We start from the raw sequence: 288,358 nt of genomic DNA on the forward strand, positions 1-288,358 counted from the left end.
CTCTTCGAGAGAGAGAGCCGGCAGACTAGATGGGCCGAATGGCCTCCTTCAGTGTTGTACTATTCTATGACTGAATCGAGGGCTGAAATGAAGAAAATAGGAAGAGGACTTACATCGTGAGGTGGTGAAAGGCACTATATAGAGGAGAGAAAAAAATCAGAGAGCGCGTGCAAGCTAGCGGGAGGGTGTTAAATCACGGTGTGCAGCTCCCTCCTACCCTGCCGTGCAGGGCACGTTACGAGGCAGTGTGTTTTTCCTCATTTAGCGACGCTGGCGGAAGAGAGATTCCCTTTCTAACACTGAACTTGGGTGCGTTTCACTTATGAACGAAACAGTGATACGTTAACGCAACGTAAAACATCACTCGCAGGCCACTAAGTTATAACAGAGACACACACACACAAAAAAAATGGGCAAAAAAGTCAAGCAATGTTATTGCTTTGTAACTGGGGGGGGGGGGCGGGGGGTAGGGGAGCAAGACCATTCTATTTTCTGTGGGGTGGGTGCGGGTTGAAGGTTAATCAGCATCAGTTTCGGAGCTGGAAAGAGATCACAGAAATAGTTTGTCCACCTCCTCTGCTGGGCTATGGGACTGTACAGGCGCTGGGCTTTGCTGTAGTCCAGGGTTATACAGGCGCTGGGCTTTGCTGGAGTTCAGGGTTATGCAGGCGCTGGGCTTTGCTGGAGTCCAGGGTTATACAGGCGCTGGGCTTTGCTGGAGTTCAGGGTTGTACAGGCGCTGGGCTTTGCTGGAGTCCAGGGTTGTACAGGCACTGGGCTTTGCTGGAGTTCAGGGTTGTACAGGCGCTGGGCTTTGCTGGAGTTCAGGGTTGTACAGGCGCTGGGCTTTGCTGGAGTCCAGGGTTGTACAGGCGCTGGGCTTTGCTGGAGTCCAGGGTTATACAGGCGCTGGGCTTTGCTGGAGTCCAGGGTTGTACAGGCGCTGGGCTTTGCTGGAGTCCAGGGTTATACAGGCGCTGGGCTTTGCTGGAGTCCAGGATTGTACAGACGCTGGGCTTTGCTGGGCTCCAGGGTTGTACAGGCGCTGGGCTTTGCTGGAGTCCAGGGTTGTATAGGTGCTGGAGTTCAGGGTTGTACAGGCGTTTGACTTTGCTGGAGTCCAGGGTTGTACAGGCGCTGGGCTTTGCTGGAGTCCAGGGTTGTACAGACGCTGGGCTTTGCTGGAGTCCAGGGTTGTACAGGCGCTGGGCTTTGCTGGAGTCAAGGGGTGTACAGGCGCTGGGCTTTGCTGGACTCCAGGGTTGCACAGGTGCTGGGCTTTGCTGGAGTCCAGGGTTGTACAGGCGCTGGGCTTTGCTGGAGTCAAGGGGTGTACAGGCGCTGGGCTTTGCTGGAGTTCAGGGTTGTACAGGCGCTGGGCTTTGCTGGAGTTCAGGGTTGTACAGGCGCTGGGCTTTGCTGGAGTCCAGGGTTGTACAGGCGCTGGGCTTTGCTGGGGCCCTGTTCCATGATTCATGCTCCTTGTTAGGATTCGGATAAACAAGGTTCACCGTGATTTAACAGTCAGGGAGGATCCCCTTTCCTCATCAGTGTAGGCGGGGTCTGATTCCTGCTCTCTGGGATGAGTACTTCCAGCTCTTGCCCAGACTGACTAATTCTCTTCAGCTTCCCCATCCCAATTAAAACACAGAAATGCAAGACAAATGCACACCACAAGACCCACTCACAATCTCTGCTGAGCCCAGCTAAAAAAACAATCTTGTATCACCCCATTCAGGTCCCCGATCACAGAGAGCTGCACTTGGAGTCACTGCTTTATGCAAGCACGCCTCTTAAAGCTTCAACCCCAGTCTCTACTGATCGCTGTAGATTAAAATCAAATTCAGAACAGTAGAGGGTGGGAAGAAAACACAGGCAATAGAGGTGCCAAAAAATAAAATAATCTTAATTAGCCGAAGTTCTGGAATTCCCTCCTTAAGTCTCTCCGCCTCTCTCTCTTCCTTTAAGACACTTCTTAAAACCTACCTCTTTGACCAAGCTTTTGGTCCCTAATACCTCTATGTGGCTTGGAGTCAAATTTTTGTCTGATAATGCTCCTGTGAAGCGCCTTGGGATATTTTATTACGTTGAACCTAGGAACACGAGGAGGCCATTTAGCCGCCCCCCGCCCACCCCGCTAGCCTGTTCTACCATTCAATGAGATCATGGCTGATCTGCGGCCTAACTCCATATGCCTGCTTTTGCCCCATGTCCCTTTGGTTAACAAAAATCTATCAATCTCAGAACTCACTGCCTGAAAGGGTGGGAGAGGCAGAAACCCTCACCACATTTAAAAAGTGCTTAGATGTGCACTTGAAGTGCCGTAACCTACAGGGCTACGGACCAAGAGCTGGAAAGTTGGATTAGGCTGGATAGCTCTTTGTCGGCCGGCGCGGACACGATGGGCCAAAATGGCCTCCTTCCGTGCTGAAAATTTCTATGATTTAAAATTAGCAATTGATCTAGCATCACCTGCCATTTGCGGAAGTGCCAAACTTCTACCACCCTTTGTGTGTAGAAGTGTTTCCTAACTTCACTCCTGAAAGGCCTGGCACTAATTTTTAGGCTATGCTCCCCTAGTCCTAGAATCCCCAACCAACGGAAATAGTTTCTCTCTATCTACCCTATCTGTTCGCCATAATATCTTGGAAACGTTGATCAAATCACCCCTTAACCTTCTAAATTCCAGGGAATACAACCGTAGTTTGTGTAATCTCTCCTCATAATTTAACCCTTGGAGTCTGGGTATCTTTCTGGTAAACCTACGCTGCCCTCCCTCCAAGGCCAATATATCCTCCCTAAGGTGTGCTGCCCAGAACTGCTCACAGGGGATGCTAGAAAGGTACATGAGGCAGAAAGGAATAGAAGGATATGCTGATAGGGTGGGATGAAGAGGGGTGGGAGGAGGCTTGTGTGGAGCTTAAACACCGGCATGAACCAGTTGGTATGATTGGCACCCCATCCACCACCTTAAACATTCACTCCCTCCACCACCGGCGCACCGTGGCTGCAGTGTGTACCATCTACAAGATGCACTGCAGCAACTCGCCAAGGCTTCTTCGGCAGCACCTCCCAAACCTGCCACCTCTTCCACCTAGGACAAGGGCAGCAGGCGAATGGGAACACCACCGCCTCCACGTTCCCCTCCCAGTCACACACCATCCTGACTTAGAAGTATATCACCGTTCCTTCATCGTTGCAGGGTCAAAATCCTGGAACTCCCTCCCTAATAGCACTGTGGGAGCACCTTCACCACACGGACTGCAGCGGCTCAAGAAGGTGGCTCACCACCACCTTCTCGAGGGCAACTCGGGATGGGCAATAAATGCTGGCCTTGCCAGCGACGCCCACATCCCATAAGCGAATAAAAAAAAAGTTGGGCTGAATGGCCTGTTTCTGTGCTATAAAACTCTATGTAATACAAAGGGAAATATACAGCACGTGTAACAGAGCAACAGTGCGTTAATGATTCCTCGTTCCGATGCTGCCAGATCTGTGGCGCGTTCCAACATATTTTGATCGTTGATATATTGGCATTGTTCCGGGCTGGGTGACGAGGGCAGATTTGCGATGCCCCTCGTCTGTTCCCCCTCCCGCTATCAATGCACAGGACAGGTTGCACAGACTAAGCTTGTATTCCTTTGCGTATAGAAGATTAAGGGGGGGGGTGATCTAATCGAGGTGTTTAAGATGATTAAAGGATTTGATAGGGTAAGATAGAGAGAAACTATTCCCTCTGGTGAAGGGGAGTCCAGAACAAGGGGGCATAACCTGAAAATTAGAGCCAGGCTGTTCAGGGGTGATGTCGAAGAGCTTCTTCACACAAAGGGTACTGGAAATCTGGAACTCTTCCCCCCCCCCAAAAAGCTGCTGAGGAATGGCGTCAACTGAACATTTCAAAACTGAGATCAATAGATTTTTGTTAGGCAAGGGTATTGAGGGTTACGGAACCAAGGCGGACAGATGGCGTTGAGATACAGGTCCGCCACGATCTAACTGAATGGTGGAACAGGCTCAAGGGGCTGAACGGCCTCCTCCTACGTGCCACAGCGCAGGAAAGGGGGTTGAAGGGTTTTGGTAACAGCCCCAGGTAGGAGCCACAATCTCGCAGATCTCTTTTTAAAAAAAAAACACTCGAGAAAAACAGGAAGCGACGCTTGGTTGTTGCACCGAATTCTGAGAAAGGTCAAAAAGCTGCAGGCATCTGTGCAACATCCTGCTGTTAAAACCCCACCTACGCCGTTGCCCCACCACCCCGGCCCACAAACTCCACCCCCCCCCCCCCTCCCATCACAACAAAAGCACCTTTATTTATATAACGCCTTTCACGAACTCAGGACGTCCCAAAGCACTTTACAGCCAATGAAGCACTTTTTGAAGCAGTCACTGTTGTAATGTAGGAAACGTGGGCAGCCAATTTGTGCACAGTAAGATCCCACAAACATGCAATGGGATAAATGAACAGATCATCTGTTGGTTGAAAGACAGACAGACAGACAGACTTACATTTATATAGCGCCTTTCACGACCACCGGACGTCTCAAAGCGCTTTACAGCCAATGAAGTACTATTTTTGAGTAGTCACTGGTTGAGGGATCAATATTGGCCCCAGGACGCCGGGGAGAACTCCCCTGCTCCTCTTCCAACAGTGGCCCTGGGATCTTTTACGTTCACCTGAGAGAGCAGACAGTGGAGGGAGGGGGGGGGGCCCTCGGTTTAATGTCTCATCCGAAAGACGGCACCTCCCACAGTGCGGCGCTCCCTCGGCACTGGGAGTGTCGGCCTGGATTACGTGCTCGAGTATCCGGCGTGCGAGCTTGCTGTGTGCAAATTGGGCTGCCACGTTAACTGCATTACAACAGTGACTACACACTTCATTGGCTGTGAAGCGCTTTTGGGGATGTCCTGAGGTTGGGGAGAGGCGCTGTTCTTTCTTCTCCAGCGAGTCACTGCGGTGAACTCCCTTGTGTGAATGGTCGTGTGATGGGGAAAATAAAGGACGTACCCTCAACTCAGCGCTGAAAGCACACCACGTGACTGCTGGTGATTCAGGGAACAGAGCACAAGGGCGGCAACCGCAAACGTGTAACAAAAAAAATTTAATGAAAAACCATTCTTCAAAATATTCTTTTAAAACAAAGGATATTAAGTAATAATAGATGTCAGCTGAAACAGATTATTATGCAGACATAATTTAAAGTATACATTTTGTTTTCCTTTTAAAGCGGTTTTCGCCCCTCGGCCTGCTTGCCGCACTGGGCGGCGAACGGGTTAATACCGTCCCTGGGGGTCGTGGCGGAACGCGGGTTAGCGCCGACATCCCAGGTCCCCGGGCTCGCTGGACAGGAGTCACGTGTACACAGCACATGGCACAAAGCCGTCACGTCACGTTCGTTCACCCTCTCTCCCCCACCCCCGGTCCTGTAACACTACTGGAATAAACTTCTCTTCCCACCCCCACAAATTTACCCCTCGAGGTGCAGTTCCACGACCGTCTGCCGCCATGCTCAGAGCACGAGATTAGGACGCGAGTGATGGGAGCATATTTAATGATGTGGGAGCATCGCAACGGGCGAGATGGGGGGGGACAGGACACCCTTCTTCACTCCCACAGCCTAGCAGGGAGCCACTGGTTAGCGATTAGGAACAGGAACCCTGACATCCCCCCACCCCAGTACAGGGGCACCGAGACACATTATAATTGCTGCCCGCCCCACTCCCCACCCCAAGTGAGAGCAGCTAATTCTACCAGCTGCGGGACGGGGACCTGGTGGCACCTACAGGTGTGTCCGCTTTTACTGCTGCCCGCTCGGTAATCGGGCGCGTGGAAACGTGGCAGAATCTCAATGGCTGCTGGCACTGGTAAATTCAGATCGGGACTGCTGGCTGAAAGAGTCCTCTTTGGGGGGGGGGGGGGGGGGGGTGCGCGAGGAAGAGCCTATCCATATTAAAAATGACAGCGTGAAATAATGCCTTTACAAAGCAACGGGATGCACTTCTTAATGCATCAGGGTAGAGTCTCCCTGTTCCTACGCATGAGCTGCGCGGGGAATACAGGAAGAGCGGGATGGCTTCCCTCAAGGCTGTGTGTTCCTTCCTCTCCGCCCTCGTTTCCCCATATTCCCGGGCGTGGGGGGGGGGGGGGGGGGGGGGTGTCAGCAGCAGCACCAGCACCCGTCCCGCCAGTCCTCTCTGCTCCCCCGCAGTCGTGGCCTCGCACGGTTTGTGGCGAGGGGCGGGTTACGAGGAGAGGCCGCGCAAAGGGTCGAGGGATAGGAAACTTAAAATTCCAATGCTTAACGCACCCCTTCTGAACATAAACATTAAATAAAGGCAAGTTTAATAAAAAAATAAGCACAGCAAGTCAGTCAGCGTGGGAAAGAGAAAATACCGGTCAACACTGTGCCAAGTCAGGTTCACTCCGATGAAAATCCACACCGGAAAACATTAACTTATTTTTTTCTTTTTCCCGATGCTGACTGACCCCTTTGTGCGTTTCCAAGTACTCTCCATTTTAAATTCTGATTTCTCTGCGGTTTTATCTGAACATTAAAAAAACGTGTAATTTAAGAGAACACTAGGCCGCAAACGAGGGCTAATTAAGGCCCAGGTAACTGGGGGAAAAAAATGACTAAAATGTCAACGGTTAGCATTTTCCAGTAGCAGGGCCCCTCCCCCCCAAACCCACTTAAAACAACTCTATACTGTGATTTCTTTCACAGAAACAAAAAAAAAATAGTTTACCATGTTGGTGGACAACTGCACAGTTGGGATAGCCAAGCAGCTTATCGGCCTCGTTTCCAAAATGGATGCCCTGATTCTAAAATGGCTGCCCTAGAGATTACGGCCTCGAGATTCATCAAGTTGTAAAGAGGCACAAAAAATACTTTTTTTTTTTTTTAAATGACACAGCAGTCTGCCTGAGCTAGGCGTGGAATCAAACCAAATTATTATGAAATGCTAGTACCGGTGCGGTGTCACCCAGTAAGGTTCAAGAGGTGGAACGCCCTGTAAAGCTGCAGCATCCTACACCCGTCGCAAGATTAACTCTTTCCCTCTGTTCCATCCCCCCCTGCCCCGCCCTCCACCCCATCCAATGTACAGGGAGTACCTAAAGAAACCAATCTACAATAGGCCTCTGCATGCTGTGGATACCATCAGAGCACATCACCATATACCGGGCTGGGCGGCACCAAATTCCTTCACCCCACCCTCCCTTTATTTTCCCCTCTCCCCCACACCCGCCCCCCCCACCTCCCGACACCTTACTGGCTTACAGTTCCACGGCAGCGCTCTCGCTACTGCAGCCAATCGTGCATGAGCCGGCCCAATGTGGGCTATTCGGCCACGGGCTGCACCACAGAGCACGAACTTGTCTTCGTTGGACAAGTTGAGGCTGGAGCGTGATGCCGCCTGTGGTCGACCAGTCCACAATGCAGGTTTTCCAGCAGAGGGGCAACGTTGGAAGGGGGCTGTTTCCCCCCCCCCACCCCACCTCAGAATCCCAGAGGCCAATTTGTAACCCCCTTACTCCCACCGTGGCTGCTCTGAGACCGGCTAACTCAGCGCAAGGGTTTAATCTGGTCTGTCTCGTTCCAACGCCGCACCTGACAGTTAAGCCACCAATGAGCAGGTTGGCTCATTTAGATTCTGCTCACTTTCATTTCCACAGCCGTTCACAGTGCAGCTGTACGGGAGGGAGGCCGTCGGGACTGGGGGAGGGGTGGGAAAGAGGAATCAGTCACTGGGGAAAAAATGGTTCCGCAGCCATTTCTAAAATTACTGAGAGCCAAGATCACCAACGCAGATCGACACAGTGACTATTCCCACCAGTGTTTTGAACCCTAATCGTGCCGTCTCTTTGGAGTTGGGGGGTTAGAGGAGTGGCTAATACATCATTTACCCATCTTCAGGAGGAATAATCCCCCCCCTTCCCACACACACACACACATACACACATAGTCTGGGGCGTCAAACACACTCGAAGGATATCTTTAGTCTTGTGTTTCCTCTCGCAAAACATAAAATATAAACACAACCAGCGTTGAGGGTAGGGCGGAGGGGGTGGGGACGGGGTCAGTCATCGATGCATATTATTTCCCCGCTCTTCTCTTCCTTCTTATCCACATTCGCTCCGTCCTTGCCACTCTCCTTTTTCTCTAAGGCAGAAGGACCGTTGGATGCTGAGAAAAGAGGGGAAGGAAAAGAGGGAGAGAGAGAGAGTGATCAATCAAGATGTAACCAGTCACGTCCCGTTGACAGGACATTTTCAGTAGAGCTGGTAACTCTCTAGCAGGTACTTTCCAGTTAAGGACCCAGATACTCTCTTCGGCCTTCTACATCCTTATTTCAAGGCCTGCTGCTCTGTGTCAAGAAGTCTGGGGCCGAAGCTCTGGTTAGACCCCACCTGGAGTAACTGTGATCAGTTCTGAGCATCGCACCTCAGGGAGGATATACTGGCCTTGGAGTGGGATTCACCAGAATGATACCGCAGGCTAAGAGGGTTAAATTATGAGGGCAGGTTGCATAGACGAGGCTTGTATTCTCTCGATTATCGAAGATTAAGGGGCGATCTAATTGAGGTGTTTAAGACGATTAAAGGAGTTGATAGGGTAGCTATTTCCACTGGTGGGTGGGGGGAGTCCAGAACAAGGGGGCATAACATTAAAATGAAAGCCAGGCCATTCAGGGGTGATGTCAGGAAACACTTCTTCACACAAAGGGGTTGCGGAAATCTGGAACTCGCTCCCCCAAAAAGTCGAGCCTAGGGGGTCAATTGAAAATTTCAAAACTGAGATCGATAGATTTTTGTTCAGCATGGGTATTGAGGGTTACAAAACCAAGGCGGGTGGACAGAGTTAAGATACAGATCAGCCATGATCTCACTGAATGGTGGAACAGACTCGAGGGGCTGAATGGCCTCCGCCTGTTCCTATAATAGGGCCTCTGCTGGCATTTATTGCCCGTACCCTAGTTGCCTCGTCATACGATGACTGGGCCATTTACACCTGCGCTGGGCCACTTCAGAAGGGCATCGGGAGTCTTTCCGTGCAGTGGCAAGACTGCGGTCAGACTGGGTAAAGCCTGGCGGCTACCCTTCTCTAGAGGAGCGGACCCATGCGGGGCCCACTGGAGTGAACGTGGGAGGGGCAGTGCAGCCAATACCAATCCCCGTATCTGCAACTCCCAGGTGTCTCTGGTGACCAGTGATCGGGAGCTGGAATCCTGCCTGCCCTGGCCCAGGTGTACTGTGGCCAGTTGGAGCTCCCGCCAATGCTGCCTCCCCACAGACTGGCCATCGCACCTGGGGACCCTCTGTTCTGTATAGCTTTCAATGGCAGCCGTTAGTGGCAGACTGATAAAATAAGGATGTGGAAGGCTTTCAATCGACGAACACTTGGACTGAAAGCACTGATTCCCCCTCCCACCTAACACAGATGAATAATGGTGCACGATGAATGGTAAAGACACCACCATACCAAGCGGTTTAAACACACCGATGCACTGAAACAGCTGGAACTCTGCGACCATAAGAACATAAGAAACAGGAGCAGGAGTAGGCCAATCGGCCCCTCGAGCCTGCTCCGCCATTCAATAAGATCATGGCTGATCCAATCTTGGCCTCAACTCCACTTTCCCGCTCTCTCCCCGAACCCCTGGACTCCCCTGTAGTTCAAATGTCTGTCAATCTCCGCCTTGAATATATTCACTGACTCCGTCTCCACAGCTCTCTGGGGCAGAGAATTCCAAAGATTCACCACCCTCTGAGACCAAACAGATACACACATCGAACCGCAGTACAGAGCCTTGTCAGAACTCCCTTCCCCCCCGCCCAAAATCCCCAACACCCCACACACACACACACACACACACAAAGGCACTGTGGCTAATTGTAGCACCCCAATTGAGATCTCCCAGACTGGGAGGCTCAATCTGGGGCTCTCCAGGTCAAGGTTACCAGGGGAATCCAGGCCAGGTTTTCCAAGAGGCTTTTTGAAAAATCCCAGCACCCGTTCAGCCTATAGCTCAGGGTTTTATGACCTGTGGGTTATGACACACACACACAAACACACGGAGCTAGAATTGTATTGCTCACCTAGTATTGAAGTCAATGTTTACATCGCCAGAACCTGCACACCTTTTGTGAAACCGTCATCTGTCGATACTCAATGCACTGACAGAATACACACGGGACACCTTGCCAGTGTGATAGTTACCTGCACAACAGACATTCGGCCTGTCGTGCCTGTACCGACTCTTTGGTACAGCTCTCCAATTAGTCCCACTCACCCCCTGCTCTTTCCCCACAGCCCTGTAAACTTTTTTGCCTTTTCAAGTATTTATCCAATTCCCTGTTGAAAGCTACTATTGAATCTGCTTCCACCGCCCTTTCAGGCAGTGCGTTCCAGATCATCATAACTCGCTGAGTAAATAAATTCTCATTTCCCCCCTCTGGTTCTTTTGCCAATGACCTTAAATATGTGTCCTCTGGTTACCGACCCTCCTCCCCCCGCCAGTGAAAAATTGAGGAGTGCGGTGGTTGCTGCAATTGGTCTCGTGAGCGCGTCTGTCTGCCTGTGTGCACGCGCTTCTGTCTGTGTGTGTCTAGTCTGTCTCTCTGCATGTAGGGACGAGTGCTATGTGGTGAGGTTGGGCGAAAACGGCATTGATTGAGAACAGAGAACAGGATCGGTCTCGGCTGTGATGCCTTCAGGGCTGAACTGCCTGCCCAAACTCGAGCTGCCGTGGAGCGGCCAGACCCCACGTGATCCAGCTGGCAGCAAGTGCCGGTGCCTTCAGGAGAGGTGGGGGAGAAATCTGAGGCAAGGAGGAGCAGAGCGCTCCCTCGCGCAGAGCAGGGATTATCGTTGCTGCAGTATCACACTGTCCCTGGAGCCACTGCCAGCACTTCCCCAGCTCACTTGCAGCATCTAGTGGCAAGAGCCGGGAACGCACTGTGTACCAGCAGGCCTACAATAACACATTAGTCATGTGATGTTATGTTTAATTTAGATACTGGTAGTTTCAGTAAATGGTATGGCACTGGTGTTGAGCAATTCGCAATCTCTAATACTATATTTGCAAGGCGTGGACGCACCCCAGAAAGCAAAGTCAAGGTTATTCAGACCCGGTGATGAACCAGTGGGTGAAAGCACCAGTCCTACACCAGGTTCAATTCTCCCCCACCCCCACTGCCCACATATCTACCTTGAGGAGCAGGCTTCAGATCTACCTTGAGGCCTGAAGGAGCAGGCTTCAGATCTACCTGGAGGCCTGAAGGAGCAGGCTTCAGATCTACCTGGAGGAGCAGGCTTCAGATCTACCTGGAGGCCTGGAGGAGCAGGCTTCAGATCTACCTGGAGGAGCAGGCTTCAGATCTACCTGGAGGCCTGGAGGAGCAGGCTTCAGATCTACCTGGAGGCCTGGAGGAGCAGGCTTCAGATCTACCTGGAGGGACAGGCTTCAGATCTAACTGGAGGCCTGGAGGAGCAGGCTTCAGATCTACCTGGAGGCCTGGAGGAGCAGGCTTCAGATCTACCTGGAGGCCTGAAGGAGCAGGCTTCAGATCTACCTGGAGGCCTGAAGGAGCAGGCTTCAGATCTACCTGGAGGAGCAGGCTTCAGATCTACCTGGAGGCCTGGAGGAGCAGGCTTCAGATCTACCTGGAGGCCTGAAGGAGCAGGCTTCAGATCTACCTGGAGGCCTGGAGGAGCAGGCTTCAGATCTACCTGGAGGCCTGGAGGAGCAGGCTTCAGATCTACCTGGAGGGACAGGCTTCAGATCTAACTGGAGGCCTGGAGGAGCAGGCTTCAGATCTACCTGGAGGCCTGGAGGAGCAGGCTTCAGATCTACCTGGAGGCCTGGAGGAGCAGGCTTCAGATCTACCTGGAGGGACAGGCTTCAGATCTAACTGGAGGCCTGGAGGAGCAGGCTTCAGATCTACCTGGAGGCGCAGGCTTCAGATCTACCTGGAGGCGCAGGCTTCAGATCTACCTTGAGGCCTGGAGGAGCAGGCTTCAGATCTACCTGGAGGAGCAGGCTTCAGATCTACCTGGAGGGACAGGCTTGCAGATCTACCTTGAGGGGCAGGCTTCAGAGCCACCTGAAGGAGCAGGCTTCAGATCTACCTGGAGGAGCAGGCTTCAGAGCCACCTGAAGGAGCAGGCTTCAGATCTACCTGGCGGCCTGGAGGAGCAGGCTTCAGATCTACCTGGAGGAGCAGGCTTCAGATCTACCTGGAGGCCTGGAGGAGCAGGCTTCAGATCTACCTGGAGGGCTGGAGGAGCAGGCTTCAGATTTATCTGGAGGGACAGGCTTGCAGATCTACCTGGAGGCCTGGAGGGGCAGGCTTCAGAGCCACCTGGAGGAGCAGGCTTCAGATCTACCTGGAGGCCTGGAGGAGCAGGCTTCAGATCTACCTGGAGGAGCAGGCTTCAGATCTACCTGGAGGGACAGGCTTCAGATCTAACTGGAGGCCTGGAGGAGCAGGCTTCAGATCTACCTGGAGGCCTGGAGGAGCAGGCTTCAGATCTACCTGGAGGCGCAGGCTTCAGATCTACCTGGAGGGACAGGCTTGCAGATCTACCTGGAGGGACAGGCTTCAGATCTACCTTGAGGGGCAGGCTTCAGAGCCACCTGAAGGAGCAGGCTTCAGATCTACCTGGAGGAGCAGGCTTCAGAGCCACCTGAAGGAGCAGGCTTCAGATCTACCTGGCGGCCTGGAGGAGCAGGCTTCAGATCTACCTGGAGGCCTGGAGGAGCAGGCTTCAGATCTATCTGGAGGGACAGGCTTGCAGATCTACCTGGAGGCCTGGAGGGGCAGGCTTCAGAGCCACCTGGAGGAGCAGGCTTCAGATCTACCTGGAGGCCTGGAGGAGCAGGCTTCAGATCTACCTGGAGGAGCAGGCTTCAGATCTATCTGGAGGGACAGGCTTGCAGATCTACCTGGAGGCGCAGGCTTCAGAGCCACCTGGAGGAGCAGGCTTCAGATCTACCTGGAGGCCTGGAGGAGCAGGCTTCAGATCTACCTGGAGGCCTGGAGGGGCAGGCTTCAGAGCCACCTGGAGGAGCAGGCTTCAGATCTCCTTGGAGGCCTGGAGGAGCAGGCTTCAGATCTCCTTGGAGGCCTGGAGGAGCAGGCTTCAGATCTCCTTGGAGGCCTGGAGGAGCAGGCTTCAGATCTCCTTGGAGGCCTGGAGGAGCAGGCTTCAGATCTCCTTGGAGGCCTGGAGGAGCAGGCTTCAGATCCACCTGGAGGAGCAGGCTTCAGATCCACCTGGAGGAGCAGGCTTCAGATCCACCTGGAGGAGCAGGCTTCAGATCCACCTGGAGGAGCAGGCTTCAGATCCACCTGGAGGAGCAGGCTTCAGATCCACCTGGAGGAGCAGGCTTCAGATCCACCTGGAGGAGCAGGCTTCAGATCCACCTGGAGGAGCAGGCTTCAGATCCACCTGGAGGAGCAGGCTTCAGATCCACCTGGAGGAGCAGGCTTCAGATCCACCTGGAGGAGCAGGCTTCAGATCCACCTGGAGGAGCAGGCTTCAGATCCACCTGGAGGAGCAGGCTTCAGATCCACCTGGAGGAGCAGGCTTCAGATCCACCTGGAGGAGCAGGCTTCAGATCCACCTGGAGGAGCAGGCTTCAGATCCACCTGGAGGAGCAGGCTTCAGATCCACCTGGAGGAGCAGGCTTCAGATCCACCTGGAGGAGCAGGCTTCAGATCCACCTGGAGGAGCAGGCTTCAGATCCACCTGGAGGAGCAGGCTTCAGATCCACCTGGAGGAGCAGGCTTCAGATCCACCTGGAGGAGCAGGCTTCAGATCCACCTGGAGGAGCAGGCTTCAGATCCACCTGGAGGAGCAGGCTTCAGATCCACCTGGAGGAGCAGGCTTCAGATCCACCTGGAGGAGCAGGCTTCAGATCCACCTGGAGGAGCAGGCTTCAGATCCACCTGGAGGAGCAGGCTTCAGATCCACCTGGAGGAGCAGGCTTCAGATCCACCTGGAGGAGCAGGCTTCAGATCCACCTGGAGGAGCAGGCTTCAGATCCACCTGGAGGAGCAGGCTTCAGATCCACCTGGAGGAGCAGGCTTCAGATCCACCTGGAGGAGCAGGCTTCAGATCCACCTGGAGGAGCAGGCTTCAGATCTACCTGGAGGAGCAGGCTTCAGATCGCCTTGGAGGAGCAGGCTTCAGATTCACCTGCAGGGGCAGGCTACAGATCCACCGGGAGGCCTGGAAGTTCAGGTTTTAATTCTACTTGTACAAGTTGCTGTTCTTCACGAGAACCGAGATGGTGTTGGTAGAGTATTGGATCCCAGAGGGCATCACTGTCCTGACCTCACCTGATGTCCACGCAAACACTTTCCAGTAGGAAGCGCTGGGCAACAACTCAGAGTGGGAAACCTGGCAGATTTAACTCCCCCGTGATCCAGGACACCGAGGCATATTGTTGCTGCCCCTGCAGAGGTCAGCTAACTCAGCACAGACTGGGGATCTGATCTGGGGCCTTCCCGGTCTGTGCAGCACAGCTACACACTGGTTAAGCCCAAGGCACCATCGGGAGAGACAGTAAGTGCCACAGACGACCCCAGCCTCCCCTTCACTCAATCCCCGAGGAGCGACCATTTCTCAGAGGCCAATGGAAAAATGTTCAGGAATTTTGAATCATCTAGTTATTCCCACTTTATACACACCTCAGCAAAATAATAATCAAAAACAAAAGGTTTCTAATCTTAACCCCAACCGCTAAACACTAACCTAACTCATTATTCACACTTTATACAGTCCTGAGTGAAATATTCCGGTCTATTATTCCTAGTAAGTGTCTAAGAACATAAGAAATAGGAGCAGGAGTAGGCCATTTGAGCCTGCTCCGCCATTCCAAAGATTCACCACCCTCTGAGTGAAGAAATTTCTCCTCATCTCAGTCCTAAATGGCTGACCCCTTTTTCGGAGACTGTGACCCCTGGTTCTAGACTCCCCAGCCAGGGGAAACATCCTCCCTGCATCTACCCTGTCAAGCCCGGTAAGAATATTGTATGTTTCAATGAGATCACCTCTCATTCTTCTAAACTCTAGAGAATATAGGTCTAGTCTACTCAATCTCTCCTCAAAGGACAATCCCCCCATCTCAGGAACCAGTCTGGTGAACCTTCGTTGTACTCCCTCTATGGCAAGTATATCCTTCCTTAGGTAAGGAGACCAAAACTGTACACAATACTCCAGGTGTAGTCTCACCAGGGCCCTATAGAATTGCAGTAAGACGTCTTTACTCTTATACTCAAATCCTTTTGTAATAAAGGCCAACATACCATTTACTTTCCTAATTGCTTGCTGCGCCTGCATGTTAACTTTCAGTGATTTGTGTACAAGGACACCCAGGTCCCTTTAAACACCAACATTTCCCAATCTCTTACCATTTTAAAAATACTCTTGCTTTTCTATTTTTCCTACCAAAGTGGATAACTTCACATTTCTCCACATTATATTCCATTTGCCATGTTATTGCCCACTTGTTTAACCTGTCTATATCCCCTTGAAGCCTCCTCGCATCCTCCTCACAACTTACATTCCCACCCAGCTTTGTATCAGCAGCAAACTTGGATATATTACATTTGGTCCCCTCATCCAAATCATTGATGTAGATTGTGAATAGCTGAGGCCCAAGCACTGATCCTTGCGGTACCCCACTAGTTACAGCCTGCCAACCCAAAAATGACCCATTTATTCCTACTCTCGGTTTACTTCCGTTAACCAATCCTCAATCCAATCCCATGAGCCCTGATTTTGTTTAATAACCTCTTGTGTGGCACCTTATCGAATGCCTTCTGAAAATCTAAATACACTACATCCACTGGTTCCCCCTTATCTATCCTGCTAGTTACAACCTTTAAAAACTCTCTCAGATTTGTCAAACACAATTTCCCTTTCATAAATCTGTGCTGACTCTGCCCAATCCTATTATTACTTTCTAAGTGCCCTGTTACCATGTCCTTAATAATAGATTCTAGCACTTTCCCTACTACTGATGTCTAGAAGCTAAAGATTACGCACAGTAACCCTAGTCATAGAAATTTATGGCACAGGAGACCATTCGGCCCATCGTGTCCGTGCCAGCCAAAAAAGAGCTATCCAGCCTAATTCCACTTTCCAGCTCTTGGTCCGCAGCCCTGTAGGTTACGGCACTTCAAGTGCATATCCAAGTACTTTTTAAGTGCGATGAGGGTTTCTGCCTCTACCACCCTTTCAGGCAGTGAGTTCCAGAGCTCCACCACCCTCTGGGTGAAAAATATCTCAACTCCCCTCTAATTCTTCAACCAATTACTTTAAATCTATGCCCCCGGTTATTGTCCTCTCTGCGAAGGGAAATAGGTCCTTCCTTTCCACTCTATCTAGGCCCCTCATAATGCAGATGATGTTCCTCTGTTAACTATTTCAACACAGGCATTGGTTTAAGAAGAGTGGACATGTCACGAGAACAGGTGATGCGTTCAACCTCTAGCTAGTTCCAACCCTAACCCTACTGCCCGCATACCCTACCCTAAACCGTGCGGTGTCAATAATCACTACGATTTTAACATATGACGTGGTTGTGAGCTGTGCTTTCTGCGACACTGTTCACGGTACTGCTTCACTATAGTTAAAGGTACACCGGCAACCATGCAAAGTTTACGAAATAAGATTTCAGCGTCAGCGAGTAAAAGCTGGTCAACTGACCGAGCCTGGGCCGCCCGGGGGGGTGAATCAGGCTCGGGAGCTGTCCCGTGGACGAGGACCAGTGATTAAACAAATGGTAGTGAGCAAGCAGGTATTGGGATAGAACTCTCACCAGCAGGACTCGTGAAGGAAACGGCAAGGAACTTTAACACTCTTGTTACTGGATCTCCTTGAACAGAGATCTCAAAACTAAATCGCTCAGGGTGGGGAAGAGAGTCAATTAACGGCACAGTTTTAATAAACTCTCAACTGGGTAATGGCTACACACCTCCTGATGGTCGTTAGGGAGCTGGCCGAATGGCAGTGACGCAGGTTAACCCAAGAGGCAGGCCTTTAGTCATCCCGTCACATGCGCGCGTTAGTTTGACTCGTGCACGCGATTTGGCTCGGTAGTTTCTCCACTGACAGCGGTCGGGACTTGCTGAACATTTTGGGGAAGGCGATACAGATAAACACGGTAGCTGAGCAGGGAAGAACGTGGCTGCCTCAACCACGTTCCCCCCCCGCAGGGAGCTCTGGACCGTGGCTACGGGAGGTGCCGACTGCAGAGTTGGCACCTCTCTGCGGGCGAGGGACAAGTAGGGGTGCCATTAGAGGCCTGCCAAAGGTCTCTGCGCTCACTCTCTTGGCTGCTGTAGGGCTGCGCCGTGCGTGGAAAGAGCTAAAGGCATAGACAGAGGCAAAGTAGGTGTGTTTTGTTTTTGGGGGCGAGGCGGGTGGTTTTGGGTTTACTGCTTTTCTCCTCTCCTGAAAGGCGCCGAGACCTTGCGGCGGGGGCACCACAGTTCCAGGGGTGGCAGGCCGCCCTCCGCCACCTCACCCAAGCAGTGTGCTTTGTCAGGCTATTCAACTATGGCGGACATCACAGTCGGGAGCCCGATCCTGTGGGACGGTTTCTGGTCCGGGCCGTCTTAACCGTCGGGAGAGATGCCGCGATGTACTATTAAAAGGCGTCCTGATGGTGAAAGTCTCCCCTTCAACCCTGCTGAACATGCAAAAAGACAGATGGGATGAGACGCAGCGCTTAAAAAGCACCAGCTCTCGTGAGGAGCGAGACACACGGGTGTGAGTGGGATGGTAGTTGATGCTGCACCTGCGGTTCCCAGCGTGTTAGTAGGAAGCTTGCCGTTACTGAAAGAGATGGGCCTCTGGGTGGGAGGCTGCGGAAAAGGCTGCGGGAGGATGAGGTGCCCCCGGCTTGGGTGCGCTCCAGAAGCGGGAAGCTGAATGCTCACTGGTGGGGGGAACTGTACAGGGTCTTGTACAGAATGGAAGGGAAAGAAAGGGAAGGAAAAGAAAGGGAGGAAATAAAAGACAGGAAGGACGGAAGAGATAGGAAAGAAGGAAAAAAGGAAGGTTAGGAAGGGAAAGATGGGTAAGGAAGGAAAAAAAAGGAACAACCCTTTTGTTAGTGCAAAAACCAAGCCGATAGGAGACACCAGACTCCAACACATCTGTTTAACACACAGGACACTCCCAGCATCAATTCACGCTTTTAGTTTTGTTTCGACTCACCCCACCCCTCCCGCCAAACCCCAAGAAGCTGACCCTTGTGGTGTGCTTCAATGAGCAACGGCAGGACTCTGGCATTGAACTGTGGAAGGCATCAACAGCGCTGATCCTGATCTACCCAGTGTCCACGCATGCACTTTCCAGAGCAGGGTTGCTGGCATTGAAATCAATGGCCGAGATGCCCGGCCCAGCCCAGAGGTGCGGAGGCCAACTGGCGCACCACGACCGCTGGCCCCTGGGTGAGATCAGGTCACCCAGCACACGCTAGGGATCGAATCTCGGGCCTTTCCCGGTCTGTGCGTCCTGATCCGACAACGAAACGAGCACTCGGGAAATGTTGTTTCTGTCTAATTTCTTTCACACGCAGGGTCAGGACATTTCAGAGGGATCTTTTCTCACTCGCTGAGAGCAGCCATTTTACTTGCAACACACACACACACACACAGGTCAAAGGTGAACGGAAGGCTGGGGGTGGGGGAGACGGAGGGACAGGCAAACAAGTTATCGAACCTTGGTTAGACCACACTTGGAGTGCTGTGTACAGTTCTGGTCGCCATATTATAAAAAGGATATTGAGGCACTGGAGAGGGTGCAGAGAAGATTTACAAGGATGATACCAGAACTGCGAGGTTATACCCATCAGGAAAGGATGAACAGGCTGGGTCTCTTTTCTCTTGAAAAGAGAGGGGTGACCTAATAGAGGTCTTTAAAATTATGAAAGGTTTTGATAGAGCGGATACAGAGAGAATGTTTCCACTTGTGGGGAAGAGCAAAACCAGAGGCCATCAATATAAGATAGTCACCAAGAAATCCAATAGGGAATTCAGAAGAAACTTCTTCACCCAGAGAGTGGTGAGAATGTAGAACTCGCTACCACAGGGAGTGGTTGAAGCGAATAGTATAGATACATTTAAGGGGAGGCTAGATAAGCATATGAGGGAGAAGGGAATAGAGGGTTATGCTGATAGAGTTAGATGAGGAAAGACGGGAGGAGGCTCGAGTGGAGCATAAACGCCGGTATGGACTGGTTGGGCCGAATGGCCTGTTTCTGTGCCGTATATCCTATGTAAACAAGGTACCGGGTTTTTAACTGGCAGAATGAAAGAACGTGGGACACAAAACGGGATGTACAGCAAGGGCCCCCGTCTGGAGTACTGCGGGCAGCACCGACCGGCCTGTGTCGGCTGCTCAAAGGCCATCACCATCCCCCGAGGGGCGACAGCCAGAGTACCAGCTGCAGAGCAGTGAAGGGAGCAGGGGCTGGTTCTCATTGGAAATGGAGGAGACTTCTGTGCCCGATTGAAGTTTTCAGCATTATGGAGGGAATAGATCCCAGTTGGTTCAGGGTTCAGAACATGGGAGGGGTGGGGGGGAAGCTATGAGTAAAGAGGCAGAACCGTGTCATGTAAAAATGAATAGATGTATTCATCTTTATTTATAAAGGATGATACCAGAACTGAGAGGTTATAACCATCAGGAAAGGCTGAACAGGCTGGGGATCATTTCTCCAGAAAAGAGAAGGCTGAGGGGGGGGGGGGGGGGGGGGGGGGGGTTGACCTGAGAGAGGTCTTTAGAATTATGAAGGGGTTCGATAGGGTAGACGTAGAGAAGATGTTCCCACTTGTGGGGGAGACCAGAACTAGGGGCCATCAATATAAGATAGTCACTAATAAATCCAATAGGGAATTGAGGAGAAACTTCTTCACCCAGAGAGTGGTGAGAATGTGGAACTCGCTACCACAGGGAAGTGGTTGAGGCGAATGAGGGATTTAAGGGGAAGCTGGATAAGTACACGAGGGAGAAAGGAATAGGAGGTGCTGATAGGGTGAGATGAAGTAGGGGTGGGAGGAAGCTCGTGTGGAGCATAAACACTGGCACGGACCAGTTGGGCCGAATGGCCTGTTTGTGCTGTAAAATTCTACACTGGGATTGGGGGGGGGGGGGGTAGATCTCGTATGCCAGAGATGGGGATCCAGGCAGGGAGTCCACACAGGATTCTCCCTCTGTTCATTCAGGAAATTGTCTCTCCGGGATGAGTTAGCAGAGAAGGTCATAGAAACTACAGTTTCTACACTGGGAGGGGAGGAGGAGTTTTCTACATGTTTGAGGGTGTTTTTTTAATTAATTCATGGGATGTGGGCGTCGCTGGCAAGGCCAGCATTTATTGCCCATCCCTAATTGCCCTCCTTCTTAGGCAGTGCCTCAGAGCCGAGGATGACTTGCTTCCACACTAGAAAGGAGTTCTCAGGTGACTGATGAGTCCAATGCGGGACCTACAGTCTCTGTCACAGGTGGGGCAGACGGTGGTTGAAGGGGCGGGCGGGTGGGGTGCTTGGGTTGAAGTGCGCTCCTTCCGCTGTTTGCGCTTGCTTCCGCTTACTCCCGGCCGAAGCGACTCGAGGTGTTCGGCGCCTTCCCGGATGCTTCTCCTCACTTTGTGAGATCTTGGGCCAGGGATTCCCAGGTGTCGGTGGGATGTTGCACTTTTTCAAGGAGGCTTTGAGGGTGTCCTTGAAGCGTTTCTTCTGGGACAGTGCCCTTGGGAAAGTGGTGGTGAGCCGCCTTCTTGACAACCGAGTGGCTTGCTAATAGTCAACCACATTGCCGTGGGTCTGAGTCACATATAGGCCAGACCGGGTGTAGATTTCCTTCATTAGTGAACCAGATGGGTTTTTAAGACAATCCGATAGTTACATGGTCACCATTACTGATGCTAGCTTTTTATTCAACTGAATTTTAAATTCCCCAGCCGTGTATTCAAATCCATGGTGAGAGTTGAACTCCGGATCATTAGTCCAGGCCTCTGGATTACTAGTCCAGTAATATAACTACTATACTACCGTTCTTGATTAAAGGAGTATGCAACAAGATCGCAGGTTTGTGGAGTTGGGATCACCCAAAACGGAGGGGGGTCGAATGGCCATTTCCAGCGTCCCTACTGATTTCACGGACTCTCTCAATTCAAAGCGAGACACTCTGCGCTGACATTGTGCTAAGGGACTTAATCCAGCCAGCCGGCAGTGTGATCGCACCGCGCTGCTCTCGAGAGAAAACTCCACTTTGAAAGCTATCCTTCCCTGCACAGGCCAAAGGATGAGAATGAATAAGGGATGGGGGCTGGGTGCCAAATGTCGAGAGAGGGCCTGTCCGGTGTATTAAAGCCAACCGTTTGGAGCCTGGGGTTGTCATTTTATAAATATTGTGCATGTGTTAATCTCCACATAGTATATACTGCATGTGCCAGCTTCCCAGTGACAACGGACAGATGAGGCTACTGTTTCGGGGCGACGTTACAACCGCCGCCCGCGTGCTTCCTTATCCCCTTCCGCTTCTCCCCTGGCTCGTGCTGGAGTAGAGTGTGCAGCAGGGGCTTGTCCAATGGCCAGCGCCTTGCCAGGCGCGAGCTGAGGCACGGGGTGTCAGCAGGCTAGTGGCTGGAGGGAGGATACATCACGGACAGCCACGTACACACACACACACCTTTCAGGAAGGGGTCGGGGTGGGGTCAGTGATCAGTGGGGGGGGGGGGGGGGAGAAAGGGGGGTCAGTGATCAGGAGTTAGCCAACCCCCTAGCTCGGCGACGCCAAGGCCCATTGTACTGCATCCCCCACCCCCGCTTTACCACTACTCCAGCTGAATTATCAGCGAGCTCACCACAGAGCAACCACTGAACCTGGGACCTTCAGGTTTGGATGTGGTTACTGCCAATTGGCCAAGATTGTCGCACTCTTAAACCCGGATGTTAGCACGTGAAAAAGTTTGATTTTAAGCGTTCACTAGTGCCCGGCACATACATTATATACTAGACCTAATAAACCACATGCCAGGGGCTGAGATAGTTGCCGATTCCGTTTTAGGGGTCCAGATAGAAATCACTCTCAAGTCAGACCACCATCTGAATCCCTCACAGGGATCACCGCGGTATCCCTGCGTAGAACAGTGAACATTGGCTGACACTCTCCTGGTATATGTTATCACCTCTAACACAACACATGCCTCATCTATCCTGAGGGGGAGGGGGTTCTTACTGCACGAGGAGCAGGAAGCCCGGAGCGATTTCTCTCCTAGGGCAGAGGTGCTGTTGATCGTCTGCGTCAGCTCGGCTGGGATCAGCTAACGCAGCACAGGCCAAGGACGCAGGTCAAGCAACAATGCACGCCGAGCGATGCCTTGCCCAGGTGTGGCTCCATGCACCGTGCCCTTTACGTCATGGATCCCGTACACAAGGGGCGAAAACAGGCCAGCTTGCGGTGACGTTAACCCCTTCCCTTCAATTTTGTGTTGAGGGGTACGTTGTTTACCCATCATGGCCTTCTCTGTCCTCGCCCCCCATCCCCTTGCCTATACTGACCCTCTCTTGCCCATGGCGGCAGAGGGAGCCTTTGACGCAGTGGTAGCGTTCCCACCTCGGAGTCAGAAGGTGCAGAGTCCGAACCCTGCCTCAGACAGTCCTGGCGAGTGGAGGCCGGAGCTCCGGCTCGGAATTCCGGGCTGACATCCGGCGGGATGCTGCTGTCCGGTGGGTGTGGGTGGCTCCCCTCATCGTATGGGTTGTGGGAGCCCATAAACCCCTCCCGCTGCCTAGGACTAACCCCTCCCACCTCGATCAGCTGCTATAGAGGTGGTTACGGCCATGAAAGGAGTGTTCAGGACGCGGCCGAGACTGTAAATCAGCCTTCCTCTACTTCACACTGTTCTCCGAAGGGAAGTGCGAAGATGCGATAACAACAACCCAATAAGGCCCCCCTCGCACGCCCACCATACCCACTGGTTAATCAATCAGAGATCGCAAATGCCTCTGTAGGCCACTAACCTGTTACAAAGGAGCTTCCTGGCACCTGACTGAAATTCATCGGGCCCCCTGGCGTGCTCACAGGCGCGGATGGCCCAAAAGAGCCACCGTAGGTTTGAGAAGTCGTATATGGGCCTGGCGGATAGGCCTGGGAAACAAAAAGCAAATACAAGCTAAAAAATATATAGATATATTTTATTCCTATTACACCATAGACAGATAGAAAGAGCTGGTCATGAGCTGAGAGAGTGAGCAGATGCCGGACTTCCACTATGACGTTACTCCACTGTGGGGCAGTGTAAAGGGAGCTATGGCGTCCACTAGGAGGCACATGAGCCCAACTCCACGTCACTCGCCCCATTAGTTCTGTACATGCAAGACTGCCAAGGCCACTCACTCACGTCACCACCATGGGAATATTGAAGCAATTACAACTTTGTATGTGTTCGTTCAGGCTCAGGAACAGCTCGCAACTAGTTAGCATTTGTGTGATTGAAGTTTATTTTTTGTAAATTTAAATATGAAAAATGCTGTAGGTACAGCACGGGTTAGGTACAGAGTAAAGCTCCCTCTACACTGTCCCATCAAACACTCCCAGGGCAGGTACAGCACGGGTTAGATACAGAGTAAAGCTCCCTCTACACTGTCCCATCAATCACTCCCAGGGCAGGTACAGCACTGGTTAGATACAGAGTAAAGCTCCCTCTACACTGTCCGAGTAAGCTGATGAATAGAGAAGTTTGAGTAGTGTCCTTCCAGGCAAACTAGTCACAGTTTCTAGAATTAATAAAATTGATTTGGGGAAACTATCTAACGTGAAATGAATTGAAATACCATGGGACCCAAGTGAGAAATTATAGTTTTAGGAGTAAGCGGGGGCAACAGTCTCCTGTAAAAGTTTCAAAGGGAAGTTCATTGCAGTATACAGTGGAAATGGGTTGAAGAGACAATGCAGCTCTGAGATAGGAGTGACTGAGGGACATGGAGCGAACAGGTGGGACTGAGATCAGTGATGAAGGGTCATCGGCCTGAAACGTTAACTCTTGTTTCTCTCCCTACAGATGCTGCCTGACCTGCTGAGCGTTTCCAGCATTTACTGTTGTTCTAATCAATGAAAACAGTTCAGGTTTACAGGGCTGATTTGCCTTGTACTCTTCCACAAGCATCTAAGCTGGGCAGGAGGGGCTGGGCAGGGTGCTTGAGCGGTATTTGCAGTTAGATCAACGGTCAGTAAGCCGGCGGGGGGGGGGGGGGGGGGAAAAAGGGGGTTACCCTGCGACGTACCGGCGTGTTGGTGGCCTCGCTGCCCTTGTTGGCCAATCGGCTGAGGATGCTGCGTTCCGACATCTGAAGGCGAGCGGCGATTGGCGGGACCCGCGACAGCGTGGAGGGGAGGCGGGTCACATCGGCCTTCATGTCGCTTAGCAGCTCTTCCAGCTGGTTCAACACTAGGAGACAAGAAGAGCGAGAGCCGGTGAAGTTGGGCAACTCCCCGGCGCCACATTTTTTTTTAACCACGCACGGTTTTCACATAGCAAGGGGACGGACATGGTGAAAAGCAGCAGAAGCTGCGAAGGCGTACTGTTACTGCAGTAAGGAGCTGCTTTTTCACTTCCGTAAAATGTTACCAAGTACAACTACTGGAGAGCAAATTAACCTTCCGTAAAAAGGTAAGTGAAGTAAATTTAAAAATACAGCACAAATACAACAACAACAACTACTTGTATTTATATAGCACCTTTAATGTAGTAAAACATCCCAAGGCGCTGCACAGGAGTATTATAAGGCAAAAAATTTGACACCGAGCCACATAAGGAGAAATTAGGGCAGGTGACCAAAAGCTTGGTCAAAGAGGTCGGTTTTAAGGAGCATCTTAAAGGAGGAAAGAGGTAGCGAGGGGGAGAGGTTTAGGCAGGGAATTCCAGAGTTTAGGGCCTAGGCAACAGAAGGCACGGCCACCAGTGGTGGAGCGATTATAATCAGGGATGCTCAAGAGGGCAGAATTAGAGGAGTGCAGATATCTCGGGGGTGGGGGGGGTGGTGGGTGGTGTTGTAGGGCTGGAGGAGGTTACAGAGATAGGGAGGGGCGAGGCCATGGAGGGATTTGAAAACAAGGATGAGAATTTTGAAATCGAGGCGCTGCTTAACCGGGAGCCAATGCAGGTCAGCGAGCACAGGGGGTGATGGGTGAACGGGACTTGGTGCGAGTTAGGGCACGGGCAGCCGAGTTTTGGATGACCTCAAGTTTACGGAGGGTGGAATGTGGGAGGCCAGCCAGGAGTGCGTTGGAATAGTCAAGTCTAGAAGTAACAAAGGCATGGATGAGGGTTTTTAGCAGCGGATGAGGTGAGGCAAGGGTGGAGACGGGCGATGTTACGGAGGTGGAATAGGCGGTCTTTGTTATGCTGTTGGAGATACCAACTTTTTATTAAAAATGGTAGGTGTATACTTTCAACAATAACTTTCAAAAGGGAATTGGATAAATAATTGTGGGGGGAAAATTGCAGGGCTGTGGGAAAAGGAACTAATTGGATAGCGCTTTCAAAGAGCCTACACACGCACAATGGGCCGAATGGCCTCCTTCTGTGCTGTATCATTTCTATGATTCTATGCCACGGAAATAGTGCCATTTCCCTCCTCTCTTTACAACCCGCCTGGTGCGGGGATCTGGTGGGAATAACAAAAGAGACTGCAATGTAGGCAGGGCAATCCCCAAATTCACAGTGCTGGTGAAATCCCCCCCCATTAACGTCACCGGGCCTGTAAAGCTATCGGGCCGAATGGACGAAGAGTCCGAGTACAAGTCGCGAATGGGAGGACCGTGTGGCTGGGACCACGAGCCGTGCTCCGATTCTGCTGCAGTCCTGAGTGACAGTCAGCTCACAGCTGAGCTGGAACCGAGGAGCCCATCCCAACAAGAGAACAACCTCGCGTTTCAATAGTGCCTTTTCATTTTTTAAAGTGCGCCAGGTAAGAAATGGGACCGACTTCACCGTAGAGGCGCGGATGCACAAACACTATTGGTTGACCGCTTGGGTTTGTCATGCGAATTGAGGAGGGGGCAATTGAGACCTTCTTTATCAGCAATAAAATGGTCTTAAGCTTCCCCTCTGCCCTCCATGGGGCCCAGGTTCAATCCTGGGCTGTGCTGACTTTGGCCATAGTAAAGAATAGAAAGGATTTGCATTTTTACAGCGCCTTTCACTGCCTCAGGACGACCCAAAGTGCTTTACAGCCAGTTTTTTGTGCAGTGTGGTCACTGTTGTGAAACACGGCAGTCAATATGCGCACACCAAGATCCCACAACCAGTAACGTGATCAATGACCAGAGAATCTGTTTTGTAGCCATGTTGGTTGAGGGATAAATATTGGACCCAGGACACCGGGGAGAACTCACCCTGCTCTTCTTCCAAAAGTGGCCGTGGGATCTTTTACGTCCATCCGAGGGGGCAGACGGAGTCTTGGTTTAACGTCTCATCCGAAAGACTGCACCTCCGACAGTGCGGCGCTCCCTCAGTACTGGCACTGGGAGTGTCAGCTTAGATTTTGTGCTCAAGTCTTTGGAGTGGGACTTGAACCCACAACCTTCTGACTCAAGAGGCAAGAGTGCTACCCACTGAGCCACGGCCGACACAATGATGGTGCTCGTGAACAATTTATTTTAAAAGAGCGATTACCCACCCTTTGTACAGCCTCTACACAGCACTGGAGTCGGTGCTGGGCCTCATGCCTGAGCGACGACCCTGGCCTGGATTGTTTGGAGAAGAAATTGAGCCTCTCGGACAAAAGGTGACAAAATGGACTCCCTGCCCTCCCCCGCCACCCCATCCATCCCAGTGGGATAAACTCAGTCAGCAGTGCGGAGAGACTCCATCAGGCCCCAGTTTGACTGAAAGACACAACGTTATAGTGAATATAAAGCCATCCCATTCTCCCCTCCATCCAGCAGGGGCCGCTGGCTGGTGACAAGGAGCTGATTCTTCCCTTTCCCGCACCACCATTCCTGGTCTAAGATCGACAAGCAGACCGTCAACAGGACATCGACCGCGGCTCAGTGGGCAGCACTCGCTCGCCTCGGAGTCAGAAGGTCGTGGGTTAGAGCCCCACTCCAGGGACTTGGGCACAAAATCTAGGCCGACGCCTCCGGTGCCAGTGCCGAGGGAGCGCTGCTCTGTCGGAGGTGCCGTCTTTTGGATGAGACGCTAAACCGAGGGCCCCGTCTGCCCTCTGAGGTGGGCGGAAAAGGTCCCACGGCCACTGTGGAAGAGGAGCAGGGGGAGCTATCCCCGATGGCCTGGGGCCAATATTTATCCCTCAACCAACATCACTAAAAAAAAATCAGATGATCGGGTCATTATCACATTGCCGTTTGTGGGAGCTTGCTGTGCGCAAATTGGTTGCCACGTTTCCCTACTGTACAACAGTGACTACACTTCAATGAAGTACTTCATTGCCTTTGAAGCGCTTTGGGGCGTCCCGAGGTCGTGAAAGGCGCTATAGAAATGCAAGTTCTTGCTTTCTGTTTTGACTGAAAAGCAGCAGGAGCGGGATTCTCAGACTGACCTTTGTGCAGGACGGCGTTTGCGGGTTTGTTCCCGGCCAGTGATTCCTTGGACAGGTGCTGGTGGCTCTCTGCCAGGCACTCCACCTCCGCGAAGCGAGTATTGAGCGCCATGGCCGGGTGGGTGGTATCCTGCGTCATGTTCAGGTAGGCCGCCCTCCGCAGTTGCTCCTCGATCACCAGCGCCTGCTCCAGCAGCTGACGGCAAGACAGAAAAAAAAAAGAGGTCCATTAGCTCCCCCGCGAGCGACGGTTCAGCGATTCACCGGGTTACTGTACCAACACGCACACAGCGCGCTGGCGTGGAATAGGACACAGGCAAGCAGGTAGAATTCACACATTGCGATCATCAGCCGTGGCTCAGTGCGTAGCACTCACGCCTCCGGGTCTGAAGGTTGTGGGTTCGAGTCCCACTCCAGACACTTGAGCACGTAATCTAGGCTAACACTGACATAGAACATGGAAAAATAGGAGCAGGAGTAGGCCATTCGGCCCTTCGAGCCTGCTCCGCCATTCAATACGATCATGGCTGATCCTCTATCTCAATACCATATTCCCGCTCTCTCCCCAGACCCCTTGATGCCTTTTGTGTCTAGAAATCTATATCTCCTTCTTAAATATATTCAGTGACTTGGCCTCCACAGCCTTCTGTGGTAGAGAATTCCACAGGTTCACCACCCTCTGAGTGAAGAAATTTCTCCTCATCTCAGTCGTAAATGTCCTACCCCGTATCCTGAGACTGTGACCCCCCCAGCCAGGGGAAACATCCTCCCTGCATCCAGTCTGTCTAGCCCTGTCAGAATTTTATACGTTTCAATGCGATCCCCTCTCATTCTTCTAAACTCTAGTGAATACAGGCCTAGTCGACCCAATCTCTCCTCATACGACAGTCCTGCCATCCCAAGAATCAGTCTGGTGAACCTTCGCTGCACTCCCTCCATGGCAAGTATATCCTTTCTTAGGTAAGGAGACCAAAACTGCACACAGTACTCCAGGTGTGGTCTCACCAAGGCCCTGTACAACTGTAGTAAGACATCCTTGCTCCTGGACTCAAATCCCAGTGCAGTACTGAGGGTGTGCTGAACTGAGGCGCTAAGCCCTCTCAGGGGAATGTAAAAGATCACATGGCAGTATTTCAAAGACGAGCAGGGGTGTTCTGGCCAATATTTATCCTTCCCCTCGCCCATCATCCACCCAGCGAGGGTCAGTGAGTGAGGAGGCCCAGGCTTGCCGCTAGGCCTGCGGACGCCGAATCCTCATGTAAAGGCCCCCGACAACCCCGTGGCTGGGGATCGGACCAGGGACCCGCATTCACCATTCTTCTCCCGGTTCAGCAACGACTTGATTTTAAAATTCTCATCGTGTGGGATCTTTTATGTCCACCTGAGAGGACAGATGGGGCCTCAGTTTAACGTCTCATCCGAAATCCCTCCGTGTCCTCGCCCCCTCCCCATCTCTGTAACCTCCTCCAGCCCTACAATCCTCCGGGATCTCTGTCCCCCTTCAATTCTGGCCTCTCGCGCATCCCCGATTTTAATCGCTCCACTACTGGCGACCGTGCCTTCAGCTGCCTGGGCCCTAAGCTCTGGAATTCCCTCCCTAAACCTCTCCGCCTCTCTCTCCTCCTTCAAGATGCTCTTTAAAAACCTACCTCTATGACCAAGCTTTTGGTCACCTGTCCTAATATCATCTTATGTGGCTCGGTGTCAATTTTTGCTTGCTAATCGCCTCTGTGAAGCGCCTTGGGATGTTTTACTATATTAAAGGAACGATATAAAGTTGCTGTTTCTCTTCTCTCGGTCGGATATGCCTCGCTGCGCGTATGATTGTTTTCATCTCACCTTAAACCTCCGGGCGAGGAACTTGTTCTTCATCTCCAGGAAGTTTCCCTTGTTCACTTCGAGCTTGAAGGGCTCATTGATGATGGCGAACCGGGCATCGTTCTGAATATCCTGCCACCGGGCGTAGCCATAGCTGCTGAGAGTTAAGGGGCATTTCCTCCATGTGTACAGTCCAACCATCCGGCCGCCACAAATTTAGAACAGCAGCAAAGGGAGGGAAGACCACAGCGCATTTTTCGCTCGTTCTCCATTTTGTCTCTCCCCCTCCTCCCCACCCCACTCCCCAACGGGACACTTTGCTGGGATCAGACTCCTCCGGTATCTTGCCCAAGGGGACATTCCTCTCCCACGCCAGCCTCGACAGCAACAGTTGGCAGGGTATTCGACCAAGAGGGCAACACAGCGGAATTTGACTGCTGTGTACAACCTGCACTTTCCAGCAATGGTCAGTGGATACCGGACATGGCAGGACAGTGTAGAGGGAGCTTTACTCTGTATCTAACCCATGCTGTACCTGCCCTGGGAGTGTTTGATGGGACAGTGTAGAGGGAACTTTACTCTGTATCTAACCAGCGCTGTACCTGCCCTGGGAGTGTTTGATGGGACAGTGTAGAGGGAGCTTTACTCTGTATCTAACCCGTGCTGTACCTGCCCTGGGAGTGTTTGATGGGACAGTGTAGAGGGAACTTTACTCTGTATCTAACCAGCGCTGTACCTGCCCTGGGAGTGTTTGATGGGACAGTGTAGAGGGAGCTTTACTCTGTATCTAACCCATGCTGCACCTGCCCTGGGAGTGTTTGATGGGACAGTGTAGAGGGAGCTTTACTCTGTATCTAACCCGTGCTGTACCTGCCCTGGGAGTGTTTGATGGGACAGTGTAGAGGGAGCTTTACTCTGTATCTAACCCATGCTGTACCTGCCCTGGGAGTGTTTGATGGGACAGTGTAGAGGGAGCTTTACTCTGTATCTAACCAGCGCTGTACCTGCCCTGGGAGTGTTTGATGGGACAGTGTAGAGGGAGCTTTACTCTGTATCTAACCCATGCTGTACCTGCCCTGGGAGTGTTTGATGGGACAGTGTAGAGGGAGCTTTACTCTGTATCTAACCCGTGCTGTACCTGCCCTGGGAGTGTTTGATGGGACAGTGTAGAGGGAACTTTACTCTGTATCTAACCAGCGCTGTACCTGCCCTGGGAGTGTTTGATGGGACAGTGTAGAGGGAGCTTTACTCTGTATCTAACCCGTGCTGTACCTGCCCTGGGAGTGTTTGATGGGACAGTGTAGAGGGAGCTTTACTCTGTATCTAACCCATGCTGCACCTGCCCTGGGAGTGTTTGATGGGACAGTGTAGAGGGAGCTTTACTCTGTATCTAACCCATGCTGTACCTGCCCTGGGAGTGTTTGATGGGACAGTGTAGAGGGAGCTTTACTCTGTATCTAACCAGCGCTGTACCTGCCCTGGGAGTGTTTGATGGGACAGTGTAGAGGGAGCTTTACTCTGTATCTAACCCGTGCTGTACCTGCCCTGGGAGTGTTTGATGGGACAGTGTAGAGGGAACTTTACTCTGTATCTAACCAGCGCTGTACCTGCCCTGGGAGTGTTTGATGGGACAGTGTAGAGGGAGCTTTACTCTGTATCTAACCCGTGCTGTACCTGCCCTGGGAGTGTTTGATGGGACAGTGTAGAGGGAGCTTTACTCTGTATCTAACCCATGCTGCACCTGCCCTGGGAGTGTTTGATGGGACAGTGTAGAGGGAGCTTTACTCTGTATCTAACCCGTGCTGTACCTGCCCTGGGAGTGTTTGATGGGACAGTGTAGAGGGAGCTTTACTCTGTATCTAACCCGTGCTGTACCTGCCCTGGGAGTGTTTGATGGGACAGTGTAGAGGGAACTTTACTCTGTATCTAACCCGTGCTGTCACCTTCATGAACCTAAAATGGACCAAAACTGGGAGTGACAGGTTCGACCTGACACAGTGTGCCCCGCGTGAGTTCAGACAGTGAAAGGATACACAACAATACCGGAGAGCAGCCAGAAGTCGTGTCGACGGTGCCAGATTTCACACACTTTCCCAGAGGATATTGCAGCCCTCTCCTCATTCTGCCACAGCGTATGCAGTTCTGTTAAAGATCAGCATCCAACCAAAAATGTTATTGACTCATTAGTACTTCCTTCCCGGCCAACAATTGCGTGTTGGCAGGATATCCAGGCACGCGGGGCGGGGCGGGGGAGGAACATGACAGCGGATCACTGGAAATGCAAGCACTTTGCAGCAGGGGGCCAGCGTAGGCCCTGGCTGATTTCTTTTGTCCCCAGCCCGGAGGTAGGAGGCCAAACAAAGCACCCACGCTGCTGCTCCCTGCTGGGAACATAGGAACAGGAGGAGGCCATTCAGCCCCTCGAGCCTGTTCCGCTATTCAATTACACCCTGGCTGAGCTGTATCTTAACTCCATCCGCCCGCCTTGGCTCTGTAACCCTTAATACCCTTAACCCAACAAAAATCTATCGATCTCAGTTTTGAAGTCTTCTATTGACCCCCAGTCTCAACAGCTTTTTGGGGGAGACAGTTCCCGATTTCCACTACCCTCTGTGTGAAGAAGTGCTTCCTGACATCACCCCTGAACGGCCTGGCTCTAATTTGAAGATTATGCCCCCCTGTTCTGGATTCCCCCTGCCCACCAGAGGAAATAGTTTCTCTCTATCGACCCTATCGACTCCTTTAATCATCTTAAACACCTCGATTAGATCACCCCTTAATCGTCTCTACCCGAGGGAATACAAGCCCAGTCTGTGCCACCTGTCCTCGTAATTTAACAATTTCAGCCCCGGTATCATTCTGGTCAATCTGCGCTGCTCCGCCTCCAAGGCCAATACACCCTTCCCGAGGTGCGGGGCCCAGAACTGAACGCAGTTAATCCCGGTGGGGTCTGACCAGAGCTCTGTGCGACTGAAGCGTAACTTCCACCCTTTTGTATTCCAGCCTCCTCGAGATAAAGGCCAACATCCCATTAGGATCGGCTAACAACACCGAAGAGGAACCTTCCGCCAGGTGGCGTGGTAGCACCCCAAGCGCCTATTTGGACACTAAAGCATCGCGGGGAGCATTCTATTTTTAAATTAAAAAAAAAAAAGCTTTAATTTAACTGTTTCCCCTCTGCACGTGGCTTTCAGGTGACAAGGCACGGCTTAGACTGATAGAATCACAGCACAGAAGGAGGCCATTCGGCCCATCGTGCCTATGCCGGCACTTTGAAAGAGCGCTCCAATTAGTCCCACTCCCTCCTGCTCTTTCCCCGTAGCCCTGTAATTTTTGTTTTCTTTTCAAGTATTTATCCAATTCCCTTTTGAAAGTTACTGCTTCCACCGTCCTTTCAGGCAGTGCATTCCAGATCACAACTCGCCGCGTAAAAAAATAAAAATTCTCCTCAGCTCGATTCGGGTTCTTTTGTCAATGATCTTAAATCTGTGTCCACTGGTTACTGACCCTCCTGCCACTGGAAAAGTATTAAACAGTGGTCGGCAATATCCAAATCGTGCGCTCGCTGCCGTCTGCGCTCGGTTACCTGTGAAGCCTCCGTCTGCGATGTTAAACATGAACTTGCACTTCTCCGTCCTATCCTCCTCCCTTTTCCCGTTGTTCCTGCTCTCTTCCTTAACGCTACTGGATTTCACATCCTCTGTTTTAGTCTCCTCTGTATTTACAAAAAATAAAATAAGAAGCATAAGCAAAAGGAAGTAACGTGCAATGTCACTCGGTGAGTGGCTCATCTCCTGACTCCCCAAAGCCTTTCCACCATCTACAAGGCACAAGTAAGGAGTGTGACGGAATACTCTCCACTTGCCTGGATGAGTGCAGCTCCAACAACACTCGAAGCTCGACACCATCCTAGACAAAGCAGCCCGCTTGACCGGCACCCCATCTACCACCTTAAACATTCCCTCCCTCCACCACTGGCGCACCGTTGCTGCAGTGTGTACCATTTACAAGATGCACTGCAGCAACTCGCCAAAGCTCCTTTGGCAGCACCTCCCAAACCCGCGACCTCTTCCACCTAGAAGGACATGGGCAGCAGGCGCATGGGAAGACCAGCACCTCCAAGTCACACGCCATCCTGACTTGGAAATATATCGGCCGCTCCTTCATCGTCGCTGGGTCAAAATCCTGGAACTCCCTCCCTAACAGCTCTGTGGGAGCACCTTCACCACACGGACTGCAGCGGTTCAAGGCGGCGGCTCACCGCCACCTTCTCAAGGGCAACTAGGGATGGGAAATAAATGCTGCACTTGCCAGTGATGCCCACATCCCGAGAATGAATTGTAAAAAAAGAATCTGTTTGCCAGGGGTTTTCTATCAGACTCTTGTCTGAATGTTTGTTGAATCCAGCTTAGTGGGGGCCCTGTGTCAGTGGGGTGGGGGGGGGGAAGGCAGGGGAGAGAGTTCTCTGGGGAGCCTGGTGAGGGCTGTGTGTGGGACAGTATCACGGTTACCTTTAACACCAGGGGTCTCTGGGGAGCCTGGCGAGGGGCTGTGTGTGTGGGACAGTGTCGCGGTTACCTTTAACACCGGGGGGGTCTCTGGGGAGCCTGGTGAGGGGCTGTGTGTGTGGGACAGTGTTGTGTTTACATTTAACACTGGGGGTCTCTGGGGAGCCTGGCGAGGGGCTGTGTGTGGGACAGTGTCGCGGTTACCTTTAACACCGGGGGTCTCTGGCTCAGCTTTCTCCTTTGTCTCCGAGTTGGCGTCGGATTTTTCGACTACAGTTTCCTCGCCACTCCTTTCAGCTTCTGCATTTAAAGTGAGAGAAATCAGGACACGGCTACACTGTGAATGCACAGATTACGGATAACTCGATCGTTTTTTGTTCCAGCCTTGTTTGATCCACTCTGACCATGAACGCCGCAGACACATCGCTGGGGGACCGCTCCACTGGAGGGCCCGCCCCCTCCTGGGGGACCGCTCCACTGGAGGGCCCGCCCCCTCCTGGGGGACTGCTCCGCTGAAGGACCCGCCCCCTCCTGGGGGACCGCTCCGCTGAAGGGCCCGCCCCCTCCTGGGGGACCGCTCCGCTGAAGGGCCCGCCCCCTCCTGGGGGACCGCTCCGCTGAAGGGCCCGCCCCCTCCTGGGGGACCGCTCCGCGGGAGTGCACTTCCCCCTCCCGAGGGATCGCTCCGCTGGAGCGCCCGCCTCCCTCCTGGGGACCGCTCCACAGGAGGGCTCTCCACCTCCCGGGGGAAATCGCTCCGCGCGAGAGCTCTCCCCCCTCCTGGGGACCACTCTGCGGGAGGGCTCGCCACCTCCTGGGGGAAATTGCTCCGCGCGAGTGCCCTCCCCCTACTCTGGGATGGCCCACCCTTCATCTTGCCCAAGTCACCATTCCTCACCGGCGAGCCTGGTCAGAGAGCGCCAGCAGGATATTGGATCGAGAGCCCCAATATTATCCTCAGCGCAAGTCTGCACATGCTCCCCTTAGGTACATAGGAACAGGAGGAAGCCCTCGAGCCCCCTGATCTGTAACCTTGACTCCAGTGAGCTGCCTTTGCTCCATATCCCTGGATACCTCCTCCCTTCCAGCGGGAGTCACTGGATAGCAATCATGAACAGGAACCCTGGCCGATTTCCCCTCATTATCTCCTCCTTCTCTCCGTCTCCCTGCATCGTACAATGACCACTGTATTAATTAATTAATCAGTGTACCTTCAGCGTAAAAGATTGGCTTCTTCCTTCGGGCAATGTGAATCAACCCCATTACCCCCAGTATCTCACACCCCACACATATCCCCTTCGTGTGGCCTGATTTGGCCATTTCCGATCCGGTCTGCTACCTTGCTTTTCGTCTTTGGGCGCTGGCTCCTGTCCCTCTACCTCTGCACTCTCCCTCTCCTCTTCAGGCTGCTCTTGAACCTCTTCGGGTGGCTGCTGGACCTCAGGCTTTTCAGTGGCCACAGGATCTTCCTCTATACTGGGAGTCTGAAGAGGAACATCATCATGCACGTGATTTCCACAAGGAACAGCGTGAGAAACCAATACTTAAATGGGGAGAGATTACAAAATGCTGCGGTACAGAGGGACCTGGGGGTCCTTGTACATGAATCACAAAAAGTTAGCACGCAGGTACAGCAAGTAATTAGGAAGGCAAATGGAGTTTTGGCCTTTATTGCAAAGGGGATAGAGTATAAAAGTAGGGAAGTCTTGTTATAACTGTACAGGGCATTGGTGAGACCACACCTGGAGAACTGCGTACAGTTTTGGTCTCCCTATTTAAGGAAGGATATACTTTCATTGGAGGCAGTTCAGAGAAGGTTCATGAGGTTGATTCCTGAGATGAAAGGGTTGTCTTATGAAGAAAGGTTGAGCAGGTTGGGCCGATACTCATTGGAGTTTAGAAGAATGAGAGGGGATCTTATTGAAACATATAAGATTCTGAAGGGGCTTGACAGGGTAGATGCTGAGAGGATGTTTCCCCTCGTGGGGGAATCTAGAACTAGGGGGCATAATTTCAGGATAAGGGGGCGCCCATTTAAAACAGAAATGAGGAGGAATTTCTTCCCTCAGAGGGTCGTGAATCTTTGGAATTCTCTTCCCCAGAGAGCTGTGGAGGCGGAGTCAGTGAATATATTTAAAGGTGGAGATGGACAGATTTTTGAACGATAAGGGAGTCGAGGGTTATGAGGAGCGGGCAGGGAAGTGGAGTTGAGGCCAAGATCAGATCAGCCATGATCTTATTGAATGGCGGAGCAGGCTCGAGGGGCCAAATGACCTTCTCCTGCTCCTACGTCTTATGTTCTTATGTTCAATAAGGACAGCGCTGCACAACAAGGTGCTCAAACAGATGTGCGGAAAGGATTAATCAGACTGTCTTAAGTTCTGCTAATGTGATATCGCTATTGAGTTCTTTTATATTATTCACATTAAATTATGAGGGGTTTTGATAGGGAGAGGTAGGGTCGGTAACCAGAGAATGCAGGTTTAAGACAATTCCAAGAAAACCAGAGGGAGGGGAGATGAGGAGATTTTTTTTTTTTTTACACAGCGAGTTGTTGTGATCTGGAACGCGCTGCCTGAAAGGGCGGTGGAAGCAGATTCAATAGTAATTTTCAAAAGGGGAATTGGATAAATACGTGAAAAAGGAAAAAAAAAAAAATCGCAGGGCTATGGGGAAAGAGCAGCGGGGGTAAGAGTGGGACTAATTGGAGAGCTCTTTCAAAGAGCCGGCACAGGCACGATGGGCCGAATGGCCTCCTTCCGTGCTGCGCTGATATTGTAGTAATAGTAATCTTTAGCTTTTGCCCGTTAAGTGAGGAAGTATGCATCAATTTAGATGCAGTGACCACCGTAACTGTCGATTTACGACTAAATTTAAAGCAATGGTCAGTTTAGCCAATAAATGTAATGAAAAGCCATTCCAGTGTATATATTTCAGAGAGCTTTAATTAGCTGCGAACAGGTTCTGCAGAAGCGACTACATATAGACAGAGAAGCTCCCTTTGCCCATAGATCTGGAATGTTAGGGAATGTAGTCAAGTTAGGGAGTTACGAATCTATGGCTGCAAGGACAGGACATAATCAACGTTCCCTCAAATTTCTTTCCTCGTGCGCGGTCCCTTTAAATTTGCTGCGCGCGCGGTGTCTCTCCCGGCTCGTGAGGCGCCTGCGCAGGACCTCTGGATTGCTGCGTGGCCAGCTTAGGGGGAGAACGCTGCACATAATATGAAGCTTGCGAACTGCCAGGTAGAAAGAGGGAGAAAAAGGTATAAAAAGTGGGTGTTGGAACAGATACTTCAAAATTGGATTTCGGTCTGGTCAACGGGTCTATACTGCGCCCCAAACTTTTTAACGCATCTGAATTCTCCAGCTAAAACTTGCACGGTTTTGTCGTAAGTGCTGCCTTTAAGTGTATGTTTAATAAATCTGTGAACATCTGACATTTAGTGTTGTGAACCCTTTTATTTTGAAAGTACTGTAATTTATTAAGAACATCCCATCTCTAACAACAGGGACTCCCCCCACCACCATACAACCCTCCCCAGACTTTGTGCCGCTTTTATTTATGACATAAACTACCTCCAGTTCCAACTTTTCGCCACCGTTTGCCTCTTCCTCTTTGTCATCTGTCGCTTCCTTTTCAGCGGGAGTTCCACTTCCTTCCAATTTATCACTCGGGGCGGGAGTCGCTGGTCATTCAAACAAAGAACACACTGATTAGATACAAGTCTGCGACTGCTTGTGCAGTGACTGACTGCACTGTGTACATGCGGTCTCTCTCTGTACATCAGGTTCCACATGTACGCTGACGACACCCAGCTCGACCTCACCACCACCTCTCTCGACCCCTCCACTGTCTCCCATTTGTCACGCTGCTCGTCAGACATCCAGTACTGGATGAGCAGAAATGTCCTCCAACTAAATATTGGGACGACCGAAGCCATTGTCTTCGGCCCCCGCCACAAACTCCGTTCCCTGGGCACTGATTCCATCCCACTCCCCGACAACTGTCTGAGGCTGAACCAGACTATTCGCAACCTTGGTGTCATATTTGACCAAGAGATGGAGCGGATATGTGGATAAGTTCATCACTAAGACCGCCTACTGCCACCTTCGCAACGTCGCCAGTCTCCGCCCCTGCCTCAGCTCATCTGCTGCTGAAACCCTCATCCATGCCTTTGTTATCTCTAGACTCGACTATTCCAACGCACTCCAGGCCGGCCTCCCATCTTTCACCCTCCGTAAACTCGAGCTCATCCAAAACTCGGCTGCCCCGTGTCCTAACTCGCACCGAGTCCCGTTCACCCATCACCCCTGTGCTAACTGACCTACAGTCAGGGGCAGTACTGCTGTGTTTTTTTTAAATTCGCTTATGGGATCTGGGCGTCGTTGGCAAGGCCAGCATTTATTGCCCATCCCTAGTTGCCCTCGAGAAGGTGGTGGTGAGCCGCCTTCTTGAACCGCTGCAGTCCGTGTGGTGAAGGTGCTCCCACAGTGCTGTTAGGGAGCGAGTTCCAGGATTTTGACCCAGCGACGATGAAGGATCGGCCGATATATTTCTAAGTCAGGATGTACACATGCCATCTCTCTTTGTACCTGGTTTAGAAGTGCAGGGAGTGTTGCTACAGCTGGGCTCTGGTGTCGTGGTTGCTGTCTTCACTACAGGGGACGAGGCTCTGGACGACTTCTTGGAATCGGCGGTGACCTCTGGAATGAGCTCTGGCATGCTCCACTTCCCATTGATGTGTTCAAATTCCTGCACCTTGACACCAAAGCAAATGAGACACGAGTTGAGCGAGCGACCCCACTGTCCCCCCCCTCCCCCCCGACCCGACCACAGCCATTCCGCAGCGAGGGCAGTCAGAAGATGGCCGGGACAGAGAAGCACAGGCAATGGCGGGGTGATGAGCACAGAATGAAGTGCGGCGAAGTTCCCGATCTCTGGGCCTACCGATCGGCCAGAATGTCAGGACAGTAGGATGGGGGAGGGGCACACGCCCATTCGGGAGCCCTACTGGCCTTATCTTATTTGTTCTTGGGATGTGGGAGACAGGACGAGGCAGTTTTTACTGCCCATCTTTAATTGCCCCGAACTCATTAAGAGTCAACCACATCGCGTGGAACTGGAATCACGTGTAAGCGAGACTGAGCGGCATGTCCCTTCCCTTTGGGAACCAGTTGGGGTCTGTTTAACGACAATCCGCGGTCACTTTTACCCCCCTGCCAGCCCACAAATGACCAGATTTATTTCATTCACTTTCACAACTCGCCAACGGTGGGGTCTGAACTCATGATGCCTGGGCTGGGGATCCGGAAGAGTAACCGGTAGGCTACCCTGCCCATCGGTCCAGGCACAGAAGCAGGAAGGATCGGTCCCGTCACAACCAGCAACCTGCTGAGGGGCCTCTCTCCAACATTCACGCGTCTTTCTCTTTCTGATGCTGCAGGACTGATTCTGGTGCAGAAAATGGATAGATTCCCTTACAGAACATAACAAGAACGTCAGCAGACGTTACCAACCAAGGCGGAAGGATTCCTCCAGTCACAGCAGCTAGAAACATCCATATCGACATCTTTTTTTGTCAATGCGCTGTTCCAATCTTTAAAAAAACCTACTTCCCAATGCCAGGATTCTGTCACACCTTCACACTGTCGCACCCTCTCGCTCTCCCGATCCTGTCGCACCCTCCCACCCTCCCGCTCCTGTCGCACCCTCCCAATCCTGTCGCACACTCCCACTCTCCCGATCCTGTCGCACATTGCCCACTGTCACATCCTCCCACTGTCACGTTCCTGTCACACCCTCCCACCATCACAGTCCTGACACACCCTCCCACTGTCACGCTCCTGTCGCACCCTCCCACTGTCATGTTCCTGTCACACCCTCCCACCATCACAGTCCTGACACACCCTTCCACTGTCACGCTCCTGTCACACCCTCCCACTGTCACACCTTCCCACTGTCACGCTCCTGTCACACCCTCCCACTGTCACGCTCCTGTCGCACCCTCCCAGTCACGTTCCTGTCACACCCTCCCACCATCACAGTCCTGACACACCCTTCCACTGTCACGCTCCTGTCGCACCCTCCCAGTCACACCTTCCCACTGTCACGCTCCTGTCACACCCTCCCACTGTCACGCTCATGTCACACCTTCCCACTGTCACGCTCCTGTCACACCCTCCCACTGTCATGCTCCGGTCACACCCTCCCACTGTCATGCTCCTGTCACACCCTCCCACTGTCACGTTCCTGTCACACCTTCCCACTGTCACGCTCCTGTTGCACCCTCCCACTGTCACGTTCCGGTCACACCCTCCCACTGTCACGCTCCCGTCACACCTTCCCAATGTCACGCTCCTGTCACACCTTCCCAATGTCACGATTCTGTCACACCCGCCCACTGTCACTCCCGTCACACCTTCCCACTATAACACTCCTGTCACACCCTCCCACTGTCACGTTTGTCACACCCTCCCACTGTCACGCTCCTGTCACACCCTCCTACTGTCACACCCTCCCACTGTCACGATTGTCACACCCTACATTGTCACGATTCTGTCACACCCTCTCACTGTCACGATTCTGTCACACCCTCCCACTGTCACGGTTCTGACATATCTTCCCAATGCCACGATTCGGTCACACCCTCCCACTGTCACACATTCCCGCTGTCATGTTTCTGTCACACCTTACTCCACATGCATTTCCCTAACAGTTTGACGCTAACCTTCTTCTTCACCAGCGACATGACTCCTATCCTGGTCAGAACCTGCTGCCTGGAGAGACCCTCTCGAGGGACCCCGTCCGCAAACGTCTCAGCACCATCAGCCCCAGGCTCGCACAAGTGTCTCATGAAGAGGGACACGTAGGCCCTATGATCAAACACACCGGCCTTAGAACGCTCACTGAATAAACGAGTTAAAGAAACAAAACAGTAAGGTTCCCAATATGAAGCAAGAGGGTGGACGTACTTGAACTCCTTCTCGCTCTTGACACGCAGATCCCTGACCAGCCACTGGGAGTTGAAGGCGTCCTGAGGAGGCATCCCCCATCTCATCACTGCATTGAGGAAGGCCTTTCTCTGACGAGTGTTAAATCCTAAAACCTGTCAGGGGGTGGGATGCGGGATCACAAAGTACAGACATTTCAGCCTGGAAGATGCACATTCGCTCGCTTTGGTTTGCGCAACGGCTTATTAGACTGTGGGAGGCAGCACAGCCCATGCCCAAAGCCCGCACCCGTGCACTTTAAAACCTCGGACCGATTCTGCCCAGCCCTGGCCCAGGAGCTCAGAAGACAATTGGGCTGCCCCTCGGGTGTGGTAACTTGGCACAGATTGAAAATCGCAGCTTTTCCCGACCCTGTTTGGGTAAGCACCACACCAGGCACTGTCTCAGCCATCGCCGAGCTCCCCTCTCCCGCCCACATTACCTTTATTCAACTGAAACCGGGATTTCTGCCATCAGTAAAGCCAAAAGTGGTCATTAAATAGTCACTGACCTCAGTCCCATTTCACATCCCCACCCTGTCCCCACACTGCAGCCGGAGACTGCAGTGACTGTACTGTGGTTTATTTCAGGACAGACTCCCTTCTGTCTGCCTGAGGAAGTCTCTCACAGTTTTAATGTTTGTCCTGTATGAGGGAAGGGGCCGGTTCTCAAGACCCCTTCTAGGAAATCAAGACAGTCAACATCAGTCAGTGACTCATTCACATGAGTAAGGCTATCATCACTTGGCAACCAACTTAAATCAGGACCTCAGCACTACTCCTTCACCCTCCCTCCCTCCCTCACTCTCGGCACTCACACTCCCTCCCTCCGCACACCCTCCCAGAAACAATTGTCCCTTGTCTCAATAAAATTGTTATGTATAATGCAGATACAGGGAAAATGTGGTTAACACCAGGAATGGGATGAAAAGTAGTCGGTACTGTTTCCCCATTACTCTGAGACAGGAGGACGCCCCTCCCTCCTCAGTCTGTTTGGCAGCACAAAGGGGTCACGCTCATTGTACTTCAAACCAGAGGAATTTACAGCACAGGAGGCGGCCATTTGGCCCAACTCGTCTGTGCTGACTCTTTGCTGGTGCAAAGTAAATCTAATCTGACTGCCCATCTGACTCCCATAGCCCTGCATCGCGCTCTGCTGCTCATAGATACCTCGATGTTCCCACCGACTCGAGCCAGCAATGGTGGAAGCGGTTTGTCCTTCTCGCCCCGGAGCTGACGCTTCGATTGCCGGCGACCTTAAGGGAAAAAGGAAAACTTTTACAGGAAGAACTTTACTCTACCAGCATTTATGGCTCTATTAGCATGTAGGGCCACTACAATCTATATACAGTCCCACCGAGCGTGTATGGAAAATACAATCTATATACAGTCCCACCGAGCGTGTAGGGCAAGTACAATCTATATACAGTCCCACAAAGCGTGTAGGGTAAGTACAATCTATATACAGTCCCACCGAGCATGTAGGGCAAGTACAATCTATATACAGTCCCACAAAGCGTGTAGGGCAAGTACAATCTATATACAGTCCCACCGAGCATGTAGGGCAAGTACAATCTATATACAGTCCCACCGAGCGTGTAGGGTAAGTACAATCTATATACAGTCCCACCGAGCATGTAGGGCAAGTACAATCTATATACAGTCCCACAAAGCGTGTAGGGCAAGTACAATCTATATACAGTCCCACTGAGCATGTAGGGCAAGTACAATCTATATACAGTCCCACTGCAGCGTGTAGGGTAAGTACAATCTATATACAGTCCCACTGAGCGTGTAGAGTAAGTACAATCTATATACAGTCCCACCGAGCGTGTAGGGCAAGTACAATCTATATACAGTCCCACCGAGCGTGTAGGGCAAATACAATCTATATACAGTCCCACTGAGCGTGTAGGGTAAGTACAATCTGTATACAGTCCCACCGAGCGTGTAGGGCAAGTACAATCTATATACAGTCCCACCGAGTGTGTAGGGCAAGTACAATCTATATACAGTCCCACTGCAGCGTGTAGGGTAAGTACAATCTATATACAGTCCCACTGAGCGTGTAGAGTAAGTACAATCTATATACAGTCCCACCGAGTGTGTAGGGTAAGTACAATCTATATACAGTCCCACTGAGCGTGTAGAGTAAGTACAATCTATATACAGTCCCACCGAGCGTGTAGGGCAAGTACAATCTATATACAGTCCCACCGAGCGTGTAGGGTAAGTACAATCTATATACAGTCCCACAGAGCGAATAGGGCAAATACAATCTATATACAGTCCCACTGCAGCGTGTAGGGTAAGTACAATCTATATACAGTCCAACAGAGCGTGTAGGGTAAGTACAATCTATATACAGTCCCACAAAGCGTGTAGGGTAAGTACAATCTATATACAGTCCCACCGAGCGTGTAGGGTAAGTACAATCTATATACAGTCCCACTGCAGCGTGTAGGGTAAGTACAATCTATATACAGTCCCACCGAGCGTGTAGGGTAAGTACAATCTATATACAGTCCCACAAAGCGTGTAGGGTAAGTACAATCTATATACAGTCCCACAAAGCGTGTAGGGCAAGTACAATCTATATACAGTCCCACCGAGCGTGTAGGGTAAGTACAATCTATATACAGTCCCACTGAGCGTGTAGAGTAAGTACAATCTATATACAGTCCCACCGAGTGTGTAGGGTAAGTACAATCTATATACAGTCCCACAGAGCGAATAGGGCATGTACAATCTATATACAGTCCAACAGAGCGTGTAGGGTAAGTACAATCTATATACAGTCCCACAGAGCGAGTAGGGCAAGTACAATCTATATACAGTCCCACCGAGCGAGTAGGGTAAGTACAATCTATATACAGTCCCACAGAGCGAGTAGGGCAAGTACAATCTATATACAGTCCCACCGAGCGTGTAGGGCAAGTACAATCTATATACAGTCCCACCGAGCGCATAGGGAAAGTACAATCTATATACAGTCCCACCGAGTGTGTAGGACAAGTACAATCTATATGCAGTCCCACTGCAGCGTGTAGGGCAAGTACAATCTATATACAGTTCCACTGCAGTGTGTAGAGCAAATACAATCTATATACAGTCCCACTTAGCGTGTAGAGCAAGTACAATCTATATACAGTCCCACCGAGCGTGTAGGGTAAGTACAATCTATATACAGTCCCACCGAGCGTGTAGGGTAAGTACAATCTATATACAGTCCCACTTAGCGTGTAGAGCAAGTACAATCTATATACAGTCCCACCGAGCGTGTAGGGTAAGTACAATCTATATACAGTCCCACAGAGCGTGTAGGGTAAGTACAATCTATATACAGTCCCACCGAGCGTGTAGGGTAAGTACAATCTATATACAGTCCCACCGAGCGTGTAGGGTAAGTACAATCTATATACAGTCCCACCGAGCGTGTAGAGCAAGTACAATCTATATACAGTCCCACAAAGCGTGTAGGGTAAGTACAATCTATATACAGTCCCACCGAGCATGTAGGGTAAGTACAATCTATATACAGTCCCACCGAGCATGTAGGGTAAGTACAATCTATATACAGTCCCACCGAGTGTGTAGGGTAAGTACAATCTATATACAGTCCCACAGAGCGAGTAGGGCATGTACAATCTATATACAGTCCCACTGCAGCGTGTAGGGTAAGTACAATCTATATACAGTCCCACCAAGCGTGTAGGGTAAGTACAATCTATATACAGTCCCACCGAGCGCATAGGGCAAGTACAATCTATATACAGTCCCACCGAGTGTGTAGGACAAGTACAATCTATATACAGTCCCACTGCAGCGTGTAGGGTAAGTACAATCTATATACAGTCCCACCAAGCGTGTAGGGTAAGTACAATCTATATACAGTCCCACAAAGCGTGTAGGGTAAGTACAATCTATATACAGTCCCACAAAGCGTGTAGGGTAAGTACAATCTATATACAGTCCCACTGAGCGTGTAGGGTAAGTACAATCTATATACAGTCCAACAGAGCGTGTAGGGCAAGTACAATCTATATACAGTCCCACAGAGCGAGTAGGGCATGTACAATCTATATACAGTCCCACTGCAGCGTGTAGGGTAAGTACAATCTATATACAGTCCCACCGAGCGTGTAGGACAAGTACAATCTATATACAGTCCCACAGAGCGAATAGGGCATGTACAATCTATATACAGTCCCACTGCAGCGTGTAGGGTAAGTACAATCTATATACAGTTCCACTGCAGTGTGTAGAGCAAATACAATCTATATACAGTCCCACTTAGCGTGTAGAGCAAGTACAATCTATATACAGTCCCACCGAGCGTGTAGGGCAAGTACAATCTATATACAGTCCTACTGCAGCGTGTAGGGCAAGAACAATCTATATGCAGTCCCACTGAGCGTGTAGAGTAGGTACAATCTATATACAGTCCCACCGAGCGTGTAGGGCAAGTATAATCTATATACAGTCCCACAGAGCATGTAGGGCAAGTACAATCTATATACAGTCCCACCGAGCGTGTAGGGCAAGTACAATCTGTATACAGTCCCACCGAGCGTGTAGGGCAAGTACAATCTATATACAGTGCCACTGAGCGTGTAGAGTAAGTACAATCTATATACAGTCCCACCGAGTGTGTAGGACAAGTACAATCTATATACAGTCCCACAGAGCGAATGGGGCGTGTACAATCTATATACAGTCCCACCGAGCGTGTAGGGCAAGTATAATCTATATACAGTCCCACAGAGCATGTAGGGCAAGTACAATCTATATACAGTCCCACAAAGCGTGTAGGGCAAGTACAATCTATATACAGTCCCACCGAGCGTGTAGGGCAAGTACAATCTGTATACAGTCCCACAAAGCGTGTAGGGTAAGTACAATCTATATACAGTCCCACAAAGCGTGTAGGGCAAATACAATCTGTATACAGTCCCACAGAGTGTGTAGGGCAAGTACAATCTATATACAGTCCCACCGAGCGTGTAGGGCAAATACAATCTATATACAGTCCCACAAAGCGTGTAGGGCAAGTACAATCTGTATACAGTCCCACCGAGCGTGTAGGGCAAATACAATCTATATACAGTCCCACAGAGTGTGTAGGGCAAGTACAATCTATATACAGTCCCACAGAGCGTGTAGGGCAAGTACAATCTGTATACAGTCCCACCGAGCGTGTAGGTAGGGCAAATACAATCTATATACAGTCCCACAGAGCGTGTAGGGCAAGTACAATCTATATACAGTCCCACCGAGCGTGTAGGTAGGGCAAATACAATCTATATACAGTCCCAGAGCGTGTAGGGCAAGTACAATCTGTATACAGTCCCAACTGCAGCGTGTAGGGTAAGTACAATCTGTATACAGTCCCACTGCAGCGTGTAGGGTAAGTACAATCTATATATACAGTCCCACCGAGCGTGTAGGGCAAGTACAATCTATATACAGTCCCACCGAGCGTGTAGGGCAAGTACAATCTATATACAGTCCCACTGCAGCGTGTAGGGTAAGTACAATCTATATACAGTCCCACCGAGCGTGTAGGGTAAGTACAATCTATATACAGTCCCACCGAGCGTGTAGGGCAAGTACAATCTATATACAGTCCCACTGCAGCGTGTAGGGTAAGTACAATCTATATACAGTCCCACTGCAGCGTGTAGGGTAAGTACAATCTATATACAGTCCCACCGAGCGTGTAGGGTAAGTACAATCTATATACAGTCCCACCGAGCGTGTAGGGTAAGTACAATCTATATACAGTCCCACTGCAGCGTGTAGGGTAAGTACAATCTATATACAGTCCCACCGAGCGTGTAGGGCAAGTACAATCTATATACAGTCCCACTGCAGCGTGTAGGGTAAGTACAATCTATATACAGTCCCACCGAGCGTGTAGGGCAAGTACAATCTATATACAGTCCCACTGCAGCGTGTAGGGTAAGTACAATCTATATACAGTCCCACTGCAGCGTGTAGGGTAAGTACAATCTATATACAGTCCCACTGCAGCGTGTAGGGTAAGTACAATCTATATACAGTCCCACCAAGCGTGTAGGGTAAGTACAATCTATATACAGTCCCACCAAGCGTGTAGGGTAAGTACAATCTATATACAGTCCCACCGAGCGTGTAGGGTAAGTACAATCTATATACAGTCCCACTTAGCGTGTAGGGTAAGTACAATCTATATACAGTCCCACCGAGCGTGTAGGTAGGGCAAGTACAATCTATATACAGTCCCACCAAGCGTGTAGGGTAAGTACAATCTATATACAGTCCCACTGCAGCGTGTAGGGCAAATACAATCTATATACAGTCCCACTGCAGCGTGTAGGGTAAGTACAATCTATATACAGTCCCACCGAGCGTGTAGGGCAAGTACAATCTATATACAGTCCCACTGCAGCGTGTAGGGTAAGTACAATCTATATACAGTCCCACCGAGCGTGTAGGGTAAGTACAATCTATATATACAGTCCCACTGCAGCGTGTAGGGTAAGTACAATGTATATACAGTCCCACCGAGCGTGTAGGGTAAGTACAATCTATATACAGTCCCACCGCAGCGTGTAGGGTAAGTACAATCTATATACAGTCCCACCGCAGCGTGTAGGGTAAGTACAATCTATATATACAGTCCCACTGCAGCGTGTAGGGTAAGTACAATCTATATACAGTCCCACCGAGCGTGTAGGGTAAGTACAATCTATATACAGTCCCACAAAGCGTGTAGGGTAAGTACAATCTATATATACAGTCCCACTGCAGCGTGTAGGGTAAGTACAATCTATATACAGTCCCACCGAGCGTGTAGGGCAAGTACAATCTATATACAGTCCCACTGCAGCGTGTAGAGTAAGTACAATCTATATACAGTCCCACCGAGCGTGTAGGGCAAGTACAATCTATATACAGTCCCACTGAGCGTGTAGGGTAAGTACAATCTATATACAGTCCCACCAAGCGTGTAGGGTAAGTACAATCTATATACAGTCCCACTGCAGCGTGTAGGGTAAGTACAATCTATATACAGTCCCACTGCAGCGTGTAGGGTAAGTACAATGTATACACTGTCCCATCTGCCCGTCACTTCTATCGGCGGACCCTTTTTTTTTTTAAAAACAAAAAAAAAACCAAGTGCAAATTGCCGATCCAGAATCGAGGGAATCAAAATTTAAAGAGAGACCTTCAGGCCTTTCATCAAAGTCTTCGTCCTCTTCCTCTGAGCCAACCGAGTATTCTGATTGGTTATCTGAAACATCATCCTGCCATTCTGCAGCACAAAAGAGAAGGGATTAAAAAAAAGAAAACCTCACTTATTACTTGTCTTTTCAACTTGTTGCTTTCTTTGTTAAATACACAAGATTGCCTGCGCTTCACTTTTTCGTTTCTCACATCAGGGTTGTCGTGCTCACCAAGTCTCCTTCGAGCTACGAGGCAAGCTTCCAAGCACTTCGATCGAGGAGACCGCTTGGTCAGCCAGCTTGGAAATATGTTCTTGTTGGCGATTCGTTTTTCGTTTTAAAACTCCGGCCAGAATGAACGGAAATTCATCTGAAGCTGGTGCTGCCCAGGAGTTTAAAATTGAGCAGGATCGCACAAAGAGGGGGCTGCACAGGAAGTGGCGCGAAACTCAGCTCCCCACCCGTTGGGGTGCACAGGACGAACCACTGAACGTGGCAATCGTCAACATTCAAGGGGGCATCGTGAATCGAGCGCACGAACCCGTCGCTCCTCGCTGGGGGCTGAGCCCTGCAACATCTGCCCTTCACTCCCTGCTTTTGTTTAGCTCCTACAGTTTCCTTCTCTCCCCTCACACCATCCCCCAACCACCCCCCCCCACCCCCCTCCCCGAACCCAGCCTATGGGTAGAACCGTGTCAAGACTGGCGTAAGATTTTGGGCGTTCATCTCCTTTTCTATCGTAAGATGGTTACAACATGGAAGGAGGCCATTCCGCCCATCGTGCCTGTGCCGGCACCAGCAGTCTTGCGTGTCCACCTTGCTCACACCCTGTCGTAACAAAGTCACATCACACAACCTGTATCGGAGCAACATCAGTAACATACATCAAAGGCGGCTTACCCGGAGAAGAGACTCACTTGAGAGCCACTCTCAGAGCAACCGCATGCAGTTTAAACTTTTCTTCTCGGCAAACATTGCTGGGTTCCTTCTCTCTCTCTCTCCATACCTGGCAGGCTGTGAACTGGGGCCCAAGGAAAAGACTGCAAACAGCGAAGGACCCAACCGTGGGTATCAGTGACCTGTATCCACTCTGCACAGCTGCTCCAGCACCGCCTTTGCTGGAACATTTGACCGCAGCAAGACGGAGCCACCAGTGGTGAGCAAGGTAAGTCGCCCACCTGCTGTGCGCACCTCACACTGGTCCTGACACGTTGGAATAAACAAAGAACTCGCATTTACATAGCACCTTTCACCTAAGGGTGTCCCAAAGCGCTTTACAGACCATTAAGTACATTTGAAGTGTAGTCATTGTTGTAATGTAGGAAACGTGGCAGCCAATTTGCGGCACTGCAAACTCCCACAAACAGCAATGAGATAAATGACCAGATAATCTGCTTTAGTGATGTTGGTCGTGGGGTAAATATTGGCCCCAGGACACCAGGGAGCACTCCCCTGCTCTTCTTCCAATAGTGGCCGTGGGATCTTCTACATCCACCTAAGAGAGCAGACGGGGCCTCGGTTTAACGTCTCATCCGAAAGACGGCACCTCCGACAGTGCAGCCCTCCCTCAGTACGGCACTGGAGTTGGGAGAGAATTATAAGCTGCATACACAGTTGTAGCTCTTCCTCCGAAGGGATTCCTTTGTCCGATTCTTCTTGTTGATGGAGTTGTGAATGACTGGTGCGGTTTGTGTATCCTTCTTTACCCATCGCACGGAAAGCTCAGGCTACCCTTGTGCCCAGTCAATCCTGCATCCTCTTGCTGCAATGGGGCAGGGGCGACTGCAGCTGGACCTCCCCTGACCGAGCAATGGACTACTGCACTTTGAGGCCCCCAATATCACTAAAAAAACAGAGGATCTGGCCATTTACCACATTGCTGTTTGCAGGACCTTGCTGTGTGAAAAGTGGCGTTTCCCTACATTTACAACAGTGACCACACTTCAAAAAGTACTTCATTGGCTGTAAAGTGCTTTGAGACATCCGGTGGTCGTGAAGGGCGCTATAGAAATGCAAGTACTTTCTTTATTAGAATTTGAGTCAACTGCAGACAAAGCCCATCAGATTTACACCTTTACACCAACAACAACTTGCATTTATACAGCGCCTTTAATGTAGTAGAAGAACATCCCAAGGCGCGTTATCAAACAAAATTTGACACTGCCACATTAGGGCAAGTGACCAAAAGCTTGGTCAAAGAGGTAGGTTTTAAGGAGTGTCTTAAAGGAGGAGAGAGAGAGGCGGAGAGGTTTAGGGAGGGAATTCCAGAGCTTCGGGTCCAGGCAGCTGAAGGCACGGCTGCCAATGGTGGAGCGATGGAAATCGGGGACACGCAAGAGGCCAGAATTGGAGGAGCGCAGAGATCTTGGAGAGTAAGCTAAGTTACGACTCAAACTTATAACTAAAAAGGGGGTGCGTTGTCAGCTTTGCACCTACCGTGGGCTCTGCAGATCGGACAGTTGGGAGTGCTCAGTTGGCAGCCCAGGCTGGCCCAGCAGGAACCCGTGGTGCTTGCTCGAGCAATGTGGAAAACGACGGGCATTCCCAACCAATTTTCCCGAAACACAATAAAGGTGGGCACGTTCACTCCGCTAAGAGGGTCAGGCTGTTAGGCGGCAGGAAGAATATGGTGTCTAGCGATGGCGTCTTACTTTAGGAAGGATGTCATGGTGGTGGAGAAGAAATTCATTAAGTAAATAAGGGGAGCTTTCCACTGGCGGGAGGGGCGGTAACCAGAGGATGCGGATTTGAAGTAATTGGCAAAAGAACCAGAGGGGAGATGAGGAAATTATTTTACTGCAGCGAGTTATGATCTGGAGTGCGCTGCCTGAAAGGGCGGTGGAAGCGGAGTCAATAGTAACTTTCAAAAGGGGGAATTGGATAAATACTTGAAAAGGAAAAATGTACAGGGCTGTGGGGAAAAGAGCGGGGTTCAGTGGGATTAATTGGCGAGCTCATTCAAAGAGCCGGCACAGGCACGATGGGTGGAATGGCCTCTTCGCTGTATCATTCTATGATCCCAGAAATGAGAGGCTTTAGTTGGGAGGAGAGACTCGAGAAACTGGAATTCTTTTAATTCGAACAGAGAAGGTTAAGAGGAGGTCCGATGGAGGTGTTGAGAAATATGAGATGTTTTGATAAAAGTGAATCGGGAAGAACTATTTCCACCGGTCAGGGATTCAATAACTAGAGGGCCTCAATTTAAGATCATCACCAAAGGAACAAAGGGGGAGATTTTTTTTTTTTTTTTTTTTTTTTTTTTTTTAAGAAACTGTGCAGGAATTAGAATCTGGAATAGCTTTTTAAAAGGGAAGCGGAGAAATATTTGAAAAAGAAAATGTAAAAGGGTACGGGGAAAAGGGCAGGGGAATGGGACTAAAAGGGGCAGTTCTTTCAAAGAGGTGGCACAGGCAGACGATAGGCCGAATGGCCTCTTCCGCCCGTGCTGTAAAACTCTACCATTGTATGGCTGGTGGGGAGGAGAAGAGTTGAATGACACATTTAGACTGGGATCTCAGCTCTGGTCTCCCAGCTCAGCATTTTCCGCCCGTTCCTTGCCAGCCCCCGATCCGGTGGTCGCTCGGCCCAGAGGCGGACGGCGCTGCCGCTTACCTTGATCCTCCTGGGCGGCGTCGTTGTAGTTGACCTGCTTGCGGACCCGCTTGCCCTTGCCCAGGTTGCGCGCCAGGTCCTCCTGCTGCTGCTCGTAGTGGTGCCGCAGCAGCTTCTCCCAGTAGTCGGGGTCCACGTTCTCCTCTTGCTTGATAATCTCCCTCTCGATCTCCTCTTCCTGCAGGTGCGCAGAAAAAAACAAACAAACCCCCGTCTCCGTTAGCAAGTGTCGGAGCTGGTCAATCACAAGCGCCTCCGTGGGAACCAAGTGTTTGCAGACGTCAAGACGGTCTGCAATGGCTCTCGTACGGATAGGTGTACCAGGTAGAATAGCTCATAGTAAGCTGTCCTTAATATGAAATATATACACACGTATATTGAAGATTGATTCTGCAGTGGTTACGGAAGTATAGTTGACATTACCTCATTAACCATTCATGAGAACAAAAACAACAACTTGTATTTATATAGAATAAAAACAGAAAATGTTGGAAATACTCAACAGGTCAGGCAGCATCTGTAGAGAGGGAAACAGAGCTAATGTTTCAGGTCGATGACCCTTCGTCAGAACTGGAAAAAGCTGGAAATGGAACAGGTTTTTAAGCGAGTGCAGGGGCCGGGACAGGGGGGAGGGGAGGGGAGGAAAGAACAAAAGGGAAGGTCTGTGATAGGGTGGAGGGCAGGAGAGATTAAGGGACAAAAGGGATGATGGTGCGAGGCAAAAGGAAATGGTAATGGGACAAGTTAAGAAACAAACAGATGGCTCTAGATGAAGTGTAAATGACACTGGCAGAATGATCGACAGCTGCCATATGAGAGATTAAAAAAAAAGATAGGGGCAGAGGTTAAGATCTGAAATTGTTGAACTCGATGTCGAGTCCAGAAGGTTGTAAAGTGCCTAATCGAAAGATGAGGTGCTGTTCCTCGAGCTTACGTTGAGCTTCATTGGAACAGTGTAAGAGGCCACGGACGGAGGTGTCTGACTGGGAGTGGAGCGGAGAATTAAAGTGACAGGCGGCCGGATGCTCGGGGTCACCCTTACAGGCTGAACGGAGGAGTTCCGCAAAGCGGTCACCCAATCTGCGTTTGGTCTCCCCAATGTAGGGAAGACCGCATCGTGAGCAGCAAATACAGTATACTAGATTGCAAGAAGTACAAGTAAATCTAGCGCCTTTAACGTAGTAAAACGCCCCAAGGTGCTTCACAGGAGCGTTATCAAACTAAACTTGACACCGAGCCACACAAGGAGACATTAGAGCAGATGAGAAAAAGCTTGGTCAAAGAGGGAGGTTTTAAGGAGTGTCTTAAAGGAGGAGAGAGAGGCAGAGAGGTTTTGGGGAGGGAATTCCGGAGCTTAGGGCCTGGGCAGCTGAAGGCACGGCCGCCAATGGTGGAGCGATTAAAATGGGGGATCCTCAAGAGGCCAGAATTAGAGGAGCGCAGAGATCTCAGGGGGGTTGTGGGGCTGGAGGAGGTTACAGTGATAGGGAGGGGTGAGGCCATGGAAGGACTTGAAAACCAGGATGAGAATTTTTTCAAAAATTGAGAAGAGTTAAGAATTACAGTTTCAAAAATTGCAGATGACACCAACTTGGGGGTAGAGTTAATACTGAGGAGGACCGCGACAAAATACAAGAGGACGGTAATAAACTTGCAGAAATGGGCGTGTAAACGGCAAATGAATTTCAAGACAGACAAGTGTGAGGCGGTGCATTTTGGTAGCAGGAATAAGGAGGTCACATACTGCTTGGAATATGTGAGTCTAAATGGGGTTTCAGGTCGATGACCTTTCGTCAGAGCTCACCGACCTGAAACATTAACACTGTTTCTCTCTCCACAGATCCTGGATATTTTGGCATTTTCTGTTTTTACTTCAGATTTCCAGCAACGGCAGTATTTTGCTTTTTTTGCTCTGTTGTGTTATAAAATGAGTTTTAGCTGTCTATAGTTCAGTGGGTCAGAAAAGACAGTTGCATTGTGACAAACATGTGCTAGCAGCGCGACGTTCAGATGGATAAACAGAGGAATGTTATCTCGCTGGGAAGCAGTACCGCTGACGGGTAGGCCGAGTTACAGCACTCGTGATGCAAGCTTTAGATTAGACGTTACGCCTGCGTTTTCCAAAATGGTCCACTTAATTCAGCCAGCCTCGCTTACCTTGTCCTCCTCCCGGACGACATACTGGGCCACTTTGAAGGAGGTGAGGTACTCGTTCATGCTCTGCATATCCGTGTCTTCTGTCGCGTTTTGGTCCCTGTCCAGCAGTCGATCGATGGCAGCCCCGTCGTAGTGGATAACGCTGCTGTCTTCATCCCGGTTATCGCCTGGAAACACATTGGGAGGGAAAGGTGAGCGCCACCCGAGGATTCGCGTTTTCAGGAATGATTGTGGGAGTGGGGGGGGGGGGGGGGTGGTAAACATGGAAATGTATTCTGAAAGAAGAACTGGTTCATGGACCCTCTTCCCGACTCCAGCCCACCAAGTACAGAACTTATCCATACACACCATGTTTTTTATTTCTCTCTCTCGCTCGCTCGCTCGAGAGAGACTCAGCTGCCTAGGGGAGTAAGAAGATAGTTGCAGATTTTGCAAAACAAAACACTCAGCACGATAGCAAAAAGAAAACCCCGACAGCTTGAGTAATCTCAGAGCGCCTCCCATTACCGGCTCCCACCCACTGCTGTTTCTTACTGTTTTCCTGCTCCAGTTACACAGAATTTCACAGCACAGAAGCAGGCTGTTTGTGCTCCACACAAGCCTCCTCCCACCCTCCTTCATCTCACCCCATCAACATATCCTTCTATTCCTTTCGCCCTCATGTGTTTATCTAGCTTCCCCTTAAATGCATCTCTGTTATTCGCCTCAACCACTCCCTGTGGTGGCGAGTTCCACATTCTCACCACTCTGTGGGTAGAGAGGCTTCTCCTGAATTCCTTATTGGATTTATTAGTGTCTATCCTATATTTATGGCATCTAGTTTTAGACTCCCCCACAAGTGGAAACATCTTCTCTACGTCGACCCTATCGAATCCCCTTCATCATTTTAAAGACCTCTATCAGGTCACCCCCTCAGCCTTCTCTTTTCTGGAGAAAAGAGCCCCAGCCTGTTTAGTCTTTCCTGATAGTTATACCCTCTCCGTTCTGGTGTCGTTCTAGTAAATCTTTTTGGCACCTTCTCCAGTGCCTCTATATCCTTTTGTGTAATATGGAGACCAGAACTGTGCACCGTACTCCAAGTGTGGTCAACCAAGGCTCTATTCTATTCCTCTAGAAATTAACTCCACTTCTAGAGGGACAGAACAGTTCCTCCCTTTCGCACTGACCAGCTCCAGCTCTGTGACCAAGGTTCGATTCCCCTTCGATCTTCTTACCTTCGATGTCTCCTTTAAAGAGCTCCTCCGTGCCGAACTTGAGGATATCGTCCAGCTCCTGCTTGGACATGCTCCCGGTCTTGGAGCCCAGGCCGGGCCGGACCACCAAGTGAGTGAGCATCATCTTGCGCTTGGCCACTTGCGTGATTCTCTCCTCCACGGAGGCCCGAGTGACGAAGCGGTAGATCATCACTTTGTTCGCTTGACCGATACGGTGGGCTCTGCTGAAGGCCTGAAGTACGAAAAGGGCACCAAAGTCATGGGGATGACGCGGGACAGACTGCAGCAACGTTCAAAATCAACCAGACATTCTAGGAACACGAGGAGGCCATTCAGCCCCTCCAGCCTGCTTCGCCATTCAATTAGATCGTGGTTGATCTGTACCTCATTTACCCACCTTTGCTCGATATCCCTCGAGACTCATACCCAACAAAAATCTATCAACCTCAGTCTTGAAATTTTCAATTCACCCCCAGCATCCGCACCATTTTTTTTGGGGGGTGCGGAGGGGAAAGAGACTTCCAGATTTCCACTACCCTTTGTGTGAAGAAGTGCTTCCTGACATCACCCCTGAACGACCTGGCTCTAACTTTAAGTTTATGCCCCTTTGTTCTGGACTCCCCCCACTGGAGGAAATAGTTTCACTCCATCTACCCAATCGAATCCTTTAATCACCTTAAACACCGTGATTAGATCCCCCCTTAATCTTCTATACTCGAGGGAATACAAGCCTGGTCTGTGCAACCTGTCCTCTCAATTTAACCCCGGTATCATTCTGGTGAATCTGCGCTGCACCCCCTCCAAAGCCAATACATCCTTCCTGATCTCAGACTAGGGCCGCAGTCGAGTTCCTGTAATTCAGGACCGTTCCATAATGCCTCGGAGGCCACATATAAAGTTGAAACCTTCCTCTCCACTAAAGGGCAGATTATTTCGATTTGCTGCTGCTAACGTGTTTCGGTGGGCTGATTCATCCAGCAGTTAAGCAACAGGGCTAAAGACAGCCCTTGCCAAACCTCGCTGCCCCACAAGATTCAAACAGCACAGGTCAGAGGACAAGAAATACAAGGGCAGTGGAAGAGCTGTGTGTGTCATATTGTCAAGTCCCACGTGCCCGCCGAGGGTTCTTTGTACTCTACCACCCTTGCTAAAATTGTCCTTCAGCAAAGGAGGGGAGAGACCCGTCAAGTTCCCCCCTACTGCTCTCTGTCCAGTTGCCCTTGCTGGCGAGTGGAGGTGGGGTGAAACCTGGACTGGGCCTGGCTCCAGCAGCCTCTGCTGTTGTTTAGCTCGCTGTCATTTACCCTCACCCCACCCCTCCCCCATTCATCCCCCCGGATATTATCCCCACCCCACCCCTCCCCCATTCACCCCCCGGATATTATCCCCACCCCGCACCTCCCCCATTCACCCCCCCCGGATATTATCCCCACCCCGCTCCTCCCCCATTCACCCCCCGGATATTATCCCCACCCCGCTCCTCCCCCATTCACCCCCCCCCGGATATTATCTCCAACCCGCTCCTCCCCCATTCACCCCCCGGATATTATCCCCACCCCGCTCCTCCCCCATTCACCCCCCGGATATTATCCCCACCCCGCTCCTCCCCCATTCACCCCCCCCACCGGATATTATCACCACCCCGCTCCTCCCCATTCATCCCCCGGATATTATCCCCACCCCGCTCCTCCCTTATTCACCCCCCCGGATATTATCCCCACCCCGCTCCTCCCCCATTCACCCCCCGGATATTATCCCCACCCCGCTCCTCCCTCATTCACCCCCCCGGATATTATCCCCACCCCGCTCCTCCCCCATTCACCCCCCGGATATTATCCCCACCCCGCTCCTCCCCCATTCACCCCCCCGGATATTATCCCCACCCCGCTCCTCCCCCATTCACCGCCCGGATATTATCCCCACCCCGCTCCTCCCTCATTCACCCCCCCGGATATTATCCCCACCCCGCTCCTCCCCCATTCACCCCCCGGATATTATCCCCACCCCGCTCCTCCCCCATTCACCCCCCGGATATTATCCCCACCCCGCTCCTCCCCCATTCACCCCCCCCACCGGATATTATCACCACCCCGCTCCTCCCCCATTCACCCCCCCGGATATTATCCCCACCCCGCTCCTCCCCCATTCACCCCCCCCCCCCGGATATTATCCCCACCCCGCTCCTCCCCCATTCACCCCCCGGATATTATCCCCATCCCGCTCCTCCCCCATTCACCACCACCCCCCCCCCCCGGATATTATCCCCACCCCGCCCCTCCCCCATTCACCCCCCGGATATTATCCCCACCCCGCTCCTCCCCCATTCACCCCCCAATATTATCCCCACCCCTCCCCCATTCACCCCCGGATATTATCCCCACCCGCCCCTCCCCCATTCACCCCCCCCGGATATTATCCCCACCCCGCTCCTCCCCCATTCACCCCCCGGATATTATCCCCACCCCGCTCCTCCCCCATTCACCCCCCGGATATTATCCCCACCCCGCTCCTCCCCCATTCACCCCCCGGATATTATCCCCACCCCGCTCCTCCCCCATTCACCCCCCGGATATTATCACCACCCCGCCCCTCCCCCATTCACCCCCCCCCCGGATATTATCCCCACCCCGCTCCACCCCCCCGGATATTATCCCCACCCCGCTCCTCCCCCATTCACCCCCCGGATATTATCCCCACCCCGCTCCTCCCCATTCACCCCCCGGATATTATCCCCACCCCGCTCCTCCCCCATTCACCCCCCGGATATTATCCCCACCCCGCTCCTCCCCCATTCACCCCCCGGATATTATCCCCACCCCGCTCCTCCCTCATTCACCCCCCCGGATATTATCCCCACCCCGCTCCTCCCCCATTCACCCCCCGGATATTATCCCCACCCCGCTCCTCCCCCATTCACCCCCCCGGATATTATCCCCACCCCGCTCCTCCCCCATTCACCCCCCGGATATTATCCCCACCCCGCTCCTCCCCCATTCACCCCCCGGATATTATCCCCACCCCGCTCCTCCCTCATTCACCCCCCCGGATATTATCCCCACCCCGCTCCTCCCCCATTCACCCCCCGGATATTATCCCCACCCCGCTCCTCCCCCATTCACCCCCCGGATATTATCCCCACCCCGCTCCTCCCTCATTCACCCCCCCGGATATTATCCCCACCCCGCTCCTCCCCCATTCACCCCCCGGATATTATCCCCACCCCGCTCCTCCCCCATTCACCCCCCGGATATTATCCCCACCCCGCTCCTCCCCCATTCACCCCCCGGATATTATCACCACCCCGCTCCTCCCCCATTCACCCACCCCCCCCCGGATATTATCCCCACCCCGCACCTCCCCCAGTCACCACCCCCCCCCCCCCGGATATTATCCCCACCCCGCACCTCCCCCATTCACCACCCCCCCCCCCCGGATATTATCCCCACCCCGCACCTACCCCATTCACCACCCCCGCCCCCGGATATTATCCCCACCCCGCTCCTCCCCCATTCACCACCCCCCGGATATTATCCCCACCCCGCTCCTCCCCCATTCACCACCCCCCGGATATTATCCCCACCCCGCTCCTCCCCCATTCGCCCCCCCCGGATATTATCCCCACCCCGCTCCTCCCCCATTCGCCCCCCCCGGATATTATCCCCACCCCGCTCCTCCCCCATTCACCCCCCCCCGGATATTATCCCCACCCCGCTCCTCCCCCATTCACCCCCCGGATATTATCCCCACCCCGCTCCTCCCCCATTCACCCCCCCCCGGATATTATCCCCACCCCGCTCCTCCCCCATTCACCCCCCCCGGATATTATCCCCACCCCGCTCCTCCCCCATTCACCCCCCCCCGGATATTATCCCCACCCCGCTCCTCCCCCATTCACCCCCCGGATATTATCCCCACCCCGCTCCTCCCCCATTCACCCCCCCCCGGATATTATCCCCACCCCGCTCCTCCCCCATTCACCCCCCCCCGGATATTATCCCCACCCCGCTCCTCCCCCATTCACCCCCCGGATATTATCCCCACCCCGCTCCTCCCCCATTCACCCCCCCGGATATTATCACCACCCCGCTCCTCCCCCATTCACCCCCCGGATATTATCCCCACCCCGCTCCTCCCCCATTCACCCCCCCGGATATTATCCCCACCCCGCTCCTCCCCCATTCACCCCCCCGGATATTATCCCCACCCCGCTCCTCCCCATTCACCCCCCGGATATTATCACCACCCCGCTCCTCCCCCATTCACCCCCCGGATATTATCCCCACCCCGCTCCTCCCCATTCACCCCCCGGATATTATCACCACCCCGCTCCTCCCCCATTCACCCCCCGGATATTATCCCCACCCCGCTCCTCCCCATTCACCCCCCAATATTATCACCACCCCGCCCCTCCCCCATTCACCCCCCCCGGATATTATCCCCACCCCGCTCCTCCCCCATTCACCCCCCCCCCGGATATTATCCCCACCCCGCTCCTCCCCCATTCACCCCCGGATATTATCCTCACCCCTCCCCCGTTCCGTACCTGGATGTCGTTGTGAGGGTTCCAGTCCGAGTCGAAGATGACGACAGTGTCGGCTGTGGCCAAGTTAATCCCCAGCCCCCCGGCTCTGGTCGAGAGCAGGAAGCAGAACTGCACAGCACCCGGCGCTGAGAAAAGGACAAACAGAGCGAGCGTGAGGGAGAGGCAGGAGCGGAGGGCGGGGGCGGAGATGGAGGGGGGAGAGGGGAAATTACGAGTAACCCCGCCTCAGAAATAGATTCAAACTCGGCTCCTGTGGCACTCACCATTGAATCGATCAATGGCATCCTGCCTCATTGCGCCGGTGACACTCCCATCGATCCTTTCGTACTTGTAGCCCTCGAAGTCCATGAAGTCTTCCAACAGGTCCAACATTTTAGTCATCTGAAAAAAGGGGAAGCCAGCGACAGGGCGGTTTACCGGTTTGGTGGAAGCTTCCGCAACACAGTCCAGTTTACGAAAAAAAACTACACGAGAACGTGCCTTGAAACTCAGCTGTGTAAGTATCAGCACGCCTAGGGTTACTGCGTTAGTGTCAAATTCTTTTGCCTGGTGCTTTAATGGGTGTGCCAACCAAAGACTCAATCACACAACCCAGGCTGACCTCCAGGGCCGTACTGAACGAGCACCGTATTGGCGGGGAGGGGGCGCACGCTTTAAGCCGCACGTTAAGTGAAGGTCACACTTGGTAGGTTTCTGAGCAGCGAGTTGCTCGGAATACACTTTCACAGACCCCCTTAAAGCCACTCCTCGCAGGGACGATTCCCTCTGGTAAGTATGCTAGTGACATTATAAACACAGCGGGAAAGTTCCTTCTGGCGAAATCGTAAAGCCGTTATTTTAGACACTGTTTCTCCAGAAATAGTGACCAGATCGAATCTGCGTTATTCTTTTAAAAAATATTTATCGTTAATCATCCCCCTCTCTGCCTCTCCCAATTCCTGGCTCCGCAAAGATCCCAGAGCTGCTAGGTAGAGAACTGAAGCCCAAGAGGCATGCAGCTGCAGATGACGTAGAGATGGGCTTCATACATGTCGGACAGGGCATATTCTTAACAGCACTGCCCCAACCCGACCAACAGCCCAGCGGGTACGACTGCGAACCCCGCCACGTGAAATTGAGTTCCACAAATCTGGTCCTTTGGAGGCTGGCGCCAGAAAATAATTAAGCTAACTGGTTCACGAATGTCCTTCAGGGAAAGGGAACCGGCCGGCCCCCATAACCGGTCTGGCCGACACGTGACTCCAGCCCCACATTACATAGTGGACTCTTAATACTCTCAGGGCAACTAGGGATGGGCAACTGCCTTGTCAGCATCAGCCACGTTCCAAGAACAAGTATAATAATCCACACACAAACCTACACCCATGCACGCACCTCTACACGAACATGCACGCCCCCACCCCCGCTACGAACATGCAAGCCCGGAGCTGTAAACAGACTTTGGCCGTCCAGTTCATTCAGAGATCTGTAGATGAACCAAGTGGATGGTGCTGAGAGTAGGGGACACCTAAGAAAATAACAGCATTCTGTGGTCCTGGGAGTACCGTACCTGAGAAAATATCAGCACTCTGTGGCCCTGGACTTTCAGCTTCCTCAGCATCTTCTGGAGGAGTGTTAGCTTCCCGGAGGACTTGATCAGCCCGCTGCCTTCATACGCACCGTTCGGTAACTTTGCAGACTCCTATGGCAGAGAGAGACGGTGCAGCAGACACTCACAACAGTCCTCTGACCACGACAGTGTCGAGGTACAACAGCAGCAATCGGCAGAATTGTCAATACGCACTATGCCTTATTACCAGCGCCTTTCAATACAGGTTCCCAGACAACACGTTCTCTCTGTCTCCTGCCCCCCCTTCCTCCAATTCGATCCCCTCCTCTAAAGAAAGACTTGCATTTCTATAGCGCCTTTCACGACCACCAGACATCCCAAGTGCTTTACAGCCAATGAAGTACTTTTTGAAGTGTTGTAATATTGGAAACGTGGCAGCCAATTTGCACACAAGCTCCCACAAACAGCAACGCGATAATGACCAGATAATCGGTTTTAGTGATGTTGATTGAGGGATAAATATTGGATAGAATTCCCCTGCTCTTCTTCAAAATAATGGCCGTGGGACCTTTTACGTCCATCTGAGAGAGCAGATGGGGCCTCGGGTTTAATGTCTCATCTGCACCTCTGACAGTGCAGCACTCCCTCAGTACTGGCCCTGGGAGTGTCAGCCTAGATTTTTGTGCTCAAGTGTCTGGAGTGGGACTGGAACCCACAACCTACCGACTCAGAGGCCAGAGTGCTCCCCACGGCTGACACTTGAAGGGTGTTAGAGTATGAACGTGGGTTCTGATGGCTCGTGCAGGCGCCCAATCTTCATGCATCGGCCTGGATAGTGAGCATGGGGGATTGGGTGGGTGGGGGTGGGGGAAGAGAGGGGTGGCTATTTGTTTGTGAGGGGCATCACAGCTGAGCTTGACCTTGTGCTCACCCGGCACCCACACACGGGCACCCTTCCAGCAAGATCACCAGATAGTAACAAGAAGCAGGAACTGTGGCTGATTTTTCTCCTCACTACTGAGTAGCCCGGGAGAGGGGAGTGGGGTGGGGAGAATAGCTGATGCCCTGGCATGTAAACAGTGAGAATCCTGATTAGTTTTCTCTCGAGCCCAGGGATGCAAAGACCAACTGCACTGCTCCCATCACTGTAATAGCGAACTTGGCAAAGACCAGGAACTGAATGTCTGTGTTAATCATAGAGTACGTACAAAGGGTTTTGATAGAGCAAATAAGGAGAAACTGTTTCCACTGGCAGGGGGGAGGGGGGTAACCAGAGGTCACAGATTTAAGGTAGTTGGCAAATGAACCAGAGGGGGAGATAGCTTTGAATAGCCGCCTTCTTTGCTGTTTCATTCAAACAGAAGTGCTCAACAGAGACTCCGCACCTAACCATCAGGAGAGGAACAGTGGGTCACTCTGGACCACCCACTTACACCCTCTCTGGGCAAATTACAGGCGGTTATTGGAGGAAACGGTCCCAGTAGCAAGGCAGCTGATCGACCTCCCTGTTGGGGCTAAAGAGAGGAAGACAAGACTCGAGCGCTCTCCTCCCTTGTCCTCCTGTGTTGCATCCTTTACAAACACTAACGGTCAGCCATGGCTCAGTGGGTAGCACTCTTGTCTCGTGGGTCCGAGCCCCACTCCAGAGACTTGAGCACAAAATCCAGGCGGACACTCCCAGTGCGGTACTGAGGGAGCGCTGCACTGTCAGAGGTGGCAATTTTCAGATGAGACGCTAAACTGAAGCCCCGTCTGCCCTCTCAGGTGGATGTAAAAGATCCCACGGCCACTATTGGACGAAGAGCAGGGGAGTTCTCCCCGGTGTCCTGGGCCAATATTTATCCCTCAACCAACATCATTAAAAAGAGATTATCTGGTCATGATCTCATTGCTGTTTGAGGGACTTTGCTGTGCGCATATTAGCCTCTATCCAAAGCTCTACCGCCCACATGTTATCCTGCACTAAGCACACCACCCACACCCCCCTGCTCATCATTTGTTGACCTGCATTGACTTCCTGGCCCCAATGCACTGGATTCATAAACAAGCCATCCACACTCTCCCCCCCCCCCCCCCACCATATATCCGTCACCTCCCCAGCATCACATGTCAGCCCGTGCTCTTCAATCCTCCCACTCTGGCCTCCTGCAACTCCCTCTGCTCTACCCATTCATGGCAGAACCTTCAGTCCCATCGGCACTGCTCTCCGTCTCCTTGCTCCCTCTGGGGCACTGCATTCAGTTCTGGGTCCCACACCTCAGGAAGGATGTACTGGCCTTGGAGTGGGTGCAGCAGATTCACCAGAATGATACCCGGAGGCTAAAAGGATTAAATTATGAGGACAGGTTGCATAGACTAGACTTGTATTCCCTCAAGTGTAGAAGGCTGAGGGACGATCGGATTGAGGTGTTTAAAATAATAAAAGGATTCGAAAGGGTGGAGAGAGAGAAACTATTTTCTCTGGTGAGGGGAGTGCAGAACAAGAGGGCAAAACCTTCAAATTAGAGCCAGGCCGTTCAGGGGTGATGTCAGGAAGCACTTCTTCACACGAAGGGTAGTGGAAATCGGGAACTCTCCCCCCCAAAAGGCTGTGGACGCTGGGGGTCAATTGAAGCTTTCGAGATTGAGATCGATAGATTTTTGTTGAAGAAGGGTAGCGAGGGATATGGAGCAAAGGAGTTAAAGTGCAGATCAGTCATGATCTAATTAAATGGCAGAGCGGGCCCGAGGGGCTGAATGGCCTCCTGTTCCTATGTTTCCCCTCTCTCACTGCCTTTAAAAAGCCTCAAACCTCGGTGCTCCCGCCCACACTTCCCGCTACCGCTTGGCACCTGCTGCTTTTTTTCCAGTGACCCGCCGTGGGATGGTTCACCACGTGAAACACAAGCCCTCATTGCTGGCTGGACGCTTTGAAGACCCCGTCCCTGCGCACTGCGGGCGACACCGCCAGAAGCCGAACAGGGCGACCACATACCATAGCAGCCACCGGGAAGAGGTAAGGGTGGTTGCAACACTTCTTCAGATCCATCATGATGTTCAGCAGCGACACCTGATTCCCGCCACCTTTGGAGTTCAGTGCGTCGAAGTTCCTTGTCAGAATAAATTTATAGTATTTCCTGGAAAACAATGAATTGGATAGATTTGTGCCTCCAATTTGGGGATGGGGGCGGCGGGAGTTACTGATGAGCTGTGTAGGAGCTTCTTAACAAATGTTTCAACCCCCGCCTCCACGGCACTCGCAGAAAAATTTTAAACACCAGTCTTATTTCAACAGAAAAGGGGCACAGGAACTTGAACAAAGATCTACTTTTCAAAAGGCTGAGTGGAGACAGGATACGGAATAAGGAACTAGAGTGCCATCATTTCACGGAGATGACAAGCACGGGACCAGAGGACGCAGGGACAAGATTCACACGCTCGCAGCAAGGCCAAGAATTAGGAAAATGCTCTTCGCCCCTCCGTCGCGCAGGAGATGTGGGACAGACTCTCCTGGAGCTGAATCAGGGTCGGATGACGCCATTAAAAAAAGCAAGAGCTGGAGAAATATCTGCCCATAAAGGGAGGGAGGGCTTGAGCGATATTAACAGTTAAGGTACCAGGGAGGAGGGACACCAGTTATGTGGAGAGACTAGAGAAGCTGGGATTGTTCTCCTTAGAGCAGAGAAGGTTAAGAGGAGATTTGATCGAGATGTTCAAAATCATGAGGGGTTTTGCTAGAGCAAACAAGGAGAAACTGTTTCCAACCAGAGGACACAGATTGAAGATAATCGGCAAAAGAGCCAGAAGGGGAGGTGAGGAGAATTGTTTTATGAGCGAGTTGTTGTGATCTGGAACGCGCTGCCTGAAAGGGGAGTGGAAGCAGATTCAATAGGAACTTTCACACTTGAAATGGAAACATTGGCAGAGCTTTGGGGAAAGAGCAGGGGGGAGTGGGACTAATTGGGAAGGTCTTTCAAAGAGCACAGGTACAAAGGGGCGAATGGTCTCCTTCCGTGCTGCATGATTCTACGATGGGAAGAAAATACAGTGCATTCACACTCCACAAGCTCAGCGTTGACATGAAGCTGAAACCACTTCGCACCCAACGCTAAACTTGGGAGTGTAAATTGGGGCATGAAGGCCCCAAACTGATTCGGAAGCCAAGCGTGGCGAGACTACATCCTCCAGGGAGTCCAACTCCAGTGTCAGGAGGGGCCTGAACCTCCGGATTCAGGCTACATTTATGGAGTAACTCCAGCATCGGTGTGAAGGGAAACTACTTGGCACCAACACCAGAGCTGTAGTGTTATAGGACCCTTCGGGTTCCTTAAAGTAGGGGATCGGCAGGGGGGGCGTCTGTGATGGAATAATCACACAAGCTCTGGGTGGAGCTGGTTAGATGGGCTGAATGGGCTCCACACTCCATGTTCTTTTTCCACCCCCTCCACCGCCCCCCGACACTGTGAATCTTGTGCTGAAGGTGAAGGACCTAGCCAAGGTCAAGGGTGAAGAACGCAGAGGCCCAAGCAGACCGTTACTTACTTCTGCATCGTGCTCAAATTAACGCGCACAATCAGTTCCGTCTTGGAGGGCATGTTCTTGAAGACGTCTGCCTTAAGGCGTCGCAGCATGTGGGGACCGAGGAGATCGTGGAGCTTCTTGATCTGGTCCTCCTTCGAGATGTCGGCAAATTCTTCGAGGAAGCCTTCCAGATTACTGGAAGAGAGAGGAAGAGTGAGCCGGGCTTTGGGCGGCTGCTGAACACATAACCCGTAGTGGGAGCTGAATCTTGTCACGGCATTGAGGCCGCTGCACCAATAACAACATTTATACAGTACCTTTAACGTAGTAAAACGTCCCTAGGCGCTTCACAGGAGCGATCATCAAACAAAAATTTGACACCGAGCCGCATAGGAGATATTAGGACAGGTGTCCAAAAGCTTGGTGAAAGAGGTCGGTTTTAAGGAGCGTCTTAAAAGGAGGAGGGAGAGGCGGAGAGGTTTAGGGAGGGAATTCCAGAGCTTAGGGCCCAGGCAGCCGAAGGCACGGCCGCCAATGGTGGAGCAATGGAAATTGAGGATGCGCCAGAAGGCAGAGTTGCTAACTGGGAAGTTAATGGTTTTATTTTTGAATTGTTGTCTTGGCTCAATTGGTTAGCACTCTGACCTCAGTCAGAAAATTGTGGGTTCGTGGCCCACACCAGAAACGTGAGCACATAAATCTAGGCTGATGCTCCCAGCGCAGCGCTGCGGGAGTGCTGCACTATCAAAGGAGTCATCGTCGCTCGGGTGAGATGGAGTTGGGGATCCCACAACACTGTTGGAAGGAAAGCAGGGCAATTCTCCCGGTGTCCTGGCTCACACTCCATCCCTCAACCAAAAACAGGTTAACTAGCCATTTATTCCATTGCTGTTTGTGGGATCTTGCTATGCACCAAATGGCAGCCGCGCTTTCCTACAAAATAGCAGTGAACACACTTGTAGGAACACACTGTGGCAAAGCACTTTGCAAGGCTTTCTAGTTTAAAGAGAATTTTATCCAAATCAATAGATTTTGGGGGGAAAATTCGGTTGCTTTGTGCCTCCCGTTAGAATGGGGCGCAAAGCAACTAGCGCCCGGGCACGGCGATGTTTGCGCCGCTCGCGAAATTGACCAAACATTTTGCGGTGGCGCTAAACACTACTGCCACGATCTCCTGCGCCCGCAGATCGTTTCGTCAGTCGAGCGTGCAACACCCCGGTAGCGCCCCGGACCGGATATTGAGTGGCGCCCCCTGCCTTATCGCCTGCCGCTAGCAACGACAGGTTGAGGGGAACATTTTGCAGTCGGGAAGGGACTGGGGGAGCGCTGTTTAAAGGCCACCGCTTCCTGACTTTTTTTGTTGGCGACATTTTTGCACCGCGCATTCTGAGTGAGAGAGAGACTGCAGGAGATATTCAACGCTGTGTGAAGGAGTTTTGGGTACTGAGCAGCACTTTGCAGGTTCATTTTGATTTGACCTTCCTTATATCGATTTAGAAGAGACTATGGGGGCTGCACTCTGAGCTCTTTCCCCGGGCCTCTCCATTGTTCTTTCCAGCAGATTTGATGTACAGGCCTCTCCAGGCCGAGATTCAAGGCTGCAATGAGCAGGGTGTGGATGGAGAGCAAGATCGACCCTCCCCTTTAAGAACTGGCCGGCGCCAGTGTGTCTGTGTTCCATTGCTGACTGACATCACAGGAGCTTCGCCAGCGCTCTGAGGTAGCGCCTCGCTCTGAGGTGTTAGCGCCTTGAGAGAGGTGTGTAGTGCCTGATTTAGCGCTCCAATCACCTCCAGGGGCGATAGGAGGGAAGTTTGCAGTCGGAGGCGATAATTAGCGTCAGGCGCTAAAACTTTGCGCCCGGCCGATAATTGCGCCCCCAACGGGGCGACACCGAATGTCTCCCCCTTTTGTGAACAGAATTAGGGGGGGGGGGGGGGGGGGAAAGGGACTTGAAGAGTGCCCTGTTTCCTTCCCATTCTAACAAAAGAACATCTACAGTGAAGAGGGTCTTTTTTTTTTTTTAGAAAATACAGGAAGTGGCTCTGAAAGAAGGCATAACAGGACCGGGGAAGGAGGAGCGTTCTGGCCTAGCCCTGAGCCTCAGACCCTCGCGATTTCTCCTACCCAGCCTTGTAAGCAATGGCTCAGGGGCTCGTGCGCTCTCTCGCCTCCGAGTCAGACGGTCATGGGGTTCAAGTCCCACTTGAGCGCATAATCCAGGCTGGCACTCACACAGTCCGATGAGACGTTAAACTGAGGCTCTCTCGGATGGGTGTAAAAGTTCTCACGGGACTATTTTGAAGAAGAGTTCGCCCCCCCCCCCGGTGTCCTGGCTAACATTTATCCCTCAACCAACATCACTAAAACACCTGGTCATCATCACAATGCTGTTTGTGGGAGCTTGCTGCATGCAAATTGGTTTCCTACATTACAACAGTGATTACACGTCAAAAAGTACTTCATTTGTTTGTAAAGCGCTTTGGGACGTCCTGAGGTTATGAAAAGGCGTGACAGAAATGCAAGTTCTTTCTTTCTTACCCTGCTATTTTGGAAATGACACTTACTTGAAGCGGTCGGATGTGAGAAAGTTGAGCAGATGGAAGAGTTCTTCCAGATTGTTTTGTAGTGGTGTTCCCGTTAGCAGCAGCTTACAGTCAATCTTATAACCATTCAGCACTCTGAAAAACTGAACAAACATCAGCACGTCAGTGCGGCAATCGGGGTTCTGTATTTCCTCCTTTAGTATGTTCCAAGAGCTCAGTACAGACCCCTCCCCGAGGGGCACAGAGAGTAACGGAGCCAAATCAGACCAGGACGGTTCCCAGCTTCGATGCCTGGGCTGTCAGCCGTGGCTCGGTGGGGTTCGCACTCTCGCTCGCCTCGGAGTCAGAAGGTCGTGGGTTCCAGTCCCCACTCCAGAGGCTTGAGCCCATAATCTAGGCCGACACTCCCGGTGCCAGTGCCGAGGAAGCGCTGCACTGCGAAGAAGAGCGGGGGGGGGAGGGGGGGAGTTTTTCCCCCAGTGTCCTGGGGCCAACATTTATCCCTCAACCATCATCACTAAAAAACAGATTATCTGGTCATTTACTCACTTCTGTTTATGGGAGCTTGCTGTGCAAAAGTTTCGACATTACAACAGCAACAAAAGTGCTTAATTGGCTGCAAAGTCGTTAACAGCGCTATATAAATGCAAGTTCTTTCTTTCATAGACTCCAGCCCTCGCTATCTGGTTCACCTTTAATATTTTTCCAAGTGGCCCAAGCAAGCCACTCAGTTGGCAAGTAGGGATGGACAATAAATCTCCCCTTGCCAGCATCAAGCACATCCCTAGAACAAGTCGGGGTACGGTAGTGCAGTGGTTATGTTACTGGACTAGTAATCCAGTAGACCTAGACGAAGAATCTACACAATGCGAGTTCAAATCCCACCATGACAGCTTGAGAATTTATACCAATTTTTTTTAATTTTTTTTTAATAAATAGCCTGGAAATAAAAAGCTGACATCTAAAAGTGACCATGAAGCTATTTGATTGTTGTAAAAACCCAACTGGTTCACGAGTGTCCTTTAGGGGAAGGAAATCTGCCGTCCTTACCCGGTCTGGGCCGATATGTGACTCCAGTCCCACACCAACATGGCTGACTCTTAACTGCTGACGTAATAAAGACTCACTACGCACTTGGTTGTACATAAAGCAAGGCTTTAATCGACTTGTAACAAAACATGGAGGTGTAGTTAGTAGTCACTAGCTTCCTGTTTCCAGATTGTCTCTGCTCAAGCTGGGCCCACGCCCGAGTGTTTATACCCCTCGGACGGCACCCTCAGCTGGCCGTTCAGTAGTACTTCGAGTTACTTCTTGTAGAAGTTGCGATTTATGACAGCCGCACTCTGAAGTGGCCTAGCGAGACACTCAGTTACTACATTATCAGGGCAACTAGGGCTGGACAATAAAACCAGCCTTGCCAGCGACGCCCACATCCGGAGAATTCATAGTAATGAAAAGTAGGGAAGTTATGCTAAACCTGTATTGAACCTTGGTTAGACCACACTTGGAGTACTGCGTGCAGTTCTGGTCGCCATATTATAAAAAGGATATAGAGGCACTGGAGAGGGTGCAGAGAAGATTTACAAGGATGATACCAGAAATGCAAAGGTACACCCATCAGGAAAGGATGAGCAGGCTGGGTCTCTTTTCTCTTGAAAAAAGGCTGAGGGGTGACCTAATAGAGGTCTTTAAAATTATGAAAGGTTTTGATAGATTGGATAGAGAGAGAGTGTTTCCACTTGTGGGGGAAGAGCATAACTAGAGGCCATCAATATAAGATAGTCACCAAGAAATCCAGTGGGGAATTCAGGAGAAACTTCTTTACCCAGAGAGTGGTGAGAATGTGGAACTCGCCACCACAGGGAATAGTATAGATGTATTTAAGGGGAGGCCGGACAAGTATATGAGGGAGAAGGGAATAGAGGGTTATGCTGACAGATTTAGATGAGGAAAGACGGGAGGAGGCTCGAGTGGAGCATAAACGCCGGCATGGACTGGTTGGGCCGAATGGCCTGTTTCTGCGCCGTATATCCTATGTAATCCTATGAATTGCTTATGGGGTGGTACCAGGAAAGCTGATGTCAGAACCACCCCCCTGGTAGAGACAGCTTCCTCAGCAAGGGATAGAAATAAAATGTCAGGAAAAGTTTTTAGAAGGGCACACAAAGCACTGCTCGTACACGTGAATGAGCTCACCTTGGACTGGCTGTTCTTCAGCCTGTGTGCTTCATCCACCACTAGACAGGCCCATTTAATGGAACCCAGAGCTGCCTGGTCGATGGTAATCAGCTCATAGGAGGTCAACAAGACGTGGAACTTCACCTGTGCCTGACTCTACAAAAGAAAATGTTAGTTAGAGCAGTTTGACGTTTTTGTGACCATTGCTGCACAGGGACAGATTTATCCCGTAACGCTCCCCCTTCCCCTGTTTAGGTTCTTCTGGGTTACGCCCCAGTGTGAGTGTAGGACCCCAGTGCCAGTGATCCTCTGGGTTACACTCCAGTGCGGGCACTGGGTCCTACACTCACATTGGAGAGTAACCCAGGAGGGCCCACAGCCCTGGCACTGGGCCTGTCGCTGTAGCCCCGGGCCATCCAAGCCTCGGTTTTTAAAACACTGGTGTAAACTTACCCGGAGTTTGACGGCTCGCTTGCTGACTTTAACCACGGTGTCATCGAAGCAGAACTCGTTTTCCCGGATGACGGCGCGGCTGTCCTTATCTCCAGCGTACGTCACCACGTAGAAATCTGGCGCCCACATCTCAAACTCTCGCTCCCAGTTTATGATCGTGGACAGGGGAGCACTGACCAGGAAGGGGCCTTTCGTGTGGCCCTTAAGGAGTAAGAACAAGGAAAGTACAATGATCGACTGTGCAAAAAGAAACTCCCCTGGAGGAACAGCAACAACTTGTATTGATAAAGCGCCTTTAATGTAGTAAATCGTCCCCAACACGCTTCATAAGAACGTTAACAGACAAAAAATTGATAAGGAGATATATTAGGACAGGTGACCAAAAGTTTTAAGGAGTGTTTTGAATGTGGAGAGAGAGGTAGAGAGGCACGGCCGCCAATGATGGAGGAAAGGAAATCGGGGATGCGCAAGAGGTCAGAATTGGAGGAGTGCAGAGATCTCAGGGGGGGTTGTAGGGCTGGAGGAGGTTACAGAGATAGAGGGGGGGGGGTGGGGGCGAGGCCGTGGAGGGATTTGAACACAATGAAGATGATTTTTAAAATCGAGGCGTTGCCCCCCCGGGAGCCAATGTAGGTCAAGTGCGTACAGGGGGCGATGGGTGAAGGGGACTTGGTGCGAGTTAGGATATGGGCAGCAGAGTTTTGGATGAGCTGAAGGTTATGCAGGGTGGACAGTCAGCCAGGGGAGCATTAGAATAATCGAGTGCATCTCGAGCACTGGTACCTGTAAGACACGTGCTGCATGATTCCTGGCACGAGCAGCAGTGTGAAGAGACACCAGGAGGGATTTCCCCCCTGGTCACACCAGTGGGAAGCACAAGAGAAAATGGCTGGGAAACATTCCACCATCTCCCACCACCGCCTCCGGGATTTCCTACTGGAAGTGACGTCGGGTGTCCGGTGCATTGGTCCCAATATGGGTGGGCGCATTGTAACGACATGCAGTTTGGTGCGTGTGAGTTACATTTAAAAAGCCCCAAACTCAATGGATAGATCTTGCTTGTTGTGTGATAGTGTAAAATGGGTGGCAGCAAACGTCAGCCCGTTTTACACCTCTCCCTCCGACTCGCTATCACACAAAGTCAAGATCTATCCCATTGAGTTTAACAGATCCCATTAGCAATCACTTCTCCCCATAGCCCCGAACAACTCCCCTGCAGCTGCTCCAGAGGTGGTCAGCCTGGTAATGCCAGGTCAGGTGTCCAAGCCTATTGCAGTGATCCCACTCCTTCCCTCGCTACCCTCCTCCTCCTCCCTCGCCCGCTACCCTCCTCCTCCTCCTCCCCCCCCGCTACCCTCCTCCTCCCCCCTCTACCCTCCTCCTCCTCCTCCTTCGCCCCGCTACCCTCCTCCTCCTCCCTCGCCCCGCTACCCTCCTCCTCCTCCCGCTACCCTCCTCCTCCCTCGCCCCGCTACCCTCCTCCTCCCTCGCCCCGCTACCCTCCTCCTCCCTCGCCCCGCTACCCTCCTCCTCCCTCGCCCCGCTACCCTCCTCCTCCTCCTCCCCCCGCTACCCTCCCCCTCCTCCCTCGCCCGCTACCCTCCCCCTCCTCCCTCGCCCGCTACCCTCCCCCCTCCTCCCTCGCCCGCTACCCTCCCCCTCCTCCTCCCCCCCCGCTACCCTCCTCCTCCCCCCTCGCCCCGCTACCCTCCTCCTCCTCCCGCTACCCTCCCTCCTCCCCCCTCGCCCCGCTACCCTCCTCCTCCTCCCGCTACCCTCCTCCTCCCTCGCCCCGCTACCCTCCTCCTCCCTCGCCCCGCTACCCTCCTCCTCCCTCGCCCCGCTACCCTCCTCCTCCCTCGCCCCCGCTACCCTCCTCCTCCTCCTCCCCCCGCTACCCTCCCCCTCCTCCCTCGCCCGCTACCCTCCCCCCTCCTCCCTCGCCCGCTACCCTCCCCCTCCTCCCTCGCCCGCTACCCTCCCCCTCCCTCCTCCCCCCCGCTACCCTCCTCCTCCCCCCGCTACCCTCCTCCTCCCTCGCCCCGCTACCCTCCTCCTCCTCCCTCGCCCCGCTACCCTCCTCCTCCTCCCGCTACCCTCCTCCTCCCTCGCCCCGCTACCCCTCCTCCTCCCTCGCCCCGCTACCCCTCCTCCTCCTCCCTCCCCCCGCTACTCTCCCCCCTCCTCCCTCACCCCGCTACCCTCCACCTCCTCCCTCGCCCGCTACCCTCCCCCCTCCTCCCTCGCCACCCTCCCCCCTCCTCCCTCGCCCGCTACCCTCCCCCTCCTCCCTCGCCCGCTACCCTCCCCCTCCTCGCCTCGCTACCTTCCGCCTCCACCTTCCCCCTCCTCCCTTTCCCCACTACCTTCCCCCTCCTCCCTTGCCCCACTACCTTCCCCCTCCTCCCTTGCCCTGCTACCTTCCCTCTCCTCGCTACCCTCCCCTCCCCTCCTCCCGCTACCCTCCCCTCTTCCCTCGCCCCGCTACCCTACCCCTCCTCCCGCTACCCTACCCCTCCTCCCGCTACCCTCCCCCCCACCTCCTCTCCTCCCTCACCCTGCTACCCTCCCCCTCCTCAAATATTACTGAGTGATTTTAAAACCGAAGGCCGCCTTTTACCTCTTTGTACAGAGAGTACAAGAAGACGATGGTCTGGATCGTCTTGCCCAATCCCATCTCGTCGGCTAGGATGGTATCAGTGCCCTGGGCCCAGGAGAAAGCGCAGCCAGTTTCAGCCCCTCCAGCTGGTACATGTGCAGGGTTTCCGCCAGTGACCGTGACGAAGTCTGGCTGCACCTCATATTTAATTGTTGGCTGTGGGGGGAAAACAGAAGAGCAACAAGACGTTGACACAATGCAAACCTTCGGAAGAAAAGCACAGAGAGTTGGAGTGAGACAATGGAACGGCCAGTGAGACGATGGAATAAGGCCGATAAGAAAAAGACAGAAAATGCCCTTGTAGAAAGAAGGAACTTTCATTTCTACAGCACCTTTCACGACCTCAGGACGACCCAAAGCACTTGGCAGGAAACGTGGCACCCAATTTGTACACAGCAAGATCTCACAAACAGCCATGAGATAAATGTCCAGATAATCTGTATTAGTGACATTGGTTGAGGGTTAATTATTGGCCAGGAGAACTCTTCGAAATATAGTGCCCTGGGGATCTTCTACGTCCACCTGAGAGGGGGAGACTCTCAGCTGAAAGACGTCAGCTCCGACAGTGCAGCGCTCCCTCAGTACTGCACTGGGAGGAGCGTCGGCCCTAGATTTTGTGCTCAAGCCCCTGGAGTGGGGATTCGAACCCACGACCATCGGACTCCGAGACGAGAGTGCGACCCCCACTGAGCCACGGGCGACACTGCAGGAAATGAGGCAAGGTTTAGGAAACTGGGCTGGTTTCTTGTTGGAAAAAGGCACTGCAGGGTGATCTAGTTGACGTTTTTAAGATTTTGAAAGGGATTGACCAAAGGTTGATGTAGAGAAAACTTTTCAAGGGTTTCGGATACCAGGGAACACAAGTCATAAAAATAACAGTAAGGACGGTTGTTCAGAACCTCAGTTGTCAGGGAAGGCCATTGAAGCCAGCAGCATGAATGGGCTTGAGACTATTTTTTACTTTTTTATTTGTACATGGGATGTGGGTGTCGCTGGCAAGGCCAGCATTTATTACCCATCCCTAGTTGCCCTCGAGAAGGTGGTGGTGAGCCGCCTTCTTGAACCGCTGCAGTCCGTGTGGTGAAGGTGCTCCCGCAGTGCTGTTAGGGAGCGAGTTCCAGGATTTTTGACCCAGCGACGATGCAGGAAACGGCCGATATATTTCCAAGTCAGGGTGGTGTGTGACTTGGAGGGGAGCTTGGAGGTGGTGGTGTTTCACATGTGCCTGCTGCCCTTGTCCTTCTAGGTGGTAGAGGTCGCGGGTTTGGGGAGGTGCTGCCGAAGAATTGGGTGGCTCTGGACAGAAAGAGGACAAGGAATATGGCGACGGCAGAAGTGTCACCCCGGCTCAGTCGGTAGCACTCTCGCCTCGGACTCAGAAGGGTCAAGCCCCACTCTAGGACTTGAGCACAAGCCCCACAATCTCGGCTCACACTTCAGTGCAGTACTGACGGTGGTGCCATCTTTCGGATAGGACATTCAGCTGAGAACACCCCCCTCCCTCCCCCCTGGGTGGATGCAAAAGAACCCCCGGCATTATTCCAGGAAGAGCTGGGGAGTTCTCCAGAGTCCTGGCCAATGTTCCCCCTAATTTGTTTTTGGCTTTAAATTCCCTTTAACGAGCCGCGCGGACCATTCAAAATATCGCGTCTGCGCAAAATCGCCCATTCAAAAGCCGGTAAGCGGCCTGCGTGGGACCTCCAGACAGCCGCGCGGCCACGTAGCTTAGCGGGAACGTTGGTCCTGGCCAATATTTACCCCTCGACCGGCACCACTAAAAAACCCCACAGATTAACCGGCCACTTCTCTCGTTTGCTGTTTGTAGGGCTTTGCTGCGTGCAAATTGACTGCTGTGTTTGCTTACATAACATCGACTACACCTGAACAGTAATCGATTGTTGTGAAGTGCTTCGGGACGTCCCGAGGATGTAAAAGGCGCTATACAAGTGCAAGTTCTTTCTTCAGAGGAGATTTGACTAGCTCTGTTCCTAAATATTTTTACATGGTTATACACTGGAGCATGCTGCTGTTGAATATAACTGAACGGGCTGCTTTTGCCAGGAGGATTGATAAGAGTGCAACCTAGACCACATACTGGCAGAGGAAGCACTGCAGGGATAATCCCCAACATTTACATCGTACAGCAAGGTGCAGCAGGCGGTTAAGAAGGCAAATGGTCTGTTGGCCTTCGTAGCGAGAGGGTTCGAGTGCAGGAACAAGGATGTCTTGCTGCAGTTGTACAGGGCCTTGGTGAGACCACACCTTGAGTATTGTGTGCAGTTTTGGTCGCCTTATCTGAGGAAGGATGTTCTTGCCATGGAGGGAGTGCAGCAAAGATTCACCAGGCTGATACCTGGGATGGCAGGAATGACACATGAAGAGAGATTGGGTCGATTAGACTTATATTCGCTAGAGTTTAGAAGAATGAGAGGGGATCTCATTGAAACTTATAAAATTCTAATAGGACTAGACAGACTAGATGCAGGAAGGATGTTCCCGATGGCGGGGGAGTCCAGAACCAGGGTCACAGTCTAAGGATAAGGGGTAAGCCATTTAGGACAGAGATGAGGAGGAATTTCTTCACCCAGAGTGGTGAACCTGTGGAATTCTCTACCACAGAAGGCAGTTGAGGCCAATTCATTAAATATATTCAAGGAGTTACTGTAGATATATTTCTTAAGGCTAAAGGGATCAAGGGATATGGGGAGAAAGCAGGGACAGGGTACTGAATTTGGATGATCAGCCATGATCTCATTAAATGGCAGAACAGGCTCGAGGGGCCGAATGGCCTACTCCTGCTCCTATCTTCTATGTTACTCTATATGTTAAAAGCAGAGAAGCTTTTTCTTTTGTTGGAGTGAAGAATCTTCTCCGTTTGCTACCGTTGATCAGTTTAATGCGATAGATGAAGCGATCTGTGAAGATAGGGGCTGCAGACGTGCTCCAGAGTCTCCCACGAATCGATCACAGGGGCATAAAAGTTGCTGGAAGAGACCATCGAGTCCATCTGGTCGGTCGGAAATGGCACCACACGCTAGTTTGTACACCTCCACTCCTTGTCTGCCAAAGAGCGATCCAGTTCCCTCTTGAATTTGTTGACATAATCTTCCTCTATTCCACTTATTCACCACGCTCTGTGCGAAGTTGTTAATTGTCTTCGGAGTTTGAATGTGTGGCCCACAGTGTTATTTGTGATTACTGGGGTTCAATTTTTCTATACCCTTTAAAATCTTCAACAGTTCACTACGATCACCCCGCAACCTTTTATGTTCCAACATAACATTCCCTGTCACCATAGCCTCTGCACACAGCTCTTATATAGGGTATCCAGGTGGAATATCTGCTCCCTCGTTCTCTTTGACAATATATATATTCTACTTGAAGATTTACAATAATCACAAAACTCCCCCACGATAAGGACATCCAAACTGCGGCATGCTTCCTTCCCGCGCTTACCTCTATTGCAGGAGAGCTGGGGGGCTTGTCGGCGAAGAACTCCTTGATTTTCTTGAACTTCTTGGTTTTCTTGGGCCTGCAAGATTCCTCGCCGATGATCATCTCCCTGCAGTAGAAACAGCATGGGATTAAAGCTGGGCTTCCTGCACAGGGAGACACCAGGGACCGGGGCTGGGGGGGGGAGGGAGGCGGAGAGAAGCAAAACTCACCGAAACAGTGATGCTAGCAGAGATCTTACGCCATTTAAGATACACATCAGACAAGCCTACTAAACATTAAGGGGGAAAAAATTGGGTATCGCCCATTTTGGGGCGCTTATATCGGCCGGGCGCAAAGTTTAGCGCCCGCCGCTAATTATCGCCTCCGACTGCAAAATTCGCCTCTATCGCCCCCTGGAGGTGATTTGAGCGCTATAACAGGCGCTACACACCTCTCTTAAGGCGCTAACGTCAGGGAGTGAGGCGCTACCTCAGAGCGCTACCGAAGCTCAGGCGATGACCGTTTCCATGGAAGCCAGACACACTGGCGCTGTCCAGTTCTTAAAGGGGAGAGGCCATCTTGCTGGCCAGCCACTCCCTGCTCATTGCAGCCTTGAATCTCGGTCTGGAGAGACCTCAAAAGCAATTGTGTGGAAGCACTAATGAATAGGCCCAGGGAAAGAGCTCGGCGTTTAGGAACCTCAAAAGTGGTGCTGAGGGCCAAAACTCCTTAGGACAGCGTTAAAACCAAAACATTTGCTGACAAGACAGGAAGCGCCCGCCTTTAAATAGCACTCCCCCAGCCCCTTCCTGACTTGAAAACGTTCCCCTCTATCTGTTGTTCCTAGCAGCAGACACTAAGGCAGGGGGCGCGGCTCAATATCTGGTCCGGGGTGCTACCGGAGCGTTGCACGCGTGACTGACGTCACGATCTGCGGGCGCAGGAGATCGTGGCGGTGGCGTTTAGCGCTGCCACAAAACGACTGGTCAATTTCACGAGCGGCGCTAAAATCGCTGCGCTCGGGTGCCAAGTTCCTAGCTCCCCCAGAGGCGCTAACCAACCGAATTTTTCCCCCTAAGTGCTGGTACACTGTTGGCATAATTTCAGGTCCCCGCGATAACACGTTTCGATAATATTACATGGAGCAGGTGGGCCCACTGCACGCACATACACAGAGAGTGTCCTGCCCTGTGATTCCAGTCCCCATACACAGAGAGCGTCCTGCCCTCACTGACCTGTGATTCCACTCCCCATGCACAGAGAGTGTCCTGCCCTGTGATTCCAGTCCCCATGCACAGAGAGTGTCCTGCCCTGTGATTCCAGTCCCCATGCACAGAGAGTGTCCTGCCCTGTGATTCCAGTCCCCATACACAGAGAGTGTCCTGCCCTCACTGACCTGTGATTCCACTCCCCATGCACAGAGAGTGTCCTGCCCTGTGATTCCAGTCCCCATGCACAGAGTGTCCTGCCCTGTGATTCCAGTCCCCATGCACAGAGAGTGCCCTGCCCTGTGATTCCAGTCCCCATGCACAGAGAGTGTCCTGCCCTGTGATTCCAGTCCCCATACACAGAGAGTGTCCTGCCCTCACTGACCTGTGATTCCAGTACCCATACAGTGTCCTGCCCTCACTGACCTGTGATTCCAGTACCCATACAGAGTGTCCTGCCCTCACTGACCTGTGATTCCAGTACCCATACAGAGAGTGTCCTGCCCTCACTGACCTGTGATTCCAGTACCCATACACAGAGAGTGTCCTGCCCTGTGATTCCAGTACCCATACAGAGAGCATCCTGCCCTCACTGCCCTGTGATTCCAGTCCCCATACAGAGAGTGTCCTGCCCTGTGATTCCAGTCCCCATGCACAGAGAGTGCCCTGCCCTGTGATTCCAGTCCCCATGCACAGAGAGTGCCCTGCCCTGTGATTCCAGTCCCCATACACAGAGAGTGTCCTGCCCTCATCACTGACCTGTGATTCCAGTACCCATACAGAGTGTCCTGCCCTCACTGACCTGTGATTCCAGTACCCATACAGAGAGTGTCCTGCCCTCACTGACCTGTGATTCCAGTACCCATACACAGAGAGTGTCCTGCCCTGTGATTCCAGTACCCATACAGAGAGCATCCTGCCCTCACTGCCCTGTGATTCCAGTCCCCATACAGAGAGTGTCCTGCCCTCACTGACCTGTGATTCCAGTACCCAACTTTGAGCGAGTCGTAGTCGGGGATTTCCAGCTCATCCTCCTCCCAGGTAGCCTGGTCGTACGGCAGATCCCTCCACTTCACCAGGTAGTGGTAGTTTCCCTTCCTGTCGATGCTGCGGAAAGGAATGAGATGGAGGTGAGTGGACGGGGTGGGGGGGCGGAAGAGCCCGTTCGCACAAGCAGGAGACTGCAATTGTCAATCCCCGCACCCGGCTCGTGCACAGTTCAAGCAGAGCAAAGCGAACGGAGGCCACCGGGTCAGCTGCCAACTCTTTGACAAGTCCAAAAGTGGATAAGGGACGGGGGAAGTGGGTATCCTAGGTGGGGGCAGCCATCATATCCGAAGTGATGGGATTTGTTCTGCTGGTGTTAAAATGAATCAGCAACTTGATTAAACAATCGCCTCCCCGTCGTAAAGCACAAAGACTTAAATAAGGTTCAATGTTTAAAAAAAGACCTCTGTGCCTAAACTTTCAGATGGGTCTTGCTCAAGCGGACTGCTTTGTCCAGGATGGCACAGTATCGAGCTTCAAGTTTTAGAGTTGAACTTATCCAGGCTAGCGTAGATGTAGAGAAAATATTTCCACTTGTGGGGGAGACCAGAACTAGGGGCCATCAATATAAGATAGTCACCAATAAATCCAATCGGGAATTCGGTAGAAACTTCTTCACCCAGAGAGTGGTGAGAATGTGGAACTCGCTACCACAGGGAGTGGTTGAGGCGAATAGCAGAGATGTATTTAAGGGGAAGCTCGATAAACACGAGGGAGAAAGGAATACGTAGGAAGGAACATAGGAACAGGAGGAGGCCTCAAGTCTGTTCCGCCATCCAGTTAGATCAAGGCTGATCTGTATCTTAACTCCATCTACCCGCCTTGGTTCTGCAACCCTTAATACCCTTACATAACAGAAAGCTATCAATCTCAGTTTTGAAATTTTCTATTGATCCCCAGCCTCAACAGCTTTTTTTGGGGGGGTGAGTTCCAGATTTCCACTACCCTGTGTGTGAAGAAGTGCTTCCTGACATCACCCCTGAACGGCCTGGCTCTAATTTTAAGATTATGCCCCCTTGTTCTGGACTCCCCCCACCAGAGGAAATAGTTTCTCTTTATCCACCCTGTCAACGCCTTTAATCATCTTAAACACCTCAATGCCCCCTTAATCCTCTATATTCAAGGGTATATAAATAAATCGGAGGAGATATTGATGGGGCGAGATGAAGTAGGGGTGGGAGGAGGCTCACGTGCAGCATAAACACCAGCATAGACCAGTTGAACCGAATGGCCTGTTTCTATGCTGTAAATTTTATGCAAGCCCACGATTGGAAAACCTGGGCCTTTGTGTCCCCTGAAAGGCTGTGGATGCTGGGGGTCCAATTGCAGCTTTGAACCTGAGATCGATAAGATTTTTGTTAGGCAAGGGTACAGTTAAGATGCAGAGCAGCAGCCATGATCTGCTTGAATGGCTGAACAGGCTCGAGGGGCTGAATGGCCTCCTCCTATGTTCCGAAACCCAAGTTAGCTCTCCAGTGCCGGCAGTCCCACCTGTGCTGCAGGATACGGTGGATGGTCATCCACTCGGGCTTTATCCCATAGCGGTAAAACTTCTCCTCCATGGCGGCATACTGGGGGTCCTGGGCGATCCGCTTCTCGCTCTTGCCGCCGTCGTCCCCGGAGCAGTAATCGAACAGAGGAGGGTCGTCCATGTCAGTCTTTCGCTGGTAATTCCTGAACATCACCGAGTGGTAAATCTCCAGCTAATGAAAGACAGCAGATGTGCGGGTTACTTCAGCGCGAGCTTCGTGGGAAGTGTACGCCATACTGGGCCGGGGACCCCCTGTAAATACTGACACACTCCCGGGGACCCCCTGTAAATACTGACACACTCCCGGGGACCCCCTGTAAATACTGACACACTCCCGGGGACCCCCTGTAAATACTGACACACTCCCGGGGACCCCCTGCAAATACTGACACTCCCGGGGACCCCCTGTAAATACTGACACTCCCGGGGACCCCCTGTAAATACTGACACACTCCCGGGGACCCTTGTAAATACTGACACACTCCCGGGGACCCCCTGTAAATACTGACACACTCCCGGGGACCCTTGTAAATACTGACACACTCCCGGGGACCCCCTGTAAATACTGACACACTCCCGGGGACCCCCTGTAAATACTGACACACTCCCAGGGACCCTTGTAAATACTGACACTCCCGGGGACCCCCTGTAAATACTGACACACTCCCGGGGACCCTTGTAAATACTGACACACTCCCGGGGACCCCCTGTAAATACTGACACACTCCCGGGGACCCCCTGTAAATACTGACACACTCCCGGGGACCCTTGTAAATACTGACACTCCCGGGGACCCCCTGTAAATACTGACACACTCCCGGGGACCCTTGTAAATACTGACACACTCCCGGGGACCCCCTGTAAATACTGACACACTCCCGGGGACCCACTGTAAATACTGACACACTCCCGGGGACCCCCTGTAAATACTGACACACTCCCGGGGACACCCCCTGTAAATACTGACACACTCCCGGGGACCCTTGTAAATACTGACACTCCCGGGGACACCCCCTGTAAATACTGACACACCCCCAGGGACACCCCCTGTAAATACTGACACACTCCCGGGGAACCCCTGTAAATACTGACACTCCCGGGGACCCCTGTAAATACTGACACACTCCCGGGGACCCTTGTAAATACTGACACTCCCGGGGACCCCCTGTAAATACTGACACTCCCTGGGGACCCCTGTAAATACTGACACACTCCCGGGGACACCCCCTGTAAATACTGACACACTCCCGGGGACCCCCTGTAAATACTGACACACTCCCGGGGAATCCCTGTAAATACTGACACACTCCCGGGGACCCCCTGTAAATACTGACACACTCCCGGGGACCCCCTGTCAATACTGACATACTCCCAGGGACCCCCTGTCAATACTGACACACTCCCGGGGACCCCCCGTCAATACAGACACAATCCCGGGGACCCCCTGTAAATACTGACACACTCCCGGGGACACCCTGTAAATACTGGCACACTCCCGGGGACACCCAGTAAGTACTGCCACACTCCCGGGGACCCCCTATAAATACTGACACACTCCTCGAGACCCCCTGTAAATACTGACATATTCCCGGGGACCCCCTACAAATACTGACTCCCTGGGATCCGTTAATATTGACACACTCCCAACCCATGTTGTACGTGTCTTGGGAGTATATGATGGGACAGCGTAGAGGGAGCTTTACTCTGTATCTAACCTGTGGTGTACCTGCCCTGGGAGTGTTTGATGGGACAGTGTAGAGGGAGCTTTAATCTGTATCTAACCCGTGCTGTACCTGCCCTGGGAGCGTTTGATGGGACAGTGTAGAGGGAGCTTTAATCTGTATCTACCCCGTGCTGCGGACACAGACTGCACTCAGTTTGATGAGCATGAAAAGGAAAACCGGAACACAACAGGTGACCAATACCCACCTGCAGCTCGGTGACCCAGGAACAGTGCCAGTAGGACAGGCCAGCCCACTTAACGAAAAACTCCCGCTCGGGGTGTCCGTGCAGCGGTTTCGGTGGAGAGTCCTCTGGGTTGGCATCGGGTGGCTTGGGCACAGGGACTGGCAGCGGAGGTTCACCCCATCTCCAGTGAAGAATCCTTTGGACTCGGCCTTTCAGCGCTGGGCACTGCGGAGAAAACATAAAACCGGAGGGCGAGGGTTTACCGTCAGACAGCAAGAAGAACGGAAGGTCTTGCATTTACACAGCACCTTTCACCACCTCAGGACGTCCCAAAGCGCTTCGCAGTCAGTGATGTATTTGTTGAAGTGTGATCACTGTCGTAATGTTGGAGATGTGGCTGCCAATTTGCGCACAGCAAGATCCCACAAACAGCAACAGTGATAATGACAGTCCCCACCCACTACCACCCGCCTCATCCTGGCTGAACTTGTTCTCACGTTGAACAACTTCTCCTTTGACTCCACTCACTTCCTCCAAGTTAAAGGTGTTGCTATGGGAACCCGCACGGGTCCTAGCTCTGCCTGCCTTTTCGTGGGATATGTGGAACGTTCTTGGTTCCAGTCCTACTCAGGTCCCCTCCCTCACCTCTTTTTCCGGTACATTGGTGACTGCATCGGTGCCGTTTCCTACTCTCGCCAAAGAAAGTTCTCACGAAGGGTCTGTTTCTCGCTCCACAGATGCTGCCTGACCTGCTGAGTATTTCCACCATTTTGTTTTTATTTCAGATTTCCAGCATCCGCAGTATTTTGCTTTTGTGATAATGGCCAGTTCGTCTGTTTTTTTAGTGCTGTTGTTTTGAGGGATAAATATTGGCCCAGGACAGTTGGGAGAACTCCCCTGCTCTTCTTCGAAATTGTGCCGTGGGCTCCACCGGGGTGGGCAGGCGGGGCCTCGGTTTAAGGTCTCATCCGTCTAGCAAATTCCTGCGTTCAGGAATTTTAAAATCGTGAGGAAAGGGTAAGAAAGCGGTCTTTCGAAAAACGAGATTTTAAGGTGCTCTAACTGTGAAGTGTTCAAACTTTAATGGAGGGGATTGCGAAAGTTGATCCAGGGAAATCCTTTCCTGCAGCGAAGGGATTAGGTACAAGAGCGAAGGGCTAGAAAGTTGGGAGTGAGGAGGAGTGGGGCAGAACTTTTTGCACCCAAAGGGGCAATCGAGTTCTGCAATAAGGGACGGGGCACTGCAGTGGGGCAGTGCAAATAGCCTCAAAAAGCAACTTGAGAGAGTTATTGGGGTGGGGAGCGAGAAGTGATTCAAGGATATTATGGCGAGAAGGTGGGTTTAGCCTCAGAGAAAGTGATGGGCTTATCGGGCACGGTGGCCTTTCCCCCGTTCTTAAGTATTCTTCTGCTCATACAAGGAGTCATTTTATAAAGCCGCACTCCCGAGCACAGGGCCTGGGCCACCGGCAGCACCCTTCGAGAGTCCCGGCCACACCCCTCGCATACGGCCCATCCATTTATTTTAATGGAACATAAAGCACCCGGAATCACACCCCAATTCCCAATACAAGCTTCCGGCAGGTGAGGTTCCGCGCTGGGAACACCAGTCTGTAAAATTACCCCACATTGTTTTATATGTATATGCATTCATATGACAGACGGCGACACACACACACACAGAGACCGACGGCGACACACACACAGAGACAGACGGCGACACACACACAGAGACAGACAGGCGGCGACACACACACAGACAGACGGCGACACACACACAGACAGACAGAGACAGACGGCGACACACACACACACACACACAGAGACAGACGGCGACACACACACACACAGACAGGCGGCGACACACACACAGACAGACGGCGACACACACACACAGAGACAGACAGGCGGCGACACACACACACAGGCGGCGACACACAGAGAGACAGACTCATTTGGTCTCTGGGTTTGCCTTTTCCACAGATCACAGAGTGTAAAGTCAATTCCCTGCAAAGCCGAGGAGTTCTTGTACTCGAGCCGTTTGCCCGATTTCTCCCCCGCCCGCCCCCCCCCCACCCCGCAACAAAGAGCTAAGCTCACAGTGTTGATCGAATCGAAAGGACTAAGAAAGGAGGATTCACAAGCAGAGAGGGAGAGGAGATTTGGTGGTGTTAAAAGTGCTTCCAATTCTCTGCACTCCTCTCCGCTGCGGGCGTCGGCTCCTTGCTGGGGTAACAGATCAGCGAGTATCACTGCTCCCTCGAACAGGTGACCCGGGGAGGAATGACAGCTGAGCCTGATCCTATCCACACCAGATGGCCACTTTCCCAACCGGGGTGACTGGACGGTGATCAGGAGAGGGAATCCTGGCTGACGGGGTAGGGGGGTTTAAATGCAAACTCCCCGCCCCAACTCAAGGGGGCACTCAAATCAGGGGTAGTTCTCCATATTGGCTGCAGGCTGAGATTAGCTCACTCAACACAGAACCTGCAACCCTCCTGGTCTGAAAGGCTCAGTTAATCGCTGGATAAACTTAACGGGGGCGGGGACCACCTTATCTGCGTCTTTGGTGTTGATCGAGAGACTGAAGTGCCACCAGAAGAAGTAGGAGGCAGAAGACCTTGCTCAAGTACTTGGGAACACCATCGCCTCCAAGTTCCCCTTCAAGTCATGCACCATCCTGACTTCGACATACACTGCCCGTTCATTCATGGCCGCTGGTTCAAAACCCTGGAACTCCCTACCTAACAGCGCTGTGGGAGTACCTTCGCCACACGGACTGCAGCGGTTCAAGCAGGCGGCTCACCACCACCTTCTCAAGGGCAACTAGGGACGGGCAATGCCATCCTTGCCAGCAACGCCCACATCCCAAGAATCAATAATAAAAACAGTAACCACAACACCAGCGCCCCCCTCCCCCACCCCACTCAACCCCCCCCACAAAATATACTCAGCGCTCGTTGAGGAGGGAGCTCACCGTACAGCGGGGGCAGAGCCACTCGCCATTGGGGATTTCTGGAAGTGGTGGATTCAGGCAGTGGATGTGGTAGGAGGACGGGCAGGTGTCACAGCACAGCAGCTCTCCGCCATCTTTACAGACTCTGCAGTACTCCATGTGGTCGTCCGCTTCCTCCCGCTCAGCCCCCACCTCCACTTCTTCCTCCTCTTCCTCCTCCTCCTCGTATTCTTCCTCGTCTTTGGCTTCCCATTGAATGCCTTCTTTCTCCTAAAGGAAGACAGAGCGGAACTCGTTAATAACCCTAGTTTTACCTTCCACTTTTTCGATGTTTCCCTTCTACGTAACATACACATGATGGAGTGGGGGGTGGGAGGGAAGGGGTGACGTAAGAAAACTACTAGGCACTTGGTCGAAGCATTAAACAAAGCTTTAATCAACTGTTTTACAACATGGAGGTCTAGTTGTGCCCTTCACTAGTTCCTGTTAAGAATGTCCTGCACAAGCTGGGCCCGTGCCCGAGTATTTATACTCTCCCTGCACAGCGCCACCCGTAGGCCACTCAGTATTATTTCACAAGTCTTTTTCATAAATGACTGATTCATGTCAAGGAGTTCATTCTTAAATGGCTATATATAGTGACATCACTATTCCCGACCAGATTAGAGCTAATTGGGTAATTCCGCCCCCCCACCCCACCCCTCGTCAATGACATGAGATCTCACTGCGGTAAGTGACTGGGATTGATTTTATGTGCATAATTTGTATTATGTAACTACCCTCCAGTTCATTGCATTTTGTTGGAGGACTAAGCCTGCTATTATCAGGAGACTTTGCTGTAGTTTCGGTCAGGAGTTCGGAGTTACTGTTGATTAAAACCACAAGTCCCGCCCAAGCCCCCAACTCATTGGCTGACGCAGTGGTGTCAATATTCAGCCCGTTTTTAATTTCGTTTGGGGGGTGGGGGGGGGGGGGGGGGGAGGAAAGAGGGCAGAAAGCTGCCGATAGCGATCGACTGCCTGTGACACACACCGATCAATCGTGATATTTAGTGGAATATCCGTTCCAGTTCTCTCCAGTACCCCGCCCGAGGGGCCATTCCTCCCGCGTAGCCTGGACAGTGAGTGGCGGCGAGCTATTCTATGGTTGGGGGGGGGGGGGGGCGCAATCGCAAACGATGATTTTCTTCTCCCCCCCCCCCCCCCCCCTTGCTCGGCAGCCCAATGGTGCGGAGGTCGACTGTAGCACGTATCGTCCCACCCGGTTCAGACCAGTTAATCTATCACACAGCAGGAAGCGCAGCTGGGAACTTCCTGCTCTGGGCAGCTGATCATCGCGTAGGGCGTTTATAACAATGGATGTTGGGGAGCAAAATAAACCACGGGGCTCGATGCGAGCACCATTATCAGCCATTTCCAACTGGGTACGGAATGGGGAGCAAGCATTTGCATCTACCATCACTAGGCAGGCCACCTCATGCGTGAACAGTCATGGCTAATGTTATAATAGAACCATAGACTGATACAGCACAGAAGGAGGCCATTCAGCCCATCGTGCCTGTGCCGCATCTTTGAAAGAGCTATCCAATTAGTCCCACCCACCCCCTGCTCTCTCCCTAAAGCCCTGCAAATTGTTTCCTCTTCAAGTATTTATCCAATTGCCTTTTGAAAGTTACTATTGAATCTGCTTCCACCGCCCTTTCAGGCAGCGCATTCCAGATCACAACAACTCACTGCGTAAAAGTAATTCTCATCTCCCCCTCTGGTTCTTTTGCCAATGATCTCAAATCTGTGTCCTCTGGTTGCCGACCCTCCTGCCAGTGGAAACAGTTTCTCCTTATTTACTCCATCAAAACCTCTCATAATTTTGAACACCTCTATTAAACCTCCTTTTAACCTTCTCTGCTCCAAGGAGAATAACCCCAGCTTCTACAGTCTCTCCACGTAACTGATGTCGTTCATCCCTGGTACCATTCTAGTAAAATCTCATTTGCACCCTCTCCAAGGCCTTGACATCCATCCTTTTTTTAAATTCGGTTATGGGATGTGGGCGTCGCTGGCAAGGCCAGCATTTATTGCCCATCCCTAACTGCCTTTGAGAAGGTGGTGGTGAGCCGCCTTCTTGAGCCGCTACAGTCCGTGTGGTGAAGGTGCTCCCACAGTGCTGTTAGGGAGGGAGTTCCAGGATTTTGACCCAGCGGCGATGAAGGATCGGCCGATATACTTCTAAGTCAGGATGATGTGTGACTTGGAGGTGGTGGTGTTCCCATGCGCCTGCTGCCCTTGTCCTTCTAGGTGGGAGAGGTCGCGGGTTTGGGAGGTGCTGCCGAAGAAGCCTTGGCGAGTTGCTGCAGTGCATCTTGTAGATGGTACACACTGCAGCCACGGTACGCCGGTGGCGGAGGGAGTGAATGTTTAAGGTGGTGGATGGGGTGCCAATCAAGCAGGCTGCTAAAGTGCAGAGCCCAGAGTTGAGTACAATACTCCAGCTGAGGCCTAACCAGTGATTTATAAAGACTTCGCAGAACTTCCTTGCTTTTGTACTCTATACCTCTGTTTGTAAAGCCAAGGGTCCCGGTGTACTTTTTGAACCAGTCTTCTCAACTTGTCCTACCACCTTCAAAGATTTACAATTTTAAACCCCCCTTTTAAAATATATTCCTCTCCTCATCCTGCAGTGGCCGCCATCCTGTCTGTTTGGCCTGCATCCGATTCGCAAATTGGCTACACGAACAAGCTGTACTCACACAGTGTGGGCAGCTCCACTTTCCTTCCGGGGCCTTGTCCAGCTCCGGGTCCAGGCAGACCAAGTGGTAGGCTCTGGGGCAGGTGTCGCACAAGATGATCTCTCCTCCCTGCTGGCAGACCTCGCAATAGTCCTGGTGATCAGTCTCGTACCCATCCGCTTCCTCCTCACCACCAACTACAGAAGTGGGCAGGTTAAGAGTCAGTTAAAAGTCGGCCAGCGGAACACAACAGAGGCTAGGGGGGGCAATTCAATGTAAGGAAAGACTTGCATTTATATAGCGCCTTTCACGGCCTCAGGACGTCCTAAAGCGCTTTACGGCCAATGAAGTACTTTTTAAAATGTAGTCACTGTTGTAATGTAAGAAACGCAGCTACGATTTTGCACACAGCAAGCTCCCACCAACAGCAGTGATAATAACCAGATAATCTGTTTTAATGATGTTGGTTGAGAGATAAATATTGGCCCCAGGACACCGGGGAGAACTCCCCCTGCTCTTCTTCCAATAGTGTTACGGGATCTTTTACATGCAGCTGATGGGGCAGGCGAGGCCCTCGGTTTAGCGAAATGTAGAATATAGTGTTAATGCTGGTTGATGGGGGGTAAGGGACTCGAGCGATTAATTAAGGTACTTTTTCCAGTGAGGGAGGGGATGACCCCGGGAGGTCTCCTCAGGTCAGAATTTGGGGTTCTCTGCAACAGACACTGTCTCATTTTGGGTAGGAAAAAAGCTGCATTCGGTAGAGTTTGGGCACCCCAGTATAGGAATGAGGTAAAAGCAATGGAAAAGGTGGAGTGTGGACTCACTGGGATGTTACCGAGGATGAGGAAGTTACAGTTATGAAGATAGACTTGAGAAATTAGCAGAGATGGTTTGTGGGTGACCTGATAAGAGGGCTTCAGATTTCTGAAGCGTTATAATGAGGTAACCAACGAGAGAGTGTTTCCATGAGGAGAGATTGTGTCGATTGGGCTTATACTCACTGGAGTTTAGAAGATTGAGAGGGGATCTCATCGAAACCTATAAAATTCTGTTAGGCCTGGACAGACTAGATGCAGGAAGGATGTTTCCGATGGCCGGGGAGTCCAGAACCAGGGGTCATAGTCTAAGGATAAGGGGTAAGCCATTTAGGACTGAAATGAGGAGGAATTTCTTCACCCAGAGAGTGGTGAACCTGTGGAATTCTCTACCACAGAGGGCAGTGGAGGCCAGTTCATTAAATATATTCAAGAAGGAGTTGGATATATTTCTTAAGGCTAAAGGGATATAGGGAGAAGGCAGGGACAGGGTACTGAATTTGGATGATCAGCCATGATCTCATTGAATGGCGGAGCAGGCTCGAAGGGCCTACTCCTGCTCCTATCATCTATGTTTCTATGTAGTCGGCGAGGTGATAATTAGTGGGATATTAAAGGGTGTGGGGAGTGAGGAATATTAAAGGGTGTGGGGAGTGAGCTGGTTTAAACCAGGGGGAATATTAAAGGGTGTGGGGAGTGAGGAATATTAAAGGGTGTGGGGAGTGAGCTGGTTTAGACCAGGGGGATATTAAAGGGTGTGGGGAGTGAGCTGGTTTAGACCAGGGGGATATTAAAGGGTGTGGGGAGTGAGTTGGTTTAGACAAGGGGGAATATTAAAGGGTGTGGGGAGTGAGCTGGTTTAGACCAGGGGGAATATTAAAGGGTATGAGGAGTGAGCTGGTTTAGACCAGGGGGATATTAAAGGGTGTGGGGAGTGAGTTGGTTTAGACCAGGGGGATATTAAAGGGTGTGGGGAGTGAGCTGGTTTAGACCAGGGGGAATATTAAAGGGTGTGGGGAGTGAGCTGGTTTAGACCAGGGGGAATATTAAAGGGTGTGGGGAGTGAGCTGGTTTAGACCAGGGGGAATATTAAAGGGTGTGGGGAGTGAGCTGGTTTAGACCAGGGGGAATATTAAAGGGTGTGGGGAGTGAGCTGGTTTAGACCAGGGGGAATATTAAAGGGTGTGGGGAGTGAGCTGGTTTAGACCAGGGGGAATATTAAAGGGTGTGGGGAGTGAGCTGGTTTAGACCAGGGGGATATTAAAGGGTGTGGGGAGTGAGCTGGTTTAGACCAGGGGGAATATTAAAGGGTGTGGGGAGTGAGCTGGTTTAGGCCAGGGGAAATATTAAAGGGTACGTGGAGCAAGCAGGAGAGAGTGTAATGAGATAGGGGGCGGGTGTGGAGAAAAGCCCTGGCACAGACTGGATCGGCCGAATCGCTGGTTTGTGTGCTGGAAAATTCTATGATTAGTAGGTGAGGCGCAGCACTTGTTCGCAAAGAATAAATGCACATTTTCTGGGATTACAAGCTTCAGTGGCGGTAAATTCACAGCTTTAGGCATCAACAGGAGAGAGGATGTACCATTGTTCAGTTCCACAATGACCTCCACACCCTGGTCTTTGACCTCTGCTTCCATCAGCTCCACGACAGGAGTGGAGTCTCGCAGTTTCAGGGCCTTAGATATCTTAGGACCGGCGGGGGGTGGGGGTGGAATAACAACATTCACTCCAACAAGCCTGTCCTTTTCTCACAGATCCCTCACCTTCCCCCGTCTCTCCATATCCCTTTTCTCTCCAGAAATGCATCTAATTGCCTCTTGCTCACTTAGTCTCTTTTAACGTGCTCCCCCTGTTCTACAACCAGATTCTCCAGGGGGTGAAAAAGTTCCCCTCAACGTCCCCTCTTACCCCCAACTTTTTAGTTTTTAAACTCGCGTCCCCTGAGGTTTGTACCCTTGTGAAGCATCTGCCCGAGTTAACTTGACCAAATCGCCTTCATCATGTCACTGTAGCAGGAGAAGTGCGTGAGCGGAAAGAGACAACCTCACTCTCCTCCACTTTCTCCCGCCCCCCCCCCCACACTTCCCGTTATCCCTCAGACAACCCGAGAGTTTGGCAAACCCCCAACCCTGCCCCCCAGGGCTGCCGGTCCACTTTAAAACGAGACACAACGAGGGCGACCCCCTCTGTAGTCCAACATGTCCGAATAATACACGGGAACCGGAGGAGGCCATTCAGCCCCTCGAACCTGTTCCACTATTCAATTAGATCATGGCTGATCTGTATCGCAACTCCATTTACCCGACTTAGTTGCATATCCCTTGATACCCAACAAAAAAAATCAATCTCAAGTCTTGAAACTTTCAATTGGCCCCCAGCATCTAAAACTTTTGGGAGGAGAGAGTTCCAGATTTCCACTACCCTTTGTGTGAAGAAGTGCTTCCTGATTTCCCTCCGGAACGGCTTGGCTCTAATTTTAAGGTTCTGCCCCCTTGTTCCCCCGCACCCCCACCAGAGGAAATAGCTTCTCTCCATCTACCATTCCGAATCCTTTTAGCATTTTGAACACTTTAATCTTCTAAACTCAAGGGAATGCATGCCAGGTTTGTGCGACCTGTCCTGGGAACTTCAAACTATCTTAAGCCCCGAACGGCCTGCAACAACCGCAACGCGACACTTACTCTTCCTCTTCTTCCGGACAGCTCTCGCTTTCAGCTTTACTTTCTTCAGGGGCCCGGCCGAGCTGTCAGATCGAATCGACGAGCTGTGCGCGCTGGCGTCGTCGAAATCCGACTCCCCGTCCAAGTCCGCCTCGTCACTCTGGAAGAGCACAGGGGTGGCGTTGTAAGAATGGCGGCTACGCTGCAGTCAGCCCGTGACGAAATAAAGCCTCGTGTTTTAATCAGCGGGTGGGGAGGAGGGCCGCCAAGGTGTACAACAGGTCTCCTTTGGTTAAGTAGGCCCGGTGAGTCAGACAGCAACACACAGTCTGAAAGGAGGAACAAGGCACCCTCGCCCAAGGGCATCTAGGACTACACCTGTGGGCAAACTCCGGCACAGAAAACGCAAGTGGAGATTGTGGTTTGCCGAAGGGCACATCACAACACATCACTACAACAAACAGCTTCCGCTCTCTTATGGTATTGCAATTCTCGGGCAGTACTAACCATCAGCTACAAGAGGTTTAAAAGTGATCCATTAAAACAACCCACCAGTACTGTACTCCAGTGTTATACAGTGACAGACCTGTACCCAGCAGTACTGTACCCCAGTGTTATACAGTGACAGACCTGTGCCCACCAGTACTGTACCCCAGTGTTATACAGTGACAGACCTGTCCCCACCAGTACTGTACCCCAGTGTTATACAGTGACATACCTGTACCCACCAGTACTGTACCCCAGTATTATACAGTGACAGAGCTGTACCCACCAGTACTGCACCCGTTATACAGTGACAGACCTGTGCCCACCAGTACTGCACCCCAGTGTTATAGTGACAGACCTGTCCCCACCAGTACTGTACCCCAGTGTTATACAGTGACAGACCTGTACCCACCAGTACTGTACCCCAGTGTTATACAGTGACAGACCTGTACCCACCAGTACTGTACCCGTGTTATACAGTGACATACCTGTACCCACCAGTACTGTACCCCAGTATTATACAGTGACAGACCTGTACCCACCAGTACTGCACCCGTTATACAGTGACAGACCTGTGCCCACCAGTACTGTACCCGTGTTATAGTGACAGACCTGTCCCCACCAGTACTGTACCCCAGTGTTATACAGTGACAGACCTGTACCCAGCAGTACTGCACCCCAGTGTTATAGTGACAGACCTGTCCCCACCAGTACTGTACCCCAGTGTTATACAGTGACAGACCTGTACCCACCAGTACTGTACCCCAGTGTTATACAGTGACAGACCTGTACCCACCAGTACTGTACCCCAGTGTTATACAGTGACAGACCTGTACCCACCAGTACTGTAACCCAGTGTTATACAGTGACAGACCTGTACCCAGCAGTACTGTACCCCAGTGTTATACAGTGACAGACCTGTACCCACCAGTACTGTACCCCAGTGTTATACAGTGACAGACCTGTACCCACCAGTACTGTACCCCAGTGTTATACAGTGACAGACCTGTACCCAGCAGTACTGTACCCCAGTGTTATACAGTGCCAGACCTGTGCCCACCAGTACTGTACCCCAGTGTTACAGTGCCAGACCTGTGCCCACCAGTACTGTACCCGTTATACAGTGCCAGACCTGTGCCCACCAGTACTGTACCCGTGTTATACAGTGACAGACCTGTACCGACCAGTACTGTGCCCCAGTGTTATACAATGACAGACCTGTACCCACCAGTACTGTGCCCCAGTGTTATATACACAGGGACAGACCTGTACCCACCAGTACTGTACCCCAATGTTATATATACAGGGACAGACCTGTACCCACCAGTACTGTACCCCAGTGTTATACAGTGACAGACCTGTACCCACCAGTACTGTACCCCAGTGTTATACAGCACCAGACCTGTACCCACCAGTACTGTACTCCAGTGTTATACAGTGACAAACCTATACTCACCAGTATTGTACCCCAGTGTTATACAGGGACAGACCTGTGCCCACCAGTACTGTACCCCAGTGTTAGTGCCAGACCTGTACCCACCAGTACTGCACCCCAGTGTTATACAGTGCCAGACCTGTACCCCCCAGTGCTGTACCCCAGTGTTAGTGACAGACCTGTACCCCCCCAGTACTGTACCCGTGTTATACAGTGACAGACCTGTACCCCCAGTACTGTACCCCAGAGTTATACAGTGACTGACCTGTACCCCCAGTACTGTACGCTAGTGTTAGTGACAGACCTGTACCCCCCAGTACTGTACCCGTGTTATACAGTGACAGAGCTGTACCCCCAGTACTGTACCCCAGTGTTATACAGTGACTGACCTGTACCCAGCAGTACTGTACCCCAGTGTTATACAGTGACTGACCTGTACCCACCAGTACTGTACCCCAGTGTTATACGGTGACAGACCTGTACCCCAGTGTTAGTGACTGACCTGTACCCAGCGGTACTGTACCCCAGTGTTACAGTGCCAGACCTGTGCCCACCAGTACTGTACCCGTGTTATACAGTGCCAGACCTGTGCCCACCAGTACTGTACCCCAGTGTTATGCAGTGACAGACCTGTACCCACCAGTACTGTACCGTGTTATACAGCGACAGACCTAGACTCACCAGTATTGTACCCCAGTGTTATACAGGGACAGACCTGTACCCACCAGTAGTGTACCCCAGTGTTATACAGTGACAGACCTGTACCCAGCAGTACTGTACCCCAGTGTTATACAGTGACAGACCTGTACCCACCAGTACTGTACCCCAGTGTTATACAGTGACAGACCTGTACCCAGCAGTACTGTACCCCAGTGTTATACAGCAACAGACCTGTACCCACCAGTACTGTACCCCAGTGTTATACAGTGACAGACCTATACTCACCAGTACTGTACCCCAGTGTTATACAGGGGCAGACCTGTACCCACCAGTAGTGTACCCCAGTGTTATACAGTGACAGACCTGTACCCACCAGTACTGTACCCCAGTGTTATACAGTGACAGACCTGTACCCACCAGTGCTGTACCCGTTATACAGTGACAGACCTGCACCCACCAGCACTGTACCCCAGTGTTAAACAGTGAGACCTGTACCCCCAAGTACTGTACCCCAGTGTTAGTGACAGACCTGTACCCACCAGTACTGTACCCGTGTTATACAGCGACAGACCTGTACCCCCAGTACTGTACCCCAGTGTTATAGTGACAGACCTGTACCGACCAGTACTGTACCCCAATGTGAAACAGTGACAGACCTGTGCCCACCAGTACTGTACCCCAGCGTTATACAGTGACAGACCTGTACCCACCAGTACTATACCCCAGTGTTATATATACAGGGACAGACCTGCATCCACCAGTACGGTACCCCAATGTTATATATACAGGGACAGACCTGTACCCCAGTGTACTGTACCCCAACGTTGTACAGTGACAGACCTGTACCCACCAGTACTGTACCCCAGTGTTATACAGCAACAGACCTGTACCCACCAGTACTGTACCCCAGTGTTATACAGTGACAGGCCTGTACCCACCAGTACTGTACCCCAGTGTTATACAGTGACAGGCCTGTACCCACCAGTACTGTACCCCAGTGTTATACAGTGACAGACCTGTACCCACCAGTACTGTACCCCAGTGTTATACAGTGACAGACCTATACTCACCAGTACTGTACCCCAGTGTTATACAGAGACAGACCTGCACCCACCAGTACTGTACCCCAGTGTTATACAGTGACTGACCTGTACCCACCAGTACTGTACCCCAGTGTTATACAGTGACAGACCTGTGCCCACCAGTACTGTACCCCAGTGTTATACAGTGACAGACCTGTACCCTCCAGTACTGTACCCCAGTGTTATACAGTGACAGACCTGTGCCCACCAGTACTGTACCCCAGTGTTATACAGTGACAGACCTGTACCCACCAGTACTGTACCCCAGTGTTATACAGCAACAGACCTGTAACCACCTTTACTGTATCCGTGTTATACAGTGCCAGGCCTGTGCCCACCAGTACTGTACCCCAGTGTTACAGAGTGACAGACCTGTACCCTCCAGTACTGTACCCCAGTGTTATACAGTGACAGACCTGTACCCCCCAGTACTGCACCCCAGTGTTATACAGTGACAGACCTGTGCCCCCCAGTACTGTACCCCAGTGTTATAGTGACAGACTTGTACCCACCTGTACTGTACCCGTTATACAGTGACAGACCTATACCCACCAGTACTGTACCAGTGTTATACAGTGACAGACCTGTACCCCCAGTACTGTACCCCCAGTGTTATACAGTGACAGACCTGTACCCACCAGTACTGTGCCCCAGTGTTATACAGTGCCAGACCTGTGCCCACCAGTACTGTACCCGTGTTATACAGTGCCAGACCTGTGCCCACCAGTACTGTACCAGTGTTATACAGTGACAGACCTGTACTGTGCCCTAGTGTTATATATACAGGGACAGACCTGTACCCACCAGTACTGTACCCCAATGTTATATATACAGGGACAGACCTGTACCCACCAGTACTGTACCCCAATGTTATATAGTGACAGACCTGTACCCACCAGTACTGTACCCCAGTGTTATACAGTGACAGACCTGTACCCACCAGTACTGTATCCCAGTGTTATACAGTGACAGACCTGTACCCACCAGTACTGTGCCCCAGTGTTATACAATGACAGACCTGTACCCACCAGTACTGTACCCCAATGTTATATATACAGGGACAGAAATGTACCCCAGTTTACTGTACCCCAATGTTATACAGTAACAGACCTGTACCCACCAGTACTGTACTCCAGTGTTATACAGTGACAGACCTGTACCCACCAGTACTGTACCAGTGTTATACAGTGACAGACCTGTACCCTCCAGTACTGTACCCCAGTGTTATACAGTGACAGACCTGTGCCCACCAGTACTGTACCCCAGTGTTAGTGACAGACTTGTACCCACCTGTACTGTACCCGTTATACAGTGACAGACCTATACCCACCAGTACTGTACCAGTGTTATACAGTGACAGACCTGTACCCCCAGTACTGTACCCCAGTGTTATACAGTGACTGACCTGTACGCCGAGTACTGTACCCCAGTGTTATACAGTGACTGACCTGTACCCACCAGTACTGTACCCCAGTGTTATACAGTGACTGACCTGTACCCACCAGTACTGTACCCCAGTGTTAGTGACAGACCTGTACCCACCAGTACTGCACACCAGTGTTATACAGTGACAGACCTGTACCCACCAGTGCTGTACCCCAGTGTTATACAGTGACAGACCTGTACACACCAGTACTGTACCCCAGTGTTATACAGTGACAGACCTGTACCCCCAGTACTGTACCCCAGTGTAATACAGTGACTGACCGGTACCCACCAGTACTGTACCCCAGTGTTATACAGTGACAGACCTGTACCCCCAGTACTGTACCCCAGTGTTATACAGTGCCAGACCTGTACCGACCTGTACTGTACCCCAGTGTTATACAGTGCCAGACCTGTGCCCACCAGTACTGTACCCCAGTGTTACAGTGCCAGACCTGTGCCCACCAGTACTGCACGCGTGTTATACAGTGCCAGACCAGTGCCCACCAGTACTGTACCCGTGTTATACAGTGACAGACCTGTACTGTGCCCTAGTGTTATATATACAGGGACAGACCTGTACCCACCAGTACTGTACCCCAATGTTATATAGTGACAGACTGTACCCACCAGTACTATACCCCAGTGTTATACAGTGACAGACCTGTACCCACCAGTACTGTATCCCAGTGTTATACAGTGACAGACCTGTACCCACCAGTACTGTACCCGTGTTATACAGTGACAGACCTGTACCGACCAGTACTGTGCCCCAGTGTTATACAATGACAGACCTGTACCCACCAGTACTGTACCCCAATGTTATATATACAGGGACAGAAATGTACCCCAGTTTACTGTACCCCAATGTTATACAGTAACAGACCTGTACCCACCAGTACTGTACTCCAGTGTTATACAGTGACAGACCTGTCCCCACCAGTACTGTACCAGTGTTATACAGTGACAGACCTGTACCCACCAGTACTGTACCCCAGTGTTATACAGCAACAGACCTGTACCCACCAGTACTGCACCCCAGTGTTAGTGCCAGACCTGTACCCACCAGTACTGCACCCCAGTGTTATACAGTGACAGACCTGTACCCACCAGTACTGTACCCCAGTGTTATACAGTGACAGACCTATACCCACCAGTACTGTACCCGTGTTACACAGCGACAGACCTGTACCCCCAGGACTGTACCCCAGTGTTATACAGCAACAGACCTGTACCCACCAGTACTGTACCCCAGTGTTAGTGCCAGACCTGTACCCACCAGTACTGCACCCCAGTGTTATACAGTGACAGACCTGTACCCACCAGTACTGTACCCCAGTGTTATACAGTGACAGACCTATACCCACCAGTACTGTACCCGTGTTACACAGCGACAGACCTGTACCCCCAGTACTGTACCCCAGTGTTATACAATGACAGACCTGTACCCACCAGTACTGTACCCCAGTGTTATATATACAGGGACAGACCTGTACCCCAGTGCATTGTACCCCAATGTTATACAGTGACAGACCTGTACCCAGCAGTACTGTACTCCAGTGTTATACAGTGACAGACCTGTACCCACCAGTACTGTACCCGTGTTATACAGCAACAGACCTGTACCCACCAGTACTGTACCCCAGTGTTATACAGAGACAGACCTGTACCCACCAGTCGTGTACCCCAGTGTTATACAGTGACAGACCTGTACCCACCAGTACTGTACCCCAGTGTTATACAGTGACAGACCTGTACCCACCAGTACTGTACCCGTGTTATACAGTGACAGACCTGTACCCACCAGCACTGTACCGCAGTGTTATACAGTGACAGACCTGTGCCCACCAGTACTGCACCCCAGTGTTATACAGTGACAGACCTGTACCCACCAGTACTGTACCCCAGTGTTATACAGTGGCAGACCTATACCCACCAGTACTGTACCCGTCATACAGCGACAGACCTGCACCCCCAGTACTGTACCCCAGTGTTATAGTGACAGACCTGTACCGACCAGTACTGTACCCCAATGTTATACAGTGACAGACCTGTACCCAGCAGTGCTGTACCCCAGTGTTACAGTGACAGACCTGTACCCACAAGTACTGTACCCAAGTTTTATACAGTGACAGACCTGTACCCACCAGTGCTGTACCCCAGTGTTAGTGACAGACCTGTACCCACCAGTACTGCACCCCAGTGTTATACAGTGACAGACCTGTACCCCCCAGTACTGTACCCCAGTGTTATAGTGACAGACTTGTACCCGCCTGTACTGTACCCCAGTGTTATACAGTGACAGACCTATACCCACCAGTACTGTACCCGTGTTATACAGTGACAGACCTGTACCCCCAGTACTGTACCCCAGTGTTATACAGTGACTGACCTGTACCCCCGGTACTGTACCCCAGTGTTATAGTGACTGACCTGTACCCAGCAGTACTGTACCCCAGTGTTATACAGTGACAGACCTGTACCCACCAGTACAGTACCCGTGTTATAGTGACTGACCTGTACCCAGCAGTACTGTACCCCAGTGTTATACAGTGACAGACCTGTACCCCCAGTACTGTACCCCAGTGTTAGTGATTGACCCGTACCCAGCGGTACTGTACCCCAGTGTTATACAGTGCCAGACCTGTGCCGACCAGTACTGTACCCCAGTGTTACAGTGCCAGACCTGTGCCCACCAGTACTGTACCCCAGTGTTAGTGCCAGACCTGTGCCCACCAGTACTGTACCCGTTATACAGTGCCAGACCTGTGCCCACCAGTACTGTACCCGTGTTATACAGTGACAGACCTGTACCCACCAGTACTGTGCCCCAGTGTTATATACACAGGGACAGACCTGTACCCACCAGTACTGTACCCCAATGTTATATATACATTGACAGACCTGTACCCACCAGTACTGTACCCCAATGTTATACAGTGACAGACCTGTACCCACCAGTACTGTACTCCAGTGTTATACAGTGACTGACCTGTACCCAGCAGTACTGTACCCGTGTTATACAGTGACTGACCTGTACCCCCAGTACTGTACCCCAGTGTTATACAGTGACTGACCTGTACCCACCAGTACTGTAACCCAGTGTTAGTGCCAGACCTGTACCCACCAGTACTGCACCCGTGTTACAGTGCCAGACCTGTAGCCCCAGTGCTGTACCCCAGTGTTAGTGACAGACCTGTACCCCCCAGTACTGTACCCGTGTTATACAGTGACAGACCTGTACCCCCAGTACTGTACCCCAGAGTTATACAGTGACTGACCTGTACCCCCAGTACTGTACGCTAGTGTTAGTGACAGACCTGTACCCCCCAGTACTGTACCCGTTATACAGTGACAGAGCTGTACCCCCAGTACTGTACCCCAGTGTTATACAGTGACTGACCTGTACCCAGCAGTACTGTACCCCAGTGTTATACAGTGACTGACCTGTACCCAGCAGTACTGTACCCCAGTGTTATACAGTGACTGACCTGTACCCCCAGTACTGTACCCCAGTGTTATACAGTGACTGACCTGTACCCACCAGTACTGTACCCCAGTGTTATACGGTGACAGACCTGTCCCCACCAGTACTGTACCCCTGTGTTATACGGTGACAGACCTGTACCCCAGTACTGTACCCCAGTGTTAGTGACTGACCTGTACCCAGCAGTACTGCACCCGAGTGTTATACAGTGACAGACCTGTACCCCCAGTGCTGTACCCCAGTGTTAGTGACTGACCTGTACCCAGCGGTACTGTACCCCAGCGTTATACAGTGCCAGACCTGTGCCCACCAGTACTGTACCACAGTGTTATGCAGTGACAGACCTGTACCCACCAGTACTGTACCGTGTTATACAGCGACAGACCTAGACTCACCAGTATTGTAACCCAGTGTTATACAGGGACAGACCTGTACCCACCAGTAGTGTACCCCAGTGTTATACAGTGACAGACCTGTACCCAGCAGTACTGTACCCCAGTGTTATACAGTGACAGACCTGTACCCACCAGTACTGTACCCCAGTGTTATACAGCAACAGACCTGTACCCACCAGTACTGTACCCCAGTGTTACACAGTGACAGACCTATACTCACCAGTACTGTACCCCAGTGTTATACAGCGACAGACCTGTACCCACCAGTAGTGTACCCCAGTGTTATACAGTGACAGACCTGTACCCACCAGTACTGTACCCCAGTGTTATACAGTGACAGACGTGTACCCACCAGTACTGTACCCGTTATACAGTGACAGACCTGTACCCACCAGCACTGTACCCCAGTGTTAAACAGTGACAGACCTGTACCCCCCAGTACTGTACCTGTGTTATACAGTGACAGACCTATACCCACCAGTACTGTACCCGTGTTACACAGCGACAGACCTGTACCCCCAGTACTGTACCCCAGTGTTATAGTGACAGACCTGTACCGACCAGTACTGTACCCCAATGTTATACAGTGACAGACCTATACCCATCAGTACTGTACCCCAGTGTTACACAGCGACAGACCTGTACCCCTAGTACTGTACCCCAGTGTTATAGTGACAGACCTGTGCCCACCAGTACTGTACCCCAGCGTTATACAGTGACAGACCTGTACCCACCAGTACTGCACCCGTGTTATACAATGACAGACCTGTACCCACCAGTACTGTACCCCAGTGTTATATATACAGGGACAGACCTGTATCCACCAGTACTGTACCCCAATGTTATATATACAGGGACAGACCTGTACCCCAGTGTACTGTACCCCAACGTTATACAGTGACAGACCTGTACCCACCAGTACTGTACCAGTGTTATACAGTGACAGACCTGTACCCACCAGTACTGTACCCCAGTGTTATACAGCAACAGACCTGTACCCACCAGTACTGTACCCCAGTGTTATACAGTGACAGACCTGTACCCACCAGTACTGTACCCCAGTGTTATACAGTGACAGGCCTGTACCCACCAGTACTGTACCCCAGTGTTACACAGTGACAGACCTGTACCCACCAGTACTGTACCCGTGTTATACAGTGACAGACCTATACTCACCAGTACTGTACCACAGTGTTATACAGAGACAGACCTGTACCCACCAGTACTGTACCCCAGTGTTATACAGTGACTGACCTGTACCCACCAGTACTGTACCCCAATGTTATACGGTGACAGACCTGTACCCCCAGTACTGTACCCCAGTGTTAGTGACTGACCTGTACCCAGCAGTACTGTACCCCAGTGTTACAGTGACAGACCTGTACCCACCAGTACTGTACCCCAGTGTTATACAGTGACAGACCTGTACCCACCAGTACTGTATCCGTGTTATACAGTGCCAGGCCTGTGCCCGCCAGTACTGTACCCCAGTGTTATACAGTGACTGACCTGTACCCACCAGTGCTGTACCCCAGTGTTACAGAGTGACAGACCTGTACCCTCCAGTACTGTACCCCAGTGTTATACAGTGACTGACCTGTGCCCACCAGTACTGTACCCCAGTGTTAGTGACAGACCTGTACCCACCAGTATTGCACCCGTGTTATAGTGACAGACCTGTACCCCCCAGTACTGCACCCGTGTTATACAGTGACAGAGCTGTACCCACCAGTACTGTACCCCAGTGTTATAGTGACAGACTTGTACCCACCTGTACTGTACCCGTGTTATACAGTGACAGACCTATACCCACCAGTACTGTACCAGTGTTATACAGTGACAGACCTGTACCCCCAGTACTGTACCCCAGTGTTATACAGTGACTGACCTGTACCGAGTACTGTACCCCAGTGTTATACAGTGACTGACCTGTACCCACCAGTACTGTACCCCAGTGTTATACAGTGACTGACCTGTACCCACCAGTACTGTACCCCAGTGTTATACAGTGACAGACCTGTACCCCCAGTACTGTACCCCAGTGTAATACAGTGCCAGACCTGTACCGACCAGTACTGTACCCCAGTGTTATACAGTGACAGACCTGTACCCCCAGTACTGTACCCCAGTGTTATACAGTGCCAGACCTGTACCGACCAGTACTGTACCCCAGTGTTACAGTGCCAGACCTGTGCCCACCAGTACTGCACGCGTGTTATACAGTGCCAGACCTGTGCCCACCAGTACTGTGCCCCAGTGTTATCTATACAGGGACAGACCTGTACCCACCAGTACTGTACCCCAATGTTATATATACAGGGACAGACCTGTACCCACCAGTACTGTACCCCAATGTTATACAGTGACAGACCTGTACCCACCAGTACTGTACCCCAGTGTTGGTGCCAGACCTGTACCCACCAGTACTGCACCCCAGTGTTATACAGTGACAGACCTGTACCCCCAGTACTGTACCCCAGTGTTATACAGTGACTGACCTGTGCCCCCAGTACTGTACGCTAGTTAGTGACGGACCTGTACCCCCAGTACTGTACCCGTGTTACACAGTGACAGACCTGTACCCCCAGTACTGTACCCCAGTGTTATACAGTGACTGACCTGTACCCCCAGTACTGTACCCCAGTGTTATACGGTGACAGACCTGTCCCCACCAGTACTGTACCCCAGTGTTAGTGACTGACCTGTACCCAGCAGTACTGTACCCCAGTGTTAGTGACAGACCTGTACCCACCAGTACTGTACCCCAGTGTTATACAGTGACAGACCTGTACCCCCAGTACTGTACCCCAGTGTTATAGTGCCAGACCTGTGCCCACCAGTACGGTACCCGTGTTATACAGTGCCAGACCTGTGCCCACCAGTACTGTACCCGTGTTATACAGTGACAGACCTCTACCGACCAGTATTGTGCCCCAGTGTTATACAATGACAGACCTGTGCCCACCAGTACTGTACCCGTGTTACAGTGCCAGACCTGTGCCCACCAGTACTGTACCCCAGTGTTATGCAGTGACAGACCTGTACCCACCAGTACTGTACCCGTTATACAGTGACAGACCTATACCTATCAGTACTGTACCCCAGTGTTATACAGTCACCGACCTGTACCCACCAGTACTGTACCCCAGTGTTATACAGCGACAGACCTGTACCCCAGTGTTAGTGACTGACCTGTACCCAGCAGTACTGCACCCCAGTGTTATACAGTGACAGACCTGTACCCACCAGTATTGTACCCCAGTGATATAGTGTGACAGACTTGCACCCACCAGTACTGTATCCGTGTTATACAGTGACAGACCTGTACCCACCAGTACTGTACCCGTGTTATACAGTGACAGACCTGTGCCCACCAGCACTGTACCCCAGCGTTAAACAGTGACAGACTTGTACCCTCCAGTACTGTACCCCAGTGTTACAGTGACAGACCTGTGCCCACCAGTATTGTACCAGTGTTATACAGTGACAGACCTGTACCCAGTACTGTACCCCAGTGTTATAGTGACAGACCTCTGCCCACCAGTACTGTACGCTAGTGTTAGTGACAGACCTGTACCCCCCAATACTGTACCCGTTATACAGTGACAGACCTGTACCCCCAGTACTGTACCCCAGTGTTATAGTGACTGACCTGTGCCCACCAGTACTGTACCCCAGTGTTAGTGCCAGACCTGCACCCACCAGTATTGTACCCCAGTGTTATACAGTGACAGACCTGTACCCACCAGTACTGTACCCCAATGTTATATATACAGGGACAGACCTGTACCCCAGTGTACTGTACCCCAATGTTATACAGTGACAGACCTATACTCACCAGTACTGTACCCCAGTGTTATAGTGACAGACCTGTACCCAGCAGTACTGTACCCCAGTGTTATACAGTGACAGACCTGTACCCACCAGTACTGTACCCGTGTTACACAGCGACAGACCAGTACCCCCAGTACTGTACCCCAATGTTATACAGTGACAGACCTGTACCCAGTACTGTACCCCAGTGTTATAGTGACAGACCTCTGCCCACCAGTACTGTACGCTAGTGTTAGTGACAGACCTGTACCCCCCAATACTGTACCCGTTATAGTGACAGACCTGTACCCCCAGTACTGTACCCCAGTGTTATACAGTGACAGACCTGTACCCCCAGTACTGTACCCCAGTGTTACACAGCGACAGACCTGTACCCATCTGTACTGTACCCGTGTTATAGTGACAGACCTGTACCCCCAGTACTGTACCCCAGTGTTATACAGTGACTGACCTGAACCCACCAGTACTGTACCCGTGTTATACAGTGACAGACCTGTGCCCACCAGTACTGTACCCGTGTTATACAGTGACAGACCTGTACCCACCAGTACTGTACCCGTGTTATACAGTGACAGACCTGTACCCACCAGTACTGTACCCCAGTGTTATACAGTGACAGACCTGTGCCCACCAGTACTGTACGCTAGTGTTAGTGACAGACCTGTACCCCCAGTACTGTACCCCAGTGTTATACATTGACTGACCTGTACCCCCGGTACTGTACCCCAGTGTTATAGTCACTGACCTGTACCCAGCAGTACTGTACCCCAGTGTTATACGGTGACAGACCTGTACCCCCAGTACTGTACCCCAGTGTTAGTGACTAACCTGTACCCAGCAGTACTGTACCCCAGTGTTATACAGTGACAGACCTGTACCCACCAGTACTGTACCCCAGTGTTATACAGTGACAGACCTGTACCCACCAGTACTGTACCCCAGCGTTATACAGTGACAGACCTGTACCCCCAGTACTGTACCCATGTTATACAGTGACTGACCTGTACCCCCAGTACTGTACCCCAGTGTTAGTGATTGACCTGTACCCAGCAGTACTGTACCCGTGTTATACAGTGCCAGACCTGTACCGACCAGTACTGTACCCCAGTGTTATACAGTGCCAGACCTGTGCCCACCAGTACTGTACCCCAGTGTTACAGTGCCAGACCTATGCCCACCAGTACTGTACCCGTTATACAGTGCCAGACCTGTGCCCACCAGCACTGTACCCCAGTGTTATACAGTGACAGACCTATACCCATCAGTACTGTACCCCAGTGTTATACAATGACAGACCTGTACCCACCAGTACTGTACCCGTGTTATACAGTGACAGACCTGTACCGACCAGTACTGTGCCCCAGTGTTATACAATGACAGGCCTGTACCCACCAGTACTGTGCCCCAGTGTTATACAATGACAGACCTGTGCCCACCAGTACTGTACCCCAATGTTATACAGTGACAGACCTGTACTCACCAGTACTGTACCCCAGTGTTATACGGTGACAGACCTGTACCCCCAGTACTGTACCCCAGTGTTATACAGTGACTGACCTGTACCCCAGTGTTATACAGTGACTCACCTGTACCCCCGGTACTGTACCCCAGTGTTATAGTGACTGACCTGTACCCAGCAGTACTGTACCCCAGTGTTATACAGGGACAGACCTGTACCCACCAGTACTGTATCCGTGTTATACAGTGACAGACTTGTACCCACCAGTACTGTACCCCAGTGTTATACAGTGACAGACCTGCACCCACAAGTACTGTACCCCAGTGTTATACAGTGACAGACCTGTACCCACCAGTGCTGTACCGCAGTGTTATAGTGACTGACCTGTACCCAGCAGTACTGTACCCCAGTGTTATACAGGGACAGACCTGTACCCACCAGTACTGTATCCGTGTTATAGTGACAGACTTGTACCCACCAGTACTGTACCCCAGTGTTATACAGTGACAGACCTGCACCAAGTACTGTACCCCAGTGTTATACAGTGACAGACCTGTACCCACCAGTGCTGTACCGCAGTGTTATAGTGACAGACCTGTACCCAGCAGTACTGTACCCCAGTGTTATACAGTGATAGACCTGTACCCACCAGTACTGTACCAGTGTTATACAGTGACAGACCTGTACCCCCAGTACTGCACCCGTGTTAGTGACAGACCTGTACCCAGCAGTACTGTACCCCAGTGTTAGTGACAGACCTGCACCCACCAGTACTGTACCCCAGTGTTATAGTGCCAGACCTGTACCCACTGGTACTGTACCCCAGTGCTATACAGTGACTGACCTGTACCCGCAGTACTCTACCCCAGTGTTATACAGTGACTGACCTGTACCAAGCAGTACTGTACCCCAGTGTTATACAGTGACTGACCTGTACCCAGCAGTACTGTACCCCAGTGTTATACGGTGACAGACCTGTACCCCAGTACTGTACCCGTGTTAGTGACTGACCTGTACCCAGCAGTACTGCACCCAAGTGTTATACAGTGCCAGACCTGTGCCCACCAGTACTGTACCCCAGTGTTAGTGCCAGACCTGTGCCCACCAGTACTGTACCCGTGTTATACAGTGCCAGACCTGTGCCCACCAGTACTGTACCCCAGTGTTATGCAGTGACAGACCTGTACCCACCAGTACTGTACCATATTATACAGCGACAGACCTGTACCCGTGTTATACAGTGACAGACCTGTACCGACCAGTACTGTGCCCCAGTGTTATACAATGACAGACCTGTACCCACCAGTATTGTACCCCAGTGTTATAGTGCCAGACCTGTACCCACCAGTACTGTACCCCAGTGTTATAGTGCCAGACCTGTACCCACCAGTACTGTACCCCAGTGTTATACAGGGACAGACCTGTACCCACCAGTACTGTATCCGTGTTATACAGTGACAGACTTGTACCCACCAGTACTGTACCCCAGTGTTATACAGTGACAGGCCTGTACCCACCAGTACTGCACCCCAGTGTTATACAGTGACAGACCTGTACCCACCAGTATTGTACGCTAGTGTTAGTGACAGACCTGTACCCCCCAATACTGTACCCGTTATACAGTGACAGACCTGTACCCCCAGTACTGTACCCCAGTGTTATACAGTGACAGACCTGTACCCATCAGTACTGTACCCCAGTGTTATACAGTGGCAGACCTGTACCCACCAGTGCTGTACCCCAGTGTTAGACAGTGACAGACCTGTACTCTCCAGTACTGTACCCGTGTTATACAGTGACAGACCTGTGCCCACCAGTACTGTACCCCAGTGTTAGTGACAGACCTGTACCCACCAGTACTGTACCCGTGTTATACAGTGACAGACCTGTACCCCCAGTACTGTACCCCAGTGTTATACAGTGACAGACCTGTACCCACCAGTACTGTACCCCAGTGTTATACGGTGACAGACCTGTACCCCCAGTACTGTACCCCAGTGTTAGTGACTGACCTGTACCCAGCAGTACTGTACCCGTGTTAGTGACAGACCTGTACCCCCAGTACTGTACCCCAGTGTTAGTGACTGACCTGTACCCAGCAGTACTGTACCCGTGTTAGTGACAGACCTGTACCCAGCAGTACTGTACCCGTGTTATACAGTGACAGACCTGTACCCACCAGTACTGTACCCCAGTGTTATACAGTGACAGACCTGTACCCACCAGTACTGTACCCCAGTGTTATACAGTGACAGACCTGTACCCCCAGTACTGTACCCCAGTGTTATACAGTGACTGACCTGTACCCAGCAGTACTGTACCCCAGTGTTATACAGTGACAGACCTGTACCCCCAGTACTGCACCCCAGTGTTAGTGACTGACCTGTACCCAGCAGTACTGTACCCCAGTGTTATACAGTGACAGACCTGTACCGGCCAGTACGGTACCCCAATGTTATACAGTGACAGACCTGTCCCCAGCAGTACTGTACCCCAGTGTTAGTGACAGACCTGCACCCACCAGTACTGTACCCCAGTGTTATAGTGCCAGACCTGTGCCCACCAGTACTGTACGCCAGTGTTATACTGACAGACCTGTACCCACTAGTACTGTACCCCAGTGCTATACAGTGACAGACCTGTACCCACCAGTACTGTATCCCAGTGTTATACGGTGACAGACCTGTACCCCAGTACTGTACCCGGTGACTGACCTGTACCCAGCAGTACTGCACCCGAGTGTTATACAGTGACAGACCTGTACCCCCAGTACTGTACCCCAGTGTTATACAGTGACTGACCTGTACCCAGCAGTACTGTACCCCAGTGTTATACAGTGATAGACCTGTACCCACCAGTACTGTACCAGTGTTACACAGTGACAGACCTGTACCCAGCAGTACTGTACCCCAGTGTTATACAGTGACAGACCTGTACCCCCAGTACTGCACCCCAGTGTTAGTGACTGACCTGTACCCAGCAGTACTGTACCCGTGTTATACAGTGACAGACCTGTACCCAGCAGTACTGTACCCCAGTGTAAAACAGTGACAGACCTGTGCCCACCAGTACTGTACGCCAGTGTTATACTGACAGACCTGTACCCACTAGTACTGTACCCCAGTGCTATACAGTGACTGACCTGTACCCGCAGTACTGTACCCCAGTGTTATGCAGTGGCTGACCTGTACCAAGCAGTACTGTACCCGTGTTATACAGTGACTGACCTGTACCCAGCAGTACTGTACCCCAGTGTTATACAGTGACAGACCTGTACCCACCAGTACTATATCCCAGTGTTATACGGTGACAGACCTGTACCCCAGTACTGTACCCGTTAGTGACTGACCTGTACCCAGCAGTACTGCACCCGAGTGTTATACAGTGACAGACCTGTACCCCAGTGTTAGTGACTGACCTGTACCCAGCAGTACTGTACCCGTGTTAGTGACAGACCTGTACCCCCAGTACTGTACCCCAGTGTTAGTGACTGACCTGTACCCAGCAGTACTGTACCCGTTAGTGACAGACCTGTACCCAGCAGTACTGTACCCCAGTGTTATACAGTGACAGACCTGTACCCACCAGTACTGTACCCGTGTTATACAGTGACAGACCTGTACCCACCAGTACTGTACCCCAGTGTTATACAGTGACTGACCTGTACCCAGCAGTACTGTACCCGTGTTATACAGTGATAGACCTGTACCCACCAGTACTGTACCAGTGTTACACAGTGACAGACCTGTACCCAGCAGTACTGTACCCCAGTGTTATACAGTGACAGACCTGTACCCCCAGTACTGCACCCCGGTGTTAGTGACTGACCTGTACCCAGCAGTACTGTACCCGTGTTATACAGTGACAGACCTGTACCCAGCAGTACTGTACCCCAGTGTTATACAGTGACAGACCTGTACCCAGCAGTACTGTACCCCAGTGTTATACAGTGACAGACCTGTACCGGCCAGTACGGTACCCCAATGTTATACAGTGACAGACCTGTACCCAGCAGTACTGTACCCCGGTGTTATAGTGCCAGACCTGTACCCACTAGTACTGTACCCCAGTGCTATACAGTGACTGACCTGTCCCCGCAGTACTGTACCCCAGTGTTATACAGTGGCTGACCTGCACCAAGCAGTACTGTACCCCAGTGTTATACAGTGACTGACCTGTACCCAGCAGTACTGTACCCCAGTGTTATACAGTGACAGACCTGTACCCACCAGTACTGTATCGCAGTGTTATACGGTGACAGACCTGTACCCCAGTACTGTACCCGTGTTAGTGACTGACCTGTACCCCGAGTACTGTACTCCAGTGTTATACAGTGACAGACCTGTACCCACCAGTACTGTACCCCAGTGTTACAGTGCCAGACCTGTACCCACCAGTACTGTACCGTATTATACAGCGACAGACCTGTACCCACTAGTACTGTACCCGTGTTATACAGTGACAGACCTGTACCGACCAGTACTGTGCCCCAGTGTTATACAGTGACTGACCTGTACCCCGAGTACTGTACTCCAGTGTTATACAGTGACAGACCTGTACCCACCAGTACTGTACCCCAGTGTTACAGTGCCAGACCTGTGCCCACCAGTACTGTACCCGTGTTATACAGTGACAGACCGCTACCGACCAGTATTGTGCCCCAATGTTATATATACAGTGACAGACCTGTACCCACCAGTAGTGTACCCCAGTGTTATACAGTGACAGACCTGTACCCACCAGTACTGTACCCCAGTGTTATACACAGACAGACCTGTACCCACCAGCACTGTACCCCAGTGTTATACAGTGACAGGCCTGTGCCCACCAGTACTGTACCCCAGTGTTAGTGCCAGACCTGTACCCACCAGTACTGTACCCCAGTGTTATACAGTGACAGACCTATACCCACCAGTACTGTACCCGTGTTATACAGCGACAGACCTGTACCCCCAGTACTGTACCCCAGTGTTACAGTGACAGACCTGTACTGACCAGTACTGTACCTCAATGTTATACAGTGACAGACCTGTACCCCCAGTACTGTACCACCGTGTTATACAGTGACTGACCTGTACCCCCAGTACTGTACCCCAGTGTTATACAGTGACTGACCTGTACCAAGCAGTACTGTACCCCAGTGTTATACAGTGACTGACCTGTACCCAGCAGTACTGTACCCCAGTGTTATACAGTGACAGACCTGTACCCACCAGTACTGTATCGCAGTGTTATACGGTGACAGACCTGTACCCCAGTACTGTACCCGTGTTAGTGACTGACCTGTACCCAGCAGTACTGCACCCGAGTGTTATACAGTGACAGACCTGTACCCCAGTGTTAGTGACTGACCTGTACCCAGCGGTACTGTACCCCAGTGTTACAGTGCCAGACCTGTGCCCACCAGTACTGTACCCCAGTGTTATGCAGTGACTGACCTGTACCCCGAGTACTGTACTCCAGTGTTATACAGTGACAGACCTGTACCCACCAGTACTGTACCCCAGTGTTACAGTGCCAGACCTGTACCCACCAGTACTGTACCGTATTATACAGCGACAGACCTGTACCCACTAGTACTGTACCCGTGTTATACAGTGACAGACCTGTACCGACCAGTACTGTGCCCCAGTGTTATACAGTGACTGACCTGTACCCCGAGTACTGTACCACCGTGTTATACAGTGACTGACCTGTACCCCCAGTACTGTACCCCAGTGTTATACAGTGACTGACCTGTACCCCCAGTACTGTACCCCAGTGTTATAGTGACTGACCTGTACCCAGCAGTACTGTACCCCAGTGTTATACAGTGACTGACCTGCACCAAGCAGTACTGTACCCCAGTCTTATACAGTGACTGACCTGTACCCCCCCAGTACTGTACCCCAGTGTTATACAGTGACAGACCTGTACCCAGCAGTACTGTACCCCAGTGTTATACAGTGACAGACCTGTACCGGCCAGTACGGTACCCCAATGTTATACAGTGACAGACCTGTACCCAGCAGTACTGTACCCCAGTGTTAGTGACAGACCTGCACCCACCAGTACTGTACCCCAGTGTTATACTGACAGACCTGTACCCACTAGTACTGTACCCCAGTGCTATACAGTGACTGACCTGTACCCGCAGTACTGTACCCCAGTGTTATACAGTGACTGACCTGCACCCACCAGTACTGTACCAGTGTTACAGTGCCAGACCTGTGCCCACCTGTACTGTACGCCAGTGTTATACTGACAGACCTGTACCCCAGTGTTCGTGACTGACCTGTACCCAGCGGTACTGTACCCCAGTGTTATACAGTGCCAGACCTGTGCCGACCAGTACTGTACCCCAGTGTTATACAGTGCCAGACCTGTGCCCACCAGTACTGTACCCCAGTGTTAGTGCCAGACCTGTGCCCACCAGTACTGTACCCGTGTTATACAGTGCCAGACCTGTGCCCACCAGTACTGTGCCCCAGTGTTATGCAGTGACAGACCTGTATCCACCAGTACTGTACCCCAGTGTTATACAGTGACAGACCTGTACCCACCAGTACTGTACCCCAGTGTTAGTGACAGACCTGTACCCACCAGTACTGCACCCGTGTTATAGTGACAGACCTGTACCCCCCAGTACTGTACCCCAGTGTTATACAGTGACTGACCTGCACCCGCAGTACTGTACCCCAGTGTTATGCAGTGACTGACCTGTACCAAGCAGTGCTGTACCCCAGTGTTATACAGTGACAGACCTGTACCCACCAGTACTGTACCCCAGTGTTAGTGACAGACCTGTACCCACCAGTACTGCACCCGTGTTATACAGTGACAGACCTGTACCCCCCAGTACTGTACCCCAGTGTTATACAGTGACTGACCTGCACCCGCAGTACTGTACCCCAGTGTTATACAGTGACTGACCTGTACCAAGCAGTGCTGTACCCCAGTGTTATACAGTGACAGACCTGTACCCACCAGTACTGTACCCCAGTGTTATACGGTGACAGACCTGTACCCCCAGTACTGTACCCCAGTTAGTGACTGACCTGTACCCAGCAGTGCTGTACCCCAGTGTTATACGGTGACAGACCTGTACTCCCAGTACTGTACCCCAGTGTTACAGTGACTGACCTGTCCCCAGCAGTACTGTACCCGTGTTATACAGTGACAGACCTGCACCCACCACTACTGAACCCCAGTGTTATACAGCGACAGACCTGTACCCACCACTACTGAACCCCAGTGTTATACAATGAGACCTGTACCCACCAGTACTGTACCCCAGTGTTATATATGCACAGGGACAGACCTGTACCCACCAGTACTGTACCCCAATGTTATATATAAAGGGACAGACCTGTACCCACCAGTACTGTACCCGTGTTATACAGTGACAGACCTGTACCCACCAGTACTGAACCCCAGTGTTATACAGTGACAGACCTGTACCCACCAGTACTGTACCCCAGTGTTATACAGCAACAGACCTGTACCCACCAGTACTGTACCCCAGTGTTATACAGTGACAGACCTATACTCACCAGTATTGTACCCCAGTGTTATACAGGGACAGACCTGTACCCACCAGTAGTGTACCCCAGTGTTATACAGTGACAGACCTGTACCCAGCAGTACTGTACCACAGTGTTACAGTGACAGACCTGTACCCACCAGTACTGTACCCCAGTGTTAGCGACAGACCTGCACCCACCAGTACTGTACCCCAGTGTAATACAGTGACAGACCTGTACCCAGCAGTACTGTACCCCAGTGTTATACAGTGACAGACCTGTACCCACCAGTACTGTACCCCAGTGTTATAGTGACAGACCTGTACCCACCAGTACTGCACGCCAGTGTTTTACAGCGACAGACCTGTACCCACCAGTACTGAACCCCAGTGTTATACAGTGACAGACCTGTACCCACCAGTACTGTACCCGTGTTATACAGTGACAGACCTGCACCCACCAGTACTGTACCCAAGTGTTACACAGTGACAGACCTATACCCACCAGTACTATACCCGTGTTATACAGTGACAGACCTGTACCCCCAGTACTGTACCCCAGTGTTAGTGACTGACCTGTACCCAGCAGTACTGTACCCCAGTGTTATACAGTGACAGACCTGTACCGACCAGTACTGTACCCCAATGTTATACAGTGACAGACCTGTACCCAGCAGTACTGTACCCCAGTGTTATAGTGACAGACCTGTGCCCACCAGTACTGTACCCCAGTGTTATACAGCGACAGACTTGTCCCCACCAGTGTATAACACTGGGGTACAGTACTGGTGGGTACAGGTCTGTCGCTGTATAACACTGGGGTACAGTCGTGACAGACCTCTACCCACCAGTACTGTACCCCAGTGTTATACAGTGACAAACCTGTACCCCCAGTACTGTACCCGTTATACAGTAACTGACCTGTACCCAGCAGTACTGTACCCCAGTGTTATACAGTTGCAGACCTGTACCCACTAGCACTGTACCCCAGTGTTACAGTGACTGACCTGTACCCCCAGTACTGTACCCCAGTGTTATTGTGACTGACCTGTACCCAGCAGTACTGTACCCCAGTTTTATACAGTGACAGACCTGTACCCACCAGTAGTGTACCCCAGTGTTATACGGTGACAGGCCTGTACCGCAGTGTTAGTGACTGACCTGTACCCAGCAGTACTGTACCCCAGTGTTATACAGTGACAGACCTGTACCCACCAGTACTGTACTCGTGTTATACAGGGACAGACCTGTACCCACCAGTACTCTATCCGTGTTATACAGTGCCAGGCCTGTGCCCACCAGTACTGTACCCGTGTTATACAGTGACAGACCTGTACCGACCAGTGCTGTGCCCCAGTGTTATACAGTGACAGACCTGTACCCTCCAGTACTGTACCCCAGTGTTATACAGTGACAGACCTGTACCCTCCAGTACTGTACCCCAGTGTTATACAGAGACAGACCTGTACCCACCAGTACCGTACCCCAGTGTTATACAGGGACAGACCTGTACCCACCAGTACTGTACCCCAGTGTTATACAGGGACAGACCTGTACCCACCAGTACTGTACCCCAGTGTTATACAGTGACAGACCTGTACCCACCAGTACTGTACCCCAGTGTTATACAGTGACAGACCTGTACCCCAGTGTTATACAGGGACAGACCTGTACCCACCAGTACTGTACCCCAGTGTTATACAGTGACAGACCTGTACCCACCAGTACTGTACCCCAGTGTTATACGGTGACAGACCTGTACCCCCAGTACTGTACCCCAGTTAGTGACTGACCTGTACCCAGCAGTACTGTACCCCAGTGTTATACAGTGACAGACCTGCACCCACCAGTACTGTACCCCAGTGTTATACGGTGACAGACCTGTACTCCCAGTACTGTACCCCAGTGTTAGTGACTGACCTGTACCCAGCAGTACTGTACCCATGTTATACAGTGACAGACCTGTACCCAGCAGTACTGTACCCCAGTGTTAGTGATTGACCTGTACCCAGCGGTACTGTACCCCAGTGTTATACAGTGCCAGACCTGTACCGACCAGTACTGTACCCCAGTGTTATACAGAGACAGACCTGTGCCCACCAGTACTGTACCCCAGTGTTATACAGCAACAGACCTGTACCCACCAGTACTGTACCCGTGTTATACAGTGACAGACCTGTACCCACCAGTACTGTACCCCAGTGTTAGCGACAGACCTGCACCCACCAGTACTGTACCCCAGTGTTATGCAGTGACAGACCTGTACCCAGCAGTACTGTACCCGTGTTATACAGTGACAGACCTGTACCCACCAGTACTGTACCCCAGCGTTATACAGTGACAGACCTGTACCCACCAGTACTGTACCCCAGTTATACAGCGACAGACCTGTACCCACCAGTACTGAACCCCAGTGTTATACAGTGACAGACCTGTACCCACCAGTACTGTACCCGTGTTATACAGTGACAGACCTGCACCCACCAGTACTGTACCCAAGTGTTATAGTGACAGACCTGTACCCACCAGTACTGTACCCGTGTTATACAGTGACAGACCTGTACCCCCAGTACTGTACCCCAGTGTTATAGTGACAGACCTGTGCCCACCAGTACTGTACCCCAGTGTTATATATGCAGGGACAGACCTGTACCCACCAGTACTGTACCCCAGTGTTATACAGCGACAGACTTGTACCCACCAGTGTATAACACTGGGGTACAGTACTGGTGGGTACAGGTCTGTCGCTGTATAACACTGGGGTACAGTAGTGACAGACCTATACCCACCAGTACTGTACCCCAGTGTTATACAGTGACAGACCTGTACCCCCAGTACTGTACCCGTGTTATACAGTAACTGACCTGTACCCAGCAGTACTGTACCCCAGTGTTACAGTGACTGACCTGTACCCACCAGTACTGTACTCGTGTTATACAGGGACAGACCTGTACCCACCAGTACTGTATCCGTGTTTTTCAGTGCCAGGCCTGTGCCCACCAGTACTGTACCCGTGTTATACAGTGACAGACCTGTACCGACCAGTACTGTGCCCCAGTGTTATACAGTGACAGACCTGTACCCTCCAGTACTGTACCCCAGTGTTATACAGTGACAGACCTGTACCCTCCAGTCCTGTACCCCAGTGTTATACAGAGACAGATCTGTACCCACCAGTACCGTACCCCAGTGTTATACAGGGACAGACCTGTACCCACCAGTACTGTACCCCAGTGTTATACAGTGACAGACCTGTACCCACCAGTACTGTACCCCAGTGTTATACAGTGACAGACCTGTACCCCAGTGTTATACAGGGACAGACCTGTACCCACCAGTACTGTACCCCAGTGTTATACAGTGACTGACCTGTACCCACCAGTACTGTACCCCAGTGTTATAGTGACAGACCTGTACCCGCAGTACTGTACCCCAGCGTTATACAGTGACAGACCTGCACCCACCAGTACTGTACCCCAGTTATACAGTGACAGACCTGTACCCACCAGTACTGTACCCCAGTGTTATACAATGGCAGACCTGCACCCACCAGTACTGTACCCCAGTGTTATAGTTATCATTTTAGCACTCGCTACACCCTCCCTGTCACACACCCCCTTCACTGCAATACAGGATGGTTTGTGCGAAAGCACTCGACCAAGATCGCATGCGGCCTCACACTTACCGAGGAGCTTTTCTTCCTCTTTGACCCCATTATACCCAGCTTGATTTTCAAGAGAGCCAGCTTCTTCCTCTTTTTCTTCTTCCCTTCCGGGACCCTCGGGCTCTTGCTCCGTTTCTTCGCGCCAGGACCTGCAACCACAAGAATGGCCGTTTTAACCATGGCCGCTGCTGCTCCCCTCACCCCCTACCGCCACGGTGACTCCGCGAGTAAAAAGGGATCAGCCCACCCAATGTTCCCTCTAACTTTTTTTTCTCCCCCATGCACGGTCCTTTTAACTGGCTGCGCGGCCCATTCAAATTTTCCCGCAGGTGCGGTTTCTCCCATTTAAAAGCCGGCGAGTGGCCTGCGTGGGATCACCAGACCACTGCGCGGGAACGTTGGTCCCATGTGGTACCGGGCTAGATAGGCCCAGATTGGCCCATCCGTTCAATCCCTGGCCCGTGCCATTAGCTGACCTCGGCTGGGGCAGCAGCACAGTCTTCGACCAACATCACTGACACAGATGGTCTGGTCATTACCACATTGCTGTTTGTTGGGATCTTGCTGTGCGCAAATTGCCTACAGAGGATGTGAAAGGCGCTATAGAAATGCAAATGATTGGGGGCGGGGGGTGGAGGCAGGGATGGTGTACGTGGTACCAGACAGTTGGTCTTCCGTACGATTTTGCGCGTTTTCGTCTCCCTCGGGCCATCTCGGCATTAACCGCCGCTCCGACTGGCGGCAGCCGCGAGCGCACAGGCGCCACTCACCTTTGCCCTCTTTGGTCTTGGCCTTGCGGATGGAAGGCGCTGGCGGCGCGGAGAGTGGGCCCGAGGAGGCACCGGCGGACACCTGCTCCACCACGGCCGCCACCGCCGCCGCTGCAGCTGCCGCCGCCACAGCCGCTGCCGACCCCTTGAACGGGCTGTTCGCGCTGAACTCCCTCCATTTGGCGCCAAGGATCGTCATCATTTTGGACATCGGAATCTTAGGGTTCTTCTTGGCAATGAGCGGCCTAGGGTTCAAAACATATTTACATGAGTGTACAGCCTGTTAAACATAGAATTACACAGAATCAAAGAAAGCGCCTTTCACCACCTCAGGACGTCCCAAAGCGCTTTACAACCAATTAAGTACTTTGTGAAGTGTAGTCACTGTTGTGATGTAGGAAACACAGCAGCCAATTTGCGCACAGCAAGCTCCCACAAACAGCAATCTGATAATGACCAGCTGATCCCTGCTGTCAGACTACTGAGGTAGATTCACCAGGCTGATACCTGGGATGACAGGAATGACGTATGAGGAGAGGTTGGGTCGATTGGGCTTGTACTCGCTGGAGTTTAGAAGAATGAGAGGGGATCTCATTGAAACTTATAAAATTCTGACAGATCTGGACAGACTAGATGCAGGAAGGATGTTCCTGATGTCGGGGGAGTCCAGAACCAGGGGTCACAGTCTAAGGATAAGGGGTAAGCCATTTAGGACAGAGATGAGGATGAATTTCTTCACCCAGAGAGTGGTGAACCTATGGAATTCTCTACCACAGAAGGCAGTAGAGGCCAATTCATTAAATATATTCAAGGAGTTGGATATATTTCTTAAAGCTAAAGGGATCAAGGGGTATGGGGAGAAAGCAGGGACAGGACACTGAATTTGGATGATCAGCCATGATCGCATTGAATGGCGGAGCAGGCTCGAGGGGCCGAATGGCCTACTCCTGCTCCTATCTTCTATGTTTCTATGTTAGGATGACAGACTGGAAGAATTTGGACTTTTCAGACTTTAAAAAAGGAGGTGATTGAGAGGAGGCCGCCCGGAGGAACGTTAGTGATAGTGCACCTTTGGCGGCCATGCCTTCAACTGCCTGGGCCCCAAGCTCTGGAATTCCCTCCCTAAGCCTCTCCGCCTTGCTCTCCTACTTTAAGATGCTCCTTGAAACCTAATCTTGGGCCAAGCATTTGGTCACCTGTCCCGATATTCCCTTTATGTGGCTCAGTGTCAAATTTAGTTTGACAACGCTCCTGTGAAGTGCCAGAAGACGTTCTACTATTGTAAAAGCGCTATATAAATGCAAGTTTTTATTTGTGCTGTGGGATGACTTCTAGGGAGGGTGGGAGGGGGAGAGCAAAAACCATAATCATTGAAGACAGACTTGCATTTATATAGCGCCTTTCACGACCACTGGACATCCCAAAGCACTTTACAGCCAATGGAGTACTTTTTAAGTGTAGTCACTGCTGTAATGTAGGAAACGCGGCAGCCAATTTGCGCACAGCAAGCTCCCACTAACAGCAATGCGATAATGACCTGATCATCTATTTCAGTGATGTTGATTGAGGGATAAATATTGGCCCCAGGACACCGGGGAGAACTCCCCCCCCCCCCCGCTCTTCTTCAAAATAGTGACCGTGGGATCTTTTACGTCCACCTGGGAGGGCAGACAGGGCTTCGGTTTAACTTCAATCCGAAAGACGGCACCTCAGACAGTGCAGCACTCCCTCAGCACTGCACTAGTGTGTGAGCCTAGATTTTTGTGCTCGAGTCTCTGGTGTGGGACTTCAACCCACGACCTTCTGACTCAGAGCCGAGGGTGCTACCCACTGAGCCACGGCTAAGAAACAACTGGATGCTGCGATGGAAGGGTAAGAAAGACAGACTGCAGGTAGTTCCTGGTTGAATTGAGTTAGGACCAGCCTAACAAGCGCGTATCTGATGAGCAGATATTTTAGGAACAAGGGATGCTGATGACGATGATGACGAAGATTGTGGTGTTGGTGGTAATGACAGCAGTGATAACGATGATAGTGGTGACAGCAGCCGTGATCGTGGTGGTGGCGGCCGCCGTGATCACGCTGTGCAATAATGGCCGCCCAACAGAGCACGTTGCACGTGAAGCGCTTGCCGATGTTTCGGAGACATAAATGCCCGCCTCTCTTTCTGTCGACCCCTTGATCCCGCCCAGCTCACCTCATAAACTGGCTGAAGGCCTTGTAGTTAGTTAAAGTGCAGTAGTCGTCCTCGGTGAATACGTGGTCCACATCTACCAGCCCCCAGTCCTCCAGTAGTCGGGCGGAGGTCTTCGGCTCGGCCTGTCACGGAGAGAGAGAGAACAACGTATTACCCACCAGGCCAGGAGGAGTCATCGAATCATACACCACAGGAGGCCATTCGGCCCATCGTGCCTGTGCCGGCTCTTTGAAAGAGCTCTGCAGTTAGTCCCACTCCCCCCTGCTCTTTCCCCCACAGCCCTGCTAATGTTTCCTTTTCGAGTATTTATCCAATTCCCCTTTTGAAAGTTCCTATTGAATCTGCTTCCACCGCCCTTTCAGGCAGCGCGTTCCAGATCACAACAACTCGCTGCGTAAAATAATTCTCCTCATCTCCCCCTCCCTCTGGTTCTTTCGCCAATTATCTTCAATCTGGGTCCTCGGGTTACCGACCCTCCTGCCAGTGGAAGCAGTTTCTCCCCATCTACTCTATCAAAACCCCTCATCATCCGCCTAATGTCACGCACCCGGAGCAGGAGGCACGAGTCCCTAGCCCGTACCTCAGCGCCACAGCAGATTGCTGCGCGCGCCGCCTTGCGTCCGAATCCTCAACCCCACAAAAATTAAAACGCCACCTTTCCTCCCCTTTTTGGAGGTGCAGCACACCCAGATTTTGTTTTTCCCCTTGAAGTCATCGGTAGCCAATTTAGCACGTCTCTCTACTGGACTACAGTCGGTGTGGCTTCCGAACCATTAGGCGGTCAGGGAAGGAACAGCTCAGAAGCAATGATCCCTCTAATTTTCTTCAAGATTCCGCGCAGGCGCGGTTTTACTATTTGAAAGCCGGCTCACCGGCTGCGCGGGACCTTCAGACCGCTGCGCATGCTTAAAGGGTACACTGCTCAAAGTAAATTAAGCAAGGTGGCTCTGCATTTTCAAGCGCTTGTACGATGAAACCGGGGGTTAAATTATGAGGACAGGTTGCATAAACCTGGTTTGTATTCCCTTGCGTATAGGAGACTGAGGGGCGATCTGATCGAGGTGCTAAAAATGCTAAAAGGATTCAGGAGGGTCGAGAGAAACTATTTCCTCTGGTGGGGGGAGTTCAGAACAAGGGGGCGTAACCTTAAAATTAGAGCCAGGCCGTTCAGGGGTGATGTCAGGAAGCACTTCTTCACACAAAGGGTGGCGGAAATCTTTTTTTAAATTCGTTTATGGGATGTGGGCGTCGCCAGCATTTACTGCCCATCCCTAGTTGCCCTCGAGAAGGCGGTGGTGAGCCGCCTTTTTGAACCGCTGCAGTCCGTGTGGTGAAGGTGCTCCCACAGCGCTGTTAGGGAGGGAGTTCCAGGATTTTGACCCAACGACGATGAAGGATCGGCCGATATAGGTCCAAGTCAGGATGGTGTGTGTGATTTGGAGGGGAACTTGGCGGTGGCGGTGTTCCCGTGCGCCTGCTGCCCTGGTCCTTCTAGGTGGAAGAGGTCAAGTGGTTTGGCAGGTGCTGCCGAAGGAGCCTCGGCGAGTTCTGGAACTCTCTGTCCGCCCCGCAACGAAAGGGCGTGGATGCTGAGGGCCGACTGGAGCTTTCAGGAATTGAGATCGATAGATTGTTGTTGGGTAAGGGTATCAAGGGTTTTTTTTTTTTTGATCAAAGGCCCAATGGAGTTAAGATACAGATCAGCCATGATCTAATGGAATGTCGGAACAGGCCCACGGGGCTGAATGGCCACCGAGCCAGAGAGGACTCGGCTGTGAAAACTGGTGATCCGAGAGCAAGGCGGTGCTGACAGGAAGGAGCTGCGATGTGCTTCCTGGTCAATCAGGCCCTACTGATCCAATCCCTAGGGGAGGAGAAGCGTGCAGGAAGTTGGAGGACACAGGAGTGAAACCGTTACCTTGCGACCGGCCTGCCCTTCGTCGTCGTCGTCGTCCTTGTCCCTTTTCCGCCGCTTGATTTTCTTTTCTTTCTTCTCCTTTCGTTTCTTTCTCTTTTTCTTGCCAAAGTCGCTGCCATCGCTGTCCGATTTCTCCTTAAGCTCTTCCAGCTCAGAGGCGATTTCATCCTCGCTTTCCTGTTTTGAACGAAGCAGAGGCCAAGTGGGGTTTTAAAATTTCTCAGCGAGTTGCTCACCTCCAGGAATTACATAGAATTTTACAGCACAGAAACAGACCATTCGGCCCACCTGGTTGATGCTCCACACGAGCCTCCTCCCGCCCCTCTTCATCTCACCCCATCAGCATACCCTTCCATTCCTTTCTCCCTCATGTGTTTATCCAGCTTCCCCTTAAATGCATCTATACTATTCGCCTCAACCACTCCCTGTGGTAGCGAGTTCCACATTCTCCCCACTCTCTGGGTCAAGAGGTTTCTCCTGAATTCCCTCTTGGATTTATTAGCGCCCATCTTATATTGTCTGGTACCTGGGATGGCAGGAATGACGTATGAGGAGAGATTGGGTCGATTGGGCTTATATTCGCTCAAGTTTAGAAGAATGAGAGGGGATCTCATTGAAACTTATAAATTTCTAACAGGACTGGACAGACTGGATGCAGGAAGGATGTTCCCGATGGTCGGGGAGTCCAGAACCAGGGGTCACAGTCTAAGGATAAGGGGTAAGCCATTTAGGACAGAGATGAGGAGGAATTTCTTCACCCAGAGAGTGGTGAACCTGTGGAATTCTCTACCACACAAGGCAGTTGAGGCCAATTCATTAAATATATTCAAGAAGGAGTTGGATATATTTCTTAAGGCTAAGGGGATCAAGGGATATGGGGAGAAGACAGGAACAGGGTACTGAATTTGGATGATCAGCCATGATCTCATTGAATGGCGGAGCAGGCTCGAGGGGCCGAATGGCCTACTCCTGCTCCTATCTTCTATGTTTCTATTTATGGCCCCTAGTTTTGGGCACGTCCACAAGTGGAAACATCTTCTCTACGTCTACCTTGTCCTGGATGAGTACAGCGCCAACAACAGTCGGAGCTCGATACCATCCAGGACAAAGCAGCCCGCTTGATCGGCGCCCGATCCACCACCTTAAACATCCACTCCCTCCACCACCGGCGTACCGTGGCTGCAGTGTGTACCATCTACAAGGTGCACTGCAGCAACTCGCCAAGGCTTCTTCGGCAGCACCTCCCAAACCCGCGACCTCTACCACTCGAAGGGTAGGGGGCAGCAGGCGCCTGGGAACACCACCAGCTCCAAGTCACACACCACCCTAACTTGGACATGTATCGGCCATTCCCTCATTGTCGCTGGGTCAAAATCGTAGAACTCCCTCCCTAACAGTGCTGTGGGACCACCTTCACAACGCGGACACGTTCAGGAAGGCGGCCCACCACCACCTTCTCAAGCGCAATTCGGAATGGGCAATTTATGTCAGCAATGCCCATATTCTGTGAATGGATAAAAATTAAATTAAAAACCTCTTCATCATAATCTTAAGGACATCTAGCCTTCGCTTTTCGAGAAAAGTGCCCAAGCCTGTTCAATCTTTCTCCCATCCCAGGAGAAAGCAGGGGGAGGGGGTAAGGGAGCGAACTCAGTAAGCTTAGCACAGTGTAAGTATGGATATTGAGGCAGGAGGTTTGCACGGTGTGAAACTCAGATACTTCACTGCAAATCATCAGCTTCTCAACCCATCTTTCTCGATATAAATATATTAAAATTCAAGACGTGCTGCTTGCCATGCCTGTCTCCACAATTTCATAACACTATGACAATAGTAACTCAGATCAATGCAGCGCTCTTTACGCTGCTTTCAATAGGTACACTGTCACAATGTAACAGGTACCGTCTGCAGTACAAAGCTTGCACTGCCACACCCCAAAGCTTGCACTGCCACACCCCAACTCTCACCCGTAATTCTTTCTTGGTCCAGAGGTGTTACTGTGACCCCCTCAGCCTATTGCAACAAACACAATAGCCCCACCACTCACTCCATCTGTGAGCAATGCCATGGGGTATCCAATGGTAACGTTATGAATCTTGCACACAGTACGCACTTCCTGCAGGTGCAATACTTACAGTAACACCCCCGCTGTTATAAAACTGTATTCTCTGACTCCCTGTAAGCAACGCCGCAGATAATGTATTAAAAGTCTTGTGCATGGTGTACGCGTCCTGCAACTGTCACACTTACTTCCTGTAACATTTTCCCCGTCACACTCTGGTGACAATTCCCTATTATAAAATTCAAAGTGAGCAGCACCACAGGAGATCTGCTAGCCGATTTAAATTATTTACCGTTTCCTGCATTGAAACAGTGACTACACTTCAAAACTACTTCATTGGCTGTAAAGCCCTTTGGGGCGTCCGGCCGTCGTGAACGGAGCTGCAGAAATGCAAGTTCCTTATTTTTTCTTTTTCATTTCATTACTTAACATGTGCACGAGAGATCCCTCGTATCCAATACCTCCCTCAGCAATCTGGCACGAAAACCACTCCAAACACAACAGTCATATTGCAACAGAGTCCCATCCACTGTTAGCCCCTGCACCATGCGGAGAGAGAGAGTGGGTGAGAGAGAGATATGGTGAGAGAAAGAGAAAGAGAGCGAGGGAGAGAAAGAAAGCGAACTTAGATACCCTGGAGAAACAGGTAGACACAGGCCTGGCAGTAGGTTCTCTCCTCTGCTGGCTGCAGTGTGTATGACCTGGTAGGGAGAATAAAAAGGAGTCTTAGATTTAGTACCAGTACTTTTGTTCTCTACAAGTTAAGAAATCCAGATGAAAGGTCAAGGCCCATAAATGCAGGACAGCTGAAAAAAGGAGAGAAACCCAGAGATCAGTTGGTGCAAAGCTTGATTGTGAAAAGCAGCAGCAGCTGGCTGACACTCTCCTCCTGCCTCGATACAAGTCAACTTCACGGCCAAAGAAAGATTACATTCCCGTTTTCCTGGTGTTTGTATCGTGCCGAGGGTTTGCTGCACCGGGCGGCTAAGGGCTAAATTTGGGGAGTCATGATGATTCGAGAGTAAACAGCAAAGTTGGCGCCTCTCCACTGTGGTGGATCCACCGCACGCAATTCAGCAAAGTCTGCAGAAATAGTAAATTACTTACATGCTCCTCCGGTAGGGGGCTGTGTACAGACTACTGGTCAGAGGCAGCTGAGGATCAACAGGCCATCCTGGGCTGAACTGCTCCGACAGCAACACCCTGGTCCAGTGTTGGTCACAGAGCGAGGGCACCGTGCACAACATCCCTTTAATCCACATGCAGACACTTTGGCTGCTTCTTCCTCCTCCCTCTCGCATGCTCTCTCCTTCCCCCTCTCTCCCCCCACTCGCTCCTCCTCTCCCCCCCCCCGCTCGCTCCTCCTCTCTCCCCCCCGCTCGCTCCTCCTCTCTCCCCCCCGCTCGCTCCTCTTCTCTCCCCCCACTCGCTCCTCCTCTCTCCCCCCCCCGCTCGCTCCTCCTCTCTCCCCCCCCCCGCTCGCTCCTCCTCTCCCCCCCCCGCTCGCTCCTCCTCTCTCCCCCCCCGCTCGCTCCTCCTCTCTCCCCCCCTCTCCCCCCGCTCGCTCCTCCTCTCTGCCCCGCTCGCTCCTCCTCTCTGCCCCGCTCGCTCCTCCTCTCTCCCCCCCGCTCGCTCCTCCTCTCTCCCCCGCTCGCTCCTCCTCTCTCCCCCGCTCGCTCCTCCTCTCTCCCCCGCTCGCTCCTCCTCTCTCCCCCGCTCGCTCCTCCTCTCTCCCCCGCTCGCTCCTCCTCTCTCCCCCGCTCGCTCCTCCTCTCTCCCCCGCTCGCTCCTCCTCTCTCCCCCGCTCGCTCCTCCTCTCTCCCCCGCTCGCTCCTCCTCTCTCCCCCGCTCGCTCCTCCTCTCCCCCGCTCGCTCCTCCTCTCCCCCGCTCGCTCCTCCTCTCTCCCCCGCTCGCTCCTCCTCTCTCCCCCGCTCGCTCCTCCTCTCCCCCCCCCGCTCGCTCCTCCTCTCCCCCGCTCGCTCCTCCTCTCCCCCCCCGCTCGCTCCTCCTCTCTCCCCCCCCGCTCGCTCCTCCTCTCTCCCCCCCGCTCGCTCCTCCTCCTCTCTCCCCCCCGCTCGCTCCTCCTCCTCTCTCCCCCCCGCTCGCTCCTCCTCTCTCCCCCCCGCTCGCTCCTCCTCTCTCCTCCCCTCGCTCGCTCCTCCTCTCTCCTCCCCCCGCTCACTCCGCCTCTCTCCCCCGCTCGCTCCTCCTCTCCTCCCCCCCGCTCGCTCCTCCTCTCCTCCCCCCCGCTCGCTCCTCCTCTCCTCCCCCCCGCTCGCTCCTCCTCTCCTCCCCCCCGCTCGCTCCTCCTCTCCCCCCCGCTCGCTCCTCCTCCTCCTCTCTCCCCCCCCCGCTCGCTCCTCCTCTCTCCCCCTCCCCACTTGCTCCTTCTCTCTCTCTCTCTTCCCCCCCCGCTCCTTCTCTCTCTCTCTTCCCCCCCACCCCCCCTCGCTCCTTCTCTCTCTCCCCCCCCCCCCACTTGCTCTCGCTTTCTCCCCCCCCCCCTCGCTCCTTCTCTCTCTCTTCCTACATGCACTATCAAATGCTCGAGGCAGGCAGACACACGGGAGCTGCTCCTGGATCCACCAGGCTGCTTTAGTGAGCTCCGGATCCCTGGCTCTTTTAAAAAAAAAATTAAATAAAGCACCCTTCCCCCACACCAATCTTCTCCCCTTCCTTCCTCTCTGCACCGACTTCCGCCTGGAATCCAGGTCCACTGGAGCATGCTGCCCTCTGGTGCCGAGCGACTGATCCTTTTGAGTGTGTGTGCCAAGCCACTGAGTGTTGGCAGGGCACCACACACAAAAGGAGCCTGATCCTGTCCTCTGCACACACTTACTGTCTGGCAGAGCTAACTAGAACGCGATCGGGAGCAGGAACCTTGGCTTCCCTAGCTCGGTGGGGGCGGCGGGGTAGACCCGAGGCCAATTGTAGCCCTGGCTAAGATAGTCCAACCACACAGTGCAGCAGAGTCTAGCTTAGCTCAATCAATCACTCCAGCCTGCTGGAGATCTCGAGCGCTGACTGATCCCCTTCCCTTGGGCAATTGCAAACGAGGTTTGTCTTTGTGACATGCTGGGGGCTGTTAGCAAAGGTTAATAGAGTGTTAAAAGGGAGTGTGCTGTCCCAAATCTCATAACTGCACACAGTCGTACTGTTATTACCTTAATGGAGCATGCATGGAGCTGACCCACTGTATACTATATCCAATAGTTAGTCCCAAAAATAACAATAACTTGCATTTATATAGCGCCTTTAACATAGTAAAACATCCCAAGGCGCTTCACAGGAGCGATTATCAAACAAAATTTGACACACGAGTCACGTAAAGTAATATTAGGACAGGTGACGAGGTAGGTTTTAAGCAGGCGATAGAGCTGGAGAAGCGGAGAGGTTTAAGGGGGTGGCGGAATGTCAAAGCTTGGTGCCCAGGCAGCTGAAGACACGGCCGTCAGTGGTGGAGCGATGAAAATCGGGGATGGGCAAAAGGCCAGAACTGGAGGAGCGCGGAGATCCCGGGGGGTTGTCAGGTTGGAGGAGGTTACAGTGAGATTGTGGCGGGATTGGAACACGAGGATGAGAACTTTAAAATCAAGACGTTGCCGAACCCGGGAGCCCGATGTAGGTCAGCGCGCACAGGGGGTGATGAGCCAACGGGTCTTGGTGCGAGTTAGGACACGGGGCAGCAGAGTTTAGGATGAGCTCGAGTTGACTGAGGGTGGAAGATGCGAGGCCGACCAGGAGTACGCTGGAATAGTCGAGTCTGGAGTCACCAGGGACCATAGAGAGCTGCAAGGCCTGGATCATCAGGACACGGTGATGCCTTTTTTGCTGGGTTATCTAGAGCATGATGAACACAAGCAGATTCAATAGCAAAGAGAATTGGATATATACTTGAAAAGGGAAAACTTGCAAGGCTATGGGGAAAGAGTGGGTCTAATCAGACAGCACTTTCAAAGAGCTAGCATTGGCACGATGGGCCAAATGGCCTCTGGCTGTGCTGTGCGAGTCTATCAGTCTATCCACCACAGTCGAAAAACTCGCACACTCACCCCCCCACCAAGCATCTCACAGCTGTGGCATCACTTTCAGGAGAGGATGGAGAGAAAATTCAAAAGGAAATCAGAACATCCCAGCCTTTGGAATTCCAGACTGCAACAAAAGCCAGCGTCAATGCCACATTCCCACTAGGCTTTCAGTACCCAGTAAGCACAGAAACAACGCTGACTCGTTATCTTTTTTTTATTCGTATATGGGATGTGGGCGTCGCTGGCAAGATCAGCATTTATTGCCCATCCCTAGTTGCCCGAGAAGGTGGTGGTGAGCCGCCTTCTTGAACCGCTGCAGTCCGTGTGGTGAAGGTGCTCCCACAGCGCTGTTAGGGAGGGAGTTCCAGGATTTTGACCCAGCGACGATGAAGGATCGGCCGATATATTCCCAAGTCAGGATGGTGTGTGTGACTTGGAGGGGAACTTGGAGATGGTGGTGTTCCCATGCGCCTGCTGCCCTTGTCCTTCTAGGTGGAAGAGGTCGCGGGTTTGGGAGGTGCTGCCGAAGAAGCCTTGGCGAGTTGCTGCAGTGCATCTTGTAGATGGTACATACTGCAGCCACGGTGCGCCGGTGGTGGAGGGAGTGAATGTTTAAGGTGGTGGATGGGGTGCCAATCAAGTGGGCTGCTTTGCCCTGGATGGTGTCGAGCTTCTCCAGTGTTGTTGGAGCTGCACTCATCCAGGCAAGTGGAGAGTATTCCGTCACACTCTTGACTTGTGTCTTGTAGGTGGAAAGGCATTTAGAGTCAGGAGGTGAGACACTCGCCGCAGAATACCCAGTCTCTGACCTGTTCTTGTCGTCACAATATTTATGTGGCTGGTTCGGTTAAGTTTCTGGTCAATGGTGACCCCCAGGATGTTGATGGTGGGGGATTCAGCAATGGTAATACCGTTGAATGTCATGGGGAGGTGGTTAGACTCTCACTTGTTGGAGATAGAAGTGCCAGGCACTTCTGTGGCGTGAATGTTACCTGCCACTTATCAGCCCAAGCCTGAACGTCATCCAGGTCTTGTTGCATGCGGGTATGGATTGCTTCATTATCTGTGGAGTTGTGAATGGCGCTGAACACTGTGCAGTCATCAGCGAACATCCCCATTTCTGACCTTATGTTGGAGGGAAGGTCATTTATGAAGCAGCTGAAGATGGTTGGGCCTAGGACACTGCCCTGAGGAATTCCTGCAAGGATGTCCTGGGGCTATGACGATTGACCTACTTTGTGCTAAGTATGACTCCAGCAAGTGGAGCGTTTTCCCCCCGATTCCCATTGACTTCAGTTTTACTAGGGCTCCTTGATGCCATACTCGGTCAAATGCTGCCTTGGTGTCAAGGGCGGTCACTCTCACCTCACCTCTGGAATTCAGCTCCTTTGTCCATGTTTGGACCAAGGCTGTAATGAGGTCGGGAGCCGAGTGGTCCTGGCAGAACCCAAACTGGGCATCAGTGAGCAGGTTATTGGTGAGTAAGTACCGCTTGATAGCACTGTCGATGACACCTTCCATCACTTTGCTGATGATTGAGAGTAGACTGATGGGGCAGTAATTGGCCGGGTTGGATTTGTCCTACTTTTTGTGGACAGGGCACACCTGGGCAGATTTCCACATTGTCGGATAGATGCCAGTGTTGTAGCTGTACTGGAACAGCTTGGCTAGAGGCACGGCTAGTTCTGGAGCACAAGTCTTCAGCACGACAGCAGTTATACGGGGAGGATAGAGACACAGGCATTGGAGTGGCCGTGGGGAAAGACAAAAACTCACAGCAAGAATCGGCCTTGTTGTTGCAGATCAACGTGGTAGCTCAGCAGCACAGGCCCTGGGAGGCATGTCCCAAACCAGGTGGCGGGAGGAGTGCGCCATGCTTGCCGAGGGCTAACAACCTTCTTCCAGCAGGTTTCGTGAAGTCCACCCAAGACACAGGGGAAAAGCTAGACGATCCACCTCTCCTGCTCCATCACCCGCCCCCTTCCCCATCACCACCTCTCCTGGAGGAACTGGCTTTTATAGGGCATGGTCCAACAGGTGCTTAGGAGGCCATTCTTCACGAGGCAGCCTAGACAGTGAGTGTCTGCAGGCTACTTGAGCACGGAGGGCATTTGAGCACCGAAGCTAAGCTCGATCCTGTCTTCACATGCACATTCCGACACTGGTCACTCGACTGGCGATCAGGATTGAGAGCACGCATCCACATTTGTCTCTACTTAGCGCAAGGACATGGAGTGAGTTACAGGCTGGAATCTAATCGAGGGGTTCGGGTGTTTATATATAGAATAACAGATACCCGGGAGTGAGTTACAGGCTGGAATCTAATCGAGGGGTTCGGGGGGTTTATATATAGAACAACAGATACCCGGGAGTGAGTTACAGGCTGGAATCTAATCGGGGGGTTCATATATAGAATAACAGATACCCAGGAGTGAGTTACAGGCTGGGATCTAATCGGGGGATTCGGGGGTTTATATATAGAACAACAGATACCCGGGAGTGAGTTACAGGCTGGAATCTAATCGAGGGGTTCGGGGGGTTTATATATAGAATAACAGATACCCAGGAGTGAGTTACAGGCTGGAATCTAATCGGGGGATTCGGGGGTTTATATATAGAACAACAGATACCCGGGAGTGAGTTACAGGCTGGAATCTAATCGAGGGTTTCAATGAAGATTATATATCAAGCTTCACGGTCATGGTTCTTGATCGCCTTGTGATATTACAGCCTGTAGCCAACTTCTGGCTTGTTTTGAAAGGCATTGTGCACAGTTCATGCAGACGGATATTTTGTTCTGGATATTGTTATACTTTGTAGCTGGTCTCCTGCCTGATGACAGGATTAACAACTGTAACATAACCACCACCAATTTACCAATAATAAGCAACAGTCTGTGTAATAATATGTAGAGAGAGAACAGAGGGCGCGAGGGCAAGTGGGTGAAAGAATAAAATGGTGGCTGGGATGTGCAACAGGACTCCCATATATTTGACATGAATAATGAGCAAAGCTTGAGGCAGTTTGCCCAGCTGTGTTACAGCTCTGAACATTATTTCAATTCAATCACCTTTTGGAAGCGTCACCAAAGTTGTCATCTTTTGTTATCCCCCGTCAGGTGACAGCTATAGAGGGCTTCGCTAAGCCTTGTCGATCTGTCGTACAGTAAACAGTACGCTGCAGTGACTGCGTCCCTCCTGCAACTGTCGCTCACACTTCCTGGAACACTTAGCCCGTCACACAACACGCCTGTTGTTATAAAACAGCTAATCCTCCCACTCACGGTGAGCAACGCCACAGGAAATCTGCGAGTCGCGGACAGGTGCAAAATTCTTTCACACGTTGCAAATTATTCAAGGGGTCAAGGAGCCACCAATATCGGAAACCAGATGCCAGGCTGATCATGTTCCCTCTTTCCTTTACATTGCTTCTCTTTAGCACAGTTCCTTTTCTTTGAAATACATTCTGCACAGTTGAAAGACTGAACAGGCTGGGGCTCTTTTCTTTAGGAAACAGAAGGCTGAGGGGCGAAGAGGTCTTTAAAATGATGGAGGGGTTTGACAGGGTCGACAGAGAAGATGTTTCCACTTGTGGGGGGGGAACTAGTACAAGGGACCATAAATATAAGATAGTCACTAATAAATCCAATAAGGAGTTCAGGAGAAACGTCTTTACTCAGGGAGTGGTGAGAATGTGGAACTCGCTACCAATGTTCCCTCTAAATTTTTCTTGTGCACGGTCCCTTTAAGTACATAGATCCCTGAAGGCAGCAGGACAGGTAGATAAGGTGGTTAAAAAGGCATATGGGGTACTTGCCTTCATTAGCCGAGGCATAGAATATAAGAGCAGGGAGGTTATGATGGAGCTGTACAAAACGCTAGTTAGGCCACAGTTGGAATACTGTGTGCAGTTCTGGTCGCCACACTATAGGAAGGATGTGATTGTATTGGAGAGGGTGCAGAGGAGATTCACCAGGATGTTACCTGGGCTGGAGCGCTTCAGCTATGGGGAGAGACTGGACAGGCTGGGGTTGTTTTCCTTAGAGCAGAGAAGGCTGAGGGGGGACCTGATTGAGGTGTACAAAATTATGAGGGGCATAGATTGGGTAGATAGAAAGGAACTTTCCCCCTTAGTAGAGGGGTCAATAACCAGGGGGCATAGATTCAAGGTAAGGGGAAGGAGGTTTAGAGGGGATTTGAGGAAAAACCTTTTCACCCAGAGGGTGGTTGGAATCTGGAACTCACTGCCTGAAAGGGTGGTAGAGGCAGGAACCCTCACAACATTCAAGAAGCATTTAGATGAGCACTTGAAACGCCATAGCACTACAAGGCTACGGACCAAGTGCTGGAAAATGGGATTAGAATAGACAGGGCTTGATGGCCGGCGCGGACACGATGGGCCGAAGGGCCTCTTTCTGTGCTGTATAACTCTATGACTCTAAGTGGCTGTGTAGCCCATTCAAATTTTTGCACGTACGCGGTTTCTCCCATGTAAAAGCCGGCGAGCAGCCTGCGCGGGACCTCCAGACCGCTGCGCGGCCGCGGAGCTTAGTTGGTCGTTACCAGTCGTTGAGGCAAATACCATAGATGCATTTAACAACAACACCTCGCATTTATACAGCGCCTTTAACGCAGTAAACCGTCCCAAGGCGCTTCACAGGAGCGATTATCAGACAAAATTTGACACCCAGCCACATAAGGAGACATTAGGGCAGGTGACCAAAAGCTTGGTCAAAGAGGTAGGTTTTTAAGGAGCCTCTTAAAGGAGAAGAGAGGTAGAGAGGCGGAGAGGTTTAGGGAGGGAATTCCAGAGCTTAGGGCCCAGGCAGCTGAAGGCACGGCCACCAATGGTGGAGCATTTAAGGAGAAGCTAGATAAGTACATGAGGGAGAAAGCAATAGAAGGATATGTTGATAGGGGTGAGATGAAGAGGGATGGGAGGAGGCACGTGTGGGGCATAAACACCGGCACGGACCAGTCGGGCCGAGTGGCCCGTGTCTGTGCTGTACATTCTATGTAATTATTGAGGTAAACTCTGCCTATGAGGATCAATAGTGTTGGCCCGCGCGGCAGGCAAGGCACTCGAGCCTTTCAATTCACTCCCCCAGGTCCCATGATCATTTCGACCCATATGTCACAGGAGGCGCCGACTCCCCTTCTCCCTCCCCCCGACAAACAGAACAAAACACCAAGACATCAGTCCCAAACCTCAGCCCTCTGTCACGATTCCCCAGAGGGCTAAACGACGAGTCAGTATACACCGCATCTCAGGACTTGGAGGGGGTGCAGCGCAGATTCACCGGAATGATACTGGGGTTAAATTATAAGGACTAGTTGCACAGACTGGGCTTGTATTCACTTCAATAGCCTGCTCCACCATTCAATATGATCATGGCTGATCCTCTATCTCAATACCATATTCCCGCTCTCTCCCCATACCCCTTGATGCCTTTTGTGTCTAGAAATCTATCTCCTTCTTAAATATATTCAGTGACTTGGCCTCCACAGCCTTCTGTGGTAGAGAATTCCACAGGTTCACCACCCTCTGAGTGAAGAAATTTCTCCTCATCTCAGTCCTAAATGTCCTACCCCGTATCCTGAGACTGTGACCCCCTCGTTCTAGACCCCCCCAGCCAGGGGAAACATCCTCCCTGCATCCAGTCTGTCTAGCCCTGTCAGAATTTTATACGTTTCAATGAGATCCCCTCTCATTCTTCTAAACTCTAGTGAATACAGGCCTAGTCGACCCAATCTCTCCTCATACGACAGTCCTGCCATCCCAGGAATCAGTCTGGTGAACCTTCGCTGCACTCCCTCTATGGCAAGTATATCCTTTCTTAGGTAAGGAGACCAAAACTGCACACAGTACTCCAGGTGTGGTCTCACCAAGGCCCTGTATAACTATAGTAAGACATTCTTGCTCCTGTACTTAGAGGGAAACTCTTTAGTTCAGAACAAGGGGGCATAAACTTACAATTAGAGACTGGCTGTTCCACACAAAGGGTAGAGGAAACCTGGAAAACTCTCCCCCCAAATGACTGTGGATGCTGGGGGACAACTGGGGCTTTCATAGAAACATAGAAGATAGGAGCAGGAGTAGGCCATTCGGCCCCTCGAGCCTGCTCCGCCATTCAATGCGATCATGGCTGATCATCCAAATTCAGTACCCGGTCCCCGCTTTCTCCCCATATCCCTTGATCCCTTTAGCCTTAAGAAATATATCCAACTCCTTCTTGAATATATTTAATGAACTGGCCTCTACTGCCTTCTGTGGTAGAGAATTCCACAGGTTCACCACTCTCTGGGTGAAGAAATTCCTCCTCATCTCTGTCCTAAATGGCCTACCTTTTATCCTTAGACTATGACCCCTGGTTCTGGGCTCCCCGACCATTGGGAACATCCTTCCTGCATCTAGTCTGTCCAGGCCTGACAGAATTTTATAAGCTTCAATGAGATCCCCTCTCAATCTTCTAAACTCCAGCGAGTATAAGCCCAATCGACCCAATCTCTCCTCATACGTCATTCCTGCCATCCCAGGTATCAGTCTGGTGAATCTTCGCTGCACTCCCTCCATGGCAAGAACATCCTTCCTCAGATAAGGCAACCAAAACTGCACACAATACTCAAGGTGTGGTCTCACCAAGGCCCTGTACAACTGCAGCAAGACATCCTTGTTCCTGTATTCAAACCCTCTCGCTACGAAGGCCAACATACCATTTGCCTTCTTAACTGCCTGCTGCACCTGCATGCTTACCTTCAGCGACTGGTGCCCAAGGACACCCAGGTCTCGTTGCACTTCCCCTTCTCCCAATCTATTGCCGTTCAGATAATAATCTGTCTTCCTGTTTTTGCCACCAAAGTGGACAACCTCACATTTATCCATGTTATATTGCATCTGCCATGTTTCTGCCCAATCACCCAACATGTCCAAATCATCCTGGAGTTTCTCGACATCCTCCTCACGGCACACACGCCCACCCAGCTTTGTGTCATCTGCAAATTTGGAGATATTACATCTAGTTCCCTTGTCTAGATCATTTATATTGTGAATAGCTGGGGTCCAAGGACCGATCCCTGCGGTACCCCACTAGTCACTGCCTGCCACTCGGAAAAAAGGACCCGTTTATTCCAACTCTTTGCTTTCTGTTTGCCAACCAGTTCTCTATCCAAGTCAATACCTTGCCCCCAATCCCATGTGCCTTAACTTTACACGCTAATCTCTTATGCGGGACCTTATCGAAGGCCTTCTGAAAGTCCAGATACACCACATCCACTGGCTCTCCCTTATCTATTTTACCAGTTATATCCTCAAAAAATTCCAGTAGATTAGTCAAGCACGATTTACCTTTTGTGAATCCATGTTGACTTTGTCCGATCCTGTCACTGTTTTTCAAGTGCTCTGCTATTACATCTTTTATAATAGACCCTAGCATTTTCCCCACTACCGAGGTCAGGCTTACCAGTCTGTAATTCCCCATTTTCTCTACCACCTTTTTTGAATAGTGGGGTAACATTAGCTACCCTCCAATCCATGGGTACTGTTCCAGATTCCATCGAATGTTGGAAGATGATCAGCAATGCATCTACTATTTCTAGGGCCACTTCCTTAAGTACCCTAGGGTGTAGATGATCAGGCCCTGGGGATTTATCGGCCTTCAATCCCATCAATTTCCCTATCACCATTTCCCTACAAATACTGATTTCTTTCAGTTCCTCCCTTTCATCAGACCCTATGTTCCCCGGCATCTCTGGGAGGTTATTTGTGTCCTCCTTTGTGAAGACAGAACCAAAATATGTATTTAAGTTGGTCTGCCATTTCTTTGTTCCCCATTATAAATTCCCCTGATTCTGACTGCAAGGGACCTACGTTTGACTTCACCAATCTTTTTCTCTTCACATATCTATAAAAGCTTTTAGTTAGTTTTTATGTTCCCTGCAAGCTTACTCTCATATTCTATTTTCCCCTTCTTAATTAATCCCTTTATCCTCCTTTGATGAATCCTAAATAGCTCCGTATCCTCAGGATTATTGCTTTTTCTGGCCAATTTATATGTCCTCTCCTTGGATCTTATGCTATCCCTAATTTCCCTTGTTAGCCACGGTTGAGTCACCTTTTTTGTTTTATTTTTGTGCCAAACTGGGATGAACATTTTCTGTAGTTCATCCATGCGGTCTTTGAATGTTTGCCATTGCCTATCCACCGTCAACCCTTTGAGTGACGTTCCCCAATCAATCCTACCCAACTCGCGCCTCAGACCATCGTAGTTTCCTTTATTTAAATTTAGGACCCTAGTCTCTGAGTCAACTACTTCATTCTCCATCTTAATGAAGAATTTGATCATATTATGATCGCTCCGACCCAAGGGGCCTCGTACAACAAGATTGCTAATTAATCCTTTCTCGTTACATAATACCCAGTCTAAGATCGAGATCGATGGGCAAGGGTATCAAGGAAGAAAAGGCGGGTAGATGGTGTTGAGATGCAGATCAGCCATGATCTAATTGAATGGCGAAAGCGGGTCAAGGGGCTGAATGGCCTCCTCCTGTTCCCATTCAACAGAAGAGCCAGATCGGTTCCTTCAGCAGTCGTAACTAACACCGGGGGGGGGGGGGGGGGGGCAGCGGTCGACGGCCAATCGCAGGAGGACGTTCAACAGCCACTCACCAGTTTCTTCCGCTTTTTGGCTTTAGCTGGTTTGTTTTCTTTCTGCTTTTTCAACAGTTTCTTCTTTTTCTTTTTGGCACCTTCACCTTCGGAATGCCCCACGACCTCCTCGCCCGCATCCTCTTCTGCAACTAGAAGCAAAAACAGTTTTATTCAGCAACTTCCTCTACTTTTTTGGTAAATACACAAAACAAGTATTTTTTTTTTTTAATTAGGCTTTGATGAGCAGAAAACACCCAGGATGATCTCCAGGAAAAATAAATACATTTGTAGCAGTATTGAAAAATAGGATCAATAGGTAGGAAGCCTAAATCAAGTATAATACGGCTAAAGTGGACTGGAGAAACAAATTAAAGGGCAAGAAAGTTGAAATGCAGTGGCAGACATTTAAGGAGATATTTCATAACTCTCAACAAAAATATATTCCAGTGAGAAAGAAAGATTTTTAAAAGAAGGGAGCACTATCCGTGGCTATCTAAGGAAGTGAGGGATGGTATCAAATTGAAAACTAAGGCATACAATGTTACCAAGATTGGTGGCAGGCCAGAGGATTGGGAAATTTTTTAAAACCAGCAAAGGATGGCTGAAAAAATAATAGATGAAGAATTATGAGAGTAAGCTGGCAAGAAACATTAAAACAGATAGTAAGAGCTTCTACAGGTATATAAAAAGGAAGAGGGTAGCTAAAGTAAACGTTGGTCCCTTAGAAGATGAGACTGGGGAATTAATAATGGGGAACGGGGAAATGGCAGAAACTCTGAACAAATATATTGCATCTGTCTTCACTGTAGAAGACACTAACAACATCCCAATAATGGATAATCAAGGGGCCACAGGGAGTGGGAAACTAAAGACAATCACTATCACTAAGGAAATAGTACTCGGTAAAATAATGGGACTAAAAAACGACAAGTCCCCTGGACCAGATGGCCTGCATCCCAGGGTCTTAAAAGAAGTGGCTGCAGAGATAGTGGATGCATTGGTTGCAATATACCAAAATTCCCTGGACTCTGGAGAGGTCCCAGCGAATTGGAAAACGCTAATATAATACCCCTATTTAAGAAAGAAGGGAGACAGAAAGCAGAAAACTTTAGACCAGTTAGCCTAACATCTGTCGTTGGTAAAATGCTGGAGTCCTTCATTAAGGAAGCAGTAGCAGGGCATTTAGAAAAACATACTGTAGTCAAACAGAGTCAGCATGGTTTTAGGAAAGGGAAATCATGTTTAACAAATTTGCTGGAGTTCTTTGAGGATGTAACAAGCAGGGTGGACAAGGGTGAGCCAGTGGATGTGGTGTATTTGGATTTCCAGAAGGCATTCGATAAGTTGCCACATAAAAGGTTACTGCATAAGATAAGAGCTCACGGAGTTGGGGGTAATATATTAACATGGATAGAGAATTGGCTAACTAACAGAAAACAGAGAGTCGGGATAAATGGGTCATTTTCTGGTTGGCAAACGGTAACTTGTGGGGTGCCACAAGGATCGGTGCTGGGGCCCCAACTATTTACAATCTACATTAATGACTTGGATGAAGGGATCGAGTGCCAAGTTTGCAGATGATACAAAGATGGGTGGGAAAGCAAGTTGTGCAGAGGACTCAAAGAATCTGCAAAGGGATATAGACAGGCTAGGTGAGTGGGCAAACATTTGGCAGATGGAGTATAATGTGGGAAAGTGCGAGGTTATCCACTTTGGCAGGAAAAATAAAAAAGCAAACTATTATTTAAATGGAGAGAACATAAGAACATAAGAAATAGGAGCAGGAGTAGGCCAATCGGCCCCTCGAGCCTGCTCCGCCATTCAATAAGATCATGGCTGATCTGATCCTAACTGCCAATCCACTATCACAGAACCATCTCCTGTATCTAACAGAATTAGACACACGAAATAGGAGCAGGATCAGGCTACACGGCCCCTGGGCCTGCTCTGCTACCCACAGGGCCATGACCGATCCAAACCTAGATTCATGTCCAAATTCCTGCCCGCTCCCCGTAACCCTTAATTCCCTTTACTTCTAGGAAACTGTCTATTTCTGTTTTAAATTTATGTAATGATGTAGCTTCTACAGCTTTTTGGGGCAGCATATTCCATGGACCTACCACCCTCTGAGTGAAGTAGTTCCTCCTCATCTCAGTTTTGAAAGAGCAGCCCCTTATTCTAAGACTATGCCCCCTAGTTCTAGTTTCACCCATCATCTGGAACATCTTCCCTGCATCCACCCGATCCAACCCCTTCACAATCTTATATGTTTCAATAAGATCGCCTCTCATTCTTCTGAACTCCAATGAGTAGAGTCCCAATCTACTCAACCTCTCCTCATATGTCCATCCCCTCATCCCCGGGATTAACCGAGTGAACCTTCTTTGTACTGACTCGAGAGCAAGTATGTCCTTTCTTAAGTATGGACACCAAAACTGTACGCAGTATTCCAGGTGCGGTCTCACCAATACCTTGTACAACTGAAGCAATACCTCCCTATTTTTATATTCTATCCCCCTAGCAATGAAAGCCAACATTCCATTGGCCTTCTTAATCACTTGCTGCACCTGCATACTAACCTTTTGAGTTTCGTGCACCAGGACCCCCAGATCCCTTTGTACTTCAGTACTTTCCAGTTTCTTGCCATTAAGATAATAACTTGCTCTACGATTTTTCCTGCCAAAGTGCATAACCTCACACTTTCCAGTATTGTATTCCATCTGCCAAATCTCTGTCCACTTACTTAGCCTGTCTATGTCTCCTTGCAGGTTTTTTATGTCCTCCTCACTCACTACTTTCCCCCCCATCTTAGTATCATCTGCAAACTTTGATATGTTACACTCGGTCCCCTCCTCCAAATCGTAAATATAGATTGTAAAGAGTTGGGGACCCAGCACTGACCCCTGCGGAACACCACTAGTTACTGATTGCCAGTCTGAGAATGAACCATTTATCCCAACTCTCTGCCTTCTGTTAGATAGCCAATCCTCTATCCATGCCAGAATATTACCCCCAATCCTGTGATTTTTTATCTTAAGCAATAATCTTTTGTGTGGCACCTTGTCAAATGAGAGAGATTACAAAATGCTACAGTTCAGAGACCTGGGGGTCCTTGTGCATGAAACACAAAAAGTTAGCATGCAGGTACAGCAAGTAATTAGGAAGTCAAATGGAATGTCGGCCTTTATTTCAAGGGGGTTGGAGTATAAAAGCAGGGAAGTCCTGCTACAACTGTACAAGGTATTGGCAAGACCACACCTTGAGTACTATGTACAGTTTTGGTCTCCTTACTTAAGGAAGGATATACTTGCATTGGAGGCAGTTCAGAGACGATTCACTAGGATAATTCCAGAGATGAGGGGGTTGACTTATGAGGAAAGGTTGAGCAGGTTGGGCCTATACTCATTGGAATTTCGAAGAATGAGAGATGATCTTATCGAAACATATAAGATACTGAGGGGGCTCGACAGGGTAGATGCAGAGAGGATGTTTCCCCTCATGGGGAAATCTAGAACTTGGGGGCACAGTCTCAGAATAAAGGGTCGCCCTTTTAGAACTGAGATGAGGAGGAATTTTTTCTCTCAGAGGGTCGTAAATCTGTGGAATTCTCTGCCCCAGAGAGCCGTGGAGGCTGGGTCATTAAATACATTTAAGGTGGAGATAGACAAATTTTTGCAAGATAAGGGAGTGAAGGGTTATGGGGAGCGGGCTGGGAAGTGGCTTTGAGCCCAAGATCAGCCATGATCTTATTGAATGGCGGAGCAGGCTCGAGGGGCCTATTCCTGCTCCTATTTCTTATGTTCTTATACTCTATATCTAACTCGTGTTGTTCCTGCCCTGGGAGTGTTTGATGGGACAGTGTAGAGGGAGCTTTACTCTGTATCTAACCCGTGCTGTACCTGCCCTGGGAGTGTTTGATGGGACAGTGTAGAGGGAGCTTTACTCTGTATCTAACCCGTGCTGTACCTGCCCTGGGAGTGTTTGATGGGACAGTGTAGAGGGAGCTTTACTCTGTATCTAACCCGTGCTGTACCTGCCCTGGGAGTGTTTGATGGGACAGTGTAGAGGGAGCTTTACTCTGTATCTAACCCGTGCTGTACCTGCCCTGGGAGTGTTTGATGGGACAGTGTAGAGGGAGATTTACTCTGTATCTAACCCGTGCTGTACCTGCCCTGGGAGTGTACATGTATCTGGACTAGATAGGGGTTGGCAGGTTCCTGTCTCTGAAGGATATTAGTGAACCAGCTAGCTTTTTAACAAAACAACAGCTTTTGAGGTCACTTTTTCTGCAGCTAGGCCACAAATTAGCTGGTTTATTCAATTTAACTTCACAACTTGCCATGTCCACAACCTCTGGTTTTGCTGGTCCAGTGGCTTAACCACTGAACTACAGGACCCCTTCTGAAAATTCGGCCTTCTCCGTTCGGCTGCGGTTACACTGCCCTAACAATATGCGGAGAGCTGTTCACAGGAGGACAACATCGCCGTTACCCATCCGTCTGCCCACGATTGTGAATCACACGCACGTCACCACGAGAGCGCTCCTCACACTTGTGTGCATGCAGGTAAGCTCCGGAAAGCAAGATTTTGAACAGTTTGAGAGTCGGGTGGGTACAGTCACATTAAATAACTTTTAATTGTTCGCTTTTCAAAAGCGATGAATTTCTAGACAGTTCCAGAATCGACACTCAATCTGTGCTTAGTTAGCGAATCTACCCTATCCAATCCCTTTATCTTTTTAAGCATCGCGATTAGATCACCCCTCAACCGTCTAAACTCAAGGGGATACAAACCAAGATTATGCCAACTCTCCTCATAATTTCAACCTTATATCCCTGACTGAATGTCATGCAATGTAACTTCAATTTATAATATTCACAGGTAGTAGACAGCACATCACCAGAGACGCACATGTTAAGCGTGCTACAGGGGACAAGGACGACGCGCTACGGAGGGGTGGGGGAAGACGGCGTGCGCTATGGGGCAGCACGGGGAGGGGGGGGCGCTACTGGGCGGGACAGAAGGCGGGGGGGGGGGGGCGCTACCGGGTGGCAGGGAGAAGGGGCTACGGGCGGCAGGGGGAGCTCTAAGGGTGGCGTCGGGGGGGGCTAAGGGCAGCGCCGAGGGGGGGGGGGGCGGAGCTCTAAGGGTGGTGCCGAGGGGGGGGGGGGAGCTCTAAGGGCGGCGCCGAGGGGGGGGGGGGGAGCTCTAAGGGTGCCGCCGAGGGGAGGGAGGGGGCGCTAAGGGCGGCGCTGAAGGGGAGGGGGGGCGCCGAGGGGGATAAGGGCGGCGCTGAAGGCGGGGGGGGGGGGGGGGGCTAAGGGCAGCACCGAGGGGGGGGGGGGGCTAAGGGCGGCACCGGGGGGGGGGGGCGCTAAGGGCGGCACTGGGGGGGGCAAGGGCGGCACCAAGCGGGGAGGCTAAGGGCGGCACTGGGGGGGGGGGGCAAAGGGCGGCACCGAGGGGGGCATACTAAATAAACCATCGAATAAAGGGAACTTTAATGAGATGAAGTTAAATATATATAACATTATTACATATATATGTCGGGGAGGAAGTTATTACTTCAAAATAAACAATAAAATTGTGTATGAGGAGAAGAATTAAGGAAAACTAGAAGTTGGCGACTAAAAAAAATCACGCGTGCTCATGGAGACAGGCGATGGCCGGGGCCGGGGCCCGCGCCTTTTATCGGGGATTTGATTGACAGGCGCGGCCGTTAAGTGGCGCGCGGCGGCGTTCAATTTCAAATGTTGCTGGGCTCGCGGCTGCTCCAGGGGGGAGGGGGGAGAATGAAGCAATGAGCCCCAGGGACAGAGTTGCTCGGGGCCGGGGAGCAATGAGCCCCGGGGACAGCGTTGCTCGGGGCCGGGGAGCAATGAGCCCCGGGGACACCGTTGCTCGGGGCCGAGGCAAGAGCCACCGGCTACAGTTGCTAGGGGGCGGGTGGGCGAGGGTAGAGCCCGGGAACACAGTTGCTAGGGGCTGGGGACAGTTGCTAGGGGGCGGGTGGGCGAGGGGACAGTTGCTAGGGGGCGGGTGGGCGAGGGTAGAGCCCCGGGGGGACAGTTGCTAGGGGCCGGGTGGGCGAGGGTAGAGCCCCGGGGGGAACAGTTGCTAGGGGCCGGGTGGGCGAGGGTAGAGCCCCGGGGGGGAACAGTTGCTAGGGGCCGGGGACAGTTGCTAGGGGCCGGGTGGGCGAAGGTAGAGCCCCGGAGACACAGTTGCTACGGGCCGGGTGGGCGAGGGTAGAGGCCCGGGGACACAGTTGCTAGGGGCCGGGTGGGCGAGGGTAGAGCCCCGGGGGGACAGTTGCTAGGGGCCGGGGAGGGCGGGAGCAGAGCCCCGGGGGGACAGCTGCTAGGGGCCGGGGAGGGCGGGAGCAGGGGGCCGGGGACACAGTTGTTGGGGCCGGGTGGGCGAGGGTAGGGGCCGGGGAAAGCGCGGGTAGGGGCCGGGGAAAGCGCGGGTAGAGCCCCGGGGACACAGTTGCTAGGACCCGGGGACACAGTTGCTAGGGGCCGGGGACACAGTTGCTAGGGGCCGGGGTGGGCGCGAGCCGCAGGGACACAGTTGCTGGCCGCGCGGAGTCGATGATAAAAAGCGAGACGACGGCGGCCGGGGGGGAGGAAAAAAAAACAGGGGGGGTGGAGGAAAAAAACCCAATCAATTACAATAAAATGCAAGCAAGCAAAGGGCGCGATAGCACCATTACAACCGAAGGTTCGCAGTGCATTCGACTGACAAGGGGGGGGGAAGCAGCAGAAAAAAGAAGCGGCTCCAAAAACATTTTTTCTCTTGCAAACTGTGTGTGCGCGGCGCGGCGCGGCCGGGAGGAGGGATGGAGGTTGGGTGGGGGGTTGGAAGAAAAGAAGCGGAGCCGGTTTTTTTTTTCGGGGCCCTCTTCGGGCGACAGCGCGCAATTTCTGTCTTTCTCTCTCTTTCCCGAGCTACCTGCCGCGGGCGGGAAAAGCCGTCGTTCGCCGGTGCTGCCGTCCGTCTCCTCGTCCTCTTCTCGCCTCGGCGGAGATGCCATGAGCCCTCAGGGTGGTGGAGTTGGCGATGAGAGGGGGGGGGCGGGGGAAGAACCTAACAAAATATATATATATTACATTTAAAAAAAACCCACCCCTCCCCTCAAGAAAAGTTATCCCTCACACTTTTTTAAATGTCCCCCTCCCCCCGCGTGTGTGACTTGTTCCACCTCACGGCTTTTTTTTATATATATAATAAAATAAAAACACAAGGAAAAAAAAGTTCTAAAGGGACCCCCTCGGAAAAAAAAATTGTTTTAATATTACACGGGGAAGACAAGATGGCGTCCAAAATATTTTCCACCTTCTTTCCACCCCCCCCTTGATGATGATGAGGGGGGGGTTGTGGTGGAAAATTAATCACTGCTCATGCTCAGATTGACGTCAACCCCTCCCGTTGCCAAGGGCACCCGGGCATCCCATAATAGCGCCAGTTAACTAGTTAGCCCTGAGTCACGTGGGCTCTTAACCCAGTAACTAGGGAAGTTGCTGGGGGGGGCGGTTAGAGAGAGACTGGCGTTCTGGTCAAAGTTGGGGGTGGGGGGGGCAGGTGAAGCCCACCTCACCTTCCCTCATCACCTCCTGTCAATTAACACCTCCATTAATTAAATATAATCACCCCAGGGTTATTAATCTGCTGGCTTTTTCCTTCTCTGATGTTTCATTTTCGTCGTGGTCGTCGCCCCCCCCCCAGCCCTTGGCCAGATCGCCTCCGTCAACTAAACACCTTCCATCAATTAACACCTCCATCGGCATCTCCCAAATATATCGATTTGCTAGCTTAACCTCGATTAATTATAATCTCCTTGTCGCCCCCCACCCCCCTTTCGCCAGATCGCTCCTATCAATTGAATACCTCCGATCACTCAACACCGTGATCGGGATCTCCAAGGTTATTGATTTGCTAGCTTTTCTCCTGATATTTAATTTTTGTCATCACCTTCCATCCCCCACATTCACCAGATTGCTCCTATCAATTGAGACCTCGATTAATAATCTCCAAGGTTATTAATTTGCAAGCTTTCCTAATATTTCATTGTCGTCGTCGCCGCCCCCTTTCGCCAGATCACTCCTACCAATTAAACACCTCCAATCAATTAACACCTTGACGAGGATCTCCAAGGTTATTAACTTGCTAGCTTTCCTAAAATTGCATTTTTTGTCGTCGTCTTGACTCGAATATTTTTTTTTAGTTATACATTTTCAGCAAAGAAAAACTTGCATTTGTACACAGCGCCTTTCATGACTGCCGGATGTCCCAAAGCGCTTCGCTGCCAGTGAAGTACTTTTTTTGTGAAGTGTAGTCACTCGTAATTTAGGGAGACGTGCACAGCAAGCTCCCACAGACAGCAATGTGATAATGACGTAAAAGATCCCATGGCACACTATTTTGAAGAAGAACAGGGGAGTTATCCCCGGTGTCCTGCAGCCAATATTTATCCCTCAATCAACATAGCAAAAACAGATTATCTGGTCAACAATGTTGATTGAGGGATAAATATTGGCCCCAGGACACCGGGGAGAACTCTTCTTCAACATAGTGGCCACAGGATCTTTTACGTCCACCTGAAAGGGCTGCCGGGGCCTCGGGTTTAGCGTCTTATCCAATGGACGGCACCTCTGACAGTGCAGCACTCCCTCAGCACTGCACATGGAGTGTCAGCCTAGATTTTTGTGCTCAAGTCCCTGGAGTGTGGCTTGAACCCACTAACCTTCTGACTCCCAGGTGAGAGCATGAGCCACAGCTGAAAGGATGCCCCCCTTTCCTACTTGTCAAAACTCCCTATATTCAGCAGGATAAACAATGGATTTCTGACGGCGCAGAGCTTCCCCGGGTGCTTAATGTGTCAGCCGTGGGTCGCCCTCTGCTGCCTCTGAGTCAGAAGGTTGTGGGATCGAGTCCCGCTCCGGAGATTTGAGCCCATAATCCAGGCCGACACTCCCAGTGCCAGTACTGAGGGAGCACTGCACCTGTCGGGGGGGTGCCGTCTTTCGGATGAGACGTTAAACCGAGGTCCCCCGTCTGCCCTCTCGGGTGGACGTAAAAGATCTCATGACACCGTTGGAAGAAAAGCAGGGGGAGTTCTCCCTGATGTCTCGGCCAATATTTATCCCTCAATCAACATCACTAAAACAGATTATCTGGTCACTATCACAATTGCTATTTGTGGGAGCTTGCTGTGCACAAATTGGCTGCTGCGTTTCCTACATTACAACTGTGACTACACTTCAAAAAGTACTTCATTGGCTGTAAAGCGCTTTGGGACAGCCTGAGGTTGTGAAAAGTGTGATATAAATGCAAGTCTTTTTTAAAACTGAATCCCTGCTTAGTCAACTTGGCTGCACCTGGAGGTTTTGGCACTCGCCTGAGTCATCATCTTCATGGTATGTCCCTCAGGTAAGAAGATCGGTCTGTGTATGTGTATCTCTGAGGACTTGCCTGAAGATATAAAGTGGAGGATCTACACCCAAAAACGTCTTTGTTAAGGCGCTAAATATTTCTAGCATTTTATTGCAACAGGTTCCAGTTTTAAAATTTTGCATGAAGAGAATATTAACTTCCAGTTTATTCATTTTTTTTTTGCCCAAGCATTTCTGAGATGTGATGGCAAACCAGAATGAAGTGTTTTTTGAATGTTGGACTAAACAGCTCTTAACCAATAACTTGTTTGGTACTTAGTAATACTGAAATGGTTCTAACAAGAGCTGAAATTTATTTATAACACCTTTCACCTTTTTGGTGGTTTCGGTTGAGGTCGAATACCAGGAGAACTCAATTCAATTCAATTTTATTTGTCATATATGCAGCAGACATGTGTACTGCACAATGAAATGTTGATTTTCACGAGTCCTCCCAACATTGGAATAAATATGGCATAACAATGATAAAATACTAATAGAAATACAGTAATAATAAATAAAACAACAGTAATAAATAATAATAAATTATACGTTCCTGAGTCTTATGGCCTGAGGGTAGAAGCTGTTTCGAAACCTGCTGGTACGAGACCGTATGCTTCGGTATCTCTTACCGGACGGGAGCAGGGCGAAGAGGTTGTGGCTGGGGTGGCTCGCGTCTTTAATGATTCTCAGGGCCTTCCCCCGGCACCTCTCGGGGTAGATATCCTGGACAGCAGGTAGTTTAATTCCTATAGTATGTTGTGCAGCTTTCACCACCATCTGTAGAGCCTTGCAGTCTGTGGCGATGCAGTTGCCATACCAGGTAGTGATGCAGCCGGACAGGATACTCTCGATGGTGCACCGGTAGAAGTTGGTGAGAATCTGGGGGCCATTCCAAATTTCTTCAGTCTCCTGAGGAAGAACAGGCGTTGGCATGCCTTCTTGGTTACGACGTCGATGTGATGAGACCACGTTAAGTCCTCCGTAATGAATACACCCAGGAATTTGAAGCTGCTGACCCTCTCCACCTCAGCCCCTTCGATGTAGATTGGGGTGTGTCCCTGCCCATCTTCGAATAGAGCCATGGAATCTTTTACACCTACCTAAACGGGCAATCAGGGCCTCGGCATAACGGTTGCCTCTGAAAGACGGCCCCTCCGACAGTTCGACACTCTCTCAGCAGCGCGCTGGGAGTGTCAGCCTAGATTATGTGCTCAAATCAAGGAGTAGGGCTTGAACCTGTGACCTGCTGACTCAGAGGCGAGAATGCGACCAACCTACACTAATCCAAGCTGACATTAATGTGTAACAAGTTATATGTACTTGTCCCAGAACAACCAAACGTGTACCTTATTTCGTTTTGTCCATTTGGGATTGAAATATACAATCCCGGATTTTGATTTCCAGGTTTTACGCAGTGTACTTGTGTGTGGTTATATCAAAATTGACAGCGAAAAGTTCTTTGTAAATGAGTGCCACCTGGAGATGTCGCTGAAGAATCCAGGATTCTATTCAGAGTGTGTTTTCAATATATTTTTTTTAAATGTTGTTTTGTGAAAAGTTCATTTAAGAATTAAATTAAGGCTGTGTTTGCCAAGTCATGAAGCCTCCACTCAGTTAATGGAGCTCTACGATTTTCTTGGGAACAGGAAGACCACTTTTCTGGGTCTTAACTGCTGCCGACCTCCTCACCATATCCGTTCTCTCCAGAAACCCGTCCAATTGGCTCTTAAACCCATTTTTACTGTCTGTTTCCACATCCTTCCTTGTTACCATGACAGAATTTGCAGCACAGAAACAGGCCATTTGACCCAACTGGTCCGTGCCGGTGTTTATGCTCCACACGAGCCTCCTCCCACTCCTCTTCATCTCACCCTATCAGCATCTTCTTCTATTCCTTTCTCCCTCGTGTGTTTATCTAGCTTCCCCTTAAAGGCATCTATGCTATTTCCTCAACTACTCCCTGTGGTGGCGAGTTCCACATTCTCCCCACTCTCTGGGTAAAGAGGTTTCTCCTTGAATTCCCTGTTGGATTTATTAGTGACTATCTTATATTGATGGCCCCTAGTTTTGGACTCCCCCCAAATTTTCTCTACGTCTACCCTATCGAACCCCTTCATAATCTTAAAGACCGCTATCAGGTCACCCCCCTCAGCCTTCTCTTTTCTGGAGAAAACAGCTCCAGCCTGTTCAGTCTTTCCTGATAGTTATAACCTCTCAGTTCTGCAATCATCCTTGTGAATCTTGCTTGCACCATCTCCAGCGCCTCTATGTCCTTTTTGTAATATGGAGGTTAATATTAATAATGTAATATTCTATTACCCTGTGAGGGATAACGCTTAGCCTGAAATGCCTCCTTACTCCGAATTTCCTAATGTTTAACTAGCGGACCCTGATATTTGAACTCTTCACCACAGCGAAACTGTGGCAACTTGGTCAATTCACAATTTTTTTTAATATCAAAAATTGTTTATGACTGATGTGAAAGTGAGCTTTGTGGCTCATTCCTAAAATTAAATCTGTTGTACTGCAAGCACTTTAGATGAGCAGTAAGTCAAGCCAATACAACACCTAGCTACCTCATATGACATGGACCTGGCCCGTCTCTGTTTCAACAGGCATATCGTTGCCATTTGCCCATTGTAGCCCAGAGTATTATTTAAATAGTGATAGATTGGGAAATGTTGATGTACAGAGGGACCTGGGTGTCCTTGTACACCAGTCACTGAAAGCAAACACGCAGGTGCAGCAAGCAGTTAGGAAGGCAAATGGTATGTTGGCCTTCATTGCAAGAGGATTTGAGTACAGGAGCAAGGATGTCTTACTCCAGTTATACAGGGCCTTGGTGAGACCACACCTGGAGGACTGTGTGCAGTTTAAGAAAGGATATACTTGCCATAGAGGGAGTGCAGCGAAGGTTCACCAGACTGATTCCTGGGATGGTAGGACTGTCGTATGAGGAGAGATTGGCTGGACTAGGCCTGTATTCACTAGAGTTTAGAAGAGTGAGAGGGGATCTCATTGAAATGTATAAAATTCTGACAGGGCTAGACAGACTGGATGCAGGGAGGATGTTTCCCCTGGCTGGGGGTTCTAGAACGAGGGGTCACAGTCTCAGGATACTGGGTGGGACATTTAGGACTGAGATGAGGAGAAATTTCTTCACTCAGAGGGCGGTGAACCTGTGGAATTCTCTACCACAGAAGGCTGTGGAGGCCAAGTCACTGAATATATTTAAGAAGGAGATGGATAGATTTCTAGACACAAAAGGCATCAAGGGGTATGGGGAGAGAGCGGGAATATGGTATTGAGCTGGAGGATCAGCCATGATCATATTGAATGGCGGAGCAGGCTCGAAGGGCCGAATGGCCGACTCCTGCTCCTATTGTTCTATATTTCTAACCAATACAACACATTGCAGACTCAACGAGGAGATGACAACAACTTGCATTTATATCATAGTAAAACATCCCAAGGCGCTTCACAGGAGTGTTATAAAACAAAAGTTGACACCGAGCCACATGAGATATTAGGGCAGATGATCAAAAGCTTGGTCAAAGAGGTTGGTTTTAAGGAGCATCTTAAAGGAGGAGAGAGAGGCGGAGAGGTTTAGCGAGGGAATTCCAGTGCTTAGGGCCCAGGCAGCTGAAGGCCCGGCCACCAACAGTTGAGTGATTAAAATCGGGAATGCTCAAGAGGCCAGAATTAGAGGAGCGCAGATATCTCGGAGGGTTGTGGGGCTGGAGGAGATTACAGAGACAGGGAGGGGGGGGCGAGGCCATGGAGAGATTCGAAAACAAGGATGAGAATTTTAAAATCGAGGCATTGCTTAACTGGGAGCCAAGGTAGGTCAGCGAGCACAGGGGGTGATGGGCGAACGGGACTTGGTGCGAGTTAGGACACGGGGCAGCCGAGTTTTGGATGAGCTCGAGTTTACGGAGGGTGGAACGTGGGAGGCCGGCCAGGACACCCTGGCTATATTTTAATATCTTACTTTTCAGAGCACTTAGAGTCAGTCCGGCCACTCAGCTTATGTAGCACGTTGGTAAGCTATAGGACAAACTGCACTTAAATCAATACGCTTCCTGCTAGGTTCTCCTCATCCATCACCTTGCAGTATTTCACACAGAAACACTGAGGTTTTTCTGTAGAACCTGGCTGGCTGAATTCTCTTGCAGTTCGAGACAGCCATTTACAGCAGACACCCACACACATTATGGCCCAGAAATTCGGGTCTCCACGGGTGAGTAGGCACTGGGTACTCACGCGTGAGCCCGATGGAAGTAACAGTTTCTTGCATGCACTGCGCATGCGCGGGAATCCGGCACTTCCGATCCTCTGAACGAAGGGGTTCAGAGGTCGAATGCGTGCGCTTTGAACTTACGTTTTTTTTACAGGTTTTTCTGTGAGGGTACGTCTTTAGATTTTAGAAATGTAAAAACCAGGCGTAAGGCCTGCATTTTAAAAGGTAAGTGGTCAATTAATTAAAATTAAAACATTTTTTCCACAGGTTTATTATTTTTAAATACTTTAAAGCAAGTTTATTTTTAGCCCCGTTTGAATATAAAATTATTTTTTTCAAAAATTTAAATTATTGTTTAAAATAGTTATTTAATGTAATTTATAGTTTATTTAAAAAGTGTGATGATTTTTTTTAATTTATTTGAAGGTTTACTACTATTTTGGGGCCGTAGTATTTATAAGTTTTGACAGGTCTTCCTGTCACTACTTATGAATGGGCTTTTCCCTGCGCCGATTGGCTGCCCATGGCCCACGTGATCCCAGGGGACGCATCGCACTAACTACGCCCCTGGGACACGCAAGCACAGCGCGCCGGCAGCTGGGCCAGGCCCCGGAGCGGAATTCCACGGGGCCCTACAGCTCAATTGCCGGCGCGCAAGGTAAGTGCAGGTCGGGGGCTTGCACCCACGGGAAGCCCCCGACCCGAATTTCTGGGCCATTGTGTCCTTAGCTGCAGGGGTCACTTAAGCTGAGATTTCCCCCCACCCGCTTGCCTGCCCACTGACCTTCCCCTTCTACTTAAGTCTACAGCGCCGAAACAGGCCATATTACCCAACTGGTCCATGCCGGAGTTTATGCTCCACATGAGCTTCATCTCACCCTATCAGCCTATCCTTCTATTCCTTTCTCCCTCACGTACTTATCTAGCTTCCCCTTAAATGCCTCTCTGCTATTCGCCTCAACCACTCCCTGTGGTAGCGAGTTCCACATTCTCACCACTCTGGGTAACGAAGTTTCTCCTGAATTCCCTATTGGATTTATTAGTGACTATCTTATATTTATGGCCCCGCACCTCAGGAAGGATACACTGGCCTTGGAGGGGGAGCAGGGCAGATTCACCAGACTGAAAGGGTTAAATTATGAGGCCAGGTGGGGTTGAGACTGGGCTTGTATTCCCTCGAGTTTAGAAGATTAAGGGGTGATCTAATCGAGGTGTTTAAGATGATTAAAGGAGTCGATAGGGTAGATAGAGAGAAACTATTTCCTCTGGTGGGGGGAGTCCAGAACAAGGGGGCATAACCTTAAAATTAGAGCCAGACCGTTCAGGGGTGATGTCAGGAAGCACTTCTTCACACAAAGGGTAGTGGAAATCGGGAACTCTCTCCCCCAAAAGGCTGTTGAGGCTGGGTGGTCAATTGAAAATTTCAAACCTGAGATTTAGATGTTGCCGGGTAAGGGTATAAAGGGTTACTGAACCAAGGCTGGTAAATAGAGTTAAGATACAGATCAACCATGATCTAGTTGAATGGCGGAGCAGGCTCGAGGGGCTGAATGGCCTCCTCCATGTTCTCAGGGCTGGACAATAAATGCCAGTCTTGCCGGCTTCCCACATCCCAGGAATAAGAAAAAGAAAGATAATCTGGCGGGGGTGGTGTGGGTGGATAGTCTAAAAGGAACTTGCATTTCGATAGCGCCTTTCACAACCTCAGGACGTCCCAAAGCACTTTACAGCCAATGAAGTACTTTTGAAGTGTAGTCACTGTTGTAATGTAGGAAACGTTGACAGCCAATTTTCAGACAGAAAGATCCCTAAAAACAGCAATGTGATGATGATCTGATAATCTATTTTTTGTTATGTTGGTTGAGGGATAAATATTGGCCCAGGACACCGGGAATAACTCCCTTCCAATAGTGGCCGTGGGATCTTTTACATCCACCTGAGAGAGCAGACGGGGCCCTCGGTTTAACGTCTCATCCGAAAGACGGCACCTCCGACAGCGCAGCGCTCCCTTCACACTGCGCTGGCAGCGTCGGCCTGGATGATGTGCTCAATTTTCTGGAGTGGGACTCGAACCCACCACCTGCAATCTCAGAGGCGAGAGAGCGCGCTACCCACTGAGACACAGCTGACACCCAAAGTCTTCCAAGGAATTCAGAAAGAAGATTACTGCATGAGTAATTCCAAAAGGCCTAAACTGAAAAAGGCTTCAGCAGCGGCTGCCTCCATGCTATAGGGGAGAAATTCACTGCCTGCTGCAGCGCCAAGCCAAACAGGACGAGAAGGCCCCGGGTTCGTTCCACAGTCGATGCTGGGTTAGCAGAACTCGGACTCGGTAATTGACGGACCAGGGGTCTGGGGAAATTGACTTGGCTGCTTCTCACTGCCCCCATTGACGGAGCGTCTTGCATCTACACAGCGCCATTCGCCACCTCAGGACGTGCAGAAGCGTTTTACAGCCAGTGAAGTCCTTTTGAAGTGTCGTCACGGTTGTACAGGAAACTCTCGATTGACCGGCACCTAAATAACCGGAAATCTCGGTTAACCGGCAAAATTCAGGAGTAGGTTCAGGTAAGTTTTACTTCACATTGTACTTGCCTTCCTCGATCTGTTGCTGTGCAAGGGTGTGGCTGCAACTGTTGCTAAGCTACAGAGACGCTTGGAACTTGTGGCCATTGTTCTGCACCTGTTGCTAAGCAACAGGGTTTGTTGCTTTATACGGAGCTGTCAGCTCTCCGTATCTTTTAACTATAGCTCTCGGTTATCCGGAATTTTTGATGAACCGGCACCACGTCGGTCCCGGATAAAAAAAAAGTTTCCTGTAATGTAGGAAGCGCGGCAGACAATTTGTGCAGAGCAAGCTCCCACAAACAGCAATGCGATAACTGGCCAGATCACCGGTTTTAGTGATGTTGGTCCAGGGATAAACATTGGCCCCAGGACACCGGGGAGAACTCCACCACCACCCCCCCCTTCTTCAAAATAGTGCCATGGGATTAGTCTTTCAGAGAGCTATCGGTTTAATGTCTCATCCGAAAGATGGCATCTCCGACAGTGCAGCACTCCCTCAGTACTGCACTGGGAGCGTCAGGCTGAATTTTTTTTGTGTTCAAGTCTCTGGGGTGGGACTCGAACCCACAACTCTCTGACTCAGAGGTTAGGAGAAAATGAAGGGATAATAGAATTTTACAGCACAGAGACAGGCCGTTCGGCCCAACTGGTCCATGCTGGTGTTCCTGCTCCACACGAGCCTCCTCCCACCCCTCTTCATCTCACCCCATCAGCCTATCCTTCTATTCGTTTCTCCCTCATGTACTTAACTACATTCCCCACATTACAACAGTGACTACACTTCAAAAGTACTTCATTGGCTGTAAAGCGCTGAGACGTGCGGTGGTCGTGAAAGGCGCCATATAAATGCAAGTCATTCTTTCTTTAACTAGCTTCCCCTTAAATGCATCTATGCTGTTCGCAATACTCAAAAGGGATGAGAGGATTCATAGCAGGAATCTCACCGCTAGTTGGTAGGCGCACTTTCAAATAATCAATAAAAAAAGGGCTCATTTTATTGTACAACTCGATAATAATCTGTACAGTTAACATAGACACGTACGAGAGTCGGCATTACCCAGAATCACGATGCCAGAGCCCTAGAGTTCGGTTAGATCGTCATTAAAGTACAGCAGAATGGATTGGCGAAAGTCGTCGGGCTCCAGCTGCAGGTCGTAGAACGTCTCGTCCTCGTCCTCGATCCCGTTCTCCGCCAGGGTCCTGTCCATTTTCAGTCGCTCCCCGTCGTATTTCCACGTGTAGCTGGCCGCGTGAGCGTTGTACGTCAGGTACCTTTCGAGTATGTCGTTCATGGTTTCCTCGCTGCACACCTGGCCAGGCCGTGTTTGGGGGGTTGGGGGCGGGGGGGGGGGGGGGGGAAGAAACACCACACAGATTGGAAACATATCTATTTAACAAAAAAAATCGGGGTAGATTGATCTCCTGCCTCATTGCTCACAGAAATTCTCTTCTTATTCCCTTCCCCCTATGCCTTTATAGAATCTTACAGCACAGAAGGAGGCCATTCAGCCCATCTGTACCTCCCCAAAAGAGCTATTCCCTTAATCCCAGTACCTTATCCTCGCCCCATTCGGCCCATCATGCTCTCCGCTTAATCCCATTCCCCAGCCCGCCACCCAGACCCTTCTATGTCACTGCTTACGTGAGCAGCCCCCCACCGTCCTACTCTTCCTTCACTTACACTCCCACTGGGTGCTGTGCTCCCCCATCAAAGTGGAGCCAGTGAATCCAACGCCAGACTACCTCCGCGTCACTCGGCCCTCCCTCTGTGTCACTCGACCCGCTCACACAGCCAGTGTCACCACGGCAACCTCCCTCACCGGGTCACTCGGCCCTCTCACACAGCCAGTATCACCCCAGCAACCTCCCTCTCTGACAGTGTACAGCGATCTCCTTGAGAGAGAGGAACTGAGAGACCCCAGTCTACTGATATCAACTGAGAGAGAGGGAACTGAGAGACCCCAGTCAGTGTACAGATATCTCCCTGAGAGAGAGAGACTGAGAGACCCCAGTCAGTGTACAGATATCTCCCTGGCAGAGAGGGACTGAGAGACCCCAGTCAGTGTACAGATATCTCCCTGAGAGAGAGGGACTGAGAGACACCAGTCAGTGTACAGATATCTCCCTGAGAGAGAGGGACTGAGAGACACCAGTCAGTGTACAGATATCTCCCTGAGAGAGAGGGACTGAGAGACACCAGTCAGTGTACAGATATCTCCCTGAGAGAGAGGGACTGAGAGACACCAGTCAGTGTACAGATATCTCCCTGAGAGAGAGGGACTGGGAGACCCCGGTCAGTGTACAGATAGCTCCCTGAGGGAGAGAGACTGAGAGACCCCAGTCAGTGTACAGATATCTCCCTGGCAGAGAGGGACTGAGAGACCCCAGTCAGTGTACAGATATCTCCCTGGCAGAGAGGGACCAAGAGACCCCAGTCAGTGTACAGATATCTCCCTGAGAGAGAGGGACTGAGAGACCCCAGTCAGTGTACAGATATCTCCCTGAGAGAGAGGGACTGAGAGACCCCAGTCAGTGTACAGATATCTCCCTGAGAGAGAGGGACCAAGAGACCCCAGTCAGTGTACAGATATCTCCCTGAGAGAGAGGGACTGAGAGACCCCAGTCAGTGTACAGATATCTCCCTGAGAGAGAGGGACTGAGGGACACCAGTCAGTGTACAGATATCTCCCTGAGAGAGAAGGACCAAGAGACCCCAGTCAGTGTACAGATATCTCCCTGAGAGAGAGGGACTGAGAGACACCAGTCAGTGTACAGATATCTCCCTGGCAGAGAGGGACTGAGAGACCCCAGTCAGTGTACAGATATCTCCCTGAGAGAGAAGGACTGAGAGACACCAGTCAGTGTACAGATATCTCCCTGGCAGAGAGGGACTGAGAGACCCCAGTCAGTGTACAGATATCTCCCTGGCAGAGAGGGACTGAGAGACCCCAGTCAGTGTACAGATATCTCCCTGAGAGAGAAGGACCAAGAGACCCCAGTCAGTGTACAGATATCTCCCTGGCAGAGAGGGACCAAGAGACCCCAGTCAGTGTACAGATATCTCCCTGGCAGAGAGGGACTGAGAGACCCCAGTCAGTGTACAGATATCTCCCTGAGAGAGAGGGACTAAGAGACCCCAGTCAGTGTACAGATATCTCCCTGGCAGAGAGGGACTGAGAGACCCCAGTCAGTGTACAGATATCTCCCTGAGAGAGAGGGACTGAGAGACACCAGTCAGTGTACAGATATCTCCCTGAGAGAGAGGGACTGAGAGACACCAGTCAGTGTACAGATATCTCCCTGAGCGAGAGGGACTGAGAGACACCAGTCAGTGTACAGATATCTCCCTGAGAGAGAGGGACTGAGAGACCCCAGTCAGTGTACAGATATCTCCCTGAGAGAGAGGGACTGAGAGACCCCAGTCAGTGTACAGATATCTCCCTGAGCGAGAGGGACTGAGAGACACCAGTCAGTGTACAGATATCTCCCTGAGCGAGAGGGACTGAGAGACACCAGTCAGTGTACAGATATCTCCCTGAGAGGGACTGAGAGACACCAGTCAGTGTACAGATATCTCCCTGAGAGAGAGGGACTGAGAGACACCAGTCAGTGTACAGATATCTCCCTGAGCGAGAGGGACTGAGAGACGCCAGTCAGTGGACAGATACTGCCCTGAGAAAGAGGGACTGATGGACACCAGTCAGTGGACAGATACTGCCCTGAGAGAGAGGGACTGAGAGACCCCAGTCAATGTACAGATATCTCCCTGAGAGAGAGGGACTGAGAGACCCCAGTCAATGTACAGATATCTCCCTGAGAGAGAGGAACTGAGAGACACCAGTCAGTGTACAGATATCTCCCTGAGAGAGAGGGACTGAGAGACCCCAATCAGTGCACAGATATCTCCCTGAGAGAGCGGGACTGAGAGACCCCAATCAGTGCACAGATATCTCCCTGAGAGAGCGGGACTGAGAGACCCCAGTCAATGTACAGATATCTCCCTGAGAGAGAGGAACTGAGAGACACCAGTCAGTGTACAGATATCTCCCTGAGAGAGCGGGACTGAGAGACCCCAATCAGTGCACAGATATCTCCCTGAGCGAGAGGGACTGAGAGACACCAGTCAGTGCACAGATATCTCCGAGAGAGAGGGACTGAGAGACCCCAGTCAGTGCACGGATATCTCCCTGAGAGAGCGGGACTGAGAGACCCCAATCAGTGTACAGATATCTCCCTGAGAGAGCGGGACTGAGAGACACCAGTCAGTGTACAGATATCTCCCTGAGAGAGCGGGACTGAGAGACCCCAGTCAGTGTACAGATATCTCCCTGAGAGAGCGGGACTGAGAGACCCCAATCAGTGCACAGATATCTCCCTGAGAGAGCGGGACTGAGAGACCCCAATCAGTGCACAGATATCTCCCTGAGGGAGGGACTGAGAGACCCCAGTGAATCGCTCCAGATTCCTGGGAGAGCTTTACGCGTGGGTATCTAGATGTAGGACTCGGTGTCCTGCTTGGTATGTAGTCGCAAGATGAATGTTTCGAAACAACGATAAATGTAGTTAATTGTCAGACATATTACTGTCTCTAGCTTCCACAAATCTGTTTATTAAAAGGATCAGGATTACCCAACACCCTCCCCCACTTTAGCAAACTGATGTTGTCCTCCCCCCGCAACCCCTAATTCTAAAATGAACACAGATATAAAGCCATTCAGTACCTCGATCACCTGTTCTTGGGATGTTAGAGTATTGATAATGCAGATGTGTCTGGTTTTTACACTTAAATACCCAACCTCGTACTTGGGATCTTTCCACCACGGTTTGCCAAAATCATTAAACCAGTTGCTCTGCGGCAGAGGTGGTGGGATGTGGATAAAGCGGCCTCGAGGCGTGTAGTACTTCTGGCAATTGGTGAACTGGTCAATCTCGATGCGTACCTGTGTTGGAAATGAAGAGAATCCTTTTTTGTTTCTTTGTGGATTCCTCTGGTAACCTGTAAGCTGCTTGGAACTCTCTGGCAACGTCAGCCTCCGTGGGCTGACTCTCGTTCCAGCCAATGCACTAACGTTACGTGAGGAAAGTAATTCCAGCACCCTGAGCCCTCGACTACTACTGGTAGTCAGCCGGGGCTCAGCGGGTGGCGCACTCTCGCCTCTGAGTCATGAAGGTCGTGGGTTCGAGTCTCCACTCCAGAGACTTGAGCGTATAATCCCAGGCTAACACTCCCGGTGCCAGTACTGAGGGAGTGCTGCACTGTCAGAGGTGCCGTCTTTCGGATGAGACGTTAAACCGAGGCCCCGTCTGATCTCTCAGGTGGATGTAAAAGATCCCACGGCCACTATAATCCCTCAAGCAACATCACTAAAAAAAAAACCCTGATTATCTGGTCATTATCACACTGCTGTTTGTGGGACCTTGCTGTGCACAAACGTTACAACAGTGACTACGCTTCATTGGCTGTGAAGCGCTTTGCGACGTCCTGAGGTCGTGAAAGGAGCAAGTCTTTCCACTCGCACTCCATTTCTACACTGTATAAAAAGACTTGCATTTCTATAGCGCCTCTCACCATCTCAGGACGTCCCAAAGCGCTTTACAGCCAATGAAGTACTTTTGAAGTGTAGTCACTGTTGTAATGTGGGAAACGCGGCAGCCAATTTATGCACAGCAAGATCCTACAAACAGCAATGCGATAATGACCAGATAATCTGTTTTAGTGATGTTGGTTGAGGGATAAATATTCGCCCCAGGACAAAGTCCCCTGCTCTTCTTCCAATAGTGGCCGTGGGATCTTTTACGTCCACCCGAGAGAGTAGACGGGGCCCTCGGTTTAACGTCTCATCCGAAAGACAGCACCTCTGACAGTGCAGCGCTCCCTCGGTACTGCACTGGGAGTGTCGGCCTGGATTACGGGCTCAAGTGTCTGGAGTGGGTCTTAAACTCACAACCTTCTGACTGAGAGAACATAACATAAGAACATAAGATGTAGGAGCAGGAGAAGGTCATTTGGCCCCTCGAGCCTGCTCCGCCATTCAATAAAATCATGGCTGATCTGATCTTGGCCTCAACTCCACTTCCCTGCCGGCTCCCCGTAACCCTCGACTCCCTTCCCGTTCAAAAATCTGTCTCTCTCCACCTTAAATATATTCACTGACTCCGCCTCCACGGCTCTCTGGGGAAGAGAATTCCAAAGATTCACGATCCTCTGAGAGAAGAAATTCCTCCTCATCTCCGTTTTAAATGGGTGCCCCCTTATTCTGAAACTGTGCCCCCAAGTTCTAGATTCCCCCACTAGGGGAAACATCCTCTCAGCATCCACCCTGTCAAGCCCCCTCAGAATCTTATATGTTTCAATAAGATCCCCTCTCATTCTTCTAAACTCCAATGAGTATAGGCCCAACCTGCTCAACCTTTCTTCATAAGACAACCCCTTCATCTCAGGAATCAACCTCATGAACCTTCTCTGAACTGCCTCCAATGCAAGTATATCCTTCCTTAAATAAGGAGACCAAAACTATACGCAGTACTCCAGGTGTGGTCTCACCAACACCCTGTAAAATTGTAACAGGACTTCCCTACTTTTATACTCCATTCCCTTTGCAATAAAGGCCAACACTCCATTTGCCTTCCTAATTACTTGCTGTACCTGCATGCTAACTTTTTGTGTTTCATGTACAAGGACCCCCAGATCCCTCTGTACCTCAACATTTTGTCATCTCTCTCCATTTAAATAATCATTTGCTTTTTTAGGGGGTAGATAGAGAGAAACTATTTCCGCTGGTTGGGGAATCTAGGACTAGGGAACATAGCCTAAAAATTAGAGCCAGACCTTTCAGGAGTGAATTTAAGAAATATTTCTACACACAAAGGGTGGTAGATGTTTGGAACTCTCTTCTGCTAACGGCAGCTGTTGCTCAGTCAATTGTTAATTTTAAATCGGAGATTGATAGATTTTTGTTAACCAAAGGAATTAAGGGATATGGGCCAAAGGTGGGTATATGGAGTTAGGTCGCAGATCAGCCATGATCTCATTGAATGGCGGAGCAGGCTTGAGGGGCTGAATGGCCTCCTCCTGTTCCGATGTTCCTCACTCCTCTGTAGGAAGTAGGTTCTTACGGCGAGACCAGTCAGTCTATTTAGGTTTCCCATTTCCACCCTCCTTACTTCTGAAGGCACTGACTCTGGCTGGGGTGTGGTCACATCGGCTCCTGGGGCACTCTGCTAACTTTGCCCCCGCTCTACAGGGTCTTGAGGCAATTCAGTCGTGAGAGGCATCGGAGCCGAGCCCAGTCCGGTTCGCAATGCCATGCACACACTCTCCACCAGGGGTCACTGGATAGCAAGCAAGAGCAGGATACCACAGAATCATAGAAAGTTACAGCACAGAAGGAGGCCACTCGGCCCATCGTGTCTGTGCCGGCTGAAAAAGAGCTCTCCAGCCTAATCCCACTTTCCAGCTCTTGGTCCGTAGCCCTGCAGGTTACGGCACTTCAAGTGCATATCCAAGTACTTTTTAAATGCGACGAGGGTTTCTGCCTCTACCACCCTTTCAGGCAGTGAGTTCCAGACCCCCACTGCCCTCTGGGTGAAAAAAGTTCTCAACTCCCCTCTAATCCTTCTACCGATTACTTTAAATCTCTGCCCCCTGGTTATTGAAACCCTTGTGCAAAATGTAGATGGGAGGCGAATAACACAGATGCATTTAAGGGGAAGCTAGGTAAGTACATGAGGGAGAAAGGAATAGGAGATGTTGATGGGGTGAGATGAAGTAGGGCGGGAGGAGGCTTGCGTGGAGCATTAATACCGGCATAGACCAGTCGGGCCGAATGGCCTGTTTCTGTGCTGCACATTCGAGGTAATTTTATTAGTCCTGCGTTTGTCAACGCGGATTAATACACCTTTCTAATTGGCGCCTATTGCAAACAGTCAGTACCATTTGCCCGATTTAGGTGGCTGCCTGGGATAAACATGGACAGGGTAAGTGTTGGGGACTGTAGTCCTCAGTGGGAGAGGTGCATTGCTTAGATGGTTGCTGAAAGGCTTCAGTTGTTTCCGTCTGTCATCAGCCCCCTCCCCTCCCCTCTCCTCCCGGATGAGGTTCGGTACTTACGTCTTTAGTCTTCTCATCGAACCAGTGGCTGATGTCCTGTCCGGCCGCTTCTAAAATGGGCTTGAGCAGAATGTCACCTGAATGGAAGAGGTACAGAATCAGCACAGCCAAAAAAAAAGCCCAAACGTCCCATCTGCATTTTTCACAAGGGCTCACTTGAGAGCAATCAGACGCTGGGCGAGTTCGCCTGCCACCCTCCCCTAGCCCGGGGACGATGCAGGCAATGGTAGCGTAGCCCACAAAAGAGCCTGGAGGGAGGAGAGAAGATCTGGAAATCATTGAAAAGGGACTTGCATTTATTTCCACAGCACCTTTCACCACCTCAGGGATGTCCCAAAGCGCTTCACAGCCAATGAATTACATTCAACATCAAATCATTGAATCTTACAGCACAGAAAGAGGCCATTCGGCCCGTTGTGCCTGTGCCGGCTCTTGGAAGGAGCAGTCATAAGAAACAGGAGCAGGAGTAGGACATTCGGCCCCTCGAGCCTGCTCCGCCATTCAAGAAGATCATGGTTGATCTGATCTTGGCCTCAACACCACTTTCCTGCCTGTTCTCCATAACCCATAACTCCCTTGTAGATCAAAAATCTGTCAATCCCCACCTTGAATATATTCAATGACTCCACCTCCACAGCTCTCTGGGGAAGAGAATTCCAAAGATTCACCACCCTCTGAGAGAAGAAATTCCTCCTCATCTCCGTCTTAAATGGGCGACCCCTAATCCTGAAACTGTGCCCCCAAATTCTAGATTCCCCCACGAGGGGAAACATCCTCTCAGCATCTACCCTGTCAAGCCCCCTCAGAATCTTATATGTTTCAATAAGAACACCTCTCATTCTTCTAAACTCCAATGAGTATAGGCCCAACCTGCTCAACCTTGTGCAAAGAAAGACAGGACTCGAATTTCTACAGCGCCCCTCACCAACTCCGGACTGTCCTAAAAGCGCTTTACAGCCAATGAAGTACTTTTTTTGGGCTGTAGTCGCTGTTGTAATGTAGGGAAACGCGGCAGCCAATCTGCGCACAGCAAGCTCCCACAAACAGCAATGCGATAAATAACCAGATTTAGTGACTTTTTGATTGTGGGATAAATATTGGCCGAGGTCACTGGGGAGAACTCCCCCCTGCTCTTCTTTGAAATAGAGCCTGTGGGATCTTTTACACCCACTTGAGAGAGCTGGGGTGGGGGAGCCCTCGATTTAGCGTCTCATCCAAAAGACGACACCTCTGACAGTGTGGCACTCCCTCAGCACTGCCAGCCTGGATTTTTGTGCTCAAGTCTCTGGAGTGGGATTTGAACCCACGACCTTCTGACTCAGAGGCGAGGGAAGGAGCTCCAGATACCTTTAAACTGCTCCGCCAGCGGGGTCAGGTTGTAGACCTTGCCCAGGTAGGAGACCCACAGGTCGTCCACCGTGCTGTGCGCGGCCACCTCGCCGGCGGTGTAGTAGCGGGAGTGCAGCATTGACCGTTCCCCGCGTCCCTCCCGTCACCATGGAGACGGCCCCGGCCTCCACCGGAAGTTGTAGTCCGTTTCGCAGCCACTTCCGGTCCTCCCGCGGCGCCGGAAACTACAACTACCAGCATGCATCGCTGAATTTTAAAAAACACACAGAATCTGCGTCCTCTGATGACGGCGTTCGTCGGTTTTTAACAGTTATTTTTGTTATAAAATAGCGTGACGGGTGGATATTTAAGAAACAGTAAGAGATTGGTTATATAGCGTCAGGGGTCAGGGGCTGTTCCAGCGCACAGATCTCGCGATGTTTGGCTGAGCTGGTCTCGCGAGGTTTTGCGGCCCAGTGCGGGGGGGGCACAGAGCTGTTCTCGCGAGATTTGGGGGGCCCAGTGCGGAGCACAGAGCTGTTCTCGCGAGGTTTTGTGGCGCAATGCGGGGCACAGAGCTGTTCTCGCGAGGTTTGGGGCCCAGTGCGGGGCAGAGCTGTTCTCGCGAGGTTTTGGGGCCCAGTGCGGGGCACAGAGCTGTTCTCGCGAGGTTTTGTGGCTCAATGCGGGGCACAGAGCTGTTCTCGCGAGGTTTTAGGGCCCAGTGCGGGGCACAGAGCTGTTCTCGCGAGGTTTTGTGGCTCAATGCGGGGCACAGGGCTGTTCTCGCGAGGTTTTGGGGGCCCAGTGCGGGGCACAGAGCTGTTCTCGTGAGGTTTGGGGCCCGGCTGCGGGGCAAACCAATTGTTCTCGCGAGGTTTTTGTGGCCCACTGCGGGGCACAGAGCTGTAAAATGGCGGCGTCGGCGACCCGGCTGGGAGAGAATGGCGAGCTGAGGGAGGAGCAGCGCAACGGCACTGGGGTAAGAGCAGGCTGACTTCTTCTGGGCCCTCCGGTGCTGGGGTGGCGGGAGGAGGAACACTTTCCTGGCCGGGTCTCGGGGAGGGTTTTTTCACCGGCACGGATTGTCCGCCAGCCTCTCGCTTCACTCCTCTGGTGAACAAACCAGAAACAGCGGCGGCTCCCAAAGAGTAAGTCCAGGGGAGCAAACTGTGGTCCAGGCAGCTGGAGGGCTTGGAGTGGATGTTGGTCCATAGCTCATCCCCAGTGATGGAGACAGAGAAGTCGAGGGAGGGAAGAGACTGACCGTGTGAAGGTGAGGGGGAACATAAGAAACAGGAGCAGGAGATTTTTTAAATATTCGTTTTATGGGATGTGGGCGTCGCCAGCATTTATTGCCCATCCCTAGTCGCCCTCGAGAAGGTGGCGGTGAGCTGCCTTCTTGAACCGCTGCAGCCCGTGTGGTGAAGGTGCTCCCACAGTGCTGTTAGGGAGCGAGTTCCAGGATTTTGACCCAGCGACGATGAAGGATCGGCCGATATATTTCCCAGTCAGGATGGTGTGTGACTTGGAGGGGAACTTGGAGGTGGTGGTGTTCCCATGCGCCTGCTGCCCTTGTCCTTCTAGGTGGAAGAGGTCGCGGGTTTGGGAGGTGCTGCCGAAGAAGCCTTGCCAAGTTGCAGTGGTGCATCTTGTAGATGGCGCACGGTGCGCCAGTGGTGGAGGGAGTGACTGTTTAAGGTGGTGGATGGGGTGCCAATCAAGCAGGCTGCTTTGCCCTACATAGAAACATAGAAGATAGGAGCAGGAGTAGGCCATTCGGCCCCTCGAGCCTGCTCCGCCATTCAATGCGATCATGGCTGATCATCCAAATTCAGTACCCGGTCCCTGCTTTCTCCCCATACCCCTTGATCCCTTTAGCCTTGAGAAATATATCCAACTCCTTCTTGAATATATTTAATGAATTGGCCTCTACTGCCTTCTGTGGTAGAGAATTCCACAGGTTCACCACTCTCTGGGTGAAGAAATTCCTCCTCATTTCTGTCCTAAATGGCCTACCCCTTATCCTTAGACTGTGACCCTGGTTCTGGACTCCCCCGACATCGGGAACATCCTTCCTGCATCTAGTCTGTCCAGTCCTGTCAGAATGTTATGTTTCAATGAGATCCCCTCTCATTCTTCTAAACTCTTCTAAAGCCCAATCGATCCAATCTCTCCTCATACGTCATTCCTGCCATCCCAGGTATCAGCCTGGTGAATCTTCGCTGCACTCCCTCCATGGCAAGAACGTACTTCCTCAGATAAGGCGACCAAAACTGCGCACAATACTCAAGATGTGGTCTCACCAAGGCCCTGTACAACTGCAGCAAGACATCCTTGTTCCTGTACTCAAACCCCCTCTCTACGAAGGCCAACATACCATTTGCCTTCTTAACCGCCTGCTGCACCTGCATGCTTACCTTCAGCGACTGGTGCACAAGGACACCCAGGTCTCTTTGCACTTCCCCTTCTCCCAATCTATTGCCATTCAGATAATCTGCCTTCCTGTTTTTGCTACCAAAGTGGATAACCTCACATTTATCCACGTTATATTGCATCTGCCATGCTTCTGCCCAATCACCCAACCTGTCCAAATCATCCTGGAGTTTCTCGGCATCCTCCTCACAGCACACACGCCCACCCAGCTTTGTGTCGTCTGCAAATTTGGTGATATTACATCTAGTTCCCTCGTCTAGATCATTAATATATATTGTGAATAGCTGGGGTCCAAGGACCGATCCCTGCGGTACCCCACTAGTCACTGCCTGCCACTTGGAAAAAGAGCCGTTTATTTCAACTCTTTGCTTTCTGTCTGCCAACCAGTTCTCTATCCAAGTCAGTACCTTGCCCCCAATCCCATGTGCCTTAACTTTACACGCTAATCTCTTATGCCCTGGATGGTGTCGAGCTTCTTGAGTGTTGTTGGAGCTGCACTCATCCAGGCAAGTGGAGAGTATTCCGTCACACTCCTGACTTATGCCTTGTAGATGGTGGAAAGGCTTTGGGGAGTCAGGAGGTGAGACACTCACCGCAGAACACCTATCGACCTTTGTCTAGAATATACTCAACGACTGAGCATCCACAGCCCTCTGGGGTAGAGAATTCCAAAGATTCACCACCCTCTGAGTGAAGAAATTTCTCCTCATCTCAGTCCTAAATGGCCGACCCCTTATTCTGAGACTCTGACCCCGTGTTCTAGATTCCCCAGCCAGGGGAAACATCTCAGCATTAGCCCTGTCAAGCCCCTTAAGAATTTTATATGTTTCAATGAGATCACCTCTCATTCTTCTAAACTCTAGAGAATATAGGCCTAGTCTACTCAATCTCCTTGTCCTAGGACAATCCCCCATCCCAGGAACCAGTCTGGTGAACCTTTGCTGCGCTTCCTCTATGGCAAGGACTTCTCCTTTTGACTTCAATCACTTCCTCCAAATTAAAGGTGTTGCTATGGGAACCTGCATGGGTCTAGCTATGCCTGCCTTTTCGTGGGATATGCAGAACATTCTTTGTTCCAGTCCTACTCAGGTCCCCTCCCTCGCCTCTCTTTCCGGTACATTGATGACTATCGGTGCCGTTTCCTGCTCTCGCCCTGAACTAGACAATTTCATTCACTCCGCTTCCAATTTCTCACCTTCACATGGTCTATCTCCGACTCTTCCCTTCCCTTCCTCGACTTCTCTGTCTCCATTTCTGGGGATTGGCTATCGACAAACATCCACTATAAGCCCACCGACTCCCACAGGTACCTGGACTACACTTCCTCCCACCCCGCTTCCTGTAAGGACTCTATTCCATTCTCCCAGTTTCTCCGTCTCTGCCGCATCTGCTCTGACGATGCCACCTTCCACACTAGTGCTTCCGACATGTCTTCCTTTTTCCTCAACTGAGGATTTCCCCTCTGCCGTGGTTGACATGGCCCTCGACCGTGTCCGTTCTATTTCCTGCACTTCTGCTCTCACCCCTTCCCCTCCCTCCCGGAACCACAATAGGGTTCCCCTTGTCCTCACCTTTCACCCCACCAGCCTCCACATTCAACGGATCATCCTCTGTCATTTCCGCCACCTCCAGTGTGATCCCACCACCAAACACATCTTCCCCGCCTCTCCCCTTTCAGCATTCCGAAGCGATCGTTCCCTCCGAGACACCCTGTTCCACTCCTCAATTACCCCCAGTACCCTATCTCCTTCCCACGGCACCTTCCCGTGCAAGCGCAGGAGATGCAACACCTGCCCTTTTACCTCCTCCCTTCCCACTGTCCGGGGCCCCAAACACTCCTTCCAGGTGAAACAGCGATTTACTTGTACTTCTTGCAATCTAGTATACTGTATTCGCTGCTCACGATGCGGTCTCCTCTACATTGGGGAGACCAAACGCAGATTGGGCGACCGCTTTGCGGAACACCTCCGTTCAGTCCGTACGGGTGACCCCGAGCTTCCGGTCGCCTGTCACTTTAATTCTCCGCTTCACTCCCAGTCAGTCCTCACCATCCTCGGCCTCCTACACTGTTCCAACGAAGCTCAACGTAAGCTCAAGGAACAGCACCTCATCTTTCGATTAGGCACTTTACAGCCTTCAGGACTCAACATCGAGTTCAACAATTTCAGACTATTAACCCCTGCCCCTCTTTTTTCACATGGCGGCTGTTGATGATTCTGCAGCATTTAACCACTCCTGCCTCCCGCCCTATCACAGACCGTCCCTTCTGTTCTTTCCTCTACCACCCCCCTCACCTTTCCCCGCCTCTGCACCTGCTTAAAACCTCTTAACGTCTCGAACTTTTCCCAGTTCTGGCGAAGGGTCCCAGACCTGAAACGTTAACTCTCTCTCTCTCTCTCTCTCTCTCTCTCTCTCTCTCTCTCTCTCTCCATGGATGCTGCCTGACCTGCTGAGTGTTTCCAGCGTTTTCTGTTGTTATTTCAGAGGTCCAGAGAGACTGGGGGGTCCAGGGACGTAGATCATTAAAATGTCAGGAACAGGTACAGAAAATAATCAAAAAGGCTAATGGGATGCTGGCCTTTATATCTCGAGGACTAGAGTACAAGGGGGTCGAAGTTATGCTGCAGCTGTACAAAACCCTGGTTAGACCACACCTGGAGCACTGTGGGCAGTTCTGGGCACCACACCTCCGGAGGGATCTATTGGCCTTGGAGGGAGGGCAGCGTAGGTTTACCAGAACGATACCCGGACTCCAAGGGTTAAATTACGAGGAGAGATTACACAAACTAGGGTTGTATTCAATTCAATTCAATTTTATTTGCCATGTGTAACCAGTACAAGTACAATTACAATGGAATGCTTACTCCCCGTTGGGACGCGTCAGCTATTACAGCGCCGTGTTCAGAAAGTCAATACAATGGCTTCCAGTGGCAGTGGGAGCACGATGTCCCTCAGCCGCTCCGTCCTCTTCGTCACCGCGGCCTCCTCCTCACTGTTGCCGGCTCCACGTGTGGTGGCCTGCTTCTCCCGCTCATGATCCGGCCTCTGGCTGCCATGCCCGGCTTCTCCCCCCCCACCCCCCCCCCCCCCCACCCCCAGTCGGACTGCGAGCTTCCCGCCAAGGAGCTGCCGGCCGACGTGCTACAGCGGGTCGTTGTCGCTGCTGCTCGTTGCGCTGCGCTGCCTCCGCCCGACTCGCCGAACACATCGTCGGGATGTGAATGCTCCGGTCGCCGCGGCCTCCTCCTCACCGTCGCCGGCTCCACGGTCCGACGGCCCGGGGCCTGCTTCTCCCGCTCACGGTCCGGCCTCTGGCCGCCATGCTCGGCTCCCCTCCTCCCAGTCGGAATGCCTTCCCGCCGAGGAGCTGCCGGCCGATGTGCTGCAGCGGGTCGTCGTGGCTGCTGCTGCTGCTCGCCGCGCTGCGCTGCCTCTGCCCGACTCGCCGAACACTTCGCTCCGGTTGCGGGAGCGAGCGGCGAGAGCTGGCCGCCCGAAGCAGGGAGTGCGCGCTCAGCACCGGACCATCTCTGGAATTTAGAAGGTTAAGGGGTGATCTGATCGAAGTTTTCAAGCTATTAAGGCGAACAGATAAGGTAGATGGAGGGAAATTTCCACTAGCTGGGGATTCTAGGACTAGGGGGCATCGTCTCAAAATTAGGAGTGAAATTAGGAAGCGCGTCTTTCTGATGAGATGTTAAACCGAAAAAGACAAAGAAAGACTTGCATTTCTATAGCGCCTTTCACGGCCACCGGATGTCTCAAAGCGCTTTACAGCCAATGAAGTACTTTTTTTTGGAGCGTAGTCACTGTTCTAAGTGGCCGATGTCAGGACACCGGGGAGAACTCCCCTGCTCTTCTTCGAAATAGCGCCATGGGATCTTTTACGTCCACCTGAGAGGGCAAACTCAGTTTAACATCTCCTCTGAAAGACGGCACCTCCGACAGTGCAGCGCTCCCTCAGCACTGCGCTGGGAGTGTCGGACTAGATTCATGTGCTCAAGTCCTGGGAGTGAGACTTGAACCCACAACCTGCTGACTCGGAGGCGAGGGTGCGACCCACTGAGCCACCGGCTGAAACCGAGGATGTAAAAGATCCCATGGGCACTATTTCGAAGAAGAGCAGGGGGAGTTCTCCCCGGTGTCCTGGGCCAATATTTATCCCTCCGTCAACAACACGACAAAATAGATTATCTGATCGTTATAAACATTGCTGTTTGTGGGATTTGCTGTGTGCAAATTGGCTGCTGCACTTCCCTACATTACAACAGTGACTCCACTTCAAAAAGCCCTTCACTGGCTGCAATGTTCTTTATACACTAGCCGTTTAGGAGCCTGCAGTTGGCGCTCATTCTTCTGTTTGTGCCTTCACAGGGTCAGGACATGCGAGGAAGCGATGGGTCAATGTACTCGCACGCCAGGCAGATGTTGGAGAGCTTGCTAAATAAAAGCATGCGGATCCGGATGACGGACGGCAGGACGCTGATTGGCCTCTTCCTCTGCACCGACCGGGACTGCAATGTCATTTTAGGCTCGGCCCAGGAGTACTTGAAACCAACAGGTACCCGAGAGCCAACAAGGGTGTCTTGTCATTTTTTTCCCCTTCATTATTTATCCCATTTCCCTTTTTAGTAGTGTCGGATGTGGCTCAGTGGGTAGCGCTCACTGAGCGCACAAATCGAGGCCAACAACAACTACTTGTATTTATATAGCGCCTTTAACATAGTAAAACGTCCCAAGGCGCTTCACAGGAGTGTTAGAAGACAAAAAAATTTGACACCGAGCCACCTAAGGATAAATTAGGGCAGGTGACCAAAAGCTTGGTCAAAGAGGTAGGTTTTAAGGAGCGTCTTAAAGGAGGAGAGAGGCGGAGAGGTTTAGGCAGGGAATTCCAGAGCTTGGGGCCCAGGCAGCTGAAGGCACGGCCGCCAACGGTTGAGCGATTATAATCAGGGATGCTCAAGAGGCCAGAATTAGAGGAGCGCAGATATCTCTGGGGTCGTGGGGCTGAAGGAGATTAGAGAGATAGGGAGGGGCGAGGCCATGGAGGGATTTGAAAACAAGGATGAGAATTTTGAAATCGAGGCGCTGCTTAACCGGGAGCCAATTAGGTCAGCGAGCACAGGGGAGATGGGTGAACGGGACATGGTGCGAGTTAGGACACGGGGCGGCTGAGTTTTGGATCACCTCAAGTTTACATAGGGTAGAATGTGGGAGGCCGGCCTGGAGTGCATTGGAATAGTCAAGTCTAGAGGTAACAACACTCCCAGTGCAGTGCTGAGGGAGTGCTGCACTGTCGGAGGTGCCGTCTTTCGGATGAGACCCGTCTGACCCCTCAGGTGGGTGTAAAAGATCCCATGGCCACTATATTTTGAAAAAGAGCAGGGGAGTTCTCCCCAGTGTCCTGGCCAATATTTATCCCTCAATCAACATCGCTAAAACAGATTATCTGGTCATGATCACATCGCTGTTTGTGGGAGCTTGCTGTGTTTAAATTGGCTGCCGCGTTTCCTACATTACAACAGTGATTACACTTCAAATTTACTTCATTGACTGTAAAGCGCTTTGTAAGGGGCAGGAGGTTTAGAGGGGATTTGAGGAAAAACCTTTTCACCCAGAGGGTGGTTGGAATCTGGAACTCACTGCCTGAAAGGGTGGTCGAGGCAGGAACCCTCACAACATTCAAGAAGCATTTAGATGAGCACTTGAAACGCCATAGCATACAAGGCTACGGACCAAGTGCTGGAAAATGGGATTAGAATAGACAGGGCTTGATGGCCGGCGTGGACACGATGGGCCGAAGGGCCTCTTTCTGTGCTGTATGACTCTGTGACATCCGGTTGTCGTGAAAGATGCTATATAAATTCAAGTCTTACTTTTGAAAGTCACTATCGACTCTGCTTCCACCGTCCTTTCAGGCAGTGAGATCACAACTCGCTGCGTAAAAAAAATAGTTTCCTCATGTCACCTCTGGTTCTTATAACAATTATGTGTCCTCTGGTTACCGACCCTTCTGCCAGTGGAAACAGTTTCTCCTTATTTACTCGATCAAAACCTTTCATGATTTTGAACACCTCTGTTAAATCTCCCCTTAACCTTCTCTGCTCTAAGGAGAGCAATCCCAGCTTCTCCAGCCTCTCCACGTAACTGAAGTCCCTCATCCCTGGTACCACTCTAGTAAATCTCCTCCGCACCCTCTCCAAGGCCTTGACATCCTTCCTAAAGTGCGGTCCCCAGAATTGGGGACAGTACTCCAGATGAGGCCGAACCAGTGATTGATAAAGGTTGTTTGACAAGGTGCATCAGCCTCGTGGCTCTTCCCTGCACTGCCTGCAGCAGTTGAATATCTTCCTCGTGTCTCTGGTAGCCAGAACTGGATGCACTTCTCGACGAGGTCATTGCACAGTTCGACCACAACGTCCTCCCAACTTGTATCCTACTGTTTCTGGAGACCGGGGGAGAAAGAGGAATGAAGTTTATTTTTATTCCCCTCCACCCTCCTCCGTTGTCTCACTGAAACATACAAGATTCTGAGGGGGGATTGACAGGGTAGATGCTGAGAGGTTGTTTCCCCCTGGCTGGAGTGTTTAGAACCAGGGGGCATAGTCTCAGGATAAGGGGTCGGCTTTTTTTTTATTGCAAGGGGGTTGGAGTAAAACAGTAGGGAAGTCTTGCTACAATTGTACAGGGCCTTGGTGAGACCACACCTGGAGTACTGTACACAGTTTTGGTCTCCTTATCTGAGGAAAGATATACTCGCCTTAGAGGCGGTGCAACGAAGGTTCACTAGATTGATCCCTGGGATGAGAGGGTTGTTCTATGAGGAGAGATTGAGTAGATTGGGCCTATACCCTCTGGAGTTTAGAAGAATGAGAGGTGATCTCATTGAGACAATCTGAGGGGGATTGACAGGGTAGATGCTGAGAGGTTGTTTCCCCTGGCTGGAGAATCTAGAACCAGGGGGCATTGACTCAGGATAAGGGGTCGGCCATTTAAGACTGAGATGAGGAGGAATTTCTTCACTCAGAGGGCGGTGAATCTTTGGAATTCTCTGCCCCAGAGGGCTGTGGAGGCGGAGTCATTGAGTATATTCAAGGCTGAGATCGATAGATTTTTGGACTCCTGGGGAATCAAGGGATACGGGGATCGGGTGGGAAAGTGGAGTTGAGGCCGAAGATCAGTCGTGGTCTTATTGAATGGCAGAGCAGGCCCCAGGGGTCATACGGCCGACTCCAGCTCCTAATTCTTGTGTTCTTGTGTTGCAGATTGCTTGGCGCAAGGTGAGCCTCGAGTGCTGGGACTGGCCATGATCCCAGGCCACCACGTTGTCTCCATCGAAGTGGAATTGGACAGCGTATCCAACCCGCAGTACATGTGAGGCGGAGGCCGGCGCTTCGTATCCCGGCGCCCGACGGGAGCTTGGACCCGCCCGCCATAGTGGCCACCTTGTCTTGCGTTGTTGCGACGCAGCCTCCCGCCCGGGGCTTCCGCTCAGCACCTCCGTTTGTTACTGTTCCTCCGCCGCGGCGGAGGTGATTTGTTTTATGTAAGAGTGTTTGTGGCGTTAAACTGGCACGAGCGAGCGGGTGGAGGGCAGTGCCGCCCGAGCCAGGCGGTAGGTTGTTGCCTGTTCCCATTGCGCCCCCCCCCCCCCCCCCAAAGTGCCGTCGGGCGCGGCAGGCTAGGCCTCCCCACGGCCTCCAATCAACGCATTGCCTCCTAGGAAGGCTAAGATAGTAAATGGGGGGAGACACAGACAGACGGCTGGGTTGAGTGAACTAGGAACCCACAAACCACCCCACCTTTCCCCAGCAAGAGGTGGGGCAAGAGTCGTGCGGGCATGGAAGGATTGTCCTCTTTCCTAATGAACGTAGAGCTGTGCCGGGTATCCATTTTAGGTGCCTGGGCATCCATTTTAGGTGCCCACTTCCCCAGTGGCATTGGCAGAGCGGTCGATCTTTGAAGGTTTCAACCAGAGGATGGGTTGAAAAGGTAGAGAGCGATGCTGTCCTCTTTGAACTGCAAGTGTGGTGGGAGAGACTAAATTTCATGTCCATCATTCGTTCCCCTCTCCCAACTGGAAGGCTGGTTAGGGACAAACGATCATTGGAATCTGCTCAGAGACCGTGGGACTTGGGGGAGGGGCTATTCACAGGACTCTTGCTGCAGTACCGCGACGGCAAATTGCAACATGCGGAATGTCGCGCGCGTAAAGCGTGACGACGCTGTTTGACTGCGACCCCCCGGTCTGCACTGTGACCTTTTCCGCTCGGCACCGGAGGGGGGGGGGGGGGGGGGGGAGGCAGGGGGCAACGGTTTCCGCCCACGCCGATTTGGTACTGCGGCCAAATCCAGTGCGACGGCGACCCCCGGCAGAGAACAGGCCCACTCGAGGGTGTCGTGCTCCACAGGTCCCGGAGACGTCGGAGCGAACTGCGTAACCTGTGAGTCGAACATGTGTCCATGTCGCGAAGCTAGAGCAGATGATCCAGACGCCGCTGATCCGTTGGCAGTGTAGCGCAGGGTGGGAAGTGGTGCTAACCTCAATTTTAAAAATTTGCCACAATGTTTGGGGTGGGGGGGGGGGGGGGGGGGGGGAAGTGCGGTTTCAGTTATCTTCCCCTCTCCCGAACATGCCAATTCCAGCCACTGGCCCAGCACCTTCTCCAAGTGGCCATTCGTTGAGTGCATGTGAGTCCAGACAACCGGGGTCTGCAGGCTGTTCGCTCACGGGGGCATCGCCACTGAATATATACTTTTCGTCGAGATCGCGACGCCCACATTTTCCAGCAAGGCTCCGGAACAGGAATGGCCGCCTGAATTTCTTGACCGCCTCGTATCCCACGGGGCACTTTCTGTCAGCCGTGGCTCAGTGGGCCGCACTCTCTCTCGCCTCCAAGTCTGAAGGTCGTGGGTTCGAGCCCCACTCCGGAAAGTCGAGCACAAAATCCAGGCCGACTCTCCCAGTGCCAGTATTGTGGGAGTGCCACGCTGTCAGAGGTGCCATAAAAGATCCCACTGCCGCTATTGGAAGGAGAGCAGGGGAGTTGTTCTCCAGTCAACATTTATCCCTCAACCAACATCACTGAAAACACAGATTAACTGGTCATTTATCTCATTGCTGTTTGTGGGAGCTGGCGGCCGGCAAAAAAAAAATCCAAATTGCAAATGCATACTTAATTTTACCCGTCTAAAGTTTTCTAGGTTTACCTATTGTATTTGCCGAGAGGTCTCCTGTTTGAACTCTGAATGTTATGCTCCTGTTTTCCATTGGGTGTTTTCCCCCTTCTCCCCTTCCCCTCCCCTCCACCCCCAAAAACCCCAGCTTCCTTACTGCCCATCACTAACCAAGGGGCACCGAGGTCACTGCTGGCACCGAAACCGCTTGACCGGGCCAGGCTGGTCGATCGATCTTAGAGCTCAGCGACTCACCTGAGGGGGGGAAAAACTCAACGTCCTTCTTGCTTCCCTGAAAGACTTTACTGGGAACCTGTGTCAAACCAGAGCACGTATTTATATGTCAGTAAATTCCCCATGGTGTTGGCACGGTCAGTTGATGAATGCAAGGTGTCGACGGGAGTTGAGCGGGAGACATTTCTGAAACTCGAGATCCACAGCGCAGCCTAGTGGCCAGAGCTTGCAACTGCACCGTGACCGTTGACATAGAAGAATTGAATGGGGAAATAACCGGAAATGCTGGAAGAGGCTCAGCAGGTCAGGCAGCATCTGCGGAAAGAGCAAGACACACCGACTCAACCTTTCATCAGACATCGATCTGAAACGTTAACTCGGTTTCTCTCTCTCCAGAAACGCTGCCTCGTCTGAGCATTTCCAGCGTATTCTGTTTTAATTTCAGATTTCCAGCATCCGCAGTATTTCGCTTCTGTAAAATTGAATGGGGGATGTTAAACGTAGCTAATTGCAATGAAAAGTGTGACTCAATGGTGACAACAGGAAGTACGGTTTTGGGGACAGGAAGTGCATGAGATTTTTAATATACATAGAATACAAGAGAGAAAAAATGTATTTTGTCATAATTGTCATTTTTATTCAAATAATGTGCATTTAGCAAAAATATTTAAATAGTTGATTATTTTTGTCCATATTAAAATGTACAATAAAACATACTATGTTGAATCTAAAAACAAAAAATCCAAGTTGTCTGCGACTGAAGATGTTTAGATGCTGTTTCTTTTATAGGTGCCTTTTGCCCATTTTCTCTGGCTGTGGGGATACACGAGCTGTGCTCGTCCACTGCTAAGTCCTTTTTCCTCCTCCCCCGAGCCTCGACTGCGAGTCAGTAGGCAATTCGACCAGGTGGAGCATCACAGCCCAGTCCTGTCCTGGCCCGGCGACCGTGCACACGCACTTTCAAGCGGGGGGTGGGATCGCTGGCTTTTCTTATTAACCCCCTCCCATTTCCTGACCCCCCTCATTCCTTATTCCATGGGTACTGAGGCCAGTTGGAGACTCCCCCCACCTCCTCTTCCGGCCCCCCCCCCCCCCAAAACAGCACAGCGAAGGGATCAGACACGGCACCTTCCAGTCCGCGTGGCATTGTGCGACACCGGTTTGGCACCAGGGAGACACTTTAACATAACAATCTGTAACGTGGCAGTGGGAGGGAGATCTTGGCCCTACCGATTTGGCTCGGGCAATGTAACCGAAATAATTAAGCACCACCGGCAGCAGCAGGCCATCTCGGCATCTGAAAAGAGAAAGGACTGGTGATCGTCAAGTGTGTGATTCCATCCGTCTTGAGCGCTGAAGAGCTGGTTAACTGAAATACCGTCTTTACTCTTTTACAAATGCTTTCTGATTTGCTGTCCTCTGTTTCCCGCAGACACTTACAGCACAGCAAGAGGCCATTCGGCCCATCGTGCCTGTGCCGGCTCTGAAAGAGCTCCAATTAGTCCCAGTCCCCCTTGCTCTTTCCCCCACAGCCCTGCAATTGTTTCCTGTTCAAGTATTTATCCAATTCCCCTTTTGAAAGTTAATATTGAATCTGCTTCCACCGCCCTTTCAGGCAGCGCGTTCCAGATCACAACAACTCGCTGCGTAAAAACAATTCTCATCTCCTCCCTGGCTCTTTTGCCAATTATCTTAAATCTGTGTCCTCTGGTTACCGACCCTCCTGCCACTGGAAACAGTTTGTCCTTATTTACTCGGTTAAAACCAGCTGTGCTTCTGTCGTCTGTGAAGCCACAAGGGAAATAGTTAACATAGAATCAGTTGTCATTGATGCAGCATCGACAACAACCTTTGTTGCAGGAGCATTATCACAAAGTTTGACACCGAGCCACCTGAGAAATTAAGACAGGTGACCAAAAGCTTGGTCAAAGAGGTAGGTTTTAAGGAGCGTCTTAAAGGAGGAGAGAGAGCGAGGAGGAGCGGTTTAGGGAGGGAATTCCAGAGCTCACGGCCCAGGCAGCGGAAGGCACGACCATCAATGGTGGACTGATGAAAATCGGGGATGTGCAAGAGGCCAGAATTGGAGGCGGGCAGAGATCTGGGAGGGTTGTAGGGCTGGAGGAGATTACAGAGATCGAGAGGGGGGTGGGGGCGAGGCCGTGAAGGGATTTGAACACAATGAAATTTTTTAAAATCGAGGCGTTGCCTCCCCCGGGAGCCAATGTAGGTCAGTGTGCACAGCGGGTGATGGGTGAAGGGGACTTGGTGCGAGGCCATGGAGGGACTGCTCTCTAACGATGGTAGTGATCATGCTGAATCCTCAAACGGGTCTGCGCGCCAGGGGGTGCCGATGAAGTCATCGCAACGCAAAAGTTGCCATCGGTAACATTTCCAAACATGTTTTACCGCTCCATGCAGGCTCTAGTTCTGATCCTCGATCATGGGCTGGGGGGGCCAGTAGTCGGTGGCTTCTCAGTTGGCCCCTGAGTTGGGGTGGTAGAGCAGGGGAGAGCATCAATCTTCCTTCTGAAGATTGATCAGGACGTTCTTCACACAAAGTACCCAAACACATTGCACCTACTCCCAGATCGAACAGTGCAGGCAAAAGCCTCTCTGAGTAGCTTAAGAGACAATTGGGTGGTCCCAACGGGATGAATTAAGATGGGGCCGAATAGCTTTCCCCACCCCCCCATCCCCCTCCCAATCTCTGATTACCTTGCGATCACAATCCAGTGAAAGCCGGAGGTGAGAAGTTGCTGTGGAGGAATAGCCTGCTGACACTCAACTGGGCTGGTGCGTGGAAAAGATGGCCACTGGGCCAGGGTGCCAAGGGGCTGCCCAGTCACGGGTAGCAGCTAAACCGCGGCACGAAACGGCAGGGTGAACGGGAAGCGTGTCCACGGCATGGGCTCTTCCTCGGTGACTGGTTTTCGTGTCGGTTTCGCACCAGGCTGCCTGAAAATGCCGAAAGGTTGCAACGAGAAAGTTCACAAACGCAGTTGACCTTTTCACAGGGATCGGCGCTGGGACCCGCTGCTGTTCACCATTTACGGGAACAATATGGACTCTGGAATCGGAATTTCTGATTTCAAAATTTGCGGTTGACACCAAATTGGCGGAGGTGGTGGGTGGTGTAGTCAATGTTCCCCTAGTTTTTTTTTGGGGTGCGCGGGCCCATTGCGTGAAACCTAACATTAGAAAAGCCAGTCCCGGGCTGTGCGAGACCGGCAGAGAGCTGTGAGGTTGCGCAGCCATGCAGCCTAGAGGGAACGTTGGGTGTCAATATTGAGAACTGCGACAAAATACAAGAGGACATTAATAAAGGTGCAGAATGGACGTGTAATTGGCAAATGAATTTCAATTTCGATAAGTGTGAGGCGGTGCATTTTGGCAGGAGGAATGAGGAGGCTTGGAAAATAAGGCCTAGAAATTCAGTATCGCCCCATTTGGGGCGCCAGCCTCGCCAGGGCGCCCGGAAGCATTCGCGGCCGCCCGCTGGAAATTCAGTGGTAGTGCCCCAAAGGGAAGCGCGGTGCTACTGAAGGCGCCCCACATCCCTCTTGGGACGCTGCGACTGAATATCATGGCGCAACGTGCCGCAGCACCACACGCTGTGGCACGGCGCGCTGCGGTACTGCAGGCCTTCCTCCCCTACTTAAAGGGGAGGGGCCTTGTGCAGCGCGATCGAGGATCACGAGCGCCGGCAAAAGAGCCCGGCACCGAGGAGAAGTGCCGGGCTCTTGGAACGCTGCCGGCACTCGGCGGGGGGGGGGGGGGGGGTGTGGTTCAGGAGGCCGGGTCGGCAGCGCAGAGGGGTGCTGGCAGGTGGCCAGCAACAAAAATAGTCGCCCCACACCTCCTTTAATTTGCGCCTCCACCACCTCAGGTAGGCCCCCCTGAACCGGTCGCACATAGCGTCCGGCGGTAAATCAGGGGGCGCTTCCAAATATCGTGGCCGGGGGGGGCGTCAAGCAGGACGCTGCGCACACCGATGACGTCATCGGTCGCAGCGCTAACGGCTAGTGCCACCACTAGCATCCCGTGGAATTTAGCAGGAGGCGTGGCCATTGGCTTGCGACCCACTTAGCGCCCTCTTAAGGCGCTAACGGGTGGCGCAGCCAACTGAATTTCTCCCTCTAAGAGTCCAAACGGGGAGCAAAGGGATCCCAGGGGGGTACAGATTCACAAATCATTAAAAGTAGCGACACAGGTTAACGAGGCCAGTAAAATGCAAACAAAGCACTGGGGTTCATTTCTAGAGAAATAGAATTGAAAAGCAGGGAGGTTATGCTAAACTTGTACAGAACTTGGTTAGAACACGCTTGGACTACTGTGCACAGTTCTGGTCTCCATATTACAATAAGAATATAGAGGCACTGGAGAGGGTGCAAAAAAAAGGATTTACAAAGGATGATATCAGAACTAAGAGGTTATACCTATCGGGAAAGACTGAACAGGCTGGGGCTCTTTTCTCTCGAGAAGGGAAGGCGGAGGGGGTGACCAGATGGAGGGCTTTATAATTATGAAAGGGTTGGATAGGGTAGACGTAGAGAAGATGTTTCCACCTGTGGGGGAGACCAAAACTAGGGGCCATCAATATAAGATAGTCACTAATAAATCCAATAGGGAATTCAGGAGAAACTTCTTCACCCAGAGAGTGGTGAGAATGTGGAACTTGCCACCACAGGGAGTGGTTGAGGCGAACAGCACAGGTGCATTGAAGGGGAAGCTGGATAAACACATGAGGGAGAAAGGAATAGAAGGAGATGTTGATGGGGTGAGATGAAGAGGGGTGGGAGGAGGCTCGTGTGGAGCATAAACACCGGCACGGACCAGTTGGGCCTGTGGAAATGTGAATAAAATGGACGATGAATTGGCTTACAAAAATGGCTTCGCACAAGGAAAGTCTAGATTAGATTAAAGAGCAGCCCCAGCTTTGCAAAGTGCTAGCAGAAAAGAGAGACACCTGCCCCAGCCTGCGGCCAAGTGTTAACGAGCAATAAAGGTCACTGAAAGGGCTTAACTGCTAGCTAGAAGATGATTGACTAGCTATTGTGCGGTGCCCAATCACGATCCGGTACTTCAGGAAGGCATATGCAGCAGCGAGACAAGTCAGGACTTGCCCGCCAGACTGAAGACCAGATCATGGCCAAACTGAAAGGGCTTAAGTGATCCCCATTGGAGAACGCTTGTTGCCAGGGAAGTGATGTAATGACCCTTGTCCCACTGTATAAAAGGGGCTTCCCTACCGGTATTCGCTCTTAGCCAGAAGACGTGTGGATCATCAAGAGAGTCAGACATCTCCCGGGGACGTAAATGCTGGCAACACGTGCCTAACCCGGTGTGACTCTCGGGACACGAATGTACTGTAAAAGACCTCAATATACTGTGTGACCACTGCGAACAGTTGGAAGTAATAAAATGTTGTTTTAACTCTCCGAACCCTCGAGCCTGAAATCATTCTTCGTACTACGGAACTCAAGACGAGGACCAGGAAAACCCGGTTCTAACAGGCCGAATGGCCTGTTTCTGCGCTGTAAATACTGTGTAACCTTTCAACTCTTGCAAGGCTTATATAGATAGCTTTTAACTTTTTTTTACTTCAACTACAGTTCAGCACTAAATTAGGAGAGTATTTTAAAAAGTAAAATGCTTCTTCATTGTTAAATACTAGTTGATTAGAAGAGAATATATATTTAAAAAAAACCTATACCATAAATGGAGTTGACCACCTGATGGAGGCCATCCAGCCATGTGGGGGAATGGAAACCAGGGGGCAATTAAGTTTTTTCTCTTGACTGGTCATTTTTTTTTTAGGGAAACAGGCCATACGCAGACCTCCTTCCAGACCGTGTGATCCCAAGCTGAGCATATTGGGCGTGGCATGCAGTCCGCTTAAAATGATCATCCCGCCCGCCCCCCCACATACCCCGCAACTACGTGCTTTCTTGGGCTGCGTCCTAACTGGCAGAATTGCTGCAGCTGGCGGGTGCAAAATTTCGTAGCTTTTAATGTTTTAAGCTATTTTAAAAAAAAGCAACAGTGGTGCATAACTGGGATAGGCCGGGCATGCGGAGTGGAGATTTCAAAATGGCTGCCTTGACCAGATTTGGATTTCAAGATGGCTGCCTAGACCAGATTCAGATTTCAAAATGGCTGCCTTGACCAGATTCAGATTTCAAAATGGCTGCCTTGACAGCATTCAGGATAATTAAGTCAATGAAGCCCATTTTTCTTTCCATAAAATAACTACTGTGAGTTTCATTTTTTAAAAAGGAGAGGAATTAAGATAGATAGTGCTTTTTTGTGATTTTATCTGTGGCATAAAGCTCCTTCAAAGAATGGGATCGAATGGCTCACTAGTGGAGTGGCTGACCGCTGACCTGAGAGACACCCCACCCCACCACGTTCCCGTTAATGTCGCACCCATTGCTTCTCAGCAGAAGGCCGACCTCCATCTCTGTCATGGCCGCGTCCCACAGGTTGAAACCCGTCAGCTTTCCGGCGAAGGCAGTGGACTCCTTGGTGCTCCCGCCCACTCGGCAGCCGGCGCTTTCGTGCCCCAGCTGCACAGCTCCTCCGCTGGGGATGGAGTGTGCCCCGGCCATCAGGCCGCGCGAAGCCACCGCCCGCCCATCTACCACCAGCGTCGCGTTCCCCGATTTGCCGTCCCAGATCCCACAGCAGTGCGTCCACTTCTCGAAGGAGCCTGCGCGGCCATCCAGCTCCGCGTGGCCGATGGAGAACCACACCGAGTCTTGGCTGAGGTACAACTGGAATTCAGTGCCGGTTCCTTTGGTGCAGTAGGAAAAGAGGACTGTTTTCTTTCCTCTCGCGCCGCTTGGCTTTGCCCAGATGCAGGCGGTGAAGGCCAGGAGGTCGCGGTTGTCCGCGGGGAGGATGCTGGCCGGCATTCCCTTCGGATGAGCGGCAATAGTCAATGTCCTCCGGCACCCTGTGGAAACAACAGCGAGAAAAAAAAAAGACGAGAGTAGTCCTGGGAAAATCTGATCCCTTCCACTCACGACATCACCTGATAATTACAGACCAGGGAGGCCATTTGGCCCATCTTAATTCATCCATACAGCGATAGCCTACCGTCCCCCCCACATCCCCCACTTACCACATGATTGTTTCCTCCCATCTGCCTCTAGCCCATGACCGTTTGTGGGACAGAGAGCGACGCTGCCTCACTCACTTCACGTGACTGGCCATCCTTAATCGGCGAGCCACGGTGATGAGCGTCAGCCGGCTCTTTGACTACAGGGGGCGTCACAGCCACGTCCAACTTGGCCAAGCGCACAGACAGGCCTTTTTAAGCAGGGGTCCCTGGCTAGTGATCTGGAACAAGAAACCCAGCTAATTTTGTTAGCCCCTCTCCCTGCCCAAGGGATGCCAAGGCCCCTCCTAATACCCCAACTGCTACCCTGGCTGAGGCACAGACTGGGTGGGGGGTGGGGGCGGGTGGTGAGGCGTGGACCGTGAGGCTCAGTATCACATTAAACTGTGCTTCTACTCACCAGTACAGGAGGGGAGTCTCGTATGAGGCATGCGGACGATGTGGCCCATCCATCGGAGCTGATCGAGCGTGGTCAAAGCTTCGATGCTGGGGATGTTGGCCTGAGCGAGAACACTGACGTTAGTGCGCCTATCCTGCCAATGGATTTGCACGGTGGCATAGTGGTTAGCACTGTTGCCTCACAGCGCCAGGGACCCGGGTTCGAATCCGGCCTCGGGCGACTGACTGTGTGGAGTTTGCACATTCTCCCCGTGTTTGCGTGGGTTTCCTCCGGGTGCTCCGGTTTCCTCCCACAGTCCAAAGATGTGCGGGTTAGGTTGATTGGCTATGATAAAATTGACCCTTAGTGTTAGGGGGATTAAATACGTGGGGTTACGGGGATAGGGGTGGGATATGTGTTGCTGTAGGGGTTACGGGGATCGGGTGGGATATGTGTTGGTGTAGGGGTTACGGGGATCGGGTGGGATATGTGTCGGTGCAGGCTCGATGGGCCGAAATGGCCTCTATCTGCACTGTGGGGTTTCTGTGATTCTGTGATCTAGCGGAGGCAGCGTTGGTGGTACCTCTCCAGTGCCTGCAAGAGGTGCCAGCAAGAGAGCCCCAGGTGGGCAGAGGAAACGCTTCAAGGACACCCTCAAAGCCTCCTTGAAAAAATGTAACATCCCCCACCGACACCTGGGAATCCCTGGCCCAAGACCGCACAAAGTGGAGGAGAAGCATCCGGGAAGGCACCGAACACCTCGAGTCTCTTCGCCGGGAGCCAGCAGAAGCCAAGCGCAAACAGCGGAAGGAGCGCACGTCAACCCAAGCACCCCACCCACCCGCCCCTTCAACCACCGTCTGCCCCACCTGTGACAGAGACTATCCCACATTGGACTCATCAGTCACCTGCGAACTCATTTTTAGTGTGGAAGCAAGTCATCCTGGGTTCCGAGGGACTGCCTAAGAAGAAGACAGAAGGGGAGATCAGATCTAGTGGAAAAGGAACCTCTTTTAAAGAGGGAGGCTCGGCAGTTCCCTCTTCCCTCCACCCCACTAAAGTGGATGTCTCACCAGCCCCCCACATCCCCTCCCTTTAAAGTGAGAGTCTCTGTCATATCTTATTCAGAAGTGGTGGGGGTCGGGGGGAGTCTCTCCATCAGGATTCCTCCGGGACCCCTTTTGAAACGGGAACTTGCCCCAGGACCCCCTTTGAAGAGGGCACCTTGGTACCGGGACCCCCTTTGAAGAGGGCACCTTGGTACTGGGACCCCCCTTTGAAGAGGGCTCCTTGGGAAGAGGGCTCCTTGGTACTGGGACCCCCTTTGAAGAAGGCTCCTTGGTACCGGGACCCTCTTTGAAGAAGGCTCCTTGGTACCGGGTCCCCCTTTGAAGAAGGCTCCTTGGTACCGGGACCCCCTTTGAAGAGGGCACCTTGGTACCGGGACCCCCTTTGAAGAGGGCTCCTTGGTACCGGGTCCCCCTTTGAAGAAGGCTCCTTGGTACCGGGACCCCCTTTGAAGAGGGCTCCTTGGTACCGGGTCCCCCTTTGAAGAAGGCTCCTTGGTACCGGGACCCCCTTTGAAGAGGGCACCTTGGTACCGGGTCCCCCTTTGAAGAGGGCTCCTTGGTACCGGGGCTCCCTTTGAAGAAGGCTCCTTGGTACCGGGACCCCCTTTGAAGAGGGCACCTTGGTACCGGGACCCCCTTTGAAGAGGGCACCTTGGTACCGGGACCCCCTTTGAAGAAGGCTCCTTGGTACCGGGTCCCCCTTTGAAGAGGGCTCCTTGGTACCGGGTCCCCCTTTGAAGAGGGCACCTTGGTACCGGGACCCCCTTTGAAGAAGGCTCCTTGGTACCGGGTCCCCCTTTGAAGAGGGCTCCTTGGTACCGGGTCCCCCTTTGAAGAGGGCTCCTTGGTACCGGGACCCCCTTTGAAGAGGGCTCCTTGGTACCGGGACCCCCTTTGAAGAGGGCTCCTTGGTACCGGGTCCCCCTTTGAAGAGGGCTCCTTGGTACCGGGACCCCCTTTGAAGAGGGCTCCTTGGTACCGGGACCCTCTTTGAAGAGGGCACCTTGGTACCGGGACCCCCTTTGAAGAGGGCACCTTGGTACCGGGACCCCCTTTGAAGAGGGCACCTTGGTACCGGGACCCCCTTTGAAGAGGGCACCTTGGTACCGGGACCCCCTTTGAAGAAGGCTCCTTGGTACCGGGACCCCCTTTGAAGAGGGCTCCTTGGTACCGGGACCCCCTTTGAAGAAGGCTCCTTGGTACCGGGGCTCCCTTTGAAGAAGGCTCCTTGGTACCGGGTCCCCCTTTGAAGAGGGCACCTTGGTACCGGGTCCCCCTTTGAAGAGGGCACCTTGGTACCGGGTCCCCCTTTGAAGAGGGCACCTTGGTACCGGGACCCCCTTTGAAGAGGGCTCCTTGGTACCGGGACCCCCTTTGAAGAGGGCACCTTGGTACCGGGGCTCCCTTTGAAGAAGGCTCCTTGGTACCGGGTCCCCCTTTGAAGAGGGCACCTTGGTACCGGGTCCCCCTTTGAAGAGGGCACCTTGGTACCGGGTCCCCCTTTGAAGAGGGCACCTTGGTACCGGGACCACCTTTGAAGAGGGCTCCTTGGTACCGGGACCCCCTTTGAAGAGGGCACCTTGGTACCGGGACCCCCTTTGAAGAGGGCACCTTGGTACCGGGACCCTCTTTGAAGAAGGCTCCTTGGTACCGGGACCCCCTTTGAAGAAGGCTCCTTGGTACCGGGACCCCCTTTGAAGAAGGCTCCTTGGTACCGGGACCCCCTTTGAAGAAGGCACCTTGGTACCGGGACCCCCTTTGAAGAAGGCTCCTTGGTACCGGGACCCCCTTTGAAGAAGGCTCCTTGGTACCGGGACCCTCTTTGAAGAGGGCTCCTTGGTACCGGGACCCCCTTTGAAGAAGGCTCCTTGGTACCGGGTCCCCCTTTGAAGAGGGCTCCTTGGTACCGGGTCCCCCTTTGAAGAAGGCTCCTTGGTACCGGGACCCCCTTTGAAGAGGGCTCCTTGGTACCGGGTCCCCCTTTGAAGAGGGCTCCTTGGTACCGGGACCCCCTTTGAAGAAGGCTCCTTGGTACCGGGACCCCCTTTGAAGAGGGCACCTTGGTACCGGGTCCCCCTTTGAAGAGGGCACCTTGGTACCGCGACCCTCTTTGAAGAAGGCTCCTTGGTACCGGGACCCCCTTTGAAGAAGGCTCCTTGGTACCGGGTCCCCCTTTGAAGAGGGCTCCTTGGTACCGCGACCCTCTTTGAAGAAGGCTCCTTGGTACCGGGTCCCCCTTTGAAGAGGGCTCCTTGGTACCGGGTCCCCCTTTGAAGAGGGCTCCTTGGTACCGGGTCCCCCTTTGAAGAGGGCTCCTTGGTACCGGGTCCCCCTTTGAAGAGGGCACCTTGGTACCGGGTCCCCCTTTGAAGAAGGCTCCTTGGTACTGGGTCCCCCTTTGAAGAAGGCTCCTTGGTACCGGGTCCCCCTTTGAAGAAGGCTCCTTGGTACCGGGACCCCCTTTGAAGAGGGCTCCTTGGTACCGGGGCTCCCTTTGAAGAAGGCTCCTTGGTACCGGGACCCCCTTTGAAGAGGGCACCTTGGTACCGGGACCCCCTTTGAAGAGGGCACCTTGGTACCGGGACCCCCTTTGAAGAAGGCTCCTTGGTACCGGGTCCCCCTTTGAAGAGGGCTCCTTGGTACCGGGACCCCCTTTGAAGAGGGCTCCTTGGTACCGGGACCCCCTTTGAAGAAGGCTCCTTGGTACCGGGGCTCCCTTTGAAGAGGGCTCCTTGGTACCGGGTCCCCCTTTGAAGAGGGCACCTTGGTACCGGGACCCCCTTTGAAGAGGGCTCCTTGGTACCGGGTCCCCCTTTGAAGAGGGCACCTTGGTACCGGGTCCCCCTTTGAAGAGGGCTCCTTGGTACCGGGTCCCCCTTTGAAGAGGGCTCCTTGGTACCGGGACCCCCTTTGAAGAGGGCTCCTTGGTACCGGGACCCCCTTTGAAGAGGGCTCCTTGGTACCGGGTCCCCCTTTGAAGAGGGCTCCTTGGTACCGGGACCCCCTTTGAAGAGGGCTCCTTGGTACCGGGACCCTCTTTGAAGAGGGCACCTTGGTACCGGGACCCCCTTTGAAGAGGGCACCTTGGTACCGGGACCCCCTTTGAAGAGGGCACCTTGGTACCGGGACCCCCTTTGAAGAGGGCACCTTGGTACCGGGACCCCCTTTGAAGAAGGCTCCTTGGTACCGGGGCTCCCTTTGAAGAAGGCTCCTTGGTACCGGGTCCCCCTTTGAAGAAGGCTCCTTGGTACCGGGACCCCCTTTGAAGAAGGCGCCTTGGTACCGGGACCCCCTTTGAAGAAGGCTCCTTGGTACCGGGTCCCCCTTTGAAGAAGGCTCCTTGGTACCGGGACCCCCTTTGAAGAAGGCTCCTTGGTACCGGGACCCCCTTTGAAGAAGGCTCCTTGGTACCGGGGCTCCCTTTGAAGAAGGCTCCTTGGTACCGGGTCCCCCTTTGAAGAGGGCACCTTGGTACCGGGACCCCCTTTGAAGAAGGCTCCTTGGTACCGGGACCCCCTTTGAAGAAGGCTCCTTGGTACCGGGTCCCCCTTTGAAGAGGGCACCTTGGTACCGGGACCCCCTTTGAAGAGGGCACCTTGGTACCGGGTCCCCCTTTGAAGAGGGCACCTTGGTACCGGGACCCCCTTTGAAGAGGGCACCTTGGTACCGGGACCCCCTTTGAAGAGGGCACCTTGGTACCGGGACCCCCTTTGAAGAGGGCTCCTTGGTACCGGGACCCCCTTTGAAGAGGGCACCTTGGTACCGGGACCCCCTTTGAAGAGGGCACCTTGGTACCGGGACCCCCTTTGAAGAAGGCACCTTGGTACCGGGACCCCCTTTGAAGAAGGCTCCTTGGTACCGGGACCCCCTTTGAAGAAGGCTCCTTGGTACCGGGACCCCCTTTGAAGAGGGCTCCTTGGTACCGGGACCCCCTTTGAAGAAGGCACCTTGGTACCGGGACCCCCTTTGAAGAAGGCTCCTTGGTACCGGGACCCCCTTTGAAGAAGGCTCCTTGGTACCGGGTCCCCCTTTGAAGAGGGCTCCTTGGTACCGGGTCCCCCTTTGAAGAAGGCTCCTTGGTACCGGGACCCCCTTTGAAGAGGGCACCTTGGTACCGGGACCCCCTTTGAAGAGGGCTCCTTGGTACCGGGTCCCCCTTTGAAGAAGGCTCCTTGGTACCGGGACCCCCTTTGAAGAGGGCTCCTTGGTACCGGGACCCCCTTTGAAGAAGGCTCCTTGGTACCGGGTCCCCCTTTGAAGAGGGCTCCTTGGTACCGGGTCCCCCTTTGAAGAGGGCACCTTGGTACCGGGTCCCCCTTTGAAGAGGGCTCCTTGGTACCGGGGCTCCCTTTGAAGAAGGCTCCTTGGTACCGGGACCCCCTTTGAAGAGGGCACCTTGGTACCGGGACCCCCTTTGAAGAGGGCACCTTGGTACCGGGACCCCCTTTGAAGAAGGCTCCTTGGTACCGGGTCCCCCTTTGAAGAGGGCTCCTTGGTACCGGGTCCCCCTTTGAAGAGGGCACCTTGGTACCGGGACCCCCTTTGAAGAAGGCTCCTTGGTACCGGGTCCCCCTTTGAAGAGGGCTCCTTGGTACCGGGTCCCCCTTTGAAGAGGGCTCCTTGGTACCGGGACCCCCTTTGAAGAGGGCTCCTTGGTACCGGGACCCCCTTTGAAGAGGGCTCCTTGGTACCGGGTCCCCCTTTGAAGAGGGCTCCTTGGTACCGGGACCCCCTTTGAAGAGGGCTCCTTGGTACCGGGACCCTCTTTGAAGAGGGCACCTTGGTACCGGGACCCCCTTTGAAGAGGGCACCTTGGTACCGGGACCCCCTTTGAAGAGGGCACCTTGGTACCGGGACCCCCTTTGAAGAGGGCACCTTGGTACCGGGACCCCCTTTGAAGAAGGCTCCTTGGTACCGGGACCCCCTTTGAAGAGGGCTCCTTGGTACCGGGACCCCCTTTGAAGAGGGCACCTTGGTACCGGGGCTCCCTTTGAAGAAGGCTCCTTGGTACCGGGTCCCCCTTTGAAGAGGGCACCTTGGTACCGGGTCCCCCTTTGAAGAGGGCACCTTGGTACCGGGTCCCCCTTTGAAGAGGGCACCTTGGTACCGGGACCCCCTTTGAAGAGGGCTCCTTGGTACCGGGACCCCCTTTGAAGAGGGCACCTTGGTACCGGGACCCCCTTTGAAGAGGGCACCTTGGTACCGGGACCCTCTTTGAAGAAGGCTCCTTGGTACCGGGACCCCCTTTGAAGAAGGCTCCTTGGTACCGGGACCCCCTTTGAAGAAGGCTCCTTGGTACCGGGACCCCCTTTGAAGAAGGCACCTTGGTACCGGGACCCCCCTTTGAAGAAGGCTCCTTGGTACCGGGACCCCCTTTGAAGAAGGCTCCTTGGTACCGGGACCCTCTTTGAAGAGGGCTCCTTGGTACCGGGACCCCCTTTGAAGAAGGCTCCTTGGTACCGGGTCCCCCTTTGAAGAGGGCTCCTTGGTACCGGGTCCCCCTTTGAAGAAGGCTCCTTGGTACCGGGACCCCCTTTGAAGAGGGCTCCTTGGTACCGGGTCCCCCTTTGAAGAGGGCTCCTTGGTACCGGGACCCCCTTTGAAGAAGGCTCCTTGGTACCGGGACCCCCTTTGAAGAGGGCACCTTGGTACCGGGTCCCCCTTTGAAGAGGGCACCTTGGTACCGCGACCCTCTTTGAAGAAGGCTCCTTGGTACCGGGACCCCCTTTGAAGAAGGCTCCTTGGTACCGGGTCCCCCTTTGAAGAGGGCTCCTTGGTACCGCGACCCTCTTTGAAGAAGGCTCCTTGGTACCGGGTCCCCCTTTGAAGAGGGCTCCTTGGTACCGGGTCCCCCTTTGAAGAGGGCTCCTTGGTACCGGGTCCCCCTTTGAAGAGGGCTCCTTGGTACCGGGTCCCCCTTTGAAGAGGGCACCTTGGTACCGGGTCCCCCTTTGAAGAAGGCTCCTTGGTACTGGGTCCCCCTTTGAAGAAGGCTCCTTGGTACCGGGTCCCCCTTTGAAGAAGGCTCCTTGGTACCGGGACCCCCTTTGAAGAGGGCTCCTTGGTACCGGGGCTCCCTTTGAAGAAGGCTCCTTGGTACCGGGACCCCCTTTGAAGAGGGCACCTTGGTACCGGGACCCCCTTTGAAGAGGGCACCTTGGTATCGGGACCCCCTTTGAAGAAGGCTCCTTGGTACCGGGTCCCCCTTTGAAGAGGGCTCCTTGGTACCGGGACCCCCTTTGAAGAGGGCTCCTTGGTACCGGGACCCCCTTTGAAGAAGGCTCCTTGGTACCGGGGCTCCCTTTGAAGAGGGCTCCTTGGTACCGGGTCCCCCTTTGAAGAGGGCACCTTGGTACCGGGACCCCCTTTGAAGAGGGCTCCTTGGTACCGGGTCCCCCTTTGAAGAGGGCACCTTGGTACCGGGTCCCCCTTTGAAGAGGGCTCCTTGGTACCGGGTCCCCCTTTGAAGAGGGCTCCTTGGTACCGGGACCCCCTTTGAAGAGGGCTCCTTGGTACCGGGACCCCCTTTGAAGAGGGCTCCTTGGTACCGGGTCCCCCTTTGAAGAGGGCTCCTTGGTACCGGGACCCCCTTTGAAGAGGGCTCCTTGGTACCGGGACCCTCTTTGAAGAGGGCACCTTGGTACCGGGACCCCCTTTGAAGAGGGCACCTTGGTACCGGGACCCCCTTTGAAGAGGGCACCTTGGTACCGGGACCCCCTTTGAAGAGGGCACCTTGGTACCGGGACCCCCTTTGAAGAAGGCTCCTTGGTACCGGGGCTCCCTTTGAAGAAGGCTCCTTGGTACCGGGTCCCCCTTTGAAGAGGGCTCCTTGGTACCGGGTCCCCCTTTGAAGAAGGCTCCTTGGTACCGGGACCCCCTTTGAAGAAGGCTCCTTGGTACCGGGACCCCCTTTGAAGAAGGCTCCTTGGTACCGGGTCCCCCTTTGAAGAAGGCTCCTTGGTACCGGGACCCCCTTTGAAGAAGGCTCCTTGGTACCGGGACCCCCTTTGAAGAAGGCTCCTTGGTACCGGGGCTCCCTTTGAAGAAGGCTCCTTGGTACCGGGTCCCCCTTTGAAGAGGGCACCTTGGTACCGGGACCCCCTTTGAAGAAGGCTCCTTGGTACCGGGACCCCCTTTGAAGAAGGCTCCTTGGTACCGGGTCCCCCTTTGAAGAGGGCACCTTGGTACCGGGACCCCCTTTGAAGAGGGCACCTTGGTACCGGGTCCCCCTTTGAAGAGGGCACCTTGGTACCGGGACCCCCTTTGAAGAGGGCACCTTGGTACCGGGACCCCCTTTGAAGAGGGCACCTTGGTACCGGGACCCCCTTTGAAGAGGGCTCCTTGGTACCGGGACCCCCTTTGAAGAGGGCACCTTGGTACCGGGACCCCCTTTGAAGAGGGCACCTTGGTACCGGGACCCCCTTTGAAGAAGGCACCTTGGTACCGGGACCCCCTTTGAAGAAGGCTCCTTGGTACCGGGACCCCCTTTGAAGAAGGCTCCTTGGTACCGGGACCCCCTTTGAAGAGGGCTCCTTGGTACCGGGACCCCCTTTGAAGAAGGCACCTTGGTACCGGGACCCCCTTTGAAGAAGGCTCCTTGGTACCGGGACCCCCTTTGAAGAAGGCTCCTTGGTACCGGGTCCCCCTTTGAAGAGGGCTCCTTGGTACCGGGACCCCCTTTGAAGAGGGCTCCTTGGTACCGGGTCCCCCTTTGAAGAAGGCTCCTTGGTACCGGGTCCCCCTTTGAAGAAGGCTCCTTGGTACCGGGTCCCCCTTTGAAGAAGGCTCCTTGGTACCGGGTCCCCCTTTGAAGAGGGCTCCTTGGTACCGGGTCCCCCTTTGAAGAAGGCTCCTTGGTACCGGGTCCCCCTTTGAAGAGGGCTCCTTGGTACCGGGTCCCCCTTTGAAGAAGGCTCCTTGGTACCGGGTCCCCCTTTGAAGAGGGCACCTTGGTACCGGGACCCCCTTTGAAGAGGGCACCTTGGTACCGGGACCCCCTTTGAAGAAGGCACCTTGGTACCGGGACCCCCTTTGAAGAAGGCTCCTTGGTACCGGGACCCCCTTTGAAGAAGGCTCCTTGGTACCGGGACCCCCTTTGAAGAAGGCACCTTGGTACCGGGACCCCCTTTGAAGAAGGCTCCTTGGTACCGGGACCCCCTTTGAAGAAGGCTCCTTGGTACCGGGTCCCCCTTTGAAGAGGGCTCCTTGGTACCGGGTCCCCCTTTGAAGAAGGCTCCTTGGTACCGGGACCCCCTTTGAAGAGGGCTCCTTGGTACCGGGTCCCCCTTTGAAGAGGGCTCCTTGGTACCGGGACCCCCTTTGAAGAAGGCTCCTTGGTACCGGGACCCCCTTTGAAGAGGGCACCTTGGTACCGGGTCCCCCTTTGAAGAGGGCACCTTGGTACCGGGACCCCCTTTGAAGAGGGCACCTTGGTACCGCGACCCTCTTTGAAGAGGGCACCTTGGTACCGGGTCCCCCTTTGAAGAGGGCTCCTTGGTACCGGGTCCCCCTTTGAAGAGGGCTCCTTGGTACCGGGTCCCCCTTTGAAGAAGGCTCCTTGGTACCGGGACCCCCTTTGAAGAGGGCACCTTGGTACCGGGTCCCCCTTTGAAGAGGGCTCCTTGGTACCGGGTCCCCCTTTGAAGAGGGCACCTTGGTACCGGGACCCCCTTTGAAGAGGGCTCCTTGGTACCGGGTCCCCCTTTGAAGAGGGCTCCTTGGTACCGGGACCCCCTTTGAAGAGGGCACCTTGGTACCGGGACCCCCTTTGAAGAGGGCACCTTGGTACCGGGACCCCCTTTGAAGAAGGCTCCTTGGTACCGGGACCCCCTTTGAAGAGGGCACCTTGATACCAGATCCCCCTTTGAAGAGGGCACCTTGCTATCCTGAACCATTTTGCAGAGGGTGTGATGCCAGAAGGAACCCAGTCGAAGAGGCCGGACCCCTGTTGATGAGGGAGGCTCGGCCCCCAGCACCCCCATTACAGAGGGACCCCCCCCCACCCCCGCCCCCATCCCCGCCACCCCCTGCCCCGGTCTATCAGTTTGCATGACTTCCCATTGGCCAGTGATCTCTTGCTCCGTTAAACTTTGCATAAGGTGCCGCGAGAAATAGTTCGGTTGTGAGGGCAACCGCGTTGAGGAGCGTAGGGTAGAAGTGTAGTCACTGTTGAGACGTCGGGAGACGCGGCAGCCAATGTGTGCACAGGAAGACCCCACAAGCAGCAACGTGATCATGACCAGATCATCTGTGGGGGCGGGGGGGGGCGGATGGGAGTCCAGAACTAGGGGTCATAAATGTACGATTTTCACCAATGAATACAATGGGGGAATTCAGGAGAAACTTGTTTCCCCAGAGAGTGGTGAGAATGTGGAACTCACTACCACGGGGAGTGGGTGTGGTGAATAGTATGGATACATTTGAGGGGAAGCTAGATAAGTACATGAGGGAGAAAGGAATAGAAGATTAGGCTGATGGGGTGAGATGAAGAGGGGCGGGAGGAGACTGGTGTGGAGCATAAACACCGGCACGGACCAGTTGGGCCGAATGGCCTGTTTCTGTGCCGTACATTCCATGGAAAAGAGGCACTGCCCTTCAGCCAGTGAGACAATGCCTCTGAACTCATTGCTGAATCTGACCAAGAACTATTGTGTTATTCAACACTCTACACACACATACTGTCTCAGAGTTACACACAGATAAGGGCAAAGTTTAAAGAGATTGAAGAGAGAATGAAAGTTCACAGTTGCATGACCTTTAAGTACAAACACCACTCGGTCTCGGATCAGAGGCTGGATTGGCCGTGGCACAGCTGCCTAAGCAGAACTGAACAGAGCCACGTTTTGTTCATTATTCTGCCGTTTCTTCCTACTTCAAAGGCCAACCAAACAGCCACGCATGCATTTTATCTGCTTCCAAATGCCACCCTTGGCCCTCCGGGGGTTCTGCGCTCGTCAGAGCCTCCTCCAGCCGTGGCGCGGTGGGTCGCGCTCTCTCTCTCTCACCTCTTGTGTCAGAGAGTCGTGAGTTCGAGGCCCCCCACTCCAGAGACTTGCGCCCCATAATCCAGACCGACACGCCCGGTGCCAGTACTGAGGGAGCCCTGCACTGTCGGAGGTGCCGTCTTTCAGATGAGACGTTAAACCGAGGCCCCCGTCTGCCCCATCAGGTGGAAGTAAAAGATCCCGCGGGCCACTATTGGAAGAAGAGCAGGGGGGGAGTGCTCCCTGGTGTCCTGGGGCCAATATTTATCCCTCAACCAACATCACTAAAATGGATTATCTGGTCATTATCACACTGCTGTTTGTGGGATCTTGCTGTGCACGGAATTGGCTGTAAATTGCTTTGGGACATCCTGGGGTGGTGAAGGGCACTGTGCCAATGAATTCCTACCTTTCCTGATAAATGTGTGGAGGACGCAAAGAATCTCCACAGGGATATAGACAGGCTAAGTGAGTGGGCAAAAATCTGGCAGATGGAGTTTAATGTGGGAAAATGCGAGGTTATCCACTTTGGTAGGAAAGATAAAAAAGCAAATTATTATTTAAATCGGGGGAGAGATTACAAAATGCTGAGGTACAGAGGGATCTGGATGTCCTTGTACATGCATCACAAAAAGTTAGCATGCAGGTAGAGCAAGTAATTAGGAAGGTTAATGGAATGTTGGCCTTTATTGTAAGGGGTATGGAGTATAAAAGTAGGGAAGTTTTGATGCAACTGTACAGGGCGTTGGTGAGACCGCACCTGGAGTGCTGCGTACAGTTGTATTCTCCTTATTTAAGGAAGGATATACTTGCATTGGAGGCAGTTCAGAGAAGGTTCACGAGGTTGATTCCTGGGATGAAGGGGTTGACGTATGAGGAAAGGTTGAGCAGGTTGGGCCTATACTCATTGGAGTTTAGAAGAATGAGAGGCGATCTTATTGAAACATATAAGATACTGAGGGGGCTCGACAGGGTAGATGCTGAGAGAATGTTTCCCCTCGTGGGGGAATCTAGAACTAGGGGGCTTAATTTCAGAATAAGGGGGCACCCTTTTAAATCGGAAATGAGGAGGAGTTTCTTCTCTCAGAGGGTCGTGAATCTTTGGAATTCTCTTCCCCAGAGAGCTGTGGAGGCTGGGTCATTGAATATATTCAAGGCTGAGATAGACAGATATTTGCACTACAGGGGAGTCAAGGGTTATGGGGAGCGGGCAGGGAAGTGGAGTTGAGGCCAAGATCCGATCAGCCATGATCTTATTGAATGGCGGAGCAGGCTCGAGGTGTCAAATGACCTTCTCCTGCTCCTACGTCTTATGTTCTTACGTTCTTATTCCTCTCAATCCACCAGCAGTTAAATCAGCACAAACCGAGGATGTCCTGAGGTCGTGAAAGGTGCTAAATAAATGCAAGTCTCTCTTTTAAAGCACATAGAGATTGCAAGATGATAAAAGACCAAGATCCAACTCGTTCGCCTTGTACCTGGTTGTCGCATGATACAACGATAATGGGAGCTATTGACTAATCCTAGCAATCAATCTCTAACAATCAATCTACAACTCCACTTGCCTGGATGTGTTGCAGCTCCAACAACACTCAAAAAGCTCAACACCATCCAGGACAAAGCAGCCCGCTTGATCAGCACCCCATCCACCACCTTAAACATTCACTCCCTCCACCACCGGCGCACCGTGGCTGCAGTGTGTACCATCTACAAGATGCACTGCAGCAACTCGCCAAGGCTTCTTCGGCAGCACCTCCCAAACCCGCGACCTCTTCCACCTAGAAGGACAAGGGCAGCAGGTGAATGGGAACACCACCACCTCCAAGTTCCCCTCCAAGTCACACACCATCCTGACTTGGAAATATATTGGCCGTTCCTTCATCGTCGCTGGGTCAAAACCCTGACACTCCCTCCCTAACAGCACTGTGGGAGTACCTTCACCACACGAACTGCAGCGGTTCAAGAAGGTGGCTCACCACCACCTTCTCAAGGGCAACTAGGGATGGGCAATAAATGCTGGCCTTGCCAGCGACGCCCACATCCCAAGAACAAATAAAAAACAACAACAGACCCAGGCACGAGGCGAGGAAAACCCACCCCAGTGGTTGCAGAACTTTGGGAACCAGAGGCCCAAAGCCATCAGTTCCTCCCGAGCATGCTGCAATAGAGCCACCTGGTGGACTACTGATGTATATAATAATAAAGCCATGCGCAGTACAGTTCTTACCGGAAGCCATGTTGTGCTGTTGTGTATATATGCTGTGTCCCAAGATATCACAGAATTGGCGATGAAGATGCGATTGCGGATTCCCTAGCTGAAATTTTTGTTGGAGGATAATCCTGCCAACCGACGGAGGGACTGTTAGAGGTTCTTCGTTTTGCAGAAAAACTTAAAAATCCGAGGTAAATTTCGAGCACAGGTGGCTGAACTGTCGACGTTGCCAAAGCCCAGATGGCCGCGCCTATGGGAATAATAGGGTGCTTGGGTGAGTTCCATCATGACCGAGAGACTTTTGGAGCATATTTGGAGCGGCTAGAAATGTTTTTCACCGCGAATAGTATTGTCAAAGTCCCCGATGATGTAAACCGTAACCGGGCGGTTTTAGAAATGAAAAGGGCTATTTTTTTGACTGAAGCAGGCCCCGGGGTGTATGAAACCCTGAAAAATTTGCTCGTTCCCGCCAAGCCGAAGGACACGCCACTGAAGGAGATCCTCACCAAGTTAGAACAGCACTACAGTCCTGAGCCCCTGGAAATTGCTGAAAGTTATCGTTTTGGAACATGTGATCAATTAAATAACGAGGGTATCAGTGAGTACATTGTAGCTTCAAAAAAACCTATCCATTCACTGTCATTTCGGAAACTTTCAGGACCGAGCTTTGCGTGACTGCTTTGTTTGTGGGTTGAAAAATGAACGTATCAGAAGTAAATTGTTGACAATCCCTCACTTGACTTTTGACTCCGCTTGTCAGACAGCTATGTCGCTGGATATGGCCGACTGATACTCCCGAGAGTTCCGTGCCATTTCCAGTCCTCAGACAACTGAGGTGAATCGGCTGCAGGCTAAAAGTAAAAGGCAGTTGGACCCCAAGGCCTCAGCAACTGGCCAAGGTAACAGTGCATTGAAGTCATGCTATCGGTGCCTGGGACAACACATCGCTCAAAGCTGTCCATATGTGAAGGCAGAGTGTTTCTACTGCAAGGAAACTGGACATCGTGCGAAGGCGTGCCGACAGAAGAGTAAACCGACTGACAATGCTCGAAGTAGAAATTGCCAGACACTACATACCGATGAAGAGAAGCAGCAGGACGAGGAGTTTCTGGAGATTCACGTCATCAGGAGCACAAAGGTATCTAAGAGCGATTCGCGAGGCATCGTCATCCAAGTAGATGTCGCAGGAACCAGGGTACCAATGGGAATCAACACTGGTGCATCCATGAGCGTAGTACCGGAATCACTATATTGCGACAAGTTGCGTGATTATCGACTAGAGAAATCGAAGGTAGGGCTGCGAGGCTACTCAGGAGAGCAAATCCCTGTAGTAGGAAGTGTCACCATACCAGTGAAATACAAGGATCAGTGTCAGAGCTTGCCTCTCATAGTAGTGGCAGGAGGCAAGCCTGCCTTGATAGGTGGAAATTGGTTGGGGATCACTGAAGATGGATTGGAATGAGATTTTTCGTGTGGAAGCGAAATTTGCCTCGAAAGATGATGTCATCAAGCAGCGTCCGAAGGCGGGCAGTCCGATCCAAGACTTCAAGGCGAGTGTCAGAGTGCAGAAGGACGCAAGAGCAGTTTGCTGCAAGCCACGTCCCGTACCAGGATGCGCAAGAGGCCAGAATTGGAGGAGCGCAGAGATCTGGGAGGGTTGTAGGTCTGGAGGGGTGGGGGGGGGGGGGGTGGGGGAGGGTGAGGGCACGGAGGAATTTGAACACGAGGAGGAGAATTTTAAAATCGAGGCGTTGCGGGACCGGGAGCCAATGCAGGTCAGCGAGCACAGGGGTGATGGGTGAACGGGACACGGTGCAAGTTAGGATACGGGGCAGAGAGAAAGAAAAGACTGAAGGGAGTCTTTGCATGTGTCTAACTCTTAACCCACCCAACAAAAGCCTCAACACCAAAGGGCAGTTCTCCCATTCTCAGTCAGAGCTGGACTCCGTCACACAGCAAATAAAAAACACTAGGGGAGCAGGGAATAACCGACCAACAGATCCATTGAAAATTATTATCTTGATTATGAAGAGGTTGGAGGCAGTTCAGAGATGATTCACACGGTTAATTCCAGAGATGAGGGGGTTGACTTATGAGGAAAGGTTGAGCAGGTTGGGCCTATACTCATTGGAATTTAGAAGAATGAGAGGTGATCTTATTGAAACATATAAAATACTGAGGGGGCTCGACAGGGTAGATGCAGAGAGGATGTTTCCTCTCGTGGGGAAATCTAGAACTCGGGGGCACAGTCTCAGAATAAAGGGTCGCCCTTTGGAACTGAGATGAGGAGGAATTTCTTCTCTCAGAGGGTCGTAAATCTGTGGAATTCTCTGCCCCAGAGAGCCGTGGAGGCTGGGTCATTAAATACATTTAAGGTGGAGATTGACAGATTTTTGCAAGATAAGGGAGTGAAGGGCTATGGGGAGCGGGCTGGGAAGTGGCTTTGAGCCCAAGATCAGCCATGATCTTACTGAATGGCGGAGCAGGCTCGAGGGGCCAAGTGGCCTATTCCTGCTCCTATTTCTTATGTTCTTATGTTCTTATGAGAGGAGCTAACTTTGAAGTTTAATCAGTGCCACATCTCCAGCACTCAAGAATAGTAATTAATCAAGTTTTTCTCTAAATAAGTTCAGTCTCTGGTTTATGTAGAGCAGGATTAGGCTGTACTTTACAAACTGGAGACTCAACGAGTTCAAACTGTGGAAGTTTGGGGGCAGGCCTCTGAAGGTTTATTTTCCCTCTCGTCCAGCGGTTTAAACACATCTGCTTTCAATTGACGGGGACATCATTTTTTGAGCTGGCCGAGCGTTACAACGTCTCCCGGCCACTGTAAACAAGAAACCCCCCTCGCTTCCATCCCCACTCCGGCAGGGGAGAGGGACTATTTAAAGAAACTGATCTTTGGCTCAAACGTTTTCATTCTGTACAAGTGTAAAGAAAACAAAGCCAGTAATTGCTGGCAAGGACCGTCGGTGTCTGAAGAGAGAACAAGTCCCCTTGACATTGTGGAGCTGGGGTCCGTGCCTCAGAAAGGTTGCGACGGAAAAGAAGGAAGACCTGCATTTATACCGCGCCTTTCACGGCCTCAGGATGTCCCAAAGGCGCTTGGCAGCCAATGAAGCCTCGCCACTGTCGTAATGCGGCAGCCAGTTAGCGCACAGCAAGATCCCGCAAACAGCAATGTGATAATGATCAGATCATCTTGTTTTTTTTTTTATTCGCTTATGGGATCTGGGGCGTCGCTGGCAAGGCCAGCATTTATTGCCCATCCCTAGTTGCTCCTCGAGAAGGTGGTGGTGAGCCGCCTTCTTGAACCGCTGCAGTCCGTGTGGTGAAGGTGCTCCCACAGTGCTGTTAGGGAGGGAGTTCCAGGATTTTGACCCAGCGACGATGAAGGATCGGCCGATATACTTCTAAGTCAGGATGGTGTGTGACTTGGAGGGGAACTTGGAGGTGGTGGTGTTCCCATTCACCTGCTGCCATTGTCTTTCTAGGTGGGAGAGGTCGTGGGTTTGGGAGGTGCTGCCAAAGAAGCCTTGGCGAGTTGCTGCAGTGCATCTTGTAGATGGTACACACTGCAGCCACGGTACGCCGGTGGTGGAGGGAGTGAATGTTTAAGGTGGTGGATGGGGCGCCAATCAAGCGGGCTGCTTTGTCTTGGATGGTGTCGAGCTTCTTGAGTGTTGTTGGAGCTGCACTCATCCAGCCAAGTGGAGAGTATTCCATCACACTCCTGACTTGTGCCTTGTAGATGGTGGTTAAAAAAAAATCTGTTTTTAATGATGTTGGTTGAGGGATAAATATCTACCCCAGGACACCGGGGAGAACTCCACCGCCCCCCCGCTCTTCTTCGAAATAGTGCCCGTGGGATCTTTTACATCCACCTGAGAGGGCAGACGGGACCTCGGTTTAACGTCTCATCTCCGAAAGACCTGTACCTGAAACAATAAGCTGCCCACGTATTCTTGACCTCCCTCCCCTCCTCTCCCGAAGTCCCTGACTCTCTCTCTCTCTCTACGCTATGGTACCATTACCTTGCCCAACGGGGCTATTCCTTGTGAGGGATTCACGCGGGTCAGTGGGCTATTGAACCACGGTGGGGGGGGTGGCGGGGGGCGTCACACCCGAACTTACATCCTGTGTCCACACGCGGCCACTTTCCAGCAGGGAGAGGGGTCACTGGATAAAGATCCAGAATGGGACCCCCTCCTGTTTCCCCCACACACACACAGGTCTCCCCCCCACCCCCACCACCCTGCCCCCATTCCCAGCTGATCTGTCTCCTCCTAACCCTAACCCAAGCCACAGTTAAATGCAGCAACCCAGCCAGCTCATTGCAGGCCCGGGACTGAACCTGAGTGGGACCTATATTAATTCTCGGGATGTGGACGCCACTGGCACTTATTGCCCTGTCCCCAGTTTGCCTTAAATTGGATACAACAGAGTGGCTTGCTTGCCTGTTTCAGGGAGCAGTTAAGAGTTAACCACGTTGGTGTGGGACTGGAGTAGGCCCAGACGGGGTAAGGATGGCAGGATTCCTTTCCTGAAGGAACCAGTTGGCTTTTTAAGACAGTTCGACAGCATCATGGTCACTTTTAGTGATATAATCTTACAACAACCTGCATTTATATAGCGCCTTTAACAGAAGAACATAAGAAATAGGAGCAGGAATAGGCCACTTGGCCCCCCGAGCCTGCGCCGCCATTCAATAAGATCATGGCTGATCTTGGGCTCAAAGCCACTTCCCTGCCCGCTCCCCATAACCCTTCACTCCCTTATCTTGTAAAAATCTATCTCCACCTTAAATGTATTTAATGACCCAGCCTCCACAGCTCTCTGGGGCAGAGAATTCCACAGATTTACGACCCTCTGAGAGAAGAAATTCCTCCTCATCTCAGTTCTAAATGGACGACCCTTTATTCTGAGACTGTGCCCCCGAGTTCTAGATTTCCCCATGAGGGGAAACATCCTCTCTGCATCTACCCTGTCGAGCCCCCTCAGAATCTTATGTTTCAATAAGGTCCCCTCTCATTCTTCTAAATTCCAATGAGTATAGGCCCAACCTGCTCAACCTTTCCTCATAAGTCAACCCCCTCATCTCTGGAATTAACCTAGTTAATCGTCTCTGAACTGCCTCCAATGCAAATATATCCCTCTGTAGGAACGTGGGTTCCTAGCTAAAAGACTGAGTTTGACTCAGGCAATCAAACAAAACGAACTTTAATGAAACAAACAGGTTTTAACAAGAAATTGCAGGATAAAATCGAATGTAGGTCTGCTCTCTTCAGAGGCTCCACGAGGACTGCCTAGGGCGGTCCCGGGCTGACGTCATGACATCATCACGTTCTTCCCGCCAGTGGGGGATCACGTGATGAACGGCGTGACGTCATCATGTTTTAACCGCGCTGTTAAAGTAACCACGCTCTGTACAGTTAAACAGTATAAATACAGATACAGACTCAGGCTGTAGCTAACATGTTGTTAAAGGAATTATATACAAACGATCTGAGTCTTTTGGTGGCTCCGCCACACCTCCTTAAATAAGGAGACCAAAACTGTACGCAGTACTCAAGGTGTGGTCTCACCAATGCCCTGTACCGCTGCAGCAGGACTTCCCTGCTTTTATACTCCAACCCCCTTGCAATAAAGGCCAACGTTCCATTTGCCTTTTAATGTAGTAAAACGTCCCGAGGCGCTTCACATGAGCGATTATCAAACAAAATTTGACACCGAGCCACATAAGGAGATATTAGGGGCAGGTGACCAAAAGCTTGGTCAAAGAAGTAGGTGTTAAGGAGCCTCAAAGGATGAGAGAGAGAGAGGCAGAGAAGTTTACGAAGGGAATTCCAGAGCTCAGGGCTTAGAGCACAGAAAGAGGCCATTTAACCCATTGTGCCTCTGCCGGCTCTCTCAAAGAACTAACAATTAGTCCCACTACTCTCCTCTGCTCTCTCCCCCATAGCCCTGCAATATTTTTCCTTTTCAAGCATTTATCCAATTCCCCTTTTGGAAGTTGCTGTTGAATCGGCCTTCAGGCAGCGCATTCCAGATCACAACAACATTGTGTAATATAAATTCTCCTCATCTAGTTCTTTTGCCAATTATCTTAAATCTGTGTCCTCTGATTACTGACCCTCTGCCAGTGGAAACGCTTTCTCCCTATCCACTCAAATGAAACTAGTATTTTAATTTCCAGATTTATTTTAAACCGAATTCAAATTTTGCAGATTGCCGCGGTGGAATTTGAACCCAAATTCTACTGGATTACTAGTTCAGTAATATAACCACTACACCACCATACCCTGGTCTGTTAGTGTTAATAACTGGCTGGAATATAGTAACATAGAAACATAGAAGATAGGAGCAGGAGTAGGCCATTCGGCCCGTCGAGCCTGCTCCGCCATTTAATGAGATCATGGCTGATCATCCAAATTCAGTACCCGGTCCCTGCTTTCTCCCCATATCCCTTGATACCTTTAGCCTTAAGAAATATATCTAACTCCTTCTTGAATATATTTAATGAATTGGCCTCAACTGCCTTTTGTGGTAGAGAATTCCACAGGTTCACCACTCTCTGGGTGAAGAAATTCCTCCTCATCTCTGTCCTAAATGGCTTACCCCTTATCTTTAGACTGTGACCCCTGGTTCTGGACTTCTCCACCATTGGGAACATTCTTCCTGCATCTAGTCTGTCCAGTCCTGTTAGTATTTTATAAGTTTCAATGAGATCCCCTCTCATTCTTCTAAATTCCAGCGAATATAAGCCTAATCGACCCAATCTCTCCTCATACGTCATTCCTGCCATCCCAGGTATCAGTCTGGTGAATCTTCGCTGCACTCCCTCCATGGCAAGAGCATCCTTCCTCAGATAAGGTGACCAAAGTAGCAGGAGCCTGACTGTTTCCACTCACTTGATTGATTCCTGGGATGAGAGGGTTGTCCTATGAGGAGAGATTGAGTAGATTGGGCCGATACTCTCTGGAGTTTAGAAGAATGAGAGGTGATCTCATTGAAACATATAAGATTCTGAGGGGGGATTGACAGGGTAGACGCTGAGAGGTTGTTTCCCCTGGCTGGAGAGTCTAGAACTAGGGGGCATAGTCTCAGGATAAGGGGTCGGCCATTTAAGATGGAGATGAGGAGGAATTTCTTCACTCAGAGGGTTGTGAATCTTTGTAATTCTCTGCCCCAGAGGGCTGTGAATGCTGAGTCGTTGAGTATATTCAAGGTGGAGATGGATAGATTTTTGGACTCTAGGGGAATCGAGGGATATGGGGATCGGGCGAGAAATTTGAGTTGAGGTCGAAGATCAGCCATGATCTCATTGAATGGCGGAGCAGGCTCGAGGGGCCATATGGCCTCCTCCTGCTCCTATTTCTTATGTTCTTTACGTTATACCCTGCATTTGAAAAACTTTGGCCCAGAAATTCGGGTCTCCATGGGTGAGTACGCACAGAGTACTCACCCGTAAGCCCGATGGAAGTGTCGGTTTCCTGCATGCACTGCGCATGCGCGGGAAACCGGCACTTCCATTCCTCTGAACGAAGAGGTTCAGAGGTCGAACGCGTGCGCGGGAGAGGCAGCGCGTATGCATCAAACTTACGTTTTTTTTACAGGTTTTCCCGCGAGGGTAAGCCTGCAGGATTTAGAAATGTAAAAAGCAGGCGTAAGGCCTGCTTTTTACAAGGTAAGTGGTGAATTAATTAAAATTAAAAAAAATTTTCCACAGGTTTATTATTTTTAAATACTTTAAAGCAAGGTAAGTTTATTTTTAGCCCCGTTAGAATATAAAATTATTTTTTTCAAAAATTGAAATTATTGTTTAAAATAGTTATTTCATGTAATTTATAGTTTATTTAAAAAATGTGACTTTAAAAAAAAATGTATTTGAATGTTTAGTGCTATTTTGGGGCCGTAGTATTTCTAAGTTTTGACAGCACTTCCTGTCACTACTTATGAATGGGCTTTTCCCTGCTCCGATTGGCTGCCCATGGCCCACGTGATCCCAGGGGATGCATCGAACTAACTGCGCCCCTGGGATACACAAGCACCGCGCGCCGGCAGCTGGAGGAGGCCCAGGATCGGAATTCCACGGGGGCCCACAGCTCAACGGCCGGCGCGCAAGGTAAGTGCAGGTCGGGGGCTTGCACCCGCGGGAAGTCCCCGACCCGAATTTCTGGGCCAAAAATATTCCTGGAGGTTTTATCACGTGACCTCCTGGCCTCCTTCCATTCAAACAACCTTTTACTCCCTTGTCCAATATTTTTACACGGCTAACGAAAGCGTTCAAGGTAATTGGAACTGCGCACAATTATTTTTAACGCCCCTGTGACTTTTCTCCCGGCTTTTTTGTTCTGGTCGCAGCAGTGTCCCGGGGGGGCTTGACCTTCAAGGCCTGGGGGACTCCAGGGCAATCCTGTGGTGTGACTCCCTCCGTGTGCCCCACCCCCCCCCCTCCTTCTGCCTGGGAATTTTTCTGCCTTTCACTTGGCGCGGCTACAGTCAAGAACACAACAGCACCAGAAAGTGAAGCCAGACATTGTTCAAACGGTGGAAGGATTCCAACAGGCCGATCCAAGGCTCCACTCCATGTGGGGTCTCCCTGCTCATTTGGAGCTGCGTATGATGCCTTGTTTTTTGTATAGAAGTGAGTTGCAGGAGTGCTGGGGTGTTGGTGTGGGGGGGTTTAATGCACCGTGAAGCCTGGGGTGGTGGGGGGGGGGGGTGCAGGCAGCCCACGGTGGAACGGCTCGCCAAGGTTGTAAAGAGCACGGCAGAAGGCGAGGAGGCGTCACGATGGGTGACGATCAGCTCGGGGGGGGGGGGTCTTAAGAGGCTCGTAGATTGGAAGAGGGCTGGAGGAGGTGAGCGGGTCGTGGGAAAGAACGAGTTAGAGGAGAAGTTGTTGCAATGAGCCTTTCAGCACGGTGAGGAGGGGTGGGGGTTGTGAAAGGAAGAACATTTAAAGCTTAGGAGGACTAAAAGGAGGTACAGGGAACTGACTTTAGTGGCAGCCACAAAATAGAGGCAAGGGTGCAATCGAGAGAGGTTAGAGGAAAGATGCAAGTGAGTGTTTCCCTCTATCCAGTGCTGGCTAGTCTTTCATAGAATCACACAGCACGGGAGGCAGCCATTCGGCCCATCGTGCCTGGGCTCTCTGTGTATCTGTCTTACGGTGTGTGTGTCTCACTCTGGGTGGCATTGTTCTTTCTGAAAGCTAAGTCCTGCCGGGCATGAACAGAGAAACCTGGGGGTATATGTGCACAAATCATTGAAGGTGGCAGGGCAGGTTGAGAAAGCGGTTAAAAAAAAGCTTACGGGATCCTGGGCTTCATGAATAGAGGTATAGAGTACAAAAGTGTGGAAATTATGATGAACCTGTCTAAAACACTGATTCGGCCTCAACTGGAGTATTGTGTCCAATTCTGGGCATCGCACTTTAGGAAGGATGTGAAGGCTTTAGAGAGGGTGCAGAAAAGATTTATGATGATGATTCCAGGGATGAGGGACTTCAGTTACGTGGATAGACTGGAGAAGCTGGGGTTGTTCTCCTTAGAGCAGAGAAGATTGAGTGGAGATTTGATAGCGGAGTTCAAAATCATGAGGGGTCGGGACAGGGTAGAGAGAGAGAAACTGTTCCCATTGGCGGAAGGGTCGAGAACCAGAGGACACAGATTTAAGGTGATTGGCAGAAGAACCAAAGACGACATGAGAAGAAACTTTTTTATCTGGATCTGGAATACGCTGCCTGAGAGGGCGGCGGAGGCAGATTCAACTGTGGGTTTCAAAGGGGAATTGGATAAGTACCCGATGGAAAAAAATTTGCAGGGCTACGGGGAAAGGGCGGGGGAGTGGGACTAGCTGAAGTGCTCTTGCAGAGAGCCGGCACGGGCTCGACGGGCCGAATGGCCTCCTTCCGTGCTGTAACCATTCGATGATTCTAGGAGTCAAACGGGACCAGGTTTGCAGGCGAACACATCCAGGGTCAGAAAGCCGACAACAGAAACGATTACAAAACGCTGGTTAAGATTTTATGTAAATGTGTTTTGACTTTAATGCGAGTGAAAGGGCTGCCACGGATTGGAAAGGCTGATCCCTCAGGAGGCTTTGGTTTGGTCGCATTCCCATCGTAACACTGGAAATCCATGGGAAGCATGGATATCCTTGGAATACAGTGTGACACACAGTCTCCTATGTGTGCTTTTATTTCATGGATCATTGGTTCTTCCATGTCCCCCGGGTTGCATTTGATATAATCAGTTTCTTAAGGAGCTTATACTTTCCCACACCCTGTCTACTCGCTCCTGCCCCACTTTAGTGCTCTAGACGTCTATCAATGAGAAAAATCTGCGCTGCATTGCCTCGTTGCCAGCGCACTGTCCTGCTTCCAATTACCGAGCAAGATACGTCGGATCTGGCATAGGCCCGTGACATCCCCGTTGCAAGAAGCGCACACACACACGGCTGTTTTCACAGGAACTCCCCCCAGTCCGTCAGCCAGCCAGCACCTTGTGCTTACTGCCAGGGGTGAAAGGTCAGCGAGCGAGACCAAAGGAAGGGAAATGTCAGGCTGACACAGAGCAGAGAGCAGGCCCAGGTTCTGAGGTCGCTGGGGTCGGGGGTGGGGTCGGTCACAGTGGTGCGTCTGATCCCTCACAGTATCCACGACGATCCTGAAAGTATTTTCAATGAGAGGGTGAGACTAGGACGAGCTTCAAGCTGGTAAAAGGTAAATTTAGAACGTCCTCTGGCAAATGAACCAGAGGGGGAGATAAGGAGACTTTTTTTTACGCAGCGAGTTGTTGTGATCTGGAATGCGCTGCCTGAAAGGGCGGTGGAAGCAGATTTAATAGTAACTTTCAAAAGGGGGAATTGGATAAATACTTGATGAGGAAAAATTGTAGGGCTACGGGGAAAGAACAGGGAAGTCGGACTAATTGGACAGAACATAAGAACATAAGAAACAGGAGCAGGAGTCGGCCAATCGGCCCCTCGAGCCTGCTCCGCCATTCAATAAGATCATGGCTGATCCAATCTTGGCCTCAACTCCACTTTCCCGCTCTCTCCCCATACCCCTCGACTCCCCTGTAGTTCAAATGTCTGTCAATCTTCGCCTTGAATATATTCAATGCCTCAGCCTCCACAGCTCTCTGGGGTAGAGAATTCCAAAGATTCACGACCCTCTGAGAGAAGAAATTCCTCCTCATCTCCGTCTTAAATGGGCGACCCCTTATTCTGAAAGTAAGCCCCCTAGTTCTAGATTCCCCTGTGGCAGAACCGTTGAATGACTCTGGCTAACTGTATATAATTCTCTTTAACGATGTTCTAACACCAGCCTAAACCTGTACCATTGTGTTAGGCATTACTGTGTTTTGTATATAGAGTTTGCATGTACGGGGCGCGGCCCCTTTAAGAGCGCGGGCAAATGCGATGACGTCACGTCGCAAACCACGGGGCTGCCCAGGCAGTCCTCGTGGCATCTCCGTTGAGTAAAGACCTGTTTAGTTGTTCTCTTGTGTCGATCTCCGTTATTCGTTGGAATTCGTTAATTCCTACACCCCCACTAGGGGAAACATCCTCTCAGCATCCACCCTGTCGAGCCCCCTCAGAATCTTATATGTTTCAATAAGATCACCTCTCATTCTTCTAAACTCCAGTGAGTATAGGCCCAATCTGCTCAACCTTTCGTCATACGTCAACCCCTTCATCCCAGGAATCAACCTCGTGAACCTTCTCTGAACTGCCTCCAATGCAAGTATATCCTTCCTTAAATATGGAGACCAAAACTGTACGCAGTACTCCAGGTGTGGTCTCACCAGCGCCCTGTAAAGTTGCATCAAAACTTCCCTACTTTTATACTCCATACCCCTTGCAATAAAGGCCAACGATGGGCTGAAAGCCTCCTTTCGTGTGGTAAGGCCCTATGATAGCAGGGAGTTCTTCACACAGAGAGTCATCAATACGTGGGATGACTCCAACATAGAGTGGAGGAGGCAGAAAGTCAGAAATCGTAGAATCACACACCACAGAAAGAGGCCATTCGGCCCATCGTGCCTGTGCCGGCTCTTTGAAAGAGCTCTCCAATTATTCCCCCAGTCCCACCTGCTCGTTCCCCCTAGCCCTGCAAGTTTCAAGTAATTCCCCTTTTTGAAAGCTACTGTTGAATCTGCTTCCACCGCCCTTTCAGGCAGCGCATTCCAGATCACAACAACTCGCTGCGTAAGAGACAACTCTCCTCATCTCTCATCATTTAGGAAACCATTGGAAGCTGCCTTGGGGTAACTGTAGGGTCTTTCTGGATCGATGAAGAAAGATGGGCCGAATGGCCATCCCTCATCTGTAACGATCTTCTGCTCGATGGAACTGCCCATGAGGTTGCCTGCTGTCAGCTGATGAACCTAAGTTTTTTTGGGGGATATACTGGAGTCTCCAGGCCGGCCTCCCACGTTCCACCCTCCATAAACTCGAGCTCATCCAAAACTCTGCTGCCCCGTGTCCTAACTCGCACCGAGTCCCGTTCACCCATCACCCCTTGTGCTCGTTGACCTACATTGGCTCCCGGTCCAGCATCGCCTCGATTTTGAAATTCTCATCCTTGTTTTCAAATCCCTCCATGGCTTCGCCCCCTCCCTATCTCTGTAATCTCCTCCAGCCCTACATCCATACAGTTTTGGTGTCCATACTTAAGAAAAGACATACTTGCTCTCGAGGCAGTACAAAGAAGGTTCACTCGGTTAATCCCGGGGATGAGGGGGTGGACATATGAGGAGAGGTTGAGTAGATTGGGACTCTACTCATTGGAGTTCAGAAGAATGAGAGGCGATCTTATTGAAACATATAAGATTGTGAAGGGGCTTGATCGGGTGGATGCGGTGAGGATGAGCAACCTGGCCACAGCACCGTGGAGCGGGGGGCCATTCAAGTGGGGGGAGTTAAAAGAAATGTTGTAGTGGTAGGGGATAGTATCGTTAGGGGGATAGATAGAGTTCTTTGCAGCCGAGAGCGAGAGTCCCGAAGGCTGTGTTGCCTGCCCGGTGCCAGGGTTAAGGACATCTCCTCTGGACTGGAGAGAAACTTGGAGTGGGAGGGGGAGGATCCAGTTGTCGTGGTCCATGTTGGTACCAATGACATAGATAGGACAAGGAAGGAGGTTCTGCTGAGGGAGTTTGAGCAGCTAGGGGCCAAATTAAAAAGCAGAACCACAAGGTTACCTGAGCCACGAGCGAATTTGGCTAGGACAAATAAAATTAGAGTTAAATGCGTGGCTCAAAGACTGGTGTGGGAGAAATGGGTTTTGCTTCCTGGGACACTGGCACCAGTACTGGGGCAGGAGGGAGCTGTTCCGTTGGGACGGGCTTCACTTGGCCAGTGCTGGGACTAGAGTCCTGGCGGATCATATAGCTAGGGCTGTAGAGAGGGCTTTAAACTAACTAGTGGGGGGGAGGTTCCTAGAGAGCAAATAATAAAAATGATAACAGAGGTAGCAGTGACTTAGGTAGCAGTGGGGAAATTAAAAACCAGAGCGTGTCAGGAAGGGGCAGAAGGTATGGAGTAAAAGGTAAAGTAATAAAAAGGGCAAAAGCAGGAACTAAGTGTCACAAAACATATTTGAAAGTTCTCTATCTGAATGCACGTAGCATTCGTAACAAAATAGACGAGTTAATGGCACAAATAACTACATATGGGTATGATCTTGTGGCCATTACAGAAACATGGCTGCAGGGTGACAATGCCTGGGAATTAAACATACCAGGTTATTTAACGATCAGGAAGGACAGGCAGGAAGGAAGGGGAGGTGGGGTGGCTATGTTAATAAAGGAAGGAATCACTGTAATACAGAGAAATGATATTGGGTCAAAAGATCAGGATAATGAAACAGTTTGGGTGGAGGTAAGGAATAATAAGGGGAAAAAAACACTAGTGGGCGTAGTCTATAGGCCTCCGAACAGTGGCAACTCTGTTGGACGGAGTATCAATCAGGAAATAGTTGAGGCTTGTAATAAGGGAACATCTATAATTATGGGGGATTTTAACTATCATATTAATTGGACAAATCAAATTGGGCAGGGCTGCCTTGAGGATGAGTTCATTGAGTGTATTAGGGATGGGTTTCTTGAGCAGTATGTAACTGAACCGACCAGGGGGCAAGCAACCTTAGATCTGGTCCTGTGTAACGAGACAGGATTAATTAAAAATGTCCTAGTAAAGGATCCCCTTGGAATGAGTGACCATAAGAACATAAGAACATAAGAAATAGGAGCAGGAGTAGGCCAATCGGCCCCTCGAGCCTGCTCCGCCATTCAATAAGATCATGGCTGATCTGATCCTAACCGCCAATCCACTATCACAGAACCATCTCCTGAATCTAACAGAATTAGACACACGAAGTAGGAGCAGGATCAGGCTACACGGCCCCTGGGCCCGCTCTGCTACCCACAGGGCCATGACCGATCCGAACCTAGACTCATGTCCAAATTCCTGCCCGCTCCCCGTAACCCTTAATTCCCTTTACTTCTAGGAAACTGTCTATTTCTGTTTTAAATTTATGTAATGATGTAGCTTCTACAGCTTTTTGGGGCAGCATATTCCATGGACCTACCACCCTCTGAGTGAAGTAGTTCCTCCTCATCTCAGTTTTGAAAGAGCAGCCACTTATTCTAAGACTATGCCCCCTAGTTCTAGTTTCACCCATCATCGGTTACATCTTCGCCGCATCCACCCGATCCAACCCCTTCACAATCTTATATGTTTCAATAAGATCGCCTCTCATTCTTCTGAACTCCCCTCATCCCCGGGATTAACCGAGTGAACCTTCTTTGTACTGACTCGAGAGCAAGTATGTCCTTTCTTAAGTATGGACACCAAAACTGTACGCAGTATTCCAGGTGCGGTCTCACCAATACCTTGCACAACTGAAGCGATACCTCCCTATTTTTATATTCTATCCCCCTAGCAATGAAAGCCAACATTCCATTGGCCTTCTTAATCACTTGCTGCACCTGCATACTAACCTTTTGAGTTTCGTGCACCAGGACCCCCAGATCCCTTTGTACTTCAGTACTTTCCAGTTTCTTGCCATTAAGATAATAACTTGCTCTACGATTTTTCCTGCCAAAGTGCATAACCTCACACTTTCCAGTATTGGATTCCATCTGCCAAATCTCTGCCCACTTACTCTGCCTGTCTATGTCCCCTTGCAGGTTTTTTATGTCCTCCTCACTCACTACTTTCCCTCCCATCTTAGTATCATCTGCAAACTTTGATATGTTACACTCGGTCCCCTCCTCCAAATCGTTAATATAGATTGTAAAGAGTTGGGGACCCAGCACTGACCCCTGCGGAACACCACTAGTTACTGATTGCCAGTCTGATAATGAACCATTTATCCCAACTCTCTGCCTCCTGTTAGATAGCCAATCCTCTATCCATGCCAGAATATTACCCCCAATCCCGTGATTTTTTATCTTAAGCAATAATCTTTTGTGTGGCACCTTGTCAAATGCCTTTTGGAAGTCTAAATACACTACGTCCACTGGTTGCCCTTTATCCACCCTATACGTTACTTCCTCAAAGAACTCCAGCAAATTTGTCAAACATGACTTCCCCTTCATAAACATGGTTGAATTCCATATTCAATTAGAGGGTGAGAAGGTTGGATCTCAAACAAGCGTGCTAAGCTTGAATAAAGGAGACTATGAAGGTATGAGAGCGGAATTGAGTAGAGTGGATTGGGAAAATAGATTAAAGGGTAAGACGATACATGATCAGTGGTGTACATTTAAGGAGTTATTTTACAACTTCCAAAAAATATATATTCCACTGAGAAGAAAAGGGTGTAAAAGAAAAGACAGCCATCCGTGGCTAAGTAAAGAAATTAAGGATAGTATTCGACTAAAAACAAGGGCATATAATGTAGCCAAATCTAGTGGGAGGATAGAGGATTGGGAAAACTTTAAAAGACAGCAAAAAATAACAAAAAGATTGATTAAGAAAGGGAAGATAGATTATGAAAGTAAATGAGCAAAAAATATAAAAACAGATAGTAAGAGTTTTTATAGTTATATAAAAAGAAAAAGGGTGGCTAAAGTAAATGTTGGTCCCTTAGAGGATGAGACCGGGAAATTAATGGTGGGAAATATGGAGATGGCAAAAACACTGAATGAATATTTTATATCAGTCTTTACAGTAGAAGACACTAAGAATATCCCAACACTGGACAAACAGGGGGCTAAAGGGGGGGAGGAGCTAAACACGATCAAAATCACTAAGGAAGTGGTACTCGGTAAAATAATGGGACTCAAGGCGGATAAATCACCTGGACCTGATGGCTTACATCCTAGGGTCTTGAGGGAAGTGGCGGTAGGGATTGTGGATGCATTGGTAATAATTTTCCAAAACTACCTGGACTCGGCAAAGGTTCCGGCAGACTGGAAAACTGCTAATGTAACGCCCTTATTTAAAAAGGGCAGTAGACAGAAGGCTGGAAACTATAGACCGGTGTAGGTAAAATTTTGGAGTCCATTATTAAGGAGACAGTAGCAGGACATTTGGATAATCATAATTTAATAGGACAAAGTCAGCATGGTTTTATGAAGGGGAAGTCATGTTTGACAAATTTGCTGGAGTTCTTTGAGGAAGTAACATATAGAGTGGATAAAGGGGAACCAGTGGACGTAGTGTATTTAGACTTCCAAAAGGCATTTGACAAGGTGCCACACAAAAGATTATTGCTTAAGATAAAAAATCACGGGATTGGGGGTAATATTCTGGCATGGATAGAGGATTGGCTATCTAACAGAAGGCAGAGAGTTGGGATAAATGGTTAATTCTCAGACTGGCAATCAGTAACTAGTGGTGTTCCGCAGGGGTCAGTGCTGGGTCCCCAACTCTTTACAACCTATATTAACGATTTGGAGGAGGGGACTGAGTGTAACATATCAAAGTTTGCAGATGATACTAAGATGGGAGGGAAAGTAGTGAGTGAGGAGGACATAAAAAACCTGCAAGGGGACATAGACAGGCTAAGTAAGTGGGCAGAGATTTGGCAGATGGAATACAATACTGGAAAGTGTGAGGTTATGCACTTCGGCAGGAAAAATCATAGAGCAAGTTATTATCTTAATGGCAAGAAACTGGAAAGTACTGAAGTACAAAGGGATCTGGGGGTCCTGGTGCACGAAACTCAAAAAGTTAGTATGCAGGTGCAGCAAGTGATTAAGAAGGCCAATGGAATGTTGGCTTTCATTGCTAGGGGGATAGAATATAAAAATAGGGAGGTATTGCTTCAGTTGTACAAGGTATTGGTGAGACCGCACCTGGAATACTGCGTACAGTTTTGGTGTCCATACTTAAGAAAGGACATACTTGCTCTCGAGTCAGTACAAAGAAGGTTCACTCGGTTAATCCCGGGGATGAGGGGAGTTCAGAAGAATGAGAAGCGATCTTATTGAAACATATAAGATTGTGAAGGGGTTGGATCGGGTGGATGCGGGGAAGATGTTCCCGATGATGGGTGAAACTAGAACTAGGGGGCATAGTCTTAGAATAAGGGGCTGCTCTTTCAAAACTGAGATGAGGAGGAACTACTTCACTCAGAGGGTGGTAGGTCCATGGAATATGCTGCCCCAAAAAGCTGTAGAAGCTACATCATTACATAAATTTAAAACAGAAATAGACAGTTTCCTAGAAGTAAAGGGAATTAAGGGTTATGGGGAGTGGGCAGGAAATTGGACATGAGTCTAGGTTCGGATCAGTCATGGCCCTGTGGGTGGCGGAGCGGGCCCAGGGGCCGTGTAGCCTGGTCCTGCTCCTACTTCTTGTGTTCTAATTCTGTGTTAGATTTCAGGAGATGGTTCTATTCACAGGGATTAGTGGAGACCTCGGGAACAGGCTGCCAGCTAGGAGTCCTTAAAGAGTAAATTGGGCCTGTTCCTGGCTGGGGTGGAGATCACCTCTTACAGAAGGTAAGTACTGCAGGAAATACAGGGACAGAGTGATCTCCTGGACGAGTTTCGATCGCCTAGATGGGTCGGAGAGGAATTTCCCAGATTTTTTCTCCCAAATTGGCCATTGGGTTTTTTACCTGGTTTTTCGCCTCTCCCGGGAGATCACATGGGTTCGGGTGGGATGGAGAGTGAAAGTAGATTTGAGGTTAGGATCAGATCAGCCATGATCTTATTGAATGGCGGAGCAGGCTCGAGGGGCCGATTGGCCTACTCCTGCTCCTGTTGCTTATGTTCTTATGTAACCCCTCCGAGATCTCTGCGCTCCTCCAATTTTAGCCTCTCACGCAGCCCCGATTTTAATCGCTCCACCATTGGCGGCCGTGCCTTCAGCTGCCTGGGCCCTAAGCTCTGGAATTCCCTCCCGAAACCTCTCCGCCTCTCCCTCGTCCTTTAAGACGCTCCTTGAAACCTCCCTCTTTGACCAAGCTTTTGGTCACCTGTCCTGATATCTCCTTATGTGGCTCGGTGTCAAATTTTGTTTGATAATCGCTCCTGTGAAGCGCCTTGGGGTGTTTTACTACGTTAAAGGCGCCGTATAACTGCAAGTTGTTGTTGTTGAGGAAGTACATTTCTAGTTTTGGAGGACTGGAGGGACACTCAAAGAACCAAATAACTGACCATAGTGGCCTCATAAGAAATAGGAGCAGGAATAGGCTACTTGGCCCCTCGAGCCTGCTCCATCCGACAAACTAGCGACAAGGTTGCAATACAGAGCGATGTTAAAGGTGTCAGCTGTGGCTCAGTTGGTCGCACTCTTGCCTCTGAGTCAGAAGGTTGTGAGTTCAGAGTCCCACTCCAGAGATTTGAGCACAAGATCCAGGCTGACACACACCCAATGCCTAGTACTGAGGGAATGCTGCACTGTCGGAGGTGCCGTCTCTTTGATCCCATGACACTATTGGAAGAAGAGCAGGGGAATTCTCCCTGGTGTCCTGGGGCCAATATTTATCCCTCAACCAACATCACTAAAACAGATTATCTGGTCATTATCACATTGCTGTCTGTGGGAGCTTGCTGTGCGCAAATTGGCTGCTGCGTTTCCTACATCACAACAGGGACTACACTTCAAAAAAAGTACTTAATTGGCTGTAAAGTGCTTTGTGAGGTCGTGAAAGACGCTGTATAAGTGAATTCGTTCCTTCCGTTTCTGATTATTCTTCTCAATCGACCAGCACAACCCAAGGATCTTAATAACAACAGAAAATGCTGGAAAAACTCAGCAGGTCAGGCAACATCCGTGGAGAGAAATTTGAGTTGACGTTTCGGGTTTGACCCTTCTTCAAAGCTGGAGAGAAAAGGAACTAGATCGAAGGCAGGGCTGCGATCGGACAAAAGAATAAAAGAACCAAAAGAAGTAAAAGAGATTAGAAGCTAGACGAGATGGTAATAGGCTGGGATTAGGTGTAAAGTGTACTGGCAGGGCAAAAGATAGCTGCCAGGTGTGAGAGAGAAACAAAAGGAAAGGGGGGGGGGAGGAAAGGAGTGGAAAAATATAAGTAAAAATGAAATAGGGGCCGAGGTTATGATCTGAAATTGTTGAACTCGATATTGAGACCGGAAGGCTGCAGAGTGCCTAATCGGAAGATGAGGTGCTGTTCCTCGAGTTTACGTTGAGCTTCCATGGAACAGTACAAGAGGCCAAGGACGGTGAGGTCCGAGTGGGAATGGAGTGGTGAATTGAAATGACAGGCGACCGGAAGCTCGGGGTCACCCTTACGGACTGAACGGAGGTGTTCCGCAAAGCGGTCACCCAATCTGCGTTTGGTCTCCCCAATGTAGAGGAGACCGCATCGTGAGCAGCGAATACAGTATACTACATTGCGAGAAGTACAAGTAAATCGCTGTTTCACCTGGAAGGGGTGTTTGGGGCCCTGGACAGTGGGGAGGGGGGAGGTATAGGGGCAGGTGTTACACCTCCTCCGCTTGCAAGGATCTTAATGTTCTGTCAAAATTCCTCTTTTAAAAGGGGTCCTGATTATAAGACCCCTTCGACTGAGGACTGAGCGCTACCCTATAGAAAGGTAAGAGCATATAACTAGGACCCTACGAGAAGATGCGATAAATCGTAAACGTCATTTTTTGCGCTCAAAAACAACTGAATTCTCTACTCATTTGATTTAAGCAATGTAGATAGTACAGCAATTTAGTGCTCACTGAAACTGATCATTTGAATGGTGATGGTGCAAAAAAGATTTACAAGAACAGAAGTGAGAGGTTCATAACTATCAGGAAAGACTGAACAGACTGTGGCTCGTGTCTCTGGAAAAGAGAAGGCTGAGGGGTGACCCGATAGTACTGAAGTACAAAGGGATCTGGGGGTCCTGGTGCACGAAACTCAAAAGGTTAGTATGCAGGTGCAGCAAGTGATTAAGAAGGCCAATGGAATGTTGGCTTTCATTGCTAGGGGGATAGAATATAAAAATAGGGAGGTATTGCTTCAGTTGTACAAGGTATTGGTGAGACCGCACCTGGAATACTGCATACAGGTTTGGTGTCCATACTTAAGAAAGGACATACTTGCTCTCGAGTCAGTACAAAGAAGGTTCACTCGGTTAATCCCGGGGATGAGGGGATGGACATATGAGGAGAGGTTGAGTAGATTGGGACTCTACTCATTGGAGTTCAGAAGAATGAGAGGCGATCTTATTGAAACATATAAGATTGTGAAGGGGTTGGATCGGGTGGATGCGGGGAAGATGTTCCCGATGATGGGTGAAACTAGAACTAGGGGGCATAGTCTTAGAATAAGGGGCTGCTCTTTCAAAACTGAGATGAGGAGGAACTACTTCACTCAGAGGGTGGTAGGTCCATGGAATATGCTGCCCCAAAAAGCTGTAGAAGCTACATCATTACATAAATTTAAAACAGAAATAGACAGTTTCCTAGAAGTAAAGGGAATTAAGGGTTACGGGGAGTGGGCAGGAATTTGGACATGAGTCTAGGTTCGGATCGGTCATGGCCCTGTGGGTAGCGGAGCGGGCCCAGGGGCCGTGTAGCCTGATCCTGCTCCTATTTCGTGTGTCTAATTCTGTTAGATTCAGGAGATGGTTCTGTGATAGTGGATTGGCGGTTAGGATCAGATCAGCCATGATCTTATTGAATGGCGGAGCAGGCTCGAGGGGCCGATTGGCCTACTCCTGCTCCTATTTCTTATGTTCTTATCTTATGTTCTTATAGAGGCCTTTAAGATTATGAAGGGGTTTCGATAGGGTAGACGTAGAGAAGATGTTTCCACTTGTGGAGGAGACCAATATAAGATAATCACCAATAAATCCAATGGGGAATTCAGGAGAAACTTCTTTACCCAGAGAGTGGCGAGAATGTGGAACTCGCCACCACAGGGACTTGAGAAGAATAGCATAGATGCATTTAAGGGGAAGCTCGATAAAAGAAAGAAAGACATGCATTTATATAGCGCCTTTCACGACCACTAGATGTCTCAAAGTGCTTTACAGCCAACAAAGTACTTTTGGGAGTGTAGTCACTGTTGTAATGTGGGAAACGCGGCAGTCAATTTGCGCACAGCAAGCTCCCACAAACAGCAATGTGATAATGACCAGATCATCTATTTTTAGTGGTGTTGATTGAGGGATAAATATTGGCCCCCGGACACTGGGGAGAACTCCTCCCCTGCTCGTCTTCGAAATAGTGCCTTGGGATCTTTTACATCCACCCGAGAGAGCAGACGGGGCCTCGGTTTAACGTCTCATCTGAAAGACGGCACCTCCGACAGTGCAGCACTCCCTCAGTACTGGCACTGGGAGCATCACAGCCTAGTTTTATTTATGTGCTCAAGTCCCTGATAAGCACATGAGGGAGAAAGGAATAGAAGGAGATGCTGATAGGGCGAGATGAAATAGGGGCGGGAGGAGGCTGGTGTGGAGCATAAACACCGGCACGGACCAGTTGGGCCGAATGGCTGTTTCTGTGCTGTAAGTTCTATGTGATTCTCTGAATGACCGAGCGAGATGGAGACTCTGTGGTACGTTCTGTGATTATGGTCAACCGGTGATCTATGGCCTCTCTTACCTGCGGGAGGAGCCTCAGTTGGCGTCCCCGAGTGTTGGGTAGGTTCCCGAGCCCTCAAGGTGCCCAGTTCGGCTCTAGCTTGCTGCAGCTCCTCAGTCAGGCCTGGGCACTGGTCCCGCTCGCCATCAGAGCCTGGCGGGGGCCCGGTTGCTCCCGGCCTCTCCAGCTTCTCCTCCAGCGCCCCCAGCCTGTCGTGGAGGCCCAGCACCAGCAGGAAGACCTCCTGCAGCTTCTTGGCGTCCTCCTGCTCCCGCTTGGCCGCGCCCTCGTGCCTCAGCTCCCACAGCTTGGCGAGGCGGGCGAGAGTACCGTCCGGCGGGCGGCCGGCGGCGGACCTGGCCAGGGCCCGGCGCACCTCGGAGCGCATCGCCTTGAGCTCGCCGGCCAGGGTCTCATCGACGGCGTGCAGCAGCATGTTCTGCCGCATCTGCGAGTCTTCCAACATCACGAAGGCCTTGTCCCAGTGAGAGAGGCCCTTGCGGCACGGGCAGCTCTCATCTGTGTGAGTGAGACGACAGGGTCGTAAAACAGGAGCATGGAACTGCTGCAGCAACAGAACACCGACACTTCACCCCGAGGACTGGCTCTGAACCCAGGCTCAACGCAAGACCGGTTTCTCACCCCTCGCTCCCTCTCATTCCGTCTCTCTTTCCCTTTTCTTTCTACTTATCTTTCCCCTCTGTTTACCTTCCCTCTTTCCTCTCTTTACACAATCATGCAATCATTTTCAGGTTGGCAAACTGTAACTAGCGGGGTGCCACAGGGATCAGTGCTGGGACCTCAACTATTTACAATCTATATTAATAGCTTGGATGAAGGGACTGAGTGTAATGTAGCCAAGTTTGCTGATGATACAAAGATAGGTGGGAAAGCAAGTTGTGTGGAGGACGCAAAGAATCTCCACAGGGATATAGATAGGGCTAAGTGAGTGGGCAAAAAGCTGGCAGATGGAGTTTAATGTGGGAAAATGCGAGGTTAACCACTTTGCTAGGAAAAATAAAAAAGCAAATTATTATTTAAATGGAGAGAGATTACAAAATGCTGAGGTACAGAGAGACCTCGGGGTCCTTGTACGTGAATCACAAAAAGTTAGCATGCAGGTACAGCAAGTAATTAGGAAGGCAAAGGGAATGTTGGCCTTTATTGCAAGGGGAATGGAGTATAAAAGTAGGGAAGTCCTGTTACAACTGTACAGGGTGTTGGTGAGACCGCACCTGGAGTACTGCGTATAGTTTTGGTCTCCTTATTTAAGGAAGGATATACTTGCATTGGAGGCAGTTCAGAGAAGGTTCACGAGGTTGATTCCGGAGATGAGGGGGTTGTTTTATGAGGAAAGGTTGAGCAGGTTGGGCCTATACTCATTGGAGTTTAGAAAAATGAGAGGGGATCTTATTGAAACATATAAGATTCTGAAGGGGCTTGACAGGGTAGATGCTGAGAGGATGTTTCCCCTAGTGGGGGAATCTAGAAGTGGGGGGCGTAATTTCAGAATAATTTCGGAAATGAGGAGGAATTTCTTCTCTCAGTGGGCTGTGAATCTTTGGAATTCTCTGCCCCAGAGAGCTGTGGAGGCGGAGTCATTGAATATATTTAAGGTGGAGATAGACAGATTTTTGAAAGGTAAGCGAGTGAAGAGTTATGGGGAGCGGGCGGGAAAGTGGAGTTGAGGCAAGATTAGATCAGCCATGATCATATTGAATGGCGGAGCAGGCTCGAGGGGCCGAATGACCTTCTCCTGCTCCTACGTCTTATGTTCTTATGTAAACAGCACTGAATTCCCTTCCTCTCTCATTCTGTCTCTCTCTTCCCCATTTTCTTTCCGTTTCTCGTTCCCTTCTCATCTTTTTGATTCCTTGTTTCTCTCTCTCTCTTGTTTTTCTCCCCCTCTCTCCCTTACTATTTATACCTCTTTCTCTCTATTCCTGTCTTTCACCCCCTCCTTCCCGTTCTCTGACATTCTCCTCTCTTTGATTCTGTCTCTCCCTCTCTCAGTCTCATTTATTTACTCTCCTCTTCCCCATATACCTCTACTTCTATCTGACTCTGTCTCACTAAGAAGAACTACCATTATCAGTACGGTACTTAAAACTTAATTACAGAAAATTATAATTAGGCAGGTACAGCATGGGTTAAATACAGAGTAAAGCCCACACTACACTGTCCCATCAAACACTCCCAGGGCAGGTACAGCATGGGTTAGATACAGAGTAAAGCTCCCTCTACACTGTCCCATCAAACACTCCCAGGGCAGGTACAGCACGGATTAGATACAGAGTAAAGCTCCCTCTGCACTGACCCATCAAACACTCCCAGGGCAGGTACAGCATGGGTTAGATACAGAGTAAAGCTCCCTCTACACTGTCCCATCAAACACTCCCAGGGCGGGTACAGCATGGGTTAGATACAGAGTAAAGCTCCCTCTACACTGTCCCATCAAACACTCCCAGGGCGGGTACAGCACGGGTTAGATACAGAGTAAAGCTCCCTCGACACTGCCCCATTCCTGTGACTAGCTCCAGAAGGAACCCCCCCCCCGAGCCCTCCCCAGCCCCCCTCCCCCCAACTGCCCCTCTGTGACATTTGCCAATTCCTGGGTTCGCCTCGCTGCTCCAGTACATTTCCCCATCGGGGGAGCAATAGCTAGTTACTGTTAATCCTGCGGTCAGTAAACGCAACCATGAATTATCTCTCGGGTCTCATACCAGCTTCTTCTGACAATACTAAAGCATTCCGTCAGGGAATATGACAAATAGAAACAGATCGCCTCTAGATGTGGTTAAAACAAGCTGTCAGGGGCTGGGCTGGGCGGTCCGCTCACGGACCTATCACATGTGGACTGATGTGTGAAACTCTCTCTCTGCTCTTAGGGTCCCATGTGCGCATTCAGTCACTGGCAGTAGGGGCAAGAGTGATTGAAAAGCTCAAGCCCCCCCCCCCGCCACTGCTACCACCACCACCCCCCCCCCCACCCCACATCATTGACCGGGGGAGGGGAGGGATCTGCTCACCACATTAATGAGACTGTGAATGCATTTCTTTCACGCAGGCACTGCCCAATTTACTATTAATAACTATCCCTGTAAACGGCCCACCTAGATCCTCAGTCTCGCTCAGAGAGGCAATCGAAATGCCACATTTGTACAGTGAGGGCACTATTTTGCAAATGGGAAACAGAAAACCCATACCCTGCTGAATAAACAGTGACTCTGTACAGCTACACAGTGAGTGATCCTTACCCTGCTGAATAAACAGTGACTCTGTACAGTTACACAGTGAGTGACCCTTACCCTGCTGAATAAACAGTGACTCTGTACAGTTACACAGTGTGTGACCCTTACCCTGCTGAATAAACAGTGACTCTGTACAGTTACACTGGGAGTGATCATTTCCCTGCTGAATAAACAGTGGCCTAGAAATTCGGTTTTGGCGCAGCGAGGGCTTTAGCGCCGGAAGTTAGTGCCGGCGCTAAGTCCCCCTGCGCGCGCCAAAAATTCAGTAGCGCCGCGCCCAAACGGCTGCTGGCGCTACTGAGGGGTCTCAGCGCCTCAAAACTGGCGCCACGCGCTGCATTGCGGCGCTATTCCAGCGCTGCGGCGCCCGCTGCGGTGCGGCAGGCTCGGGAAGTGCAGGCCTCCTCCTTCCGTTAAGGAGGAGCTGCCTGCACCCGGCCGCGGCCCGCGATAATCTTTTTAAAAATGAGCCCGGCACCTCGGACAAGTGCCGGGCTTGCTTCTGTTCCGGGGGGCGTGGGGGGGGAAGTCCGGGGAGGGAGCTGCGGCCAGACGGCCGGCGGGAAAGCGGCCGGCCGCCGCGGGGCCTTTAATGCGCCGGCGCAAAGTTCTGGAAGGCACCTCTGCCAGAACGTTGCTTGCGGCTGCCACGGGCGAGGCGGCCGCAACTCAATTTCCGAGTTCGGGCGGGTTACCATGGCAACCGGGACGCTGCGCACACCAATGACGTCATCGGTGCGGCGCAGCGCTACCGGCCTAACGCCAATTTAGGGCCCCTGTCAATTTCTAAACTGGCCATAACTTCGGCGCTAGGCCCTCTAGCGCCTCAAAAGTGGCGCTAAGGCCAGTAAATTTCTAGGCCAGTGACTCTGTACAGTTACACAGTGAGTGACCCTTACCCTGCTGAATAAACAGTGACTCTGTACAGTTACAGAGTGAGTGATCCTTAACCTGCTGAAAAGAGAGTGCTTTGTACAGTTACACTGGGAGTGATCCTTTCCCTGCTGAATAAACAGTGACTCTGTTACAGTTACACTGGGAGTAACCCTTTCCCTGCTGAATAAACAGTGACTCTGCACAGTTACACTGGGAGTAACCCTTTCCCTGTTGAATAAACAGTGACTCTGTACAGTTACACTGGGAGTGATCCTTACCCTGCTGAATAAACAGTGACTCTGTAGTTACACAGTGAGTGATCCTTACCCTGCTGAATAAACAGTGACTCTGTACAGTTACACTGGGAGTGACCCTTATCCTGCTGAATAAACAGTGACTCTGTACAGTTACACAGTGAGTGATCCTTACCCTGCTGAATAAACAGTGACTCTGTACAGTTACACAGTGAGTGATCCTTACCCTGCTGAATAAACAGTGACTCTGTACTCTTCAACCTTGTTCATCTTCATTACTTTCAGTTTCCCTTCTCTTGTTTGATCAGGACTCTCACACCTGGCAGCTATCTCTTGCCCTGCCAGTACACTTTACACCTAATCTCAGCCTATTACCATCTCGTCTAGCTTCAAATCTCTTTTACTTCTTTTGTTTCTTTTATTCTTTTGTCCGATCGCAGCCCTGCCTTCGATTTTGTTTCTTTTCTTTCCAGTTTTGAAGAAGGGTTCGACCCGAAACGTCAACTCAAATTTCTCTCCACGGATGTTGCCTGACCTGCTGAGTTTTTCCAGCATTTTCTGTTGTTATTTCAGATTTCCAACATCTGCAGTATTTTGCTATCGTACTAGTGTTTGGTTCACTGCCACACCTCTTCTAGGAATGCCTACCTTGAAGAAGTTCTGCTCTTCTCTTCGACGGGATCTCCGTTTGGCTCTTCAACCTTGTTCATCTTCATTACTTTCAGTTTCCCTTCTCGTGTTTGATCAGGTCTCTCACACCTGGCAGCTATCTCTTGCCCTGCCAGTACACTTTACACCTAATCTCAGCCTATGACCATCTCGTCTAGCTGCTAACCTCTTTTACTTCTTTTGTTTCTTTTATTCTTTTGTCCGATCGCAGCCCTGATTTCGATCTAGTTTCTTTTCTTTCCAGTTTTGAAGAAGGGTTCGACCCGAAACGTCAACTCAAATTTCTCTCCATGGATGTTGCCTGACCTGCTGAGTTTTTCCAGCATTTTCTGTTGTTATTTCGGATTTCCAACATCTGCAGTATTTTGCTATCGTGACTCTGTACAGTTACACTGGGAGTAACCCTAACCCTGCTGAATAAACAGTGACACTGTACAGTTACACTGGGAGTGATCCTTACCCTGCTGAATAAACAGTGACTCTATACAGTTACACTGGGAGTGATCCTTACTCTGCTAAATAAACAGTGACTCTGTACAGTTACACAGTGAGTGATCCTTAGCCTGCTGAATAAACAGTGACTCTTCACAGTTACACTGTGAGTGATCCTTACTCTGCTGAATAAACAGTGACTTTGTACAGTTACACTGGGAGTGATCCTTACCCTGCTGAATAAACACTGACTCTGTACATTTAAAATGGGAGTGATCCTTACCCTGCTGAATAAACAGTCAAATTGATCAGTTCATTAACCAGTTATTCACCACATCTCTCTCTTTCTATACATCACCTTCTTTCTCTCCCTTCCCTGTCATCCTCCTTCCCTCAATCACTCCCTTCTCTCCATATATCTCTCCCTTCTCTCTCTCCCCTCGCAGCCCTCTCTCTCCCTCACTCACAAGATCAGTGCTCCTCTGTCCTTTTCTATCTCTTGTTCCCTCTAAAGTATGCTTACCCTGGTGAATAAACAGTGACTCTGTACAGTTACACAGTGAGTGACCCTTACCCTGCTGAATAAACAGTGACACTGTACAGTTACACAGTGAGTGATCCTTACCCTGCTGAATAAACAGTGACTCTGTACAGTTACACTGGGAGTGATCCTTACCCTGCTGAATAAACAGTGACGCTGCACAGTTACACAGTGAGTGATCCTTACCCTGCTGAATAAACAGTGACTCTGTACAGTTAAACTGTGAGTAACCCTTACCGTGCTGAATAAACAGTGACTCTGCACAGTTACACAGTGAGTGATCCTTACCCTGCTGAATAAACAGTGACTCTGTACAGTTACACTGCGAGTAACCCTTACCCTGCTGAATAAACAGTGACTCTGTACAGTTACACAGTGAGTAACTCTTACCCTGCTGAATAAACAGTGACTCTGTACAGTTAAACTGTGAGTAACCCTTAACGTGCTGAATAAACAGTGACTCTGCACAGTTACACAGTGAGTGATCCTTACCCTGCTGAATAAACAGTGACTCTGTACAGTTACACTGGGAGTAATCCTTACCCTGCTGAATAAACAGTGACTCTGTACAGTTACACAGGGAATAACACTTACCCTGCTGAATAAACAGTGACTCTGTACAGTTACACTGTGAGTGATCCTGACCCTGCTGAATAAACAGTGACTCTGTACAGTTACACTGGGAGTGACCCTTACCCTGCTGAATAAACAGTGACTCTGCACAGTTACACAGTGAGTGATCCTTAACCTGCTGAATAAACAGTGACTCTGTACAGTTACACAGTGAGTGATCCTTACCCTGCTGAATAAACAGTTACTCTGTACAGTTACACAGTGTCGGACCCTTACCCTGCTGAATAAACAGTGACTCTGTACAGTTACATAATGAGTGATCCTTACCCTGCTGAATAAACAGTCAAAGTGATCAGATCATTAACCAGTTATTCACCACATCTTTCTCTTTCTATCCGTCACCTTCTTTCTCGCTCTTCTCTGTGACCCTCTCTCCCTCAATCACTCCCTTCTCTCCCTATATCTCTCCCTTCTATCTCTCCCATCACAGCCCTCACTCTCCCTCGCTCATTAGATCAGTGCTCCTCTGTCCTTTTCCATCTTTTGTTCCCTCTAAAGCCTGCTTATCCTGCTGAATAAACAGTGACTCTGTACAGTTACACAGTGAGTGATCCTTACCCTGCTGAATAAACACTGACTCTGTAAAGTTATACAGTGAGTGATCCTTATCCTGCTGAATAAACAGTGACTCTGTACAGTTACACAGTGAGTGACCCTTACCCTGCTGAATAAACAGTGACTCTGTACAATTACACTGAGAGTGATCCTTACCCTGCTGAAAAAACAGTGACTCTGTACAATTACACTGGGAGTGATCCTTACCCTGCTGAATAAACAGTGACTCTGTACAGTTACACTGGGAGTGATCCTTACCCTGCTGAATAAACAGTGACTCTGTACAGTTACACTGGGAGTGATCCTTACCCTGCTGAATAAACAGTGACTCTGTACAGTTACACTGGGAGTGATCCTTACCCTGCTGAATAAACAGTGACTCTGTACAGTTACACTGGGAGTGATCCTTACCCTGCTGAATAAACAGTGACTCTGTACAGTTACACAGGGAGTGAACCTTACCCTGCTGAATAAACAGTGACTCTGTACAGTTACACTGGGAGTGATCCTTACCCTGCTGAATAAACAGTGACTCTGTACAGTTACACTGGGAGTGATCCTTACCCTGCTGAATAAACAGTGACTCTGTACAGTTACACTGGGAGTGATCCTGACACTGCTGAATAAACCGTGACTCTGTACAGTTACACAGTGAGTGATCCTTACCCTGCTGAATAAAAAGTGACTCTGTACAGTTACATTGGGAGTGATCCTTATCCTGCTGAATAAACAGTGACTCTGTACAGTTACACAGTGAGTGATCCTTACCCTGCTGAATAAACAGTGACTCTGTACAGTTACACAGTGAGTGATCCGTACCCTGCTGAATCAGCAGTGACTCTGTACAGTTACACAGTGAGTGATCCTTACCCTGCTGAATAACCGGTGACTCTGTACAGTTATACTGGGAGTGATCATTACCCTGCTGAATAAACAGTGACTCTGTACAGTTACACTGGGAGTAATCCATACCCTGATGAATAAACAGTGACTCTGTACAGTTACACAGGGAATAACACTTACCCTGCTGAATAAACAGTGACTCTGTGCAGTTACACTGTGAGTGATCCTGACCCTGCTGAATAAACAGTGACTCTGTACAGTTACACAGTGAGTGACCCTTACCCTGCTGAATAAACAGTGACTCTGTACAGTTACACAGTGTGGGACCCTTACCCTGCTGAATAAACAGTGACTCTGTACAGTTACATAATGAGTGATCCTTACCCTGCTGAATAAACAGTCAAAGTGATCAGATCATTAACCAGTTATTCACCACATCGTTCTCTTTCTATCCGTCACCTTCTTTCTCTCTCTTCTCTGTCACCCTCTCTCCCTGAATCACTCCCTTCTCTCCCTATATCTCTCCCTTCTATCTCTCCCATCACAGCCCTCACTCTCCCTCACTCATTAGATCAGTGATCCTCTGTCCTTTTCCATCTCTTGTTCCCTCTAAAGCCCGCTTATCCTGCTGAATAAACAGTGACTCTGTACAGTTGCACTGGGAGTGATCCTTACCCTACTGAATAAACAGTGACTCTGTACAATTACACTGGGAGTGATCCTTACCCTGCTGAATAAACAGTGACTCTGTACAGTTACACTGGGAGTGATCCTTACCCTGTTGAATAAACAGTGACTCTGTACAGTTACACTGGGAGTGATCCTTTCCCTGCTGAATAAACAGTGACTCTGTATAGTTACACAGTGAGTGATCCTTACCCTGCTGAATAAACAGTGACTCTGTACAGTTACACTAGGAGTAACCCTTTCCCTGCTGAATAAACAGTGACTCTGTACAGTTACACAGTGAGTGATCCTTTCCCTGCTGAATAAACAGTGACTCTGCACAGTTACAATGAGTGATCCTTACCCTGCTGAATAAACAGTGACTCTGTACATTTACAGTGAGTGATCCTTACCCTGCTGAATAAACAGTGACTCTGTACAATTACACAGTGAGTGACCCTTACCCTGCTGAATAAACAGTGACTCTGTACAGTTACAGTCAGTGATCCTTACCCTGCTGAATAAACAGTGACTCTGTACAGTTACACCGGGAGTGATCCTTACCCTGCTGAATAAACAGTGACTCTGTACAGTTACACTGGGAGTGATCCTTTCCCTGCTGCATAAACAGTGACTCTGTACAGTTACACAGTGAGTGATCCTTACCCTGCTGAATAAAGAGTGACTCTGTACAGTTACACTGGGAGTGATCCTTACCCTGCTGAATAAACAGTGACTCTGTACATTTACACAGTGAGTGATCCTTACCCTGCTGAATAAACAGTGACTCTCTACAGTTACACAGTGAGTGACCCTTACCCTGCTGAATAAACAGTGACTCTGTACATTTACAGTGAGTGATCCTTCCCCTGCTGAATAAACAGTGACTCTGTACAATTACACAGTGAGCGACCCTTACCCTGCTGAATAAACTGTGACTCTGTACAGTTACACTGGGAGTAACCTTTACCCTGCTGAATAAACAGTGACTCTGTACAGTTACACAGTGAGTGATCCTTACCCTGCTGAATAAACAGTCACTGAGATCAGATCAGTAAGCAGTCACTCCCCTTGCTCCCCATCTCTCTTTCTCTATCTATATCCTTCTTTCTCCCCTCCCTCTTCCCCTCTTTCCCTCACTCCCCCCTCCCTTTCTCTCTCCCCCTACCCTCCCTCCATCTCCCTCTCTCTGAGTCAGTGCGCCCCTGGATTTTCCTCTAAACCACATATCCCGGCCCCGCCGACCCAAGACCCATTCTCCTGCGCCGCGTTTTCCGGGCTGAAATCACCCCGCCATCTCCCACTTGAACTCCATCGCTTCCAGCAGCTCAGAGCCGCGATCCTCCTCCCCTCCCTCTGTGCCTCTTGCCCACCCACCCCCACCCCCACAGCCTCCCCTTGTCCGCTACAGCCTTTGAAAACCCAAGCGTGGCGTCACCTCCCCCACGGACCCAACCCCACCCAACGACGACCGACCCTTGCTCTCCTCCTGCTCACTCCGACATCTGACCGCCCCCCCTTGAGGGCGGCCCGGTTGCCCGGAGCCTCAAGGTCCCCTTCTGTCGCGGCGTTGGGGGGGGTGTGGAGGGACGCGCAAAGCGATTCTCACCTTCCTCCCCACGGCTGTCTTCGAACGGGTCCGGGTAGAGCAGGAAGTTGTCGTTTTTCCTGAAGGCGTAAGCGGCCACGAGCGGGAAGAGCAAGGCGAGGAGAAGGAGGCAGAAGCCAGCCATTTTTAGATGGGTATTTCTCCTTCCGTTCCTGGGTAGCCGAGCTTTTTGCCAGCCGCAGTAGCTACAGCTGTTTCCCCTCTCGGCGACTGGAGAGTTCACAGACTGAACAGACTGCTCCGATCCCGTCACATTATAAAGTCTGCCTCTGACACCAGCAGCCCCTCCTCATGCAACACAGTACAAAATGTAACACAAGCTCTCTCTCTTTCCCCTCAGGAGGCGAGTGGGAGGCTGCTTTCACAGAAGTGCCATGTCCAGTTTTATAAAGAAAGACAAATATTCTCTGACGCCTCGGGTCCCCCTGAGCTTGCTCGCAGCCTTCCAACTGCCCCATCAGATCAAGTCATCTTATTCCCAGCCTCCGTCCCACTCTCTGCGCCTGCAATATCACTAAAACCACTTTCACTAACTTTCGAGAGCAATTATAATGAGACAGAAAATTATCAAAGAGGCTATATATCTGGTGTTTGCTGTGGATCAGTGGGTCGCTCTCTCTCTCACCTCTGAGTCACCAAGGTTGTAGGTTCGAGCCCAACTCCAGAGACTTGAGCACATAATCCAGGCTAACGCTCCCAGTGCCAGTACTGAGGGAGTGCCGCACTGTCAGAGGTGCCGTCTTTCGGATGAGACGTTAAACCGAGGCCCCGTCTGCTCTCTCAGACGTACACAAAAGATCCCACAGCCACTATTTCGAAGAAGAGCAGGGGAGTTATATCCTGGGGCCAATATTTATCCCGCAATCAACAGTAAAAAAACAGATGATCTCGTCATTATCACATTGCTGTTTGTGGGAGCTTGCTGTGTGCAAATTGGCTGCCGCGATTGCTACATTACATCAGTGACTACACTTCAAAAAAAGTAGTTAATTGGCTGTAAAGTGCTTTTGGGATGTCCGGTGGTCGTGAAAAATGCTATATAAATGCAAGTGTTTCTTTTAGAGGACTAGAATACAAGGGGGTAGATGTTAGGCTGCAGCTACACAAAACCCTGGTTAGACCACACCTGCAGTACTGTGAGCAGTTCTGGACACCACACCATAGGAAGGATAGATTAGCCTTGGAGGGAGTGCAGCGCAGATTTACTAGAATGATACCCGGCTTCAAGGGTTAAGTTACCAGGAACGATTACACAAACTAGGTACATTGATGACTGTATCGGTGCCGTTTCCTGCCTTCGCCCTGATCTAGACAATTTCATTCACTTTGCCTCCAATTTCCACCCTTCCCTCACCTTCACATGGTCCATCTCCGACTTTTCCCTTCCCTTCCTCGACTTCTCCGTCTCCATCTCTGGGGATAGGTTATCGACTAATATTCACTACAAGCCCACTGACTCCCACAGCTACCTGGACTACACTTCCTCCCACCCCGCCTCCTGTAAGGACTCTATCCCATTCTCCCAGTTTCTCTGTCTCCGCCGCATCTGCTCCGACGATGCCACCTTCCACACCAGTGCTTCCGACATGTCTCCCTTTTTCCTCAACCGAGGATTCCCCTCTACCATGGTTGACACGGCCCTCGACCGTGTCCGTTCTATCTCCTGCACTTCTGCCCTCACCCCTGCCCCTCCCTCCAGGAACCATGATAGGGTTCCCCTTGTCCTCACCTTTCACCCCACCAGCCTCCACATTCAACGGATCATCCTCTGCCATTTCCGCCACCTCCAACGTGATCCCACCAGCAAATGCATCTTCCCCTCCCCTCCCCTTTCAGCATTCCGTAGGGACCGCTCCCTCTGAGACACCCTAGTCCGCTCCTCTATCACCCCAGCACCCCTTCCCCTTCGCCCGGCACCTTCCCGTGCAAGCGCAGGAGATGTAACACCTGCCCTTATACCTCCACCCTGCCCACTGTCCAGGGCCCCAAACACCCCTTCCAGGTGAAACAGCGATTTACTTGTACTTCTCGCAATCTAGTATACTGCATTCGCTGCTCACGATGCGGTCTCCTCTACATTGGGGAGACCAAACGCAGATTGGGCGACCGCTTTGCGGAACACCTCCGTTCAGTCCGTAAGGGTGACCCCGAGCTTCCGGTCGCCTGTCACTTTAATTCACCGCCCCATTCCCACTCAGACCTCACCGTACTCGGGCTCTTGCATTGCTCCACGGAAACCCAGCGTAAGCTCGAGGAACAGCACCTCATCTTTCGATTAGGCACTTTACAGCCTTCCGGACTCAACATAGAGTTCAACAATTTCAGATCATAACCTCGGCCCCCATTACATTTTTACATATATTTTTTATCCACACCTTTGTTTTGTGTCCTTCCCCCTTTTTTTCTCTCTCCCACATGGCAGCTGTCTCCCATTCTGACAGCGCATTTCACACCTAATCTGAGCCGTCTTTTGTCTCCACTAGTCCGATCACCATCTCATCTGGTTTTGAATACCTCTTAATGCCTCTTCACTTCTCTCTTGTTCTCTCATCCCCATTTCCCAGCCCCCAAACTGGCCTTTTAATCTGTTTCATTTCCTGTGTTTTTTCAGTCCTGACGAAGGGTTTCGACCTGAAACATTGACTCTATTTCTCTCTCCACGGATGTTGCCTGGCCTGCTGAGTTGTTCCAGCATTTTCTGTTGTTATTTTACACAAACTAGGGTTGGATTCCCTGGAATTGAGAAGGTTAAGGGGTGATTTGATCGAAGTTTTCAAGATATCAAGGGGAACAGTTAAGGTAGATAGAGAGAAACTATTTCCGCTGGTTGGGGAGTCTAGGACTAGGGGGCATAGTCTATAAATTAGAGCCAGACATTTCAGGAGTGAGGTTAGAAAACACTTCTACACACAAAGGGTGGTAGAAGTTTGGAACTCTCTTCCGCAAACGACAGTTAATGCAAAGCCAATTGTTAATTTTAAATCTGAGACCAAAAGTATTAAGGGATGTAATGGGGGATATTCGGTGTCGCCCCGTTTGGAGCGCAATTATTGGCCGGGCACAAAGTTTAGCGCCTGGCACTAATTATCGCCTCCGACTGCAAACTTCCCTCCTATCGCCCCTGGAGGTGATTGGAGCGCTAAATCAGGCGCTACACACCTCTCTTAAGGCGCTAACGCCGAGGAGCGAGGCGCTACCTCACAGCGTTGGCGAAGCTCCTGCGATGTCAGTCAGCAATGGAACACAGACACACTGGCGCCGGCCAGTTCTTAAAGGGGAGGGTCGATCTTGCTCTCCATCCACACCCTGCTCATTGCAGCCTTGAATCTCAGCCTGTACATCAATTCTGCTGGAAAGAACAATGGAGAGGCCCGGGGAAAGAGCTCAGAGTGCAGCCCCCACAGTCTCTTCTAAATCGATGCAAGGACGGTCAAATCAAAATGAACCTGCAAAGTGCTGCTCAGTACCCAAAACTCCTTCACACTGCGTTCAATCTCTCCAGAAGTCTCTCTCTCTCTCTCAGAATGCGCGGTGCAAAAATGACGCCAACAAAAAAAGTCAGGAAGCGGTGGCCTTTAAACAGCGCTCCCCCAGTCCCTTCCCAACTGCAAAACGCTCCCCTCAACCTGTCGTTGCTAGCGGCAGGTGATAATGCAGGGGGCGCCACTCAATATCCGGTCCGGGGTACTACCGGGGCGTTGCACGCTCGACTGACGTCACGATCTGCAGGCGCAGGAGATTGTGGCGGTAGTGTTTAGCGCTGCCGCAAAATGTCTGGTCACTTTCGCGAGCGGCGCAAACATCGCCGCGTCTGGACGCTAGTTGCTTTGCACCCATTAGCGCCCTCTTAGGGCACTAACGGGAGGCGCAAAGCAACTGAATTTTCCCCCCCATGGATTTAGGTCACAGATCAGCCATGATCTCGGTGAAAGGCGGAACAGGCTCGAGGGTCTAAATGGCCTCCTCCTGTTCCTACATCACTATGACTTTTTTGTTTCGTTTATGGGATGTGGGCGTCGCTGGCAAGGCCAGCATTTAGTGCCCATCCCTAATTGCCCTTGGTAAGCTGTCGGTGAGCCGCCATCTTGAAACGCTGCAGTCCGTGTGGTGAAGGTACACACACAGTGCTGTTAGGGAGGGAGTTCCAGGATTTTGACCCAGTGACATGACTGTTTCGATTGCCCGAGACATTGGCCATGAGCAGTCGAACCCAAGCTTGGCCTTCAGGTGAGGTGAGGGGTTAGAGTTCAAAGCACAATTGGACCAATGTGCTGTGCTCTATATCAGTGTGTTTCACTGAGGGGTGTGGGGTATATCCATGTGTTACAGTGAGGGGTGTGGGGTATATCAGAGTGTTACAGTGAGGGCTGTGGGGTATATCAGAGAGTGTTACAGTGAGGGGTGTGGGGTATATCAGAGAGTGTTACAGTGAGGGCTGTGGGGTATATCAGAGTGTTACAGTGAGGGGTGTGGGGTATATCAGAGAGTGTTACAGTGAGGGGTGTGGGGTATATCAGAGAGTGTTACAGTGAGGGGTGTGGGGTATATCAGAGAGTGTTACAGTGAGGGCTGTGGGGTATATCAGAGTGTTACAGTGAGGGGTGTGGGGTATATCAGAGAGTGTTACAGTGAGGGGTGTGGGGTATATCAGAGAGTGTTACAGTGAGGGGTGTGGGGTATATCAGAGTGTTACAGTGAGGGCTGTGGGGTATATCAGAGTGTTACAGTGAGGGGTGTGGAGTATATCAGAGTGTTACAGTGAGGGGTGTGGGGTATATCAGAGAGTGTTACAGTGAGGCGTGTGGGGTATATCAGAAAGTGTTACAGTGAGGCGTGTGGGGTATATCAGAGTGTTACAGTGAGGGGTGTGGGGTATATCAGGGTGTTACAGTGAGGGGTGTGGGGTATTTCAGAGTGTTACATAGACATAGAAACATTGAAGATAGGAGCAGGAGTAGGCCATTCGGCCCGTCGAGCCTGCTCTGCCATTCAATGAGATCATGGCTGATCATCCAGATTCAGTACCCTGTCCCTGCTTTCTCCCCATATCCTTTGATCCCTTTAGCCTTAAGAAATATATCCAACTCCTTCTTGAATATATTTAATGAATTGGCCTCTACTGCCTTCTGTGGTAGAGAATTCCACAGGTTCACCAATTGCTGGGTGAAGAAATTCCTCCTCATTTCTGTCCTAAATGGCTTACCCCTTATCCTTAGACTGCGACCCCTGGTTCTGGGTATACTTACAGTGAGTGATACAGTGAGGGGTGTTGTGTCTCCGAGAGTGTTACAGTGAGGGGTGTGGGGTATATCAGAGAGTGTTACAGAGAGGGGTGTGGGATATATCAGAGAGTGTTACAGTGAGGGGTGTGGGGTATATCAGAGAGTGTTACAGTGAGGGGTGTGGGGTATATCAGAGAGTGTTACAATGAGGGGTGTGGGGTATATCAGAGAGTGTAACAGTGAGTGGTGTGGAGTATATCAGAGAGTGTTACAGTGAGGGATATGGGGTATATCAGAGAGTGTTACAGTGAGGGGTGTGGGGTATATGAGAGAGTGTTAACATGAGGGGTGTGGGGTATATCAGAGTTACAGTGAGTCGTGTTGGGTATATAAGAGAGTGTTACAGTGAGGGGTGTGGAGTATATCAGAGAGTGTTACAGTGAGGGGTGTGGGGTATATCAGAGAGTGTTACAGCGAGGGGTGTGGGGTATATCAGAGAGTGTTACAGCGAGGGGTGTGGGGTATATCAGATTGTGTTACAGTGAGGGGTGTGGGGTATATCAGAGAGCGTTACAGTGAGTGGTGTGGGGTATATCAGAGAGTGTTACAGTGAGGGGTGTGGGGTATATCAGAGGGTGTTACAGTGAGGGGATGGGGTATATCAGAGAGTGTTACAGTGAGGTGTGTGGGATATATCAGGGAGTGTTACACTGAGGGGTGTGGGGTATATCAGAGAGTGTTGCAGGGAGGGCTGTGGGGTATATCAGAGAGTGTTACAGTGAGGGGTGTGGGGAATATCAGAGAGTGTTACAGTGAGGGGTGTGGGGTATTTCAGAGTGTTACAGTGAGGGGTGTGGGGTTTATCAGAGAGTGTTACAGTGAGGGGTGTGGGTTATATCAGAGAGTGTTACAGTGAGGGGTGTGGGGCATATCAGAGAGTGTTACAGAGTGAGGGGTGTGGGGTATATCAGAGAGTGTTACAGAGTGAGGGGTGTGGGGTATATCAGAGAGTGTTACAGTGAGGGGTGTGGGGTATATCAGAGGGTGTTACAGTGAGGGGTGTGGGGCATATCAGAGAGTGTTACAGTGAGGGGTGTGGGGTATATCAGAGAGTGTTACAGTGAGGGATGTGGAGTATATCAGAGTGTTAAAATGAGGGGTGTTAAGTCTGTGTGTCCCAGTTATGCTTATTATAAATCACTGGACACAGACCACAAGAATAACTTTAACAAGTCTTTACTATTCGGAGGTCAGGGCTGAACTGCCCAGCAAATCCCTACACAACGTTTATATACCGGTGTGGTCACCACCGGTATTACAGTCCGGTGTGGTCACCACCGGTATTACAGTATACAGCAGCCAAGAGAAAGTAGTACATCTCTTAAGGTAGTTCTCTTAAGGTGGAACAGGTTACATACACCACAATCCTCCCTTTTTAGCTTAACATTTATATCCCCATTTAACATAACATAATAACATATAGATATATATATCTACAACTTCATGCAAAACAGTTCAAAGATTCAGTCTCTGAGGAGGCCTCCTGATTCGAGTTGGATAACGCCTTTCAGGGGTCTCTGATTCTCGTTGCTGGGGTGACTCATCTAGTTGATCTCTTATGGATTGGACATCATCCTCAGGTACATTCACTTCTGAGGTAGATGCTTCAGGTTCACTAACTTCTTCCACGGTTGTCTCTGCCGTAACCCTGGGTTCGACCCTTGTTCTCAATTCTACCAGTTGGTCAGCATGACGCCGTATTACATTTTCACCAATATCTACCATGTACATCAGGGGTCCTTGTCTGGCCCGAATTGTTCCAGATTGCCATTTCTCGTTTTTATAGTCCCGGGCTAACACTGGCTGTCCTATTTCGAAACTCTGAGTGGTCTTGTTATTTATATGCTGGAACTGTTTGTTTTCAACTTCCCTCCGCACATTTGGTTTTAACAAGTCCAACCTGGACCGCAACCTCCTGTTATAGAACATCATGGCAGGACTTTGGTTTGTCACTGCATGAGTGGCGTTTCGATATGCCAGTAGGAATTTGTCCACCTTGTGTTGTAGTGGAATCTGATCTTCGCTCATGGCCTTTATTGCTTTTTTGAACGTTTGTACAAATCTCTCGGCCAACCCGTTTGTAGCCGGATGATATGGGGCAGAGGTATAATGTTTCACCCCATTCTTCTTCATGAATTTCTGGAATTCTTCTGACACGAACTGCGGTCCGTTGTCTGAACATATTTGTTCTGGCAATCCATTTCTTGCAAATATCGTTCTTAGCACCGCGATCGTCTTTTCCGAGGTAGTGGTAGTCATCTTAATCACTTCTGGCCATTTAGAATGTGCGTCCACCGCAATTAAAAACATGGAGTCCATGAATGGACCAGCAAAGTCAATATGTACACGTTGCCATGGGGTTGAAGGCCATTCCCATGGATGCAGCGGTGCAATCGGAGGTGCATTTTGCACTTTTTGGCACCCTGAGCAGCTTTTCGTCAGATCCTCTATCTGTTGGTCGATACCCGGCCACCACACATAAGCCCTAACAAGGCTTTTCATCTTGACTCCCCCCAGATGACCTTCATGCAGTTCCTTTAGAACTCTCTCTCTTAACTTAGGAGGAATAATCACCCTTGTTCCATACATCAATGTTCCTTGACAGACGGACAGCTGTTCTCGTCTTGCTGAGAATGCCAGTAACAGTGGATCACCATGTGCTGGCCATCCCTTCACTGTCACTTCGTAGACCCGGGACAGTGTCGGGTCGTTCCTGGTTTCTCTTTCAATACTTGCATTGGTGACTGGTAAACATTCGATGATGGTCGAGTGAAATAACTTAACAGGGTCAAACGTCGGTGCCTCCTCCTCTGTAGGTAGTGGCAGGCGCGACAGCCCATCAGCATTACCATGCTGCTTTGTACCTTTGAATTCGATCTGATATTGATGTGCCCCTAGGAAAAGGGACCATCTCTGGAGTCTCTGTGCTGTCATCACCGAAACACCCTTCTTAGGGTTAAAAATGGATACCAACGGCTGGTGGTCTGTCAGAAGCGTAAACTTTTGGCCTTGCAGGTAATGATTAAACTTCTTTACTCCCCACACAAGGCTGAGAGCCTCCCTATCTATCTGAGCATAGTTGCGCTCAGTGATCTGGATGTGAACGCAACTGGCCTCTCCAGGCCATTTGGCAACTTGTGTGAGAGTACTGCCCCAATACCATATGGAGAAGCATCACAAGCCAAACAAATAGGCAGCGTTGGGTTGAAGTGAGTCAACACTTCCTCTGAGGTGATCAATGCCTTGCTTTTGCGAAAGGCCCTCTTACAGTCCTCGCTCCACTTCCATGGTACTCCCTTCTGCAAAAGAGCGTTCAGCGGGTGCAGCACCATGGATAAATTTGGCAGAAACTTATGGTAATAATTAATCAACCCTAGGAACGACCTCAACTGGGATACATTATCCGGAGCGGGAGCCTTCACAACAGCTTCGATCTTGTCAGGAGACTTATGAAGCCCCTCCTGGTCAATGACATGACCACAGTACGAGATCCGCTTCTGAAAGAACTCACATTTCTGGCGATTAACTCGAAGTCCATATTCTTTCAATCTGGTGAGCACCAGTTCCAAATTTGCAAGGTGTTCCTCGTCATCATCTCCTGTAATCAGAATATTGTCCAGGTAACATTGTGTGCCTGGAATTCCCTGTAATACCTGCTCCATGGCCCTCTGCCAAATTGCTGGAGCCGATGCCACTCCAAAAACCAGTCTATTATACCGGTACAAGCCTCTATGCGTGTTGATCGTGAGATACTGGCGTGACTCTTCCTCAACTTCCATCTGTAAGTACGTCTGCGCCAGGTCTATCTTGGTGAAGTGTTTCCCGCCAGACAACAAAGCGAAGATATCCTCAATCCGCGGAAGCGGATACTGCACCGTGTGAAGCACCGGATTAACAGTGATCTTGAAATCTCCACAGATGCGAACCTTCCCCGGTTCCCCCGGCTTGTTGCTCGATGAACGCTTCATGATAGGGACAATGGGCGTGGCCCACTCACTCCAGTCTACCTTAGACAGTACTCCTGAACGTTCTAGCCCTTCCAGCTCAGCTTCCACAGCAGGTCGTATCGCATAAGGTACCGGTCTGGCTTTGAAAAATTTCGGGTTTGCATGTTCTTCAACCTTGATGTTTGCCGTAATTCCTCTCAGTGTTCCCAGTCCCTGTTGGAACACCTCTTTAGCATCGTCCAATATTCTGGACAATCGTTTAGGTTTGACATCTTTTTTACCGGAATCTACCGTTAGTGCTTTTAAGGAATGCCAGTCCATATTTATTTTCCTAATCCACTCCCGTCCCAGTACTGGTGGACCTCCCTCAGGTAGCACATATAAGTCCATTCCTCGGCTTTCTTTGCCCTTGTGGACCACCTTTACCTCTATCTTCCCGATGGGGTATACTCTTTGCCCCGTGTATGTTTTCAATACAATCTCCGTATCCCGTAGGGGAATATATGGGAATAACCTTTTGTAATCTTGCTTATTCATGACCGTCAATGCCGATCCAGTGTCCAATTCCATCTTCACTTGGACTCCTGCTATCTGAAGTGTGACCCAGATTGTTTGGAGGTCTGCTTCATTACCAACATTGTGTACTCTTAGACTACCCAGTTCATTACTGCTGGAGTCTGAATTTGACTTCTGTTCGTTCGAACTGTTCTCTGTCACCTTGTGTACCTTTCTGTACTTTTCCTGCGGTGACTTTTTGTTGCTGGTCTTCTTTCCTGACCGGCATACTTTAGCTATGTGACCAAGCCTGCCACATTTTCTGCATTCCTGATTTTTGAACCAGCACTGGTTCTGATCGTGCGTTGTCTTTCCACAACGATAACATTTTACTGTACTCAAGACCATTTGATTGGTGCTGAGTTCCGGTGACCGTAGCTGCATTTCCGCAGTGCCTCTCGCTGCGGCTTCGTGCGATGCTGCAATAGTGACAGCTTTATCAAGCGTAAGATCATTCTCCTCAAGCAGTCGCTTTTGTGTTCCTTCTTTTAACAATCCACACACAAATTTATCTCTCAGCGCATCTGCTAGTCCTGTTCCAAACTGACAGTACTTTGATAGCTTACGCAGTTCAATTAAAAATTCAGCGTTGCTTTCGTCTTTCAGCTGCGTTCTTCTCTAAAATTTAAATCGTTCCGCTATCATCAGCGGCATGGGGTTTAAATGATTTTTCAGGACAGTAACAATATTCGCGAAAGTCTGATCCGCCGGTTTATCTGGTGATAGCAGATGCTTCAATAGCCCGTATGTCTTTGCACCCATTGAGCTTAATAAGGTTAGTGCTTTCTCATCATCTGGTACCTTATTTGCTTTACAATAAACTTCCATGCGTTCTACATACGTGGTCCAATCTTCGATATCGCTATCAAAGGTATTAATGTTCCCATGTTTAGGCATCCTTGCAAGTTTTTAAATTTTTCTTTTTCTCAAAATGGCGGCTTCCCGCGCTTGTCTTCTTCCCCCGCCTACTAAAATGGCGGCTTCCTGCGCTTGGCGGTCTTTCCCGTGCTCGTCTTCTTCCCCCGCCGACTACAATGGCGGATTCCCGCGTTTGCCTTCTTCCCCCGCTGGCTGCAATGGCGATTGCCGTGCTGCTGCCGTTCTCGCCTCCCCAGCGGTTCTCAATTCCCCGACGCTGCTTTTACTCCCCCACGGTTCCCGTGGGCATTCACGCTTTTCCTGCTGTTGCGCCTCTCAGCCCCGCATGCAGCCCGGTCCTTTACACCGGCTGCGTTTGAGTTCTCCGCGGCTCTCGTGCCTTAAGCTGCCCCAGTCGCTGCGCCTCTCAGCCTCGATTGCAGCCCGGCCCTTTTCACCGGCCGTGGTCAAGTTCTCCGCCCTTTTTCCTCTGTTTTCCCTCCCCCACTCCAAAGTCAACGCGGCCGACTTTCTGCTCGTGTCGCTGATCGGCTTACCCACCACCGTGGTAGAAGGGATGATCACTGCCTGTCGCTGATGGAGGGCTTCGTATACAGAATTTTTCTTTTTAACCCGGGTTCTCGAAGCCTCCCGTGCGATGGTGCTCAGCAGGATGATGAGGGCGGATGCCTCTTCTCGACACCCGTTCTGAGGATAAAGCTGCCTTGGATGTAAAACAGCCGCAGGGTAAGATTGGACTCGTCGCCACTGTTAAGTCTGTGTGTCCCAGTTATGCTTATTATAAATCACTGGACACGGACCACAAGAATAATTTTAACAGGTCTTTACTATTCGGAGGTCAGGGCTGAACTGCCCAGCAAATCCCTACACAACGTTTATATACCGGTGTGGTCACCACCGGTATTACAGTATACAGCAGCCAAGAGAAAGTAGTACATCTCTTAAGGTAGTTCTCTTAAGGTGGAACAGGTTACATACACCACAAGGGGTGTGGGGTATATCAGAGGGTTACAATGAGGGGTGTGGGATATATCAGGGTGTTACAGTGAGGGGTGTGGGGTATATCAGAGAGTGTTACAGTGAGGGAGTGGGGTATATCAGAGAGTGTTATAGTGAGGGTTGTGGGGTATATCAGAGAGTGTTACAGTGAGGGGTGTGGGGTATATCAGAGAGTGTTACAGTGAGGGGTGTGGGGTATATCAGAGAGTGTTACAGTGAGGGGTGTGGAGTATATCAGAGTGTTACAATGAGGAGTGTGGGGTATATCAGAGAGTGTTACAGTGAGGGCAGTGGGGTATATCAGAGAGTGTTTCAGTGAGGGCTATGGGGTATATCAGAGTGTTACATAGACATAGAAACATAGAAGATAGGAGCAGGAGTAGGCCATTCGGCCACTCGAGCCTGCTCCGCCATTCAATGCGATCATGGCTGATCATCCAGATTCAGTACCCTGTCCCTGCTTTCTCCCCATATCCCTTGATCCCTTTAGCCTTAAGAAATATAACCATCTCCTTCTTGAATATATTTAATGTATTGGCCTGTACTGCCTTCTGTGGTAGAGAATTCCACAGATTAACCACTCTCTGGGTGAAGAAATTCCTCCTCATTTCTGTCCTAAATGGCTTACCCCTTATCCTTAGACTGTGACCCCTGGTTCTGGATATATTTACAGTGAGTGATACAGTGAGGGTGTTGCGTCTCAGTGAGTGTTACAGTGAGGGGTGTGGGTTATATCAGAGAGTGTTACAATGAGAGGTGTGGGGTATATCAGAGGGTGTTATAGTGAGGGGTGTGGGATATATCAGAGAGTGTTACAGTGAGGGGTGTGGGATATATCGGAGTGTGTTACAGTGAGGGGTGTGTTCTGTCTCAGAGAGTGTTACAGAGAGGGGTGTGGGATATATCAGAGAGTGTTACAGTGAGGGGTGTGGGGTATATCAGAGTGTAACAGTGAGGGGTGTGGGGTATATCAGAGAGTGTTACAGTGAGGGGTGTGGGGAATATCAGAGAGTGTTACAGTGAGGGGTGTGGGGTATATCAGAGAGTGTTACAGTGAGGGGTGTGGGGTATATCAGAGAGTGTTACAATGAGGGGTGTGGGGTATATCAGATAGTGTTACAGTGAGGGGTGTGGAGTATATCAGAGAGTGTTACAGTGAGGGGTGTGGGGTATATCAGAGAGTGTTACAGTGAGGGGTGTGGGTTATATCAGAGAGTGTTACAGTGAGGGGTGTGGGATATATCAGGGAGTGTTACACTGAGGGGTGTGGGGCATATCAGAGAGTGTTACAGTGAGGGGTGTGGGATATATCAGAGAGTGTTACAGTGAGGGGTGTGGGGTATACCAGAGAGTGTTACAGTGAGGGGTGTGGGGCATATCAGAGAGTGTTACAGTGAGGGGTGTGAGGTATATCAGAGAGTGTTACAGTGAGGGGTGTGGAGTATATCAGAGTGTTAAAATGAGGGTTGTGGGGTATATCAGAGAGTTACAATGAGGGGTGCGGGATATATCAGGGTGTTACAGTGAGGGGTGTGGGGTATATCAGATAGTGTGACAGTGAGGGGAGTGGGGTATATCAGAGAGTGTTATAGTAAGGGTTGTGGGGTATATCAGAGAGTGTTACAGTGAGGGGTGTGGGGTATATCAGAGAGTGTTACAGTGAGGGGTGTGGGGTATAGCAGAGAGTGTTACAGTGAGGGATGTGGGGAATATCAGAGAGTGTTACAGTGAGGGGTGTGGGGTATATCAGAGTGTTACAGTGAGGGGTGTGGGGTATATCAGAGAGTGTTACAGTGAGGGGTGTGGGGTATATCAGAGAGTGTTACTGTGAGGGGTGTGGGGTATATCAGAGAGTGTTACAGTGAGGGGTGTGGGGTATATCAGAGAGTGTTACAGTGAGGGGTGTGGGGTATATCAGAGAGTGTTACAGTGAGGGGTGTGGGGTATAGCAGAGAGTGTTACAGTGAGGGGTGTGGAGTATATCAGAGAGTGTTACAGTGAGGGGTGTGGGGTATATCAGAGAGTGTTACAGTGAGGGGTGTGGGGTATATCAGAGAGTGTTACAGTGAGGGGTGTGGGGTATATCAGAGTGTTACAATGAGGAGTGTGGGGTATATCAGAGAGTGTTACAGTGAGGGCTGTCAGGTATATCAGAGAGTGTTTCAGTGAGGGCTATGGGGTATATCAGAGTGTTACATAGACATAGAAACATAGAAGATAGGATCAGGAGTAGGCCATTCGGCCCCTCGAGCCTGCTCCGCCATTCAATGCGATCATGGCTGATCATCCAAATTCAGTACCCGGTCCCTGCTTTCTCCCCATATCCCTTGATCCCTTTAGCCTTAAGAAATATAACCATCTCCTTCTTGAATATATTTAATGTATTGGCCTCCACTGCCTTCTGCGGTAGAGAATTCCACAGGTTCACCACTCTCTGGGTGAAGAAATTCCTCCTCATTTCTGTCCTAAATGGCTTACCCCTTATCCTTAGACTGTGACCCCTGGTTCTGGAAATATTTACAGTGAGTGATACAGTGAGGGTGTTGCGTCTCAGAGAGTGTTACAGTGAGGGGTGTGGGATATATCAGAGAGTGTTATAGTGAGGGGTGTGGGATATATCAGAGACTGTTACAGTGAGGGGTGTGGGATATATCGGAGTGTGTTACAGTGAGGGGTGTGGGGTATATCAGAGTTACAATGAGGGGTGTGGGGTATATCAGAGAGTGTTACAGTGAGGGGTGTGGAGTATATCAGAGAGTGTTACAGTGAGGGGTGTGGGGTATATCAGAGAGTGTTAAAGTGAGTGGTGTGGGGTATATCAGAGAGTGTTACAGTGAGGGGTGTGGGGTATATCAGAGAGTGTTACAGTGAGAGGTGTGGGGTATATCAGAGGGTGTTATAGTGAGGGGTGTGGGATATATCAGAGACTGTTACAGTGAGGGGTGTGGGATATATCGGAGTGTGTTACAATGAGGGGTGTGTTCTGTCTCAGAGAGTGTTACAGAGAGGGGTGTGGGATATATCAGAGAGTGTTACAGTGAGGGGTGTGGGGTATGTCAGAGTGTAACAGTGAGGGGTGTGGGGTATATCAGAGAGTGTTACAGTGAGGGGTGTGGGGTATATCAGAGAGTGTTACAGTGAGGGGTGTGGGGTATATCAGAGAGTGTTACAGTGAGGGGTGTGGGGTATATCAGAGAGTGTTACAATGAGGGGTGTGGGGTATATCAGAGAGTGTTACAGTGAGGGGTGTGGAGTATATCAGAGAGTGTTACAGTGAGGGGTGTGGGGTATATCAGAGAGTGTTACAGTGAGGGGTGTGGGTTATATCAGAGAGTGTTACAGTGAGGGGTGTGGGGTATATCAGAGAGTGTTACAGTGAGGGGTGTGGGGTATACCAGAGAGTGTTACAGTGAGGGGTGTGGGGCATATCAGAGAGTGTTACAGTGAGGGGTGTGGGGTATATCAGAGAGTGTTACAGTGAGGGATGTGGAGTATATCAGAGTGTTAAAATGAGGGTTGTGGGGTATATCAGAGAGTTAGAATGAGGGGTGTGGGATATATCAGGGTGTTACAGTGAGGGGTGTGGGGTATATCAGATAGTGTGACAGTGAGGGGAGTGGGGTATATCAGAGAGTGTTATAGTGAGGGTTGTGGGGTATATCAGAGAGTGTTACAGTGAGGGGTGTGGGGTATATCAGAGAGTGTTACAGTGAGGGGTGTGGGGTATAGCAGAGAGTGTTACAGTGAGGGGTGTGGGGTATATCAGAGAGTATTACAGTGAGGGGTGTGGAGTATATCAGAGAGTGTTACAGTGAGGGGTGTGGGGTATATCAGAGGGTGTTACAGTGAGGGGTGTGGGGTATATCAGAGAGTGTTACAGTGAGGAGTGTGGGGTATATCAGAGTGTTACAATGAGGAGTGTGGGGTATATCAGAGAGTGTTACAGTGAGGGCTGTGGGGTATATCAGAGAGTGTTTCAGTGAGGGCTATGGGGTATATCAGAGTGTTACATAGACATAGAAACATAGAAGATAGGATCAGGAGTAGGCCATTCGGCCCCTCGAGCCTGCTCCGCCATTCAATGCGATCATGGCTGATCATCCAAATTCAGTACCCGGTCCCTGCTTTCTCCCCATATCCCTTGATCCCTTTAGCCTTAAGAAATATAACCATCTCCTTCTTGAATATATTTAATGTATTGGCCTCTACTGCCTTCTGTGGTAGAGAATTCCACAGGTTCACCACTCTCTGGGTGAAGAAATTCCTCCTCATTTCTGTCCTAAATGGCTTACCCCTTATCCTTAGACTGTGACCCCTGGTTCTGGAAATATTTACAGTGAGTGATACAGTGAGGGTGTTGCATCTCAGAGAGTGTTACAGTGAGGGGTGTGGGATATATCAGAGAGTGTTATAGTGAGGGGTGTGGGATATATCAGAGACTGTTACAGTGAGGGGTGTGGGATATATCGGAGTGTGTTACAGTGAGGGGTGTGGGGTATATCAGAGTTACAATGAGGGGTGTGGGGTATATCAGAGAGTGTTACAGTGAGGGGTGTGGAGTATATCAGAGAGTGTTACAGTGAGGGGTGTGGGGTATATCAGAGAGTGTTAAAGTGAGTGGTGTGGGGTATATCAGAGAGTGTTACAGTGAGGGGTGTGGGGTATATCAGAGAGTGTTACAGTGAGTGGTCTGGGGTATATCAGAGAGTGTTACAGTGAGGGGTGTGGGGTATATCAGAGAGTGTTACAATGAGGGGATGGGGTATATCAGAGAGTGTTACAGCGAGGGGTGTGGGATACATCAGGGAGTGTTACACTGAGGGGTGTGGGGTATATCAGAGAGTGTTGCAGGTAGGGCTGTGGGGTATATCAGAGAGTGTTACAATGAGGGGTGTGGGGAATATCAGAGAGTGTTACAGTGAGGGGTGTGGTGTATTTCAGAGTGTTACAGTGAGGGGTGTGGGGTTTATCAGAGAGTGTTACAGTGAGGGGTGTGGGTTATATCAGAGAGTGTTACAGTGAGGGGTGTGGGGCATATCAGAGAGTGTTACAGAGTGAGGGATGTGGGGTATATCAGAGAGTGTTACAGTGAGGGGTGTGGGATATATCAGAGAGTGTTACAGTGAGGGGTGTGGGGCATATCAGAGAGTGTTACAGTGAGGGGTGTGGGGTATATCAGAGAGAGTTACAGTGAGGGATGTGGAGTATATCAGAGTGTTAAAATGAGGGGTGTGGGGTATATCAGAGAGTTACAATGAGGGGTGTGGGATATATCAGAGAGTGTTACAGTGAGGGATGTGGAGTATTTCAGGGTGTTAAAATGAGGGGTGTGGGGTATATCAGAGAGTGTTACAGTGAGGGGTGTGGGGTATATCAGAGAGTGTTACAGTGAGGGGTGTGGGGTATATCACAGAGTGTTACAGTGAGGGGTGTGGGGTATATCAGTGAGTGTTACAGTGAGCGGTGTGGAGGATATCAGAGTGTTACAATGAGGAGTGTGGAGTATATCAGAGAGTGTTACAGTGAGGGCTGTGGGGTATATCAGAGAGTGTTTCAGTGAGGGCTATGGGGTATATCAGAGTGTTACATAGACATAGAAACATAGAAGATAGGAGCAGGAGTAGGCCATTCGGCCCCTCGAGCCTGCTCCGCCATTCAATGCGATCATGGCTGATCATCCAAATTCAGTACCCGGTCCCTGCTATCTCCCCATATCCCTTGATCCCTTTAGCCTTAAGAAATATAACCATCTCCTTCTTGAATATATTTAATGAATTGGCCTCCACTGCCTTCTGTGGTAGAGAATTGCACAGGTTAACCACTCTCTGGGTGAAGAAATTCCTCCTAATTTCTGTCCTAAATGGCTTACCCCTTATCCTTAGACTGTGACCTCTGGTTCTGGATATATTTACAGTGAGTGATACAGTGAGGGTGTTGCGTCTCAGAGAGTGTTACAGTGAGGGGTGTGGGATATATCAGAGAGTGTTACAATGAGGGGTGTGGGGTATATCAGAGGGTGATATAGTGAGGGGTGTGGGATATATCAGAGACTGTTACAGTGAGGGGTGTGGGATATATCGGAGTGTGTTACAGTGAGGTGTGTGTTCTGTCTCAGAGAGTGTTACAGAGAGGGGTGTGGGATATATCAGAGAGTGTTGCAATGAGGGGTGTGGGGTATATCAGAGGGTGATATAGTGAGGGGTGTGGGATATATCAGAGACTGTTACAGTGAGGGGTGTGGGATATATCGGAGTGCGTTACAGTGAGCGGTGTGTTCTGTCTCAGAGAGTGTTACAGAGAGGGGTGTGGGATATATCAGAGAGTGTTACAGTGAGGAGTGTGGGGTATATCAGAGTGTAACAGTGAGGGGTGTGGGGTATATCAGAGAGTGTTACAGTGAGGGGTGTGGGGTATATCAGAGAGTGTTACAGTGAGGGGTGTGGGTTATATCAGAGAGTGTTACAGAGAGGGGAGTGGGATATATCAGAGAGTGTTACAGTGAGGGGTGTGGGGTATTACAGAGAGTGTTACAGTGAGGGGTATGGGGTATATCAGAGAGTGTTACAGTGAAGGGCGTGGGGTATATCAGAGAGTATTGCAGTGAAGGTTGTGGGGTATATCAGAGAGTGTTAACGTGAGGGGTGTGGGGTATATCAAGGAGTGTTAAAGTGAGGGGTGTGGGTATATCAGAGAGTATTGCAGTGAGGGGTGTGGGGTATATCAGAGAGTGTTACAGTGAGCGGTGTCGGTATATCAGAGAGTGTTACAGTGAGGGGTGTGAGGTATATCAGAGAGTGTTACAGTGAGGGGTGTGTGGTATATCAGAGAGTGTTACAGTGAGGGGTGTGGGGTATAACAGACAGTGTTACAGTGAGGGGTGTGGGGTATATCAGAGAGTGTTACAGTGAGGGGTGTGAGGTATATCAGAGAGTGTTACAGTGAGTGGTGTGGGGTATATCAGAGAGTGTTACAGTGAGGGGTGTGGGGTATATCAGAGAGTGTTACAGTGAGGGGTGTGGGGTATATCAGAGAGTGTTACAGTGATTGGTCTGGGTATATCAGAGAGTGTTATAGTGAGGGGTGTGGGGTATAACTGAGAGTGTTACAGTGAGGGGGTGGGGTATATCAGAGAGTAACAGTGAGGGTTGTGGGGTATATCAGAGTGTGTTACAGTGAGGCGTGTGGGGTATATCAGAGTGTGTTACAGTGAGGGGTGTGGGTATATCAGAGAGTGTTACAGTGAGGGGTGTGGGGTATATCAGAGTATGTTACAGTGAGGCGTGTGGGGTATATCAGAGAGTGTTACAGTGAGGGTTGTGGGGTATATCAGAGAGTGTTAAAGGCAGGGGTGTGGGGTATTTCAGAGTGTTGCAGTGAGGGGTGTGGGGTACATCAGAGAGTGTTACAGTGAGGGGTGTGGGGTATATCAGAGAGTATTGCAGTGAGGGGTGTGGGGTGTATCAGAGAGTGTTACAGTGAGGGGTGTGGGTATATAAGAGAATGTTACAGTGAGGGGTGTGGGGTATATCAGAGAGTGTTACAGTGAGTGGTGTGGGGTATATCAGAGAGTGTTACAGTGAGGGGTGTGGGGTATATCAGAGAGTGTTACTGTGAGGGGTGTGGGGTATATCAGAGAGTGTTACAGTGAGGGGTGTGGGGTATATCAGAGAGTGTTACAGTGAGGGGTGTGGGTATATCAGAGAGTGTTACAGTGAGGCGTGTGGGGTATATCAGAGAGTGTTACAGTGAGGGGTGTGGGGTATATCAGAGAGTGTTACAGTGAGGGGTGTGGTGTATTTCAGAGAGTGTTACAGTGAGGGGCGTGGGGTATATCAGAGAGTGTTATAGTGAGGGGTGTGGGGTATATCAGAGAGTGTTACAGTGAGGGGTGTGAGGTATATCAGAGAGTGTTACAGTGAGGGGTGTGGTGTATATCAGAGAGTGTTACAGTGAGGGGTGTGGGGTATATCAGAGAGTGTTACAGTGAGGGCTGTGCGATGTGTCAGAGTGTGTTACATTGAGGGGTGTGGGTTATATCAGAGAGTGTTTCAGTAAGGGGTGTAATGTATATCGGAGAGTGTTACAGTGAAGGGTGTGGGGTGTATCCCAGAGTGTTACACTGAGTGGTGTGGGGTATATCAGAGAGTGTTACCGTGAGGGGTGAAGGGTATACCAGAGAGTGTTACAGTGAGGTGTGTGGGGCATATCAGTGAGTGTTACAGTGCGGGGTGTCGGGTATATCAGAGAGTGTTACAGTGAGGGGTGTGGGTTATATCAGGGAGTGTTACAGTGAAGGGTGTGGGGTATATCCCAGAGTGTTATAGTGAGGGGTGTGCGGTATATCAGAGAGTGTTACAGTGACTAGTATGGGGTATATCAGAGAGTGTTACCGTGAGGGCTGTGGGGTATATCAGAGAGTGTTACAGTGAGGGGTGTGGGGTATATCAGAGTGTGTTACAGTGAGGGCTGTGGGGTATATCAGAGACTGTTACAGTGAGGGGTGTGGGGTATATCAGAGAGTGTTACAGTGAGGGGTGTGGGGTATATCAGAGAGTGTTACAGTGAGGGATGTGGGGTATATCAGAGAGTGTTACAGTGAGTGGTGTGGGGTATATCAGACTGTGTTTCAGTGAGGGGTGTGGGGTATATCAGAGGGTGTTACAGTGACGGGTGTGGGATATATCAGAGAGTGTTACAGTGAGGGGTGTGGGGTATATCAGAGAGTGTTACAGTGAGGGCTGTGGGGTATATCAGAGAGTGTTACAGTGAGGGGTGTGGGGTATAACTGAGAATGTTACAGTGAGGGGTGTGGAGTATATCAGAGAGTGTTACAATGGGGGGTGAGGGGTATATCAGAGTGTGTTACTGTGAGGGGTGTGGGTATCTCAGAGAGTGTTACAGTGAAGGGTGTGGGGTATATCAGAGAGTGTTACAGTGAGGGGTGTGGGGTGCATCAGAGAGTGTTACAGTGAGGGGTGTGGGGTATATCAGAGAGTGTTACAGTGAGGACTGTGAGGTATACCAGAGTGTGTTACAGTGAGGGGTGTGGGGTATATCAGAGAGTGTTACAGTGAGGGGTGTGGGGTATATCAGAGAGTGCTACAGTGAGGGGTGTGAGGTATACCAGAGTGTGTTACAGTGAGGGGTGTGGGGTATATCAGAGAGTGTTACAGTGAGGGGTGTGGGGTATATCAGAGAGTGTTACAGTGAGGGGTGTGGGGTATATCAGAGAGTGTTACAGTGAGGGGTGTGGGGTATATCAGAGAGTGTTACAGTGAGTGGTGTGGAGTATATCAGAGAGTGTTACAGTGAGGGGTGTGGGGTATATCAGAGAGTGTTACAGTGAGGGGTGTGGGGTATATCAGAGAGTGTTACAGTGAGGGGTGTGAGGTATATCAGAGAGTGTTACATTGAGGGGTGTGGGTATATCAGAAAGTGTTACAGTGAGTGGTGTGGGGTATATCAGAGAGTGTTACAGTGAGGGGTGTGGGTATATCAGAGAGTGTTACAGTGTGGGGTGTGGGGTATATCAGAGTGTGTTACAGTGAGGGGTGTGGGGTATATCAGAGAGTGTTACAATGAGGTGTGTGGGGTATATCAGCAAGTGTTACAGTGAGTGGTGTGGGTATATCAGAGAGTGTTACAGTGAGGGGTGTGAGGTATATCAGAAAGTGTTACAGTGAGTGGTGTGGGGAATATTAGAGAGTGTAACAGTGAGGGCTGTGGGTATATCAGAGAGTGTTACAGTGAGGGGTGTGAGGTATATCAGAGAGTGTTACAGTGAGGGGTGTGGCTATATCAGAGAGTGTTACAGTGAGGTGTGTGCGGCATATCAGAGAGTGTTACAGTGGGGTATATCAGAGTGTTTCAGTGAGGGCTATGGGGTATATCAGATTGTTACATAGGCATAGAAACATAGAAGATGGGAGCAGGAGTTGGCCATTCGGCCCCTCGAGCCTGCTCCGCCATTCAATGCGATCATGGCTGATCATCCAAATTCAGTACCCGGTCCCAGCTTTCTCCCCATATCCCTTGATCCCTTTAGACTTAAGAAATATATGCAACTCCTTCTTGAATATATTTGATGAATTGGCCTCTACTGCCTTCTGTGGTAGAGAATTCCACAGGTTCACCACTCTCTGGATGAAGAAATTCCTCCTCATTGCTGTCCTAAATGGCTTACCCCTTTATCCTTAGACTGTGATCCCTGGTTCTGGATATATTTACAGTGAGTGATACAGTGAGGGGTGTTTTGTCTCAGAAAGTGTTACAGTGACGGGTGTGGAGTATATCAGAGAGTGTTACAGTGAGCGGTGTGGGGTATATCAGAGAGTGTTACAGTGAGCGGTGTGGGGTATATCAGAGAATGTTACAGTGAGGGGTGTGGGCTATTTCAGAGAGTGTTACAGTGAGCGGTGTAGGGTATATCAGAGAGTGTTACAGTGAGGGGTCTGAGGTATATCAGAGAGTGTTACAGTGAGGGGTGTGGGGTATATCAGAGAGTGTTAAAGTGAGGGCTGTGGGGTATATCAGAGAGTGTTGTGATGAAATATGCCATTCATCAGGCACTGTATTCCCTGTGTTTAGTTTAGTTTCAGTTTCATTTCCTTACCTGTATTGTATTGTGTGTAGGGCTCTGCCCATACCTGGCCCCTACTTAAGCAAGCCCCAGCGTGTCTCACAGCAGTGCAGCAGATCTCTGGATGAGAGACACTTCTCCAATGTGTATTACTTTCTGAGTTAATAAAAGCCTTGCTTTGCTCCGTTAACATCGAGTCTCGGATTCATTGAGGCACATCAAGTGTTACAGTGAGGGGTGTGGGGAATATCAGAGAGTGTTACAGTGAGGGGTGTGGGGTATATCAGAGAGTGTTACAGTGAGGGGTGTGGGGTATATCAGAGTGTTACAGTGAGGGGTGTGGGATGTATCAGAGAGTGTTACTGTGAGGGCTGTGGGGTATATCAGAGAGTGTTACAGTGAGGGATATGGGGTATATCAGGGTGTGTTACAGTGAGGGGTGTGGGGTATATCAGAGAGTGTTACAGTGAGGGGTGTGGGGTATATCAGAGAGTGTTACAGTGAGGGGTGTGGGGTATATCAGAGTGTTACAGTGAGGGGTGTGGAATGTATCAGAGAGTGTTACTGTGAGGGCTGTGGGGTATATCAGAGAGTGTTACAGTGAGGGGTATGGGGTATATCAGAGAGTGTTACAGTGAGGGGTATGGGGTATATCAGAGAGTGTTACAGTGAGGGGTGTGGGGTATATCAGAGAGTGCTACAGTGAGGGGTGTGGGGTATATCAGAGAGTGTTACAGTGAGGGGTGTGGGGTATATCAGAGAGTGTTACAGTGAGGGGTGTGGGGTATATCGGAGAGTGTTACAGTGAGGGGTGTGGGGTATATCAGAGAGTGTTACAGTGAGGTCTGTGGGGTATATCAGAGAGTGTTACAGTGAGGGGTGAGGGGTATATCAGAGAGTGTTACAGTGAGGGGTGTGGGGTATATCAGAGAGTGTTACAGTGAGGGGTGTGGGGTATTTCAGAGAGTGTTACAGTGAGGGGTGTGGGGTATATCAGAGAGTGTTACAGTGAGGGGTGTGGGGTATATCAGAGAGTGTTACAGTGAGGGGTATGGGGTATATCAGAGAGTGTTACAGTGAGGGGTATGGGGTATATCAGAGAGTGTTACAGTGAGGGGTGAGGGGTATATCAGAGAGTGTTACAGTGAGGGGTGTGGGGTATATCAGAGAGTGTTACAGTGAGGGGTGTGGGGTATTTCAGAGAGTGTTACAGTGAGGGGTGTGGGGTATATCGGAGAGTGTTACAGTGAGGGGTGTGGGGTATATCAGAGAGTGTTACAGTGAGGGGTGTGGGGTATATCAGAGAGTGTTACAGTGAGGGGCGTGGGGTATATCAGAGAGTGTTACAGTGAGGTGTATGGGGTATATCAGAGAGTGTTACAGTGAGGGGTGTGGGGTATATCAGAGAGTGTTACAGTGAGGGGCGTGGGGTATATCAGAGAGTGTTACAGTGAGGGGTGTGGGGTATATCAGAGAGTGTTACAGTGAGGGGTGTGGGGTATTTCAGAGAGTGTTACAGTGAGGGGTGTGGGGTATATCGGAGAGTGTTACAGTGAGGGGTGTGGGGTATATCAGAGAGTGTTACAGTGAGGTCTGTGGGGTATATCAGAGAGTGTTACAGTGAGGGGTGAGGGGTATATCAGAGAGTGTTACAGTGAGGGGTGTGGGGTATATCAGAGAGTGTTACAGTGAGGGGTGTGGGGTATTTCAGAGAGTGTTACAGTGAGGGGTGTGGGGTATATCAGAGAGTGTTACAGTGAGGGGTGTGGGGTATATCAGAGAGTGTTACAGTGAGGGGTGTGGGGTATATCAGAGAGTGTTACAGTGAGTGGTGTGGGGTATATCAGAGAGTGTTACAGTGAGGGGTGTGGGGTATATCAGAGAGTGTTACAGTGAGGGGCGTGGGGTATATCAGAGAGTGTTACAGTGAGGTGTATGGGGTATATCAGAGAGTGTTACAGTGAGGGGTGTGGGGTATATCAGAGAGTGTTACAGTGAGGGGCGTGGGGTATATCAGAGAGTGTTACAGTGAGGGGTGTGGGGTATATCAGAGAGTGTTACAGTGAGGGGTGTGGGGTATATCAGAGAGTGTTACAGTGAGGGGTGTGGGTTATATCAGAGAGTGTTACAGTGAGGGGTGTGGGGTATATCAGAAAGTGTTACAGTGAGTGGTTTGGGGTATATCAGAGAGTGTTACAGTGAGGGGTGTGGGTATATCAGAGAGCGTTACAGTGTGGGGTGTGGGGTATATCAGAGTGTGTTACAGTGAGGGGTGTGGGGTATATCAGAGAGTGTTACAATGAGGGGTGTGGGGTATATCAGAAAGTGTTACAGTGAGTGGTGTGCGTATATCAGAGAGTGTTACAGTGAGGGGTGTGAGGTATATCAGAAAGTGTTACAGTGAGTGATGTGGGGTATATCAGAGAGTGTTACAGTGAGGGGTGTGGGTATATCAGAGAGTGTTACAGTGAGGGGTGTGGGGTATATCAGAGAGTGTTACAGTGAGGGGTGTGGGGTATATCAGAGAGTGTTGCAGTGAGGGGTGTGGGGTATATCAGAGAGTGTTACAGTGAGGGGTGTGGCTATATCAGAGAGTGTTACAGTGAGGTGTGTGCGGCATATCAGAGAGTGTTACAGTGGGGTAGATCAGAGTGTTTCAGTGAGGGCTATGGGGTATATCAGATTGTTACATAGGCATAGAAACATAGAAGATAGGAGCAGGAGTAGGCCATTCGGCCCCTCGAGCCTGCTCCGCCATTCAATGCGATCATGGCTGATCATCCAAATTCAGAACCCATCCCTGCTTTCTCCCCATATCCCTTGATCCCTTTAGACTTAAGAAATATATCCAACTCCTTCTTGAATATATTTGATGAATTGGCCTCTACTGCCTTCTGTGGTAGAGAATTCCATAGGTTCACCACTCTCTGGATGAAGAAATTCCTCCTCATTTCTGTCCTAAATGGCTTACTCCTTATCCTTAGACTGTGATCCCTGGTTCTGGATATATTTACAGTGAGTGATACAGTGAGGGGTGTTTTGTCTCAGAAAGTGTTACAGTGAGGGGTGTGGAGTATATCAGAGAGTGTTACAGTGAGCGGTGTGGTGTATATCAGAGAATGTTACAGTGAGGGGTGTGGGGTATTTCAGAGAGTGTTACAATGATGGGTGAGGGGTATATCAGAGAGTGTTACAGTGAGGGGTGTGAGATATATCAGAGAGTGTTACAGTGAGGGGTGTGGGGTATATCAGAGAGTGTTACAGTGAGGGGTGTGGGGTATATCAGAGAGTGTTGTGATGAAATATGCCATTCATCAGGCACTGTATTCCCTGTGTTTAATTTAGTTTCAGTTTCATTTCCTTACCTGTATTGTATTGTGTGTAGGGCTCCGCTCATACCTGGCCCCTACTTAAGCAAGCCCCAGCGTGTCTCACAGCAGTACAGCAGATCTCTGGATGAGAGACACTTCTCCAATGTGTATTACTTTCTGAGTTAATAAAAGCCTTGCTTTGCTCCGTTAACATCGAGTCTCGGATTCATTGAGGCACATCAAGTGTTACAGTGAGGGGTGTGGGGAATATCAGAGAGTGTTACAGTGAGGGGTGTGGGGTATATCAGAGAGTGTTACAGTGAGGGGTGTGGGGTATATCAGAGTGTTACAGTGAGGGGTGTGGGATATATCAGAGAGTGTTACTGTGAGGGCTGTGGGGTATATCAGAGAGTGTTACAGTGAGGGATATGGGGTATATCAGAGTGTGTTACAGTGAGGGGTGTGGGGTATATCAGAGAATGTTACAGCGAGGGGCGTGGGGTATATCAGAGAGTGTTACAGTGAGGGGTATGGGGTATATCAGAGAGTGTTACAGTGAGGGGTATGGGGTATATCAGAGAGTGTCAATGGTAGGTTCATAGGAGACCTCCTAGGAAGATCGACCTATTGCTCACCTCTTGGCTGCAGCACAGTAGACTATATGATTACAGATTTGGCCCCATCCTCTTTCAGAGCATTCACAGTCAAACCACAAACAACACTGTCAGATCACAGTTAAATTACTATGTATCTCAATAAGACAGAAACAAACAACATAGAAACACAACCCAGTAAACTGTACAACACCAAAAAATCGTACAGATGGGCCAAAAACGACACGGAAAAATACCAGAGAACAATTAGCAATGCATCAACTCAAGCTCTCTTGGACACCTTTCTGGATAACATATACACTCACAATAAAGAAGGCGTAAACCGGGCAGTAAATAACCTAAACAATATTTTTGATAATTTGGCAACAAGTGCAAACTTGAAAGCTTGCAAGAACAAACCCAAAACAAAAAACTATGAAAAATGGTTTGACCCAGATTGCCATAACATGAGGAAAAAACTTAGAAAAATATCAAACCAAAAACACAGACATCCAGAAAACGAGGAACTATGCCTTACTTATTGTCAGACACTAACACAATACAGAAACATACTCAGAACCAAAAAAGAGCAATATATTAAGAATACACTCAGCTCCATGGAGGAATCCATTGATTCCAATTGTTTCTGGGACAACTTGAATACACTACACAAAAAACAACACGACGAATTGGCCATTCAAAATGGGGACACATGGGTAAACCACTTTGAAAAATTATACCAGAAAAACACACTAAGACCAGAGCAACACCAAATATGCAAAAAACTGGAAAAGCTAGAAATGGCCATAAAAGATAACCAAAACCCGCTAGACTCCATAATAACAGAAAAAGAACTTTTTGAAAAACTCAAGGACCTGCGACCAGGAAAAGCTTGCGGGACAGACGGCATACTAAACGAGATGATTAAACACACAGATGACAAAATGAAACTGGCTATCCTAAAACTCTTCAACCTGGTTCTGAGTGTCGGTTATTTCCCTGATATCTGGAACAAAGGACTCATAACGCCCATATACAAAAGTGGGGACAAAACCGACCCAAACAACTATCGAGGCATCTGTGTAAACAGTAACCTGGGGAAAGTATTCTGTAGCATCATAAACAAAAGACTTATAAACTTCCTTGAGGAGCACAATGTCTTGAGTAAAAGCCAAATTGGATTCCTGCCAAACTATAGAACATCAGATCATATCTTCACCCTACAGACCCTAATTGACAAACACGTTCACAATAACAAGAGCAAAATCTACGCATGCTTTATAGATTTCCAGAAGGCTTTCGACTCCATCTGGCATGACGGTTTATTCCTGAAACTTATCGAAAGCGGGGTAGGAGGAAAAACATGTGATGTAATTAAATCAATGTATACAAACAACAAATGTGCAGTTAAAATTGGAGACAAACAAACAAAATACTTTCCACAGGGTCGGGGGGTGATGCAGGGCTCGCCAATCTCACCGACACTCTTTAATATTTACATAAATGAATTGGCAAAACTACTTGAACAATCTACAGCACCCAGCCTCACCCTATATGAATCCAAGGTTAAATTCCTCCTCTATGCAGACGACCTGGTTCTGCTGTCACCAACTAAGGAGGGTCTACAGCAGAACCTGGACCTGCTAGAGTCGTACTGCCAGACTTGGGCCCTGACAATAAATCCCCAAAAAACCAAAGTCCTTGTGTTTCAGCAAAGATCCAAACATCAGGGACCCAAAATAAATTTCACACTAGGAACAACCAAAATTGAACAAACCACTAACTACACATACTTGGGCTTAAAAATCAGTTCTACGGGAAACTTCAAACTGGCTGTGAATGAACTGAAAGAGAAAGCAAGAAGGGCTTTCTATGCCATCAAAAAATCAATCCAAATAGAAATCCCAATTAGCATTTGGCTCAAAATTTTCAAATCAGTAATTGAACCAATTGCACTCTATGGCAGTGAGGTATGGGGACCGCTAACACAACAAGAATTTGCAAAATGGGACAAGCACCCAATTGAGATCCTACATGCAGAATTCTGTAAAAGTATCCTCCGGACTCAAAGGAAAACAGTAAATAATGCATGCAGGGCGGAACTAGGCCAATATCCATTAATAATCACTATCCAAAAAAGAGCCACCAAATTTTGGAATCACCTTCAAATGAGCAACCCCCAATGCTATCACTACGACGCCCTGAAATGCCAAGAGCTGACCATAAAGAAGAATACCCTCAGTCAACTAGTCCTGGGACTCAGCGAAGTAACTACTAACAATACTAACAATAACCAGCCCCAGGACAGTGACAGGGTAACACAAAGAATTCGACCCAACACAATCGTCACGAAGCAAAAGGAAAAATATCTGACATATTGGGCAGAAACAACAAAAACCCAAAGCAAACTCAATTGCTACTTGGCCCTAAACAGACAATACAACATAGCTGATTACCTGACCATGGTAAAGGATAACAAACTGAGAAGAACCTTGACAAGGTACAGACTTAGCGAACATAGCCTAGCGATCGAAAAAGGCAGACACAGGCAGACCAGGCTGCCAAGAGAAGACAGGATATGCTCTCACTGCAGTCAGGGAGTAGTGGAGACAGAGATGCACTTCCTCACAGCCTGTGAAAAATATCAGGGCATCAGGGAGAATTTCTACCAAAAATTCTCACAAATATGCCCTGAATTCAGAAATCTGAATGACAACCAAAAACTCCCATACCTACTGGGAGAGGAGAGAAGCCGTGTAACACTGGCGGCACACTATGTTACAGCTTGCCATGAACAGAGGGACAACCAGTAAACTAAGAAAAGAGTATATATAAAAAATGCGAATGTATATTTATACACTCAGGGATATACCTGTTTATACAATGTATGAATAGAACTGCGTTTATGTGTTCAACCATAAATGTATTTTGATGCTTTGGCAACATAAGATGTACCTTATCATGCCAATAAAGCGATTTGAATTTGAATTTGAATTTGAGTGTTACAGTGAGGGGTGTGGGGTATATCAGAGAGTGTTACAGTGAGGGGTGTGGGGTATATCAGAGAGTGTTACAGTGAGGGGTGTGGGGTATATCAGAGAGTGTTACAGTGAGGGGTGTGGGGTATATCGGAGAGTGTTACAGTGAGGGGTGTGGGGTATATCAGAGAGTGTTACAGTGAGGGGTGTGGGGTATATCAGAGAGTGTTACAGTGAGGGGTGAGGGGTATATCAGAGAGTGTTACAGTGAGGGGTGTGGGGTATATCAGAGAGTGTTACAGTGAGGGGTGTGGGGTATTTCAGAGAGTGTTACAGTGAGGGGTGTGGGGTATATCAGAGAGTGTTACAGTGAGGGGTGTGGGGTATATCAGAGAGTGTTACAGTGAGGGGTGTGGGGTATATCAGAGAGTGTTACAGTGAGGGGTGTGGGGTATATCGGAGAGTGTTACAGTGAGTGTGTGGGATATATCAGAGAGTGTTACCGTGAGGGCTGTGCGATGTATCAGAGTGTTTTACATTGAGGGGTGTGGGTTATATCAGAGAGTGTTTCAGTGAGGGGTGTGGGATATATCAGTGAGTGTTACAGTGAGGGGTGTGTGGTTTATCAGGGAGTGTTACAGTGAGGGGTGTGGGGTATATCAGAGAGTGTTACAGTGAGGGGTGTGGGGTATATCAGAGAGTGTTACAGTGAAGGGTGTAGGGTATATCCCAGAGTGTTACAGTGAGGGGTGTGGGGTATATCAGAGAGTGTTACAGTGAGTGGTGTGGGGTATATCAGTGAGTGTTACAGTGCGGTGTGTCGGGTATATCAGAGAGTGTTACAGTGAGGGGTGTGGGGTATATCAGGGAGTGTTACAGTGAGGGGTGTAGGGTATATCAGAGAGTGTTACAGTGAGGGGTGTAGTGTATATCAGAGAGTGTTACAGTGAAGGGTGTGGGGTATATCAGAGAGTGTTACCGTGAGGGGTGTGGGGTATATCAGAGAGTGTTACCGTGAGGGGTGTGGGGTATATCAGAGAGTGTTACAGTGAGTGGTGTGGGGTATATCAGAGAGTGTTACCGTGAGGGGTGTGGGGTATATCAGAGAGTGTTACAGTGAGGTGTGTGGGGTATATCAGTGAGTGTTACAGTGCGGTGTGTCGGGTATATCAGAGAGTGTTACAGTGAGGGGTGTGGGGTATATCAGAGAGTGTTACAGTGAGGGGTGTAGGGTATATCAGAGAGTGTTACAGTGAGGGGTGTAGTGTATATCAGAGAGTGTTACAGTGAAGGGTGTGGGGTATATCCCAGAGTGTTACAGTGAGGGGTGTGGGGTATATCAGAGAGAGTTACAGTGAGGGGTGTGGGGTATATCAGAGTGTTACAGTGAGGGGTGTGGGGTATATCAGAGAGTGTGACAGTGAGGGGTGTGGGGTATATCAGAGAGTGTTACAGTGAGGGCTGTGGGGTATATCAGAGAGTGTTACAGTGAGGGGCGTGGGGTATATCAGAGAGTGTTACAGTGAGGGGTGTAGGGTATATCAGAGAGTTTTACAGTGAGGGGTGTGGGGTATATCAGAGAGTGTTACAGTGAGGGCTGTGGGGTATATCAGAGAGTGTTACAGTGAGGGGTGTGGGTTATATCAGAGAGTGTTACAGTGAGGGGTGTGGGGTATATCAGGGAGTGTTACAGTGAGGGGTGTGGGGTATATCAGAGAGTGTTACAGTGAGGGGTGTGGGGTATATCAGGGAGTGTTACAGTGAGGGGTGTGGGGTATATCAGAGAGTGTTACAGTGACGGGTGTGGGGTATATCAGAGAGTGTTACAGTGAGGGGTGTGGGGTATATCAGAGTGTTACATTGAGGGGTGTGGGGTATATCAGGGAGTGTTACAGTGAGTGGTGTGGGGTATATCAGAGAGTGTTACAGTGAGGGGTGTGGGGTATATCAGAGAGTGTTACAGTGACGGGTGTGGGGTATATCAGAGAGTGTTACAGTGAGGGGTGTGGGGTATATCAGAGAGTGTTACAGTGAGGGGTGTGGGGTATATCAGAGAGTGTGACAGTGAGGGGTGTGGGGTATATCAGAGAGTGTTACAGTGAGGGGTGTGGGGTATATCAGAGAGTGTTACATTGCGGGGTGTGGGGTATATCAGAGAGTGTTACAGTGAGGGGTGTGGGGTATATCAGAGAGTGTTACAGTGAGGGGTGTGGGGTATATCAGAGAGTGTTACAGTGACGGGTGTGGGGTATATCAGAGAGTGTTACAGTGAGGGGTGTGGGGTATATCAGAGTGTTACATTGAGGGGTGTGGGGTATATCAGGGAGTGTTGCAGTGAGTGGTGTGGTGTATATTTGGATCCTTTTTAATGCTCCAGTACACTGACGAATTTTGCTCATACAGTTTTGAGATGTTGACTTGTCGGGGAGATGAAGTTTTGTTTGAGTGACAGGAAACTTAAATTAAACTGAATGGAAACAGATTACATAGCATTTACAGCAGAGAAACAGGACATTCGGCCCAACTGGTCCATGCAGATTTTTATACTCCACACGAGCCTCCTCCCACCCTACTTAGACCGGAACTTTGCCAGTGCTCAGGGGACGGGTTTGGAGGCGGGACCGCTGGCAAAATTGCAAAGATTGACAGCGGGCAGGAAACCCGCCCCCAATCAATCTTCCCAAGTGTCGGCTCCCCAGTTTGCGCATGGGCCCGACACCTTGCGGCGGGATGAGGATTATAGCCACTTACCTGCTTGTTAACAGGCTCTTTTTCAATTTTGACACTTCCCGACGTCTGGACACCACGACAGGTAAGTGTGGCGTGTTGTGAGTCTGCTGTAATGTTTCTGCATTGATGACAGCTGCAGAAGTGGTGTGAAGGATCCAATGGTGCACTGGTGAGTTTCAGAGGTAAGAACATGTTGGGAAATTCATCTTTAATGTATTTAGACTTTTCTGTAGGTAACATGTTTTGAATTGGCTGTCTAGTCCCACCTCATTGGGAGAACCTCTCTCACCAGTGACAGACCGCTTCTGTAACCTCACCTGCAGCTGCCATCTGTTCTAGCCTAAGGAGGGAGTCACTGGAGAGACTGGGTGCAAGAACTCACCTGTGAACAGTCATTGGCCGTGTTTGCAGCACCTCAATGCTGTCAAACACTGAGAAATGAGCTGCCAAAGAAAAATTGTGCGTGGTCCCTTTAAGAAAACCGGCAGATGACGTGTCATCAGATGACGTGTCATCAAATGACGTCATCTGACCCGCTTCCTGTTAATTGGCCGGCAAGCCCGCAGGGCAGACTTAGCAAGGCCAATTGACGTAAAATCACGACTGTGGAACAGATGAAGTTGGGGGTGGGACTAGAGCCCGGAAACCAGCTGACCCGCTCCCAAGCTGCGTCGATCGAGGAAATCGCGGCCTTCATCTTGCCCTATCAGCATATCCTTCTATTCCTTTCTCCCTCATGTGTTTATCTAGCTTCCCCTTAAATGCATCTACATTATTCGCTTCAACCACTCCCTGTGGTAGCGAGTTCCACATTCTCCCCACTCTCTGGGTAAAGAAGTTTCTCCTGAATTCCCTATTGGATTAATTAGTGACCATCTTATATTGATGGCCCCTAGTTCTGGTCTCCCCCACAAGTGGAAACATCTTCTCTACGTCGACCCTATCAAACACCCTTCATAATTTTAAAGACCTCTATCTGGTCACCCCCTCAGTCTTCTCTTTTCTAGAGAAAAGAGCCCCAGCCTGCTCAGTCTTTCCTGATAGTTCTACCCTAGATGGATCAGTCATCTCATATGCTGAACACCCAGACCCGGCACGGACTCGATGGGCTGTATGGCCTCCTACTGTGCCGTTATGACTCTATGGGGGAAAAATTGAGTCGCGCTCCCTTTGGGGTGCTAACTTTACCGGGGCGCTACTCCGCGGCCGAAATTCACTGGTAGCGCCCCAAGAGGGAAGCGGGGTGCTACTGGAAGTGCCCCCACCTCCCCCTTGGGGCGCTGCGAGTGAATATCTTCCTAAAGCGGAGGGGCTTTGCGCAGCGCGACCTGGGGCCCAGCTGGGGCACCAGGGATCGGAGTGCTGGCAAAAGAGCCCGGCACTCAAGAGAAGTGCTAGGCACATGGAGCGCAGCCGGCACTCCGTGGCGGGGGGGGGGGCTGCAGAGGAGGCCGGGGACGGCAGAGGGGGCAGGTGCTGGCAGGCGGCCAGCAACAAACATAGCCGCCCGCCACCTCCCCCTTAATTTGCGCCGTCCCGGCCACAGGTAGGCCCCCCTGACCCTGTCAGACATAGCATCTGGCAGTAAGTAAGGGGGTGCTACCGAAGATCGCAGCCAGGGCGTGAGCGGGGCGCTAACGGTTACCGCCGCCAATAACCTCCCGCTGAATTTCGCAGAAGGTGTTGACAGCGCCACGCCCGGGTGCTTGTTGCTCTGCCCCCCGTTAGCCCCCTCTTAGGCCATATGGAGGAAAAATTCAGTTGCTTTGCGCCTCTCGTTAGCAATGTTTGCGCCGCTCGCGAAATTGGCCAGACATTTTGCGGCGGCGCTAAACACTACCGCCACAATCTCCTGGGCCCGCAGATCGTGACATCAGTCGAGCTTGCAACGCCCCGGTAGTACCCCGGACCGGATATTGAGTGGCGCCCCCTGCCTTACCACCTGCCACTAGCAATGACAGGTTGAGGGGAGCGTTTTGCAGTCAGGAAGGGGCTGGGGGAGCGCTATTTAAGGCGACCGCTTCCTGCCTTTTTCTGTTGGTGACATTTTTACACCACACATTCTGAAAGAGAGAGAGAGAGACTTCTGGAGAGATTCAACGCTGTGTGAAGGAGTTCTGGGTACTGAGCAGCACTTTGGAGGTTCATTTTGATTTGACCTTCCTTGTATCGATTTAGAAGAGACTGTGGGGGCTGCACTCTGAGCTCTTTCCCTGGGCCTCTCCATTGTTCTTTCCAGCAGATTTGATGTACAGGTCTCTCCTGTAATGATCAATAACATGTCATTCTATAGTGGACACTAGGTGGAGCCGTAGAGCTGTGTAGAGTTATATATATATAAGACTACACTACCCAGCTGTATGTATATTAAGACTACATTACCCATGAGGCAGCAGTCAAGATGGATGCCTCTACAGATACTGTACCTAGTCCACATGTGCTCAATAAAAGTGTCTAGCAAAAGCTAGCTGTGTTCATAATAAGAATGTCTATTTATTAATGAACATAAGATGGTACCAGGATGGTGAAGATCTGCTGAAAATTGTGAAAAGCGACATGGAGAATTTGAAGCCACCAGAGCATTTGAAACTCACAGGAAATATCGACTACAATTGGCAGACTCTTAAACAACAATTCAAACTCTACATTGCAGCCATCGGATTCGGTACGAAGCCAGGCGCAAGGAAGGTAGCGTTGCTGCTTACGGCTGCAGGCCCACAGGCGATAGAGGTATTTAATACATTTGTATTTAATCCAGAGGAGAACAGAGAAAAATTAGAAGATGTGCTAAAAAAATTGATGCACATTGCTCTCCCAAAAAGAATGAGACCGATGAAAGATACATCTTCCGTTCTCGGACACAACAGCAAAATGAGACTTTTGATAGCTTTATAACTGATCTGAAACTGAAAGCACAGACATGTAATTTCTCTGAGCTCAAAGCATCCATGATTCGTGACCAGACTGTGTTTGGTATTCATGATAAAAAAGTCAGGGAACGTCTGTTGAGAGAAACCGAACTAAATTTGGAAAATGCTGTGAAAATATGCCAAGCCAGCGAGCTAGCTCGAAAGCACGTGAAGACTTTCAGTGAAATCAATAATGATGCGATTGTAATGAGTGATAATGCTGCTGTCGGTGCTGTGTCCTACAAGGGGAAGAAACGTGGGCAGAACAGAAATGAAAAGCAATCGGAGGATGAAATTTTTAATTGTAAACGCTGTGGTTACAAACACCAGTTAAGACAATGCCCAGCGTTTGGAAAAGTGTGCACAAAGTGTAATGGAAAGAATCACTTTGCCAAACAATGCTTTTCAAAAGTAAAAACTAAGAAAGGGCAACGAGTTAAACACTACCGCCACAATCTCCTGCGCCCGCAGATCGTGACGTCAGTCGAGCTTGCAATGCCCCGGTAGTACCCCGGACCGGATATTGAGTGGCGCCCCCTGCCTTACCGCCTGCCGCTAGCAATGACAGGTTGAGGGGAGCGTTTTGCAGTCAGGAAGGGGCTGGGGGAGCGCTATTTAAGGCGACCGCTTCCTGCCTTTTTTTGTTGGCGACATTTTTACACCACACATTCTGAAAGAGAGAGAGAGAGACTTCTGGAGAGATTCAACGCTGTGTGAAGGAGTTTTGGGTACTGAGCAGCACTTTGGAGGTTCATTTTGATTTGACCTTGTATCGATTTAGAAGAGACTGTGGGGGCTGCACTCTGAGCTCTTTCCCTGGGCCTCTCCATTGTTCTTTCCAGCAGATTTGATGTACAGGTCTCTCCAGGCCGAGATTCAAGGCTGCAATGAGCAGGGTGTGGGTGGAGAGCAAGGTCGACCCTCCCCTTTAAGAACTGGCCAGCGCCTGTGTGTCTGTGTTCCATTGCTGACTGACATCACATGAGCTTCGCCAGCGCTCTGAGGTAGCGCCTCGCTCCTCGGCATTAGTGCCTTAAGAGAGGTGTGTAGCGCCTGATTTAGTGCTCCAATCACCTCCAGAGGCGGTAGAAGCCAAGTTTGCAGTCAGAGGCGATAATTAGCGCCGGGCGCTAAACTTTGCGCCTGGCCGATAATTGCGCCCCCAACGGGGCGATACCGAATTTCTCCCTCCATGACTACTGTTGATGCACGGAGGAAATGCCCCAGCAATAAACAGGGTTTAAATAGATACGAGGTGGTGTCATTTCGGAACATAGGAACAGGAGGAGGCCATTCAGCCCCTTGAGCCTGTTCTGCCATTCAGTTAGATCACGGCTGATCTGTATCTTAACTCTATTTACCCACCTTTGTTCTGTAACCCTGAATACCCTTACCCAGCAAAAATCTACCAATCTCAGTTTTGAATTGACCCCAGCATCCACAGTCTTCTGGGGGGGGGGGGGGGGAAGAGTTCCAGATTTCCACTACCCTTTGTGTGAAGCTGTGCTTCCTGACATCACCCCTGAATGGCCTGGCTCTAACTTTAAGGTTACGCCCCCTTGTTCTGGACTCCCCCCACCCCCACCAGAGGAAATAGTCTCTCTCTATCAACCCTGTAATCATCTTAAACACCTCAATTAGATCACCCTTCAACCTTCTATACTCCAGGGAATACAAGCCCAGTCTGTGCCACCTGTCCTCATAATTTAACCCTTTTAGCCCCCGGTATCAATCTGCCCTGCACCCCCTCCAAGGACAATATATCTTTCCTGAGGTGCGGTGCCCAGAACTGAACGCAGTGCCCCAGATGGGGTCTAACCAGAGCTTTATATAACTGGAACATACCTTCCACCCCGTTGTGTGCCAGCCCCTGTAGTGTATGTACCTTTAAGAGGAACTATGTTTTTGAAGCCCCTGTATACTGTAGTACCAGTAGTGACCACTCGGGTATATAAGCCTGTGTAGCGTCTTGTGTTGTTAGTTCACCTCCAGACTTTGTTCAGTAAACACTTGTTAAATCAACTCCTGCATTCCGTGTCTCCATTAACACACGGATCTAACAGTGGCGACGAGTTAGAAACGAACTTACCTGCAATTCGGCAGCACCTCAAGGGGATCGATTCCTCAGACGAAGGTCGAAGCCAGAAGCAAGAAAAAAAAACTGTGGTTTCACCAGCCAAACGGGCTGGTGGCAGGTAGTGCACTGATCCTTCCTGGGCTGCGGCGGGCTGGAGCTCGATCGGATGGCTCTGCAACGGGGCCGGGCAGCGAGTCAGGAAGCAGAAGCAAAGAGAGAGGGTGGAGCACTCAGGGCGCAGCTGGTGCTGCAAAGCAGGTCGGCGTTCGGACCGAGCAGAGGGAGGGGAAAGTTCCAGAGGGTCCGCTCCACGACGGGAACGGTTCTCCAAGTAACGGAGAAACTATTGAAGCGATATATTAAAAAAAGTAGAAATACCGCGAAAAGCTGCAGGTCGCAACGGGAACCGCGGAGAACAGCGTTGGCAGCAGCGGCAGCGGCGGAAAAGCGCGGGAGGCGCCATCTAAACTCGGCGGGGAAGAAAGAAAAGCGCGGGAGGCGCCATTTTGATCCATCGGGGACGAAGGAAAAGTGCGGGACGCGCCATTTTAGATTTTCAAGATGCCGAAGACTGGCAATATTACTGCTTTCGATAGTGATATAGAAGATTGGACCACATATGTGGAAAGAGTGGAGGTATATTGCAAGGCGAATGAAGTAGCGGATGATAAAAAGGCATCGGTACTTCTAAATCTGATGGGCGCAAGGACATACGGGCTGTTATGAAACTTGATCACTCCAGCCAAACCGACGGACAAGAATTTTAATGAGATTGTTGATACCTTACAGGAGCACTTAAACCCAACACCGCTGCTGATAGTGGAACAATTCAAATTCTTCAGGAGGAATCAGCACAAGAATGAAAGTAACGCTGATTACCTCACCGAATTACAAAAGCTGTCAAAGCACTGCCAATTCGGGGCAGGACTGGCAGATTCTCTACGAGACAAATTCGTCTGCGGTCTCCTAAGCGAAGGAACACAGAAAAGACTACTTTCTGAGAAAGATTTAACACTGGACAAGGCTTTCAGTGTGGCTGTATCATACGAAGCAGCAGCAAGAGGAGCTGCAGAGATACAGCAAAAGCCACAGGACTTCGGCACCCATGAAATGACACGGGGTTTCGAGAGATGTTATCGCTGCGGCAGATCCACCCATGACCAGAAGGACTGCTGGTTCAAGGACAAAGCATGCAGGCAATGCGGAAAGATGGGACACATTGCACGTGTATGCAGATCTGGAAAGAAATCCGCTGACAGTAAAAAGGTCAATAAGGAAAAGTACAGAAAGGTACAAATGATGACGGACAGTAGCTCCGAAGACCAGAAGAGCGATAGCGACTCCGGAAACAAGAGACTAAGCTGTCTCAAATTACATAATGTAATTGCCAAAGAAGATTACCAGACCATTTGGGTTACCCTCACGATAGCGGGGTCCTCAGTCAAAATGGAGCTAGATACAGGATCAGCTCTGACCGTCATGAGTCGACGGGATTATGAGCGGCTATTTCCGCATATACCTTTGAAAGACATATCCATTGTCTTGAAGACATATACGGGGCAGAAAGTATACCCCAGAGGGAAAATAAGGGTGCCTGTTGTATACAACGGCAAGGAAATACAGAAGTTGTATTTATACGTTCTGCAAGATGGTGGTCCACCGTTGTTGGGACGTGAATGGATCAGAAAGATACGTTTAGACTGGCACTCCATTCAGGCACTGACGGTGACCAGTAAGAAAAAAAACGATGATGACGTCATACCTGGACGATTAAAAGAAATCTTGGCTAACGCCAAAGAAGTGTTTCAACAGGAACTAGGAACCCTGAAAGGTGCCACCGCCTCAATAAAAGTGGAAGATGCGGCAATTCCCAAGTTTTTTAAGGCAAGGCCGGTGCCATACGCAATTCGTCCAGCCGTCGAGGCAGAGCTGGAGAATTTGGAAAAAGCAGGCGTGTTATCCAAGGTAGATTGGAGCGAGTGGGCAACACCCATCGTCCCGGTCATGAAGAAAACGTTGAATAATGATAAATCTGAAGAACAGAGAAAAGTTCGCATCTGTGGGGACTTCAAGGTGACTGTAAACCCGGTTCTTCACACGGTACAGAAGATATTTTCGCCTCACTATCCGGAGGGAAACGTTTCACCAAAATTGACTTAGCACAGGCATATCTACAGATGGAGGTTGAGGAGGTCTCTAAAAAGTATCTCACGATAAACACACACAAAGGCCTGTACCAGTACAATCGACTGGTTTTCGGAGTGGCATCAGCTCCGGCTATCTGGCAAAGAGCTATGGAGCAAGTCCTGCAAGGGATTCCGGGGACTCAATGCTACCTAGACGACATCCTTGTAACAGGAGAAAACGACAACGAGCACCTTGCCAACTTGGAGCAGGTGCTCACGAAGCTGAGAGAACGGGGCCTACGAGCAAATCGCCCCAAGTGCGAATTTTTCCAGAAACAAATATCATACTGTGGCCATGTCATTAACGAAGAAGGGTTGCATAAGTCACCTGAAAAAATTGAAGCGGTCGTAAAGGCCCCAGCGCCTGAAAATGTCTCACAATTAAGGTCGTTCCTGGGATTAGTAAATTACTATCCTAAATTTTTACCAAACTTGTCGACGGTTCTGCACCCGCTTAACGCACTGCTACAAACGGGAGTAGTTTGGAAATGGAGCGAAGACTGTAAACGTGCCTTCCATAAATGCAAAGGCTTGATCACGTCCAGGGAAGTGTTGGCTCATTACAACCTATCACTGCCAATCAGACTGGCGTGCAATGCATCCCCTTATGGCGTGGGAGCGGTATTATCGCATAGATTCCCTGATGGCTCGGAGCGGCCGATAGCTTTTGCGTCACGCTCATTGAACTCAGCTGAGCGTAACTATGCCCAGATCGACAGGGAGGCACTCAGCCTGGTGTGGGGGGTGAAGAAATTCAACCATTACCTACACGGACAAAAATTTACCTTGTTGACTGACCATCAACCCCTCGTCTCCATATACAACCCTAAAAAGGGCGTTCCCATTATGACAGCGCAAAGGCTACAGAGGTGGTCCCTTTTCCTAGGGGCACACCAATATGACATAGAATACAAAGGAACAAAACAGCATGGGAATGCTGACGGGTTATCGCGCCTACCGTTGCCAACGGTGGAAGAGGCGCCTACAGTGGACCCAGTGGAGATGTTCTACTCGACCATAGTGGAATGTCTACCGGTGACAAATTCTACCATTGAAAAGGAAACGCGAAATGACCCGACTCTCTCACGAGTCTACGATTTAACGGTGAAGGGATGGCCAGCACATGGCGAACCACTGTTGCCAGCATTCTCGCAAAGAAGAGAACAGCTGTCAGTGTGCCGAGGAACCTTGATGTGTGGATCCAGAGTGGTGATTCCACCCAAACTCAAGGATAGAGTGCTAAAGGAGCTTCACGAGGGGCATCTGGGTGGAGTGAAAATGAAGAACTTAGCCAGAGCGTTTGTGTGGTGGCCAGGTATCGATGGAGACATCGAAGAAATGACCAAGAGCTGTCTAGGATGCCAGAAGGTCCAAAACGCCCCACCACAAGCCCCTCTACATCCATGGGAGTGGCCCTCATCTCCATGGCAAAGGGTACATATCGACTTTGCTGGTCCATTTATGGACTCAATGTTCTTAATCGCGGTGGATGCACACTCCAAGTGGCCGGAGGTAATAAAGATGTCCTCCACCACCACGGAAAAACCCATCACAGTATTAAGGACCATATTCGCCAGGAATGGGCTGCCTGAACAGATCTGTTCTGATAATGGACCGCAATTTGTATCCGAAGAATTCAGGAAGTTCTTAAAAAACAATGGGGTTAAGCACTACACGTCCGCCCCATACCATCCCGCCACCAATGGATTGGCTGAAAGGTTTGTCCAGACCTTCAAGAAGGCCATAAAGGCCATGGGTAATGAAGGCATAAATCTACAACATAAGGTAGATAACTTCTTGTTTGCGTACAGGAATGCAACACATGTGGTTACAAACCAAACCCCCGCCATGATGTTTTTCAATAGAAGACTAAGATGCTGGCTGGATTTGGTCAAGCCAAACGTCAGAAGGGACGTAGAGAACCGGCAATTTCAAAGCATGAATGAAAGGCCAACTAGAACCTTCCAGATAGGTAAACCAGTTTTGGCCTGGGACTACCGTACCGAGAAATGGCAGCCTGGAACTATTTGCACACGACTAGGACCGCTGATGTATACCGTGGACATTGGAGAAAGCATGATAAGGCGCCATGCTGACCAGATCAAAGAGTCATCCGAAAAAGGACAACCTACACCACAACTCTATACGCCTAGTGATGAAGCAGAGATACCCATAGTATCTACCTCCGATCCGGTGATACTGGAACCAGATGAACCCGACACTGGCATTGAAGCCGAATCGACCTTGCCAAAAGAACCTACTACACCACCGAGGCGTTATCCGGACCGAGTCAGGAAGCCTCCAGAGAGATTTTGTAATTGATTAACTTCAGCAAATGTGTATATTATTGTTCTTGTAAAAATGTTATTTAATGATTACTTAAAATGTTATGTACTATTTATCTAAAAGGGGAGGAATTGTAGTGTATGTACCTTTAAGAGGAACTATGTTTTTGAAGCCCCTGTATACTGTAGTACCAGTAGTGACCACTCGGGTATATAAGCCTGTGTAGCGTCTTGTGTTGTTAGTTCACCTCCAGACTTTGTTCAGTAAACACTTGTTAAATCAACTCCTGCATTCCGTGTCTCCATTAAGACACGGATCTAACAGCCCCCTCGAGATAAAGACCAATGTCCCATTAACCTTGTTAATTAGTGGCCAGTTCCTCACATCCGTGACATCATTGGAAGGGGGCTGAGTAGATCTGATGCATCGCCATAGGAGCAGATCCTGCACTCCTACCCCTTCTGGTGGTCCGCTATGGAGTGACGTGGTCGAGGCCTCACAGTCAAGCTCTCGAGCTCTCAGCTGGGTTATCAGTCAGCTATTGAACCTTGGCTGGGGGGGGGGGCAGGGGGGGGCATATTCGATCCTGCCCTCACCCGACACCCACACACACGCCCGCTCACTAGCCTGGGATGAGGAGCAGGAAATCTCGCAGGTTATTCCCCGCCTCAGTCTAACCAGGGGTTACTGAAGCCAAAGTCATGAGCCAAAGCTTTCATTGTCCAGTGTCAATGTGTTCTCCAGGAACTGATCATGATTCAAACTTTAGATGAATGGCCCCTTTTCTGTGCCTCGAAGTTTAACCGTTTCTTGCCCTTCCGTGCTGGGGCCAAGCTGTTCCATGAAACTTATAGGCATTTAAGTAGGGAGGTTATGCTTCAGTTATACAGGGCATTGGTGAGACCACACTGGAGTACTGTGTACTGTATTGGTCTCCTTATTTAAGGAAGGATGTAAATGCATTGGAAGCAGTTCAGAGAAGGTTTACTCGACTAATACCTGGAATGGGCGGGTTGTCTTATGAGGAAAGGTTGGACAGGCGAGGCTTGTCTCCGCTGGAGTTTAGAAGAGTAAGAGGTGACTTGATTGAAACATATAAGGTCCTGAGGGGTCTGGACAGGGTGGATGTGGAGAGGATGTTTCCTCTTGTGGGAGAATCTAGAACTAGGGGTCACCCATTTAAGACAGAGATGAGGAGAAATGTTTTCTCACAGAGGGTCGTGAGTCTTTGGAACTCTCTTCCTCAGAGGGCAGTGGAAGCAGAGTCTTTGAATATTTTTAAGCCAGAGGTAGATAGATTCTTGATAAGCAAGGGGGTGAAAGGTTATCGGGGGTAGGCGGGAATGTGGAATAATCGGATCAGCCATGATCTTATTGAATGGCGGAGCAGGCTCGAGGGGCCGAGTGGCCTACTCCTGCTCCTAATTCGTATGTTCATATGTTTGTATGAACTGAACGCCTTACATGCCCAAACTGAGCACAGCCAACACAGCACAGGCCGGGGATCGCATCTTGGAGGGGGCGGGGATGTGCGGGGTGGTGCGTCCTCCTGGTCTGTGCGCTTCCAGGGCACGGGAAACAGGCAGCCTACCAACTGAGGCATCATGAGGGAGCGGGCATGGGGGACCTGTGAAAGGGGTACCAACTTGGCACGTCGGGCAAACTTTGTTGGTCAACGGAATGACAGGAAGCCACAGCAACACCAAAGCTGCATGTGCTGACACCAAAAAATGCCGCATCTCCGTCCCCCCCCCCGCACCACCTCCCAAAAAATTGTTTGGGGCAAGCATTTTGCATTAAGAAGCATAGAAACATAGAAACATAGAAAAATAGGAGCAGGAGTAGGCCATTCGGCCCTTCGAGCCTGCTCCGCCATTCAATATGATCATGGCTGATCATCTATCTTAATACCATATTCCCGCTCTCTCCCCATACCCCTTGATGTCTAGAAGTCTATCTATCTCCTTCTTAAATATATTCAGTGGCTTGGCCTCCACAGCCTTCGGGGGTAGAGAATTCCACAGGTTCACCACCCTCTGAGTGAAGAAATTTCTCCTCATCTCAGTCCTAAATGTCCTACCCCGTATCCTGAGACTGTGACCCCCTCGTTCTAGACCCCCCCCTCCAGCCAGGGGAAACATCCTCCCTGCCTCCAGTCTGTCTAGCCCTGTCAGAATTTTATACGAATTTTATACAAAGAAGGCCTCAGCTGTAGCATTGTGGACAGTTCTGGGCCACCGCACTGCAGGGAAGATGGAAAGGGTACAGAGGAGGTTTATCAGGATGTTACCAGGGATGAGGGACTTCAGTTATGAGGAGAGCTTGGAAAAGTTCTCCTTGGAACAGAGAAGGTTAAGAGGTGACCTAATAAGAACATAAGAAATAGGAGCAGGAATAGGCCACTCGGCCCCTCGAGCCTGCTCCGCCATTCAATAAGATCATGGCTGATCTTGGGCTCAAAGCCACTTCCCTGCCCGCTCCCCATAACCCTTCACTCCCTTATCTTGTAAAAAATCTGTCTATCTCCACCTTAAATGTATTTAATGACCCAGCCTCCACAGCTCTCTGGGGCAGAGAATTCCACAGATTTACGACCCTCTGAGAGAAGAAATTCCTCCTCATCTCAGTTCTAAAAGGGCGACCCTTTATTCTGAAACTGTGCCCCCGAGTTCTAGATTTCCCCACGAGGGGAAACATCCTCTCTGCATCTACCTTGTCAAGCCCCCTCAGTATCTTATATGTTTCAATAAGATCACCTCTCATTCTTCTAAACTCCAGTGAGTATAGGCTTTCAAGAGGGGTTTTGATGGAGTAGATAGCGAAAAAAACGATTCCCTCTGGCCAGTGGGTCAATAACTAGACACCATCGATTTAAAACCATTGGCAAAAGATCTAGAGGGGGGGGATGAGGAGATTTTTTTTCACTCAGAGAATTGTGGGGATCTGGAACGCTCTACCTGAATAGGCACTGGAAGCTGATCCCATCAATAATTTGAAAAGGGAGTTGGACAGGTCCTTGAGGATAAGAACATAAGACGTAGGAGTCGGTCATTCGGCCCCTCGAGCCCACTCCGCCATTCAATGAGATCATGGCTGATCTGATCTTGGCCTCAACTCCACTTCCCTGCCCGCTCCCCATAAACCTCGACTCCCTTATCTTTCAAAGATCTGTCTATCTCCACCTTAAATATATTCAATGACTCCGCCTCCACAGCTCTCTGGGGAAGAGAATTCCAAAGATTCACGACCCTCTGAGAGAAGAAATTCCTCCTCATTTCCGATTTAAAAGGGTGCCCCCTTATTCTGAAATTATGACCCCCTAGTTCTAGATTGCCCCACGAGGGGAAACATCCTCTCTGCATCTACCCTGTCAAGCCCCCTCAGAATCTTATATGTTTCAATAAGATCACCTCTCATTCTTCTAAACTCCTATGAGTATAGGCCCAACCTGCTCAACCTTTCTTCATAAGGCAACCCCTTCATCTCCGGAATCAACCTCGTGAACCTTCTCTGAACTGCCTCCAATGCAAGTATATCCTTCCTTAAATAAGGATGAGCAATTTACAGGGTTACGGACACAACGAACGGGGTGTGGGCCTAAGCACAACTGCTCTTTCAAAGAGCCAGCACAGGCCCGACGGGCCGAATGGCCTCCTTCTGTGCTTTAAGATTCTATGAAGCCATCACCCCTTTAAATTGGACAGGAGTGGGATGGTGGAAGGGTGCGGTGGGAGGGGGCGGAAACAGTAAAGACTGCCAGGAATACAGCAACTGTATTGTGCTGGAAGGTTGTCAAGGGCAACAGATCCCAGGGCAACACAGTGCCGCTGTGTTTTCTTTTTGACACGCACTGTGAACACCAAGGGTCGGATGGAGGAGGGTAAAAGCGCCTGTTGGGAAGGGAAATGGAAAGTGGCAAAGTATAATTGACCCACGACCCCAAGCAGCCTGGTCACAAGGGGACGCTAGGCGTCGTGCAAAGACTCCGCTGTGTGCCTTAACGAGGAATCGCTGTGGTATTCCCCCCCCCTCAAAGAGACAAACTTTGCACAGCACTAATGTTTCCAAATACTTGTGTCGCCATTTCCTGCAGAGCCTTAACCCCTTAGATACAGATGGGAAATGACGGGGCAGGAAAAGGTGAGCTGGTCCCTCAAGCCCGCCCCACACTCACAATGCTCGAGCAATCATGTCCACGCACTTCCTGACCCCCATCCTCCCCACCCCCCGCCCTCCCCTCACCCCGCACAGCCGCGCAATCTCCTGGGAGAGGCAAAGGAGACCCAGAGCCAGAAAGGGAAAGAAAATGTGGAAAATTCCTCTCTGACCCCGCCAGCCCCCCCGCCACCCTCCCCCCCCACTCCCCCTCAGGCAATCGAAACCAGTCCCAGGAGATCACACTTGACAGAACGTTATCTATAATGGTATGTTGGCCTTTATTGCAAAAGGGGGTCGGAGAACAAGAGTATGAAAGTCTTACTGCAATTGTACAGGGCCTTGGTGAGACCACACCTGGAGTACAGTGCACAGTTTTGGTCTCCTTACCTAAGGAAGGATAAACTTACCTTAGAGGCGGTGCAATGAAGGTTCACTAGATTGATTCCTGGGATGAGAGGGCTGTCCTATGAGGAGAGATTGAGTAGATTGGGCCGATACTCTCTGGAGTTTAGAAGAATGAGAGGTGATCTCATTGAAACATAAAAGGTTCTGAGGGGGGATTGACAGGGTAGATGCTGAGAGGTTGTTTCCCCTGGCTGGAGTGTTTAGAACTAGGGGTCACAGTCTCAGGATAAGGGGTCGGCCATTTGGGACTGAGATGAGGAGAAATTACTTCACTCAATGGGTTGTGAATCTTTGGAATTCTCTACCCCAGAGGGCTGTGGATGCTGAGTCGTTGAGTATATTCAAGGCTGAGATCGATAGATTTTTGGACACTGAGGTAATCAAGGGATATGGAGATTGGGCGGGAAAGTGGAGTTGAGGTCGATGATCAGCCATGATCTTATTGAATGGCGGAGCAGGCTCGAGGGGCCATACGGCCGACTCCTGCTCCTATATCTTATGTTGTTAAGACACTTACCTTCTATATGGTGTGATCTCCGCCCCAGTCAGGAACCAGCCCAGCTCCCTCTTGAAGATGCACAGAAAGTCAGCACCCACCGCAGCAGCCAGCATCACATTCCAGAGGCCCCCTACTTTCTGGAAAAAGAACCAACCAACATCCCGTCTATTCCCACTCAGGCTATACACAGTCTAAATGTATATTGCTCCTTTCGCCCTCTTCACTTGATGCTGCTGATGCAGTGGGCTTTGTTTCCATAGAAGCCAACGGGTACTCTGACCCAAAGTGGCCATCCTTCGCAGTTGAGGCTATCCAACCATGGGGGGCATCACGGCCAAGCCTGATCCTGTCTCAAGCCAATGATCATGCAGCGGCCATGAGCTGATTTTATTCCCCTCCCCTGAACTCAGGGTGCGACTGCACCAACCCCGACTGTAGTCCCAGCTGGGACAGGCTTGCTCAGCTCACAGCAGGGGCTGGGGCTCAGGACCCTTGCCGACGGGTGGAGCTGGGGAAACCACGCAGTGCGGTGCAACGACCAACCGGGCCGGCTCCTCCGAGCTTGTCTGGTGGGCCGGGGGTGGGGGGGGGTCAGTCAACGCAGAACACGACTGGGTTCTTTAATGTGGGCACTGCCCCCCTCCACCATGCCCCACCCCCCCCTCACAAGGGGGTTCATTATCTCTCGCCCTGGGCTGGGCGTCAATCAGAGAGAGGAGCGACAGGTTGAGGAGTACCTCATTGGGCTGTAAAGCGCTTTGGGATGAGGTCCTGAGGTCATGAAAGGCGCTATAGAAATGAAAGTCTTTCTTTCCTGGCAATGCGGGGGGAGGTGGGTGCGGGTGGTGCGGCGGGAGGGAGACGGACTGTAACTTGGGTCTCAGCATCTTAGAACTAAGGGAGTTGGAAAACCAGTCGGGCTTCCCCACTCCTGCTCACCAACCAGAGTAAGGAAGGCGGGGGGGTGATGCCCTCCATGGCCGAATATCCACACACACATCGCTGAATCCCCCACTATCAACATCCTGGGGGTTACCATTGATCAGAAACTGAACTGGACCAGCCATATAAATACTGTGGCTACAAGAGCAGGCCAGAGGCTGGGAATTCTGCGGCGAGTGTCTCACCTCCTGACTCCCCAAAGCCTTTCCACCATCTACAAGGCACAAGTCAGGAGTGTGATGGAATACTCTCCACTTGCCTGGATGAGTGCAGCTCCAACAACACTCAAGAAGCTCGACACCATTCAGGATAAAGCAGCCCGCTTGATTGGCACTCCATCCACCTTCAACATTCACTCCCTCCACCACCGGCGCACCGTGGCTGCAGTGTGTACCATCTACAAGATGCACTGCAGCAACTCGCCAAGGCTCCTTCAACAGCACCTTCCAAACCCGCGACCTCTACCACTTAGAAGGACAAGGGCAGCAGACGCATGGGAACATCACCGCCTACAAGTTCCCCTCCAAGCCACACACCATCCTGACTTGGACCTGTATCGCCGTTCCTTCACTGTCACTGGGCCAAAATCCTGGAACTCCCTCCCTAACAGCATTGTGGGTGTACCTACACCATATGGACTGCAGCGGTTCAAGAAGGCGGCTCACCACCATCTTCTCAAGGGCAATTAGGGATGGGCACTAAATGCAGGCCTAGCCAGCGACGCCCACATCCCATCAATGAATTAAAAAAAACACACACACACACACACCCAAACACATGAAGTATGGCCACGGCAGGCAAGGCACTGGAAGGCTATTGAAACCGTACACCAGCATGTGAAGATGAGGAGGGGAGAAGGACAGGGATCTCAGGGCCACGGTGGCGGCGGTTTTGGAGCCTGGGCCTGGCCACCGCCAGCCCCAACAGTCAGGTCAATGCTGGGCATGAGAGATTCCCAAACGGGGTCGCGCTGGGGTATTCCTGTTGGAGGCTTGTTGCCAGGCAACCACTAAGGCCCAAGGGTACGGCTGCCAAAGCAAAACCACAAAATAAAGCAAAGAGCGGGACGGGTTTCCGGGTCCGCCCCCCCCCCTCGCTGAGCTTGGAACTAGACAGCTGTTAACCCCTTGCGTGCCAGCTTTCAGAGGAGGCGTTAAACCCAGGTTTGATTCAGGCGGCGTTAGCCGGTTAAAGGAGCCCCGTGGGTTGGTGGGGGGGAATCCGGATCCATTGGGCAAGGACAGGACTGAGTTCAGCTGCACTTCCTCCCCCACCCCCACCCACCCCAGCTCGAATATCTTAGTTCGCGCAGGAACAAGGGGGAGTTTGGGTAAAGTAGTAGAGGGCAGCCTTGAAATCGTACTCCCCAGCAAGAGTCTAGCTTCGACAACAACCTGCATTTATATAGCGCCTTTAACGTAGTAAAACGCCCCAAGGCGCTTCACAGGAGCGATTATCAAACAAAATTTGACACCGAGCCACATAAGGCGATATTAGGACAGGTGACCAAAAGCTTGGTCATAGAGGTAGGTTTTAAGGAGCGTCTTAAGGGAGGAGAGAGAGGCGGAGAGGTTTAGGGAGGGAATTCCAGAGCTTTGGGCCTTGGCAGCTGAAGGCACGGCCGCCAATGGTGGAGTGATTATAATCAGGGGTGCTCAAGAGGGCAGAATTAGAGGATCGTAGAGATCACGGGGGGAGTTGTGGAGCTGGAGGAGATTACAGAGATAGGGAGGGGGGGTGAGGCCATGGAGGGATTTGAACACAAGGATGAGAATTTTGAAATCGAGGCATTGCCGGACCGGGAGCCAATGTAGGTCAGCGAGCACAGGGGTGATGTGTGAACAGGACTTGGTGCGAGTTAGGTAACGGGCAGCCCAGTTTTGGATGACCTCAAGTTTATGTAGGGTGGAATGTGGGAGGCCAGCCAGGAGTGTGTTGGAATAGTCGAGTCTAGAGGTAACAAAGGCATGGATGAGGGATTCAGCAGCAAATGAGCTGAGGTGGGGCGGAGACGGGCGATGTTACGGAGGTGGAAATAGGCGGCCTTAGTTATGGCGCGGATATGTGGTCGGAAGCTCATTTCAGGGTCAACTATGACACCAAGGTTGCGAACAGTGTGGTTCTGCCTCAGACAGATGTTAGAGAGAGGGATGGAGTCAGTGGCTAGGGAACGGACTTTGTGATGGAGACCGAAGGCAATGGCCTAGAAATTCGGTGGGCTGCGCCACCAGTTAGCGCCTAAAGAGGGCACTCAGTGGCTTTAGCGCACTGGCCACGCCTCCCACGATATTTAGTGGAACGCTGATGGCGGCGTTAGCCTGTAGTGCTGCGCCGCCACCGATGACGTCATCGGTGTGCGCAGCGCCCCGCTACCGCCCCAATCGCGATATTTGGTCGCGCCCCCCGCTGTAACGCCGGTCGCAAATCGCGACCGGTTCACGGGGCCTACCTGTGGCGGTAGTGGCGCAAATTAAGGTGGAGGTGCAGGGCGGCCATTTTTTTCGGTGGCTGCCTGCCAGCACCTCCTCGCGCCGCCGTCCCCGGCCTCCTGATCCCCCCCCCCCCACCCCGGGCAGTGCCGGCTGTGTCCCAAGAGCCCGGCACTTCTCCTCGGTGCCGGGCTCTTTTGCCGGCATTCGTGATCGGTCATCGCGCTGCAGCAGGCCCCTCCCCCTTAAGAAGGGGAGGAAGGCCTGCAGTACCGCAGCGCGCCGTGCCGCAGCGTGTGGCACTGCGGCACGTTGCGCTGCGATATTCAGTTTCAGCACCCCAAGAGGGACGCGGGGCGCCTCGAGCAGCTCCCCGCGTCCCTCTTGGGGCGCTCAAACTGAATTTCTGGCGGGCGCAAGCGGCTCCGTTCACAGCGGTAATTCCGGTGCCCAGGTGAGCTTGGCGCAGGCCAATGGCTTCGGCCTTCCCAATATTTAGTTGGAGGAAATTTCTGCTCATCCAGAACTGGATGTCGGACAAGCAGTCTGACAATTTAGAGACAGTGGAGGGTCAAGAGAAGTGGTGGTGAGGTAGAGCTGGGTGTCATCAGCGTACTTGTGGAAACTGACGCTGTGTTTTCGGATGATGTCGCCAAGGGGCAACATGTAGATGAAAAATAGGAGGGGGCCAAGGATAGATCCTTGGGAAACACCAGAGGTAACAATGTGGGAGCAGGAAGAGAAGCCATTGCAGGTGATTCTCTGGCTACAATTAGAATGGAACCAGGCGAGTGCAGTCTCACCCAGCTGGACGATGGTGGAGAGGCGTTGGAGAAGGATGGCGTGGTCAACCGTGTCAAAGGCTGCAGACAAGTCAAGAAGGATGAGGAGGGATAGTTTACCTTTGCCACAGTCACAAAGGATGTCATTTGTGACTTTGATGGGAGCCGTTTCGGTACTGTGGCAGGGGCGGAAAACTGATTGGAGGGATTCAAACATGGAATTCCGGGAAAGATGGGCACGGATTTGGGAGGCGACAACACGTTCAAGGACTTTGGAGAGGAAAGGGAGGTTGGAGATGGGGCGGCAGTTTGCAAGGACGGAGGGGGTCAAGGGTGGGTTTTTTGAGGAGAGGGGTGATGACGGCAGATTTGAAGGAGAGGGGGACAGTACCTGAGGAGAGAGAACCGTTACCAATATCAGCTAACATGGGAGGCAGAAAGGGAGGTTGGCTGGTCAGCAGTTTAGGGTCGAGGGAGCAGGAAGTGGGTCTCATGGACAAGATGAGCTCGGGGAGGGCAGGGGGGAGATCGGAGAGAAACTGGAGGGCTACGGCAGGGGGGAACCAGTAGAAAAAAGAATCCAGGGGGATATCTTTGCATTCCAGAATGATCCTGGAATAGTGAGTGTAGTGTATGTACCTTTAAGAGAGAACTACTTTTACAGCTCCTGTATACTGTAGTACCGGCAGTGACCACACCTGTATATAAGCCTTGAGCATGCCTCTGTACCCCAGTCTTGAGACTAACCTACTCCAGTAAATACCTGTTGATTGCTAAGTTACAGCATCCGTGTGGTTATTGAAAAACATCATACTCTCAGAATCACGGATCTAACAGTGGCGACGAGTGTCGATTCGAATCTACCTGCAACTCTGCATTTCCCTTCGAGGATTCGCTCCGGAGGACGGTGGAAGAAAGTCGAGGCCAGAAGCACGGGCGTCGACCACGAGCAACCGCCCAGTCGAGCCGAGCTTGGTTCCCCAGCCACGACGATCAGCAACAGACTGACGACAGGTACAGCGCAGACCCTTCCCGGACAGCGGCGGCTGGAGCCGACCATCGGCGGAGAAAAAGCCGAGCAGCGTCGACGGGGTAAGATAGAGGGTGAAGCGCACAGGGCGCAGCCGGGGGTTGAAAATTGAGCGGCGTCGAGGAAAAACAAAACGGAGAGAGAGAGGGTAAAGCAGCAGCCGGGTTCAGGACCGAGCGGCGGAAACGGGAAAGGCGCACAGAAAGAAAAAAACCAAAATGCGCAGAGCACAGCCAGGGCTCAAGGGCTGAACAGTGTCCGCGGGGAGAAGAAGGGAGAGCGCGAGAGACACCATTGAGCCGCGGAGAAGAAGGAAGATGCGGGAGACGCCATTTTTAGAAGCCGCAGCGGAGAAGAAGGGCGAGCGCGGGAAGGAAGGAAAGCGCGGGAGGCGCCATTTTGTGCCAGCGGAGAAGAAGGGGAAGCGCGGGAGACGCCATATTTGACAGTTAAATCACACCCAGGGATGCCGAATGAAGTCAAAGATTGGGCGACATATGTGGAACGTATTGAGGTGTACTGCAGGGCGAATGAAGTGCCAGATGCTAGGAAAGCACTGGTTTTGTTAAATTCCATGGGTGCAAAAACTTATGGGATACTGCGAAACCTAATAACCCCAAAGAAGCCTGTGAACAAGAATCTCGAAAGCATTGTAGAAATCCTACAGGACCACTTAAACCCCACACCACTGCTGATAGCAGAATGATTTAAGTTCCATAAAAGGAACCAACACAAAGACGAAAGCAATGCTGAGTACTTAACGGAACTGCGCAAGCTATCGAAACACTGCCAGTTTGGAGTGGGACTAGCAGATACGTTAAGGGACAAGTTTGTGTGTGGGCTGCAAAGTGAGGGAACCCAGAAACGGCTTCTATCAGAAAAGGATCTTACGCTGGGCAAGGCTTTCAGTATGGCAGTATCACACGAAGCAGCCGCAAGGGGCACTGCAGAGATACAACGGAGACCGCAAGAATATGGCACCAATGAAATGTCCTATGGAACAGGGAAGTGCTATCGCTGCGGCAGAACAACACACGACCAGAAGGATTGTTGGTTCAAGGACCAAGTGTGCAGACAGTGTGGAAAAGCAGGACACATAGCAAGAGTCTACAGGTCTGGGAAGAAAACCAACAGTAAGAAATCTCCACAGGAGAAGTACAAAAAGGTACACAAGGTGATGGACAGTAGTTCAGACGAACAGAAAAGTGATACAGACTCCGGAAGCAAGGAGCTGGGTTGTCTGAAACTACATAAGGTAATCAAAATGGAGGATCACCAGACTATCTGGGTTACACTCAAGATAGACGGAGTCCAAGTGAAAATGGAATTGGACACAGGATCAGCCCTAACAGTCATAAACCAAAGGGACTACAAGCGGCTATTTTCACATATACCCTTGAAAGCTACAGAGATTGTCTTGAAGACGTACACGGGGCAAAAAGTCTACCCCAAAGGAAAAATAAGGGTGAAAGTGATATATAAAGGCCAGGAAATACCTAAAATGGACATATATGTATTGCCAGATGGAGGACCACCACTGCTAGGACGTGAATGGATCCGGAAGATACAATTAGATTGGCATTCCATACAGGCACTGAAGGTTGAGGCCAAAAAGGATGACGACGTCACACCTGGACGACTGTCAAAAATGCTAACTGACGCAAAAGAGGGACTCGGAACACTAAAAGGCATAACAGCAATGATTAAAATAGAGGAAAATGCAAGCCCAAAGTTTCTTAAGGCCAGACCAGTGCCTTATGCAATCAGACCAGCTGTCGAAGCAGAGCTGGAAGGGTTGGAACGTTCAGGAGTACTGTCCAAAGTAGACTGGAGCGAGTGGGCTACACCCATCGTTCCTGTAATGAAAAGGTCGTTGAGTAATACGCCTGGGGAACCAAAGAAGGTCCGCATCTGTGGGGATTTTAAGGTGACAGTGAACCCAGTCCTTCACACGGTACAATATCCACTTCCACGAATTGAGGATATTTTTGCCTCGCTATCTGGAGGTAAACGCTTCACCAAAATTGATCTAGCCCAGGCGTACTTGCAAATTGAGGTAGAAGAAGCCTCGAAACAATACCTTATGATTAACACTCATAAAGGTCTCTATCAATGCAACCGGCTGGTGTTCGGGGTAGCATCGGCTCCAGCTATTTGGCAAAGGGCGATGGATCAAGTCCTGCAAGGGATTCCAGGGACCCAGTGTTATTTGGACATCATCCTGGTCACGGGCGAAAATGACAGTGATCACCTCGCCAACTTGGAGAAGGTGCTCACCAGATTAAAGGAATATGGGCTACAAGTTAATCGCCACAAGTGCGAGTTTTTCCAGAAGCAGATCTCGTATTGTGGCCACGTCATGGATGAAGAGGGGTTACATAAGTCCCCTGAAAAGATTGAGGCAGTAGTCAAGGCTCCAGCACCGGAAAATGTGTCACAACTGAGGTCGTTCCTCGGGCTGGTAAACTACTACCATAAGTTCTTACCAAATTTGTCCACGGTATTACACCCACTGAACACCCTACTGCAAACAGGGGTACCATGGAAGTGGAATGACGAACGTAGACGAGCTTTCCAGAAGTGTAAAGAATTGATCACATCAAAAGAGGTGTTGGCCCATTTCAACCCAGCACTACCAATTCGTTTGGCATGTGATGCATCACCCTATGGTATTGGAGCAGTGCTGTCGCACAAATTCCCAGACGGGTTGGAGAGGCCAGTAGCCTTTGCGTCTCGGTCACTAACCTCAGCCGAGCGCAACTACACCTAGATTGACAGGGAGGCCCTCAGCCTAGTATGGGGAGTAAAAAAATTCAACCACTATCTGCATGGGCAGAAGTTCACCTTGCTGACTGACCACCAACCACTTGTCTCCATCTTTAATCCTAAGAAGGGCGTTCCAGTGATGACTGCACAATGGTTACAAAGATGGTCCCTGTTTCTAGGGGCGAATCAATATGAAATAGAATATAAAGGCACAAAACAGCATGGAAATGCTGATGGGCTATCGCGCCTGCCACTGCCTACTGTGGAGGAAGCGCCAGCAGTGGACCCTATCGAGATATTTTATTCGTCAATAATTGAACGATTGCCAGTAACAAACGCGGATATAGAGAAGGAGACCCGCAATGATCCGACGTTGTCTCGGGTATATGATTTGACAGTGAGGGGATGGCCAACACATGGCGACTCACTGTTGCCAGCATTCTCATCCAGAAGAGAACAGCTGTCAGTATGCCAGGGGACAGTGATGTGTGGATCCAGAGTGGTGATTCCACCCAAGTTAAGGGAGAGAGTGCTAAATGAGCTACATGAAGGTCATCTGGGGGGAATGAAAATGAAAAGCCTTGCTAGGGCTTATGTGTGGTGGCCGGGAATCGATCAACAAATCGAAGACCTAACCAAGAGCTGCTCAGGATGCCAGAAGGCCCAAAATGCACCACCACAGGCCCCTCTACACCCATGGGAGTGGCCCTCCTCTCCATGGCAATGGGTGCATATTGATTTTGCTGGTCCATTCATGGACTCAATGTTCTTAATAGCAGTGGATGCTCATTCGAAGTGGTCTGAGGTGATAAAAATGTCCTCAACCACTACAGAGAAAACGATTGCAGTCCTACGGACCATATTTGCCAGAAACGGCTTGCCAGAGCAGATTTGCTCTGATAATGGACCACAGTTTGTGTCCGAAGAGTTTCGGAAATTTATGAGAAGGAATGGGGTAAGGCATTACACATCCGCCCCGTATCATCCAGCCACAAATGGATTGGCTGAGAGGTTCATACAAACCTTTAAAAAGGTGATAAAGGCCATGTGCGATGATGAAATTCCACTACAGCATAAGGTGGACAATTTCCTGTTAGCCTACCGAAACGCGACACATGCAGTTACCAACTAGACCCCAGCCATGATGTTCTTTAACCGAAGGTTGAGATCTCGTCTGGACTTGCTCAGACCAAATGTGCGAAGAAATGTTGAGGATAAACAATTCCAGCACATCAATGAGAAGCCGACAAGGAGCTTCAACGTAGGAGAACCAGTCTTGGCCCGTGACTACCGAACAGAGAAATGGCAACCCGGAACGATATGCACAAGGCAGGGGCCATTAATGTACACAGTGGTTGTCGGGGAGAACATTGTGAGACGCCACGTTGATCAGATCTTAGCGTCACATGAACGAGTCAACCCCATGTCTTGCGTACCTGGGGATGAACCCAACATACCGGTAGCATCTACCTCCGAACCAGTAGCAGTGGAACCCGATGAACTAACCGATGAAAAGGGGCCAGAATCACCTCCGCACCAAGAACAAGAACCTCAGGAAAGGCGCTATCCCGAAAGGATCAGGAAGCCGCCCCAAAGACTGAATCTATAAATGGACTATTGTTGTTTAATGTACATGTTAAAGTGTTAATTGTTATTTGAATATTATGGGTACTACTAATCTAAAAGCGGAGGAATTGTAGTGTATGTACCTTTAAGAGAGAACTACTTTTACAGCTCCTGTATACTGTAGTACCGGCAGTGACCACACCTGTATATAAGCCTTCAGCATGCCTCTGTACCCCAGTCTTGAGACTACCCTACTCCAGTAAATACCTGTTGATTGTTAAGTTACAGCATCCGTGTGGTTATTGAAAAACATCATACTCTCAGAATCACGGATCTAACAGTGAGCAGCTTTGGCAGACAAGAGCAGGACCCGATAGTGCTCGGCGGGTTGTAGGGCTGGAGGAGGTTACAGAGATGGGGTGGGGCGAAGCCACGGAGGGATTTGAACACAAGGACGAGAATTTTAAAATCGAGGAGAAAACCGGGGGGGGGGCAAAAAGTCGAGGTGAGTTTGCCTTTAATTCTGATCAGATTCGGTGCCGAATGGCAGGTTGGCTGTAATGTGACCTTTCACACTGAGCCTTCAGGAGGGCTGGGGTCGGAGGTCACAGCATCACTTAGCACAGCAAGGGCTGGGGGGCCAAACAAAATAAATCTGCGTAACTATCCGCCTCATCATTTCTGCCCCCAACAGATACCAACTGCTGAAAATCCAAAATTACCTCCGTCACATGGAGAGACAGAGATAGATGTACACACACTGATAGAATGCACAGAGAGGGCATAGTCTCACACACACAGTGACAGATAGAGACACACACAGTGACAGATAGAGACACACATTCACAGATAGAGACACACACACACACTGTGACAGATAGAGACACACACACACACTGTGACAGATAGAGAGACACACACAGTGACAGATAGAGAGAGACACACACAGTGACAGATAGAGAGACACACAGTGACAGATAGAGACACACAGTGACAGAGAGAGACACACGGTGACAGATAGAGACACACACAGTGACAGATAGAGACACACAGTGACAGATAGAGACACACACAGTGACAGATAGAGACACACAGTGACAGATAGAGACACACACAGTGACAGATAGAGACACACAGTGACAGATACAGACACACACAGTGACAGATAGAGACACACAGTGACAGAGAGAGACACACAGTGACAGATAGAGACACACAGTGACAGATAGAGACACACACAGTGACAGATACAGACACACAGTGACAGATAGAGACACACACAGTGACAGATAGACACACACAGTAACAGATAGAGACACACAGTGACAGATAGACACATACAGTGACAGATAGAGACACACAGTGACAGATAGACACACACAGTGACAGATAGACACACAGTGACAGATAGAGACACACACAGTGACAGAGAGAGACACACAGTGACAGATAGAGACACACAGTGACAGAGAGAGACACACACAGTGACAGATAGACACACAGTGACAGATAGAGACACACACAGTGACAGAGAGAGACACACAGTGACAGATAGAGACACAGTGACAGAGAGAGACACACACAGTGACAGAGAGAGACACACAGTGACAGAGAGAGACACACACAGTGACAGATAGAGACACACAGTGACAGATAGAGACACACAGTGACAGAGAGAGACACACACAGTGACAGATAGAGACACACACAGTGACAGATAGAGACACACACAGTGACAGATAGAGACACACAGTGACAGATAGAGACACACAGTGACAGAGAGAGACACACACAGTGACAGAGAGAGACACACAGTGACAGAGAGAGAGACACACAGTGACAGATAGACACACACAGTGACAGAGAGAGACACACAGTGACAGAGAGAGACACACAGTGACAGATAGAGACACACAGTGACAGATAGAGACACACAGTGACAGAGAGAGACACACAGTGACAGATAGAGACACACACAGATACAAGGACAGTCAGACGTCATTGAAGTGCAGTCACTGTTGTAACGTAGAAAACGTGGCAAAGAGTCTGCACACAGCAAGATCCCACAAACAGTGATGCGGTTTGTTTGTATTTTTGCTCTTCTTCCAGTAGCGGCCACGGGGTCATTTATGTCCGCCTGAGAGGGCAGGCAGGCGGGGTGGGGGGGTGCTTCGGTTGAACGTCTCATCCGAAAGCGCCGGCCTGGATTACCTGCTCCGGATATGTAGAACTACAATGAATGTACGGCGTAGAAACAGGCCATTCGGCCCAACAGGTCTGCTGCGGCGTTTATGCTCCACACGAGTCTCCTCCCACCTTAATTTCCTCTTCTCTGTCTGCCCCCGTATCCCTCTGCTCCCTTTGCCCTGATGTATACATCAAGCCTCCCCTCAATGCACCTAAGCTATTCGCTTCAACCACTCTATCAAGTTCCACATTCACACCACTCTCTGGATAAAGAGATTCTCCTAAATTCTTTATCTGATCTGTTAATGACTATCTCATATAATTATCCCTGCTCTGGACTCCCCCCCCCACCACCACAAGTTGAAACCTCTTCTCTACGTCGACCCTATCGAAATCTATCAGGTCTAGAGAAAGGAGCCCCAGCCTGTTCTGCCTTTCCTGATTGTTATAAACTCTGGTATTGTGGCAGAACCACTGAATGACTCTGGCTAACTGTATATAATTCTCTTTAACGATGTTCTAACACCAGCCTAAACCTGTACCATTGTGTTAGGCATTACTGTGTTTTGTATATAGAGTTTACATGTACGGGGCGTGGCCCCTTTAAGAGCGCGGGAAAACGCGGGCAAACGCGATGACGTCACGTCATAAACCACGGGGCTGCCCAGGCAGTCCTCGTGGCATCTCCGTTGAGTAAGGACCTGTTTAATTGTTCTCTTGTGTCGATCTCCGTTATTCGTTGGAATTCGTTAATTCCTGCAGTATCATCCTTGTAAATCTTTTCTGCCCCTTCTCCAGTGTCTCTACATCCATTCTGAAGAATGGAGGCCAGAACTGTAAGAAAGAAAGACTCGCATTTCTACAGCACCTTGCACGACCAAAGCGCTTTACAGCCAATGAAGTACTTTTTTGAAGTGGAGTCACTGGTGTAATGTAGGAAACGTGGCAGCCAATTTGCGCACAGCAAGCTCCCACAAACAGCAATGTGATAATGACCAGATAATCTGTTTTTAGTGATGTTGGTTGAGGGATAAATATTGGCCGCAGGAAACCGGGGAGAACGCCCCCCTGCTCTTCTTCGAAATAATGGCCATGGGATCTTTTACGCTCACCTGAGGGGGCAGACAGGGCCTCGGTTTAACGTCTCGTCCGAAAGACACCAGCTCCGACAGTGCGGCGCTCCCTCGGTACTGGCACTGGGAGTGTCGGCCTGGATTATGGGCTCAAGTCTCTGGAGTGGGACCCGATCCCACTACTGCTGTTGCGTTTGCAAAGATAATCCAGAGGCCGTAAGCAGAGTTCAGTTCATGTTGCTTTTTAATGGCTGCTCCACACACACACTCCCAGGCAAAAGCAATCGAATACCTATACACAATACAATGATAACAGCACTATCAAACTCCATGTGCTCAGGCCAAGGCAATCGAGTACCTATCACCAATGTCAGACATAACATTTCCTCCCCCCTCACAGAATTTCAAACATGTAGGGCGAGAACGTGTACGAACAGGCCGAGGTGGGGACTGGTGAAGAGCAGGCCGAAGTGGGGACTGGTGAGGAGCAGGCTGAGGCACAATATCTGCTTGAGGGTTGGCTGGCTGAGCCACATGTGCATCCCGCCACTCTGGGGGTAAGGCTTGGGGATTAGGTCCGTATAATCCTGCATCAGGGGGTGCTGGCACCTTCCGAAGGCGGCTGGCATGCCACCGAGAGCCGTCAGTGAGGCAGAAAGTGGCTGGTCCAAGTTGGCGGCTGATTTGGAGAGGGGAGGACCAGAATGACGCCATCTTATTGTTGCGGTGAGGCCTGCGGACTCTGACCCAATCGGAGGCTGAGATGTTGGGCGCCTTGGCCCTCTTCAACTGGTCGAAGCGGAGTTTCATCTTTCAGCCATCCTTGTCGCCAAGCGTTGCGTTTGCAAAGATAATCCAAAAGCAATCGAATACCTATACACAATACAATGATAACAGCACTATCAAACTCCATGTGCTCAAGCCAAGGCAATCGAGTACCTATCACCAATGTCAGACATAACAACTGCCTGACCCAGAGGTGAGAGAGAGAGGGACCCACTGAGCCACGGCTGACACTTAACGTTGAAAAGTGATGCAAGGTGCATCGTGAAGGAGAAATAACGGTGTCTGAGAACGTTGGGAGCATTAAGGGGAGATTAAAATAGAGGTGTTCAACATTATGAAGGGTTTTGATAGAGTAGAGAGGGAGACACTGTTTCCACTGGCAGGAAGGTCGATAACCAGAGGACACAGATTTAAGGTCATTGGCAAAAGATCCAGAGGGGGAGATGAGGAGAATTTTTTTTATGAGCGAGTTGTTGTGATCTGGAATGCGCTGCCTGAAAGGGCGGTGGAAGCAGATTCAATGGTAACTTTCAAAAAGGGAATTGGAGAAATACTTGAAAAGGAAAAATTTGCAGAGCTATAGGGGAAACTACCGTTATACAGGGCCTTGGTGAGACCACACCTGGAGTACTGTGTGCAGTTTTGGTCTCCTTACCGAAGAAAGGATATACTTGCCATAGAGGGAGTGCAGCGAAGGTTCACCAGACTGATTCCTGGGATGGCAGGACTGTCGTATGAGGAGAGATTGAGTCGACTAGGCCTGTACTCACTCGAGTTTAGAAGAATGAGAGGGGATCTCATTGAAACGTATAAAATTCTGACAGGGCTAGACAGACTGGATGCAGGGAGGATGTTTCCCCTGGCTTGGGGGGAGGTCTAGAACCAGGGGTCACAGTCTCAGGATACGGGGTAGGACATTTAGGACTG

General features: G+C 50.7%; 4 protein-coding genes across 8 annotated transcripts; 1 reads left to right on the forward strand and 3 right to left on the reverse strand.

Annotated features, from left to right (window-relative positions):
• Positions 1–7,976: 7,976 nt before the first annotated feature.
• Positions 7,977–144,293, reverse strand: LOC147090497 (ATP-dependent chromatin remodeler CHD3-like). The gene is given in 42 exon segments (XM_085977262.1): positions 7,977–8,183; positions 23,045–23,171; positions 24,308–24,471; positions 27,587–27,782; positions 29,426–29,558; positions 31,438–31,546; positions 32,991–33,119; positions 34,117–34,212; positions 35,252–35,396; positions 37,491–37,600; positions 38,508–38,673; positions 40,643–40,787; positions 40,887–41,020; positions 42,074–42,159; positions 48,114–48,200; positions 51,724–51,901; positions 53,881–54,047; positions 55,095–55,326; positions 59,638–59,762; positions 59,901–60,018; positions 61,187–61,318; positions 64,161–64,302; positions 65,708–65,881; positions 68,254–68,375; positions 70,429–70,566; positions 70,864–71,064; positions 73,484–73,594; positions 73,597–73,626; positions 73,628–73,678; positions 76,979–77,084; positions 79,141–79,272; positions 80,704–80,915; positions 82,673–82,876; positions 85,629–85,877; positions 88,354–88,529; positions 91,832–91,970; positions 117,260–117,387; positions 118,009–118,253; positions 120,206–120,327; positions 122,124–122,300; positions 136,879–137,009; positions 143,815–144,293. Coding segments are annotated over 42 exon segments (5,958 nt in total). The 5' UTR covers positions 143,897–144,293; the 3' UTR covers positions 7,977–8,076.
• A 6,403-nt stretch (positions 144,294–150,696) lies between these two features.
• On the forward strand, positions 150,697–175,137 carry naa38 (N-alpha-acetyltransferase 38, NatC auxiliary subunit). 4 transcript variants are annotated; one of them, XM_085977275.1, is made up of 3 exons: positions 150,697–150,762; positions 169,355–169,541; positions 172,246–175,137. In XM_085977275.1, the coding sequence occupies exons 2-3, from the start codon at positions 169,364–169,366 to the stop codon at positions 172,356–172,358; spliced, it is 291 nt and encodes a 96-aa protein (XP_085833401.1). In that variant the 5' UTR covers positions 150,697–150,762; positions 169,355–169,363; the 3' UTR covers positions 172,359–175,137. The 4 variants fall into 4 exon arrangements, with proteins under 4 accessions (XP_085833401.1, XP_085833398.1, XP_085833400.1 ...); XM_085977272.1 differs by lacking the exon at positions 150,697–150,762 and adding an exon at positions 163,275–163,526; XM_085977274.1 differs by lacking the exon at positions 150,697–150,762 and adding an exon at positions 163,556–163,695.
• On the reverse strand, positions 154,079–162,742 carry cyb5d1 (cytochrome b5 domain containing 1). Of its 2 annotated transcripts, none has more exons than XM_085977269.1 (4): positions 162,563–162,742; positions 161,216–161,292; positions 157,827–158,045; positions 154,079–154,407 (listed from the first exon to the last, which is right to left on the reverse strand). In XM_085977269.1, the coding sequence occupies exons 1-4, from the start codon at positions 162,681–162,683 to the stop codon at positions 154,207–154,209; spliced, it is 618 nt and encodes a 205-aa protein (XP_085833395.1). In that variant the 5' UTR covers positions 162,684–162,742; the 3' UTR covers positions 154,079–154,206. The 2 variants fall into 2 exon arrangements, with proteins under 2 accessions (XP_085833395.1, XP_085833394.1); XM_085977268.1 differs by having other exon boundaries at positions 154,079–154,415; positions 162,563–162,737.
• Positions 175,138–180,325: 5,188 nt separating the features above from the next.
• Positions 180,326–227,799, reverse strand: LOC147090500 (pentraxin-related protein PTX3-like). Its single transcript, XM_085977267.1, has 3 exons — positions 227,498–227,799; positions 217,190–217,687; positions 180,326–181,346 (listed from the first exon to the last, which is right to left on the reverse strand). Exons 1-3 carry the CDS (start codon positions 227,619–227,621, stop codon positions 180,751–180,753), a joined length of 1,218 nt encoding a protein of 405 aa, XP_085833393.1. The 5' UTR covers positions 227,622–227,799; the 3' UTR covers positions 180,326–180,750.
• Positions 227,800–288,358: the final 60,559 nt, after the last annotated feature.

The sequence above is a fragment of the Somniosus microcephalus genome, unplaced genomic scaffold, assembly GCF_052327205.1.
Source record: "Somniosus microcephalus isolate GS21.2 unplaced genomic scaffold, FLI_Smic_1.0 unresolved_chr4, whole genome shotgun sequence".
Classification (NCBI taxonomy): domain Eukaryota; kingdom Metazoa; phylum Chordata; class Chondrichthyes; order Squaliformes; family Somniosidae; genus Somniosus; species Somniosus microcephalus.

Excerpts from the sequence above, each read along its gene's own strand:
- cyb5d1 (XM_085977268.1), bottom strand. The coding sequence starts at position 162,683 with ATGCTGCACTCCCGCTACTACACCGCCGGCGAGGTGGCCGCGCACAGC. Across the intron at positions 161,293-162,562 it reads GCTGGCGGAGCAGTTTAAAG|GTGACATTCTGCTCAAGCCC; the intron begins GTATCTGGAGCT and ends TCTTCCATTCAG. Across the intron at positions 154,416-157,826 it reads CCCAAGAACAGGTGATCGAG|GTGTGCAGCGAGGAAACCAT; the intron begins GTACTGAATGGC and ends CGGCCTGGCCAG.
- naa38 (XM_085977272.1), top strand. The coding sequence starts at position 163,458 with ATGGCGGCGTCGGCGACCCGGCTGGGAGAGAATGGCGAGCTGAGGGAG. Across the intron at positions 163,527-169,354 it reads AGCAGCGCAACGGCACTGGG|GGTCAGGACATGCGAGGAAG; the intron begins GTAAGAGCAGGC and ends GTGCCTTCACAG. Across the intron at positions 169,542-172,245 it reads GGAGTACTTGAAACCAACAG|ATTGCTTGGCGCAAGGTGAG; the intron begins GTACCCGAGAGC and ends CTTGTGTTGCAG.
- LOC147090500 (XM_085977267.1), bottom strand. The coding sequence starts at position 227,621 with ATGGCTGGCTTCTGCCTCCTTCTCCTCGCCTTGCTCTTCCCGCTCGTG. Across the intron at positions 217,688-227,497 it reads AGACAGCCGTGGGGAGGAAG|ATGAGAGCTGCCCGTGCCGC; the intron begins GTGAGAATCGCT and ends TCACTCACACAG. Across the intron at positions 181,347-217,189 it reads AACTGAGGCTCCTCCCGCAG|GGTGCCGGAGGACATTGACT; the intron begins GTAAGAGAGGCC and ends TTGTTTCCACAG.